This window comes from Rattus rattus, chromosome 9, assembly GCF_011064425.1.
Source record: "Rattus rattus isolate New Zealand chromosome 9, Rrattus_CSIRO_v1, whole genome shotgun sequence".
Lineage (NCBI taxonomy): Eukaryota > Metazoa > Chordata > Mammalia > Rodentia > Muridae > Rattus > Rattus rattus.
The window spans coordinates 68765156-69026486 of record NC_046162.1 but is presented as its reverse complement, the minus strand read 5'-3'; the positions used below and the strand labels follow the sequence as shown (position 1 = coordinate 69026486).

The 261331-nt window shown below is 51.9% G+C and overlaps 11 protein-coding genes across 13 annotated transcripts in view; 5 read left to right on the top strand and 6 right to left on the bottom strand.

Moving 5' to 3' along the window:
• Positions 1–18165: 18165 nt before the first annotated feature.
• Rab37 (RAB37, member RAS oncogene family) lies at positions 18166–86272 on the top strand. Of its 2 annotated transcripts, none has more exons than XM_032913166.1 (9): positions 18166–18644; positions 70674–70784; positions 82071–82112; positions 82634–82700; positions 82786–82838; positions 83708–83773; positions 84330–84386; positions 84467–84543; positions 84667–86272. In XM_032913166.1, exons 1-9 carry the CDS (start codon positions 18573–18575, stop codon positions 84770–84772), a joined length of 651 nt encoding a protein of 216 aa, XP_032769057.1. In that variant the 5' UTR covers positions 18166–18572; the 3' UTR covers positions 84773–86272. The 2 variants fall into 2 exon arrangements, with proteins under 2 accessions (XP_032769057.1, XP_032769056.1); XM_032913165.1 differs by lacking the exons at positions 18166–18644; positions 70674–70784 and adding exons at positions 78204–78343; positions 81021–81131.
• Cd300lf (CD300 molecule like family member f) lies at positions 43727–59745 on the bottom strand. The gene is given in 8 exon segments (XM_032913164.1): positions 43727–44385; positions 44745–44873; positions 45582–45610; positions 47556–47695; positions 51115–51244; positions 52849–53042; positions 53044–53188; positions 59589–59745. Coding segments are annotated over 8 exon segments (975 nt in total). The 5' UTR covers positions 59632–59745; the 3' UTR covers positions 43727–44220.
• Positions 86273–87356: 1084 nt separating the features above from the next.
• Positions 87357–104865, top strand: Slc9a3r1 (SLC9A3 regulator 1). The gene is made up of 6 exons (XM_032912936.1): positions 87357–87993; positions 99951–100112; positions 100867–101020; positions 102752–102792; positions 103696–103785; positions 104004–104865. Exons 1-6 carry the CDS (start codon positions 87562–87564, stop codon positions 104193–104195), a joined length of 1071 nt encoding a protein of 356 aa, XP_032768827.1. The 5' UTR covers positions 87357–87561; the 3' UTR covers positions 104196–104865.
• Positions 104866–106596: 1731 nt separating this feature from the next.
• Nat9 (N-acetyltransferase 9 (putative)) lies at positions 106597–111636 on the bottom strand. Of its 2 annotated transcripts, none has more exons than XM_032913678.1 (7): positions 111371–111636; positions 111067–111152; positions 109451–109560; positions 108808–108951; positions 107906–107965; positions 107667–107761; positions 106597–107017 (listed from the first exon to the last, which is right to left on the bottom strand). In XM_032913678.1, exons 2-7 carry the CDS (start codon positions 111141–111143, stop codon positions 106778–106780), a joined length of 726 nt encoding a protein of 241 aa, XP_032769569.1. In that variant the 5' UTR covers positions 111144–111152; positions 111371–111636; the 3' UTR covers positions 106597–106777. The 2 variants fall into 2 exon arrangements, with proteins under 2 accessions (XP_032769569.1, XP_032769571.1); XM_032913680.1 differs by lacking the exon at positions 111371–111636 and adding an exon at positions 110518–110731 and having other exon boundaries at positions 111067–111153.
• Positions 111637–111751: 115 nt separating this feature from the next.
• Positions 111752–168318, top strand: Tmem104 (transmembrane protein 104). The gene is made up of 10 exons (XM_032913351.1): positions 111752–111840; positions 112439–112551; positions 120342–120463; positions 123824–123905; positions 124297–124390; positions 125106–125186; positions 128167–128266; positions 128585–128693; positions 152244–152337; positions 166663–168318. Exons 2-10 carry the CDS (start codon positions 112507–112509, stop codon positions 167421–167423), a joined length of 1488 nt encoding a protein of 495 aa, XP_032769242.1. The 5' UTR covers positions 111752–111840; positions 112439–112506; the 3' UTR covers positions 167424–168318.
• Positions 168319–172419: 4101 nt separating this feature from the next.
• Positions 172420–190272, bottom strand: Grin2c (glutamate ionotropic receptor NMDA type subunit 2C). Its single transcript, XM_032912903.1, has 14 exons — positions 190252–190272; positions 189917–190141; positions 184233–184749; positions 181415–182013; positions 180982–181096; positions 179698–179909; positions 179357–179522; positions 178945–179098; positions 177558–177683; positions 177201–177430; positions 176697–176857; positions 176077–176264; positions 174282–174514; positions 172420–173955 (listed from the first exon to the last, which is right to left on the bottom strand). The coding sequence occupies exons 3-14, from the start codon at positions 184629–184631 to the stop codon at positions 172825–172827; spliced, it is 3714 nt and encodes a 1237-aa protein (XP_032768794.1). The 5' UTR covers positions 184632–184749; positions 189917–190141; positions 190252–190272; the 3' UTR covers positions 172420–172824.
• Positions 190273–191864: 1592 nt separating this feature from the next.
• On the bottom strand, positions 191865–200404 carry Fdxr (ferredoxin reductase). Its single transcript, XM_032913754.1, has 12 exons — positions 200225–200404; positions 199492–199595; positions 196102–196197; positions 195787–195909; positions 195563–195676; positions 195185–195286; positions 194225–194332; positions 193890–193974; positions 193575–193774; positions 193319–193490; positions 192460–192630; positions 191865–192292 (listed from the first exon to the last, which is right to left on the bottom strand). The coding sequence occupies exons 1-12, from the start codon at positions 200301–200303 to the stop codon at positions 192162–192164; spliced, it is 1485 nt and encodes a 494-aa protein (XP_032769645.1). The 5' UTR covers positions 200304–200404; the 3' UTR covers positions 191865–192161.
• A 5557-nt stretch (positions 200405–205961) lies between these two features.
• On the bottom strand, positions 205962–222802 carry Fads6 (fatty acid desaturase 6). The gene is made up of 6 exons (XM_032913629.1): positions 222536–222802; positions 221763–221929; positions 210423–210603; positions 209436–209623; positions 208383–208562; positions 205962–207864 (listed from the first exon to the last, which is right to left on the bottom strand). The coding sequence occupies exons 1-6, from the start codon at positions 222696–222698 to the stop codon at positions 207715–207717; spliced, it is 1029 nt and encodes a 342-aa protein (XP_032769520.1). The 5' UTR covers positions 222699–222802; the 3' UTR covers positions 205962–207714.
• Positions 222803–242555: 19753 nt separating this feature from the next.
• Positions 242556–246416, bottom strand: Ush1g (USH1 protein network component sans). The gene is made up of 2 exons (XM_032913309.1): positions 246253–246416; positions 242556–243777 (listed from the first exon to the last, which is right to left on the bottom strand). Exons 1-2 carry the CDS (start codon positions 246414–246416, stop codon positions 242556–242558), a joined length of 1386 nt encoding a protein of 461 aa, XP_032769200.1.
• Positions 246417–247559: 1143 nt separating this feature from the next.
• Positions 247560–256812, top strand: Otop2 (otopetrin 2). Its single transcript, XM_032914530.1, has 7 exons — positions 247560–247642; positions 247937–248260; positions 249120–249256; positions 250750–250808; positions 251167–251300; positions 253336–254213; positions 256329–256812. The coding sequence occupies exons 2-7, from the start codon at positions 247948–247950 to the stop codon at positions 256497–256499; spliced, it is 1692 nt and encodes a 563-aa protein (XP_032770421.1). The 5' UTR covers positions 247560–247642; positions 247937–247947; the 3' UTR covers positions 256500–256812.
• Positions 256813–259811: 2999 nt separating this feature from the next.
• Positions 259812–261331, top strand: part of Otop3 (otopetrin 3) — an 11929-nt gene continuing 10409 nt past the window's right edge. Inside the window, exon 1 of the mRNA XM_032913085.1 lies at positions 259812–259929. Within this exon, the coding sequence (XP_032768976.1) occupies positions 259911–259929 (19 nt within the window). The 5' untranslated portion in view covers positions 259812–259910. The remainder of the gene's footprint in view (positions 259930–261331) is intronic.

The window sequence follows — 261331 nt, the reverse complement described above, 5'->3', positions numbered from 1 at the left end:
TACCCGAGACTAAAAGCAGTAGCTGATCCCAAGCACAGGGAGGGGCTGGGAGGTTTGGGATGATGAAAGTAACTGAAAGCAGACAGTGAACTTATAGGAAAAAAAGGGAGAAAGGGCAAAACCCTGGGGGGGTGGGGAAGGACAGAAGGGGAAGCAAATGTAAATGCTGAAAATGAGGCACACTGTCAGGCAAGAGGAAGTGACCAAATGGAGATGGGAACCAGGCATCCAGAACCACCAGAGCCAGGAAGTCTAGAACCTGAGGGAGGGGACCCAGGGAGATATGCAAAGGAGGCCCTGGGATCTGCTGCCGTGCAACCTCTGGAATCTAGTCAAATGCCATCCTAGTGGAGGCCACAGGGTGAGCAGGTGGGGGAGAGGTGAAGTAGGGACAGAAAATGGCCTCCCCACACTGTAGAACTGTGACTCCAAGGTCTTTGCACGCACCCCCCCTCTAGTCAATCAAACTCCATAAAATGCTTGTGTACACAAATACACAAATGCAAGAAAACAGTTTCTGCTAGAAACAGCTAATTCTTCCGGTCAACATTCACAGGGCTCTGACCCAAGGTCACATTCTCTTCCGTTACCGTTGACACTCTTGGCCTGAGTCCTGGAACTCAGCCTGGGGCTGGTGAGGAAATGCAGAGAGGGCAGACACACAGACACACAGACACACAGATGCACGTTAAGGAAGGCTGAAGTCAGGTTGAGTGTGCTCAGTCTGGTGGAGCGGCCCATCCTATTGTTGGAACCTAGAACTTCAGCACGTTTCTCGTAGCCAGTGCAGTTAACTAGTTAACTAGTTAACTAGTCTAGCCAGGAGGTCTCTGCAGGGGCCCAGGTCTCAGGCTGTAAACATCTTCGAGGAAGAGGAAGCTGCAGTTGCTAGTTTTTGTATACACTGATTAATCATCTGTAAACACTTACACTTTGACCCAGAAAGGCTTTGGCCACTTTGAGCCTGGCCCATACAGGAATCACTTTGCCAAATTCCCATGGGTCTTTGCGTTCACATCTCTGGTGTGGCACATGCCCATACCAACACATTCACCCAGGACTTCACGCTGGGCTTCCTCCACTCCATACAATCCATTTATTGTATGTGCACACGTTTGTGGTATTTGGACATGTACTATATATCTGTAGATCTATCAGACACATGTGGAGGCCAGAAGTCGACCCTGGGTATCTTCCTTGGTCCCTCTCCACTTTATTTACTGAGATAAGTGATCAGTTTTGCCAATGACACAGTCTAGAGTCACCTAGGAAGGGCCTAAGAGACTGTCTAGATCAGGTTGGCCTGTGTTCATATCTATTGGAAGTTATCTTGATTATGTTCATTGAGGTGGGAAGCTTGTCCACTATGTGTGGTGCCATTCCCTAGGCAGGGGAAACTAAACTATAGAAGAGAAGAGAAAATCAAGCAAGCATTTATTCATGGATCTCCCACTGATTATGGATGTGATGTGGCCAACTCCCTCAAGATCCTGCTACTGTGACTTTCCTGCCATGGCAGTCCTGGAGTTTTGAGCTAAAATAAATCCTTTCCCCTTACATTGCTTTGGTCATGGTGTTTTATCACTGAAATAGAAAGGAAAATTAAAGGTCTCTATGAACTCAAGCTTGGTGATTTGGCTAGTCTAATCCTTAGCTAGCTTGTCCTGAGGATCCACCTCCCTCCACCTCCCTGGTGCTGGGATTATAGATCCCATGCCCACCCTGGCCGCCAGGCCCACCCTGGTTCCACATGGGTGCCAGGGATTCAAAATTCAATCTTTATAAGGTACGGCAAGCATGTTATGCACTGAGCTTTTCTCCCCTTTTCCCGTTCTCTCTACCACCTCCCTCCCTGTGGTCCACAGAGCAGAGAGAACATGAGACTAAGTAGTCCACTGGGCGACAAAGAAAGTCATATCTGTAAACCTAGGGTCTCCTCCTATTCAGAGCCACCCACCTCCATTCCACAGGACCCCACTAGCTCTGAGGGAAGCAAAGCCCACTGAGCTGTTTTCGGGTTCAAACATTTGTCTTGAACCAAACAGCAATTCCACGCAACCACAAAGTGCAGTTTGCTATCCTCTGTCCTGCCCTGTGGAGTCTAAACTGTCCCTCCCCTGTGCTTCATACAACACAGAAACTTCAGGGTAGCAATGAGGTCAGGAAATGACAGGGTACTTTAGAGAAACAGACAGTGTGAGACTAGGAAAGACTATTCTAGGCCGGCTTTATTTAGTGTGTCTCGCAGCCAGCCACTCATTACCTGGCAGCCTATGATGTCACAGCACCGTAGTATAGCCAGGACCCTGCCCTGTGGCCCCAGGAAAGGGAACTAAGTACATGGGATGCCCCCCGCCATGCTCTGAGTTCATCTTGTAACTTAATTGTCCTGTATTCAGCCACATCCTCTGCCTGGTGGCCTTCTCCGTTATGGCTGGAGGTGACTATGTTGCTGATACTCACCTGACTGTCACAGAGCTTGTCCTTTATCACCTTCTCCGGTAGAAGACACTATTTTTTTCTCCCTGCCCAACCATGCCTCATTTCTAGGGCACAAAAGTAGACTTTCAATCAGTTCCCACTTGGAAAATATCAGGTGTAAAGAAACAGTCTCTCTGAACTAAAAACTGCCCACTTTAGCCATTAACTTGAAAGTAACTATTTACTCTCTCCTTATCTCTTCCTCTCGTCCCCTTTCATCCTTCCGGCCCTCCCCATTCCCCCTTCCATTCTGTTAGATAGCTGGTTAAATATTAGCAGGTTTAGCGGTCATTGAAGACGGACCTCCTCCCTCACAGCCAGCGGCTTGTAAAGTATGGAGGGAAAACAAAAGCCCTCTTCCGGTTACTGTTCTGAAGGATGAGATCTGAGTCCTTTCTCTGGTCATAGTTGAAGTGGGGGCATTTTGGACTGCACAGGAGGCTATAAGAAAGAATCCTATGCAGCTGGGAGTTTCTGACAAAGACCACAGACATACCCCTGCCCCCTCCCAGAATAATCTACCACATTGGGCATCTCTATCACTTAGTCAGGAAAACATCCCTAAGGAAGGCAGCAAAGGACTTAAAGAAATAGTAGAAAGCCCAGCTAAAGGTTTAGGTTGACCAGATGGTCCCTTTGGCCTTTGTCTATCACAGCTGAAAAGAGTTCCACTTTACATTGTATCCACTTTACGTTGTATTCACTTTTTGTTGTATCCACTTTACGTTGTATCCACTTTACGTTGTATCCACTTTATATTGTATCCACTTTACATTGTATCCACTTTACATTGTATCCACTTTACATTGTATCCACTTTACATTATATCCATTTTACCTTGTAATAAATGCTCTGCGTCTTCTGGCCTATGCTCTGTGTGTTTTCTCTGAATTCCTTCCAAGAGATCACAGTGGTAGGGAGCTCAGGGGAAGCCAAAGTAAGACCCCAGTAACAAACTCTCTTCTGTAGCTTATATCCTTCCATGGTCAGAATTACACAGACATAAGAGATCCACCCTGAATAAAAATGTAGGAAGTTCTTGGGTTAGTACAGTGGTTCTCATCTCACCCTTCCCAACTCTGCAGTCCTTTAATACAGTTCCTCGTGTTGTGGTGTCCCCTGACCATGACATTATTTTCATTGCTACTTCATAGCTGTAATTCTGCTAATGTTATGAATTGTAGTGTATATGTTTTTGGAGATAAAGGTTTGCCAAGGGAGATTATAAGGATGTACCACCATGCCTGGCTCCTCCCTATGCTTCTGTCTACACCATCAATACAAGGCCTTCTGTCCATCCCTCCTTATTCTTTTTTTTTTTAAGCCACCAAGTAGAATATTCATTCTTTCTACACCTAGCAACTACATTATTTGGTACTAAACAATAATAGACCTGTTCCATATATGACATAAGAATTATCTGTTTAACTGGGGCCGCAGTTCAGTGGTAAGAGGTGTCATCCAGTGGTAAGGGGTGTCATCCAGTGTAAGAGGCATCACCTCACTAGGCATAAAGGGTATTCGATAAGAAGGGTCTTATCATTGAAGGTTGAATGGTCCAAGGCTGCTGTGGCATGTCCATGGGCCTCAGGATTCTTCTGGCCTCCAGGACTTGGTTTCCATCTCAAGGCAATATGGCTGCCATAGCCACCTGCGTATTCCAGCCAGGTGGATGTTAAACAGAGGGCTTGCTGCTCCTCGCTTCTTAAGAGTTTGACTTCTGACACAATTCCCACTGGTCAGAACTTAGTTATGTCACCAGATCTTGTTGCAAGGTGTGCTGAGAAATGTGGCTTTCACATTCTGAACCTTGTGCCCAGCTCACACTTCTGCTACTATGAAATTATAATTGACGATTGGCAGTAATGATGGTGATGGTGATGATGATGATGGTGGTGATCAGTGATGGTGATGATGCTGATATCATCAATCGTGATGTGGTGATGGTGATGCTGGCAATGGCAATGACCGTGACAACGAAAAAAAAAATCAAAGAGATGGTAACACCCACATTTCACTTTCTAAGCACAGGAGACTCTTCTGATCTTTTTTATTAAGCCATTGTCCCAGTTTCACTTCTACTCTTGTGACAAATGCCACTATTAAAAGAAACTATTGGCTAACGCTTTCATGTCACGGTGCACCACTGAGTGAGGTTGGGGCAATAACTCAGGCAGAAGCTGGAGGCAGGGACCGAGGAGAAACACTGCTTCCTGGCTCACACACAGGTTCATGCTTAGCATGTTCCTCATGCAACCCAGTTCCACCTGCCCAGGACATGTGCAGCCAACAGTGGGCTACGCCCTTCTCCAACAGTTAACAATCAAGGGAGTCCCCCACAGGTGTGCACAAAGGCCAGCGCCATCTAGGCCATTTCTCAACTGAGATTCCACTCCGACTCCAGGCTGGGTCTAGTCCACAGTGACAACCAGCTAGAATAGACATATTATATTTCCACTTGTTACCCTGGAAGATACACATTGTCACCATGACTGTTCTATACACATGGTCGGTCACAAGACCCAGAGGTCAGTGACACAGCCAAAGTTAGGAAAGACTGGACTTAAACTCTGACTTAGCATATTGGTCACAGGCTGACCAAGGCGACCTACAGAGGAAAGGGGATGTTTTGACATAATGGTCCATCATTGTGTGGGCAGTAAGGCAGCAAGCAACTGGTCTGTTACCTGGAGCAACAGTTGAGAGCCCAAGACTTGAGGGGATGACGTGCCATTCAAATGATCACACCTAGGTAGTCTGTTCCTTTAAAAAAAGATGCATAAAGGTAAATATTGACTGTCCAGTTGGGCATGTCTGGGAGCCATTTTATAGTTAGATTAATCAAGGTAGGAAGACCCTCCCTGACTGTGAACAACCCCATGTCATTGACTGAGGTCCTAGATGGCATCAAAAAGAGGACATGAGCTGGGCACCAGTGGTCATCTCTCTGCTTGTCTGCAGACTCACTGTGACCAGTTGCCTCACACCCCTGTGGCCGTGGCTTCCTCTCCATGTTGTACTGCGAGTCCTCGAACTGTAATAAACGTGTCCTCTTTAGAGGTGCTTCTTCTCAAATAGCTGATGTACCATGTGACTGGGTGTTCTTCCTGTGAGGTCACCTAGGCCTATGACCTAGCAGGAATCTATGACTTCTAGAGACAGTGCTACTCTCTGGGAGGAGGCCAGTCACAGTGTGCTCTGCATGCCAACGGGGACATGAAAAGGCCTTTCAGACTGACTCTCCAGGACATCTTGACTAAAAGGGACAGTAACAGCCATCTAAACTTATCCTCAGGACTGAGGTTCCCACACCCAGAGGTCATGACAAGGCAGGTCCCCAAGCCAAATCCCAAGAGATTCTGAGTCAGAGGGCCTGGGGAGTCTGTGTTCCCAGAAACACCCATGGGAGGTCTCTATGGGGAAGTCTAACCACTCTCTTAGTTAGGCTTTTCTTTTTTAAAGAAAGATTTATTTATTATATATAAGTACACTGTAGCTGTCTTCAGACGCACCAGAAGAGGGCATTGGATCCCATTACAGGTGGTTGTGAGCCACCATGTGGTTGCTGGGATTCAAACTCAGGACCTCTGGAGTTCATTAAGCTTAGAGCATCTTTCTGCACTGAGCCATCTCACCAGTCCCTGGTTTATCCCATTTAATCCACATGGTTATCCTAATGCCTCCATGGAATTCCTACCTGGCACTGGACAGAGAGACTCCAAGTATCCAGTATATGCCAGGGCAAGGCTTTGATCTGGATTGTCACATGTTATTCGCCATCCCCACATTCCTGTAAGTTGAAAGTCTTACTAAGAGCACCAATATAGCATTCTAGTGTAGCATGCCCAATGGACAGCCTAGCACATCAGTGATAGCATCCGGGCCTTGATGGTAAGGAAAAATGACCAAGCTGAGCACCTCCCATGTTCTACACATTTCTTCTCATTTATCCTTCACAGTCCTGCAAGGGGAGGGCTATCGGGCTCCTCGCTAATTTTTAAAAAGATTTGTTTTATTTTATTTTTAAAGAGGTATTTATGTATATGAGAGCCCTAGTACACCTGTGTGCCTCAAGAGGGCACCAGATCCCATCACAGACGGTCGTGAGCCACCATGTGGTTGCTGGGATTTGAACTCAAGACCTCTGGAAGAGCATCCAGTGCTCTTAACCGCTGAGCCGTTTCTCCAGTTCCTTGTTTAATTTTTTCAATCTTTATTTTTATTTATATATTTATGTCTGCATAAGTTTATGTGCAGTTCATACATGCAGTACCGACAGGGGCCAGAAGAGGGCACCAGATCTCCTGGAACTAGAGTTGCAGGTGGTCGGGAGCTGCCCAACACAGGCCCTCGAACCTTGGTCTTCTGCAAGAGTAGCCAATGTTCTTAATGGCTGAGCCGTCTCTCCAGCCTGCTCTTCTTCATTATTACCAGACTGTGGCGGCACTTGCAGCTGACTTTGAGTAAAGGACTCTCAGATGTAGAGACAATGTGGACTTCTCATACATGGACGACAGGAAGCTTGTGGGTGAAGGTTCACAGAGGCGCTGTTTGCAACAAATAAAAACCAGGAGCCATCATGCGTTCTTGGAGGGGAGAATGGATGAGCATTTGTGGTGTATTCGTTCAACTCAGCACTACCAAGCAGCGCTCAGAGCAGTAAACTACGGCAACGCGCCAAAACACAAGAGTCCACGGAGTGATTTTAAGTCAAAGTCACAAGGAAGCTGAGTATGGTCATTCATGCCTGTAATCCCAGCACCTGAGAAGCTGAGACAGGAGGATTGCAATGGATTTGAGTCTAGCCTGGGCTACAGTGTGAGACCCTGTTTCAAAGGAGAAAAGAGACCACAATTAAGAGTGTGTACCACTCTGGAAAACAGTTTGGGTCCCAGCCTCCCGTCAGGCAGTTCAGGAGTGCCCAGAACTCCAGCTCCAGAGATCAAACGCCCCTGCTGGACTCCAGAGGCATCTCGCTCACAGGCGCCAGGCACACACCTCTCCCTCAGAAACATAGATAAAAATAAAAATTTAGAGTGGCAGTGGTGGCGCACACCTTTAATCTCAGCACTCCAGAGGCAGGGCAGGTGGATCTCTGAGTTCGAGGCCAGCCTGATCTACAGAGAGAGTTCCAGGACAGCCAGGGCTACACAGAGAAACTCTGTGTCAAAAAACCAAAATGATGATGATGATGATGACAACGACGACAAGGATGATAAATTAAAAGACAAAAAAAAAAGGCAGCTTGGTGTTGGTGGTGGCACATGCCTTTAATCCTAGGACCCAAGAGGGAGAGGCAGGTGGATCTCTGTGAGTTTGAACCTAGACTCTTCTGCAGAACAAGTTCCAGAACAGCCAGGGCTACACAGAGACCCTGTCTACACACACACACACACACACACACACACACACACACACACACACACACACACACACAAATAAAAGCAATTAAAGCAACAAAAAAAACTCATTTTAGGAAACAAAGGGAGCCATGAAAATGGAAGCAGGTTGGCTGTCCCTCCAGGCGATCAAAGAATAGGGATGAGCATATGGCTAAAGAAGGTCACTGCCAAGCTCTTGGCTTCCCCTTGGGGCTTCTGTGCTCCTACTGCACTGGAACGAGGAATGAATGAATGAATGAATGAATGAATGAATGAATGAATGAATGAGTGAATGAGTGAATGAATGAATTCCATTCATTTATGAATTATAAATGTGCCAGAATTCAATTAGCTCAACCATAGCCCAGTCTGACTTGATATGTCCCGAGTTCCTTCATAAGGAAAACCAAGCCAACCGGTTAATAGATGGACCGTCTGGATAGAAGGATTAAGTTAACCTCCCCCTGCCTTTATTCAACTGCACACCTCGGGGCTGGGGACAGACAGCCTGGAGGACCTGGAAGCTCCTCTCTCTCTTTTTGGAAAATTCCTGAAATTAAATCCACAGATCCCCGAAGCAGGTAGCAGGCTGGGTGGGAGAGGCCGCTGGGAAAGGGTCATGGCCAAGTGAGGTGTGACGTCAACAACCACGATGCCTCCCTTGAAGAGGTGTTCTTGCCTTGTGCCCTGACAGCTGCTGCTGGCTACGGGGGTAGGGGAGAGCTATTTGAATTATTATCAGCACTCAGGGCTGAGGCGTAAAGAACAAATTCCTCCCCAACAGGCAATGTGTGCATTTGAAATCCCAGAAAGTGAGCGAGTGCAGACAACTTCTCTGAACTAAACACAGTTTTACATAAAAAAATTTTTATTACATTTTATTTAATTTTGGGGCAGGATCATGCCATGATGGACTTGTGGAAGTCAGAGGAGCACTTCTGGGAGTTTTACCTGCTAAGCACTTTCACCTGCTAAGATGTATTTCTGATCCCGATTTATTTTAATGGACAAATAATGATTGATATTTTTATAGGGAACAACATGATATAAGGATATTTGCCATAGACACTGTGGAACTATGAATTCTGTCACCTGGAATTCTTTGTGCCAAGAACTTTTGAAGATGTGTTCTATTTTTAATTATGTGTATATGTATATATGTGGGGAGGGCAGGTATATGCATATATATATATGCAGTTTCCAGAAGATGCCAGAGCTGTTAGGTACACATACACACACACACACACACACACACACACACACACACACACACACACACACACCAGAACTGCAGTTACAGTGCTGGTGAGCTGGGAATAGAACCCAAGACCTTTTCAAGAACAGTGGTGCTGTTAACTGCTGAGCCATCTCTCCAGTCCTAAACTTTTCAAAGAGAATATGGCTGTGACCTGACGTCACCCTACTGTGGAATGGTTTGCTAAGCTGTACTCAGTAAAGAGAACGTGAGTGCTGGACCAGGCTCTTCCACCACACAGTGAAGGGACGGAGAAGGGGGGTGGGACTAAAGGAATGCAAGTAAGCTTTGACTTTATCTGTCATCCGGTTGTGCTCTGAATATCGACGGGTGAATCCCCTTCTCTCTGGGACTGCGAGTTTGTCTACTCTCGATATTAAAGTCGCCTGGAGACCCTGCTGAAGACAAATGGCCACTAGGTGGCAGCAGCGAGTCATAGAGCTCTCCGTGCTCTGCAGCAGAACCTCCAGAACGTAGAGGAAACTCCCTGGGAGGGGCGGGCGGGGGGCAGCCGAGGTGCCAACGACTGTGGAGGGACCAGAGGCTCCTGCAATTCCAGCCAGGGGGCTGTCTTCATAGTCAGGATGTTGGAGTAGATGTGACACGAAGAAGCAGGGAGGGATGGGATTACGAGCCGAGTCCGGAAAAAGTCCCTTGCGGGTAATTGTTCAACTAAGGAGATAAGAAACTCTGGATGAATTTTAAGTCTGAACTGGGTGTGATCTGTGATTCTTTATGAAGAAAGCCCGAGCAGGATGGTGGCAAAGCAGTTTTGCCTGGGCCAGCATGGCTGAGAGGCTGCCTACACAATGTGCCCTCTGCGTGAAGTTGGTGGCACTCACTGTCCTCAGGTCTCACTACGCAGCTCTGAGCTGGGAATGGTATCGTCACCAGCAGGTTACTGGGTGAGATGAAGTTAGATCAATTAGACAGGCAAAAGAACCTGGGGATTTAGCTCAGTGGTACATGGTTCCTTCATTATTCATCCCCCCTGATTTCTCCCCAGCTCGAAAAAAAAAAAAAAAAAAACAGGCAAAAAAGACCTGGCACGTGAACCATGTACATAGTTCCTTCAAAATTCATCCCGCTTCTCTGGAAAGCATGTGCTAAGGGGTGTGGTCAGTCTGGTCTGTAACCATCTGTGCAGCCATGTCTGCAAAGTTACCTCTGTCTCTGCTCTCTCTCTCTCTCTCTCTCTCTCTCTCTCTCTCTCTCTCTCTCTCTCTCTGTGTGTGTGTCTGTCTGTCTCTGTCTCTGTCTCTGTTTCTCTCTGACTCTGTCTCTCTGTCTTTTTCTGTCTATCTCTCTATCTCTCTGTATCTGTCTCTCTCTGTGTCTCTGACTCTCTCAGTCTCTGTCTTTGTCTCTGTCTCTGTCTTTCTGTCTCTCTCTGTCTCTTTCCATCTCTGTCTCTTGTCTCTGTCTCTGTCTCTGTCTGTCTCTGTCTGTCTGTCTCTGTCTCTCCATCTCTCTTTGTCTCTATCTGTCTCTGTCTATCTCTATCTCATCTCTGTCTCTCTGTCTCTGTCTATCTGTCTCTTTCTCTCTGTCTGTCTTTCCCCACTCTCCCTTTCTGTCCTTCTCCCTCTCCCCCTTTTCTCTCCCTCCCTCCCCTGCCCCTCCAGAGACCCTCACTATATAGCCCAGGCTGACCTCAAACTTATGACCATCTCATGTTAATGTCCTGAGTGCTAGGATTGCAGATGAGTGACAGTCAGGGTCAACTGTCAAGGAGGAAGAGAGATGCTCAGTGACCATGTCCATGGCAAGCCTTCTCTGACTCCCACCTCCCTCCACGCTCTAGGCTTCGGGCACACTAAGTCCATATTGTTCCCGACCACAGTGGCCCAGATGGAGCACACACAATGCATCAGACACTGTGTGGATGTTTCTAAGCGTCCTTCATTTAATTTCCACAGCAACCTCATAGAAGAGCCACGTGGAGATGAGGCAGGCAAAAGATCAAACCAAGCCACGCACGCAATAAACGGCAGGTTGAGATGGGTCCAACGTTCAAGTCACTTATGCTATCTTGTCTCCCGCATGAACGGCCCTTGTCACGTGGGATGAGTAGCTGTACCTGTCCGTCACGTGGAGCACACTGCCAGCTTGTCAGAGGCAGGAACTGTGGCTCTTTTGTTTGTGTAGCTTGAGTAGTGGTGGAGGCCTGGCTGGGGGTGAATGGATGAATGAAGAATGAGCCTCTCAAAGCTCCGGGGAAGGAGTGTCACCATTGTTTTATCTGGGTCAGCACAACCCATAACCTCCATTCCCACCCAGGGAGGACAGGCTGGGGTGGAGGAGGCTGCCCCTACAGTGTGGCCCTCACTATTGTGGAACTTAGCCATGGGACGCGTACAAGTCCTTCCAGAAGGAAGAGACACTGCCAGGCCTCAGGCTTCCTGCAGCATTAAAGCCTCGTGGGATTTATTGTGGGGATTTCGATAAGCTTTGACCATTGGACTTAACAGGTTGCCGGCCTTAGGTTTATCAGTATGGTTTAGGCACAATTCCTTAATGACGCAGAATGCACCTGCTGCTTAATCTCCACATTAGACCCGATTTAAAAGTGCAAGGATAGAATTCTGGTTATGGGGGCTGGAGAGATGGCTCAGCGGTTAAGAGTTCCAACTGTGCTCTTCCAGAGGTCCTGAGTTCAATTCCCAGCAACCACATGGTGGCTCACAACCATCTATAATGGGATCTGATGCCCTATTCTCGTGTGTCTGAAAACAGCAATCGTGTACTCATATACATTAAATAAATAATATTAAAAAAAGAATTCTGGTTATTGATAGATTCAAATATTCTCTGTGTGTGTACATGTGTGTGTGTGCATGTGTGTGTGTGCTGTTCATATGTGCATGTCTGTGTGTGTCTGTGTGTGTATGTATGTATGGTCTCTGTGTGTGTGCACATATGAGTACATGTGTGTCTGTATGTCTGTGTGTGCATGTGTGTTTCTCTGTGTGTGTCTGGTCTCTCTGTGTGTGTCTGTGTGTCTATGTGTATGTGTCTCTCTCTCTCTCTCTCTCTCTCTCTCTAGTATGTGTGTGTGTGTGTGTGTGTGTGTATGTCTGGCCACTCTGTGTCTGTCTGTCAGTCTATGTACATGTGTGAATGTTTCTGTGTCTGTGTGTTGTGTATCATGTATGCACATCTGTGCATATGTGTGCCTGTGAAGGCTAGAGTAGAACTTGGCTAAAGGAAGTAGATCTCCATGGCTGATTCTGGAAATCATGCCTGGCTCCAAGCTCCTTCTTCTTTGCTCCCTATCTATCACAAGGCGAGTCCACGTGCTCCCAATGCCACAATGTTCTGCCATCAATCTCCAGGATTGATGGAGCCGGGGACTAAAGAACTCTGGAACAGTGAGCTGAGGCAGACCTCCCCTCCTTCCATGGCTTGTGATAGACACTTTGTCACAGCAGTGCAGACACAAATGACACGAATATCAAGGAACCATTCGGGCGGCACAGCACCTGACATTCAAGAACCTCAGAAAATGGAAGCAGCCACTGAGAGGCAGTGAATGATTTTTTACTCAAGAGAGTTTCTGAGACAGAAGGCTCTCTTGGTTCCTTTGCTGTCGAGAAGGAACTCCAGGAAAAGAGGGCTTGTTGGGCTCATGGTTTAAGGAGATGAGGTCAATCATGGAGGGGAAGGCGTGGTGCTACCCAACTGAGTGTGCAGTTAGAACTCTCCATATTCTGGAAGAGCAGGAAGCAGAGAGAGACAGGAAGCAAAGCTGGGCCATAAGCCTATAAGGTGCACTCCCAGTGACCCACTTCATCCAGAAAAACCCACCTCTTAAAAGTTCCAGAACCTTCCAAAATGGCATCACTACCTAGGAACCAAATATTCAAACATGAGCCAAAGGGGGTACATTTAATCTTCAAATTGAAAAAAAATCATATTTTCAACTTGATGGGGGTCTACTGTGTACCCAGCAGAGCATGAATTCAATAAATTAATATGAGCTTTGAGAACCCTAGGGATCAAAATTTTTAAAGCACTCCCTAAAGCATATAATGCAATGCACCTGTCTTTTTCCAGCTCAGATGCCCGCTTCTATCCTGGGGAGTGTTTAGTGCTCTCGTTTTAAAAACACTAACTCTGTCGCTTAAAAGATATGGAGGGCTGAAGAGACGGAGCAGAGGTTAAGGGTACTTGTTGCTCTTGCAGAGGAACAAGTTCTGTGGGTTCAGTCCCCAGCACCTGGTACTCATCCGTAACTCCAGTTAGGGGATCCAGCTTCCTCTTCTGAGGGCACAAGGCACACAAGTGCTGCATACATGCAGGCAAAACATTTATAAAATAAACATAAATAAATTGGAAAAATTTTAAGAATAAACAGAATCCTGGAACAGCATGAGAATGCTGTTAAATACACTCAAAATGTGGGCATGAATGACAATGTGGCAATGTCAGTGCTATCTGTGTCATGTGATATCAGTGTCAGCATCATACCATATCAGCATCATGATTTATCAATGCCATGTCAGTTTGGTGTCATGACAAATTGGTGCCACGACATGAGGAAGGTCCCCTAAGACACTAATAGTGACAGACACAGGGTATGAGGTGCAAAAATCTCTGTAACATCTTTGCAATTCTTCTGCAAATACAAAATAATTTAAAAACCAATGGTTTTCCATAATCATGCCTGTTGATAGAGGGTGGGGAAGAAATGGGGGGGGATGGGTGTTAATGCTTCATCCTACATCCTGAAGACTCAAGAAATAGGATCTGTTATTAACAAAGCAACACATGAGGGACAGTGAGATGGCACAGGGGGCAAAGGTGCTTGCGGACAAGCCTGACAACCTGAGTTCAATCCCTGGGACCTACATGGTAGAAAGTGAACCAGCCCACATAAAAGGGCACGGAGAAGGAAGCCGTGCTTTTTGCCTGCCTGTCCTCACTCTTGCTGGCAAATCCATCTGTTCTATTGCTGCAGCATCCCTTCGCTGATGTTAGAACCGATGTCTTCGGGATTCAAATGCAGACTGAAGGCCAGCAGCTCTCCAGAAACCCTCCAGGCCTTCTGCACCAGATTGGGGCTGCTGAGACATCCAGCCTCTTGGACAGAGCAACCAATAGAATTTCAGCTTCTTTCATGGGACAGCCATTGTTGGGGTACCTGGATCACAGCCTATGGAGCAACCTAATCAATCCCCTTTTCATAGCTATCCATTCTATCAGTTCTGCTCTTTTAGAGACCTTTCACAGACACACCTAGTCACACGTGGGAAGAGGAGGCCTCCACTGAGGAATTGCCTCTGTCAGACTGGCCTCTAAGGCAAGTCTTATTGATGTAGGAAGGCCCAGCCCACCGTGGGCCACATCACCCTGGGCAGGTGGCCCTGAGCTAGATAAGAAAGGTGACTGAACAATCAGGTGGTGGCCTGTGCCTTTGATCCCAGCACTTGGGAGGCAGAGGCAGGTGGATCTCTGTGCATTTGAGGACAGCCTGGTCTACAGAGCAAGCTCCAGGGCAGACAGGGCTACACAGAGAAACCCTGTCTCAAAAAGAAACCAAAGGAAGAAACAAAGAAACAAACAAAGAAAGAGGAAGAAAGGAAGAAAGGAAAAGGGGGCAAAGGGAGGAGGGGGAGGGGGGAGGGAGGGAGGGAGGGAGGGAGGAGGAGGGAACAAACTGAGAGAGGCAAGCTAGCAAAAACTGTTCTTCCATGGTCTCTGCTTAGGTTCCAGTCCCCAGGTTCCTGCCTTGGTTTCCCCATAATGGAAGTGCAAGACAAAATAGACTCTTTCCTCCCCAAGCTTGAACATTCCAGAGCAAGGAGGAAAAGGGACAAAGAGAACAATATAAAAGGAACAAAAACAGCCAAGCCACATGCATAATCCTAGCCTTCAAAAGGCTGAGGCAGGAGGAATAATGAATTGGAGGTCAGCCTGGGCTGCATAAAGAATCATAAAGGGGGGGGGACAAAGATACAAATAAAATAAACAAAACTAGGCCCAGCAAGATGAATCGGTGGGTAGGAAACAGGACTTGCTGTTGAAGTGGTCTCAACTCTCAAGGAAAGAGAGCAGCCAAGATAATTAGCATTTTAACCTTAAAAGTTTCCAAAAAAGACCTGGAAGCTTATTTTGAAGACTACAAATATTTGGGCTCCCCCCACCCCCCAGAAAGATAATACTTCAGCTCTGAACTCGGGTTTTTTCGTCAACAGGTAAAAAGCCGGAAATCATCCCTCCCAGATGACCATCAAGAAAAAGCTGGGCAAATTGAAAATCAATAACACTCCTTGGCCCATCTGGGAGTCGGGTTTGCAGGGCGAACTGCTCCCCTGAAGTCTGCAGAGACAGTGAAGTCCGAAAGCCACAGCTGAGGTCTGCCCCCGCGGAGCAGAAGCCACAGCCTGGTGGGGAAGCTTTTCCTGCTGATGCGGAGGAAGCTCTAAGGCAGAATGTGGACCGACCTGAGTGGGACTGCCACGAGCCAGCCCTGCAGACTTCCTGATTGCACTGGAGGCCGCTCCCCTGCATCGCCGAACCAACACGGCTCTAGCATAAAACCCGTGGGTGCGGCTGGAAAGGCCGCGAGTCTCAGGCTCGTTCTCTATGAGTAGAGCGACTTAGGGAAGCCCAGTGTCAAGAGGGAAGAAAAATATGCCGGAAGGGTTTTAGTGTTTCTGGATGTATTTAAGATAACTCGATAATGTGTCCGGGGCTCTTGTTAAGAAAGAAAGCAGTGTGCACAGTCTGTGGGCGAGATGAGCAGCGAGAATATTAAGTATGACAGAGGGGCTCAGGAGATGTCTCCGTGGTTAAGCACTACTCCTCTTGCAGAGGACCTGGCTCGGTTCCCAACACCCACATAATGGCTCGTAACCACCTGTAAACCCAATTCCAGGGGATCTGATGCCTTCTTCTGACCTTCATGGGCTCCTGCATGCATGGAATCTGCGTACGATTATGCAGGCACGAGCATATACACATCAATCTTTAAAGTCAATATTTGCTAAAATATTGTAACAGCAATGACCTGAGTGGGCTTGGCAATCGACTAGACACGCCTGAAGAAAGGCATGGCCAAGGTTGGAGACAGGACAGTTGAAAGATTTCTACATGGAAAGACAAATGCCCTGTTGCTAATGGATGAGGTAGTGCCCTCTCCCGAATGAAAACACAAAGAGAAGAAAAGTAATAGAAAATCCAAAACTGTGCCATACTTTCAAACCCTATAGCATACGTGTAACTAGGGTGCCAAGAAAGTAAAGAGGAAAAAAAAGGTGGAAGAAACCTGTGGAGTCCTGCTTACTGAGAATTTCCCAAAAGTAGTTACTGAAACATCAAACAGGATGTGCTTTAAACATTAATTTTAACTATAAAAAGATTTATTTTGATTTTTAAATTATGTGGATGTTTAAAATGTGCACGTAAGTGCAGTACCCACGGCCGCCAGAAGAGGGCGTCAGTTCCCTTGGAGCTGGTGTCACAGACGGTTGTGAACTGCCCAGCATGGGTGCTGGGAATCAAACCGCAGGCCCCTGAAAGGGCAGTTAGTGCTCTTAATCATCGAGCCATCTCTCCGTGCTCCCAGAATCATATTTTAAAACCCTGCATCTAGTGGTTTCATTTCCAAAGGGCACCAAGGACGTATAAAGACCTTGAAAGTCCGAGGGAGGGAAAAACAGTCTTCGCACGGGGATTAGAACAAACGGTTTCGGCATCCATCTCATGAGAGAGTGTGCAAGCAGGAGAGAGTCACAGCATTTTTCTAGTGCTTATGAGGGTGCTTGTCAACTTAGAATCTATTCAGATTTCCTCAGGCAAACAACCGAGAGACTTATCTGATGGAATGAAGCTCTAACAATCAGAGAACTCCTGTGGCGTTTAGAGGCAGTCACCGGAGCTCTGTCTCCTTATCCGGAGAGCATACGACCTGCATTTACTGAGCTCTGAGTATATTGCAGGCATTGTTCCAGACATGAGAATTAACTCACTAAATCTTCAGAACTGGGGCTGGAAAGATGGCTTAGCAGTTAAGAGGGCTTGCAGCTCTTGCAGAGGACTGCAGTTCGATTCCTACATCCAATATCTCAAAGCCACCTATAGTTCTGAGAGATCCTATACCTTCTTCTGACTTCTGTGGGCACCCTCGCCTTGTGTGCAGATACACACGGATACACAAAAAATGAAATATTTTGAGGAGGATTTTGGTTTTGGTTTTGTTGTTTTTTTGTCAGTTTGTTTTTAAAGATTTATTTATATATATATAACTATTATATATAACTAGCTATCTCCAGACACACCAGAAGAGGGCATCAGATCTCATTACAGATGGTTGTGAGCCACCACGTGGCTGCTGGGATTTGAACTCAGGACTTCCGGAAGAGCAGTTAGTGCTCTTAACCACTGAGCCATCTCTCCAGCCCTTGTTTTTGTTTTTGAGACATAGTCTGACCATGTTGCCTTAGCTGGCCTGGAACTCACTATGTAGCTGGTCTTGAACTCACAGAGCTCTGCCTACCTCTACCTCGGCATCCTGAGTACTGGGATAGAAGGCATATGCCATCAAACCCAGCAACATAAGTCTTAAAAAATTTACAATCATCACAGGTATTGCAACCATCTATTTATTTCTTTTGCAGTACTGGGATCAGAACTCTGAGCTTCTCACATATTAAGCAAGCACCCTACCACTGAGCCAAAGCCCCAGGAAACCCCCTCCTCCCCGAATCCCTTAGGAAAGATTGTCTGGTCCAATGTCACAACTTTCAAAGTTGAGGTCAGAATTCAGAATACTGTGCCCTTACCAACCTGCCTCTCCTGTGCCAACCGTTCTTAACTTTGGAGTTATATGTCTTGAGGGGGTTCTGTATGCTTTCCCTCAGCTGAACAAATGTTCAAAACCTCAGCCCCCACTTTCTGTGAGCCTCCACCAGCCTCACTTAGACTAGTTATTTATCTCCTGGAGGGAACTGTCTAGAGACCAAAGGGGAAGGTTCGCCAGCACCGCAGGCAATGAGAATTGAGTTGAGCTGTGAGGGAGATGCTTGGTCACTGAAGATGGGGAACCAGGAGCTCCAGGACAGGACCGCAGCGCAGCGTGATGCAGCTGATCCTCAGAAACACGGTGCGCACGTATATCCCTCTGCTAGCCTCAAAATCTTGCGTGGCTCCCAGCATCTTGGAGTCACAAGACAGGTGATTCCGGGCTGCGAGTATCTCACAACTCTGGTCCCGGGTGCACAGCGGCGATTCCCCCGCTGAACTCTGATCTTTCGGGCTGAGGGGGCTGGGCAGAACCTGTCGGCGCCGCCCCGGGCCACCTTAGGAGCTGTCCAGTGCTGACCACGGATGCCTCAGAGCCCCCAGAGTGCTCGGACCAGAGCCTGCCGCGCCCCGCAGAGCCTGGGCTGAGCTGCTGGGAGCGCTGACGCAGAGCGCCGGGAGAGCTGGGAGCAGTTGGCTCTGAGCTGAACATGGATCTGCAGAGACCGGACTCCTACCAGGGCGGAGCTGGCCCTCATTTCAGCGAGCATGTCCTACACAAGGTAAAACTCTCCTCTGGGCGCCCACCTCAACGCCGGAAGTTCTCTCTCCTCCCCTGACTTTTGCTTTGGGACTTAAAGGAGAAACTAGCTGGTGTCTGTGATCCTAGGCAAAAAAAATCCTCTGTGTGAGCCGGTTTGATGCTCAAAAGAAAAATACGTGCGCGCTGGGGGAGGGGACGCCTCCAGAGGCCCAGATTATTGGAGGCTGCATTCATTCATTCAGTTAACCCTCTCCTCCCCGTACACATCTCCTTTTCCCTGCCATTTGAAATCCTGCGCACAAGTGTCTCAGCTCTTCCTAAGCCTTGCGAGAGGTTGCATTTCTGCTCCCAGCTGTTTCTGTAAACTCCAACTCCATATAATCTGGGAGCAGCGGTCCACCTGGCTGAAACCGTCATAGATAGTGATCTGCAGCTGGGTGTGGAGGTGCACGCCTGTACTTCTAGCATTTGCTGGAAGCAGATGACGCAGGGGAATCATGAGTTCAAGGCCAACTTGGGCTACCTAGGGAGTTCCAGGTCAGTCTTGGCTATGTTAAGCCAAGTGCTCCTGTTGGGGGGGGTGGAGGAGAAGGAGAGGGGGGGAGGGGAGAGGAGAGAGAGAGAGAGAGAGAGAGAGAGAGAGAGAGAGAGAGAGAGAGAGAGAGAAAGAACATGAGATTGGTGTTCAAACTGCAGACAGATTGCTGTAATCAAAACTAGATGCCCCCTACCAAGAGATCTACAGATGCGAGCTTTGAAATAATCTGATAGGTCCTTCTCTATCTTAAAATTAAAGTGCAGAGAAGTAAAGTGATTGAAAGCCAGGGACTGCGAGTTCAAAAGGAGTTTTCTATTCACTGTACCCCTACAGAACCTCTCAGCAGAGTGTGGTCCCAGGGCCAGCCATGCGAGTGTTATCTGGGAGCCTGTTAGGAAGCCACATCTCAGACCTGGTGGATGATCCTGCATTTTAACAAGTTCCCAGGAGAGCAAGCGGCTAAGTTTCAGACATATTCCTTGTGCTCTACTGTCTATTTCTTATCCAAAAGACCAAAAAATCTGCTAGTGGGGGGAGCAGGTACACAAGTTTGAGAAGGTTGAATTTCTCTTCTCTCCAACTCTCTGAATATTTGGAGCACAGAGAAGAAGTCTGAGGGTTTTAGAACCATCCATTTTAGGTAAACAAGAATATAAGGTCTGTGTTCTTGGAGGCTGTGAAGGTAGCCCGCTGTAAAGCATATGGAAACAAGGGGCTATAACAGCAGGTCAATGACAAACCAGCTTAGTGACTAAATATAATAAACATATGGGTCACTCTTAGATTTAAAATATATTTATTTTTATTTTCTGTGTATGGGTGTTCTGTCTACCTACAAGTCCACATAGCATTTGCATGCAGTGCTGGCAGGACCAGAAGAGGGCATCAGATTCCATGGAACTGGAGTACAGACTGTTGCAAACCACCATGTGGGTGCTGGAAATAGAACCCGGGTCCTCTGGAAAAACTCTTTACCACTGAGCCATCTCTCCAGCCCCAGGGTTTCTCTAATTTTAAAGCATGATATAAAGATATAAATATTCAGTTTTGAAAGCTTTAAGATTGAGAAGTCAGGGTTTTCAAATTATTGAACAGATGTGGTTTTTCTCACTTCTCTCACCTACACATGGAAACCTTGGCTTCCTTTGGGCTCATTGATCACTAGAACAAGAGTGATCTTGTTCTAATGGGTCTTATTCTTCCTGAAAACAAGTGTCCACTTGCTATAGTGAACACCTAATCTTTTCAGTGTGGTTGTAAGAATCTGGACAAAAGCTCAACTTGAATTCTCCATGGTATTCAATGTAGTGATGTATGTGTGTGTGTGCGTGTGTGTGTGCGTGTGTGTAAGGAAATTGCTTGTTGTACAGTGCTAAAACCTTCCTTGGAATAATTTTACCATTTCACATGATGATGATGATGATGATGATGATGGTGGTGGTGGTGGTGGTGGTGGTGGTGGTGGTGGTGGTGGTGGTGGTGGTGGTGATGGTGGTGGTGATGATGATGGTGGTGATGATGATGATGGTGGTGATGATGATGATTGTGGTGGTTGTGATCCACCTACAGAACCCTTTGTAAAGGGTCAGGGCATCAACCCAGTGGGATTGTTTTTTAAGGTTGCATCATACTTATAGTCCAAGACATTCCCGTTGATTCATTAGAGTAGATACACGAGTGTGGCAGATCTCATTACCATATAGGATTTGATGATGTGTATGTGGTGTTCCCCTGTATGTTTGAGTACCTGAGGAGACATGTATGGAGACCATCGGGTGGTATCCAGTGCCTGCTTCTGGGGCTACCCGTTCATAAGGTGAAGCCACCGTGAAGCAGTGACTGGAGGAAGGGACTCAGAGGGGGACTTCAGTTTTGTCAGAAGCCAATGCCAGCCAAGTATGAGCTGGAAAGTTCTCGTAGGCAGGGACGGCATTTATTAAGCATCTCTCTGTGATGAGTGATGTCCAAGTCAGTCAGAAGCATGTAAGTTAAGCTCCCTGTGAGAGGCTGGACTTGAAATAAGTGGAGTAGTGCTGGCTCAGACCATCTAAAAGGCCTCATTTAGTTAGACCTTGAGACAGTATCTCCCACTGACTCAGGAACCCAGCAGTTGGATAGCGGCTGGTCAGCAAATCCCTGGGATCCTCCTGTCTGCCTCCTAGTGCTGGGATTGACTTTACAGCCATGGGCCTCCCCCTGATGTCTGGCTCTTGATGTGGGTACTCAGGATCAAAACTTGGGTCCTCACATTTGTGCAGGCAAACACTTTACTCACTGAACCATCTCTCTAACCTTGTCTTATTTTTATTTTTTGAGACAAGGTCTCACTATTCAGCCCTAGCTGGCCTGGAGCTCCTTATGGAGACAAGGCTAGCCTTCACAGAGCTCTGCCTTTAGGATGCTGAGATTAAGGGTGTGTCTCATCATGCTAGGTCCTATTCTGTTTTTCGAGACAGGATCTCAGGTAGCCCAGGCTCACCCTAACCTATGTATCAGAGTCTGACCTTGAACTCATGACCCATATCCTGGGATTCTAGGCAAAGAGCGACATGCCCAGTTGGGGGGTGGGGGTGTTTGTTAGTTTGGTTGACTGGTTTGGTTTTAATTTTGGTCTAAGATATATTTATTTTAATTATATGTGTATAATATTTTTGTATGTGTGTACACAGTGCGCATGCCTGGTGCACACAGAGATCATAAAAAGATGTAGGATCGGGGGTTGGGGATTTAGCTCAGTGGTAGAGCGCTTGCCTAGCATGCGCAAGGCCCTGAGTTCGGTCCCCAGCTCCGGAAAAAAAAAAAAAAAGAAAAGATGTGTAGGATCCCTTGGAAATGGGGTTACGGTAGCTGTAAACCACCATGTGGGTGCTGGGAATCAAACGTGGGTCCTCTGAAAAAGCGGCCAGAGCTCTTCACCACTGAACCATTTCTCCCACTCCTTAGTCAATTTAAAAAAAAAAATGAACTTTTATAGAAAAATAGCAAAAGCACTAAATCTCAAGTAGTGAACTCTTGCAGCCAGCTCTCCAGAAAGCCCCCTCCCACCTCCTTTCCAGAAACCACCCCCTTTTCATCTCCAGAAAGCCCTCCCCCACCTGAGATCAGCCTGGAGAGGCAGAAGGACCCTCCAGTGTTTTATAAGAGCCATGCAGGCTGGTCTAGAAGCTTACCAGACAGGAAACAGCCTGGCATGCTGGGAAGAGACCTCTGGCTTGAGCTTCCTCTGCCTCAGTTTGATCTTCAGCAACACCAGGAAGTCTTACCTATCTTTCTTTTCTCACTTTTTATAATTTTTAGGTAGAACACAAGCAAGAGGGTTTTGTTGTGACTTCTTTGTACATGTGGGTCATCATTCTCTGTACTTATCTCTACAACCCACGACAGAGGCTTGTTTTTTTGTTTTTTGTTTTTTTTTTATTAACTTGAATATTTCTTATATACATTTAGAGTGTTATTCCCTTTCCCGGTTTCCGGGCAAACATCCCCCTCCCCCCTCCCCTTCCCTATGGGTGTTCCCCTCCCCACCCTCCCCCCATTGCCGCCCTCCCCCCAAGAGTCTAGTTCACTGGGGTTCAGTCTTAGCAGGACCCAGGGCTTCCCTTCCACTGGTGCTCTTACTAGGATATTCATTGCTACCTAGAGGTCAGAGTCCAGGGTCAGTCCATGTATAGTCTTTAGGTAGTGGCTTAGTCCCTGGAAGCTCTGGTTGCTTGGCATTGTTGTACATATGGGGTCTCAGCCCCTTCAAGCTCTTCCAGTTCTTTCTCTGATTCCTTCAACGGGGTCCTATTCTCAGTTAAGTGGTTTGCTGGCATTCGCCTCTGTATTTGCTGTATTCTGGCTGTGTTTGAGATCAGCACCATAATCTTGTCTAAGTATGGGTGTAATATAGGGCCACATGTGGGCAGGTTCAGTAAATGGGTGTCCCTGCAGTCTCTGTTTTAATCTTTGGGCTTCAAAGGTATTCTTGTTCCCTTTAAAGAAGGAGTGGGTATTTTGATCATCCGTCAGTTTCCATTTGTTCTAAAATCTGGGTAATTCAAGCATTTGAAAGCAGCATGAAGTGCATACACCCTTTCTGTGAAACACACACACAGGATGACATTTTCACACCACACACATTTGCCACACACACAAACATTCCCATAGGGAGAATATTCCATTGTGTAGATGTACCACATTTTCTGTACCCATTCCTCGGTTGATGGGCATCTGGGTTCTTTCCAGCATCCATTATAAATAGCTTGAACATAGTGGAAATGTCTTTTTTATATGTTGGGGCATCTTTGGGTATATGCCCCATGAAGAAAGGTTTTTTTTTTTAAAGACTTTATTTATTTTTTATTTCAGGGCATTCTGCTGATATGACTGGAGCCTGAAGAGGGCACCAGATCTCATTACAGATGGTTGAGCACCATGTGGTTGCTGGGAATTGAACTGGTTCTGGGAACTGCAGGAGACACTCAGTTCATTAGTCAAGTGCTTAGAGTTCTTAAATAGAGTTTCTATTGTTCTTACAAATCTGAATATTTGATGCAGCTAAATAATTTAAAGCATATGGACAACCGTGCTGCACTTTACTCGGAGAACTCTCTGTCCTGTCTTGTAACCATGTCGCTGCCTAGAGCCATGCAGGGCCACGGTGGCAGGGAGGGGCGCAGAAGCAGCTCTTGACTTGGAGCCTTGCAGTTCCAGACCTACCTTGAGTTCTAGGCACAGAAAGGGTAGAGTTTTGGGCCCAGACAAGGCAGGACACAAGGACTTCAGCTCCTGCTTGCTCAAGCTAAGCTTGTCCCAAGAGGGTCAAGCAATTAATTACTAAGCTGAAGTGAGCCTCTTCCCTGCATCTCAGAAAAACAAGGAGGGCAGAAAGACGTGTTGTTCATTTGTTTGTCCCAGGCTTGGTCTTGGTTGAATGATATTGACAGAGAAGTAAAGTCAGAGGGTCTGAGATGGCTGTGGTATCTCCTCTAGTGGGTGGTATAGAAGGGAGGGATGGGCTCTCGGCCACACCCTGTCCTCTCTGGCACTTCTGTCATTGCTCTTGCTTTGTGATGACTACATCCCATAGTAACCCACACATCAGTCTATTCATTCATCAAACACGTATTAAGCATTCCAAAGTGTAAGGATCTACAGTTGGGGCACTACAGAGTACATGCCATGCAGGCCTCAGGGCCTGAGTTTGATCCAACATCTGTATACAGACCAGACAGAGCAGTGTGTGCCCGTAGTCTCAGCGCTGAGGGGAACCTTGGGATTTACTGGCCACAGTGTCTAGTCAGATCAGTGAGCTCCAGGACCAACAACACAGCATGATGGAGGAAAACCATTTGTTTGTCACCAGACCCTGGCAGGTTGAATGATCACAGACACACAAATTCACACTCATCACTGTGGTACACACTCAGTGGGTGGTACACACACACACACACGCCACACACACCCTGTCACCTCACACTTCTGTCTGTCATTGCCTTTTGCTTGTGACGACTACATCCCATACAACTCACATCACTCATTTATTCATCAAACACACACATTCAAAGTGTAAACACACACTCTACAGACACTGATCACTTATACACACTTACACAGAGCACACAGTCTCATCACTAACACACCTCATCACTTGTCACACACTTTCACACACCACACTCATCACTAACACAGCACATGGAAACACTCATCACTACCACACACCCACATTGTCACACACATCACAACACACACTCATACACACTCATCACCAACACACACTCATCACTAACACATACACTCACACACTCATCACTAACACACACTCACATTAACACACACTCATACATCAATCAATAACACACATACATACTAATCACTAACACACACTCACACAGTCACACACACTCATCAATAACACATACACTCATCAGTAACACATAGTCATCAGTAACACACACTCATCACTAACACATACTCATATACACTCACTTACAGACACACTCTCATCACTAACACATACATTCTCACACACTCGCACTCATCATGAACACACACTCATACACAATCATCACTAACACACACTCACATACACTTATCACTAATGCACTCACACACACTCATCACTAACACACACTTATACATAACCTCATCATTAACACACACTCACACAATTCACCACTAACACACACTCATCACTAACACACACACATATTCACACTCGTCACTAACACATGTCACTAACATACACTCATCACTAACATACACTCACACACACAATTTGTTTTAAGATTATATTTATTGTCTCAAATGCCTTAATAAAGGCTCAGGAGCTGGAATGTGATAGCCCAGGAAGAAATGACCACTTCTGGCATGATTTCGAAATGTCCCCTTTCACTTAGCCTCTGATTAAAGTTAACATCTAAAGCTGGGTGTTGCACATCTGTAAGCCTGGTACTTGGAAGGCTGGGACAGAGGACTCTTTAATCCAAGGCCAGCCTGGGCTTCATATTGAGACTCTGGCTCAAACAAACAAGTCACCGTCTAAAACAGACAGAATCGAGAATGCCAGCCAGCCTTCCCCCTCCACTGAGTTGTCACCCACAGGTCCCAAGGAAGGCTGCTGCATAAAGCAGGATTGTTCGTGCGGGGACCCACCCCCATCCAAGTTACTAGGCAAAGACAGACCAGTGGAAGACTGTACCCGCTATTCTGTTTTCCTCTACAAATCCTTTATCCCTCAAAGGCATCTTTGTCAATTAAAACAATGTAAACAGAATGTGATGCTTTGGTCAAAGAACCCACATCTACAGGAAAACGCATGCTCTGTACGTGGACAGATATTACTTTTAACTGGAGGGAACAGCTCTAGTTCTTGCCAGGTTTTCAACCTCAACTCAAGAACAAGCTAGAAAGCCAAGGAAAGCCAGCTGCTGTCTGCATGGTGGTTCCGTTTGCTTGATTTCCTCTTGCAGGCGATCTGGAGGCTCCAGATAAATAAAGGAAGTGCGGGTTACATCACTGACCATCTGGGTCTCCCCTGGGATGGGGAGCTGGCCCTGCCCAGTTCCCGGAGCAGGCAGCTGGCTTGGGGAGAGGCACTGGCTTGTTCATTGGGATAATTTTAATAGGAAATGATGGTGACCTGATCCAGCACTAGTGGCCTTCCCAGTGTCCCCAACTTACATCCTTGGAGAACTCATCCCCTTTAATTCCCATCCCCTTTAATTTGACATCTCCCCCGGGCTATTTTGTGTGTAAATGTCAGAGCCTCACCAGCTTGGGGTGCTGTTTTCTCTTGTAAGATGGTCTGGGGGGAAGGCTGTGCTTCTGTAGTATGTGTGTGTGTTTGTACCTGTCTGTAGGTATGGACTGTGTGTACATGGCATATGTGTATGTGTGTGAGGGGTGATTTCCACTCCGAGAACCCAGTGGGTCTCCCCCAGGGACTCGAAAAATCAAGGGAAACTACTCAGGAGAGGAGAGTGAGAAGCATTTGGAAAGTCACAGCCATGCTGCATTCCACTGAGTTGGATATAAACAGAGGTGAATGCCAGGCTGGGCAAGTGTTGAGCAAGGTACTTAGGGCAGCACTAAATTTATCCCAACGGGCTGTTTCCTTCCTCACCCGTCTCAAGCAAGAGACGCAAGTCCCCAGGGATGCAAGGTGACTGTAACATCACGGCTCCCTTGTTGAGTTATGGGGTGCTGAGGGACACTGTCTCCTAGCAGAGACCAGCGTGGGGGCCCTCCTCCCATCTACCAACCAGAAGAGATCTTCTAGCCTGAGCGAGAGAGCTGCACGCCAGTAGCAAACAACAGACCTGGAGTCTTGACCTCTAAATGACCCCAGCAATCAGCACCTGTCCCAGACCTCAGCCTGCGCCTAGAGCCTCCGCATGGTACAATTCAAACCAGCCAGCTGTTGAGACTCCCAGTCCACAGTTCCTACTTCCCCGAAAGCAAATCCCGTGCCCTTCCTCCTTACGTGAATGCCCAGTTATCGGTAGATGGATTTACGTAGGATCGGAAGGGCGTTGTTTAACAATCTGGGCCTCGCCAAATGCCACTAGTGTGCTTTCAGGTGTCTGAGGCCAGATCACCAGGTATGTGCAAGAGCTTGCACATGTGTACACACACACACACACACACACACACACACACACACACACACACGTCTCTCCTGAGTAGCCTCCCTTTAATTTGGAGTCCCCAGGGTCTCTTGTGGAAAAAGATGGAGACCCACTGGGTTCTCGGAATGGAAATCACCACGCACACACATACACATATACCATGTGCACACAAATCCACACCTACAGACATGCAGGAACACACATACACAAATACGCATACATGTGCACACACCTCTCGTAAATTATAGACTAGTGATAATAAGGATTTCCTCTGCGTTTTCTGGTTTTGTTTTGGGACTGAGGAGTTGTTGTTGTTGTTGTTGTTGTTGTTGTTGTTGTTGTTGTTGTTTCAGAGACAGGGTCTACAGAGTTAACCCTAGGTGCTCTTCACTATCCTCCTGCCTCAGCTTCTCAAGAGCTAAGGTGACAGGTGTCTGCCTGCCGCACACCCAGCTCTTGCGGATCTTTTAAGAGCAAACCTTTCACTTCCTCCTGTCTCTCTGTTTAAATCTTGCACCCTTGCCAAGCCCTAGCAATTCTCAGGGTTTTTAACAAGCAGATCTATTGGGTCAGAGAAGCCCAAGGAGACCATCGGGACCAGAGGGCCCTGCCTCTCCCCGGGGACCCCTACACTCGTACACAGAGAAATCCAAAAGCCTCTGCTAGGGAGTGAAGCTGGGCTGTAAACTGATTACCAGTGAGCAAGGCCCCCGAATTCCTCCTCTCCTTCATCCCTGTGTTCTTCCTTCTTCTCTAGGGTCCCCTCCTAACAGTTTGTTCCTTTGTGAACCGTGAAGTGTTGAAATCGTGTCTTCACCATAGTCTAGAGGGACCTAGCAGAACTCATAATGATTAATAAAGTTGATTTTGAAAACACACGGTTCATGTAAAGCAGTTTACGGTCGACAACTTCTCTCTTTAAATATACGCCATGACACTCTCCTACCGCACGCCTTGTGAGTAGCTGTCATCATTAATTCTGTATTATAGCTGGGAAAATGGAAACCAGATGGGGGAAAAAAAAGTTATGTGCGAAGGCCACAGCTGGTGTTGGGGAAACTCTAATAATTATGGCAGACACTTAGATGGCAGGCCCTTCTCCAGAGTGGGGACAGCTCCAAGCATTTATATCTGTGAGCTCAGGAAGTGACAGTCACCCTACTTGGTCTCATTTTTCAAACCTTAAGATGTCTGAGTTTAAATACAAGCAATAGTGGGATGGAGAGGGATAGAGTTGGGAAGGGACAGGGGCTCTGACAAGGTCACCTGCTTGTCACTGAGATTATAGATGTGTGTGTTACTGTGCCCAGATTCACATGAGTCCTGGGGATTTGAACTCAGGTTTTGGCAAGCTCTCTGCCCACTGAGCCATATCCATGGCCCCCATAGAATCAGCTTTGCTCTGTCTCTCTGGGCAGGTTTTACCCAGACTCTCATGATCCTGCATTCCCTAAGTGCCAAGCCATATAATAATCAGGAGACCATCTGCTAAGGGAAAGGGGGCTTGCAGGATTCAGAATAGAAGGTTTCCAGACTGATGAGGCGTAGCCACTCTCTCCCCTCTATGAGGCCGGCCTCAATCTACAGCCCCTGGAACCCCTTTAGCTTCCTCCCCACCTGACCTCTGCCTCCATCAGCTGGGTGTGTGCATGGATCAGCAGTCCAGTCTTCCCATCATCTTCTGAGGAACCACTTGTCTGAGAGCTGGAGAATACCCTGGATATGACTTGGTTGCCAGAAGGGGAAAGCAGGAGGAATGCTTCCTCGCAAAGTCTGCTGTCATCGTCATACCCAGACTTGCCATTTCACTTTCCTGCCTCTATGTCAGCCAGCGATAATGCAAGGCCTTAGGGATTCATGGCTTGGGAACCACAAAAGAGAAAAAGCAGCAATGGCCATTTCCTTACATCCACCATGGCCCTCACTCCAGATTTGCCTGCAGGCAGAGTATTGCTGTTTCTGATTAGGGATTTTGAAACAAAGTTGCAGGGTCAAGAGGCCCCCTCTGCCCACAGAAAGCTGATGAGTCCAGTAGGTTTGCAGGTCAGACACAGAGGGTGGCTCGGGAAACATGATACATGGACCCTGGTTCCTCTGAAGTCTCCTTAAAGGTCAAGGACTTAAGTCTCATTTAACTTACATTAGTTTTGAGGAAGGCCAAGTAAGTGCTGCTCTCTGAAACCCAGCTCTAGGGCCTGACTAAATGACTTGTTTGAGGGCCTATAAAACTGCAGGACTGGGCTGGCAAGATGGCTCAGTGGGTGAAGGTGCTTGCCACCAAGTATGATGATCTGAGTTCGATCCCAGGAACTGCCTTGTGGAAAGAGAACAGATTCCCTTCAGACTCCACTCTAAAAGAAAAATGAAAATCTTCTCAGCAACTGTCCAAGTTATTCCTGTGACCCAAGCTTGTCAGAGTCCGGCATGCTAAAAGAAAGCTGGCACCTTAGAGATATCTGAGTTGAAACGTTCCAGACGAATTAAAAGGTGCCAGGGTCCTGGCTCTTCACCATGACAGCTCAGTTCACAAACAGAAGCTTGTGAACAATGGAGGCTGCAACCATATGATCTCCAGGATCTCATCCTCCCGGCCCTGAGTCAGGTCTCTTTCAAACAGCGTGGTCCAGTGCCACAAACTCAAAAGAAAATTTCCCTGAGCAGCCCCTGTATCCTCCAGGGCTCTCCAGCACTGCCTGCCCCATGTATGTCCTCTCTTCCAGATCGCCTGCTCTGATCCCTCCCACCCCCATCTCCCACCATACACCCCCTACCCCCCACCCCATCTGTCCACCACTGGCCTGATGGCCATCATCCATCACCACGCCCCGCTCTGCCCCCTAGAGCAGGAGGCAGCTTGCTGGCAAAAAGAATTACATCTAAGAAGACATTGAACCCTGGCTTTTGTCTGCCTTAGTCCTTAGCTGTCTGTCTGTCCTTGGTCATGCCACTCCAATAGCCCCTACAACTGCACATCCCCACCATCATCTCACAACTGAGTGTGAAAAGTATAGGCTATAAAGGACCCTTCTGCGTATTAGTGAGGCGTGCTTAATCAAAGAAAAGAATCCACCAGCCTAGTGTTAGTCTCTCTCCCCTCTCCCTTCTCCCCCCTCTCTCCTCCCTCCCTCTCTCCTCCCTCTCTCCCTCTTCCTCCCTCTCTCTTCCTGGTCTCCCTCCCCTCTCTCCCCTCCTTCTTCCCCTCCTCCTCCTCCTCCCTTTTTCCTTCCCTTCTCTCCCCTTCCCTCTATGCTTCCCCTTCTTTACCCCTCCTCTCCTCCCTCCTTTCTTTCCCTCCCCATCCATTCCTTTCCCTCGCCCTCCCTCTCCCCCCTTTCCCTCCCTTCTGTCTCCCCTCCGTCTTCTCGTCTCCTCTTGATGCTTCGCTATGGTTGCCTTGATTCACAGGTGGGTAGCTGCTCCTCATAAAGTCATATTATGATCATCAAAGGCTCCTCAATCTTGACTTCACAGCAACTAGGGTCAACTGAGACCTGAGGCTCATTGGAGGCTGCAATGGTCACATGCTCCTCCCTGAACCAATCATTGTAGAAGTTGAAACAGTCACCTGACCATCACTGAACCAATCACTGTGGCCAATAGCATGGCTTAAGCATGAACTACGTTCCTTCCCTCATGCTTCACCCCAGCCTTACGATCAAGAATGGGAAAGGGGCGACTGCGTGGGGCTGGCATAGGCTTTCAAGACCAGCGCTTGATAGGCAGAGGCAGGCAGATCTCTGTGAGTTCCTGCCGGACTGGTCTACATAGTGAGCTCAAGGCCAACCAGGACGACATAGTGAGAGGACAAGAGGGAGAAGGAAGAAGAGGGACTAGGAAAGGGGGATTTTGAGAGGTGCAAGCAGCTGAGGGCGAGCCATTTCACAGCAACACATGCCTGTAGTACCCTGGGTGAGGCTGAGTCGCAATGTTTTTAAATCTGTAATGAGCTGAAAAGGAAATGACCTCTATCATTCAGCCCGGCCTGGGCCGTTGGTGTCCCACATGTGGTAACAGTTATGACTGAATAACAGGGCTTGGGTCATTAATGACCCATCTTAGGAATGCCCTGGTCTGATGGGTCTGCTCAGTGGCACTGTGAAGGCAGACCTCATCCTCTGGCTTGGAACTGAAATTTCCCTGATGGAAACAGATGATCCAGCTGCCAAGGGAGAGGTTGGTTTGAGGCAGAGGATTAACACTCAGGAAGTGTAGCAGTGCAGGCAGCAGTGAAGAGACCTTCTCTTTGGGACCAAATAGGGCAGAGGGCCTGAACAGCTTATCGCCACACAAAACGGGGGAAGTGAGGCCGAAGGTCTGCTAAACAAAACTTGCTTCAGGGGTGTGATCTGTGCAAGCACACGGGGACCTGCCACTTCTTCACAGGGCCTGGGCTCACTTTAATGCTCGGTAGCGGCCATTTTGAAAGCCTTGGTAATTCTTTTTTTTTTTTAAGAAATATTTATTTCACGTATATGAGTACACTATAGCTGTCTTCAGACACATCAGAAGAGAGCATCCGATCCCATTACAGATGGTTGGGAGCCACCACGTGGTTGTTGGGAATTGAACTCAGGACCTCTGGAAGAGCAGTTGGTGCTTTTAACCACTGAGCATCTCTCCAGCCCTGCCTTGGTAATTCTTATGAAAGGAACCATAGATCGTTTTTACCTGACCATGCAAATGCTGCAGCTGTTCCTACAGCCACATTAAAAAAACAAAACAAAAAAAACAAAAAACAAAAACTCATGGGTCGGTCTTTCTCTGTCTGAGCACAGGTGAGTCTGGGCTGCTCCTGAGGGTGCATTTCCCTCTGGTGACCTCACACCACTCTGTTCCTTGAGTAATGGGGAGTGGTCATTGCCTGCTTTGGGTCAAATGGCATGAGAATGGTCATCTCTCCTCCCTGGGTATAGATGTGTCAATAGCAGTGCTTGGTCAGGGGACAAGCTAGCTGTAGAATAGGGTCCTGGGTCACCTATGGGATAAGTGGTTATGACCAGATTGAGGAAGAAGTCGGAAGCCTCTCTCTCTGATTCAAGCATGGTAACGGACTAGCAGCACACTTTCATTACTCGCTCTTAGCAGAGGCAGCCATTACAATAGAAGGAGCTCTTACCATAAACACAGCTTATGTCATTTGGAAACCGAAAATGAAGGAGTTGCCCAAGGTACTGTTCACTCAAACTAAGTATTTTAAGGTTGGTGTGGCAATGCAGGCCTGTAACCCCAGCACCCAGGAGGCAGAGGCTGGAGAACTACTATTGCATATTTGGGGACAACCTGGTCTCTGCATAGAAAGTTCCAGGTCAGCCAGGGCTAAATGGTGAGAGAGCGTCCCTCCAAAAATAAATGTACAAGGTTGGAGAAGTGACTGAGATGTTCACAGCACATCTGGATCTCCCAGAGAACCCAAGTTTGGTTTTCGGCACCGTTGTCAGGAGGGTAACTACTGCCTCTAATCCCAGCTCCAGAGAGCGTAACTAACACCCTTTGGTTGACCTTCTCAAATACCCATACCCATCCACAGACACACACACAAATGCTACAATTAAAAATAAGATACAATATTTCAAAGAAGAGGGGACTGACTCTAAGAAATCTTACTACTACACAATGAGGAAATGAGATATTTTGAGAGTATCTTCATTCATAGCATGTATTGCTGTATGTCATTATAATTGTTCTTTTTTGTTTGTTATTGCTATTAGCCTCTTACTGTATCTAACTTATATATTAAAATGTTGTTGCTGTATGTGGGGTGTGTGTGTGTGTGTGTGTGTGTGTGTGTGTGTGTGTGTGTGTGTGTGGGTGGACTTTGGCTGCTTGGTGGATTGTGTTTTCTTTCACCTCTCTTCCTCCACCCTTTCAACTCCCTAACACTAGGTTGGAGACAAAGAAGGATAGGAAAAGGGGGTGGGGGACAATATCGAGAGACTACTTCCGACTGATTGGGGGTATTGAGTTCCTTGGGGCAAGTTTGATCTTCACTGTCAGGATATCCCACTTTTCTCTTCTTGTCTCTTTGTGCACAACTATAGCAACCAACAGCCACCCACCAACAACCCACCAACAGCCACCCACCAACAACCCACCAACAACCCAACAGCCACCCACCAACAGCCCACCAACAGCCACCCACCAACAACCCAACAGCCACCCCACCAACAGCCACCCACCAACGACCCACCACCAGCCCACTCTCTCAGGGTCCTCGCATCCTCTATATCCTCTGAAAAGTCCCCAGAATTCCAAACGTCACACAGTCACAGGAACTATCTGCCACTGGCAAAGTCACTCCCCTGCTAGAGCACGAGGCAAATCACAGCCACCTGCTGTGAAGCAGCCCCACATCCCACCCCTGGGGTTAAAACGAAAACATATTCCCATACTATTTCTATGTTTTTTTAAAAGAAACCAAAATTATCACTGCATACATATGTATGTACATATGTATGAGTAGAAAAACGTGGATGTATATGGGGTTCTTACTATCCATCATTACGTAAGTGCATCTACGGGGTGTCTTGGAGCACGTTGCCCAAGAACCAAGGGGGACCTTCTTAACCATATATTTTACAGGAAATCAAGCCACACGGCAGATTTCATAGACACCACCTCTGTGGCTGGTGGCGTCTCCTCCCCTTTGTCTCCCCTCTGGAAGACTCTCACGTCTTACGGTATCTAACGTTAGACACTCTCTACCTTCGTCCTGCCCCCGCTTTCGCTTGCCACCATCCAAAGAGTGAAACATTTCTACGAGGGACACCTGGGCTCAGGCAGCTTAGTTCTTCTGCTTTTGTGGCTTATTATTAGTAAGGGAAGGCTGTGTGGAGTCTCGGAATGAATAAACTGTATGAACTTTATGGCTCCTTCCAGTGACCAGCAAGCAGAAAGACTGTGGCACTGGCTCACACAGGACCGTGACCTATTGCTTCTTTTTCTCAGAAACCCCTGAGCATAGAGGATTGGAGAGAGGGTACAGTGTTTGCTGTGCAAAGACGAGGACCTGAGTTCAGATCCCCAGCACCTATATGCAAAACCAAGCATGGTGGCATGCACGCACACACACACACACACACACACACACACACACACACACAGGCACACACACCTATGTACATGCACACATACATACACAAAGGCGCACACACATATGCACATACACACACATACATACACATGCACACACATACTCGCCTCTCTCTCTCGGGGCAGATCCTCAGCTTCCTAATGACGGAGCAACGTTCTTCGTGGGAACAGCAGCAATGAGAGAAGGCGTGGCTGTGTTGTGGTAAAAACAAAAAATCGGGGGAACCGGTTCCCACGAGCACGTACCCTGGCAGTCGTGCCCTCGCTAGTTCCGGCTCCAGTGGGCCGTTCAAACTAGGGCTAATTTATCTCAGCGGCTCCACGCTCCCTCCAAGTACTCTCTGACTCAGGCGGGTCGCTACCACGCCAGCTCTCTTACTATGGACTCTGCTTATATCCCTAACACCTACCCCCTAATAGTTATGGTATAAACTCCCAAGAACCCATTAAAATCAATCTCCACAAACTGTAACCCAACAATCAGATTTACATGTTAAATGCTCAATCCACAATACATCCACACAATAAACTCACCACCTGGATCTGGGTCATCCTTCCCTGTCTCTATCTTGATTCTCCTTCCTTCTCCTTCTCTCCTGCCTTATAAAAGCTTTGTCCCCACCTTATTTTTTTCACTGTCCAAACGTGGCCTTGACCCAACTGGTGCCAGCCCTCACCTGCATACCGACATCAGCCTACACGACTGCTTGCCAAGCAGCGCGTCAATAACCAGTTCCTGAAATAATGATCAAACACGGCTAGCCGCTGGCTCATGGCCAACAAACGCTATGAAACTAAGAAGTGCTGTTGGGACCTGCTGGCTCCTGGCATAGGGCACCTAATGCAGAGTCCTCTGGTGACTTTGCTCATTTTCTCGAGGCAAGGATGGCCGGTGCAGGACCCTCAGGTCACCGTAAACAAACTCATTCCTACAGGGCAGATCAACAGGTTAAGAATGAATTGCGTGTCAACATCAGTGCTGCTAATGTCCCATTCTCCAGCAGGATGCGGGCACATAGGTGCCTTACTGCAGAATTTACAGACGGCCTGAGCTAAATCCCTGTTGTGGTGGTTTACAATCCCAGGTTGTAATCGAGCACCAAGAAAGCGGAGCCAAGCAGATCCCTGGCACTCACTAGCCAGACAGCCTCGCCTGATTGGCAAGTTCTAGACCAGCGAAGGACTTTTCTGAAATTATATTTAAAAATTATGGACGGGCTGCTCTCCAGAGGTCCTGAGTTTAATTCCCAGCAACCACATGGTGGCTCATAGTCATCTGTAGTGGGATCTGATGCCCTCTTCTGGTGTGTCTGAAGACAGCTACAGTGTACTCATATACATAAAATAAATACGATCTTTTTTTTTTAAATAAAACAATGTGTATTATGCCTGAGGAACAGCAGATGAGAGTAACCTATGACCTCCACATATATCCATATACATAAGAAACACACACACACACACACACACACACACACACACACACACGTGTGCATGAGACTAGCACCCGATGGATTAAAGGTGGCTGGGTTTGGGGCTCACAGGTAGGTGATGAGAAAGGAGTAAAGAAGGATACTCCAACCTTCCACAAGCCTGATTTTCTATTCTAAGATCTGTCAAACTGAAGAAGCCTTTGTCCCGCTCTGCAGTTTCTGCCTCCCAGGGGTTCCCTTGTCGCTTCTGAATGTCTGACTCCCGGAGCCTCCTTTCTCCACCTTAGCTCTAAGCCTGTCCTCAGACACAGCATAGCAAGACTAATAAGAAAGTCATTCCTCCGTGAAGCAAGAGCTGCAAAGGCTTGGGACCCAGGGAGGGACATGTGAGGATGAGGTCACAGGGAACCATGTGTGTTGGGGAAGGGACGTGCATTGAGCCACAAGGAGATTGACCGAAGGGCCCTTTTCACAACCGATGGATCATGGGGTCCACATGAGTGATACCCTTAGTCAGCATTCAGACAAAATGCCTGGTCTGCTTTTTGGGACTCTGGGGTGGGGGTGGGGGACGGGAGGCTAGTGCACACACAAGCTGGAACACAGAGGAGAGAAGCCGCATTAGAGAATGGTGGGGACCAGAGCTGTGGCTGCCATTCCCTCATCCAGCCGCTCGTGTGTGGAAAATTATGCAAGCACAGCAAAAATAGATGTTGGCATCAAAGCACTACTCTCATCTCCTGGGAAACTGTCCGTCAGAGGATAACCATGGATGCCGTTCCTCAGGCCCCGCCCATCTTGTTTCCCATGTTTAATGTCGATGTGGGGTGTGTGTGTGTTGGCGTGTGTGTGTGTGTGTGTGTGTGTGTGTATGTGATGTAGCTGAGTGTGCAAGTGGAGTTCGAGTCTGACATCAGGAATCATTCTCCCCCTAATTCACTAAGGCAGGGTCTGTCGGCCCAATCCGCAGCTCACCAGTACGGTTTGTCTGTTACCCACCTTGCTCTGGGGAGCCTCTGCCTCTGCCTTCTGAATCTGAAATTATAAGCTAGCAGCCACACCCACCTAGTATTAAGGTGAGCTTCTGACCAGTCAAATCCACTCCTCATTATTACTATGTATGTATGCATGGCAAGCTCTGCGACCAACTCCTGGGCCATCCTCCCAGCCTGTCTATGCTTTTCTTTGGAGGTCTCCCAGTAGCCTGGAACTAGCAGAGCAGGCTAAGGCCGGCTGGCCAGTGAGTCTCAGGGGTCTGCCTGCCTGGCTCTGCCTGACCAGCAGTTGATGATAAGTACACACCACCTCACTGGACTTTGTAAATGGCTTCTGTGGATCAAACCCAGGTCCCTCATTCTTACAAGGCTGACTCACCTAGCTGACTAAACAGTATCTACAGGATACAGTATCCGCAGCCCCCTCAGTGTGAGCTTGGAGCACCTCACCACAGGATACAGTATCCACAATCCCCTTAGGAAATATCTTTACTGTGAGCTTGGGGTTCTTTCTTTGGGAAAAAAAGCAATTTAATAACAACTTTCTTAACTTATACAACTGACTAGATGAATCAATGCCCTTCAGTCTCTTGGCGAAACACTGAATCCACGTGACATGCTACATGCTTGCTGTGTGATCTTCTTGGGGAGGCCCTTGGCTTCTGTTATCCTCACAGAGGCTCTTGGCTAGCCAGAGTCTGCTGTTCAGGGGCCCATGTTTATCTACACCAGAAATACAATGATCGTGATGATGATGATGATGATGTCATTGAACGAATTCCTCCATATGTAAATAAATGCAAAGTATAAATGGATAATATACAGAGGCTGGGGGATGGCTCAGTAGGTAAAGACATTTGCCACTGAACCTGAGCACTTGAGTTCAGATGATGCCTAAAGCCCACATGGTAAAAGGAAAAAAGAGACTCTCACAGGTTGCGCGCGCGCACACACACATATACACACACACACACACACACACACAATTAATATTTGAAACAATAGTAACTGATGGAATAATAATGTGGACAGGACTGTTATTTCCACAAAAGTGAAACTGAATTCTTTGAAAAAAAGTCTACATAAAGTCTGTGATTTTAAAAAAAGAGCGGGAGCTGGAGAGTTGGCTTAGAGGTTAAGAACACTGCTCTTCCAGCCCTGAGCTTGAATTCCCTTGAAGCCCTGAGTTCAATTCCCAGCAACCACAGGATGGCTTACAACCATCTATAATGAGATCTAGTGCCCTCTTCTGGCATGCAGGTGTACATGCAGGCAGTATGCTGTATACATAATAAATAAACCTTGGGGGGAAAGCCATCAAGAGCTAGGGAGCTGGCTAGAGATTAAGAGCTCTGGGTGGTCTTCCAGAGGACCGAGTTCAGTTCCCAGCACCCACACAGAAGCTCCCAACATCTGAAACACCAGTTCTACAGGATGTGATGCTTCCCTCTCTCCTCCGAGGACACCGGGCATTCACCCGGTACGCATCCATCCAGGCAGGTACTCCTGCATATATACTTCAGAGGAGTAAATAACACGCTGCCAAATTAAGGATTCTTTAGGGTTTAAATATGAAATGTGCCCCACAGGTTTACAAACCGAGACTTGCTTGCCAGCTCACAGGCTTTGGGGAAGCAACTGGATCCTGAGGTGTCTGACCTCACTAGCAGATGGAGTCCTAATCTAATGGCGTTGTTAGGAGGTGACAAAGAGGAGACTAGCTGGAGGAAGCAAATAACAGGGCAGGTCCCTAGAGCCTTACCTCAAGCAACGCCTTCCTGAGCATGTTTCCTCTGCTTCCTGGCCACTACGATGCTGTCTGTTCTTCTTCACAAGCTTCAAAATCACAGGCTAAAGCAAATCCTCCCTCCCTCAACATGCTCTGCTCGGGCATTGGTCACTGTGGCAAGCTGGCATAGAAGGGGTGAGGGGCTGTCCACTAACAGGAGAAAAAAATGTAAGACTGAAGAAGAAGTCTGATCACATTGCTTCATAGGTAGCCAGAACGTTGCTTCATGTTAGGGAAGTTAGAACAAAGACAATGCAATCTATACACAGTTCTCTCAGGAAAAACATGGGCCCACCTCTCAGCAGAGTGAAAAAAGAAAGAAAAGGCCTTAGCTCTACATTCAAAACATCAGGAGAGAGACCGGGAGGATGGCTCAGCGGTTAGAGGCACTGGTTGCTCTTAAAGAGAACCCAAGATCAGTTCCCAGCACCCACACGGTGGTTCACAACCATCTGTCACTGCAGCTCCAGGGTACCCAACACTCTCTTCTGGTCTCTGCACACAGGTGCACATACAGGGACACACACATGCATACACACAAATAAATAACAATAAAGCTTTAAAATGTATCAGCGCATTGCTACAAGCTAGATGTTTGGAGTCAGAATAAAACATTTGAAAATACATGTATCTGTTTTGTGACTCCCTGGTGTAATAAACTTTCCACACATTGATCAAAACCAGTCCCAATTTCAGTGGACAAAAATGGACACACAAGCCTAATGTGTTAAACTATTTTTTTAAGGTGTCAGACCAAAGACTGGGGACAAAAGGTAGAGAGCTTGCCTACCATACACAAGGCCCCACATTCAATTCACAGCACGCACACACACACACACACACACACACACACACACAACCAAAAAACAAAAACCCCAACATTTATCTTTCTGTGTATCTGTCCATTCCTTTAAGAGAGGCTCTCTCTATGTAGCCCTGGATGGCATGGAACTTGTAGACCAGGTTCTCCTTGAACTCACAAGAGACAACACTTTCCTCAGCCTCCCGACCCCTGCTATTAAGAATGTTCGTCACCATGCTTGTCTTCAACCCAGCATTTATCTGAACTACACATCTTTTTAACCCCCTCAGATGACTCAAAAGAAAAGTTCTGCCCGTAACATGACGTAAACATGAAGCACACAAAGTTCCTAAAAGAAACAATCCAACACTTCCTAACTTTCAAAACACTTATTTATTTTATGTGTATGTGTGTGTATCTGACTTCATGTATGTACACTTATGCAGAAGCCTACACAGGTCAGAGTAGGGCATCAAACCCATTGGAACTGGAGTTACAGGCTACTGTGTGCTTTTCTGTGGGCACTGGGAACTGAACCCAGGTCCTCTGCAAGAGCAGCAAGTGTCGATAACCACTGAGCCACCTCTCCAGTCCCCTCCCAATTTACATCAAGTGGAATCTTTAAATATTAATAATTCAAAAGCCAAAGGAGGGGAACCCCGGCCACTTTGGATGAGGCTATAAATAAGCAGGCACTTGGCCAGAACCGAGCACCGCAGCCTCCTGGAGCCAATTCTAACACAATGCGTTTTCCTGGAACCCATACATTGGGTTGACAAACGCCACCCTCGCTCAGACCCCAGCAGCATTCCCTGACTTGCAGCAACGGTGCTGGCCAGCCACCCAAACATTCCCGCAAAGCCCTTGAGCAGCAGGATACGGCGGAGACAATGTCCAGATACAAATCAGTGCTGCTTACAAGAGTTTCCCTTCCAACCTCCCTTGCATGCTAGCTAGCTTGCTAGCTTCCAAAGCCTGTATAAGGCAATTGGAAGTTAGCAGAGCGTGGGCTGGCAAGGTGGCTCAAAGGGTAAAGACACTTGATGCCAAACCTGACAACTTGAGCTGAAACCCTGGAGCCCTTGTAGAGTTAGGGAAAGACAAGTGACCTCCCACAATTGGATTCTGACGTTGATACTGGTGCCATGACACATGTGCGATCCCTCCATACAAACATGCGCAAAGTAAGTACTGACGACTTACTATATGTTTAAAGAACACGCCATCTTCAACTCTGTGCATATGTGCGTGCATGTGTGTGAATGTGTGCATATGAGCGTGGTGTCCATGGGGACCAGAAGAGGGCGTCAGACACCCTGTAGCTGGTTACAGGTGATTGAGAGCAATCCAACTAGGGTTCTGGGAACCGAACTTAAGACCTGAAGAAGAAAGGTGCCTTCCCCTGTCCATGGAGCCGTCTCTAGAGCTCCCAGCAACTCACTATCTTTTAAAAAGAAAAGAAAAGAAGTAGTCCTAGCAAAACTATAAAATTACTAAATTCACTATAAGATTTTGTGTTTGGGCTGGGATTACAAAAAAAAAAAAAGTCCTCGAAAAGTGTTAAAAACAAAAGATCTACGGGGTTGGGGATTTAGCTTCAGTGGTAGAGCGCTTTTTAGGAAGGGTGGGCCCTGCCCGGGTCCCCAGCTCCAAAAAAAGAACCAAAAAAAAAAAAAAAAAAGATCTACGTTTCCTCCCAGCCCCCTGCTTCCAGAATGATGACTCTGAGGCTAATCATTTATTAATAAATGCCTAGACCATATGCCTTGGCTCGTTCTCTGACTTGCTCTTAACTTACTATCCTTTTTATTCTAACCTGGATCCTGCTATGTGACCGGTTTCCTCTCCTCATCTTATGACCATCTTCTTAAGAGTTCCTGGGGGCAAATCTCACCTTTATTCTATCCTGAGTTCAGCTACCTGCTGGCTTACAACGGTCTTCTCAGTGTTCCAGGGCTAATCTCTCCTTTCATTACATCCTAAACTCATCTATGTGGCTGGTTACCTCTGCTCAGCTCCCATGCTTCCAACCTCCTCTGTGTTCCCAGGTGAATCTTCTCACCCCTGACTATTTCCCAGAATTCTCTCTCTGCCGGATGCCCCGCCTCCTACTTCCTGCCTCAGCTCATTGGCCACAGGCTTTTTTTTTAATCGACAGATATGCTTATAACAGATTCTGTCTACACTCAAGCATGAGCTTTGCACATGTTAATGATGTGTTACAATGTCAAAAGTTTAGCCGGCCAGGTAGCCAGGAACCCCTGTTTTCAGCCTGTATCCATTGTTCAGAGATGAACTGATGCTGTTGGGTTCTTCTAGCCAAGCCAAACTGAGCAAGACACTAGGCTTCCCCCTATTCCAGACTTGAGTCTCGTTTTGTTTTTTTGAGACAAGGCTGGCCTATAACTCACAGAGTTTGGGCTGCCCCGCCCCCAGTACTGGGATTAAAGGTGTGTACTACCACATCTGGCCTCCTCCCTCCTTTGCATCAGAAGCTTCATAGCAATGTTGCTCACGAGGATCTGTGACCGCATGTAACACCAAAAAAGATGAATTCCTTGTTAAGCAGCATGGATGTAACTATTCGCGCAGTTTAGGGACAGACTACTTAAAATAAACCCAGAAATAAATGTGCTTTATGCACAGTAAATAAAGGTGGCACTTCAATGAACTGGTGCAAGGCTTTGACTGCTCCTTCCCTCCTTCCCCCCTCCCCTCTCTGCTGCCTCCAGTCTGTTCCGATTGGAGATCTGTATGTAGGAACTTCTTGCTCCATAAATCTCAAAACATCCTGGGTCGAAACAGTCTCACTCCAGACTTACCAGCCCAAATGGCCAACTCAATAGTCAGACTTGGTGCTAGAGAGATGGCTCAGCAGTTAAAAGCACGGACTGTTCTTCCAGAGGACCAGGATTCGATTCCCAGCACCCACATCGTGGCTCACAATCATCTGTAATTTCAGTCCCCGAGGATCCGATGCTGTCACTGTACATGCATGGTACAGTGTCAAGGACAGGTACGATCAGGCAAACACTCATACACATAAAATAAAAAGTAAATAAAATCTCGAGAAATAGAATAGTCACACTTGGGGGTCAGCAAGACGGTTTAGCTGGTGAAGTATTCGTTATGCAAGCCTTAAGGTCTGAGCACAAGGTGGAAAGAAAAACTGGTTCCTGCTTGTGTCCATTACTCGTGTACCCACCCATACAAATAAAGAAGGGCTAGCAAGTGACCTTCTTGAGAAGGGCACAGTATTTCTTTGTTAGTCTACTTTTCATTGCTCTGACAAAATATTGGGACTATAACTTAACTTTTAATTCATGACTTCCTGACTCGGTTGCCTTGAGCCTTTAGCTGGCACGAACATTGTGGCAAAGGAAAGCAACTCACTTCCCAACGACCAGGAAAAGGGAAAACAGGAGAGGCGTTCCCACATCGCCTTCAAAGGTAGACTCCTGGTGACGTCACTTCCTACCATTAAGCCCCGCCTTCTAAAGGTTCTGCTGACTCCCAAAACACCACAGACTGCGAATCAAGCCTTTAGCGCCTGATTTAGTGCGAGACGTTTCAGACCCAAACTGGAACATCTGGTAAGGAAAGAGAAGAGGCTGGTGCAGGATGGGTAGAGCAGAATGAGGGGGAGTAGATGGAGTTAGGGTTCACGAGGCAAGCAGGAGCCATGGGTTCCCTGGGGCCTCAAAGGCAGAGGAAGAAGCCTTGGCGGTTATAAGGAGGGAGCCATCAGCTCTGAGCTTTGAAAGGACTTCACTGGTTTCTGGGAGGAGCGTTAACTTGAGCAGAGGAAGAAAAGAAACCAGGCAGAGAAGAAATAGCTGCTCCGCCTAGGCCACAGCACCTCTTCTGAGGAGACAATCGCCAGGACCCCAGAATGAAGGCGCTAAGCCCCATATCTATAAATGCTGTATTCTAAACCAGGCGGTGGTGGTGCACACCTTAAATCCCAGCACTTGTGGGGCAGAAGCAGGCGGATCTCTGGGAGTCGGAGGCCAGCCTCGACTACAGAGCGTCTAGATCAGTCTATAGAGTTCCAGATCAGCCAGGACTATCTCAAAAAAACCGAAGGCAAGGAAATAAATGAAAACAATACAGCTTTATTCTTGTACAATTCTGAAAGTACACAGTCAATTCAACAACCCTAGCAGGACTAATGGCTCTAAGATGTCCCACCCAGGGGTCGGTCTGATACTTGTCTTGGTTGACTGCTGGACGCACAGCATCCTGGCTCCTGCTGTATCCCTCCACCTTCTGCTTCTGTTGTCGCCTCTCTCCATCCCCTCTCTCTCCCTCTCTCTCCTCTCCTCTATCTCCCTTCCTCTCCCCTCCCCCTCCCCCTTTTTCTCTGACTTGCTCTATTCCCCCTTAAAGGGACCCTTGTAGCTTTATATGGGGCCTACTTGGATAATAACAGACTTATCTCAAAATCCCTAACTTAAACACATATTTATCTGTCTTCCTTTGTAAGAATAATTCACAGATTTTGGGTATGAGGATGAAAATGTCCGGGAGGGGCACCCGTATGAATAACAATAAATAAAGGTTGGTTGCTATTATTATTGCCACCGTTATGAATTACACAGCATCCCTGAAGCAGCCTGCCTGGTACCTTCCAAGGTGCGTTGGCTCTATGTGGAGAGATGTGGAAGGAGCCTTAATTCACTGGGGCCCCCTGAGACTGAACTCCAAGCTCAAGGTAGAGCTGAAGACCATGAGAGATGAACGGTCAGAGTTTTAGTCGCCCGCCAGGCCTGGTAAAGAAGCAGGCACAGAGGCCGATGTGCAAACGCATGCTCCCGGGCTGCCTTCAGGGACCAAGATCAAGGCATGGGCCTCCTGATGCTGCTGTACTCTGTGGTCTCCTCTCCAAGGTTTGTCCTGGGACCGTGGGTGACAAGGCAGGCAGTGTTGCTGTAAGTAGGCTCCTGACCCAAGCTCGCCAAAGACAGAGCAGCGTATGAGATCTCCTCCCTAGGGAAGGGAGCCTAGGATACAGAAGGTCACAAAGTCAGAGGGGCTGAAGTGGCCACCCGGCCGGACGAGACAAGAGAATTCTCAGAGTCAGGTCTCCATGCTGGTAGGAACCCCAAATAACCTTCAGCCACACCACAACGGAGCCCCCAGCTCTGCCCCAGGAGAAGCACTTCCCATAGGATTGTGAGCCACTTGGGGCAGCCTGGGCTGCCAAGTCCTTGGGTTGAGATGTGGTGTGGAGAGACTCCTGAAGCTGCTCGCTCTGTTCAGACCCCACCCCCATCAGCTGTGTCCACGTGGCCGTGGGGTTCACTTTCCAAGGGAGCGAGGCGGCGGCAGGCTCGCATCTCCATGGCCCCACAGGACGTACCATGGTGACGTATTCCACTTCCTCTTGGTGGTCCTTGCCAGAGGAGGACATGGAGGAGCCCTTTTTCAAAGGGGAGGTTCTGGGCTGCTGCAGTGACAGGTTTGCATAACAGAGATCATCCTCCAGAGGCTGTACATGGGGTTTGGGGGGACACAAGATGTGAGTCACAGAATCAGCCTGTGGAAACAGATTCTACTTTCTCTGCTTTCCTGCGAGTGCCTCTCCTCCCCTCCGCCCCCACTCCCACCCCCACCCCACCTCCCGCCCCTCACCACCAGCTCCTTGTGCTCCCCATTCCCAGACCAATTGTGCTTCCCCAGTCTGGCTGTTTCCAGACCCTTCCTCCCCCTTCCTCTGTTTCTAGGCAACACACACACACACCACACACACACAGACACACACACACACAGACACGACACACAGACACACACACACAGACACACACACACACAACAGACACACACACACACACACACACACACACACTGTTTCTAGGCACACACACACACACACACACACACACACAGACACACACACACACACACACACACACAGACACACACACACACACAGACACACAGACACACAGACACACAGACACACAGCTGTTTCTAGGCAACACACACACACACACATAGACACACAGACACACACACACAGACACACACACACAGACACACACACACAGACACACCCACACACACACACAGGGAATCTGGATTCTTGGGTTATGTGGCTCATCTGAAACATTTGGACATTTGGCTCCAAAGAGGTGAAAAAACAAGGAAAAGAGGGAGAGAGAAGCCTGCTGGTCTCTTCGTCTGGCCTCTGGGACACTTTTACCTGCTCTGAGGGTGGTCCAGCAGCTAAAAGACAAAAAGGAAAGAAAAGCAATCTACAATTAGAGAGCCCATTCTTGAGACTTGTGAGGTCCCTACATGCAGGGAAGGGAAGGGGCGTGGTACAAATAAGGCCAGACCAGGGGTACGGTTTCAATTCTGACCCTTTGGGAAGCACAGTCTGCGACACCGGACATCTCTGAGATCAGTGCTCCGTTTCTCCGCCAGAGAGAGTGATCGGAACCTTTTTATTCATAGAATTGTACAAATGACCAGTGGGCGGCCCTGCCAGCTCCCAGCTCTCCTGAAGTTGAGATTCCCCCCTGCAGGATCCCGGGTTTCATTTGTAACTTCAGATATATTCTGATTATCCCTCTACCTGATGCATCCTTCAAGGCCACCTCAAGGTCATGCCCGTTCACTAGATACTGGACCACATAGTCCTCCTGTCACCACCCTGTCCCTCCTCCATCTAAATTCTACTTCATCTTCAGACGGGCTCTGAGCCACAGGGTGGCTGGCCCTGTCCCCTCCAGGTGCTTGGCCCTGCCTGACAGCTGAGTGTTCTGCCCCCAGCTAGGATGCCTGCACTGGGCCAGCACAGCGGGTACAAGGTTTTTTGAGGGGAGTGGGGAAAAGAGGGGTTGTTGGGTTTTGCTAGGTTTTTTTTCTACCCTTGACCCTCCTCCCTGCCCACAGCCCATGCCCAGCTCTGGAGACAAAAGAAGAAAGAAAGGATCGCCCTCTGTTTTTAGTATCAAACGACCTCACACCTAGGAATAGAGAGAATACTTAAACTTGGTGACAGTCGAGGCATCTGGGAGCAGAAAGGATGGATACTAAGCAGGGTCTGGGGCCAGCAAGATGGCTAGGTGGGTAAAGCTGCTTGCTGTGTAGCCTGACAGCCTGAGTTTAATTCTTGGAACCCGCATGATAGAAGGAGAAATCCAATTCCCTCAAGATGTCCTCTGATCTTCACACACGTGCTATGGCATGCACACATGGGTGCACGGGTGCGGGAGCGTAAACAAATACGTAATTTAATCTTTTTCTTTAAAAAAGTGCATGGTGGTGCACGCCTTTAATCCCAGCATTGGGAGGCAGAAGCTGTTGGATCTCTGGGAGTTTAAGGCTAGCCTGGTCTACGTGTTGAGTTCCAGGACAGCCTGAACTACAGTGAGATCCTGTCTTGCAATAAACAAAAGGTCTAATCTATCCTCTGAGACTGTAAGCCATCTAGGCTGGAGTTGGGGATGGAGTCTGGGTTGAGGTTTAGGGGGAGGGAACACCTCAGGCCGAGAGCATTCTGAGAAACAACCTACAATTACTTGAAAATGTGGAAGTGAAGCCAGACAGGAAAGGGCTTGGCTGACCTTGCGATCTCTGAGAAATCGTGTAATTCTGAGAGAAAGGGCTGCTCTTCCCTGTAAAGCAGGGGCACCCAGAACAAGTAGGTCAGCCTGGGATGGGACTGATGGGCAGAGAGGAGCCAAAGCTGGGGTCACATCGATGCTCCTGATGCCTGGAGTCACAATACTCAATCACACTCGGACTTGCTGTGTGTCCGAGTGTTTGTGTGCCTGTGTCTGTTACGTGCGTGTTTCCTTCTCCCATGTAAGCTCAGCACCTCCTCCACAACTGCATTTCCCTAGAATGGGCTGCTCTCCTAAAGCCATTGTTACCTCAGCCACCAAGGCCAAAATTAGGAAACACAGGAAGAGAAGCGGTCAGAGAGGAGCAGGTACAGAGTCAGCTACAGAGCAGGTAGCTGACTCCAGATTCTATACATGGGGTTCAAGCTCCAGCTGTCTGCTAACCTCTTGGACGGCCAGCTGTTGGTGGCCTTTCCAGCACAGCCTCTCCCAGACTATGTGGATGGATAGTCCCTCAGACCCCCTCTCAGAAGGCAGTGCTAGCCCTGAGCCCACACCACCATCCAACCAGCCCTAGCCTCAGGGTCAGGCACACTCACCTTTCTTCTGTCTCCTCACCATCCTCCAAGCAATGAGTGAGACCACCAGCAAGAGAAGCAACAGGGCTGCAGAGATGACTGGGAGGAGCACGCTGAGATCCAGAAACCCATTACCGTCGCCGACCCCACCACTGTCATACCTGGAGGGCAGGGGACATGTACACCTGAGCCTATGCTTTCCTTCTCTGAGCCCAACCCAGCCACCTGATAGCAGGGGATGGCCAAACACCTTACGGCCTACAGAACTCTGGTTTCCAGCCAGGGAACCCTCCTCATTCTGAGCACCTTCAAAGGCTGTGTGTGGAAGCTCAACAAGAACTGTAGAGCGAGGGCTGGAGAGATGGCTCAGTGGTTAAGAGCACTGACTGCTCTTCCAGAGGTCCTGAGTTCAATTCCCAGCAACCACATGGTGGCTCACAACCATCTGTAATGGGATTCAATGCCCTATTCTGGTGTGTCTGAAGAGAGTGACAGTATACATACGTTAGTTAAATAAAATAAATAAACAAATAAATAAATAAAATTTTTAAAAAGAAGAACTGTAGAGGGAGAGGCTTAAATCAGGCTTCCTGGAGCCTGTGCATGCCCTCTCTACAGACTGAAGAGTGTCTGTCAAAAGTTGTGTTTACCAAGAGTCTATGAGTATGACCTATGTGCACAGAGGGTCTTTGCAGATGTGACTGAGTTAAGGTAAAACCATCTGGACGAGGGTGGACCCCATCCAACGTCCATGATCCTTGTTTGAAATTTGGTTTGGATGTTTGTTTTTGTTTGACTTCTTGTTTTTGGTGTGTGGGTTGTTGGTGTGTTGGTTTGTTGGTTTTGGTTCCTTGAGGTAGAATCTCAGATAGCCCAGACTAACTTTAAACTCAATAGGTAGATGCCAGCCTGCCTCTGCTTCCCGGATGCTGGGATCACCAGTGTGCACCGCCACTCCTTACTAAGAGAGAAACTTGGACTGAACACACATAGAGAGAAGCCACATGACAGGGATAGGATTCCAGTGACACAGCTACAAGTCAAGAAACATCAGCATTGCTACCAACAGGGGCTGGGAGGGGATGGTAGTTTAGAGGGTTTGCTGTTCCTGCAGAGAACCCAGGTTCCATCCCCAGTACCTGCGCATGGAAGCTTACAACTGCCCAGTTCTGGGGGATCAGAAGATAGCAGCGTGGTTCACAGATATACATGCAGACAAGCGCTCATATACAGAAAACAAAAATAAATATTTTCAAATATATAAATTAAGAAATATCGCTACCAAATCTAGAGGCTAGAAGAAAGGCTTGGAACAAGTTGTCCCTTGGGAGCCTACAGAGGTGGCTGTATTTGAAGATAGATAGGGTCTCTGGGTGAGGTCACGGGGATGGGCTTTAATCTAATGCAAACGGGGTCCTTACAAGAAGAAACTGGGGGCAGGGAGATGGCCAAGTCAATGAAGTATTTGAATTACAAATATGAAGACCTGAGTTCAAGCCCTAGGACCCACATTGAAAAGCCAGATACGGTGGTATGCTCCTGCCATCTTGGTACTGAGGAAGTGGAGATGGGGGAGTCCCAGTCTAGACTACTTGGTGAGCTCCAGCCAGTGAGAGGCTCTAACAAACAAAGATGCACAGTGCCTGAGGAACAACACTGGAGGTTGTCTAGGCCACACACACACACACACACACACACACACACACACACACACACACACACATGAGGGGGGGACAATAACAAACAGAAGGAGAAGAGGAAAGTGAGCTACTACTTAAGAAGTCACTTGGAAGGCCACGAGTGTGGTTCCGTGGTCGAGTCCTTGCCTAGCATGTGTGAGGCCCTGAGTTCAGTCCTCAGAACTGCAAAACCCAAACAAACAAAAGCCTCAAGACAGAGGGCAAAACAGGGAGTAGGGTGATGGGGTTCGTGGTGGTAGAAAGAGTGGGCATCTTCTGTGAGGCTTTGTGGAAAGGTGCCATCAATAGCGGCCCTTGGGAAGAACTGAAAACAAAGCCAAGAGACTGGACAGATTACTCAGTGGTTAAGGGCACTAACTGCTCTGGTTGAGGACCTGGGTTTGGTTCCCAGCATCCATGTGGTGGTGACAACCATCTGTAACTCCAGTTCCAGGGGATATAACTCCCTCCTCTGACATCTGTGCACATCAGGCACGCACAGTAGAGCACAAACAAACACACAGGCAAAGCACTCCTACCCGTAAAATAGACTGATTCATTAACTCAAAGCAAATACGTGAAGGCAAAGTTATGGGGGCAAAGAGACCAAAAACTAAAAACAAGAAGAGACCTCTCAGATTCAAGAAAGTGCTTTGATTGCAGGTGTCTGGGCAGGTTACTAAAAAGTAAACCAGGTTCTGGCCTTGCTGTCAAAAAACCTCTATCCAAGATCTAGGGTCAAGATTCACTGGGAAGCCACCTAGGCTGTGTTTCCACTCCTGTAAAATGGGTACATTTGTATCTGTCCATTCCTCCTCCTGGGGTGATCCTAGGCAGGGTCAAAGAAGACGTCAGATGAGGGCTGAGGTGCAGTTCAGCTGGCAGAGTACTTGCCTGGCACGCATGAAGCCCTGAGTTCAATCCCTGGCAGGCACGAACTAGGTATGGGAGCAAGCAACTGGGATCCTAGCAAGCAGGAGACAGAGGCAGGAAGACCAGAAGCCCAAGGTCATCCTCAGCTACATCGTGTGTTCAAAGTCAGCCTGAACTGCAGGAAACTCTGTTAGGAGTCAGGGGTGATGAAGAAAAGAAAATGAGAGGAAGGGAGAGGAAAGGAAAGGAAGAGGTGGCTTAGTGACCTCAAGGAGCCACCAGAATCACCAATGTGCACGTGAGTGTGTGTGTGTGTGTGTGTGTGTGTGTGTGTGTGTGTGTGTCTGTGCACATGTGTGCAGTGCCCTCAGAGGCAATAGAGGGTGGATTCCCTGGAACTGGAGTTATAGATGGTTGTGACTACCACATGGCCGCTGGGAATCTACTATAAAAGCAGCTAGTGCTTCAAACCGCTGAGCCTCCTCTCTAGCCCCCTTAACAGTTGTTTGAAGAGCTCTAGGGGATCAAGTACTCCACAGTTCTCCATGGTCTCCTAGAATTTGGACCAAAAGCCATCCCTGTGGCCCTACAGCTCTGTGTCACACACACACACACACACACACACACACACACACACGCATACATGCACACAAGCATCCAGCCACACTACACACTATTCTTGCTGACTTCCCATCTCTCTCTCTCTCTATCTCTCTCTCTCTCTCTCTCTCTCTCTCTCTCTCTCTCTCTCTCTCTCTCACTGAGCACTATACTCATGTCTCTAGAACACAACACATGCCTACCAGAGAGAAACTAACTCCAGTTAAAGAAGGATGAGTGAATGAGCAAATGGACCAGCAAACCTACAAGCCACCCTCTGTTCCAGGATTAGGGCTCACTGGGAACTGAAGGCAAGCCGGGAGGGCCAGCATTTTGAACTATAAGAATAGAGTCTGAGACTTCAGAAAGTATTGGAAGAATTTGGCCTAACTGGGGTGCAGAAGACAGCAGCATCCAAAACGTCTTACCTGTTATCAGAGTAGTGGCTGGTCTGCGTTGAAGGCGTGCTGGTCTCTTTTACAGTGGTTGTCACTGTGAAGATGGTGGTGGTGGAGGTGGTGGTGGGCGTTGTTGGCACTGTAGTGGGTGCTTGGGTTGCTTGGCATGGGACAGATAAGAACACTAATCCAGCCACCCACTCACAGTGTGCACTTGCTCTAAGCCTGTGAGGGAGTGTGAGCCGTCCCAGCCGGATGACCCTGGAGCAAGGCTGCAGCAAGCGATTATAGCTGTTCTATAGTATCCTCTTGGTCTCTATGAGAGCCCAGAGATTCCGAGGCAGGTAGGGCTGGAACTAAGTCCAAGGAGGATGGTGAATAAGGACAGTTGAGGTCAACTGCTGTGACAGTGCCTCAGCCAGTGCCTCCCTCCAAGAGACGGGGAGCTTGAAGAGTTGCTAACATAACCTAGATTTGAAACTTCTAAGGCCAACAGCTAATATTGGAGCTAAAGAGATGCTGTTAAAAGCACACAATGTCCTTGTCGAGGACACAGGTTCAGTTCCCAGCACCCACCTGGTGGCTCACAACCATCCATAACTCCACTGATACCCTCTTCTGGACTCTGTGGTCACATGACACACATGGTACATATATATGTGTGGTGGAGAAAACACCCATATATATATAAACTAAATAAACATCTTTTAATAGTGAAGAAAAAGTCCTAAGAGTCAGGAGGACACATTGCTTGGGACAAATTACCAAGCTTCAGTAATGAGGGCAACCTTCTTCCAAGGGTCAGGGTTCAGCAAGTTAATGCAAGGTTTGCACCATAGTGAACTTCAGGGAGTCCTGGTAATGGTGGAAAGACTGCTCTCCTCTGCTACCTCTATGTTCCAAGTGCCCTGTGACCTGGTACTGCCTGTCTGAGGCTGGCTGTGCAGAACCCAAGAGAGAAACTACTCCAAGCTGATACACCAAGACCACTGAGCTGACACCACCACCACCACCACCACCACCACCACCATCACCACCAAGAGCTCTGCATTCTAGAAGGACTCTCAAAGAGAACATTATTAATGGGGATGAATGGGCTTCTTGGGACATTGCAGTCATCAGAAATGCAACTGTGTGTGAAGGTTTTCCAGTCCTTGCCAACTAGACCACAACGCCAGAACTAAGCTGGTACCATTTCCCTCAGGATAGATACAGAGGGACGGAGAGCAGCATCAGGTGAAGGCAGCACCCGGAGCTCCTCAGAGAGCAATGCAAACTTTCCATGGAACTCAAGGACAGCATCGGCAGGAACTAGAAGTGGTATCTCTGGCCTATGAGCTGGAGATGGGAACAACCACCCTGTCCTGTCCTGGAAATAGACTCAAGATGGAGCAGTGCAGTGAAGAGGAGGGGAAAGTGCATGGAATCTCCGGGCTGCTTCTCCAGAGTCCAGGGTTCGATTCGATTCCCAGCACCTACATGGTGACTCGCAGCTGTCTGTAACTCCAGTTCCAGCGGGTTTGGCACCCTTACACAGACATGCATGCAAGCAAAACAACTGTGCACATAGAAGAAATAAATAAGTATTTGAAGAGAGAGAGAGAGAGAGAGAGAGAGAGAGAGAGAGAGAGAGAGAGAGACCTGTCTCTTCTAATATGGGACTACAGGACTCTGCTTCCCCCACAGCTCTATTGAGTGACAGCTAATTCCTGAGAGCTGAGAGACCAGAAAGGGCACTTAAAGAGATGTTCACACACCTCTTACCTGGCTCAATGCCCACACGAACTTTAAACATGAGATCATATCCAGACTTTGTAATTCCACACCAGTAAACGTCAGCATCGCTCATCCTCAGGTCCTCCATGGTCACTGTGAAGATGAAGTTTGTCTGGTTGTCCCTGATGGACACACAGTTCTCCTTCACCAACTGTTCTGGTTTATTGGTTTGAATGAAAACTCACAGGTCTCCAACTAGCTCCTTGGCACCAGAACTCCCCGTAATCCTTCCAGCATGAGGCATACTGGCACTGCACTGTCAGGGAGCCCTGCTCGTAACTGCTCACCTCCTTTGGTCCTGTGAGTAAATCCTGAGCAGTGGAGCAGCCTGGAAAACACAAGCACACGGATCACTGATCTCCTGCTCTAAGGGCGGGGCACAGTACCAATTCCAAAAGCATCTTTAATTGAATAGTGATCAAAGGACAGACACCTCTTCTCTGAGACAGGCTGCCTGCCATCCCTCAACATCCTGCTGGGTCAGAGGAGCCAGGAAAATTCTGGAGAAAACATTTAGAGCCAAGCATGGTGGCACAGGCTTTAATTACCGTACTTAGTAGAAAAAGAAAAAAAAAAGTGGGCAAATGTCTCTAAGTTCAGGGCCAGCCTAGCCTACATAGCAAATTCCAACATGGCCAGGACTACATAGAGACCCTAGTGTGGACGAGACCGTGGCTTCCATCTCTAACACCTCCCCCCCACACACATAAACGACACTCAGGTGTGGTGTTGCACACACCTAAACTCATCAGTCAGGAGGCTGAAGCAGGAGGACCATGAATTTAAAGCTAGCCTGGACTACAGAGTGAGACTCTGACTCAAAAATCAGTTACTCCCTGCAATGTGTGTGTGTGTGTGTGCGCGTGTGCATGAGAGTGTGGTGTGAGTATGTGTGTGTATGTGTGTGTGCTTTCGTGTGCATGTGTGTGTGTGCATGTGTGTGCGCACACACGTGTGTGTCTGTGTGTGCATGTGCATGTGCGTGTGCATGTGTGTGTGATGTGTGGGTGGAATCACACGCATGCTTGATGCATGAGGCTGAGTGAATATCCAAACAGCAGAGGAAGACTCAGGTACCCTGTTCTATTCTGCCTCATACTTTTTTTTGAGATTTATTTATTTTTAAAAGAATTACTTAATTTATTAATTTTATTTATATGAGTCCACTGTAGCTGTCCTCAGACACACCAGAAGAGGGCATCAGATCCCATTACAGATGGTTGTGAGCCACCATGTGGTTGCTGGGAATTGAACTCAGGACCTCTGGAAGAGCAGTCAGTGCTCTTAACCGCTGAGCCATCTCTCCAATCTCTCCAGCCCCTTTAAGATTTACTTTTATTTTATGTGTATGGGTGTTTTGCCTGCCCGTATGTCTGTGTGCCACATGAATGCCTGGTGCACCCTCAGAGGCAGAAGATCCATGGGACTTGGAGTTACAGATGATTGTGACCCACTGTGGGGCTGCTGACAAACCTGAGTCCTCTGTAAGAACGAGTGCTTTTTTTTTTTTTTTTTTTCTCCATCTTTATTAACTTGAGTATTTCTTATTTACTTTAGCCACCCTTTCCGGTTTCCAGGCCAACATCCCCTAGCCCCTTTCCCCTTCTGAGGGTGTCTCCCCATCCTCCCCCATGCCCTCCCCCAACAATCCCATTCACTGGGGCTATGCTTCTGGCCCAGGGCAAGCCCCACTAGGATCCATCCCTGTTCTGGAGCCCTTCACCATGTAGTCTTTGGGTGACTTACAAGCTCTGGGGTTGGCATTGTTGTTCAGCAGCCCCAAGCTTTTCAGTCCTTTTCTCTGATTCCTTCAATGGGGTCCCGTTCTCAGTTCAATGGTTTGGGGCTGGCATTGGCTATGTAACCCATGTCCTCTTGCTCATCCATCTTAGTGACTGTATATGGGCTACCAACCAAGCCATCATTCTAAACTTTCCAGTACAAAAAGCCTACATCTCTCACCTGCGTGAACTATGCTGACCAGGCCCCAGCAATCCATCCCTGTCTCTAATGATCCCCACAGCCACAGCTGCACTGGGGAGGAGAGAGGCTCAGTGACTGAAACATCCATCATCTTTCCATTACAGGACAGGGATTCTTATATGGGCTGTTGCTGGAGGTCTCAGTGGGCTCCTATAGTCGCCCACCTTGGCTGAATGACTCTGGTTTCTGTATTCCGTGGCCTCTCACACACAGGTCCCATTGTCTGCATGAACTGCGTGGGTGCATTTCCCAAACAGACAAACTCCTGATTTCCAGATGGATTTTTCCATTCTGTTCCCTTGACCTTCGTGCCCATCCCATTCTGGTTTCATGCTGTCCTGCCCCGGAGTTTTCTTGACAGTGAGAGGGGTTTCTTCTGCTTTCTCACCTTGGAAAGATTCGGGCTAACACTGAAATGTTCCTTTGTGAGAATAATTTTTGGGAGCTAGCAAGATGGTTCAGTGGGCCACCAAGCCTGATGACCTGAGTTTGATCCCTGGGACCTACATGGTGGAAGGAGAGAATGTACTCCCGAAAGTTGTCCTGTGATGTCCTCATGCAAGGCCACCGGCAGGAATGCACACAGCACACACATGCACAAATAAGGGAAAGGAGGAGGAAGGTAGCTTAGCATTTATGAAATATCCTTCAACTGATCTATGCTGAGCCCGTGCTTTCCTTACGTCTGCCGTCTGTCCTTATGCTGCAGTTTTCTACTCAGTAATTGCTTCCTTCCCTCTGTCTTTATCAAAGAAGTTCTGAGGTTGAGCTGGGGCACGTGTTAGCCTTTTGTTGTTGTCTCTATGATAAAATATCAGGCAGAATCAACCTGAGACGTGAAGGGTTCTTCTGACTCATCACAGCAGGGAGGAGGGGACAAGCAAGTGACTTACATCCTGACAATCAGGAAGAAGAGCGGTGAGGGCTGAGAGAGATAGCATAGAGAGAAGCGGGAAAGAAAGAGAAGGAGGAGGCAAGGAAGAAGGGGAGGAGGAGAAGAGGAGGAGGAAGTGGAGGAGAAGAGCAAAAGGAGGAGAAAGAGGAAGAGAAAGTGGAGGAGGAAGGAGAAGAGGAGGACTAGGAGAGGAAGACAAGGAGGAAGTGGAGGAAAAGAGCAAAAGGAAGAGGAAGTGGAGGAGGAGGAGAGGAAGAGGAGGAGGAATGTGAGAGAGAGAGAGAGAGAGAGAGAGAGAGAGAGAGAGAGAGAGAGAGAGAGGAGAGAGAGGGGAGGGAGAGAGGGGAGGGAGAGAGGGGGGCTGTACCAACTGTCATTTTCCCCTTATCCCATCTGGCTTCCCAGCCTGTTGAACGGTACTGCCCATATCAGCATGGGTCTCCCCAGTAGTTGATCCTTGGGAAACGCCCTCACAGACACACTTCAGAGGAGAGGTATGGTTTCCTAACCTCATGGGCATGTATCAACCCATTGTACGCTAACTGCTTACAATGTTATCACCTTACTTTCTAAGTTAATTTCCCATCCGAGTAGTTTTCTCCCTATTTCCTTGAGATTGCTACATGTTATCGTTTTCTGGGTTACCTTGTTAGCAAACCTCGTTCCAAAACTAGCAAGGTGGCTCATTGGGTAAAGGTGCCTGCTACTAAAACTGACCAGCTGAGTTCAATCCCCAGAACACACACACACACACACACACACACACACACACACACACTAAATAAAGGTAAGATAACAACAAAAACCTGTGCTCCAAGCATAGTTGGTGACACATGCCTACAGTCTTAACACTGCTAGAACCCAATGTGACCTATGCAGCTAGTTCAAGGACAGCCTGGGCTACATAGGGAAACCTTGTCTCAAAAAAAAGAAGAAGAAGAAGAAAAAGAAAGAAGGAAGAAAGAGGAGGAGGAGGAAGAAGAAAGAAGAAGGAAGGAGGAAGAAGGAGAAGGAGGGAGAAGGAGAAGAAGAAGAAGAAGAAGAAGAAGAAGAAGAAGAAGAAGAAGAAGAAGAAGAAGAAGAAGAAGAAGAAGGAAGAAGAAGAAGAGAAGGAGAAGGAGAAGAAGGCAGAAACATTGGGACCAACAACTCGCTTGGTAGAGTGCCCTCTTGGTGAACATGAGGCCCCGGGTTCAATTCTCCCAGGATGGAGGAAGATTAATGAACACTCGAGTGTTGATGAATGGAGGCATATTTAGAGCTCAGGATTTATCTTGTTCTGCCTTTAAAACTGATACATAATCCACATGCCGTAAATTTAACTCATTGAGCACACCCAGCTCAGTGGGTTTTAGAGCAGTCACAGCTTCATGACTACCTCTGCTGTCTAATCCCAGAACTTTTTTTTTCTGTCATCAGCATAAAGAGCTGTCTCACACTAGTGACAGTCTCCCTGCCTTCTCACCACTAACACTTATCTACTTCCTGGCCCCATGGACTCATCTACTCTGCACATGTCATAAGGCCGGCATCATATAGTATACAGTGGTATTCTGCCTTCTTCCTCCTGGCATCTGCTTTCGAATTCCATCCATATTGTCTGTGTCCCTGTGTACTTCGGTGTGGTGTTCCACTGCATGACCTAACCGTGGACCCAAGTGGGTCAAACCTTGAGATTGTTCACACCTTTTAATAACCTCTCTCTCTCTCTCTCTCTCTCTCTCTCTCTCTCTCTCTCTCTCTCTCTCTCAGTCAGGGTCTTACTATCCCTACATTTCTTTTCTTTTTTTATGTGTATATGTGTATGACTATGTGCTTCGGGTATGTGCACATGACTACAGGTTCTCATGAAGCCCAAAAGGGACATCAGAGCTGGAGTGACAGGTGATTGTGAAAAACTCAGCACTGGGTGCTGGGAATTGAACTTGGGTCCTCTGGGGAAAGAAAAAAAAAAAAAAGCGAGCCTTCTTAATTGCTGAGTCATCTCTTCAGCCCTCAGGTCTAACTAACTAGGAAATGTCCAACAGGGAAAGCTGAATGCTGAATAACGCACTTCGCTACAAGATTCTAGAGCCCTGAGAAGCGGCTGCTTTAAGGGTATGAAATTGAAAGCCCTCGGCTAAAAATATTTCAAGCCAAGAGGAGAAGCTGGAGGGCACAGTGGAAACCACCAGAGTAAAAGCAAGAAAAGGGGTTGGGGATTTAGCTCAGTGGTAGAGCGCTTGCCTAGCAAGCGCAAGGCCCTGGTTGGTCCCCAGTTCTGGGGAAGAAAGCAAGAAAAGCCCTTCAGCAGTGTAACTCAGCATGCCCTAGAGCAGTGGTTCTCAACCTTCCTAACACCACCACCCTTGAAAACAGTTCCTCATGCTGTGGTGACCCCCCCTTTCCTCCCCACACACACACAATAAAATGATTTTCATTGCTACTTCGTAGTTTTGCTACCGTTATGAATCACAATGTAAATATTCCTAGAGACTGAGGGTTTGACCCACAGGTTGAGAACCCCTGCACTAGAGTATCTGCACACCCATTTACACTGGAGCACGAGCCCCGATAACCGAGCCACGGAGAAAAGTCCATTGATAAAGGAGACGACGCATAAATCCACAATTGTGCCTGCAGGAAAACACATTGACCTGGAGACCGTCTTGTTAAAGAGAATAGGCCACATTCAGAAAGACAGAGATCACATGTTTTCTTTTTCTCCTGCACAAACTCCAGATTTTTTTTTTACAAAAAAAAAAAAAAACAAACAAACATGGAAACAAAACAGAAGAGGGTATTTACAGAAAGGAAGGCAACCAGTAGACATGGGGGAGAAGACGAGAGAAGACAATTATCTAAGTACATGATGTGCACACGCAGAAAACAAAATGGCACGAAGAACTCATGATTTTTTTTGTGCAATTTATTTCGAGACAGGGTCTCAGCCTGCACCCTGACTAGCCTGGAACCTGCTATGTAGACCAGGCTGTCCCTTAAACTCACAGAAAGTCACCTGCCTCTGTCTTCCAAATGAAGAGAGAGATTATTTGAAATCAAAACTGTATCCGTCCACTTACAGCTACATCCGTTCAAGCGTCAAACGTCATGGCACAGCCTATAATCCCAGTACCAGAAAAACCTCTTCCGCGGTCTAACTCGCCAGGCACTAAAGCAGTGGTTCTCAACCTTCCTAACACCGCGACCCTTGAAAACAGTTCCTCATGTTGTGGTGACCCCTCAGCCATAAAATCATTTTTGTTGCTACTTCATAATTGTTATGAGTCGTGTTGTGAATATTTTTGGAGGTAGACTCGGAGGCAGGAGGATCACTAGTTAGAGAGCCGGCCTTGGCTACGTAGGGAGCCCCCCTCCCCAAATCTCAAAACACAAGAAGCCCTCTTCTGCCTTAAAAGCCAAGCAGTCAGCCCTCTATCTGTGGCCTTGTCTCCTGCCTTTCAGTCCTCGGCCACTTCTGATAGCGCCTTCTCTCACAGCTGCCATGAATCACCCCTCCATCAGTTCTGAGTAGCAGAACTCTTTTATTCCTTCAGCGACCAGCTCCCATAATCATTTCTTCCCTCAAAGCCTTCCCTCCCTGGCTGGAATACAATCACACAATGACAGTCCAGTCCCATCAGACATTCTCCTGAGCAACCAGGACTCTCCTGGCCCCACAAAGACCAGTGGGGCTCACCAATGTGTCTGTTTTAAATATAACCGGTCCCACAATAGTCCAGAACTGTGCCTAGGACGGGGTTTAAGAGCTCAATATTTCTGCCGCAGAGGCACCACAAGAATGGGGTGGTGAATGGATGGCCTCTTCTTGCTGGGCAACCACTTCCTTTGGTTGCCTGAGTTTGCTCACCTGAGATCCAGAAGAGAAAGAGAGCCAGAAATGACAAATGCATCTTCTCTCACCGGATCACCTTGGGGGAGCCTGCCAGCAAGAGCAGGCTACATGCTCCACTCCTGAGTCTCCTGGGTCTCTGATTTCCCTCACTCTCACTCTGTTACTTCCTCCTTTAGCCACTTCCCGCTGGCAAATAAAACCAAAAGAGGAAGGAGGTAGGGTGAGAGAAGTGTAATGCAAGAAGTTCGGACTTGTGAAAAGGCCTTTGAGAAACTTCACCCTCCTCGGCACTGCAGTGACTTCTCTGGAAAGAGAACTGGGGCCTCCTACCCTTTACATGCAGGTCCGCTAATTCTGGATGGCTTCAGCTAGAGCTAGAGTTGATGGAGGCCAGAACTTCAATAGGCTGAGGGGTGCCAAGAAGAGAGGCTCTAGAACAGACTGGAGTGGGGAGAGCTGAGGGCGCTGAGGAGGTGTCAAAAGCCAGCCTTGGGGTTGGGGATTTAGCTCAGTGGTAGGGCGCTTGCCTAGCAAGTGCAAGGCCCTGGGTTCAGTCCCCAGCTCTGAAAAAAAAAGAAAAGAAAAAAAAAAAAGCCAGCCTTATCATGGGTGGCAGGCGCAGCTGTAATCCAAGAATTTAAGAGGCAGAAACAGGGGGATTCAAAGTTTGACTTGAAGCTGAGCTACGTGGTAAGTTCCAGACTAGCCTGGGCTACATAGTGATACCTGGCTAAGAGGAGGGGAGGAAGTAGTGCTCAGCTCTTGCCTAACATAAGGGTGTCTGACCCTCAGCACCTCTACCCGTTACAAAATTACAAAGAGAGGGGCTCAGGATGTATGAGCAGGGATCTACATACCCACAGGGCTCTGCTTTGAGAGCACTCTTGTTGATCTGCCCCAGACTACTGGGTAATAGATATGGAGTTAACCTGTATTCCCCAGAAATTTAGTGAGCATCCCAGGGCCATCCCCCCACCTCCCACCCCGCTGCAGGAAGCCAGCTTGCTATTCGTGACTTCTACCCTCCATCCCACACCCTCCCCTCCTCACAGTAACCACTTGTCCAAATAAGAAAAAAAGGAAGGCCAGCCTTGATGGTCACTCCTCATTCTGACAGTGTGGTTTCCATCCCACACACAGCCTTTCCAGCAAGGTAGGGTTGCTTTGGGTAGGAGCCATAGACATGGGTGCTCTCAGCCCTGGCTGACGGGGAGGGGGGAGGCATGCTGGAGGACTGTTTACACTGCAAACACCAGCCTCTGAGGAGCCACAGTTTTTCCAGGATGTAGCCAGAGAAGGCCACTTGATTTACATCTCTCTAGGCCCATAAAGGAATGCCAACAAGGGTGCAGGAGCCTTTTACTCACGCTGTGGGTCAAACAGGTTTCTTCCCAGGGTGCAGCAAGAGAGGCGTCCATCTCCTCCCCCACAACATGTAGATGCCTTTCAGGGGAGTGGTCAACAGACTAGGGAAACCCTGAAAACAATGGGGACATGCTCATGGAGGGTCTAGGACTGACTGAGCAGAGGTAGAAAGAGGGGAAAAATAAAAAGCAGAGCTGCCTGACAGACAGGAGTCAATGACCAGATCCTTTGATCCTGGTCCTCTCAAACTGGACCATCCAAGATGGAGGACCACCCTATGAATCAGGAACACTGACTAATCCAAGCCTCTGTGAATTATAGAGAGACTGCCTCTTAAACAGGGGGCCTCTGGATTCTGAGAGGCCCATTGGAGACCCCAGATACAGCTGGGTCATTGATTTCTCCATAACTCAGTTACCCCACCCCCACCCCACCCAGGCTGCCATGTCCCCATTGGTGAAACAGGGCATTGAAGCCATTCATAGTGGTGCACACCTGAAGGTCAGCAATTCAAGGCCAGTCTCAACTACATAGTCAGTTCCAGGCTAGACATGAGCTCCTGTAGAACAGAACACCGAAGACTCTCCCTTTCCCAAAGCACTATGTGTGTTCAAAGTGTGTGTGTGCACGTGTGCACATTGTGTGTATTATTTGTGGAGAGAGCTGTGTACACACGTATAGTGCCTGTATGTGATATGCAATGCTATGCGTACATGCGTCCATCCATGTGTGTGCATATGTGCACGTGTGTTTGTGTGCATCTGTGTGCTATCCATAGGGGTAAATAAATAAGTAAGCAAACGCAACTTTAAAAGGAAAAAAAATAGACTATGGTGACCAATAGCCAAAAGCTGGGGCTGGAGAGATACCTTAGCAGTTAAAACCACATACTGCCCTGCAGAAAACCCAGGTTCAGTTCCCAGCACCTACAATGGCTCACTTGTAACTGCAACTCGAGGGGACCCAAGGCCCTCTTCTGGCCTTCCTGGGCACCTGCACTCACGTGTACTACCCATACACAGACATAGAGAGACATACAAAATTAAAAATAGGGGGCAGAGGGATGGTTCAGTGTTTAAAAGAGCACAGTGCTCTTCCAGGAGACTGAGATTGGCTCCCAGTGTCATGTCAGACAGCTCACAACCATCTATTATCCAAGCTCCAAGGACTCTAATGTACTCTTCTGGATTTCACAAACACATGTAGCAATCACACATGTGCACATGCGCACACACACACACATACATGCACATAAATTACAATAATAAATCATGTTTTGGTTTTTGTTTGTTGAGACAGGGTTTCTCTGTGTGGCCCTGGCTGTCCTGGAACTCACTCTGTAGACCAGGCTGGCCTTGAACTCAGAGATCTGTCTGCCTCTGCCTCAGCAGTGCTGGGGTTAAAGGAGCCACCCCACCTTTGCCACCACCCACCACCACCACCACCCACCACCCACCACCACCACCACCACCACCACCACCACCACCACCACCACCACCACCACCATCACCACCACCACCACCCACCACCACCACCACCACCATCACCACCACCACCACCACCACCACCATCACCACCACCACCACCATCACCACCATCACCACCACCACCACCACCACCACCACCACCACCACCACCACCACCACCACCACCACCACCACCACCACCACCACCACCACCACCACCACCACCACCACCACCACCACCACCACCACCACCACCACCACCCCCACCACCATCACCACCACCATCACCACCACCATCACCACCACCACCACCACCATCACCACCACCCCCCCCCCACCACCACCACCCCCCCCACCACCACCCACCACCACCACCACCACCACCACCACCACCACCACCACACCACCACCACCACCACCACCACCACCACCACCACCACCACCACCACACCACCACCACCACCACCACCACCACCACCACCACCACCACCACCACCACCACACCACCACCACCACCCACCACCACCACCACCACCACCACCATCACCACCACCACCATCACCACCATCACCACCACCACCACCACCATCACCACCATCACCACCATCACCATCACCACCACCACCACCGTCGCCACTATCACCATCACCACCACCCTATAATAATAAATCTTTAAAAACCCACAGAATTGCCCTGCAGTAATGAGAAGCAACTGTCAGTCACACTTTCTCAAACTTGTTCCCCGAATCCTGACCTTGCTTGGCCTTGGGGTCCCTGCCTTCCTGCTTCTATTCCCAGCTGCACTTAGTAGAGCTTCTAGAACTTTGTCCTATGGTCGCTGAAGCTGAGTTGTCACACCCCTAGCTAGGTGGAGCTGCCATGCCAGATTTAGTATTCATAACCTGGAAATCTTTTTTTGCAAATGGTCCCAGGATTGCATCAGCTTCAGGCCTAACGTGGCTCTCTGGTGACTCCTCCCTCAGATTCACGTCCTCTTACCTCAGAACTTTTCTCTCTACAGAGAGTCTGTTTCCCCTTGAACCTAGACAGACTGGTAACCTGTTTTGCCTATTAGAGCAGAAGTGGGGTGTAGCAGCCTCCGGCTCTAGCTTAGCGACCCCATATTTCCTCCTGCACTTCTTGTTTCTTCCAGGAACCAGCTGGCCTGCCGGATGAACAGTGGAGACAGAGAGAGCAGAGCTGAGCTGCCTTGGTCACCAGCCAGCACACCCCAGTCATACCAGGGAGCCTAGCTGAGGGCAGAATGGCCACCTGGACCAAGTGCTGACTCAAATTGTGCCCTTGAGTTTGGAGTGGTTCGCTGTAGCATTAGATTGCTGGTAGAGAAAAGCTAAGAGCCTCTGGAAGCAAGACCTGCCCTTCTACTCCAAAGCCATAGCTATTCCGGGCTCCTGTGTGCTACCGTCTGTCTCTCATAGCACTTGCCCAGGGCTCCTTCTGCCTTTCTTCCCCCAGATCCCACCTCACAGTCTCTTCACGGCTGTTCAGATCACAGCCAGCCATGGATCTGTGGAGCTGTTGTGGGTCTGAACGAAAGCAGTACACTTGTCTAGATGACTCGAGGTTAAGAGCTCAGACTTGCTCGTGCAGATTTGGTCCCCACCACCCACGCTGGGTGACTGACAACCACCTGTAACTCCAAGTCGATGGGATTTAACGCCCTCTTCTGGCTTCCACATGCAAGCGCAACACGTGTGCATATACCCACAGGCAGACACACATATACATGTGATTAAAAGTAAAGCCGGGGGCACACCTTTTAACTCCAGCACTCGGAAGGCAGAGGCAGATGAATCTCTGAGTTTGAGGCCAGCCTGGTCTACAGAGTGAGTTCCAGGATAGCCAGGGCTACACAGAGAAACCCTGTCTCAAAAAAATAAACAAACAAACAAATAAATAAATATTATAAAATTATACATTTGTCTACCTTACTAAACAGCACACTTATTTTAGGAAACAGAGAAGAAGACAGGAAGGAGGAAATCCTTAAGAGAAGAAAGAATTACTTAGGCTCATGGTTTTGTAGGGTCGAATCCATGGCCCCTTGGGTCCCTGTGCTTGGGAAAGTGGTAGGAACACAAAGCAGAGGTGACTGACCTTGACATGGCCACCCAGGAAGCAGAGACTGGGGAATACCAGAACCCACCTAGCTTTCTCCAGGTTCCCTTCCATTCCATCTGGGCTCTAATCTGTGGGATCATGCTGCCCGAGTTCAGAGTCTTCGGAGCACAGTTAATCCTCCTTGGAAATTTCCCCGCAGGCACACTCAAACAAACGTGTGCTTTAATAGTTCTAGCGTCTCAGTTCAGGGTAGACTCTCACACAGAGGTTTGTTCCAAGAAACTGACTTACATGATTGTGGGCTCTGTTTAGTCCAAAGTCCAAAACAGTGAAAGTCAACAAGGCCTGGACATTCTCAGCTGGGAGGGAGCTGAGGCTTGAGGGGGGGGGTGCATGCTCCTCGTGAATTTCACGGGATCACTGAGCGGCCCAGCTTAACCTCTGAATCGCTGTATGACTTCAGTCTGGCCTCTAACTTGCAATCCTCCTGCCCCGGCCTTCTGAGGGCTGGTTTTAGAGGTATGCACCAGCACACCTAGGCCAAGATACTACAATCTTGAAATAAAAAGCCCTCCTCGGGGTTGGGGATTTAGTTCAGTGGTAGAGCGCTTGCCTAGCAAGCTCAAGGACCTGGGTTCGGTCCCCAGCTCCGGAAAAAAAAAAAAAAAAGTCCTTCTCACCCAAAGGAAGCAGGCTTTGCTTTCAGAGTCATTTAATTATGACTTGAGAACCACACGAATTATTAGACTTCAAGTCAGCTGTATGGAAAGGTGGCCCAGATCAAGAATCCTGTGAAGCAATTTGATAAGCGAGATGCGAGATGGGGCCGAAAAAACTGGAGCCATTGTCTAGCTGTAGTGACACATAAAACCTCCCATGTACACACACACACACACACACACACACACACACACACACACACACACACACACACTATGCATGCATGTTCACCGGCTTTGCTCACTTTCCTGTTGTGTTCTCTTTCTGAGAGCTCTTTACGCTGTGAAGAATGCTAACTTTCAGTCTGTCGGGTCGTACAAAAATGTCTCGGGAGCACCAGATGACTGAACATCTGGGATTTGTGTATAGTACTTGTTGTTTGTTTCTGGATTTGTTTATGCTCTGTTTTGTTGAAACAGGGTATCCTATAGCATAGGCTAGTCTTGACCTTGACATGTAGCCCACGATAACCTTGAACTCCTTATCTTTACGGTTTTGCCTCCCAAGCACTGAGATGATGGGATTTTTAGCTGGGTGTGGACCCAGCTAGATGTGTTGATGATTTTGTTTTGCGGGTTTTTCTTGGGTGTCTGTTTGTTTACAATTCTGGTGTTCCCAGGCTGGCTTTGATCTCACTATGTAGATGGTGGGACTTTGAACTTCTTATCCTCCTGCTGGGCCGTGCTTCCTGCATGATAGGCAAGCACTCTACCACTAAGCCACATCCCTGGCCCCAGATGAAGTGATCTTGATGGCATCTGAAGTTCTGTCTGGTTAAGGAGGTCATTAGAAGCCACATTAGGAGCCTAGAGGGCCACCCATTCACCTAGTCTCTAAATATTGCCTGGTGATGGAGTCCAAGATAGCAGCATTCAGTGTTGGTCCAGGGCACAGGGCGGCCACTACTGCACTGCGATTTACTGTAGGGCTCTGGCCTTAGAAAGGCCTGCCACACAGGAGCTAAAAATAAAAAAGCTTTGCATCTCGGGCAAAAAGACTGTTGCTCGCATTGTCACTAAGGATGACTCTTTATTGTCACATGTCTGGAGAGAGTCACTGGTCAGAGAGACTTTGTCATACAACTACCACAGAAAAATATCTGGTTCCCCATTTTGTCTTGACACCCAAGAAAGTGAAACCAAATGTAATGCTCAAATGCAGTGATGGTCATCTGATCCTGGATCTCTCTCTGTCTCTCTCTCTCTCTCTGTTGTCTCTGTCTGTCTGTCTCTGTCTCTGTCTGTCTCTGTCTCTCTGTGTGTTGTCTCTGTCTATCTGTCTGTCTCTGTCTGTCTGTCTCTGTCTCTCTGTGTGTTGTCTCTGTCTATCTGTCTGTCTCTGTCTGTCTGTCTCTGTCTCTCTGTGTGTTAAATCTGTCTCTCTGTCTCTCTCTCTCTGTTGTCTCTGTCTCCCTGTGTCATCTGTGTCTGTCTGTCTCTCTCTGTGTGTTGTCTCTGTGTCTCTGTCTCTGTTTCTGTCTCTGTCTCTCTCTCTCTCTGTCTCTCTCTGTCTCTGTCTCTCTCTGTCTCTCTCTCTCTCTGTCTCTCTTTCTCTCTCTCTCTCTCTCTCTCTCTTTTTCTCTCTCTCACCTTTCCTCTGTGTTCTGTGCCTTTTCTCAGACACTATCTTAACCACCCTTCGGCACACGTGAGCCGGTTATAAACCACCTCATACCCCCTTTGTAAAAGGACATGAAGGCAGACCTTAATAAAATGACTTAAGACAAGTAACCCAGCCCATGGTAGTGCACACCTGCAACTCCAGCTTGGAAGGCAGAGGCAGGAGGATCGGAATCCAAAGCCACCTGAGACACATGAGACGCTTTCTAAAAGCAGAAGAGAAGGAGAAAGGGAGGAAATGCAGACAGAACTGGGAATCATTAACTTTTTGTTATTTAGTAGTAGTGTGTGTGTATGAGCATCGTGTGTGTGTGTGTGTGTGTGTGTGTGTGTGTGTGTGTGTGTGTGTGTGTGTGTGTTCAGGCATACATGTGGAGATCAGAGTACAGAGTCAGTTCTCCTACCTTTCCAGGGATTCCAGGAATCCAATTTGGCTTCTCAGGTTTGCAAGGCAAGCAGTTTAGCCACTGAGCCATCCTGCTGGCCCAGCTTCATTAACTTAATTATTTAATTTTTCAGAAGTGCTCTGAAAGAAAGAAATCATAGTAAAAAAAAAAAAAAAGATCTGGGCAAAGGAGGCCAGAGAGAAGGCCCCGCAGGCGAAGGTGTTTCCCACCGAGACTGACACCTCAGAGAAAAAAATAGCAGAAGGAGCAATGGCATCCACAGGCTGGAACAAGAAAAACAACACCTGCCAGTTTCTGTGACCTCCACACACACGCATCAGAGCATGTGCAGGTACACACACACACACGCACACGCACATGCACACGCACATGCACAGGCACACACTAAATAAATAGGTAAATAAAGTGTAATAACTTTTTGGTTTTTGGTTTGTTTCCTTTTGTTTGTTTTTTTGCCTTTTTGACACAGCATTTCGCTGTGTAAGCCTGGTCGTCCTGGAACTCACTCTGTAGAGCAGGGGCCTCGCACTCACAGAGATCCTCCTGCCTCTGTCTCCCAAGTGCTGGAATTAAAACTGCGCACCACCACTGCCCAGCCATAATAACGTTCTGATCTAGATTAACAGGGCTAAGGAAGGTTCTGGGCTTAAGGGAAAGTAATCAACCATGCTTGTTGTGGATGAGCTCAGAGCTCTCTATGACTACCCAGATTAAAAAGAAAAGAAAAATGCTTGACAACCAGGCCCATGTCTGTTCCCCCAGCACTCAGGGGGTGGGGCTGGAAAAACTAAAAACTTGAGGCCAGCCTGATCTGTGTATTGAGTTCCAGGGCATAGCTACACAGGGAGATGCTTTTAAAAGGCATAAAAATCTCTCAGCACAAGTGTCAGTAGATCCTTTTTGGAATGTATTTTTGTTTTATGTGGATGGGTATTTTGCCTGCCTGTATATATGTGCACCATGTGCATGCATGGAGGTCAGGGAAGGGCACCAGATCCCCTGGTGCTAGGTTATGGACGGTTGCGAGCTGCCTTGCGTGTGCTCTTAATTGCTGAAGCACCGCTCCAGGTCCAGCTGTAGATTTTTTGATGCTAAAAAGACCAACTGAGAGCAGGCCCTGCCCCAAGGCTGAGTTCAGTTTGGGTCTGAAGAGCTGAATTCCAGTTCCCACCAAGTCCACACAGGTCCCAAGACAGGACTGCTGTCAGAGCGGGTGAATGAAGACACGGGCTTCTTCACCCTGCAAAGGAAACGGGGCATAAGGAGAAAGGATTGAGTCCACCATGTCCTCTAGGGAGTGAACCAGGGCACGCAGGCTCTTCTAGACGCACATCTAGGAAGCACATCTTGAAACCTGGGGAAGTTTAATGTGAGATGCAAATTAACAAAGCCACTATTCATAGCAAGAAAATGGTGTTCTTTAACCCAGGAGGAAATGAAAACCCAGCCGAATGTCATTTGACTGGTAGAGACTGAAGAGGCATAGTGGGGACATCCAAGGTCAACACTACACAGACGACGTTGTGTTCAACCTAGTCTGATACTGATTTCCTTCCATGCCAGTCATAGCCCCCAAAGTGACTAGGGTGCCTAGATCTGACCCCAGGACTAGGGGGTCAGACTCTGGAAGTCTCTGCTTTCGTGTCTTTGTGAATGCAAATGAAGCGTGCCTCTCTTGAGCCTTCCAACAGCCTCCAGTGGTCATTGCTAGAAAGAGGTCACTGCACACCTTGAGATCAAGGCCTTTGTCTTCTTATCCATCCTTCATCCCTGCACTGAGAGCCCCTCATAGTTCATGGATGCTTCTGTGCTGTGGCTTATGATTGATTCCCTTTCAAACATGTTGCCCAAGTTTCCAGGCTGATTCTCGCCCCGCTTCCTCTCAGTACCAACCTCCCAAGGGAGAGTGGCCTCTGTCATGTTTCCTAAAATTCTCCTCTCTCTGGGATGCTGTCCACTCCAAGGCTTTGTCCCAGGGACAGCTGTGAAATATCCCCAAGGCTCACCTGAGGCATCCTGATCTTGTTTTCCAAACCTGGGTCTTTTTGGACCAGCCCACATGGAAGATCCATCATGTTATCTGGTCTTCCAAGATTCAGACACCAAAATGAAATGAAACATGCAAGGATTTTATTGAGGGAAATGCCTACATGAAAAGCAAGGTAGGAGGTGGGGAGCCAGAGAAGTGTCCAACTCTGACAGGGGTCAGAATCCCAGGGGTAGGGCTCCTCAAGCTGCAGTCAGCTGTCAGAGGAGTCTAGTGTCCCTGAAGAACAGGACAGACACAGTGGCCCTGCCATGCTCTGCCTTTGCCTCAGGCCTGTCCGTGGGCCATGTGACCCAGTGCAAACACAGCAATAATGGAGGTCAGAAGATCCCAGGGCCTCCAGGTCAGATAAACCTGGGGATGGGAGGGAATCAGAAGGCTTTGGTATCTCAGGTGCTCATGGACTTGGTTTGGGTAGTTTTCCTCCAAAAACTTCAATAAAAAAAATCAAGAGGTGGGGGGGGTGTGCACATGCATATATATGTGTGAATGTGAGTGTGTGTGTGTGTGTGTGTGTGTGTGTGTGTGCATGTATTTACGTGTATGTACATCTAGGTCTAAGTGCCTCTGTCTGTATAGTGGGCTTGTGTTTATTTGTGAGATTTTGTGTGTGTGTTACCCCTTGGGGCACATGCCACAGTGTGCATGTGGAGGTCAAAGGACATCTTGCTGGGGTGTGTCTCTCTTTCTACCAGGTAGGTATCAGGGATTGAACTCAGGCTGTTACTGGACTTGGTGGCAGTCATCCTTACCTGCTGAGCCACCTTGTCAGCCCTATCTGTGTGCTTTTATATTTCTAGATGTGTTCATGTAGTATGTATGTATGTATGTATGTATGTATGTATGCCTGTCTGTCAGTTTATCTCTGTGTACTGCACGTCTGTAATTTTCATACTCATGTATTGTCTGTGTTTGTGTTCTATATATGTATGAGTGTGTGTGGTATGTGTGCATTTGTGTGCATGTACATGCACATGTGCAGGTGTGCGTGTGGTGTGCATATGTGTGTATGTACATGTGTAGATGTGTAATGTGTGGGTATGTACATGCACATGTGTGCGATGCGAGGTATGTGTGTAAGCGTGTATGTCACGCGTAGATTGTGGTGTGTGATGTGTATGTATGTACATGCACGTGTATGTGGTGTGTATGCATGTGTGTATGTACCTGTGTAGATAGATGTGTGGTGTGTGTGTGGTATGTGTACTTATGTGTGCATATGTACATGTGTAGATGTGTTGTATGTGTGTATGTGTATGTGGTGTGCATGTGTATATGTACATGCATATGTGTAGGAGTGTCATGTGTGTATATGCGTGTGTACAGAAAGAGTTACCTCCTGTAGTCACAACTAATCCACCTGAAACCTTCTGTCTCTATTGCTGCTTTTTCAGACCATTCTGGTTGGTGACAGTGGCGTTGGGAAGACATCTCTACTGGTTCAGTTCGACCAGGGGAAGTTCATCCCCGGGTCCTTCTCAGCCACCGTGGGCATTGGATTCACAGTAAGTACTCATTGCCCTTGCCAAGGCTGAGCCTCTGCATTCGTGCCAGGGTGTCAGCCAGAAACAGGTGAGGCCTTCAGCAGAATCCGTAAACAGACTATCTCTAGAGATGCAAGTTGATGGGGATTGGAAGGGGCTGGGCTTTGGCCTTGGGTGGTGTGGAGGCCTCATTCCACTTTGAGTCTAAAGACAATTTAGGGGTATCTGGGTGTAGCTCCTCAGCTCAACCCCACGGCAGCAAAGGGGTGTCTCTGCGAGGGCTAAGACAAATGACTTTACAGAAGTTGTAAACTCAGCATGGCCACATGGGATGGGAGTCGGCAAGCAAGGACTAAAGTCTGGTTTTTAACATTTGCTCCCTCCTGGGACACAGCACCCAAGTGTGAGCATGCGGGTGGGGTCCGGTTAGAAAGTGGGTTCCCAGGGTTGGGGTTTAGCTCAGTGGTAGAGCGCTTGCCTAGGGAAGCGCAAGGCCCTGTTCGGTCCCAGCTCCGAAAAAAAAAGAACCAAAAAAAAAAAAAAGAAAGTGGGTTCCCCCACAGTTTGCCACAGACTAGCAGTCCAGCTCTGCCATACACCCTCGCCTCCCTGACTTCCCATGCCTGCAGATATTCCCTGATCCCTGAATTCTTGGAAAGGCCCCCCACAAGGCCTTTCTCACGCTGCTTGGTCTCCAGAATCCAAGTGTTGCAGAGACCGGGAGAGCAGGTCTTGGACCGTATAGGAGTTTGAAAACCTCTAGACAAACCAAAACACGGGGGCTGAGGGGTTGGGACACAATATCTACGTTGGTGGGAAGAGAGGGAGGAAACGCAAAAAAGGCTTTCCCAAGGGATCATAGGGAAGAAAGCACGGGTCTAGACTGGACACAGATACAGATAACTGCTCAGGAGGTAAATGGGAAGGAAGAGCCTAGAATCTGTCTTGAAACATCAACACCCAAGTGCTCCCAAAACCAGACGAGTTGAGATTCAGCTTCTCTAGGAGGAAGATGGAACGAGGTAGGAACAAGTCCCAGATGACCCAGGCTATTTGGACAATGGCTAAAGCTTTGGGTCAGCCTGTCTGGAAGTGAGATGTGTGTCTTTGTGCCAGGATGGCCTCCTCTAGCTGATGTCCCTCGTCCCTCCCAGTCACACCTACATCTTGTCACCTACCCTTGCTCCTGACTTTGGAAAGCAGAGAGTAGGTGATCCGCGTAGGATGATGTCTTCATGCAGCAAGGCAGGTCCAGGGTAAGTCGAAGCTTAGCATTGGATGAGAAGGAAGGGTAGGCAGAGAAAAGGTCTGGGAAGGGGAGAGAAGGAGAAGCGGGGGAATCAAGATGGAGACAACAGAGGGAGATGATTCCGACCCAGGTGGTCGAGGTCAATTTTATCTTGTCTAGGTAGGCGGTTTCTGTCTTTATTAACTGGCAGTGAATTTATTCTGCGGGTGTATTGTGGATTGACAACTTAACATGTAAATCTGATTGTTGGGTTACAATTTGTTGAGTCTTGATTTTACCGGGTGGGTGGCTGGAACCAGAGAGTTCCCAGTTGGCCAGGACTGGCTAGGGTGACTAGCAATAGGAGTGGAGAGACCACTGGGGCTAGAAGACAGCTAGGCTAACGTAGGCGTGGTGCCACAGTGGAACCAGCTGTTGTTGAGATAAATTAATGTTAGTTCTATATGGCCCTACAGTGCCAGAACTAACACCAGGGAGCAAATGCCCTGGTCCGAGAGTACCAGGGGCCCAGCGTGGAGCAGTGACGTGCAGGAACTGGTGGCACCTATTCTTTTAATTTTTACCACAACAGGTCGGGAATCTGGAAATTCCGATATACACCCCAACAGCTTAAGTCTGAGGACACTTAGGTCAAGAGTGGGACCTTGAACCTCAAACAAGCAAAACCATGTTCTGCATCTGGGACCCAAATCCAGGGATACCCACCAGCAACAGTGGGCAGGAACCACATGGAGGAAATATGATTGTGACAATGCCTATTCACTTCTGTACAGTTCTCTTTAGTGCCGGGGACCCTCCTCTCTCTCCTGGTCCATCCCCCTGCCCAAAACCGCTAGATCTTTGCACAGCACCTACTAGGCAAGGATCTGAAGGACTTTGGCTGTTCTTCTTGTACCGGTCGTAGAGATGCTGGGTATAAGATCACTCAGTGATATATTTTAAATTTTTATTATTATTCTTTATGTGTATGGTTGTTTTGCCTGTGTGTGTGTGTGTGTGTGTCTGTGTACCACCTGTGTGCTTAGGGCCCATGGAAGCCAGAAGAAGGCATTGATCCCCCTGGAACTCTAGTTATAGGTACTTGTGAGCTTCCAAGTAGATGATGGGAATTGAACCCAGGTCCTCTGGAAGCACAGCCAGTGCTCTTAACCACTGAGCCATCTCAAGCCACAACTATGAGATTTTTTTTTAAAGCACGTAAGATGTCCTGGGCTCTGGGCTTGGACATCAGACTTTTGCTGATAATTGAGGCAGAAGAGGCCACCAAGCTCCTGCTGTCCCTGCTCAGAAGGCTGGATGCATCCTGGGCATGAAGACAGGAATGGAGACACAGAATGGACTTGCCTTCACCGAGAAAATTCCAGGTCTATGGCCTCTCAGGCATGGAGCTGACACCTCTCAAATTCTGGTTTTCCCCAAATTCTATCTCACAAAATTTTTGTCACATTGGATGCAGAGTCCTATTGCTAGGTTTAATGAAGTGGTGACATCATTGGAATTCACGGAGATATTAGTCAGACCTCCCATCTTTTGGTGTACCAGTCTCTCTGGAAGCCCTACCTTTGTTAGCCCCTATTTTGTACAGGATTTTCTGACTCACAAACTGCGAGTTTTTCAAGACTTTCTGTTTAGCCTTATGCTCTTCACTCTCACTGTAAACCTTGCTGAAAGCAGTTGCAGTAGCCATGCCACGGCCTAGATACTGAACTACCTCAGAACTTCCTCCAGTGGTTAATTAGTCTCCTACTCTTAAACGCAGTCCCCTCAGGTCTGAGAGACCAGGCAAAGTCCTTTGCAAGACTGTCACAAGAATGGCTCCTAGTCTAATCCCTCAAAATCCTTGTTCCTATTTGAAACCTCATGAGGCATCTTCATTGTCTACACTCTTCATCACCGTTTTGGTCTTTCAAGCTCCCACCACAGTCACCTGCTGAGGTCACTCTAGGGCTTTTGCTAGTCCACATCTCCGAACTTTTCCAAATTCCTCCTGCAATCCAGTTCCAAAAGGTGAAGGCCCTCATGGTTAGGTTATTCGAAGCAGCATCCCTACTCCTGGTACCAATTCTATACACTCAACTTTTCAGTGCTTTAGCTTTAAAAGCTGCCATAAGCAACTGAAGAAAGGTTTACTCTGACACACAATTTCAGAGTTTCTGTCGTGGTCCTTGGCTCTGTGGATTCTGGGCTCATAATCAAACAGAACAGCAGAGCTACTAACCTCCTGGCACATAGGAAGCAGGGAGAGAGATCAAGCCTAACTTTCAAGTATTAACCTGTGGCCTACTTTGTCCTGCTAAGTCTCACCTCCTAAAAATTCTACCATCTCCCAAGATAATGCCACACTGACTGGGCACTGAATATTTTCTAAAAAGAAACATATACAAGGACATTTCATATTCAAACCACAAGGCATTAACCTTTCCAACCAACCCCTGTCCCACTGCAAGTCAGATCTTCCTTGTTACCGCTGGTCTTTACTTTCCCAAGGCTCTCTAGTTTCACCTAAACCATGTTGCAAAATGTATCTCTAAAAGCCTCCCTATTTCCCACTTTCTCACTATTGCCTGTTAAAGTCTAAACTCCCCATCTTCTGGTCAAAGGAGCACACAATTGAGGCCTGTGGCTCTCCACACTCATGGGCCTATGTAAAAACCCACAGAGGCTGCTTGAGTAAGATCATCATGGGGACTCAGAGTCAGCATTTTGACACGACCTAGGAGCTGTGCTCTGGGTGATCTATACACCTCAGTTTGCAAGACCTGAGTGTCAACTTTGTTGCTCTAGCTTCTACCCTAGTCTCCCCTCCACATCTGGACTCTGCAGTCAGTGGGCTATGTGCTTCAAAGCCCTGCGATTTTCTTCAGATCACCTGCATGATGGGAGGAACCCCAGGGTTCCTCCAAATAGGCAGGAAAGGTGCCTGTGTCACTGGCCCTTCCTGTATCAGGAAGGCTGTGTGAGTATCCTATATCACAGTAAGGCAAAGGTTTCTGATTAGAGGGTAATGTGGAGTACACACGAATTTCACATCTGGGGGGGGCATAAGAGAGGCTGGGTAATTTACAGTGATTTATATTTGAGAGTGATTGGGGCATTAAGGATGTGAATTATGGGGTCAATTTGAGGACACGTGGGCATTGATGTGTTTTATGTGTTCGTGGTGCAATGCAAATTATGTCTGTGGTTTCCGTGTGCTGAGAGACATGCCTCTGTTTGGAGCGAAGTGAGGTCTGTGTCTGGGGGTCGTATAAGACATTGTATGCTTGTGCTACGCCAGAAGACGGGTGTTAAGATGTTACATGACATGTGATATAGTGTGTTCGTGGTATGAAGCTTGTAGTTAAGGGATTGCGGGAGGTGTGCATGGGAGGCATGTCTGTGCCTGTGGTGTCAGTGTCAGAGTGTGTGACTATGGGAGAGACACGGGCGGCCGGGGCACGCGCACAGCATCAGAGCAGAGGTCAGAAAGCCTCAGTGTTGTGTTCTCGATCATTCCCTCTGTTCTGAAGGCTACATCTTAGGATTCCCCGCCCTTTAGTGAGCGTCTCTTCTACACAGCCCCACTCTGAAGGTCCTTAAGGCTCTCATGCTTCTGTCTATCTCAGGACTGCCCTTGAACACACCACAGGATATTACAGCATCTCAGGGGACAAAGCATGGCTCACCCATACTCCCCTGCCTGCTGCAGGTGCGGGGAACGTAACCCAGAGATGCTAACAAGCATTGCCCAGAAAAAGGACGGAACTCTCCCAGGTTCTCTGTAAGAACGCTTTTTATCTCTGTCGTCTCTGGAGGTGCCTGGTTTGCTCCATTCCAAACCCATCCTTCTAAAGCGAGTGTAACCTGAGACCAGTAGCTTATCTACAGCTGTAGGGGCAAATTTAGCTCACACACACACACACACACACACACACACACACACACACACACACACACACACAAGCTTGTTTTTGATATGCCTTGACTAGCTCAAAGGCTGGGAAGTTCTAAGCCTCTGCCCAGCTAGCTTACATTTCCCTCCGGTACTCCTGACTAAACACACCTTCTAATTCTATATTCGATCTTCGCTGCCCTGTTCCTTCCGGGCAGCCCTCCCACGGGGTCACTGTCCCTTTCCACCTACATTTCGGATGGTTTTCCTTCTGCAGCTCTAAATCTGATCCAACTCCCTCCGAATCATCGTGATTCTCCTTTTTTCCCTCCCTTGTTCCTCGCCCTCGCAAATCCCCAGGTCCCGCCTCAGTCTACCTGCCCAGCCATTGGCTGTACGGCAATTCTTTATTGCCAATCAAATCCAGCTGGGGGCGGAGACCCTTCGCCTCTGGACTGCAGCCTTCGAGAGCTGAATTGAATTGCGACAGCGTTAGAACCAATCCCTAATACCAGCTAAGCCCCAACCGCTGAAGCTTCTGCCTCCTTCCGAAATAATATGGAGCCAACACCACAAACCAAAGTCCCAAACCAAGGTGTCAGCAGTGTATCCCAGTAGACTTCTCCCTACGGCTCCCCGACTTCTGTTATGTCCGGGCATAGACCGTCCATGCTCCTTGGAGTCATCAAACATTCCTGTCTCTGCCTCTGACTTCACGAGGCTGTCTTCTTCCCTTTGACTTTGTCTTTCCCCATAATACAGTCACACTGGGTTAGGGGCTTGTCTCAATTTTTCTGTTGCTGTGATAAAATGCCCTGACACAAAACAGCTTGTTGAGAAAGGAAGTTTGGAGGTTCTAGTCCAGCCTGGTGGGGAAGTCCCAGCAGCAGGAGCCCGAGACAGCTGATCCGCAGTGCAGCCACAGACAAGCAACAGGGAACAATGAGAGGTGTGATCACTTCCTCTTCATGCCGCCCTCCTCTGGAGTGGGTCTTCCCACCTCAGTTAAACCTCTAAGGCATGATTCTAGGGCCCGCCAAGTTGATGCTCGATGTTAACCAGCCCAGGGCCCCTATTCTAGTACGACCCAATTCGTACCTACATCTCTAATCTTCCTGTTGCCAAGGAAGGTCATACACATTCTGGATACCAGTGCCTGGGGGCTTCAGCACATCTCTTGGGGGATGTATCCGATAACCTTTGTTTTCAGTGGAAGGTGAGCAAAGGGCGGCAAGTCACTACCTCTTTCCAATTCCCACCTCGACAAAGTCACCTCCGTCCCAGCTCTGGGCTCTCCTCTCAGCTGTCATGAAATAGTTACACGGTCAGTTCTCAGGTCATAGTCACCCAAAAGACAGACCTCGCTGCCCTCACCTAAAAAGTTGAGGAGCCCATCCCCCTTCTTGCACCCCGCACCCTGTCCCCCATCTTGTTCACGTCTATACAACGTTGGGATATTGAAAGGTTAGCCCACAAGCCACTCGATGAGCTCTGGTATGTTCAACCCCAGACTCTCCATATCCCCTGTCATCAGCTGCTGCTGGGCTCCTGGGTTGTACTGGAAAACGGCTCAAAATGACCCACGACTTCATGAATTCATGTGGCACCCACTCAGTGGCTAGGCCTAGGCCTGATCTGAATAATGCTGGCCCTACCTTGTTCCCTTGGAAAGATGGGCTTCAAAAGCCCGCATTCCCCTGGTGGGACATTAGGGGCTTAGACCAACAAATGTTAAGGGAGAAATGCGGCAAAGGGCTCAAAGTGTTAGCACCACCCAGGAGCCCCCCAGATGGTCAGTGAGCTCCAAGGTGAGTGTCGGTGAGCGAAAGTAGACCCAGATGCGCTGAGGTCCATCACCAAAGCCAGAACTGCCTCAGAATGCAGCTTCCTGTCAAACACTGCTCAGGGACATCCCCAGCTTCTTTCAAACAGGTAAGTACGGGACTGTCAGCTGGCTGGAGCTCCGGCGCGCCCTGCTGGCCGCTCTACACGGCCGCAGTAGGAAACCAAGCTCCATACCTTCCGCAGGCAGCTGGGTCTCCCGGGTCCGCTGCCTCGATGGCAACCTAACCCCGCCACTGCGACCTTAATGGACTGGTTCTGTACCAGGACTCATTCCGTGCTTTAAGAGCACTAAACTAGGCTAATGTCTCTCAGGGGGACCGCCAGTCCCTCCGGCGTGATTCTGCGAGTCTCAGACGTCCTGGCGGCAGGCGTCGTCGAGGGGATGGCGGGACTGAGGGAGGAGTCTATCAGGGTCGGAGCCCGTTGGTGAAAGAGGGAGGAGTAGGCGGAGCCTAAGGCAGGGCGGTTCCGCGCTCTCCCTTGCTTGCATCGAGCCGGACTCACCTCTGACTGTCCGGGGACATGACTGGCACACCAGGAGCTGCTACCGCTGGGGATGGCGAAGCCCCTGAGCGCTCCCCGCCCTTCAGTCCGAACTACGATCTTACCGGCAAGGTGGGTGGGCTCTGCGCCCAGTGCTGGGGACCCCCAGGCCGGCACTTAGGGACATCCCTCCTCATGTCCTTTGCCTTAGGACCCTGTCCTTCCCTGTCTACACCCTTCGCTGAAAGTGTCAGCTGGGTCTCTGGTCTGGGACATAACCCCTGGGCTCATCCCAGTCCCTAGGGATCTAGGTTGACCTCGGAGGGCGTTGGGGTAAGGCAGACCAGAAGGACTTAGACTTCCCACCCTGGGGACAAAAACCCAGTTCTCTTCTGCTACACTTTGGAGTGTTTAAGAGATGGGGACTCTCTGAAGACACCGATAGGGCATCTCTGCCTGCAGAGGCATCTCAAGGTTAATGCCCTTTTTGAGCTAAGTCTCAAAAAGTGACACCTGTCACACACTTTCAGTGCTTTAGGTCCCCCAATCAGCAGTAAATTCCACCTTTTCCCTCCCCCACTGCCCCCAGACATAGTCTCCCGGCTCCTTCCCAACACCCCAGGCTGTGTGTAGCCAGCCTACAAGTCCACTTGGGAATTTTCAGAAGCTGAGAAAGAACGTGGCAATTAGTGACAGTGGCCCATCCTTCCCCAACCCCCAGCTGACGGCCATAACGGCAACTCTCTGGAAAGCCCTGCACAAAAAGGATGTGGGAGAATCGTGGACACCAGTCTGCCACCACCTCCCTCATCTGTGTCCTTGGCTTAAGCAAGTACATGGAACTCTAAAAAGAGACGCTGAGCTGGCCAGCAGCTTGCACCTTTTTCTACAGAGTTAAAGAGATACGTGAGATCTATGCCAGGTAGAGCTGATACGTGGCCTTGGAGGATACCTGCCTCTCTCAGGGTCTTGATTCCTCCCCAATACCAGATCTCACTCTCACAGGGAGCCTCACATCTCCACCCCCCAGGGTTTCAGGGGAAGCCAGTCAGCCAGCCTACCCACCCAGAGACGTTGAGATAGGCGTCCTGTGTGGGCTTGTGGCAGGAAATGGGGCTCTAAGTCCTCAGGGGAGGGGAGCTGCTGATGTCCACCCCCCACCCCCGCCCCCTCGGGCTGATGGGGATCTCCTGACATCCTTGCCCTGCAGGACAACTGAACTGTTTACCTAGGAGGTGGCAAGGCTGAGCAGCTGTTTGTGTTTGGTGGACTTGATGGGCTGGGTGACCGGCTGCATCATTTGCTCAAGGCAGCTGTGATCTGCAAAGTACACAAATACCAGTATTCGCCTGCCTGCCTCACTCACTCCCTCCCTCCCTCCCTCCTTCCCCTGTGGGGCTGGGGCCCCAGAGCCATCAGAGTGCCTGCCAACAGCACCTCATAATAGCTGACCCCCTGGACCTGCCAGGCTTGGCCCAGTCCTGAGTCCATGGCTGTGGGAAAAGAGCATGATGGGAAAACTCCTTGGAGCACCTTAGGTCTCGGGTCTCAGTTCTCTGAGTGCCCATCCCAGGCACTCTTCTCTGAGTCCTAAGTGGTTCAAGTCAGTCTTGTCGGTCCTAGACATGGACGAGCTCTAGAAAGGCCTCAAAGGAATGAACCCCACTCCCCCCACCCCACCCCACTTTTCTCCTACTGTGGTAGGCAAGCTGCAGAAAAATTATGAAAATTTCCCCCAAAGCACACAGTAGGGTTTTTATACTACAGGAACTCAGCCTTGCAGCCCTTCTTCTCAGGCCCACTCCAACATCTCTGCACTAAAACCAACTAATCGATCCCAAGACCCTATATCTAAGGAAGAGCATCTTTTTAGCTTTTTGGCTCCTCTGTCAAGTTCAGAGAGTCCCGAGCAATTCCAACCTCATTGACAGTCTAACCAGGGAGTTGAGAACATCCCAGCGTCGAGTCCACACCTCCATTCTCCAAGATGACTGAGCAAAGAGCTCCCTCCACCATACCTGCATGTTCTCCACAATGACCCAAAGATGCCAATTTGCAGCTGTTTGTCCCTCTCCGGAGGTTTCTGCTAAAAACTTCAGACTAACTGTCTCTCCATCTCAGAATAAATTCCAGTCTTCCCTAATTCCTGCAAGCCTATTATGAGCATAAGCCCTCATTAGACATTCCAAATACATGTCTGACCCAAAAGGAAACTCAAACAATAGTAATTTAAAAGGAGTGTCCTGCCTACCAAGTCTTTTTTTTTTTAAGATGGGGGGGTTCACTATTTATCCTTGGCTAACCCTTGACCTCATAGAGATCTGCCTGCCTCTGCCTCTCAAATGCTGGGATGAAGGACCTACACCACCATGCTCCCAGCCACTCTTCAAGTCTTGGTAGGCTACTGGAGGAGAGGTCCTTTTCGCTGGGTGGGTCTCCTACCCACCTGAGCAGCAGTTATCTCTGCGCTGTTCAGCAATGGGCAAACATATACCCAAGGTACAGACCGTCTGAATGTGAAGTTCTCTGGAGATCGCCAAGCACTTTGAAGGTCTCAGCTCCACTTCAAGGACATTGACTAGTACAGGAAGCTCAGAGGGAGAACCTAGGAGGCTGAGGCAAGGAGACTGGGGGAGATAGGCACAGTGATGGCAGGGACAGGCTCACTGGAGGCAAGAGTCCCTCTGTCCTGCTAGCATCCTTCTCTACCCTTCTCTCCTTCTCTGACCCTCTCCAGGGCATCTGAAACCCCAGAAGACACCCCTGTCCTCCCCAGTTACCATTAACTGCTTCTGCCCCCATCTCCTAGGTGATGCTTCTTGGAGACTCGGGCGTCGGCAAAACCTGTTTCCTGATCCAATTCAAAGACGGGGCCTTCCTGTCCGGAACCTTCATAGCTACTGTCGGCATAGACTTCAGGGTGAGGTGGCTGCAGGCTTCTCCTGCAGTGAGCTGGGCTACAGCTCAGGCTCGAAATGGGTGCCCTCTCTTTGTCTGCTTTGAATCCTGAAGGCACCTGGGGCTTACTGCCTGGAAGGCCCCAGAGGTACTCCCACCAGGATCCCAGAGATGGCTAGGTCAAAGGAGTCTGGGTAGGATTGGCATCTTGCCCACCTTCTTCTCTGTTCTTGGATAACGTCCCCCAAAACATGGTCATGGTCGAAATCCTGAGAGCCCCCTTGCTAGTGGCCATCTGAGCTGGTCTCCTCTGTCAAAGTCAGTTTTCAAGAAGCAATCGCTAAGTGGCTTAAGGGCTGGATTCGGAGACGACAGATCTCAGGGCTGTCTCCCACCCACTCCCCACCCCCAGGTATCTAAGATCTCTCTCTTTATCAGTGTGCAAGCCGGACCACTGAGTACTGCACATCAAAGGATCCCAGAGGGAAAGGGCCTAACCCTAGCGGGTGGACCAGCAGAAGAAGCATCACGCTTCTCCCAGAGGATGGAGGGCTGAGGCTTCACTGAGAGAATCATGGGTAGCTGGAGGGAAGATGGTCCTGCAGGTCAAGCCTCTGAAGGCCTCAGGATGCTGCTAATGGGTGCCTCATTCCTAAAGTTGAACCCTGGGAGACAGGTTGAAGTGCAGAAGGGACAGAACTGCCCACACCCTCCCTGTGCTGCCTGCTGAGGCCGAGAGAGGACTAGGCGGGTTTGAAGGTTCTCCTTGCCTGCCTAGGTTATAAGAACCATGAATGGAGTGATCTTGGAGCAGCCCCCACTGCTATATTGACTGAAGATGGCTCAGGCTCACCACACTGCCTGCAGGCCTGGAGAGAGACCAGGACAGGAAATTGGCAGAACTCAGGGGGCAAGCCTCCCCTTCCTTCCTGTCCAGACCCTCTGCCCTTTTCTCTTTCAGAATAAAGTGGTGACCGTGGATGGTGCCAGGGTGAAGCTTCAGGTATGAGGATCAGAAGCTGTGGTGGGGGAGGGGCTTTCTCTTGCTTCTCAACCTGAACCACAGGCCTGAAGCTCTGGCCTCAGCCTGGGGTAACTTCCTGTGGGGCCCATGAGAGGAAACTGCTTTTCTTTGTTTGATATCTGCAGAAAACGCAGTTCCCAGACACCCTCTCTCCTATCAAAGGCAACTCTAAGTGCCCTCAGCAGGGTTTAGCCTCCCTTGTCCTCCACCCCCCCAATACACACACCCCAGTTTTCTGAGTCTCTACTGCTCTAAGGATCCCAACCCCTAGGCTAGAGAAAAGGAAACAGCAGTAAATAGGTTTAGGACCCCAGAAAAGACATTTAAGAGGTCAGCAGGTTCTAGGGAGCCTGTGAGAACTGTGAGAAACCCAGAGAAGGAAAAGCCTCCTCCCCGCCCCCCCCCCCCCATCTCACAGATAGCTCTCACACCACAGCATGAGCCCTCTAGTCAGCAGCTAGCCCTGCCTCCTTCCCACCTCTCGCTCTCTCTTTTCCTAGATCTGGGACACTGCAGGACAGGAGCGCTTCCGCAGTGTGACCCATGCTTATTACCGAGATGCTCAGGGTAAGTCCCTTTGTCCTCTGTCCCCTCCCCATTCCACAGCATCTCTGCAGATGCCCTGAACTCCTCTATATCTGTCCCCCTCCAGCTTTGCTCCTGTTGTATGACATCACCAACCAATCTTCTTTTGACAACATCAGGGTAGGTCCTCCCCTCCCCAAGGTCCTTCTACCACACCAACATCCTTGCCTGCAGACCAAATTGCTTGAATCCTATAGAAACAGATAGACCATAGAACCTATCACTTTTGAAAGACACTCAGCAGTGACTATTTCAATGCCATGTAGACATGGAAACTGAGTGGGCTGATGTTCCCTGTATAGCCCTGACTGTGATTCATGAGTGTGTTCAGGACAGTCCCAGCTTCACCCTGGACAGTTTCACAGGGAAAGCCCAAGCAGAAAACTCCACATGTATCCAGGCCAAGTCGCAACTCAAGATGAGTGAGTGGCTGTGTCCTCACAGCCAAACTATTAGAGAGGCCTTAACCGATAAATGCAAACACTGCTCTGTGCACAACGTTATTATGGTTTTATGTGCTTCTAGACCTTGAGGACTGACAAGCAAACTGAGGGGATAAGACAGATAGGTATAAAAGGATAGAAACTGTATAGCATGACCATCTCTGATCCTATTCTCGTGACAGACATCACTAATCGATCACAGTACTTACTGATCAGAAGCGCAATACAATAAAGTGGACCCCAGAGCCTTGTATAGTCAAGTATTTACTGTATTACATCCCCAGCCTCGCTTAGTCATCCCCACCTCCAATTCCTATTTGTTGTTGTTGGATTGTTTTGGTTTTGAGGTAGGGTTGCTCAGACTGACCTCCAATTCTACCCACCTCTCTCTGCGGGGAGTATAAAACCCTGTGCCCCCACGCACGGCTGATCACATTGCTTTTGATTGCTGAGCCCTTTTGTGGTTTTAGAATCCCAACAGAGCACTCTAGGAGAAGAATACCCCGGTCTTGGCCTCAGCCTGGCTCAGCTTCCCCTCTCCCACAGGCTTGGCTCACAGAGATTCATGAGTATGCCCAGAGGGATGTGGTGATCATGCTGCTAGGTAACAAGGTGAGTGGTTCTGTGGTGTAGTCAGTGCACTCTGGCCTTTCTCTCCCACTGCCCCTGCACCAGCCCCACCGAGCTCCATAGCCACCTAAAATCCTTCTAGCAGAGGACTCCGAGGCCTCCAGTGTGGAAGTCAGGCATGTCTTGTGGCTTCTGCCTGTCCCGCCCCAAAACTTTAGTAGTAGCCCCTTCCACCAACAGCCTCAACTGCCGCCAGAGAGATGCCGGGTGACTCAGCTGCCAGTCATCCTTACATCATTATGGACAGGGTTAGGGTCAGGGGTTAAGTACAAAGGGTTTAATTCAGCTGCTGTTACCTGATGAAGCTGGGTCGCCACACCCTTTGCTAGAGTTACACACCTCCCCAAGTGCTCAGGGCTGGCATCGGGCACACAGCCTGAGCAACTCAGAAACCCTGGCCCCAGGCCAATCACACCTGCCTGCAGTCCCTCAGGCTACCAGAAGAGGGCAGGTAGTGCTTGCTCCTGGGGCGAAAGATGGGCTTTCCGGGGTGGAGTCTTCCTTCCCCAGAAGTTGATTGACCGTATGGGCTTGACAGGCGGATGTAAGCAGCGAAAGAGTGATCCGTTCTGAGGATGGAGAGACATTGGCCAGAGTAAGTGACTGCCAGTGGGGTTGGGTGAATGGCGAGAAAGGCCAGAAGCAAGCCCTGAGGATATGCTCTCCCCCGGGCAGGAGTATGGTGTTCCCTTCATGGAGACCAGTGCCAAGACTGGCATGAATGTGGAGTTGGCCTTTCTGGCAATTGCCAAGTAAGAGCTGAACAGGGAAGGGGAGCCTGAGGTGGGATGGAGGGCAATCTGGTAGGCCAGTGGTGGTGTTGGGGGGGGATTTCTGGCTCAACCCTCCCAGCCCCGTGATTTTTCCTATTCCAGGGAGCTGAAATATCGCGCAGGGAGGCAACCTGATGAACCCAGCTTCCAGATCCGAGACTATGTGGAGTCCCAGAAGAAGCGATCCAGCTGCTGCTCCTTTGCGTGACTCCCGAGGGGCCATGAGGAGGCCCGGAGACCCTTGGGGATGCAGTTACTCCAACTACCACGCCAACTAGGAGAAGCTGGGGGCTCAGTGGGCAGCCTCTGCCAGGGAGGTAGCCGTTACCCTAGTTTCTTTAGCTTCCCTGAATCATGGGAAGGATTAAATACTCATACTTTATCTTAATATACATAAACTAATAACACAAAAGGTACCAGTGTGCCCCCCACCCCAACCCAAAATAGGTATGGACTTGGTGGTCCTTTGCTTTCTGGGACTAAGTTCTAAAAAGCTAGGCCTCCCTATTAGCAATTGTGTTCCTACACCAGCATGACACCAGGGGGCGCCAAAGCCCTGCTCGGGTGTGGGAGTTGGTTGTGACCCCATCACCAATCCTCACTAAGGAGGTGAAGGAGACCCCAGACTTCTCTTCCTCCAGCTCCCAGAAAGACAACCTTTCCCAAGAAGAGGGGCTTTAGTGCTGGGAGCTAGCCCAAAACCTCAGGAAAGATAAACATGGGGATTGTCGTAAGAAGAATAGCAATTACTAGGGTGAGTGTGTCAGCTACCTCTGGCTTTCCCGACTCTCCTTCTAGAAGTGTATACAAGCTTTTCCTACAGCGCACATGCACAGTGGGGCACTTGAAAACATCTCTTCCTGTTCTCTGGACCTCATCCCAGGGGATGCCTTGCTTGCTCTCCCATGGAACCTCTCTCATCAGCTTTCCACCTGGGTTCCTAGACACCAGAGGTCAGAGTCTGGAGAACGTTTCCCTCCCTCCCAATCTGGAGACAAGGTGTACAGCACCACAGCTATTTAAGGCAGAGGTTGGAGCCAGATAAAGAACGTGTTGGCTCCTAGAATGGGTGGGAGGAGGAACTGAACAAACCCGTAGTTTATTTTTTTTCCCATTAAGCCCCAAGCTCTATGCCCTCCTCCCCTCAACCCCTGCTCTTTTTAACTTCAGACCAATACTAGGGCGAAATGGTTTTTATCTTTCCCTCTTCCACTAAATCAGGTTTGAGAGGAGGGTAGGAAGGTGTCCATTTTGGGGTGAGCTAATGGAATGTGTGCAAAACAAGATAGTGTGAGCAAGCCTGGGGTACAGAGAGGGGCAACAAGGAGTCCCCGTAGGCCCAAGGCCATGTGTCACCTAAAGCACTGACCTCACCCTTAGAAGGACACTTGGGGTGCAGATCCACGACCTATAGGAAGCTTTACTATATCTCTGTAAGTTGGGCAGAGACTGAGGCTCCAAGAAAGTATTCATTGCACATTTCTGAGGTTACTGTATTTGCTTTCAAGGCAGAAATCTTGCTCCCAGAGCAGAGTCAGCACTCTCAACTTGGGATGATAAGGAAGCTCTCTGTGACCTCTCACAGGCAAATCAGGGAGGAGCCTGGGCTCCCAGTTCTCTTCTGGGGCTCTGAGCAGATTGCCAGAGCTCTAGTCCAGCCTCTGGCATTTGTGTTTTTCAGAATTAAATTGCAGTATTTTGGAAAATATACTCTGACCGGTTTTTCCCTCCTGTTTATTCCCAGAAGAAGGATCTTGTTAGAGAGTTTGTTACGTGGCATGCTGTGGGAAACTTGTTACCCAATGCCCAAATCATTCCATCCTCACCCTTCAGCGTCTTCATAGGTTCGACTCACACTTAACTTACTACCCTCCCTCCAGCCTCTGTGGCCACATCTGCGCTAGCAAGAGGGAGCTGGAACGCTTATCTCACAATACACATCATTTTTCTTTCTGTTGAAAACAGCCAGTCTTCCATTCCCTCTGGAGTGATTCCTGAGATTGACTACCTAGCTGTCTCCCCCGCCCTCTCTCCCCGGCTAAAGGTTACTGCCCAAACTAAGCCCTTTCTTTCTTAATTATTTATTTATCTGCTCTCAGGCAGCCGGTCTTCCAGGTGGGCTGCAAGAAACCTCAGCCTCTCAGCCCTACAAGGTTCTAGAAGGGATCAGAGCCCAAACCTCTATCTATACGACAAGTCCAGGGATAGCGCGGTGATTCCACAAGTAGAAACTTTGTTATTTAAACAACTCTACTCCGGAGTTATTCTGTTACAGTTACCCTGTTACAGTGTTACTGTGTTACAGAAGACATCCGTCCGGTTCTTAAGTTGGCCCTGGGGAGGGGGAGGAGTGAGAGGGGGTTATGGGGTGGTTTCCTCGGCAACTGTCGCTCTCCTCTCTCGAGCCCAGCTATGCAACAGGCTTTGGCTGAAGGCGGTTTAAAGCGTTGAGGATCCTTTACCCCGAGGCTGGCTCTTCTAAATCCCCCTCCATGACCTGGAAACTAGAGCGGAGCCTGTAGGGCCTCCGGCTCAGTACCTGGAACCGGGCCCCAGCCCCAGCCCAGCCCCGCCCGATCAGCCCAACTCGCCACTTGGTAACAAACACTTCCACTTCCTGGGCTCTCTTTTCTTCTCTCGCTGCGGGGTGCCGCGCCGAGCTAGGCCACACCCCGTTGTCCTGATTGGTTAGATTCGTTCACCCCGGCGCAAGATCCCCGGTTCGTAATTTCTGATTGGCTCGCTGTGATCCACACCCACCGCACGGCCCCGCCCCCGAGTTTAGGAGCTGGGGCGGGCTCTGGAACGCTCAGACGCCGCGCAGGGCGGGGATTGGCCGGCTCCCTTCCTGTGGGGTTCGCAACCGCGGTTCCCGGGACACCTGTTCCCTGTACCCCGTGCGGTGCTCAGCTCCCAACTCGAGCTCTGCGGCTCGGAGAGAAAGGTCGTGAGTCCCCAGCCTCCGACGGGACCCGTTCTGAGCCTTCGCAGAGCAAGATGAGCGCGGACGCAGCGGCCGGGGAGCCTCTGCCCCGGCTCTGCTGCCTAGAAAAGGGTCCGAACGGCTACGGCTTCCACCTGCACGGGGAGAAAGGCAAGGTGGGCCAGTTTATTCGGCTAGTGGAGCCTGGCTCGCCGGCCGAGAAGTCGGGGTTGCTGGCCGGGGACCGATTGGTGGAGGTGAACGGTGAGAATGTGGAGAAGGAGACGCATCAGCAGGTGGTGAGCCGCATCCGCGCGGCGCTGAACGCCGTGCGCCTGCTGGTGGTCGACCCTGAGACCGACGAGCAACTCAAGAAGCTGGGCGTCCCGATCCGGGAAGAGCTGCTGCGCGCCCAGGAGAAGTCCGAGCACACCGAGCCGCCAGCGGCCGCCGACACTAAGAAGGCTGGGGACCAGAATGAGGCCGAAAAGAGCCACTTGGAGCGGGTAAGTGCGGGTTGGGCTGGGTGTGGGACTAGGATTCCGGAGAGACTCGGGCGCCCCGGACGTCCAAGCACTTTCTGAAACTCGAGCAGCGAGGAGGAAACGGCTTCCGCCCTCTGACCCGGAGCCTTCGCAGTTTCTACAGCAAGCTTCGGAGTGCGACCCGCAATCCCATTGCCCTGTCCGTGCTGGCTGGGGAGCGGAGCGCCTTTGCCGCCTGCATCTCCTGTCTCCTCGGACTTTGGGGAAGCGGCGCAAAGAAACCCAGTCCCCTTCTCTGCTTCCATTCCTTGGATTCCGCCCCACAACCCAGACTCATTCCTGGGTTATCCTTTCCTGCAGCTAAGCTAAGATCTCCCTCCCCCCCCTTCCCCCTTTCTCCCTTCCTCCTTATTTCTACTCTCTTCAGTCCCTGTGGATGGTAGCTCAAAGTGGCTTAAAGGCTGAGTAACAAAGGGTCCCTGGGAGGCCCTACCCGCACCTCCTGGGTCCTCCAGTTTGTGCATCATTAACTCACACCGGTTGGACTTCATCCTTCTCAAGACTAAAGTGACTTCTAAGAAAGAGAGGAAGTCCCAACGTCCCGGAGCGAGGGGTGGGGGTGGGGTGCCTGGAGGAGGCGCAGAAGCGTCTTGGGGGTGGTGGCTCTGCCACCCCGGAGGATTTATGGTCCTCTGGAATGTGAGGAGTAAGCGCTCGCTAGCTGGTATCTCGGAGCCTGGTGGGAGGACCTTAGAAGAGGAGAAAAAGGAGAAAGAGGCTGGGGGAGGGAGCTGGACTAAGACCAGGCGGCGTCCTGCGGTGCCGACCCTCCGCAGGTGGTCTCGCCTTGGTGCCATCACTGCTCACTCCTGTGATAGCAAGCCTGCTGGCTGGCTTTTGCCAGTGTTTGGTATTTCCCCCCAAACAACCCCCAGTTTGGGTCAGCTGCTGGAGGGGCAGTTGGCAAAACAGGAGCTGTTGTGCTGAGCCTCCCGGTCCCTAGAGAGAAAGAGGGGAGGGAGGCCAGGTTCAGGGCGCAGACTACGGGAGCAGGGTCCCTTCAGTATTCACTGGCTCTCTACCTGATCGATACCGCCGCCACACGTAGATCGCGGTATCCATGGAGCCAGAAAGATCCTCCCTCAACAGGGAAAGGGCACTGTTCCGCCGTAAGGTTGAAGGCGGAGCCTGAGAGTACCAACTGGTTTGGTGGAAGTGAGGTCACCAGAAGCCCTGTTCTGCCAGAGTTTGGAGCTGGGAATGCCAGGGCCACCAAGTTCCCACTTCCTGCCAGTGCCAAATTGGCATCGGTAGGCAGTAGTAGAGGCCCTGGCAGCAAGTCGGAACAGGTGACCTCTGCTCTTAGGCACGAACCCAATTTGAACTTTGTGCCCAGTCCATTGATTCACCAGTCCCTCCCCTTCCACCCCCCCGCCGCCGCCCCCTATTCTTTCCTTTGGACTTTAGCACCAGAACAGATAGTCAGCAGCTTCCCCTCACTCCACGCACACGCACACACACACACACACACACACACACACACACACACACACACCAAGTTGCAGTCTCTTTGGCTGTACTGCTGGGTGTTGGAGGGCTGTGGTGAGGCTTTTGTGGGAGGATCTGTATCAGACTGGTTTGTATCTAAAAAGGCAGCGGGCTGAGGCTTCCTGCTTGAAGATCTGTCTTCCTGAGAGAACACAGAATCACAGGCCCCTAGGTAGTAGTGGGACGCCTTGGGACACCTACGTTTATGTAGATTCCTCTGGCCGAGGGACTCTAGAACTGAACCGTCATGGGGCATGTTAGTCGTTTTCGGAATTTGATTTTCCCCATCTCTTCAGGAGCAGTGGCATCTCGGCCTGCTCCGTAGCTATGGAAACAGTGGTGACCACTTGTGCCCCGCTAGTTCGTTGTTGCCCAGGCCATGAAAAGCCCAGTCCCTTCAGCTTTGTTCTGCTAAGTGTCTCTCTCTAGTATTGAGTTCCCGTGTCCTGATACGTACGGGGAGCTTGCCGGCAACATGGTCCCACACCTCATCCAATGTTGCAAAAGGTGCCAATAAACACCAAATCATCCCTTTCCTCTAGATATAAAGCACCCAACTGAGATTTGACCGTTTGGGCCTGGATTTGTTTGCGGAGTAAGAACTGCTCTGTTAATCTCCTAAGGGGTGAGCAGGAGGAAGACGTTGTAGAGACTGACTGGTCTCTGTGGGTGGGGAGGAAGCAGGGCTGGAAAAGGTGCCCACCAACACCAGGCCATCCCTGGTAGCTGCCTCAGCAGGTCCTACCCAGATAGAGGTTTCTTCTCTGAGACAGGGTTTTATTACGGCCCTCTGGCTGCTCTGTAGACCAGGTTGACCTCAACTCACAGAAGTTCTCTTGCGTCTGCATCCCAAATACTGGGGTCACAGGCTTGCTCTGCATTCTGAGCCTCCACCTTGTTCCTAAAACCAATGTCCCTCACCTTAGCGAGGTCTTAACCTGGGACTTTTACATTTGTAGGGATGGTTGGTTTGGTTTTTTTTTTTTTTTTTTTTGGTTCTTTTTTTTGGAGCTGGGGACCGAACCCAGGGCCTTGCACTTCCTAGGTAAGCGCTCTACCACTGAGCTAAATCCCCAGCCCCGGTTGGTTTGTTTTGAGACAAACCAAACTCACTATGCCACCTTAGGCTGGCTTGAAACTATGTAGACCAGGCTGGCCTGGAACTCACAGAAGAGCCTCCTGAGTGCTGGAATTAAAGGTGCACCAGGCTGGAATTTACAAATCTGGCTAAGCTGGATGGGCAGTAAGCCCTAGAGATTCTCCTGCCTCCACCACCCTGCATAAAACCTCCACTGTTGGGTTTTGGGGACTTGGGGGCGGGTGTTTGTTTTTCTTTGTTTTTCTTTGTTTTGGGGGGGTGGTCGGTCTGGGGATTGAACTCAGATCTTTATGCTAGCGCAGCAAGAGCTTTATCTCCCCAGCCCTTCACCTGCCTTCCTATTGCCTTTCCCTGTTCACTGCCAGACATGGGGCAAGGCCTAAATTCTTGAGCTTTGGCCCAAAGCGGGGCCCTGGGCAGACCTCCTGAGCCAGCTCAGCTGTACTAGCTGGACTGCCTGGAGCCCAGTTTCTTCATATCCCTAAGCCTCCGTTTCCTATTGTGTAAGTTGGGGATGATGGCGGTGACCTCATAAGGCTATTAGGATTACATAAGGATGTGTGCAAGTCACTCAATACCTGGCACTAAGTAAGTGCTCAGTAAATGTTGATTGTTGGCATTTGAAGTAATAAATAGTTCTCAGTGATGATTTCTCCCTACCTAGGCAGGTTCAGCTGTGGCCAAGCCCAGCCCTCCGAAGTGCTCAAAGATCACTGTTGTTTAATGTTTATGTGATGAGTTGGGTGTGGTGGCTTCCTGAGCCTATAAACCCAGCACAGGGGAGGCAAAGGCAGGAGGATTGCCTTCGAGGCAAACCTGGGCTACGGGATGGGATTCTGCACCAGTGTTGAATAACAAAACGACAGAAGTTCTATGTGGTACCACGGTCCTCCACAACCTTACCACCCGCCCTCTTACTCCCAGCCGCACACAAAGATCCGAATCTCCTCGGGCAAGTTCTGTGTCCCTGTGGCTCTGTACACACTGCTCATAGCTTCCACCTCAACTACATGCGAAGCCCCGGGCACAGCCTTGGGTTATCCAATCGCTCTTACCCACACTGCTCTGCGGCTACTGTAGGGAGGTGTTCAGTAAATGTTATTTGAATTAATGAGCGAAATGCATAGTAGCTATAAGCGACCTTTATCCCAGTTCATCCCGGACCAGCACACCTGGGCTTGTTTATGCAACCAGTCCACCCAGAGATGGAATTCCAGATAGACTCAACCTACTCCTTCTTGCTGACTAGCACCTTCCCTTTTGACAGGGAGGCCAAAAGTCTAGGCTTTGGGGTCAGGAAGAGTAGCTCAGAGAGCCTCCACTCTACCACTTCCTGCCTCTGAAACGCAGCAAGTTCCTCAGCCCCTGCAAACCTTAGCTTCCGAGCGTGCAGCGAGGTAGGGGACCAGTCCCCAGCCTGCGGGGCTGTTAGGGAGATCGATAAGGTGATAGGCCACGAGTGTGAAAGCACCCAGGTTCATCCGGGTTCCTCCCAGCTTTGACCCTGATCTAGAGGCAAAGATGGGGTAGCTACCCTTAGGAAGTGCGATGAGGTGGGTGGGCCCGGTGAGCTGACAGGCGGCTGACAGGCTCACTTTGGCTAAGATGGAGCCTTAGAAGGGCAGGCTTTGGAAGGAAGCTGCTGGGTGTTTGGATTTGAAACAGACACCAGGTCAAGGCCCAGTGTGGTGGTGCACACTTTTAATCCTGGCACACCCAGGAAGCGGAGGCAGGTGAATCTCTTAAGTTCGGGGCCAGCCAGTGCTACACAGTAAGACCTCGCCTCACAAAAAAAGAAGTGGATAGGGTGAGGCCATGTTTGGATCATTCTCTCTATGGGTTAAATGGCAGAGTCCCTGCTTCTTAGTCATTAGCCTCAGGCCAGTTTGTCTGGAATGATTGTTTTAGGGACAGAAAGGAGCTTCTCAGGAAACCTCAGGCTGACGGGGAAGGAACTCCTCACCCTTGGAGCCTCTGGGAAAGTGGGGGAATGATGAGACCTTAGAAGGCCAAGGAACAGTGTCCAAATCTGTTGGAGCTGTGGCCTCTTCTCTGAGGAAAATGCACCATAGGTGCTGACCTTAGGGTCCTAGCCTGCCCTTCTAAGGCAGGGCGGACGTGTTTGGAAAGGAAACTTATTTAATGCATGTGAGCACCATCACCACAAGTGGGTCTCTTGTGGGGTGGAAATAGCTATTAAGATGGTTCTCGGCTAGCAAGCAAGGTAGGTGTCTTGGTTCCCCAGCCACGACGGCATTGTGTGTGTACCTCTCTTCGGTCACACAGTTGGGTCATCTTCAGAACTTGGTTCTTCAGATAAATCTGGACTGCATCAGGACCATCACCATGGCAAACAAAACTCAGGCTTCTTTGTGCATGGTGATAATTTGTCCAGCTTACATAGGCTACAGGTTCACACCCCAGCAACACAGACATACACAATTAGCGATTCAGGCTGCTTGACCCAGCTTCCTGCAGGAGTTAGGCGTAAGAAGTTCTTGTTGGATGGAGCCAGAGCTTTTTGTCCTCCAGAAAAGCTTTCTAGTAGCTCAGTCCAGAAGAGAGGGTAGTTCCTATCTCTTAACGGGTAGCGTGCTACCTCTCCTAACCCTAGCACAGAGACTCCAGGATGCTGGCCTTGAAAGTTTCCTGAACCTTTCCTTCCAGGTAGAACAGTTCATTCTTCTTCATATCTCGGCCATGATAATGTCTCAGTCCCTGTATCCTAAACAAGACACTGTAGGTTCCCTGAGGTCAGATGACTTCAAAAGGCAGCATGGTTACATGTGGAGAACATTGGCTAGATTCACATCTCAGATCACAGACAAAAGCGGCTTCACTGTGTACATGTCAGGTCACGGGCCTAAGGCCCATAGCAGCTTCACAGAGTAGAGCATGGTTGGTAACTGACTTTTCAGCCACTGGCCACATGAGGTGTCCAAGTGGAAGTACTCTGCACATGGGAACTGGTTCAGGTTGATACCCTTTATGAATCATTCTTGACACTAGAAGTGTTCAGAATTTTGGATGCTTGTCACAACACAAACCTGAGATATAGGGGTAAGACCCATGTCTGTGTCTCATACGTGCTTTCTACACACAGCCCGTTGGTAATCACATTCTGTTTAGGAACCAAAGCTTCCTGGTATGGAATTTTCCATTTGTGATATCATGCCAAATTTTTCAGATCTGGGGACTAGGAACGTAGTTCTGTCGATAGAGTGCCTGCCTAGCAGGCTCGATGCCCTGAGTTCTAGCCACGGTTACCACATATAACTGGAATCGGGCATGGTAGTGCACACCTGTAATCCCTGGTCTTCTGGGAAGTAGAGGTCATTCTTTAATCTGTAACGAATTTGAGGCCAGGCCAACCTGGGTTACAGGAGACCCTGCCTGGAAGAACAAGAGTCAGACTTTTGGATCAGGTGTACTTTAGATTTTCATTAGGAATACTCCCCCTGCAAAAACAAATAGAGGTAAACTAGCCAGGTGGTGGTGGCGGCAAACATCCTTAACCCCAGCACTCAGGAGGCAACAGCAGATCTCTTGAGTTCGAGGTCAACCTGGTCTACAAAGCAAGTTCCAGGACAGCCAGGGATGGGAAGAGAAAGGAACTTTGGGGGTGGGGGGAATGGATTTATTTGGTTTTACTTTGTTTTTTGTTTGTTTGTTTGTTTTTGTTTTGTTTTGTTTTGTTTTGTTTTGAGACAGGGTTTCTCTGGTGTATAGCCCTGGCTGTCTCCTGGAACTTTCTTTGTAGACCAGGATGGCCTTGAACTCAGAGATCTACCTGACTCTCCTTTTCCAAGCCCTGGGATTAAAAGTGTGCACCCCCACACTATTTCAGATTTTTAAACAAATCCATACATTGAGATGGTAATATTTTGATTACATTGTTACTATCTTTGGGGGGGGGGGCATGGTGATAGAACTCACTGTGTAGACCAGGCTAGCCTTCTGCTCACTGAGGTCTGCCTGGCTTTGTTTTGTTTTGTTTTGTTTTGTTTTGTTTTGTTTTTAATTCCCCACGTCTGGTATATGTGTACTCTAGCCCTTCTCCAGCTCCGAGTTCAAATCCTGCCCTCTCCTCTTGTCAACCGTGTGTAGTTGAGCGATTCACTCTTTAAACCTGGCTTTCTCCTCTGTGAAATGTGGACGTGTCTCCCTTACAGAATTACAGTTGGGGTTCATATGAGAAAAAATATATATGGCTCCCAGCACAGTGCCTAGTACGTGCTAAACATTCAGTAATTGGTAGCTGCCATTTGTTTCTTCCGTAGAGAGCCCCAGCTTCACAATGAGCTCCTTGAATGTCCTTGCTTAGTCTCTTGGGACAACCCATAAAATCCGGCAACTTCTGGGAGAAGGCTTGGGGGTTGGTAGTGATGGACTGCCTGCCTGCCTGCCGGGGCCAGCAGGAAGGCACCTGGCGGCTAGTCTTGGATGGAGTCCAGCTAGGCAGCAACCCAGGTACCAGTCTGCTCTGTCTCAGGCCTCCCCAGCCTGGGAGAGAACTGAGTGGAACTCTACTTCACCTTAAGTCTCTCTGGCCAGCACCGAGGAGACACAGAGGGACTTGAGTCAGAGTGAGGACCTGGCTTGGGGTCTCTGTCTTAGGAGTATCAGTGTCTCTGAAGCAGCACCCACCTCAGATCTCCTCGTTTCTCCTTCTGCTTGGCTCCTACAGGGACCAGCCAACACTCACATGCACGCGCGCGTGTGCGCGCACACACACACATACACACATTCATATGCACACACACCAGATGTGTTCTGATCCCAAGAAACCGCAAGATCAAGGACCTTCTTTGCAAACATTACTTTGCAAACATTACTTGGCCTATAGAGATGAAAAAGAGGAAGATGACGTCATCTGAAGAAAGCAGATGACACTTAGCCCAGAGTGGCAGAAGTGTCCCAAGCCCCTGGTCTTATCCAGCCTGCAGGAAGCATTACCTGAAGCATTACCGGGCAAACCTAGGCAGAATCAAGCCTGAATTCATGGGGTGGGGGGGAGACAAAACACTTGTCTCCCACAACTAAGCAGAAAAGTCCCTGGCCCCTTCCCCCTCCCCTTTCTCCCTCCCTCATCTCTGTCTGTGTGGACCAACAGGGCACCAGTCATCTTTTCATAAAGAAGAACCCTGACTGGCCTGGGGAAGACCAGCCTTAGAAAGTGTCCCCTGGCTGCCCGGTGGTCTTCCGACCCAGTGCCCATTCCCTACTGGGGCTTGGTGCTGGCTGGCCTTTGGGAAGTGGTAGAAACTGTCTGGGTTGTTTCTCCTGAGCCGTCACCATGGCATAGCCAGGGAGGGGGCTGGGCCCAAAGGGGCTTTGGACCCCTTGTAGTACAGCCTAGCCCTCTGCTCCCCAGAGACAGCACAAGGATTAGGGTATCGGCTTTCCCCAGCTTTCCAGGTGGCTGCAATGGTGACTATTGAATTCCGCGCCCCCATCCTCTCCCTGGCCCGCAGACTGGGGGTGGAGTTGGTGTGGCTGCTGTGCTCGGGGTGGGCTTAAGACCCTGGTCAGAGGGTCAAGGGGCAGCCTGAGAACTGAAGAAAGGAGAAGGGCTTCTCGAGGAGGCTTTGAAGGCAACGATCCTGGTCCTCTGGAAAACTGAGAGAGAGTTTCAGTCAGTCCAGCCTTGACCGTTCCAGCCCATTGATATCACCCTTGGCCACCGTTGCCTGGGGTCTCCAGTCTCTCCTCAACCAGTCCTGATTTTTACTTCCAGCTTGGAAGTTCACATGAAGGTTTATGCAACCTCTGACCCCATGGTCCCATGAAGGTGTCCTCCCACCCCCACGTCCCCCGCTGTGGACCCCTCGAGTTGGCACAAGTTACAGGGCACACACAGTAAGCCCAGAACAGGGTGGAGTTTCCCCCTTCATCCCTTTTCCCAGAGGCAGAACCCAAGCTCTGATACCTTGCCCTTCCCCCATTTCTATTTGGCTCTAGGCCTGAGAACTGGGGGCCTGCCCCCAGGGGACTCCTCTGAGCTGCTACCATGAGTGAGTGACAGCTCCTGAGGACAGGAAGGGGACAGGCGAGTTTCTCTGAAAGCTTAAAACACTCCCCCTCCCCTGCTTGTGATGGAGTAGACCTAGAGCAGTGGTTCTCAACCTTCCTAACGCTTAGACCCTTTTTAACACAGCTCCTCATTTCATGGTGACCCCCAACCATAACACATTTTTCTTGATACTTCGTAACTGTAACGTTGCTACTGTTGTAAATATGATACACAGATATGCAGGATATGTCATGTGACCCTTGGGACAGGGTTGTTCAACCCCCAAAGAGGTCCCCACCCCACAGGTTAAGAACTGCTCTAGAGACATCTGGAAGGGTCCTGTTAGTACTGAAGGTCTGTGAGTGCTGCACCGAGTGAGGCTTTCTGGGTAACACCACCCACGCTACCCTGCTACCCACAGCCCCAGAATCAACCAGAGCCACCAGAGGGAATGAGTAGAAAATGACTTATCCCCTTAGGCGGGATCTTCCCAGCCTTCCTGGTCCTCCTGTTGCCGAAAGGATGCAAAGTAGACCTTTGAATTCTAATGGTAGGCGTCACTAGAAAAAATGGATACTGAGGTGACGCTTTGTGCTAAGGTGCACTGGGGAAAACCCAGAGCACACACTTGAAACCGGAAGGTGGTCATAACCAGGGAACCTAGCCCAGCCCTGCCACCTCCCCTGAACCCTCAGCCTGGTTCTAGCCACGGTGCCAGCCCGGGCATGCTCACAGCCTCGTCACCCAGGCCAGACTTTATCCATCCACTCAGGCTGAGGTTTTGACTGAAAGAGGTGTGGAGGCTCCCGGAAGGAAGCCTGTGGTTGCGTGAGCTCCCAGACACCTGGTCAGTGTGAGGAGAGCCTCCGCTGTCTGCCTGTGACTGGCTTCGCTCCAAACGGGCTGCCTGGTTCTGGACCCAGTGCTTAAGCACAGATGGTGATGTGGTGGTGGGAGATAAGGCAGGCGGATCTCCAGTGAGGCTGAGTGGGTTTTCCCTTCTCAAACATAGCAAAGCAGCTTCCAGCCAGGCTGCTGTGGGAAGTCTGGGGTAAGGGAACCCTGGGGAGGGTGGTGAGGAACCTGAGGCAAACTGAGATTCCACAAACTGAGGGCCACGGGAGGTGTGTGGCTGAGGCAGAAAGTTGAGCCTGTTGTGGTGGCAACAACTGGTCAGACCTGTTCCGGCTCACCTAGGCAGCCTGGGGGAGGGCCCGAGGGGGATGGCAGCTATGTACGGGGGATTAGCTGGAAGGAAGCGAATCCTCACTCGGAACTCGGAGGTGCTGGCGGTTGGGAGGTGGGGCTGCTGGGAGGGAGGGGCTAGGTCCCAGCAGGGTGAGGAGGGGCCTTCTGTGGCTACCTTCTCTTTGCTGCCCATTTGGTTGTCTTTGCTGTTTGAGGTGAGAGTTAATTTTTTAAGTAGCCACTGGGGAAAAAAATCCCAAGTGTCAACTTCTCTGTCTTCTGTACCCTACCAAACACCCCGAAACAAATATACAGTGCCTGCCCAAGCGTTCTTTTTTTCCACCTTTAAAATTTACTCTGTGTGTGTGTGTCGTCTGTGTCTGTGTCTGTCTGTCTGTCTGTCTCTGTCGGAGTGCCATGGTTAGAGGTTAACCTGTGGGAGTCACTTCTCTCCTTCTGCTTGGTAGCAAACGCCTTAACTGGATGAGCAGGCCCCCACCCATCGAGAGTGAAGGGTTGGCATCGGAATGCTGACACATGGAGCGCGGAGGGGTTGGGGGAGGGCTCCCTTCACTCCCCCCCCCGCCCTGCTCTCCCTTGCCTTTTGTAGCCCCAGCTAAGGATTTGGGTTTCAGAGCAACCTGGCACACTACCCTCCTCCACCCAGCATCTCAGAGTTCCTGGACTGTTCCTTAGGAGCAGGAACAATGGTAAAGTGTTGGTATGCAGAGGGACTTAGTAAGAACAATGGTGACATCCAGGTCCAAGAGCTCCAGAGGGTTGCTTTATACAGTGCCATTATGTCATTGTGCCCCAAAGGCAACCAACCAGGGTAGGCAGGGTAAAGGCAATAAGCATCTTCTATAAAGGAAAACCCTGAAACGGAAAGATTCGCCCCAAGTCACAAGGTAGTCAGGGAGCCTTTTTGCCCCATAGGGTAGGTGACCACCCTGGGTTAGCCAGCCAGCCATTGTCCAGCAGGCTGCCCCGGCTTGGCGTTAGGGTCAGAGTAGTGCTTTGCTTCCAACTCCTGCAGGCTTGTGCCCATATTCCGTCCCATCTGTCAATCAGTGTGAGCATCAAGAATCCATCTGTCAGCCAGCGTACTGTGCGAGCGTCATCAAGGCAGTGGCTTCAGAGCCGAGCCCACCCGAAGAGAATGGAAAACGGTGAAAGTTTTTCCCAGCTGAGCGCACAAAGGACAGCCGTTTGCGTCCTTTGGGAGGCTGGTGAGATGGCTCAGTGGGTCAAGGCACGAGCTACCAAATCTCACAACCTGACCCCCCCATGGTGAAAGAGCACCAACGCTCACAAAATTGTCCTCCGACCCCCATATGTCGTGGACGCCGGTGTATGCATACTCTCTTTCCCACACTGAGTAATTTTAGATGAAAAGTAACAGGTCCTGCTTTCCAGGCCATGTAGATGACATTGGCCCTGCCCTGCTCCTCGGGGCCTCCTCCCCATATGAGTCCCTGGGGATTAATGAGCAGGGCCCCACCTGTCCCACCTCTCCCAACCCCCATTCCTGTTGCTCCCTATGTCCTGGGCTCGATATGTCCTGGGTGACCTGAGGATGGTCCCTTCCACCCCGGAACCCTTCACCCTGACACCTACCAGGTTTCAGTCTTTCGGTCTCACATTTGTCTGGGCCGCCTGGCTCACCCGGGTCAAGAAGGGAGCCCACTAGAGAAGAAAGGCTTTACTGTACACAAGCTGTCCAGCTCTCAGTAAACAGCTATCCTTGCCTTCACAACAGAGAACAGATACATGGGCCAGGTGCCCACTCCTGAGCCTCAGGTATCCAGCCAGGCCAAGAGGGCCAGATGAGCCCTAGGTGGGGCAGGATTCCACCCAAGGAGGAGCAAAACATGTAATAGAATGACAAAGAGGGGAGCTAGCCGCCGCAGGGACAGTGGCTTGCTTAGAGCCACTCAGTCTGCTTCAGTGCTGTGTCCATTCACATTTTCTGAACCCTGGGCCAGATCCTCTAGTATTGCTCTGGAGTCTCCAATCACCATTGGATCGTTCCAGAGCCTTCTAGGTGGGGAGGTAACATTGGGCTGGGTGGGCAGAGAACACAGGGTCGGGACAGTAAGGAATGACACGGATGCTTCTTGTCCCTCGCAGCGCGAGCTCCGACCCCGGCTCTGCATCATGAAGAAAGGCCCCAATGGTTATGGCTTCAACCTGCACAGCGACAAATCCAAGCCAGGCCAGTTCATCCGAGCAGTGGACCCGGACTCACCAGCAGAGGCGTCTGGCCTCCGGGCCCAGGACCGGATCGTGGAGGTGACACCCTTTACCGTGTTCTCCAGGCTTTTCCCTCCTAAGCTTTGGTGCTCTGGGGCAGCCTTCCACCATGTGTGGTTTGGTTAACCCATGGGAAATGGCCAGCGCAGAGATGCTTTATGGCAGGCAGCTCTGAGGGTAGACAGGAGGAAAGGGGGTGAGGGAAGACTGGAGGTATAGCTAGCAACTTGGTGGGCACACGGACTGGCTGGCTGGCTTCTTTTCCCATCTCGGGTTCCGGCTTACCATGTCACGTATACGCTTGATTTACCTGCTAAAATCTAGACAGATGCCACTGGCCGCCCTCACGGCCTTTTTGATGCCTGGCATGAGGAGGGGTTAGCCCCCCACCCCCACCCTCCTGAGCTCAGCTGTAAGACACCCTGTCCCTCGACTGTGCTCAGGAGAAGAAATGTGAACTAAAGGCTTGGGCTGCTCCCAGAATCACAGTCTGAGAACCTTAGAGCCACAGATCAGCCTTTCCAAGACTTCTCACTTTACACGTGAGAAAACCAAGGCCCTGAGCGGGAGGTCGGTCGGAGGAGAGCCCAGCCCAGGCTCCCAGGCCTCTCCTCGCTCACAGCTGTGTTTGTGTAGTCTCCTCTGGGTATTTTCTTTGGCTCTTCCCATATGTCCTGCTTCCCAGCTGACCGGCAAGAGAACCACTGGGAGGCACGTGAGGGAAGGCAGTGTTCTTAGGTGGGACCCCCTCCACCTACCCTCCCCAGCACCCCATCTCTGCCCTGCCTCTCAGGTCAATGGCGTCTGCATGGAGGGCAAACAGCACGGGGACGTCGTGTCTGCCATCAAGGCTGGAGGTGATGAAGCCAAGCTGCTGGTGGTAGACAAGGAAACAGATGAGTTCTTTAAGAAGTGCAGAGTGACCCCGTCCCAGGAGCACCTGGATGGTGAGTTCACAGTTGGGTGCCCCGAGTCAGGGGTGTGGCCAGTGCCTAAGGCCTGCCCAGACATGGGGGATAGTTTCTCCGATTGTTCTTTCTCCTTCCCAGACAGCCAGTGGCCCAGAGTGTCTGAAGGTGGCAGGTGACAGCAGTTAAATGGCATGAAGGAGAGGGTTAGGGTTTCAGTCTGTACTGAAAGGCACGGATGGCCTGAGTCCCTCTCTAGTCCAGTGAGTTCTGAAGCTATCCCTCTGAGAAGAAAGAGTTAACACTCTGGGGCAGCCTCCTGCCTTTGCTGGGTAGATCAGAGTCCAGTGACAGGGGCCCAGTGCTCCCCTCCCCCCTTCTGTCAAGTTACCTTGGAAACTCAGGCTTGCTGGCTCTGGAGAGCTGTGGGTTCCCTTCAGTCCCTGGGCCCCTGCCCTCCCCCATCCTCATCTTGCCAGGCCTGGCACCTCCTCCTGTCTAAGCCAAGCCAAAGTGAGTAGAACTGACCTCTACACCAGGCAGGAGGGACCGAGCACCCCTCACTCCCCTCAGTCCCTAGTCCTGATTTTTCCCTGGGAAGACGGCTTTGGAGGGAGATCTCTGCTGTGCTGAAAGTGAAACCTTTCTGGACTTTGCAGTGGGTGGGGCCTCCCTGAGGATCAGAATTGTAGCAGTAGGCCAGGGTCCACATAACTCAGTTCCCCAAGGGGAGGGGTAGAGTGGCCAGTCCTGTCAAGGGGAAAGATTCACAGGCATTGTAACCTAAGTATACAGAAGCACCCCACCCATCCTTCCTAGTCTCTGAACGTGGCACAAGTGCTTGTCATCACAGGCTGTGTGGGAGGTGACCCCAGGCCTGGCTCTCTCCACCACTGACCTCTCCTGACTCACCCAGGACACTGTCCTTGAACCTTCTTGTCCCCTCATTTCCAGGTGGCAGATAGTTGGCATTGCTTTCTCTCCAAGGCAGCAGGTGCCAGCTATATAATCTGAGGTGTGGCCCCAAATCTGCTGTCACAGCAGCAACCCATGGGATATATGAATACTTAGGCCTAGCCCTGCCCTGGGGTATATGTGGGAAAACAGAGGACAACGTTACAGGAGTCAGTTCTCCCCATCCTTCCATCTGGGTCGTGGGGAATCCAGCTCAGGTCGTCCGGCTTGGTGGCAAGTATCTATCCACTGACTCACCTCTCTGGCCACAAGGGAACTTGGTTTGGACTGGTTACCCTAGAACTCCATCCCACCTTAACTCTCTAACAAGCTCAGCAACTTGACATTCTGGGTCAGATGTCGAGCTGGGACGAGAACGGTAGCTCTGACTGGTGTACAGAGGGTTGTATGTTTGGTTCCCAGCGCTGCACGTCTTACCCTATTATGGGGGGTTCCGTCCTGTCCGTCAGATTGCCAGTCAGCATCAAGTAGCCCTCCTCAAGTATGACCCTTCCCAATCCTCCAAAAAAAAAAAAAAAAAAAATCCCCATTTGCCAACTGGGATATTTTAAAAGTAAATGTTTAGTTGAAAGTAAGGTATTACACTGTAGTGGGTGGGGGAGGGGAGGTCTTGTTTTCTGAAATTGTCAAACAGCCTCTCTGTACACTGGGTCATCAAAATGTCAAATGTACACTCCCTGGGTTGCAGCCAAAAAAGTTGTAGCGACTGGCCTCCAGTATGCAGTCTGGTGAGCTGCCCTAGCCTCCTCTGTTCTCCTCCTGCGGTTTCTGACCTTTGCTCTCTCCCTCATCTAGGCCCCTTGCCTGAACCCTTCAGCAATGGAGAGATACAGAAGGTAAGGGGTCTCCTGAGCACTTCTCTTTAGGGACAGGCAAGTAGTGACATGGATGAGAGTCTGGCGCAGGCTCACTCATCAGGGCCCAGTTCCAAGTTCCTCCTGAGTTCTGAGCCATAGGACTGCCAGAGGACCCCAGCCCCTGTCAGGGGGCAAAAGCTGTCACTTGGGAAAGGCTAGCCTGGGGCCCCTCTGCAGCCCCCGCCTCCAACTCCCACCATACAGAAGAGGCCATTCTTCCCCCTAAGAACAGAACCTCAGTGTCTGGCTGCTGGTCCTGCCGCTTCCAACCCCTCCTCCTCGGGCAGAAGGGAAGGGGGTGAGGCTGGGAGCCAGCCGAGGCCGTGGAAGGACCCAGGAAGAGGCTGAGTGCCAGGCTCACACCCCAGCCAAAACCTCTACTCAGGCATGGGCTGTCTCAGAATCAGACCATAGAGCCAGGAGTTGGCAGGATCTGCTTGAAGTCTTCCTCATACGGGACCTAGCGGAGGCAAGAATCAAGCCATGATCTGCCACCCCATCCATGGTTCTAGAATACTCTATCCATCTTATCCCTTAAAGAGTTAAGGCATGGAGAGGGCCACAGAGGGTTAAGGGATCAGTGTGTTCTTCATGCCAAATAGAGAGGGAGGGACCAGGTAGCCCTGTGCTCCAGGAAACCCCTCCTGGGTCACTGGTCCAAGTGAGTCAGTGCTCAAGAGTGTTGGGGAGGATGATCGGTCAGCAGTTCCCCACCCCTGCCTAGGTGATGGATGGAGCCAGGCTGCCCCAATCCTTTTAGGAATGCAGTAATGTAAATCTGGAATTTGGATGGATGGCCAAGGCCTGAGCGAGGACCCTTCTCTCCTCAGGAGTTGAGTTTCCCGTTCCTTGCAAACCCATACTTTTTCCTCTCTGTACCAGGAGAACAGCCGTGAAGCCCTGGTAGAGCCAGCTTCAGAAAGCCCCAGGCCAGCCCTGGCAAGATCTGCCTCCAGCGATACCAGTGAGGAGGTAGGCTGGCCCCGTGGGGGTTGGTTACGGGAAGCCATTTCCGGGCTACTCTGGTTCCTGGCACACTAGCCTGCCCTTGAGGTCACATGCTGAGGTGCAGTTTGCTCTTGTGACCTGACTACCCTGGTCATTGCTCCAAGGGATCTAATCCACTTCTGACGCCAAGGACCAGGGATCCCTCAGGGGTGGGCATAACGACTCCTTCCTTCTCTTCACAGCTAAACTCCCAAGATAGTCCCAAGAGACACGATTCCACGGAGCCCTCATCTACCTCCTCCTCCTCTGACCCCATCTTGGACTTCAACATCTCCCTGGCTGTGGCTAAAGAGAGGGCCCACCAGAAGCGCAGTAGCAAGCGGGCCCCGCAGATGGACTGGAGCAAGAAAAACGAACTCTTCAGCAACCTCTGAGCGTCCCGCCTCCGCTGTTCTGTGCTGGAGGGCGGGGCTGCCCACCCGACCTAGCTCCCCTTGTCTTCTCCCAGGTGCCCACCAATCAACATTCAAATCAGCATCAGCACCCACCCCACTTCCCGACAAATCTGATTTTCCTAAAATTCTGTCCTTCCCTCACCGTAGGGAAGGAGAATGTCCTGACTCCCTGCTCTTCCCCTACGGGCTTCTTCCTACCGAAGTGTCCCTTCACCAGTCCGCCAAGGACACCACTGGGACCCTCACTAAGCAAGGACCTTTGGACCAGACAAGAAGTCTTCCCTCGGCAATGTGTGATAACCAAGTCCAAGGTTTACCAGGGGCTGTCTGTGGCAGCCATTGCTCGTAATGGACAGGGTGCCCAAGGTCCTCGGAGCTACCGCTTGGCATCTTTGGTTCATTTGATTTTTTTTTTTTTTTAAAGAGTGTAGTATTGAAATTTTAGAGGAGTTCCTGTTTTCAATGATTCTTGTGATTTCCCTGGTTGTTGTACCCAGGGCGTGACAATGGCCTCATCCTTTAAAATGTTGTTTCTGCTCTCACCCTGAGAAACCTGGGCGGCATGGGGAAAGCCTGGCTGCCTCTGTCCTGAGCCAGGTCCACCACTGTAAGGAAATGCCTTCAGAAATTCACTGGTTCCTTCAAAGTGCCTGAGCCTCTGCGTCTTCCTTTGTAGCTTTGCCTCAGCCTCCTACGTGCCTGTCAGGTAGGGTGTGGGTAATGGGTTCCCAGGGGGCCGGCCTTTGGTTGAGATGCAGGATACATACACTCCTAGAGGACCATCCAGGGATCCGGCAGCCACGAGCTTGAGTGACTTTGCAGCTACTCTGGGGTCCACCAGGCCCTTAGCCCCAAGTCAGTGTGTCCTGGGACACAGGACCCTAGGGATGCTTATAAGGACTCTGGGAAGAGGAAAGGGAGAGGGTCCTGGGGCCTCTGAGCACTACAAGTAGAATCTTACTGCAGAGCTGGGTTCCCCATGTGTGGACTTGTCTCCCTGCCCCACCCCGTGTATTCACCCCCCCACCAAGAGGTGCAGATTCTCAGGGATCTGAGCCTGCCCCAAATACCCACCCTATCTCCCAATGGCCTGATTGGAAGAGATGTCTGGCACAGAAGAGTAGACCACTTAGCCTCAGTACACATTGTATGGCAAGGTGGGATGGAAGGGATTTTGCAAAGGGAAATAGACTGCCTCTCTCCCAGGAGGCTTGAGTGCCCAGGCTGCAAGGCCAGGAGGTCCTGGGACCAACTGACTGGTGTTCAAGAAAAAGGGAGTGTGGTCCAGGCTACTTCCAACACTCACCTATTCTACAGAAAGACCACCCAAAATCAGGCCACTGGTCTGAAAGGACAAGTAAAGACTGGATCAGGTTGAGAAGCCGCGGGGTTGTGAGAAAGGCCAGTCACTATCTGGCCATCTTAGCATCAAGCTCTGGATTCCTTAGAAGAGCCCATCCGGAGCCTTTATCACAGTGCCTGTCCTCTTGTGCCTGCCTGCTCGGCTGCCTCTGGCCTCCCTCCCTCACCCACGCTTCTACCCTTTGACCCCAGGTGGAGGCCCCCAGGCTGCTGTACCAGGCCTAAGGATCGTCCTAAAGGGCTTGGAGGAACCCCTCCCTACCTCACCTGCTGGGTGGAGAAGCCATGGGGACCTTTGACTCTAAGCTAGACCAGAACTCCTGGCTAAGGTCTGGAGTAGAGTCCAAAGGGAGCCAATAACAAGCTTCACTTCGAATTCAGGAGCTATGGGTAGCAGTTTTTGTCCCTGCAGTTTCAAGTCAGATGCCAGGACTCAGGGCTGGGAGGTCTTAGCAGCAACCTTATCAGGAGCCATCTCTCTCACAAATGCACTTCTAACCTTCTGTCAGAGCTGTTTTGAAATCGTGCCTGGTCTTCATGACTTCTTCAGATAACGAAGAGGGGAGGGGGGATGACACCCTTTCTTGCAGAGGCTAAAGAACTTTGTCAGCAGCCTGGCCATTCCGAAACTGTGCCTCTGCTGCCCCCTAGTGACCAGGTCTGGTGCAGCTGCCCAGAGACAGGGTGATGAGCTGACCGGAAGGCAAAGAGCCTGATGTACCTGTACTTGCAGGAGGGGCTGAGAGTGGCCTCCAGTTTCTCTGCAGCAGGCTCCAGGCTTTTCTGACAGGGATGCTCCCCAGATACAAGGAGCTATATTCACAAGCCATTCTTCCCTCAGACCTGTCAAGCCCCAAAGAGCTAAAACAAGACCAAGGATGCTGGGGAGAGGGACCAACCCAGTACTTCACCTTGTCACCTGTCTTCCAAAGGTCCAGCTCACTAGGTCACCCTGGCCTGCTGACAACAGGATCTGCCCCTGCCCTCCCCTTCCCCAAGGGGAGGGTGGATGAAGAAATGAAGGAAGCTGCCCCATGAGAGCTTTACTCAGCCAGGGCCCCAGGGAAAGGCTGGTTCTCCACATCCTTCTGGTTTCTAGTTCCCACCTCCACCCCTTCCAGTGCAGTCAGAGTCAGTGTATGGTTCGGGGTTGGAAGGGGTGTTCTTGACCATGGCTAGCCAGGGGAGGCCACACAGGCTCAGGAGGGCCTGGAGCAGACTGAAGATACTGTGCTTTTATCTCCCGTGCAGCTGTCTGGCCTTGGGAGCATGTAATTCCAACTCTTCTGCTCACTCGGGGTGGCTGTCCCAGGCTCTGCTTTCCTAGCTCTGTAGGGTCTCTCTTCCATGTGGCTTGTCTGCTCCAGAATCCACTGCCGCTCTGACTCGTTCACTGCCAGCCTGAGTGTCACCTCCTGGAAGACGTTGCTCATAGCCACCTGTAAAAGCCAGAGAGCAGACCTACTGAGCGCCACCCCAATGCTCATAGCCACCTGTAAAAGCCAGAGAGCAGGCCTACTGAGCGCCACCCCAATGCTCATAGCCACCTGTAAAAGCCAGAGAGCAGACCTACTGAGCGCCACCCTGAGCAGACCTACTGAGCGCCACCCCAATGCTCATAGCCACCTGTAAAAGCCAGAGAGCAGACCTACTGAGCGCCACCCCAATGCTCATAGCCACTTGTAAAAGCCAGAGAGCAGGCCTACTGAGTGCCACTCCAGGCTCATAGCCACCTGTAAAAGCCAGAGAGCAGGCCTACTGAGCGCCACTCCAGGCTCATAGCCACCTGTAAAAGCCAGAGAGCAGGCCTACTGAGTGCCACCCCAATGCTCATAGCCACCTGTAAAAGCCAGAGAGCAGGCCTACTGAGCGCCACCCCAATGCTCATAGCCACCTGTAAAAGCCAGAGAGCAGGCCTACTGAGCGCCACCCCAATGCTCATAGCCACCTGTAAAAGCCAGAGAGCAGACCTACTGAGCGCCACCCCAATGCTCATAGCCACCTGTAAAAGCCAGAGAGCAGGCCTACTGAGTGCCACCCTAACACCAACAGCTCTACTTCCATGGGCCTCCCTATCAGTGCTCTTACCTGCTTAAAGTGTAGTTTCTGGAACATCCGGATGCTGGGTTCATTTTCTTGCCCGATTTTGGCCTCAAACTTGGTCAGACCTAGCTTCGTCACTCCTCCAGTTACGAGAGAGAGGCAAACAGAAAAAGCCTCTTGTCCCGGTCTGCAGTCGAGGGCCTGCCATCCGCTGCCCTATCCCCACCCCAAGAAGACTGAGGCCTACCCACCTCTACCCATGTGGTCAGTTCTGTTTGTCTTACCGTAGGACATGATCAGGAGGGAAGCCTCGGTGCCAAGTCCCTGGCGTCTGCAGCTGGGCTCTGGGAAAAAGAGCACACTGTAGCTGGTACCAGACACCGGGCTCCAGTGTATACACATGACACATGACAGGTACTGGCTCAGGGATTTACCAAAACTCCACCGTTAGTTAGCATTGTGCCAGGGAAAAAGACAGGCGCACAGAAGTACAGGACACACAAGGCCGCCAGCAATCTGAACCCAGCTCCCTTCACCAGGGAGCTCTGGGCAGAAGCTAAGGACCCAGGATGCACAGGCAGACGGGGCTCCTCCACAGCATGGCAGGGCAGGGCATCTCCTGGATCCTTGCTCTTTGGAGGATCCCCTCCCGAGCAAGGAACAGATGGAGTTTTGGAGACAACAAACTCGAGGGCTGAGGGCTGGGAAGATGGCTCAGTAGTAAAGTGCCTACAAGGAGGGCCAGGGTTTGATGCCCAGAACCCATGTAAAAAAAAAAAAGCTGGGTGTGGGTGGCATGCATTTTGAAGCCCTGTACTGGGGGAGGGCACAGCCAGCTTGCCTGGCCTACTTGGCAACTTCCAAGCTGGTCAGAAACCCTGTCTCAACAAAACAAAGGTTTAAAAAGGAAAAGGTTGATGATGAGTGAGGAACAAAAGCCAAGATTGTTCTCTGGTGCCCACACAGACAGATGGACAGACAGACATGTACCAAAGGTCAGGTCACGACGAGGCATATGGGAAAAAAGTGAACCCAAGGGCTAGTCACCATGCTGAATGTGGGACGAGGTGGGGGGGGGCATTGGGCAGAGGTGGGTGAACGGGACGACATGACAGTCTGTCACAGAGCTAGCTGACAGTGGCTGGCTGATCTCTCTGAGGTTCTGCCTGGGTCAGGTGAGACAAACCTGCAATCATGACCTCGATCTCCCCCAGGGTGGGGTCTTCTAGGTCTGTGAGGAAGAGGTTCACGTCTCCCACCATGCAGCTCTCTTCAGGGGGGCGAGGCTGGGCCTGCCACTTCTCGGCATCCAGCACAATGAAGGTGCACTCTGAGGGCAGAGGCAACAGGGTTAGCACCTGCAGACTTCAAAGAAGAGAGGCAAGGCTGGTGTTCCCACCCGAGCCAGACAGCTGCAGAACAGGGCCATCCCTGAGTAAGGGAAAAGGGACCCAGGGCCTGGTAAACAGGTCAAGTCCACCCGCGATCTGAAGTGGGAAACAGTTTTCTCCAAGGCAGCTGTACAGAGGAACGAGGGACCCGAAGGGCAGGAGGACCTGTACTAACTAGGCTATGGGATGGAGGTGAGAGCAGGGCCTAAATGAACAGTGAGAAATCAAACTGCCTTATTTTCTCTGAATCCCTCCATGCTAGCCCAGTGTCTGCTCAGGAAAAAGGAGCCAGCCTCGGGTCCAAGTATAAGCAACCTCCAAACTTCTTATCATCACAGCTTAGTGACTCCCCACCCACCCACCCAGAGGGCAGTAGCTGAGGGGTGGGAGAAAGGAAGAGTGGAGGCTTCCTGGGGTGGGGGTGGGGGAGCTCCTCACTGTCTTCGTCTTCACACCAGCTACACTGCATCTCATACTCCTGCTGTAGGGTCAGCTGCTCGGAGGCTGTCAGGTGCCGCAGTTCCTCTGACTTCATCCACTCGTGGTACCTGGAGGGGTGGGGGTGGGGCTTGCCTTAGGGAAGAGGTACTGATTCAACAGCATTGGGTTTCTTGGGTGTGGAAGGGCAGGCCTGGATGCCCAGCATCGGGGAGGTGGAGCCAGAAGGATCAGGTGTTCAAGGCCACCCTGGGTTCTAGGAAGCCCTTTCTAAAAAGCAAACGAGCAGGAAGAGGATAGAGTGTTTCACCTCTGTCTGGGTTGAATTCTATGCCAGGCCCTCAACAGTACAAGCCCAAGCAGCTATGAGGTATGAGGTGCAAACAAGCAAGAATCTGACAACGGGTGTGGTGGCACACGCCTTGAGGCGAGCCCGGCCTACATAGTTCTAGGCCTAGATAGGGCTGCACGGTTGAGACCCTGTCTCTAAATAAATCCACACAAATTAAAAAAATGAAGTAAGGATCTGACATCCGCTCCTTTCTGATTTTGCTCACACAGGATAAGCGCTGTGGAGGCACGAACTTTATAGTCATTTTTTGCTCTGTGTCAGAACATGCTGTAGGTACTGACTTAACATATAATCTATTAAAAAAAAAAAAAAAATACCCCCACCACCCCAAAAAAAAGAAACACCACAAAAGTATGAATTTGTGCTCTCCGAGATGAAATGGGTATGGTTAGTCAGAAAAGGTAGGTTCTCCCCTCAGGCAGCAGCAGAAACTAACTATATCCACTTCTGGGTGCTCAGATACTGCTGCTCCCCCACCCTACCCCCCTGAGCCCCCCCCAGCCCCTCGCTCCCCGGCCCCCCGCCCCTCCCCCCGCCCAGGTAACATAAAACCAAACACGTCTCCAATTCCCGAGACCAATCATATGCCAATCCAACCTCAGAAATGAGGGCTGGGAAGACCTCTACGAGGCAGGGTGCCAGGGACCTCCCCAAAGTAAAACTATTGTCCTCTACACGGCCAGTTTCTCCATCTACCGGATGTTTGCCAACTAACCTCACAGAGAGTCCCTGTATCTCACTTCTGGCCTTTAGACAGTAGGCATCAAAATAATGAAAACATCTGGGGCAAAGCACACGTTTAAGTCTCTAGGGCAATACCAGGGAATGCCACCATCAGTAATTTAGAACGAGGGAAGGAGACACGTCATTGTTCTTTGCCTATACACATCTAGAAGGTGTCGTTCATGATTGAAAAGCCAAAAAGAAATCTGAGACATGGAGGAAAAAGAAAAAAAAGAAAGAAAGAAAGAAATGAGCTCTCCATTTCAGCTCTACCCTTTCTGCATGTAATCCCCACTCCCATCCAAAACCCCCACTTTGAGACACCGGCTCACTAAGTACCCCTAGCTGGCCTGGAACTTCGGACGCGTAGACCAGGCTGGCCTCAATCTCGCATCTGACTCTGCCTCCCAAGTGTTGTACCGGAATCAAAGGTGTATAGCACCACAAATAATGTTTCTTAAACCGAACAGGCTCCTAGAGTGGGACACCCTGTTTCCAACAGCCCTCCACGCTACAACCAGTCAAGTAAACAGTTAGTTACCTAGGCACATGCTCGGAGGTGTAGGGTACCAGGACCACCTTCTTGCCCAGTAGTATGGTGTTCTGATTCAGCTTCATTGTAGCTGCCTACAAGTGGGGAGAGTTAAAGACTTCAGAGCCCCAAGCGTCTTTCCAAGCAGGGTGGGAACTCAAACTCTTCCAGGAGCCGTGGGGCTGTGTTGACAGAAGAGCGTCCTGCCTTTCCCTCACAACGACTTGAAAGGACATCCGACCCCTACACAACGTGCCCCAGTCCACCCCCTAATGACCTGTTAACCCTTTTTCAACCTGTTTCCAACCCTAACCTCCAGCGTCCACGTCACCGGGCTCTGGCCCTTCCGTTTTCCTGTCCCCAAGTCCCACTCAAAGTTCTCAGGCCTCAGTTCCTTGCATGGCAGGACAGTGGTTCCTCGCCCGTCTGAGAACCGTAGTTTGCAAACTGCAAAGCTCACAACCACCCCACCCCGCCGAGGAACGCGTCCCCAACAACAGCGGTCAGTGCCCGCCTCCGAGAGCCAGGCTTTCCGCTGGCGCGTCGGTGTGCACTGTCCGCTTCCGCCACGCAGACGGCAGCCGTGGAGCCCAATCCCGGCCCCGCCCCCGCGAGGCGCCCAATCAGAGCACTGCGCCCCTCCCCACGCGCTCGCTTGGAAGGCGGACTGGGGAGCGTGCGCATGCGCGTAGCGGGCGCTGGTGCGGGGGGCCGCCGGTGCCGGGTGGCAGCTGCGGAGCTGGAGGCGGTGGCCGCTGTGCCCCGGAGCTAGCTGTGCTGCAGGTTTGGGACGGGCAGGAGGGTAGGATAGGGTGGAGATGGATGTGAATCTTGGAGTCTCACCAGGAGGGGAGGATAAGGGAAGGAAAGAGACGGGCTCTTGGGAAGGGAGGAAGGCTTAAAGGTGGGAAACCCTGAGGTAAGGCAGAAGGCAGGTGTGGGTGCGCGAGGTCCCATTTAAAAGAAGAGGCTTTGGGGCAAGGAGCTAATATGGAGGGGCGACCTTGGAAAAGCTGGCTCCCTGCTGTGGGCGGAGAAGCAGACAGTTGTGTGGGCTGTCCTGTGTAGTAGTGAGCTCATAGATACTGAATGAAGTGGACAGACGTAACCATTTTAAGGTAAAGGAGGCTGTGACGGCTAGTGAGGCTTAGTGTCCTGAGAGGCCCCCCCTCAGTCACTTGGAGTGTGAGCAGCATCCAGGCTCAGCAGTCAAGTTAGAAGGCATTGTCCAGGGAGCTGCGTCCCACCAAGGCTGTCTCATGGCAGATACTGAGGCCGGAGTGTCTGAGATAAAAGGGCTACAGGTGAAAGGGGCAGGCTGTACGTCTCCCCCAATCCCATCTCTGCCATTAGAGAACTAAAGTCTACCCTTTTGTCTTAGGAGCTGCAGCAACTGCTGGCACTGTGCAGAAGGAACCTCTTGGGCCAGCCCTTCCTCACTCTCTGGAGATGGCTGGCGAGATCACAGAGACCGGGGAGCTCTATTCTCCTTATGTGAGTTTTTCCTCCATAAGTGTGTTCCGCTCACCACCATGCCGCTGGTCTCTAGAGAAGCCCACTGCTGACAGTGGACTATACTAATTATGGCCCTGGTTTAAATAGACCCTGGTGAGAAACAAGACCGAAACTCCACATAACTCCCGTCAGCAGGGTTCAGCTGTCTTTGTGTGTGTGTGTGTGTGTGTGTGTTATACATACATCAGGCTCCTTTCCCATTTGTTTATTATTTGTTAAAGTTTTTATATGAAATGTACATGCATGCCTGTTAAATCCAAAAGAAGGCACCAGATGCCCTGGAGTTGTAGATGTTTGTATTCTACCCAGTGTGTGTGCCGGGAGTGAACTCTGGTCCTCTCCAGGAGCAGCAGGTGCTCTTAACAGCTGAGCTGTTTCTCCAGGCCAATTCTCCTTTCAGATGCCTATCAGAGAGCGTCAAGCCAGCATCCCTAAGTTGCTAGTCTCCCATAGTACCTATCTCGGGGCTCCTACAGATCTCACGCAGTTCTGCCGGTCACATGGGCGTCCCCAACAGCTGTTGCTATGGATTTGCGTCCCCCTCGGCCGTCTGCAGCCTCTTTGGTCTTTTGCTGAATTCTACATTGCACAACTCTTGCGGTCTTGGATGTTGAAAGAGGCGGCGAACTGCAGAGTCTTGCATTTGCAGCTTGGTAGAGGAGGCAATTAATGACAATTAGAGCGATCGGTTTCCCTCTGCCTCGGCTCCATGGCCCCCGCACTCCCCCACACACTCAGTTTATCTTCCGAGTGCAGTATCCGGTTGTCTGTGGTTATTGCATCACGGGGCCTTCACTGGGAGAGTCGCTGGAGGTAATCGTGAATAACCTGGGTTGACTCACGTTGCTACTGGCCGTCACAAGGAAAAGCAGCTCTTCCCCACGAGCCTTCTTTCCAGGATCTTTTCTAGTTTCAACAGCTGATCACAGACACAATGCTACCCCCTTCACTGGTGCAGCTCACCAGGGCAAGTCTCTGGAGTGCTGGCGTGGTGGACAGTGACCCTGTCCGTGCAGTCATGTGATAGTTCCTAGTTTCCCTTGTCAGCAGCAAGATGTCCGCACTCTCCTGACAAACTGCCACAGTTCCTGCTTTCCCTGACACTAACTTTAAACTTAGAGGAAGCGAGTTACTGCTGTGACTGCATTTTAGAAGGAAAGCGCCTTATGTCTCCATTTCTTGTGCCTCCACCATGTAATCATTCACACAGACGCCTGGTCGGTTAGGCCGGCGTGCCTCAAGAGCTCCGCTCTGCCCACCCCACCCCCCTTTTCTCCTTCCCATTTTATGTGTGCTTTATTTTATCCGGGGGTCTTTGCGGTTGCCATAGACAGATGCTTTGGTTTTGTTTTTAATCTTAATTGTGAAGGAAGAGAGATGTGGGGGAAAGATGGGTGCTGGTGGAAACCGGGTAGTGTCAATCAGGCGGTGGTCAGAGTTCTGGGGAAAGCGGCCATCTTTTTCTTTTGGGTCTTTGTTTTTCTTTTAAAGATTTAATTTGTGTGTGTACCAATGTTTGGGATGTATATATGAATATGCATGTGTATGCATGTATACATATGTACTCGTATATATGCATAGTTGTATACATGTGTGTCTATAGATACATATGTACACATACACACATGCACATGTATATATGTATACATATGTGCTCATATATATGCATTGTTGCATACATGTTTGTCTATATATACATATGTACATATATACGCACACACACATACATGTATATGTCATATGCATGCAGTGCCCTCAGAGGCCAGAAGAGGGCGTCAGATCCCCTAGAACTGGAGCTATATCTGGTTTTAAGCCACCATGTGGGTGCTGTAAACTGAGCCAGGGTCCTCTGCAAGAGCAACGAGTAGTCTTAATCCCTGAGCCATCTCTCCCAATCCTAAGGTTCTTTTTAATTAGTTTTTTGAGGATTTTTGTGCAATGTGCTTTAAGCATATCGTCCTCCTTCCCCTAATACCTCCCAGATCCACCCCACCTCCCTACCCATTCAACTTTGTGTCCTTTCAGAACAAAAGCAAAACAAAAGGCCACCAAGTTCAGTTTGTACTGGTAATATACTCTGGGATAGGTGGCCTCCTACTGGAGCGTGGGTCACTTACCAGGGGCTCCTGACACACACACACACACACACACACACACACACACACACACACACAGAGTCTCTCTCTCTCTCTCTCTCTCTCTCTCTCTCTCTCTCTCTCTCTGTGTGTAGCTTTCAATTGCCAATAGTTGCTTGGCTTCACACCCTTCTTCCCCTTTATGCTGGGACTTGGTCTGGCTTGAGCTTGCACAGGTCTTGTGCGTGCCTTTTGTCACGACCACTGTCTCTGGAGCTCGCGGTTTCCTTGTGATCGTCCGGAGCCTCAGGTCTTATACTCCTTCCCACTTCCACTGTGTCTTCTGAATTACCTTAGGGTTTCTTAATCTACCATCCTAGAAGAATAAGTCTGGGCTGTATGTGTGTGTACCATGTGCCTCGTGCCCACAGAGACCAGAAGAGGACATCAGATTCCCCCAGAACTAGAGTTAAAGACAGTTGTGAGCTGTCATGTGGGTGCTGGGAACTGAACCCAGGTCCTCTGCAAGAGCAGCACATGCTCTTAACCACTGAGCCATCTCTCTGGAGCATACTGCCTCTCTCTCCCTCTCCCCCCTCTCCCCATCCCTCTTCCCTGTCCCTCTCCCTCTCCCTCCCCTCCCTCTCCCCCTCTCCCTCCCCTTCTCCCTCCCCCTCTTGCCCCCTTTCTTCTTCCTCTCCCTTCTTCTCTCTCCCTTCTTCCCTGTCTCTTTAAATTTCTTTTTTTTAAACTGTTATGTGTGTCTGTTCTTGCGTGTAGGCAAGAAGAGGGTGTTAGATCCCTTGCAGATCCCCGAACTGAATTACAGGTGCTCATGAGCCTGACATGGGTGCTATGGCCCAGACTCTGGTCCTCTGCCGGAGTAGTAAGTGCTCTTAACCTGTAATTTGCCAGATCAGGTAGGCCAGCTAGACAGCAAGCTCTAAGGGTCCCCTGCATCTGCCTCCCAAGGATCCCCCTGCATTTGCTTCCCAAGGGGGGTCCCCCTGCATCTGCCTCCCAAGGGTCCCCCTGCATCCGCCTCCCTAGTATTGGGATAACAAGTGCTTGCTCCCGTCCCCAGGCTTCTTTGAGTGTTTGTTATTGTGAGACAGTGGCTAGCCTTGAACTCACTATTTAGACCAGGCTGGCCTCGAATTCATAGAGACCCACTTGTCTCTTCCTCCTGAGTGCTGGGATTAAAGTAATGGACCACCACACCCCGCCTTCTTACGTGGGCGCTCAGGAGTAAACTCCAAACCTTGGGTCTGCATGACAAGCACTTTATTGACTCAGCCACCTCCTCGGCCCTGCAGTCTTAAATCCTCCTTGGGGCTCAGATACCATTGCTGCCTCCTGCCGCCTTTGACTGCCCTCAGGGGACGCTCCTGAGAGATGGTGCTTGGCTGTCCTGGGTACCTTCTGGTGCAGGGATGCAGGCAGATACTACGCTGTACTAAGCTCTCTAGGATGGAGCTGCGGGGCTATGCCTTCCCTGGTTCAGCACACAGGGGAGCCAGGCGAGCCTGCATGTATAGGTTGGTCTTCAGAGAATACAACAGGGCCTCATTCCTCCACTTTCTGCCACCCTTCCAAGGAGGCCGCCTCCTCCCCCACGGTCACGTGACGACCTTTTCCCCTCCACAGCTCCTCTTGACCTGGGCTGCGGCTGAGTTGAGAGTGGCTTCCTTTTTTTTTTTTTTTTTTTTTTTTTTAAAGGTCTTATTTAATGTATGTAAGTACATTGTCGCTGTCTTCAGACACACCAGAAGAGGGCATCGGATCTCCTTACAGATGGTTGTGAGCCACCATGTGGTTGCTGGGAATTGAACTCAGGACCTCTGGAAGAGCAGTCGGGTGCTCTTAACCGCTGAGCCATCTCTCCAGCCCGAGTGGCTTCCTTTTGCCTGCTCCTCATGACCAATGCTCACTGGGCACCTTTCCGGAAAGCACAGAGGACTTAGTGCGCGCCCAGATTGCCGAGGCCCACAGATGGCAAAGGAACCCTGCCTTGCACTGCTGAGCTCCCAGTGGACACGCAGTGTTTACCCCGGACCTAAAAATAGCAGCAGAGAAGGACAAACAAGTCTAGAAGTCTGTTTCCTAGTTTACTTTTATTTTTAATCAGAAATTGTTAGGTGTTTTCCCTGAATGTATACAAGTGCACAATATGATTGTAGTTCCCACAGAAGCCAGAAGTTGTCAGATCCCTTGGAACTGAATCTACAGATGGTTGTGAGCCATCATGTGCTGTAGGGAATGGAACCCAGGCCCTCTGGACGAACAGCCGGTGCTCTTAACCACGGAGCCATCTCCTCCACCCTACAAATGTTCGTTTTCTGGACAGGATTTCTCTGTGTAGTCCTGGCTGTCCTAGGACTCACTCTGTAGACCAGGCTGGCTCTGAACTCAAGTCTGCCTGTCTGCCTCCTGAGTGCTATGCCCCTTCTACAAGTGCTTCTTATACTTCTCAAAAAATTTTACCTGCATGTATGTCTGTGAGAGTGTGTCAGATCCCCTGGAACTGGAGTTATAAACAGTTGTGAGCTGCCATGTGAGTACTGGGAATTGATCTTGGGACCTCTGTAACAGCAGCCTGTGCTCTTAACTACTGAGCCATCTCTCCAGTCCATGTCACCTTTTTTTTTTTTAAGATGTATTTATTTTATTCATATAAGTACACGGTAACTATCCTCAGACACACCAAAAGAGGGCATTAGATCCCATTACAGATGGTTGTGAGCCACCACGTGGGTGCTGGGAATTGAACTCAGGACCTCTGGAAGAGCAGTCAGTGTTCTTAACCACTGAGCCATCTCTCCAGCCCCATGTCACGTTCTTAAAGCCCTTTGCCTTGCTTCCACCATGAGAAGCCTCTGAGAAGGCCGTTTTTATTAAAGTTTCTACCACTGCTTAGTGTTTCTCTTAAAAATATTAGGTAGAGAGCAAGGCTGCTCAGAATCTAGATGATGTCAGGGGGTCAGCTGGGGTCTGTTCTCAGTGCCTACAGAGCCCACCAGAGATGGCCACTCAGACACAGCATATAGCCAATTGAAAGTCTTTATGCCAGCTGACTGGGACCACACCCAAGTATTGATGGGGGTGACAACATGAACCAGACAGGTACCTAGGTGTGGCCCCACGTGTGCAGATCATGGGATTTTAAAGGGCAGAGACCTCGTCCAGATACATTGCTCATCAGCTGAGGAGGGCTGGGGGCTTCGCAGAGTAAGCAGTTTGAAGCAGGCAGTTTTAGCAGACACTAGGACACTAAGATAAGTGGTTATCTGGAGGAGGTTCCGCACAAACAGGCTGAGATAGCTTAGGCCATCCTGACCTTTGGTTCCTAGAATAGCATTACATGGTTTCCCCTGGAATTCTCTATCAAGAAGATCAGATTCTTGTTAAACCAGAAGCAGGCTCAGCAAGACTACAAGGTGGAGGAACTCTGCACTGTCTTGGCCTGTCACCCCTGCTCCAAACCCCCCAAACCATAGCACCCCCATCATTTCCACAAGGGCCTGTGTCCTCTGTGGCTTGGTTCACCAACCACAGCCACTGTAAGGCTCCCAGGACGCCCTATGCACCCCTGTAAGAATGTGACATCAGAGTCCAGCTCTGCTCAGAGCGCTGTGGTCTCACACGGATCCGGACACTGTGGACCCCTAGCTAATAGACTTCCAGGTGCCAGGGTCTCTCAGCCGAGGACAGGAGGGTGGCCACGCATTTCCCTTCCCTTGCAGCATCGCAGGCAGAGAGCGGGGCTACAGACTACACTGTGAAATGGTCCTTATCCTAAAAGCTGTAAGACAGAGCCTCCCATGCTATGGAGACCGGACTCTCTTCTTCAGAGCCATGCTATTTATTGGTTTGTCTGGCCATGGCATTAATAACTCTTCATAAAGTCCTTATCCCCAACCGTCTGTCTCAGTGTCCCTTTGAAGCCCACATTCAAGGCCTCATGCCCCCCCCCACTTCTCCCACCGTAAGCCTTTGTACCTGGAAGTCCCGCCCCTTGACCTTATTCCCGTATGAAGGGGGAGTCATACAGAGCAGGAGATGTGCCCATGATACAGCCCATCTTCGGAGGTCAGAAGACAGCTCTGGGGAGTTGGTTCTCTCCTCCGTTATACAGGCTCAGGGGATCAACCGGAGAGGGTCAGGCTTTTCCCCGAGCATTTTTAACTCCTGAGCTATCTCAAAAGCGTCTTCCTCCTTCTCTTCCTCCTCTTCCTCCCCTTTTCCTCTTCCTCTTTCTCTCTCTCTTTTTTTTTTTTTAACAGTATCTTATTGTGAATCCTACGTTGGCCAGTTCCATATTCCCCTCTCCTTAGACTCCCACATGCTGGGACTGCAAAAAAATGGCTTAAATTGCTTAAAGCACTCTACATTATCTCTTGCAACCAAGCCACAGTTGTTCTCTTCCTTCTCCTCTCCCACCATGACCGATGTCTCTGTTCTCATTGTCTCTCCCGTCTGTAGTCAACAGCTTTATTGGTTGAAGGGTGTGTCTGTAGAGTACCATTTAATCCTCAGGTGAAGGATGTGTCTGGCAAGTACCTGGGAATCCTCTCAGGTGAAGGGGTGTGTCTGTCCAGTACCTCGGACTCCTCAGGAGTACCATGGACTCCTCAGCCACAGGCCAGGCTGGAGGCTCAGCGCTGGTTGAGTGAGGGAGTGAGCTGAGCAGAGCTAGCTAACTTATTCTAGCCAGGTACACACTGGCTTCAAAGTGCCGGTGATGAAATTGACCCCAGCCAAGGCGCAAATGCTGTGGACACAGTCACTTGTAAAAAGCCTGACTTAAAATTCAGAAGGCCTGAGGCCTCTGTCGAGCCCGAGATAAGCTGAGCAGGGTGTGGTGAGGGCCCTTTGACTTTAATTGTGTAGCATGGTCGCTGTGTCAGATTTTTATATTCTTATTTATAAGGCATGTTAAGTGTGCACATGCATGAACTCATGGGTGGCGGTTAGAGGACAACTTGCAGGAGCCAGTGGGTCCATGGACTTGAACTTGGAATGTCAGGTTTGGCAGCAAGCACCTTTACCCACTGAGCCATCTCTCTGGCCCTATAGCTTTTGCTGTTGTTTTAAATCCTGAACTTGCTAGTCAACTGTGGTAACGCATGACTGTAGTCCTAAGACAGAAAGATTGCCATGGGTTTAAGGCCAGCCTGGGCCACTTAATACCAGCCTAGACAGGACTATATAATAAGGCTTTGTTGTCACAAACAAAACAAAAAAGCCCAATCCTGAAGTTGGTGTCGGGTGAAGGCTATAGTCCGTTATGTGGATGCCACTGCTCAGAGGACAGCAGCAAGAGCTGGTACAGAAGTAGAGCGAATCAAGGGATCAGCCACCTCTGAGAGGTTCTCTAGAGGTCAGTAGGCTTGTTCAGCCTCATGCCGGTGTCCTGCCTGTGGCACAGGTAGCCCCAGCCAGGTTGAGTGGAGTGCAGGAACAAACCGAAATTGATAAGACTGGAGACCGAGGGGCTGTCATCCTCTGGGTGTCCGTTGCAAATGTGTGGCTTCCTGGCACCTGGCTACAGACGGAGACTCTTTAGGACTCAGGTGCCATCCCTCCCTGTCTCCCTGGTGAAGACTAGGAAAGGCCTTCACAGTGCTGATGTCATCCAGAGCCGTCCTTGGGTTAATTAATCCTCTGGCTGAACGTTGCTCCTGTTGGTTCCAGGTCGGGCTGGTGTACATGTTTAACCTCATTGTGGGCACAGGTGCGCTCACCATGCCCAAGGCCTTTGCCACTGCCGGGTGGCTTGTCAGCCTCATCCTGCTGGTATTCGTAGGCTTCATGAGGTAAGAGCTGCAGGGGGTAGGGGTGGGGCGGGATGGGGCACGTGGGCTGCCACCTGGGGACTAGGGACAGAACTGGAGGAAGTCCACCCAGGGAGCCCGGACGTCTCTTAATTAACAGGAGAGCTCTTGAGGGGGTAGGAAGATTGCTGTTTCCATATATGTAGATGAGTGGCTCCTAAGCTAGGTGGCCCAGAGCAAGGATCCAAAGGTCACCAGGGCCTTTTGCTATCAGAGCAGTGGAGTAGCCCTAAGCAGTTAAGCCAGGACACCAGACAAGCCCTTGCGGGGGGTCTCACGAGGCAATGCTAGTCCTGACAGACTCTCAGATTCCCTGCTCTGAGTTCTATCTCTTATAACCACCAGTCTTTGCCCTCTGAGAAGTCAGCACTCAGCCACTGAAAAGGCCGGCTAGTGATCGAGTTTGCAATTTAGATTTGCTTAAAATCGTTTACTACAGGCACACACATTCACAGATGTACCCACACATACATATGTATGCACACATGCATGGATATATGCACACGCACACACATACATATACACATATATGGGGCAGTCAGTTTTTTAGGGACCTGCCCTGTGTCCACCCCCACCCGCCCAGGCCTTCACGAATACTAACTTTGTCGACCAGACGTTGGAGGGGTCAGCAGTCCATCACAGTGGTCCAAGCTGTAATTAGAACAAGGCAAGTTCAGCCCCCTCCACCAGGTAGGAACCCATGTAAAAGAGGTGGGAAGTCGGGCTGCAGAGACGGCTCAGAGCACTTGCTGCTCTTGCCAGGGACCTGGGTTCAGCTCCCAGCACCCACACCGTGGCTCCCAACCATCTATAACTCCAGTTCAGGGGATCCGATGCCCTCTATGGGCAGTGCCCAGATTTTATGGTGCACATACATACATACATACATACATACATACATACATAATACATACATGCAGGCAAAGAAACATTATAAAAAATAAAATAAAACAGAAGGAAGCCAGGTGGGGTGGTGCATACCTGTAAAACCAGTGCCGGGGCAGCTGCAGGACAAACAGGAGTGGACCAGGTCATCCTCGGCTGCAGAGTAGATGGCCTCCACCCCCACCTCCTCCAAGGAGTATCTCCCCTGGGAGACAGCACTTCTCCTACACCATCCTCCCCGTTAGGGACTTCCCACAGAAGACGACGAAGATCTCTCTGCCCCTGTGGACCTGACCACATCTTGGGTGAGGACAGAGTGAGGAAGGCAGAGCTTACTGGAGAGCAAGTTACAAGGTGATGAGAGAAAAAGCTGCACAGGGGCTGGGGAGGTGGGGACACTGCAGGTTAAAGTAGGGCCCGGGGCGTGGAGCATGGGGACCTGGGATGTGGGGGCCAAAACCTGGGGTGTAGGGGAGCGAGGAGCTGTACCACATCAGAGGCTTGAGGAAAAGAGCACCCTAGAAAAAAGGAAGCGGCAATAAAAGCTGAAGAAAACAGGACCAGAAGAGGCTCATGGGAGGGGGTCACACCCAAACTTTGAGGTTTCCTTGTGCACTCATTTTGGGGAACCTTGGGGGTGAACCTCTGAGTACTGTTGGCTTGTTACATACCTCATGCTCTGGTAACCAACAGCCCTCAGAGTTCTGGTCCAAGTCACTGTGTCCCCTTTAAAGGCTCAGTACAGGCAGCCGTCTCAATGGGGAAATGATTACTGGAGACCCCCAGGTAGGGGCTGCCATGCCCCTCTCTGCTAAGCCCGTTTGCTTGGTTTGATCAATGGGTTGACTCTGCACAACCGACAGAAGCTTTCTTACGTCTTAATTAAGATTGATTTCAGTTTCGCTCCTAATAAGGCGTGGAAAGGCAGAGTCCTTAGAAGGACCAGTTAAGCGAGATAATGAGAAACCTGTCTGGGCTTCCCCAGGCTTTCATGCTTCCAGCCCCTGACCCACTGGTGGAGGGATGTGGGTTCAACTGTGAGCAGCCCAGCAGGTCCCTTCCCACCTGATTGGAGGCTTTAGCATTTACTGCTGGCTGCTGTCAGTACTGGAGGGCGTGGGGACAGAGTTGCGCAGTCCTCCGGAAATCTGGAGAAAAGTGTTAGCCCGAGTAGATTTATGCCCAGGGTTGCAGCAGCCAAAGGCAGCACCCTGTGTCTACTGTGAATGGAAGCACAGGGCGTTCCAGCCGCCCTGTAGGCTGTGGGTAAGCGTCTGGTACCTTTTCCCAGTCCCCCTTGAGGGAAACAAGGATACAAGCTTATCTTAAAATTGAGCCAAATTACTTAGGAAATGACACTGGTGCCAAAGGCTTCCAGAGCCGAGATGCACTTTCAGCCGCCGTCCCGTGGTCCTCACACAGTGTGTGTCATTGAACGTTGGCCACTGCTCTGCATTCTGGTGAGAAGTGAAAGTTGCCCGCTCTCCTTCCAGAAGCTGTAAGAGGCCCCTTTGTGAATCAGCCCGCCACCTCAGAGCACCATTTAGCGTCTGCCCCAGCAGGCCCTTTCTGGGCAGCAGGACTGCCTCACCTACCTGAGTGCAACCTACCCCCACCCCAGCTTGAGGGGTCACGCGCTGTCTTAGTGGGGGTCACTACCGCTGTGATAAAGGGGTTTATTCAGCCTACACCTCCACATTGCTGCTCATCACTATAGGAAGTCAGGGCAGGAACTCACACAGGGCAGGAACCTGGAGGCAGGAGCCGATGCAGAGGCCATGGAGGGTGCTGCTCACCGGCTTGCTCCCTATGGCTTGTTCACCCTGATTTCTAAAGAACCCAGGACCACCAGCCCAGGGGTGGCACCACCCACAATGGGCAGGAGCCTCCCACATCAAACACTGATTAAGAAAATGCCTTACAGCTGGATCTTTCTGAGGGCCTTTTCTCAATTGAGGTTCCCTCTTTCCAGTTAACTCTACCCTGTGTCAAGTTGACATAAAACCAGTCAGCGCACGCTCCCATCTGCTGGTTTCATAACCCTCTCCTGTGTGGGAGGCTTAGGTTGGTAGTGACTTTGAGGCAAGACAGTCATTTGGTGTGCACAGTGACACTCTAATTTCCCTTTTACACACACACACACACACACACACACACACACACACACTCTCTCTCTCTCTCTCTCTCTCTCTCTCTCTCTCTCTCCTGTAGGGATGGGTTCTCTCTGTCCTTCATGTGGGTCCCAGTGATCAATTCAGATCATCAGGCATGGCAGCAAACACCCACTGAGCCACCCCGCTGGCCCCAAACCATGGACTTTGGCCAGGGAGGACCATTTCAGAATTTCTGTGGAGAATTACTCTCAGAGGAGAGAATGCTGCGGTTGGGAATTTGTTGGTTGGGTCAGATTGCTCTTCCTGCTGCCCATCATGCCATTAACATGTGACTTCCCCTCAGCTTTGTGACGACCACCTTTGCGATGGAGGCTATGGCCGCAGCCAACGCCCAGCTCCGCTGGAAGAGGATGGAGATCCACAAGGTGAGTGCATCGCCCTCACCCTCAAGGCGGTGCCTCTGTTCAGTCCTGCACCCAGGCAGCCTCTGCAGGCCTCTCCAGCAGCCCCAGCCCACGGTTTAGCTGCTTCGAAAGTAGCCACATACAGCTCAAGGGATACACACAGTGGCCGCCATCTTAGCATTGCAGCCTTGGTCCCTGACACAACCACCCAGAGCTCACTCGTTCATTCTGAACCTTTGTCCCAGGGAAGCTCCTGTCTCCATCTTCTGATGCGACAGGACACACAGAGCCTCCAAGGGACACCTTCTGGAAGGAATGAGCAAGGAAGGGCCAGTGTCAGCTGGGGTTTCTTAATGTTATACGCTCAGCTCTCTCCTCTCTTTTCCTCCTCGTCCATCCTGCTGTCTCCCAGGAAGAGGATGACGAAGACTCCTCCACAGCCTCAGACAGTGACCTCCTCAGCCAAGACAACTACGAGAGAGAGAAACGCCCCATCCTGTCTGTGCGTAAGTCTTGGGCTGCTGGCCAGCAGGGTCCCCCGTCTTTGTAGAGAGGTTCCTGGGGGGTTTCTCTGCAGATGGCCTCTGAAATGTCAGTTTAGAAGGCTGGGGAGTAGGGATCCTGAGTGCAGGCCTAGTCTCTGCCTCCTATGTATAGATTGGCACATTACCTAAGCTCTGTGCCTCAGTTCCCGTCCTTCTGCGGTCACTGAAATAATCAGGGTCTGCCTACGTCCACGTGCTTCTCTGGCTTCATCTCCGACACTCCCAACCCCACCCAAGACACACACACACCCTTACCTCCCCATCTCGGCCAAAGTTAGCTCCCCGTCTCATCCCATACTGGCCAGAATTAGGAGCATGCGTGAATTCTCTTTAGACATGGGGCTGGGGGTGCAGCTTGCTGGTGATACACTCCCTCAGTGTGCCCTGAGCTCAGACCTCATCCCCATTCCCTGACACAAAAATAACCAAATAAATCAAAAGGACTTCAAATGCTTGAAGCAAGAGTTAGAAGGAAAACTAAAACTGCCAGGAAAGTGTATCTCAGCAAAGACTGCTCTAACTGGCAAGCGTGAGGACCTGAGCCGAGAGGGGAGAAAAAGTTTCAAGGATTGAAGAGGCTCCATGATATAGTTCTAGAGAATTCCCAGAGTTCCAGCAGCCCCCCTCAGGGCTCTCCTGGTGAACAACCTCTTCCCTGTCTGCTCCGGCCCCACAGAGAGACGCTCATCAGCCAGCCTGTTTGAAATCACAGAGCGGGTGGAAATGGGACAGATGGCTTCCATGTTCTTCAATAAAGGTAACAGTCACCCTGGGATGGTGTGTGGAGCGGGCACACGCGACCCTTGCTGAAACTCCTGGCCTTTGTCCGGGGTTCCGTGTTGAAGGGCAGGGCAGCTAGGTGGGAGCAGAGCAGCCATCTTGTTGGACTAGCTTTCCTTTGTCTTCCTGGGGTTCCTTGCACACTGGCCTGAAGACCAAGGCTTATCCATCCGACTAGGTCAGAAGTCCTAGGTCACCTTGCCTTCCAGCTAAAGGAGCCAGCGGCACACAGCCATAGAATCCGCCTCGCACACCTGTCCCCTCTCGGCCAGCAGAGGGAGCTAGAGTCCCACGTCGATGTTGCCCAGCGATGATCAAGCCATGGAGAGCTGAGGCAGCATGCGCCTTCCGGGCTCTGCTTGTTCCTGGCTGGCATTTGCTACAACCTGCAGGTGTCCACCTGACTCCAGTATCTACCAGTGACAGCCTTTTCTGTCTCTATGGTAAATGTTATTTTTTGGAAACTGAGCTGTTTTAAGCGCTTAATATTTACTGCCCAAACTTTAGCCATCCCTACCTCTGCAAGCATGGAGCACAGCCTCTGTGAGCCCTTCTTTCTAAGCTGTCTTAGAATTTTATGCCAAAGCCTCTCCATTTGCCGATCGGGGCATCTCTGTCAGTTCTAGTCTTGAGTGTGGCTGTGGAGTTAGGGGAGGATTGCAGAAATGGGAATCTACTTGACTTGGAACTAAACACCAAGCACTCAGTTTGTCATCCAAGGTGCAGATTGGTCATTGGTCCAGGAAGGGTAATTATGGGCACAGGCTGGCCGAAGCTGGCTCCATTCTCCTCTCTGGGCCAGCCTCGTAAAGGTCTGCATGATTCTTTGAAGTCAGCGTGACGGTGTTGAGACCACATTTGTGCCTTTCCTTTGTCCCCTTCCATCACTGCCCCCCACCACCAAGGGGGAGGAGCATATAAGCATCCCCTCCGAGAGCCACTCAGAGTTCTCCAAATTCAAGGTTGAAAAAACCGACTGTGCGTCAATGGGAGAACACACACATTCTAAACCATCTCGCTTGTTGATGTGTTCTGTAGCCCTTCCTGAGCTCCCTTCTTCTTTGTGTGCATGTCTGGTGTGCACATGACACACATACATGTGTGTGGAAGCCAGAGGCTGACGTCAGGCATCTTCCTACTCTTCCCCCTGTACATTTTGAGAGACGGTCTTGCACTGAAGATGGAGTCCACCAATTCGGTGAGGCTGACCAGGCAGTCTCGTCCCCAAAGCTAAGATTACAGGAGTATGTCTGACTTTTTTATGGGGTGCTGGAGAGCCAAACTCAGGTCTCCAGGCTCCTCCCCTGATTTCTTTTTTTTTTTTTTTTTTTTTTTTTTTTTTTTTGGAGCTGGGGACCAACCCAGGGCCTTGCACTTGCTAGGCAAGTGCTCTACCGCTGAGCTAAATCCCCAACTCCCCTCCCCTGATTTCTTTACACTAGTGGCTTACACTGTCTTGTCTGCCCACATCTCATAAAAATTAGCGCATTCGGGTGCGGTCAGCCCCAGCCGTGGAAGAGGTCCCTGGTAGCTCCTGCAGGACTTCTCAGGCTTGGCACTGGGGACATCGGGCTGGTAACCCTATGTCGTGGCAGCCCGTCTTGAGAATGTAGGATGGTGAGACAGTGTTTCTGGCCTCTAGCTCCAGAGCCCGCCCCTGTTCTGCTCTGCTCTGCTCTGCTCTGCTCTGCTCTGCTCTGCTCTGCTCTGCTCTGCTCTGCTCTGCTCTGTTCAATAACTCAGACCGCCAGGTTGTTCCGTCACCTGTGACAGAGCTGCACCCTCCACAAAAGGCTCCCCTGGGACCCACTCTCATTTCTTGCCATTAGAAATGCCAGGCCCAGACATTAGCGTCCTCTCGGGAAGCTCACTGATCCTCCTACTTTGTGTCTAGTAATGAAATTTTATTGATCAAGGAGGGCTGACAGGTGTTCATAAACAGCCAGCACTGTAGCTGCTGGCGGGTGGCGGAAAGTGACGGGAAGCAGTGAGGCCTTCCCACTGAGAGTGTTGGCACCAGAGAGGATAGGCGGGCTGTACCTAGAGCCTGGGGTCATGAATGACAGACAGCCCCAGGAGCTTCGAGCCACATCAAGGTCGATTCCGATGTGTCAGGGAAGGGTATGACACCTGTCATTTTAAAAGCACCTGCTGTGCCCTCCTGGGTTCGTTGTTTTTAAATTCTCTTTTCCTGGCCCCTTTTCTCAGGATTCCGAGGAGCAGAGCTGACCTCACATAGCCCAGGACTAACATGTCCCGGGCTTTCCCCTGGGGACCTGTAGACTGCTCTGAGCCACCAGGATTAGAAGGGAACTGTCACTTCCTTTTTCTGCCTGTTCTCAGAGAAACCAGCAGCTTGACATCGGGCATTCAAGCTCTTAGTCTAAGTGCAAGTTTGGGCCTGATTGTCTGGGACCGTGGCCCTTAGGTGTTGGCCCCAGCTACCTGTACCTAAGCTCCTCCAGGGCAGGGCCTGGATCTTTGTATCCAGATCCATTTATTTATTTATTACTCTATTTATTTAGTTTGTTTGGGAGGGGACATGTGTGTCAAGGCTGGGGTTGGGGCACAGGACGACCTGCTGAAGGTTCTCTCCTTCCGTCACATAGACTTCAGGGACTAAACTCAGACCATCAGGCCCAGCGGCAGACGCCTCCACCCACTGAGCCACCGTTCTGGGCCTGCCGGCATAGATCTGACTCCTCTCTCTGATCTTCAGGTTCGACGAACCTCTCAGGCACCAGTCCCAAGCTGAGGCGTCTTCTACCAGCCTCACAGTTTAGCCAGCTAGAACAAGAAACAGGAGTTTGGGGTCACACACACCCCACTTTTCGTAGAAGGCAAATGGCCTGAAGAACCGAGAACAGCAGAAAGCAGTAAAGAGAGACTTAGGGATCAAAAGAGAACGCAAACGTGTCTGCCTCTGGCTCCCTGACCTATGACTTTGTCGCTTTCAGTGGGGGTCAACCTGTTCTATTTCTGCATCATTACTTACCTGTACGGAGACCTCGCCATCTACGCGGCAGCTGTGCCCGTGTCCCTCATGCAGGTGACCTGGTGAGTATCCCCTCGTCTGCCGTCCCCACGCTGGTCGCAGACCCACAGGCCCGCTCCACCAGCAGGGCAGAGGGTCAGGCACAGCCCTAAACAGACCCACAGCCTAAGGTACGCCACACCCGAGACCCTTCTTCGGCACAGGGCCAGCTGTGCCCTCTGTCCTCCCAAGGCATGTTCTGTATCCCCAGACCTGTGAGCCATTGTACCACATGACCAAGTGGGACTTGTCCTGAGGGGTGGTTTGTGGGGAGTGGGAGCTGCAGCCCCACGGTCTCTCCCTGCCCACGATGAGCCCCAGTTTGCCATCGCTCTCTTCAGCAGTGTCTCTGGAAACGACTCCTGCGGCGTGAATACAGACGCCAAATACAACGACACTGACCTGTGCTGGGGGCCCCTGCGCCGGGTGGATGTCTACCGGATCTATCTGGTGAGTGTCCTGTCCCGGGCCGGGGCACACAAGGCCAGCGTGAGGGGCACGGCGGACGTTCAAACACCTTTCTTTCCTGGCTCAGCCCTTTGTCCAGAGAAGAGTCCTGCACTCCGCCACTCTCTGGCTCAGGAGTGAGGTCTTGGCCCCCAAGTCACGTGCGTGCGGCATGGAATGGGCCCCCAGCTTCAGGCTAGCAGGCTGTCGTGAGCTTGTGTTGTGGTTTGAGGGGTATTCTGCAAAGGTCGTGCGTTCCAGAGACTTAGGTTTCACTACAGGATCCACAAGTCCAGCCATCTTACAGTTGACCCTTAGCACAGACAGCCTCCTCAGGCAGGCCAGGCTCAGCCCAGCCCTCTCCTGTCTTCCCATGGAGGAGGGAAGAAGACGAATCGCCTGCCTTACTCTTGATTGCTTCGTGCTGTGATATGGTGGGGGTGGAGCTGACTAATACACTAGACAGGACTCAGATAATAGGAGGACGCAGCAGCAGAGGCCATTTGTCTCTGCCGGCCTCAGGCAGGCTCAGAAACGCCTCCCCCTCCAGCTTCCGCATCCTTCTCTTAGTACTGTCTGCCCCCACTTGGTTCTTCCCAGACGTGCTGGGAGCCGCTCCGTCCTGGCTGCTGTACTGATGTGATGGGGCGAGGGGAGAGTAGAGTCTTCCTGCCGGTGGCCCCTCAACTTGGGTCGTCCCCATCCTGCCTCGAGGTTCCATGGACTCGGTCAGCGTTGTTGCTGAGGTCTGGATGCATTAATTCCAAGGACTACTAAATGGGTTTTATCTTTCTGGCCAAGTAGGCTCCTGAAGGAACCTTGAAGCTTGGGCTCAGGAGATGTCTTACCTGTGTTTCTGTAACTGTCACTCCATGGTCTGCTTCCCCTCTGGCCAGGACTTTGCATGCTCATAGAATTTCATCTCTGACCCTACCATCAAAAAGTCGGGCAGGTATTTGATAGCAAAACCCTCCACAGCCCTGGGAGTAGGCACACGAACCCACCAGGCAGCCAGGGGCCAAGCAGGGGTCCAGCCAAGGGTTTGCCTCTTAGCATTTCAGTATTCCGTGATTACGAACAAAGTACTCAATAAGGCCTTCTGAGTCCGTTCCCGCCCGGGTGTGAGCGGGAGACTGGGGAAGGTGGCTGGGTGCTCCGGGGAGGAATGACAGGAGTGGGGCTCTGGTGGGTCCTCGCCAGGGGAGGCCACCACAGTCTTCACACTCGGCCCCTGGTATCCTCCCCAGCCCACAGCACAGTCCACACTGAGCACCAGGGGTGTTGGTTGCTCAGGGGTGTTGGCGAATCACTCAGAAGCACTGTTATTGCTGTGGTAAATTGTCCCTTCAGTGTTTTCTCTAAACCTTCCACATGGTGGAAGCCTCCCTCCCCGAGTCCCAACAGCTCTGACGAACAGAGGTAACCCTTCGGGGAAGCAGACAGGCGTTAATTACTGCCGTCATCTCCCAGACGTCATGCTTATAACTCAGGAGCTAATTGTCCTGGTGCCGCTAGCACTCCAGGCCAAGGGGCCAAGCCTTCAGAGTAGGAAGGGGAAGATTAGTGGCCCCCAGGAGCACGCTTTCTGGGTAGTAGGCACGATCAGAGCTGGAGCCCCAGCCTGCCCAGAACCTTCACTTCACCTGCACACTTCTTCCCAGCTCAGAGGGCTGCTGGTTCAGGAGTCGTCTTGGACGTTGCCTTGCAGCTTTGCATGCGGCTCCATGGTCCGGTAAAGCTGGGCAGCATCCTGACACCAAGCGCCAGGGAGTGTGTCTGTCTGTCTGCCTGCACCCCACCCCGTGCCCGACTCTACCGAGGAGCAGGAGAGAAAAAGCAGAGATGCCGGCGTCTTTCCCCAGGCTCGAGCCTCCTAGCAGACAATCGGGACACCTTTCCCTCCCAGCTAAGGGGGAACTAGACCCTGGCAAGTAGCCTCTTTGGGTCTCAGAAGTAGGTCCAGCATCCTGTAACCTGGCCTCTTCGTCATTCACGTTCAAGCCTTCTGTCCTTCCGGGGCTCTAGCATGCCTCTCACGACTGGCTGGTCTGATTTTGCTGTTCGTCGAGGTCCACCCTAAATGCTGGCAGGAGTAGGCTGAAAGCGTACCCTCCCACCCCACACATAAATCACCTTGGGTAAACGGCGCCGTCCTAGGCCTGCATCTTTAAAGGGACTTAGGAATAACTGTCTTCATTGCTACTCCGGAACACTCTGTTCTGCGGGATAATGAAACAGGCTTTTATATTGTGGCTTTAATTTGCAGAGAGAGCCTTCTGGAAACCAGCTCAGGGAAGCCCCTGAGAAGCCCACAGAGAATGAGAATAGGCAGGCTAAGATCTACCTCTGAGGCCAGCCTGTGAGTAGCATCATGGTCACACCAAGAAGGAAGCTTTGCAACCGGCAGCTACCAGTTTCCTCCCCGAGCCCCTTCCCTTAGCGGACGGAAAATCCCCCTCCCCTCCCGGTGTCCATGGTTCGTCCCATGATCCCCAGTGCGGCTGATGAGTCAGTTTCTCCTCCTTCATCCCTGTGTCAGCCTTAGAACAGGGTGCTGGCGATGCTCAGAGTCCCCTGCGTCACCCGCTGCTCCACGTGCGCTCTCAGGTGTCCTAGCATGCTGCCACAGGAGCGGCCTGTGCATTCTTGGTAGTGCCCGAGAGCATTAACAAGGTCTGTTTCAGCTGTCTGTGTGTCCTCAGCCGTCTTCCCTGCTCCTCTGAGAGATGAAATGGGAAAGAGTCAGGTGGCCTGCGGAAGCACCCGTACCCAACCCCAGTGCAGGGCCAGGACTGGAGAGAAGGGAGGGCTGAAGGATCCGAGGGGCCCATGGCCAGTGGCCTATCAAAAGCAGTGAACTCCAAATTCATCAAGAGACTCTGCCTCAAAAAATCAGGTGGAGGGTGATAGGGGAACATTATGACTGGCTTTCACACGCTCATACCACATACAGGTGGGTGCTCCCCACATGCACCATACACACCTAAGGAAAACGTGGCGTTTTGGTTCTATGTCAGTCACAGTGCCAAGGAGCCAGGGTTCCAGCGAAGCAGTGGGTTGGGTATGACTGTTCCTTCCTGGGGTGCTCTGCCCTGTGGGATCGCATTGATGTCCCGTCCCTGGGCGCCCTACCCCCTGCCCGTGCTGGCACTTGCCGGCAGCTCCTTGTTTGAGCTCTTCTACCCCTTGTCCTGGGTCTCCGTCCAGCTCCATCCCTCCTCCCAGAGACCATCGCGGGTCAGTGGAGACTCCCTGAGAGCGGAAAGCTGGCAATGTCCGCAGCTTACAGGTGGGCAGACGCTGCCGGGTCACGAGCAGACCAACAGGCTCCGGCCCAACAGCGCCAGAGCGCATGGCAGAGCGGAGCTTAGCCTGCTGGAGTCCCAGCCGCAAACTGCCCATGTTGAACAGGGGACCTTCATTGGGACAGGCAAGGTGACCCCAGCTTGTTCTCCTTAGGGGTTCTGAGATCTTCCTTTGAGGCACAGGTGATTAGGAAGAGATACAGCCCATTCACAAGCAGCAGGTATCCTGTCTCTCTCTCTGTGGGTGAGGGGCATCTTCCCCAGACCCCCTCCAGGTACCTCTTCCTCCTGGAGGAAGAGGTTGGAGCTCAGAGCAGCACTACTTGCCAAGTCGCCCTGCTAGGTTACTTTAGGGGGTTCCTCCTGAGTCCCGATGGCCCCGCCCAGTCCTTCGCCCCGCCCACTGTCTTCTGACTGTCCCTGAGCTATTATAACACTGCCCATTGAAAACAGCAGTTCGTTCCTCTTTTCAACACAAATGTTTCTTCCAAGAATGTTGAGGGCACAGACAGATGAGGACTAAGTGTCCTCCAAGTGAGAGCGTGGAAACCCCACAGCCCAAGCTCTGAAAGCTCTTCTGTATCCTGGCTCGGCTGGGCTTGGCTCAGGCTCAGGTCAGGCTAGGCTCGGCTCAGGCTCGGCTCAGCTCAGGCTCAGCTCAGGCTCAGGCTCAGGCTCAGGCTCAGCTCAGGTTCAGGCTCAGGTTCAGGCTTGGCTCAGGCTCAGGCTCGGCTCAGGCTCAGGCTCAGGCTCAGGCTCGGCTCGCTCAGGCTCGGCTCGGCTCAGGCTTGGCTCAGCTCAGGCTCAGCTCAGGCTCAGTTCAGGCTCGGCTCAGGCTCAGGCTCGGCTCAGGCTCAGGCTCGGCTCAGGCTCAGGCTCGGCTCAGGCTCAGGCTCAGGCTTGTTCAATGTTGATTTTTAGGGATCGTTTTGATTTGTAGCTAGGGGCTCTTGTAGTGTAAACTGTCCTTGAACTCACAGTGTAACCGAATCTGATCTTAAACTCCTCATCCTCCTGCCTCCACCACACCTCAGGCAGCGTGCTCCCGATCACTGTTAGCAGTGGCTTCTGTGTCTCTGGTTTAGGCCTCCCAGTCATACCACCAAGGACATGCTGTCATCCCAGAGAATGGCTTCCGCAGGGTCCCCAGACCGAGGCAGACAGCCGAGGCAGACAGCTCAGTAGGCTGTGCTCAGGTATCACTCTTAAGGCTCGGGACAAGTGCTGTGTTTGCAGGGCAGCCCTGGCTCCTCTGCACAGCTTGGGAAATACCAGCTTGCTGTCCCCAGAGCAGGACCTGTCTCGGGGCCTGGGCTGCAGCGGCCTGACCCTCCTGTGGACTCCAAGGCGTTCTTTCTCTCTGGCTGCCAGAGCAAAGCAGACTTTTCCTAGTACCTCAAGGAGGGCTGGAAGTGAGAGCCTCTTCCCAAGGACATTCCCTTCCCCAGCCAGAATTGGCTTTGTACTTTCTACAGCGGCCATGGTGCCCTGGGGCTGTCTAGCATCTGCTAATAAGTGGGTCACCGCCAGGACCACTTGAATATTCATCCTCACCCATTCTGGGGCAGGAGGTGGCCTAGAGGCCTTCAGGACCAGTGAGAAAGGAACATTAACCAGGAACAAGTAAGTCTTGGGAGCAGCAGCAATGCCACAGGACCTGGCCGCTCTCCTTGTCACGATGCTGTACCTCTAGGCTGTCACTTACTCGAGCCATTTTCTATGGTGGTGGTGGTGGTGGCTCCAGAGCAAAAGTCCAGGAGAAAACAGGCGGATGCTGCCACCGATTGTGTGCAGTGTGGCCCCTGGATGGAAAGGGGGCTGTCAGTTCTCAGTGCCTGAGGTGGAAGGGCAGTGCTTATAGATTTAGGATATCCCAGTGACTTCTTAAAAAGACAGGCCTTATGGGCACAGCGAGGGATGCCCATCTCCCCTCCCTCCCCCCACCCCCAGACCCAGTGTATTCCCATTGGTGCCGAACCCTCTGCTTCCATAGAGGGGTTGGGGCTCAGGGAAGGAAGGGCGCATTTCTTCCCTGCACCCTGGAAGTTCAGATCCCTGCTCTCGGGCTAACGTGAAGCGAATCCTATCGTCTGGCAGTGGCCAAGCTCAGGTTGGAATGATGGATGTGGAAGGATTAACTTGTCTCTTTCCTTCACAAGGAAATCAATAACACGGAATCAGGCCTGAGGTTTTCCTCCCAGAGCTAGCTTTGCATCAAATACAGGATCCGCCTCTCGTGGGTTTTGTTTGGTTTGTTGTTTTTTTTTTTCTTCTAGTGTGCTCCCTCCACCCCCTCTCTAAATGACATTCAGACACCTATCACTTGCTTCCAGCACTGGCTTGTTTTGTTATCCCCTCTCAAGAGATTCATGAACCCTACCAGGCCGCTTGTGGTCTCTCAGACCTCCAGACCTCTCTGTTCCTGCTTGGCCATTGTCCAGCGTTGCCCCAGACCACCCTCTCCTTTCTGAGGACACCCTGGTGCCACCCCACTGAGCCACACTATAACAGCCACCCCTCCCACCCACCCCCACCCCACCCTACCCCCGTCCCTTTGGGTGTGGACCTGAGCGCCCTCCTCCTGCTCAGTGAGAAAGCTGTTGTTTTTTATTTTTAATGGCACTCTCGGGGACATGGGTTCTGTCCTTGCATTAAGCCCACCATCCTTCATGCCCTGCTGCTATGGCCAGTACCTGATGCACCAGCTTGGAGCACAGTGGATGATCCTGGGGCCACCCACCTGTGGGACGTGGGATTCCGAGGCATCGAGTGAGTCCTCCGTCTCAAGTACTTCCTTACCCAGCCACTCATGAGTTCAGAGTCGGGGTCCCCCGGGGCAAAAGGGGCCACTCAGACCCACCCTATACTCCATCCCCACCCCCGACGCTCATCCCGGCCCTGTTGCGATGTCTTCTGTGCCCCAAATCTGGCTCCTTTGTCTAGAAACTAGTACAGCTTTGCAGACAGCATGTCCCCAACATGAGCCAGTTCATTCGGGGGCACCTGGGGAGGTAGTAGCTTGCCTTACCTAGCCGCCAGGCCCTTTCTTCTCCCCATTCTCCCAGTTCAGGGATGCATCAGAGTGTGAAGACAGGCGTCCCGGCCCCTTGCCCCCAACTCACTCCCGTTACATGAAAACGCAAACTTGTAAAAAGAGACCGGAATAACTGTTAGCTGTTCCTTACCTCACAAGAGGATGTGCTGTAGTCTCCGACGGATTTAAAATGTCCTGTGAGCTTTGGGAAGTGGAACCTTTAGGACGCATCTCTTGTGTAAAAGGGAAACACATTTGGGTACACAGGTACAGAGATTCAAAGCCCAGCTTGGGTATCTGGAGAAGCAGGTAGATGCCAGGTCTGGGTGGTCACCATTAAGAGCCCACCAAAGGGCAGTCTCAGGGATATCCCCACCCAGGCTTACACATGGACCCCTGAGCTGGGAAAGCATCCGGAGCCATGGCATATCCCCATGCCCACACCCACGCACTCGCCAGTTTGGTTGGGGAGCTTCCAAGTAGGTCTCCGTGGGGCGTGTTCCCCTGCCGAGGGCCTTCTGCACCATGCTTATTCTGGGCAGTTTCTGTGCGCACTGATCACAGACCCCACACTGGACGCTTGAGCCCTCTTCCTTTGTGAGCAGCAAAGTCAGGGAGTAAAGACTTGGTGTACTGTATTCCCCCCAGCCGCTAGGCTGACCTTGCCGTGTACCTGTGCACAAGCACATGTGTGATATTTCCAGCTTTCCCATGGCAGAGCAGAGCCCTGGACAGCCTCCCAGTCAGCCCAGGCCACTCCCTGCTCTGTGTGCCCTCTGCTTCCAGAACTCCCATGGCTGGGCACAGGGCTAAAAATGACTTCCTACTCTGGCTGGTTGGTTGGCTAGTTTAGGTTTGGGGTGGGTTCTTTTGTTTGTTTACTTTAGATTTAATTATGTGTATAATATGTTGGGGGCAAGGAATATGTGTACGTGTGAGTGCACGTGGCTGTGGATGCAGAAGGAGACGCTGGACACCCTGGAGCTGGTCACAGGGTTGTAAGCCACCCAGTGCGGGCGTTAGGAGCCCAACTCTGATCCTCTGCAAAAGCAAACCACTGAGCCGTCTCTGCAGCCTGGTTCTGCAGGGCGTATTCCTATGTCGTCCACACTGGCTTTCAGTTTGCTACTTAGCTCAGGTTAGCTTGAACCTGTGATCTTCTTGCCTGCACTTACCCAGTGCTAGTATTGAAAGCCATGACACCACCTTCTATTTTTCTAAGGGAATATCCTAATTGGTGACTTCGGGTGGGTCCCTAACCCTCACACACACACCATCTTTATGTTGTAGGGAGAAGAAGATTGCAGTTGTTAGACTTACCAAACCCTACGAGCTAGAATGATAACCCACACCAAATTACTCTTCTCAGGTTTGCTCCTTCTGCCCTAGAGATTAGGCCATGACACCCACCGGCCCTGCTGGCTTGGGACAGTTCCTCTGAGCAGTGCTCACTCTCTGTTAATGAATGCAGTGCTATAAGCAGAACTCTCCCAAATCCTGGCTGTCCTAGTCAGGGCTACTGTCAGCAGCTTGGAGAGAAAGGGTTTATCTTGAATCACAGTCCATCCAGGGAAGCCAAGGCAGGAACTCACACAGGGCAGGAACTCGGAGGCAGGAGCTGATGCAGAGGCCATGGAGGGGCGCTGCTGACTGGCTTGCTCCCATGGCTTGCTCAGCCAGCTTCCTTATAGAACCCAGGACAGCAGCCCAGGGATGGCCCCACCCACAACGGCTAATTAAGAAAATGCCCTCCAGGCCTGCCTACAGCCTGATCTTAGGGAAGCAGTTTTTCATTTGAGGCTCTCTCTCCCCTCGGATGACTCTAGCTTGGGTCCAGTTGGCATAAAATCGTCCAGCCCAGTGGCCCTGGGAGCAGCAGCGATTCCTTAATGAGGAGAAGCTCTTAACTCTAAAGCAGTAAGCGTGTTCCTCCCTGTAGCTGTGTCCCAGCACCGGCCCTGCACGCTGTCCCCAAAGCAATCCAGGCACACACACAAGAGCTGGCCCTGCAGAGGCAGAAGGAGCCATAGAACCCCGGGGGGGTTACAGGCAGCAGAAAGCTGTGTGGTGCACAAGTGTGAAGGACGGGATGCAGAGCTGAACAATTAGGTGCATATTAATGATGCCGTGTGACTAGTGGGCAGGAGCTGAGAGGATGGAGGGACATCTTAATAAGCCTTCAAGCACAGAAGGAAGTACCACCTAGGAAAGACGCCCAGGGTGTTGCTCAGCAGGTGCTGTGGGAGTGTGAATCTAGAAGTCAGGGTCACAAGCCGCCCCGGCTGTTCCGTTCAGCCTGTGGCAGTAGCTTACTTGGGCATGGATCAAAAAATGGTTCCGAGAAGTCTTGTTCGGGCTAAAGCCCTGGGCCCAGGGCTCGGAGGTCCTGACACCTCATGGTAGCCATGTAGCCCCACACCACTGATGCAGAGGCTGTGTTTCCCCAACCCCAGCAGCGGGTAAACCCTCTAAGAAGACTGCCCCTTCCCCAAATCACCGGATGAGGGCCTTGATGGTGCTCCTCAGTGCCTGGTCCCTGGCCTGATGGCCAACGTGCCCTTTATCAAAAATATGAGCTGGCGGGGGAGGTAAGCAGAAGGCAAAATGGCTTGGTAGGTAAAGATGTTTGCCATAGAAGTCTGGTGACCTGGGTGAAAGCAGAGAAACGACTCCAGAGTGCTCCTCTGACCTCCACGCACATGCTATGGCGTGCGCACGTAGACACTGATAATTTTTCGTAATTAGTATGGACTTTGCACTCCACGCTAGGAACAGAACGCTCGCCTAGCTTGCAGAAGGCCCTACGCCTTGTCAGACTAACCTAGCAGATGCCTAGGTCTCATGAAGAAAGCCCAGGAATCCGCATTTCACACTGATCACCTTGTCAGCACACAGGCAGCGCTGGTCTTCCTCATGGTCCTGCTTCCCAAGTACTGTCATGGAAGGGGTGCTCAGGGTCTTCCAGCAAAAGGAGAATGGTGAGAGCATCCATAGATCCCCAGCCTGGGGTCACTAGTGATACCCCGAAATGTCACTAACGGTGCTTCTGTTAATACCCACAAGGAGCAGTATCAGACCGTGCACACAGGCTGTCTCAGACTTTGCCTACATTCATGGGCATGAGTCTGCCGAAGGCTGCCATGTTACCTGAGAGCAATAGGCGCCTTCCATGTTCCTACCAGGCAGGCGCTCTGAGCTTCCTCCAGACCTACAGCATGGAAGCTGCAGATCCCACAGTTTGCCAGGCCCCCAAGGAGGGCACCTCCCACTGACAGGGCACTGGGGAGGAAGTTGGGTTGCTAGTGTGATGCCTCATCCCCAGCTCAGCAGAGCTCACTCAGCAGACACTTGATGTGCTGCCTCCCTCCCTCCCTCCCTCCCTGCCTCCAAGGTTACTCAGTTCCCGGTCAGACATCAGCAGGGAAAAAGAGGTGAAACAAGCTTGGCCTGTGTGTTCCTCTCTGCAGGGCTCCCATACCCTGTGCACTTTGACTTCCCTCCCTCCCTCCCTCCCTCTCTCCCTCTCTCCCTCCCTCCCTCGAGCTCCAGAGCCTCCCGCATTCCCTCCTCCATCTCTCTCACCAGGAAAGAGTATAACTAGGGAGGGAGGGTACTGAGAGCCTCTCAAGTGGTCACCTGACACCTCTTGTGGAGCTCAGCACCAGACAGTGTGGCAGCTGCAGGAGATCAAGGGCCAGACCCCAGGCCCAAGAGCTCTGGGATTCCAGCTGGCCAGGGAGATTCGAACAGCCACATACCTGAGTTGCCCACCACCAGTTTTACCTGAGCAGGGTTCATCCTGACAGAATCAGGTAGCTGTAGCTATGGGCTTTGTGCCACAGGAGCTGGGGGCTGGGTTGATGCCCCCAGGGGGTCCCCACGCCCTCATCACTCATATATAGCCTGCCTTCGGAGTCTCTGGTTCTTTGAAGCTGTCAGAACCAAGGTGACCTTCGGAACAGCTCCTGCTGCTTCCTCAACCCACAGTGGTAGGGGCCAGCTTTCTCCTGACATCCGAAGTTGACATGTTCCAGCTTGGGATTTAATAGTTAGAGGGACAATAACCCAAGTCTGTAAAGTGCTCAAAAAGCTTTGGGGTTCGTACCCATCAGCTTGGCTCCAAAGAACCAGAACATAAGCACACTGCTCTCCATAGAGCTTCTAAATCCTACCCCCCTGCACCAAACCCATCCTCCTTAGCTTTAGTTCTGATCCCGTGATAAAAACACCTAGTCAAAGAGCATAGAGAGCTGGGCATAGTGGCACACGCCTTTAATCCAGCATTCAGGAGGCAGAGGCAGGAGGATCTCTGTAAAGCCAGCCTGGTCTACAAAGTGAGTTCTGGGACAGCTAGGGCTATGTAGAGAGATCCTGCCTCAGAAAACAAAAACTTGAAAAAGCGGCTTGGGGAGAAAGGGTTTATTCAACTTACAATTCCAGATCATGGCCCATCACTGCAGGAAAGTCAAAACAGGAACCTGAAGTAGCTGGTCACATCCACAGTCAAGAGCAGAGAGAATGAATGCATGCATGACTGTTCGTGTTTGACTCACCTCCTTCATTTTCCCAGTCCAGGACCCCTGCCTAGGGAATGGTGCCGCCCACATCGGGCCAGGTCTTTCCATATCAACATTATTAAGACAGCAATTCACAGCCATGCCCATAGGCCAAATTGATGTAGGTAATCCCTCACTGAAACTTTCTTCTCAGGCAGTTTTAAATTATGTGAAGTTAACAATTAAACGAACTGTTGCATTGCCCAGTCCTGTCCTCTCACTGTGGGGGTTTCTACAGAGCCTGAACTAGGCAAGTGTATGTTGTATGGCTGTGCCCTGCCTTCTAATAGGCTCCTAGGAAGGCTTGTCAGCACTCCTCTGTCCCTGTGAAACAAGTGAATAGCCTTGTTCTGCCTGCATCCTTCATAGCACACATGAACTTTAAACTCATTAGAGCTGGGAAGGCTGGCACATGCCTTTCATTCCAGCACTCAGGGAGGCAGAGCCAGGAGGATCTTGGTGAGTTCCAAGCCAGCCTGGTCTGCAAAGCAATCCACTTGGGTCTGTTTAGTCCCTTCCATTACGTTCCACCCTCCTGATCAGCATCCTCCAAGGATTCTGGGAACCTTCCCTTGCCATGGCTTGGCTTCACTCCCCAGGCTCCTGAGTCCCTTATCATGCATGGACTCAGGGGTCCTCTGGGCCTGCTGGATCCTTAGGGCCGGTACCTTTGAATAGCCAATGAACCCAACTCCATATGTACTGCTGGCTCCTCCTTTCCCCAAGGGGTAGAATCCCTTGAGGACTTCCTCAGCAGGGGCCAGAGCATCTCTGGGGGAGCAGTTAAAAGCTGTCCACACGTCTGGAAGTTGCAGGTCCCACTCGTGCTCCCCTGCCAGCCCCCCTTTTGCCCCTGACCTGTCAATGGGGAGCACAGCTGCCTCCAAAGTCAGTTCTGTTTCTCTAGGCAGAGCTCTTGGCCTCTGCCGCCACGGCAATATGTATATGCATGCCCATGTGCGTACGCACAGGCATGCACGCCAGCAGCCTACCCTGCCATAACTCCCCACGTAACCTCACAGAGCCTTCCTAGTCCCATCTGTTTACCCGGGCCTGGTGTTGCCGGATCCCACCTCACTCTGTCTCGCTTGTGAGCAGACAGCCATCCATTAAAACCCCTGATGACTTATAGTCATTAAGCGAATGACTGTGTGGGTTTTCCACAATATTTATCTTTCCCCCCAAACCACAAAGGTTGTAGCTCTGGCATCAGATTCTTGGAGCTCTGCCCACCACTGGGTGCCATCTGGCCTGTCAGCTGAGAAAGACCACACAGGCACGTAGGCATGTCCCCAAATGCCAGGGCCAGAAAAACAATGACTGTGCCAGGCTAAGAGCATCCCACCCACCCAGTCCTCCTCCCCGAAGGGAGCCAGGAGGTCTGAGGAGATGAGAGAGGGCCTAGGGAGGAACCGACCCTTGTGGGAGGCACCTGAGTGCTCTGAACGGGAAATAGGCTTTGGATACAGGTGACCTGGGCGCCAGTCCCAGCCTCAGCTAAGTAATTGAGATTTGGGACAAAGCTCTTAATCCCTCTCAACACCTGTTTTCTGAGGCAGAAACAGTCGCCAGGGTTAGAAAGAGGTCCCACCCGGGAGGCCTCCAAAGCTCTGGTTCACCTGCCAGCTCTCAAAGCCCTTCCTCCCGACTCCCAGCCCAAGCCTCTCTGGAGTAATAGGCGGCAGCCGCACTTGAGTCTCATCCCTGAGAGCTCATCCGGGAGGCTCTGGGCAGAGAGTGAGAAGCGTTCTTCTTTGGCTGGTGACAGCAGCTCTCAGAATGCAGCCCCAGAACCACCTCCCTTCCTAGCCACCAGGGACGCTGCCTGTACCAAGTGCCGTGTGCCTTGTCCTGGTTTTAAAGGCCAGGCCAGGTGGGTTGGTGGTGTGACCCTGAGTCAGCTGCCAGGGGCTCTGGTCTGTGTTCTGGGCAGACATGGGCCCTTCTGAGGGGAGAGATGGCGTGTGGCATTTCCAGACCATCAGCTTGCTGTTGGAGGCGCCCCTCACGGTGCCCTCCCAGATTGTTTGGGTGACTTTCTTCCTCTTTCCCACTTTTCCCCTCATGTAGAGGTCAGGGAGACTTGGACCTGTCCACAGAGAAACTTCCAGAAGCAACTGGAAAGCAGTTCTTAGGGTCACTTTTGACCTCGCCCGGGGTCCCTGTCCCAATTTGTTTTTATTTTAAGTGTGTGTGTGTGTGTGTGTGAGAGAGAGAAAGAGAGAGAGAGAGAGAGAGAGAGAGAGAGAGAGAGAGAGAGAGAGAGAGAGAGCGCTGGGGTTGGTTTGATTTGCGTCCAAGGGCATCAGTGAAGATCCACCACAAGTCTAAAGTCAGGAGGTCGGCCCCCCACCTAAGTAGGTCCTGGAAGAGTGAGCCGAGTGTGTTTCTCCTCCCCTTTATATACCGTTGTCTGTCAGAAGGGGAGACAGGCCAGGGTGGGGGGGTTCAGCAGGCCCAGGCACTTGCTATACAAGGCTGCAACCTGAGCTTGGTCCCCAGGACCCAGGTAAAGGAAGAAGGAAAGAACTAATCCCGCAGTTTCACCCTCTGACATCTACACCTGTGACACGGCACCAAAGCAAATAAACAAACAATTAAGTAAATAAATAAATTTCCGTGGTGAGCAGCGGGCTGGAGAAATAAATCAGCAGCCGAGAGCCTGTGCTGTCCCTGCAGGGGATCTGAGTTTGATCCCAGCACTCCCGTCAGGTCTCGCACAACCACGTAACTCCAGCTCTGGCCTCCGCTGGCACTTGCACATGTTGCACACACACACACACACACACACACACACACACACACACACACACTTAAAAGTAATAAAAACAAATCACAAGGAACAGGAACAGAAAGTTTGATAAGGGACCTGGGGCGAGACAAACATTCAAAAGTGACCCTAAGAACTGCTCTCCAGTTGCTTCCAGAAGTTTCCCTGTAGACAGGTCCACGTATTCAAGGAGGCAGAGGCCATGAAGGAGTTGCTCATGAGGTCCCCACGGTCCATAGCTCCTCAGACAAAGCAGGCTCCCCAGGTTCAGAACGGGATGAGATCTCCACCACCTTAGAGGTTGCCCTGGCTTCTGCACGTGGCCATTCTGAATCCGTACTTCAAGCAGGTTACCAGCGTCCTCCTTAACCTTAGCTACCCAACTGAAGCCACACGACCCTCCTGACCAGCTCCTGATTGGTAGACTACTGCCAGGCAGTGATAGGAGGCCCCGTTGTCCCCTAACCCTGTTCTACATCTCAGTGGCTGCTTCCTCCTCCTGAACTTCTCATCTTTCCCCCCATGATTGCTGCCTCTTAGACTTCAGCGTCTTCCAACAGCTACGGGCAGGCGTCTGGCCTCTCTGCTCTCCAAGCCAGAGTGGGTTGAATGTTGCAGCAGCAGGGGAGGTTTTCTGCTAAAGGGCGTGGCAAAACAAAAGCAGGATTTGACTCTGGTGTTCAGACGGCACAGGATGCCCGTGCCCGTTCGGAATGGCCTGGGCACCAGCTCCTTCTCGTTACCACCAGTCCATTCCGCATGCATCCTTCACGGCACTGGCTAGGATAGGGCAGGCTAGAAGCAGACACTGAGACATAACCTCTGTCCAGTAGTGTGTCCTGCTAGGTGTTAGAGAGGTGCCCGTCACTGCCAGGGAGGGGCCGGTGTACTGAGAGAGATTGAGAGAGATGCTCCAACCTCCTCCACCTGCCTCGTTTCCCCCCCGCACCACGGAAACTAAAGGGTCAGTGAGGAAGCGCTTACAGCGTCTCCACTGTGGCCTGGACATGCTGAGCCCTGTTCTGGCATGGGTGGTTTCTTCTTCCGTCCTCTAGCTCCTCCCACCACCACTGGGCTGATCCTTACCAGGGTCACAGTCCATCCTCTGTCCCAGGAAAGGTCACTTCTGGCTCCGTATGAAAAAAAGCCTTCCTCTTCACGACATAATAGCTCTCGTCCTAGAATTTCAGCAAATGCGTCCTGACAGCAACTGACTGGGGCTTGGCACACGTGCGTTTTCGACAGGGTTCCCAATATAACGTCTGTTCCTTCCTTGCCGGTCATCTTCCGCCGCATGGTGGTTGGTCCTCTCCTGTATGATCAGAAGTACTTGAACTCTCACGAATATTTGGACGATTACTAAACTCACAGAGGCAATAAAAATAAAATAGCACGTGGTGAGGGGAAGTGTGTGTAGCCACAGTCCCTGCTACCCAAGAGGCCACAGCAGGAAGATCACTTGACACGAAGAGAGGCATAGCAAGATTCCATCTCAAAGGGACAGAGAGGAACATGTTGGCAGAACCCTCTGTGTGCAGCAGGTGTTGGCAGCACCATAGTCCCGCACCTGGGATGTTTGGAGAGTGGATGTGTCCTACTCAGGGTTCTTCTTGCTATGATACAACACCACGGCCAAGGTAACCGGCTTTCTTATAGAACTAAGCCCAGGATGGCACCACACATAATGGGCTGGGTCCTCCCCATCAATCACTAAGAAAAGGCCCCACAGCTGGATCTCATGGAGGCATCTTCTCAATGGAGGGTCCCTCCTTTCAGATAACTCGAGCTTGTGTCAAGTTGACCTAAAACTATCCAGCACAGTTGACCTTTGTCAACTCGCCACACAAACACATCACTGACAAGCCATAACCTTTCCTTTCTTATTCTCCCCCAAGATTAGTATCAACGTTATAAAATAAACATTTCCAAATCCTAAAAGTCCCACAAGTCTTTAAATGTTTAAATACTTAAAAATTCAGCCTCTCTAATATCCAAAGTCTTTCAACTGTAGGCTCCTGTCAAATCAAAAATAAGTCCTGGGCTGGAGAGATGGCTCAGCGGTTAAGAGCACTGACTGCTCTTCCAGAGGTCCTGAGTTCAAATCCCAGCAACCGCATGGCGGCTCACAACCATCTGTCATGGGATCCGATGCCCTCTTCTGGTGTGTCTGAAGACAGTGGCAGGGTATTTACTGTCATACCTACAAGAAATAAATAAAATTTAAAATAAAAATTCTTTCTTACTTGAAGAGGAAGAACCAGGGCACAGTCACAGTGTGAACACAGCAAACCCAAACTCCCACAGATAAACAGTTTAACGTCCAGTGTCTGGGATTCCCTCGGGCTCCTCTGAGCTCCTCCAAGTGGCCTGGGTCACTTCAGCTCTGGCCCCTGCAGCACACACAGCCGCTCTTCCAGGCTCCGGCTGGCTCCACTCCACTGCCGCTGGGGTTCTTGGTGGTCATCCCATGACACTGGCTTCTCCAAACTGTTGGGGTCACTTGCTGCAACCGGGTTGTACCTTAATGTTAGCCTTTCCCGGGCTCTTTTCGGGACCCCAGCCCTGTCACGCAGTGCCAAACCTCAGCTGCTCTCCATGACCCCTTCCTGCCTTCAAAACTCATCACACAAATGGCCCGGTAGAGCCTTTGCTGCTTCTCTCTGAGACTTCCCAAGCCAGGCCTCCCCCCTACCCCCACCCCCATCTTTCTGCATCTTTCTCCTCATAGTCTCCAGAGCTCCCACAGGAGCTTGCTAAGCCTCGAACACTCGACGGCTTTCTTTTGTCTAACGTTTCAAAGCCTTTCCACAGCCCTCCCAAAACAACCTGGTCAGGTGTGCCAGAGCAATCCCGCACTACCCTGGTACCAACCTCTGCCCTAGTTAGGGTCGCTGCTGCTGTGCTGAAACACCGTGACCAAGGCCGTTTGGGGAGGAAAGGGTTTATTTCAGTTTACACATCCAGGTGAGGGTCCATCGCTTAGGGAGGGCAGGGCAGGAACCTGCGGGCAGGAGCTGATGCAGAGGCCATAGAGGGGTGCTGCTGACTGGCTTGCTCCCTGTGGTTTGCTAAGGCTGCTCTCTCACAGGACAGCCCCCTGCCCACAGTGGGCCGGGCCCTCCCCCATCCACCAGTAATTGAGAACTGCCCTATGATGTACTTTGAGAAGCTGGGTGACCGCACAGAGCTGCCTCAGCAAGGACGTTCGTACTGGACCCGTACGCCACCCCAGCCATCTGAACTCAGTGCCCCTTTGTGCCCCGACTCAGAGCCCACCTGCCTGCCTGCCTGCCTGTCGTAGACAAAGCCCCAGAAGTTGCGACTCAGTTAGGCAAAGAAACGCTCACAGCCACTCGAGAAGTAAAAATAGAACCCTCGAGCATTTCTTCACTACGTGTCAAGGACGCCGTTGCAGGTTCAGTCAGGGATGGGCTCGTGCCAAGATGCTATTAACCCCAATTAGCTTTTAACCCCAGCACTCAACAGGAGCAGCCCCGCGAGCTTGGCACCCCTCCCTTTCTCATCTGAGATACCCTCCAGGATCAATCCAGACAGCTCAGCTGTGCGCTTGGCGCGTGGCCACCGCCACTTGAACCCACTCCTCCCAGCCTTAGATGCTCTTATGCCCGTGAATTCTGCCCTCAGCCCTTGCGGATCCTGTGTGTTTAGGAAAGCCCTGACACTCAGTGTTGCAACACTGCAGTTCCTAAGAAGTTCCTTTATCACCCTCGCCAAGTTACCAGGGAAAGCTAAGATACCAACCAGCCCTACAGCAACAAGGCTGGGCATAGAGCCCGTCGGTCTTTTGTGTTGAGACCCCAGGAGCAGAAAGACGGAATGGAAAGCGTGGGACCCTGAAAGCTGTAGTCCCCTCTTCTGCCAGAACTTACCTTTAGAGGCATGTAAGTAAACAGGCACTTGACGCCCACTTGGTGAGGAGGTTACTCAGTGCCCCATGTCAGGGCACATAATGGCCTGCAGGGTCCCTGTCAGTCCCGAGCCTTCTGTGGGAATGCAGGATACCGTGTGAGCATGCCATGCTGGAATTTCCTGTACCATCTGTCATGTGCACCCACAGAGATGGCAGGGATGGGAAGGACCCTCCCCGGCTGGACAGGCAGCGGCTGACTCCTGCCTCCATGAATGTTTCCCACCATCTCCTTGCCAGAGTCAAGCTCTAAATCAGAAGCTGCAGGCCGCCCCTCCTCCTCTCAGCAAAGGAAAGCTGTCAAGCAGGCTTTAGGGGTTGCCTTTTGTTCAGGAAGAGCTGATGGCTGGGCTTGTGACGGGGAATCAATCCTTCCAAGAAGTAGGTGCTTGATAAAGACCACGACCCCTTTGGAAGCTTTAGTTCTCTAGGGTTTCAGAGATGTCACCTCTTCTCGGGACCACTGTAGAGTACCATTTGGTGACTCTGCTGTTTAGGGATCCTTTTGACTGGTGAGGGCTGTGGGGGATTCTGCGGGTGGCAAGAGCCAAGTCCCAAGCTCTTCCCCTTCACACCCTGACCTTTGCCTCAGTTCTGAGATGGAACCCAGGGCCTTGCAAACACATTAAGCCACACCTCCCAGCGCTCCACACCAAACTGTTTTGGGAAAGAGATTCACCTCCCCAGCACGGTGATTGTTTATTTCAGCAGAGCAGGTGCACTTCTGCATAGCTGCGTGACAGGAAGGCAACAGGGCGGGGATGGGGTTACAAAGCAAATCAGCAAAGCCAGGGCTGCCTCTTCGCCTGCACAATGGTGGCACCTCCTCCCAGCCACTTCACCAAGCCCGGCACAGTCCACAGATACTCGTTCGTGCCTAATAGTGTCAAGTGTGCGGTCCTCTCCAGGCGTCAGACAAGCTAGGATCTGGCCCTGGCCCTCAGCATACTGACTCCTACTGGGGATGCAGGAGCCCTGTTCCCGGAAGTCATGCGGTGCCACCGGAGCACTGCACTGTTGATGTAGTCACGAGCCCCAGAGAAGCCTGAAGGAACCGCAGAGGAGGCTGGCATTCCAATGAGCTTTGAAGATGGGGGCCAGAGAAAGGAGGTTCTCTGCCATCGGGAGGGTCCAGAGGGCAGAGCCATGAAGGTAGAAGTTAGCTTGGTGGAGCACAGGAGAGGGCAGAGGAAAGGAGCCTCCTGCAAGATGAACACACGGAACTGGGTCTGCAGAGAAAGCCGGACTGTGTCAGGAGACGTCGGCAACTCTCTTCCTCTGCCCCTGAACCTCCCCACCCAGCCCCTCCGTCTCCTCGGCCAGATGCGGGGTCACTGCCTGTTCCGACGACCTTGGCAGTGAGGAAAGCGACACACGTGGGTGCTCGGCAGATGTGAAGGCGCCTGTAGCCCTGAGCAGCGACGTCATCAAGGGTGACTTTGACAGAGGCAGAGTGGTGAAAACTGGGACCAGGAGGCTGAGGCTGTGACAGGTTTCTGTCTGGCTGTGGGACCCGAGAGGTTCTGCAAGCTCTCGTGGAAGAGGCAATTCGTGATTGACACCAACTGTGTGTTTACTTTGTTTCTCTGGCCAGGGAGATTTGGGGACAGGGGAAGTAGGTACCACAGAACGTAGCTGGTACAACAGTGTAGGATGCCACTGGTGTGTTCCCTTCTCAACAGCAGACAGAGCGCCCCGTTCTCAAGACTAGGTTGAGCCTCTCTTCAGTGCATGCCAAGTGTGGTGAGATCTGGTCAGAGGGGAGCACAGCCCAGCCACAGCAGCAGCGTTCTTGATTTAAAGATCCACTTGTCAGCAGTGCAGTATTTTACCCACCCCCCCTCCCTGCTCCAGAGCTGTCACCTGAGGCAGGACCACTGCAAGAGGAAATGAAAGTGCTAGGCACATTCACACCACCGCAGGAGGCTCCAGGGATAGCCATGGTTCTCAACCTGTGGGTCTCGACCCCCCTTCAAGGGTCAAATGATGTTTTTGTTGGAAAACACAGATGTTTGCATTACGATGCATAACAGTAGCAAAATTTCAGTTATGAAGTAGCAATGAAGATAATTTTGTGGTTGGGGGGCGGGTCACCACAACAGGAAGAACTCTGTTAAAGGGCCATGGTGTTAAGAAGGCAGAGAACTTCTGGCCTCAGCACTTCTGAATTCAACAAAACTCCACATTATGTGGGGGCTGGGAGACCTCACACCCCGGCCCAACCCATATAAGGCTGTCAGTGCCTGCCCCAGGTATTCTAGTCCCTGGCCTGTGTCCAGGGGACAGGCCAGGGTGCAGGCCAGGAGCTCTCTGCCACTGAGGCCTATTTCTAACATAGGTTGGAGAAATTCAGCTTCCAGTAGTCTTTCTTGGTCTGCGAGCCGGGTGTGGCTTCGCCCTGCAGGGGGCACCCTGTAGCACCCATGGGCACCTGACTGAGCTCTGTCTGGGACCCTGGCTTTGGGAAGACTGTGGCTTGGAGCTGTTTAGTTAGGGGACTTGTTATGTCAGCCTCACTCAGGCAAGGAATCGGTTAGAGGTGGTTGGATGGGTGTCACCTGCTTGGGGACATGGGGAGGCAGACAGCCCCTGATAAACAGTAGGCTCCTGAACGTTCTGGAAAAGCAGCGGCCGAGTGCTGCCTGCAGCGCCCTGGGAACAGGAGCTGCCTCACGTCCATCAAGGCTCCAGCAAGGCTGCCACTCGGCCTTTGCTACGCAGCAAAACTCACTGACCCAGAAAGAGATGCGAGCGAGCGGCCCCGTTTGCCCCCTCCCAGTCTGTCTCAGACTTTATTCCCAGAAACCAGCTTGAAGATTTCATTAGAAATCAAAGCATTTGCTGGTCCTTTTTCTTCTTCTTTTTTTTAAGAAGAAACACACTTGGCTGCCGTGATCAGTGTCCCCGGCTTTCTCTAACGAGGGGGTGACAAGAGTCCTTGAACAGAGACTGAGTTGGAACTGATCAATGGCATTTGGGGGTTGGAAGATTTGCTCAGGAGGCAGCTAATTTATAATGTCATATGGGCTAGACTGGAAGACCCAAGAGGATAGGCTGTCTCTTGGCTTTCTCTCTGTCTTTTCTGTAAAAGGAAAAGAGAACGCACGTCATCTGGCTGGTGATCACTCCGTGGTAGACTCGGCCCTGCTAGACCCCAGCAGACCTCTCTCTTCCCCCTTCCTGTCCTGTCACTGGCTGGCCCACTCCTGCAGCTGCTTGCTTCTGGCCTGAGCTAATTTGCAAAGGACACCTGTTCGTTAATTAGCCCAGCTCCAGGGCTCCTGTTTGATCTGGGCTCCCTCTGGGCAGGGGCGGCTGCTGTTTGGTGTCTCCGTGTGCTGGGCCCTGAACTTCCTCAACTGTGAGGGTGGTCTGTGTTCCCGATTATGGAAGGAGAACAGCCACTGCCCAGCTGTTAGTGTCCCGGTTGGTGCTCTGTCCTACAGGACAGACCCGGTGTCTGGACTAAATATGGAACCCTGAGTAAGTGGGCCCTCATCCTCACTCTGTCACTCAGTTGGCCCCAGGGACCCTCTCACCTAGGAGTCCCCCCATAGGGTATCTCGTGTCCTCGAGTGTGCGCTGAGAATAAAGGAGGTAGATGAGGGCTCTGTGCGAGGGTCCCTGGAGAGTGACCCTGCCCTCCAGAACAGTCCCACTCCTTCATACTGTTTTTATGCGAACAGTATAAATTATGTTATTATGTTAGATAGAACATTCTAAACACAAGGCTTCGTGCTCTATCTGACATCCAGCCTTCCACATGAGCCACCCCAAGATTTCTGGCTTCCGCAGCTGGGCACCATGTTTGCAGCTGGAGACACCACCAGTCGGAACTGAATTTCCAGACCCCCAGGCATTACCAAGAGCCCAGTTCCACAGACCAAAGTCATTTGGACGCGTTTTTTGTGTTTATGCATCTCCCTGTCAGCCCCTTCTCTGCTTCAAAAGAGAAAGTCATCAATGGAAAGTTTCCCTGAAGTGGTAATTTTCCTAAAGGACTTACTGACGGTGGACAGGCTCGACCAGGGGTGGTGGCTGGTGCACCCATTTCTTACTGTAGTCCAGCTCTCCCGCCTGAGCTGCACAGACACCTCCCTTTGCCTTCAGGGAGTCCCTTCCCCTGATTCCACTGTCCCCCAGGCCTAAACAAATGCTTCTCTATCCCCCTTTTCCTGAAGAGAAGAAGGGCTGGTCTGGAGGCCCCCAGCTGAAAGACCTTCTCCTCAGAAATCTCCCAGCCCTAGTGACTGCCAGGGTGCCTTCACCCACCCCAGCTAATTAGAGCCTTTCCTAGGCGGCTCTGGAATCTTGTCATTCATTCTCACAGAGATAATGGACTTGGATAAGAGGTCACAGCCTCCCCCCCACTTCCTGCCCTCCTTGCGGAGAGGGTGGAGTAGGCTCCCCCTCCCCTCCCCCAGGAGCTCCCTCCTGCCTGTCACAGGAACTGTCTGGTCCGCCTCCCCCCAACCCCCCACTTGGCAGCCCGTGATGGAGTCACACTGCTCATACATAGGGCCAGAGCCCAGCTCCCTACAGTGGGCCGCTCTCCCCGTTCCGCCGGCTCCTCGCCACCCCTCCGTATGCTGCATCTCTGGTGAGTGTCATTAGCATCCGCGTGATGAAATGGCAGCGTGAACGTTAATAAGGGCTGATGTTTGCCTGCTTCCGAGTGGCAGATTGGAAATGGTACCATCTGAACTCCAGCGAGCAGCTTTTAATCCCTCTGCTTCCAGAGCAGCCAGTTTGGCATGGAGAGCACAGCCCTTCACCCACCCACCCCCAAGACACCGCTGTATCTCCAGCGGTGATACAGCTTTTTTTGTAAGGCCAGCAGTCTAAAGCAGGGTTTGTTTGGTTTTTGTCATTGTTGTTGTTGCTGTTTTTAATTAAGCATTTTCCCTTGTTCTCCAAAGAAAAGGAAACTAAGGGGCCAGTACCACAGGCACCCAGGTCTCCAGGCAGTTCACATCCCACCCCTGACCTCTGTGTGGATGAGGATGATGCTCAAAGCACGGGAGCAACAGGCCTGGGATAGCCTGGGTGGCAGGCCTGGGATAGCCTGGGTGGCAGGCCTGGGATAGCCTGGGTGGCAGGCCTGGGATAGCCTGGGTGGCAGGCCTGGGATAGCCTGGGTGGCAGGCCTGGGATAGCCTGGGTGGCAGGCCTGGGATAGCCTGGGTGGCAGGCCTGGGATAGCCTGGGTGGCAGGCCTGAGATAGCCTGGGTGGCAGGCCTGGGATAGCCTGGGTGGCAGGCCTGGGATAGCCTGGGTGGAAGGCCTGGGATAGCCTGGGTGGCAGGCCTGGGATAGCCTGGGTGGCAGGTGCCATCACATGTGGTTTATGCAGTTCTGGGAACTGAATCCAGGGTGAGCCCTCAAACAGCGAGGCTGCTTCCCAACCCCACTCCCTGGTGAAGCCCTTGCTCTCAATCGGGCCATTTTGCCTACGTGGCCCCAGCAGCCCTAGCTCTTGTCCTCTGCCTTCCAACCTTTATGGAAAGATGGCATCCTTCTCCTCTCAGCTGCCCCTGCCTATCAGAGCCCTCATGTCCCCCACTCCTTCTGTCCCCATGATGGTGAGGACCTAACTGGTACTCCTCACTGCCGGTTCATTCCTGACCCACACTCCTCACAGCACAGTGCTGGGCCTGCCGCTCTCTCAGCAGTACCTACTGAAGTCAGCGGAATGGATTGGGTCCCAGAAGGAAGCCTGGGCCTTGCGTAGACAAAGCAGTGACATCTGAGCAGGAAGCTCTGCCTCCCTCGTCCTGCCCAGCCCCTGTATTCATCTTCAGTGATGCTGACGGCCTGGGGAGGTGCTGTCAGGGTGCCCAACCCAAGCGTTCACCTGTGTTACTACTGGGCCTCAGCTCTGTGCACAGGCCATGGTCCCCTCACAGCCCGCTCTGCGTGTCCACCTCTGTGTACCATCTCACGTTCCTCTCGCCCCCAGGCCATCTTCACCGTCCTCCTTGGTCCGTTCACCTTCTTTGATGTCCAGAAGACCAAGTACCTGCAGATCCTGACCTCCCTGATGAGATGGATCGGTGAGTCTGAGAAATCGCCCAGGTCTACCCTTCTCCCCGGCCCCTCCCTCCACCTCTGCAGAGAAGCCAGGCAAACTCCCAGCTGGGACGCAGCAGCGGCTCGGCTCCCTCAGCCTGCCTGGTCCTCTCACCTTTCCAGAGGGCAAGGAGGAGCAGGCGCTCTGTTGCCTTTTACTGCTGGGGAAATTTAGTACCAAAAAAACATGAGTGACTTTTTCCAGGTCACATTGAATGGACAGAACTGAGCTAGGACCTGAACTGCTAATTCTGGTCCAGCCTCCCTCACATGAGCATGCTAGGTCGGGCTGTGCCCCCCCAGGAGGGGACAGGAACACCTAGGATGTGGTGTCTGGCACAGCCGTAAAACCCAGTGGTCTGCGGCCCAGTTGCTCTGAGCCTTTGACTTATAGACCACCAGAGTGTGAAAAGATGTGCTGCCATCTGTAGTGGCTTCCAGCTGGCTGACACCCCGAGTGACAGCACTCTTGGCCTCGGGTAGATGTTGGGGATCTTCCCCCTTAAACTGGTTACCAGCAGGGATGTGTTCACTTCTGCGGTGCCTGCCAGCCAGCCAGCTCCATCCGGCTGCTGCTGGATCGAGGGTGATCAGCTGTGGGGCTGCTGTTACCTCTCCTCTGGCCCTGTTGTGCGTCTGACTTTCTCAGTATAAAAGCTAAAACGGGGTGGGGGGTGGGGACATACCGCAGCTCAATGCCTGTCTAGTATTCGAGAAGCCTGGGTTTGGTCCCCAGCGCCAAATAAAGACAGATAAAGTAGCAGGTACGTGTATTCCAGCACTCAGGAGATAGCAGGAGGAGAAACTGAAGTTCAAGGTCTCACTTAGCTACAAACTAAATCAATTCAAGGACAGCCTTGGCCACATGGGATGGGTCTAGGAGCCTCCACCCCAACCCCTAGCACAGTTTCCAGAGCCGTTTGAGTTGGGCTCCTTCCTCCTAGCCATCCTCCTTAACCCCCATCAGGACCAGGGCTGCAAGCTGCTGCTGATTCCACATCATGCCTGCTAAGGGCATTCACACTGACAATGTCAGGCTTCTCCTAGCCCCTGCTTCCCCTAGTAGAGAAACCAAGGGCGCCCTGGCTTCCACAGTGGGAGGGCGAGCCATCCTCTCAAATAGCCTGGCTTGCTTCAGCTACAGCAGCATGGGCATGGGGCAGCCCCCAACACCTCTCTAATCCAGGAGCCCTAGAGGGCTTGGTGCCTAGAAGTTAGGGTTGACAGGGGTCAGAACACAGTCTGTTCCCCTCTCTTATATCTTGTCTCTTGTGAGCACTCCAGCCAGGGTGGTGATGTTTTTGGGGCAGGGTTTGGAGAGGAATATTCCCTTCTCTCACCTACCTATCTCTCTTGCCCAGTTCCTTTTACTCCCTGCAGCCGGCTGGGTCTGCAAGTCTGGCCTGTCCTGCTAGTCCTTGCCTGTCCAAGGATTCTCTAAGCTCTGGCCTGAAGCTGAGCCCCTGCTCATGTCTTGCCATGCTGGGATGACACTGAGAGACGGGCAGGAGGGAGTTGAGGCCAGTAGCACATGCTTTGGCCAGATTGATGGAGTTCATAAGGAGACAACCGGCCTGATAGTGACAGCTTAACTTCTATATTTTTTAACAAAGTCTCCATCTAAAGAGGGAAGCTTAGGCCCAGCGTAGTGGCACAAATTTATAAACCTCACACTTAGGAGGAGGTGGCTGGAGGGTCAGGAGTTCAAGGTCAGTCTCAACTACATAGAAAAAGGAGCTACAAAGAGAGAGAGGAGGTAGAGGAAGGAGAGCGTGTAAGGGAGGGAAGAGACTGGGAGTAAATAAATGTTCTCTCGTAAGTACTACAACTAGGTGGGGATCGCAGCAGAGCTCCTGTTGCTGCCAGGCCCCGATCCTACCATCAACAGCCTTTGCTTCCCTCTGTCCAGTTCCACTGTCCCCTGGATCCGGACAGGCACTGGCTGTGTTAGGGAGATGGCTCAGTAGGTAAAAAGCACTCTCCATGGGAGCCTGAGAGCCTCTGGTGGCTTCCCCCAGCCCACATAAACGCTGGACACAGCAACACAGAGGTCTGGGATCCCAGTTCTTATGGGAAGCTGGGGGCTAGAGACAGGATCTCCAGAAACTCAGAGTCTGGGCAGCAGGTGAAGGGACCTTTGGTATCACACTTGCCACCAACATTCACAGGAACAGGCCCAAGTACACGGTGCACAGCACCCAGGGTGGGGGAGAATCTGATGCCTCTGCCCCACTGGCACCTGCATGTAGGTGCACATACTCACATGCAGACAGACAGACAGACAGACAGACACGCACACACAATTTGAAATAATAAAGCAAGGCTGGAGAAAGTTGCTTAGCCATTAAAGGCTAAGGTTTACAACTAAAATTTCAAGACTAAACCTTAAAGTAAGGGTGGGCAGTGGTGACACAACACCTTTAAGCCCAACACTTGGGAGGCAAAGGCAGGCAGCTAGATCCCTCTCTCAGTTCAAGGCCAGCCTGGTCTACAGAGTAAGTTCTAGGACAGGCAGGGCTACACAGAGAAACCCTATATCCAAAAATAATCAAAATTAAAAAAAGAAATAAAAGAAAGGGAAAGAAGGCTCAAAGCCAGCACCAGGTAGATAAGCAAGTCCCTGACTCAAAGCCACTGTTCCTCCGTGGGAACTGTCACCCCAACCCCACATCCTACAGGGCAGAAAAGTTCCAGGGTCTCCCGGGGCCTCCTGGCAGCTCCCGTGTGCTGCAGGCAGGGGGCAGTGGTCCTAAGGGTCTGTGACGGCCACGGGGGCAGAGAGCAACTAGGGAGGATCCTTGCACACACGTGTGCACTTGTCGCTTGCTAGGGACACTGCTGTCTTCACTGCCTTTGCCTCTCTTCTCCCTTGGAAATGGGCGATAATCAAATGTCAGGAGTCTCCCCGGCACACTGCTGTGGGTGACAGAGCACAAGGCAGTCATTTTTCTCCATGAGAGACTCAGTCAGACCTTTGAACTTAAAAGGCCGGGCCTCCCAGTGACAGAGCCGCCCAGGAAATGGGAAATTGCTGTTAAGTGAGCTAAACCACAGTGGGCCCTGGGAAGCTCCCAGCTGGGGCAGAGGAAGTGCCAGGGCGGCCTGGCTTCTCAGGGAGAAGCCAGCGTTCTCCTCCACCTAACCCCGGGTCTTGCTCTGAGGAGGAGAACCAGGCCACAGAATCCCCCCAGAAGTCCCCAAAGCCACACTAAACAGGCAGGGACCTCAGCCTCCCAAACCAAGCCCCCCTGGACATAGTAAGGGAATCTCTCCCCTGAGCCAAGCTCCTCTCCTGGGGAGTTTTCCTAGGACTCCCTTCAGGCAGTGATCTCAGAAGTCCCGCAGGAGCCTCTGCCAAGCTGCCACTCTGCCTGTGAGAAGCAGCAGTGGTTCCGTGTGGCCCCACAAGACCCTCCTCCCCTCCCTCCTTCCCTCCCTCCCTCCCACACTTTGCCAACACCCACCCTCTCTCTCCCCTCTCCCCAAATGAGGGCTGTTCCTTTTCAAGAGCTGAGCAGGGAGCTCGGGGAGGCAGTAAGCTGGCCCGGCCGGGTTCCAGAAGACAGGAGAAAGAATGGGCACCAAAGGGACCGGAAAATCGTGAATTAATGTGCTGAGCCGGAAGGTTCTTGTGCTTAATTAAGAATTTGTTCTGCCATCTGTTGAGATGAAGCCGGGGTCGATCTGGGGTCCCTTAGAGTTGTGCCCAGGAGCCTCAGGCGGATTTCTCTGGGGGCTTTTCCTCTGCCCTCCCCTCACTCCGATAGTAGCCTAAGTCTCCTTGTGTTTCCGCCACGGGATTTGAAGGCTTGGATGGCCTTTACAAATAGCCAGTTGTCCAGGGAAATGTCAGAATATCGGTGACAAGCACCAGCGTGGATCCATTTCTCATGCCACACCGGCCGATTTGGGGAGCTTTGATTTTTCCTTCTTAATGCATGTGAATGTTTTGTGTACGTATGTGCACCGTGTGAATGCCTGCTTCCAGAGAGTATGAAAAAGCCATCAGATCCTCTGGAACTGCAGTTACAGTTGTTAGAGGCCATGTGGGTGCTAGGACTCAATCCTGGGTCCTCTGCAAAGAGCAGTAAGCGCCCTTAGCTGCTGAGCCATCCCTTCAGCCCTGAGGGTACTTGGGTAATAAATGCCTCTAAGATCACAAGGACAAGGAGGGGTCTCTGCTGTCTCCAGGAAGGAAGCTTATCCTCCAGACCAGGTCTTCCAGTTGGCTCTCCCAGGCAGCCATCGCAGACTGACCTTGCTCCCTAAAATGGCCCAGTGTCGCCCTCTCCCACTGTGCACTGACCTGTCTTCGGTCCTCTGCAACCCTCTTCTGTACTGTGGCAAGGAAGACACCATAAGACTGAGTAGAAGGTGCTCAGCACTGAGACAGGGGCATCACCCTCATTGCTGGCACAGTCAGCTGTCCCAGAATGAACCTCAGCCATGTTCAAAAGCAAACTGCAATGCCAGGATCATTGAAGCCATCTCTCCTACCCCCTCGCCACACACCCTGCTGTGGTCCCCGCACCCCCAGCCTGTACTCCACCCCCACCCGGGAGAGATGAGCAGGCTCATTCTTGTCGTTGGGCCTTGGGGAGCATCAGGTGGCCCCGGGGCACATGAGTCAGCCAGAGCACCATCCTTCATTCCCAAAGGTCTAGCATCCAGGCCTTCAGTCCTGAGCCCTGAGCAACATGACTTAGACCTGTTGGTGGCTCCTTCCTATCCAGCTGGCTGCCCCATGGGAGCTCTCAGGCTAGAAGGGGCCACAACGGCATTATTACTTCAATCCCATTATCCACCCACCCACCCCCAGCTTGCGCACAGATGCCTCCCACTTGGGATCACCAACAGCTGGCTCAGCTCAGGGCACCCCACTGGTGTTATTAAAAACTCGATTCTTTCTAATAAAGGCTGCTGTGGGGCACCGCCGCCCTCCTCTGGGCTGTCATGAACCCTAGGGCCTCCTCCCCTCTGTTTGTGTATTCAGAGCTGACACCTCCTGCTCTCCAGCTCCACGCTCCCTTCAAAGTGGGTCAGACACCATCCTCGCCAGGCGTCCGTCCGTAGAGGAGCTAGGGCTGTCCTGCCTGGGGAAGTTGCTCAGCCCTGCTCTCCCACCCCACCCCCTACAAGTGGCCCAGATTTGTTCTCTAAGCCAGCAGGCAACTAAGCAGCAACAGCAAACAAGGCCACAGGTCCCCAAGAAGAGGCCTTCACCCGGGAACAGGAGGGCTGTAGTTTCCACCGTCCCCAGGCCTGTAGTTGTCCAAGTGGCGAGTGCCCTCACGAGGGCTGCTGTGATCTGTGGCAGCCAGCAGTCAGGGGTCTTGTAAGCCTGGGCCATCTGTCGCCATGTTGAGTCCCTGTACGGTTCCTCAACTGCTGTAAACCAGGAGTCCAGAAAAGGCTGTGTCCCCATATATCTGCGTGCAGCAGCCTCTGTTGCTAACACTGTCCTGCCCAGTGGCCACTCTTCAGGATTCTCTGCGGCCCCTCCACAAGTAGAGGGGACCAGATGAGATCGTGGTGGTCTTCATTCTATACGCTGATTTATCTCATCGTACACACAGAGTTCAGTGTGGAGAGAGGGGCTTGGGGCTTCTGTGGACAGGCCACTGGGATGAAGCAAACATGTTATTAACCTTCCCTAGAGAAGAGCCAGCCATAGGCTGACGATTGCACTGTCAGCCAGCATCAGTCAAGGCCGACCACAGCACTGCGCTGGGCTCCAAGAGAAGATGGCCAGTCCCTTTCCAGCCTCGCCTCTCAGCAGCTGTACTTGTCCACAGCTCTGATCTGCGTGTATCTCTGCCCACCAGACCAGAACTGCCGATCCACCCACGAGGTGGGTAGGAAGCTACCTGGGCATTCCAAGGTGAGGGAAGGCACCTGTAGTCATAAGCATTGTCTCTGCACAGGGTTGTCCCTTATAGCCACCACCACAGGAGCCCTACAGCCCCAGAACAAATTCTCCTTCAAGCCAGAGGCCTCAAAACCCCCAGGCCCTGGCGTCTGTCACCTCTCCTCCTCTTCCTCAGTCCCTCTGCACTAGCTGGCCACTCTGGAGGAAAGGCTAAGCAGCCTTCAGTGAGGAGGGCAACTGGGCCTGAAGTTTTATGTTTCAATCTCCAGGAAGGAGATTAGCTGGCTCACAGCCAGGCTCCTGACTCTGCCATCCTGTCCTCATGGTCACTAACCAAGCTGCCCTGATGACTCAGGAATGAAAAATGGAGACTGTCTCCCAGGCGCCACCTGTGTGTGCCGAGCTGGGGGAGGGGGATGGAAGGATGACAAGGCCAGAACTCCCGCTTTCATACCAGTAGCTTGGCCGCTCTGGAGGCTGAGTGCCCGCTTGCCCTGCATCTTCTACCTCCAGGAGAAGCTTGCAGCCATGGGTAGAGTTAGACCCAAAAGTGGGTGGGGCACATCTTCTGCGTGGCATGGAGACCTGCCCAGCACCAGAAGGAGCCAGCTTGAATTCCTTCCTTTCAGTAGAAAGGGTATCCAGAGTGAGTTGTTATGGGCAAGGTCAACAGAGGCAGGCCATGTAGTCTCTGGAAAAGTCTCACCCAGAACTCCAAAGTTAGTCCCCCAGAGAACACACAGGAGACCTCTGGCCCCTGCTCAGGTAGATGAGTGACTACGAGGAAGACTAGACCAACTCATGCATCAAAGAATCTGTGAAGAGAGAACACACACACACACACAGACACATACACACCACACACACATACACACACACACACACACACACACACACACGTATAGCTTTAACTACTCTAAACGGGGTAAAAAGAGACACCAAGGACCTTTGGAGAGCAGGTATGATCTGACAGCCCCTGGGTCCCCCATCCCACTCCCCTGACCTCCAGAGCCCCTCAAATTAGTTGGTACCAGCACTGGGTATCCAGGACAAGCTCCTATAGTTCCTGGACCAGCAGGGAAGTTAGAACCACCCAGTCTCCTCCTTCACAAGGAGAAAGGTACCCTGTGTGCTGGTTTGGGGAGCCACACCCCAGCATGGAAAAGTAAGGCTGTGGGAAGATAAAGAGACAGCTCTCTCAGAGACGTCTCTGCTGGTCCCCACCCGTGCCAGCCACTGTGCCGGCTGCTTCCTTCTGCTCAGCACTAATCCATCCAATCTTATTGTGTGTGTGTGAAAGGGAAGGGTAGCCACGGTGGCCTGTTGAGGTCCTTTCTCTCCTTCCACCTTTACTCGGGTTCTAAGTAGTCAGGCTGGGTTTGTCTGCCGGCCCAGCCAGCCAGCCAGCCAGCCAGCCAGCCAGGCTTCTAGCTTTCCTATTCATAAAGGCCGTACAGCAAGCTGCTCAGGATTAACAGGTAAAGAGGCCCTTGGACTGAGCCCAGCGTAACCTGAAAGTTTAGACTGTAAGATACAGCAGCTTCTCAGGGCAGCACTGGCGCCCCACCCCCACCCTCCAGGCTCCTTCCCTGTGTCTGCATGCGGCTCCCCCTCTGCCAGCCGTGTTAAAGGACAAACGCCAATCACCTGCAGCTGTTTTAGGGCTGGGACACTTCTCGCCTCTCAGCCCGAGCTCACGGTCGTCCTGTCCAGTCTCCCGCCCACTCCCCCATGGCTCAGCTGCAGGCAGGACCCACGGCCCCTGTGTCCTGGGGACACAGTGTGGTGGTGAAGGGCAAAGCTGTAGCCAAGCCCCCCCCTCCACCAGACCCAGCTCCCTGCCGGAAAACCAGCCGGTCACTGATGCATGCTCACTGGGTCATTCATTATCATTAGTTCTGACGTGTTGATTCTCTGCTTGGAGAAGACAGCCCTGTCCTCCTGACAGCCACAGTGACGGATGGCCACCTCGATGGATGGCTGCCTCCTTGTATGTGCTAAGCTGAAGCCAGAGCCATGAACACCACTTAGGAAATGGCACAGGCTGAGCTTGTCCCAGAGTGGGTATCTAGGACCAGAAGGGTTGAAGGGGAGAGCGGGGGAGGCCCTTCGGGAAGCATGAAGGAAAATGGCCTCCTGTGGAAAAGGCCCAGGGCCTTGACATTACTGGGACAGTATTTGCTGGAGTCATCCTTGACCCTTGAGAGCCGTGGTTTCAAGTATCTGTGTGCCTCTTAAGCACTCAGAGACTAAGGCAGGACTGTAGCATGTAGTCTGGCCTTAATGGACGTGTGTCCTCCTCCTCCACCACAGCTATATTTCCTGTCCTTTTAGGTCCTGCTCTAGGACAGGCTGGTGGCAGGGATGGGTACAGCCTGGTGGCTGAGGTCCCATGCTATATTCCAGCCCCCTAGGCCAGACCAGCACCTTCTCTCAGGACAGCCTGGCTGTCATGGCCCGAGGGGACTTAGCCTTCAGCCGTTCACCTTTTCTTCATTCAAGACACTAGGGATTGACTGTACTTGGGCCTTGCACAAGCCAGGCTGCTGCTCTCCCAGCTGATTTCCCCATGCAAATCAGGAGAACTGACAGATGCTTCGTGGCCCCATAGGACTATCCTTGAGTTTGGAGTTGAGAGGTGGCTAACGGGTAAAGAGCACTCTCTGCCCTTCCAGAGGACCTGAGCTCAGTTCCTAGCATCCATCTACACTAAGCAGCTCGGACCTGCCCGTAACTCCGGCTCCTGAGGACCTAGCAACCTTCTCCAGCCTCCCCAGCCACCCACGTCGTATATATGAACACTTGTGAATAAAAATAAATCTTTAAGAATATACTGGACCGGGCCAGGTGTGACGGCACAGGCCTTTAATCCTAGCACTCAGGAAGCAGAGGCGGGTGGATCTCCGTGTGACCTAGGTTAGGTCTGGTCTACACAGAGAGTTCCAGGACAGCCAGGGCTGTTTCCAAAAGCCAAATGCATGCTTATAGACATATCTGTGTATCGTTTAGCTGTAATCAGTGCGAGAAAATGAATAGTGTTGAACATAGTGGAACACACATGTAATCTCAACGCTTGAAGTGGAGGCAGGGGAGTAAGGAGTTCAAGGCCATCCTCAGCCACATACAAGCTAGAGACCATCCTGGGCTGTACAGTTTGTGTGGTTGCATGCATGTGTGTATGCCGAGGCATGTACATAGCGGTCAGAGAACAACTTGCAGGAATCAGTTCTCCCCACCCCATGAGCCCCAGGGACTGAGCTCAGGCCGTCAGACTTGGCCACAAGCTCCTTTGCCCACTGAGGTAACTTGCTGGCCTAAGCCCTGTGGTTTTGCTGGCACCTTCTAGGAGACACATGGACATCATTCAGCACGCTCAGAAGTCCCCCCCCCATGCCATTTCAGAGCTAGTCTCAAGGAAGAGGGAAATAAAAAAGCCACCAAGAGGGGCTCCATGCCCCACTTTCACAGTCATGGTGACCCCAGGGAACAGGGTGGGAGATCCGTGGTCCATGTGCCCCTGTATCCATGGCACCAAGGCAGGTGTCCCAGTTCATGCCAGCCCCACAAGATGCCAGGATCCTGCAAGGAAGGCAAGGTCTTCCTATGCTTCACACAGAGGAAAGCAGGAAGCTCCCCTCACAACCCCCGTGGGGGACTCAGCGACCGAGGATGTCAGCCAGGTCACTTGCTGTGCAGAGAACTGGGAAGGGGGGAGGGCCTCCCCTCCCCACACCTCCAATGCAAGCTGGCTGTTAGATGGCTGCCCCAGGCTATGTTCCCAGTGCGTGAAGAATGGCCTCTGACAACTCTGCCCTAATGTCAGACTCCTGCCTACCCCACATCTGGCCCCAACAAGTCTGTACCTCCTCCCATGACTTCACCTGACTAGTAGGTCCCTGGTCACCTTCCCTGCCCTGCTGGCAAAGCGTGGATTCGGGAGGGATGGTGTTTGTTTATTTCGAGGCTCTCAGGAATCAGCGTCCCTCTGTCCTTGGCACATATCCAGGAGGGAGTGGCTTGCCCTTTCTCTCTGCCAAGAAGATGTTCTGAGGTCAGACAGACAGACAGCATTGGTCAGACAGCTCCCACAGGGATTTACCAGGCTCTTGACAAAAGAAAGGAGGGAAGAAAGCCACCCAGATGCTGTTGGGCGGCTCTGTGCCGGGTTTGGTTTTGCCCTAACTTCCCGACACAGGGAAGCATGCCGACACAGGGAAGACACAGGGAAGCATGCTGTCTCGAGCTGGCCGGTCAAGGCGCCTGAGCAGCACCTGTTTGGCCTCGGCTCCTCCTCGGATGACGGCTTGCTTTCTGCACCTGGCCCCTCCCTCCAGGGAGTTAGATGCTGAGGGAGCAAGCTGCACCTCAAGGTTAATCAATACGGCAAGGCCAGCTTGTCGAACTTAGATCAGCTGTCAGAAGTCTGCCTGTAAGCAGCTCGTGCCTTCAGGCAGAGTCAGAGACCGGAAGCCTGGAAACTGGAAGGGCAGCTGTCTCCTCATCACTGCTTTATAACGAGGCCCTCCCACACCAAAAGCAGGTGTCACAGAGCAGCTAGGACGGTCTTTATTTGCCCCTCTGGCACTGCACCCCCCTCTCCTCTACAAAGGACTTCCACCTTTGAGCTTGGACCATTCTCCCCACGGGGATGCTGTCCTCCTAAGGTGACCACCATCCAGTTTCTTCTGCTGTCATTGCCTTTGATACCTTCTACCTGTTGGTTCCCTCTGGACTCCACGAGGACAAGGCCTGTGCCTGCCCTGTGCACTCCCCCCACCCCACCCCCAAGTGACCAGAATAGAGCCATCGGTCAGCAGACCCTCAGCGAGTCTGTTAGTGAGTGAGTGATAAAGGCCAAGTCTCAGTTTATACAAAACCGGCACAGTTGTTTCTATAAATAAGAAAAGTCTCCTGCCCCTCATTATACAAATGATCGGCCCAGGTCCACTGTCCCCATGTGACCTTATGCCAAGCCCTCACCAGCCTCCCAAGTCCTCCCCAGCACCTCGATGATGCTTCTCCACACACCCTCAGAGTGTGACTTCCGGTGTGGAAAGCGAGTGCATTGTAGACTTCTCAGAGGTTAGCCTGGATGGAGGAGACACAGGGACACCTGGCACTGCCACCCGGGAGCTGCAGGCTCTGCTCAAGGGCAGACCCCTGCACCTCTGATGGGGACACGCTGGATGTGGGGGTTCACTCGGCATCTCCATGTCCATCTGTGCCTGCCCTGCAGCTGGAGGTGAGCACTGAGTGTCATCCAGGGTGGCACGACAGTGCCTTCTGTGCCTCCACACTGTCTGTCCCTCACGGCCTGTCATCTTACTTCACCTTGATTTATTAGCAGACCTAATGAGTTTTTGGAGCAGCCGCCTCCCCAGGGACGGGGCGATCAATCTAGGAGATAGCTGGTGATCTCTGCCGCTCCCCTAGCACCAGGGAAGGCAGGAGGTTCCAGGGACAAAGGAGTCTGGCCCCAGGAGAGTCTCGTGGAGTGGTCTTGGGACCTCTGCAGGTTGGAGCCCCCTTTCTTCCTTCCTCGGTTTCTGTCAGTCGGAGACATCAGTGTTTCTTTTGAACATACCTGGAAGCCAGGTCAACACTCTCCCTTCCCCCTTGTGTTCCCAGGGCCAGTGCCTTCTGAGTGCGCCCCAGAAGGTGGACAGTCGGTGGAACTCTTGTTGGACTTGCCTGGGGCTCTCCCTCAGGCCTCTGCACTTCCTCTGCCTCCATGAGTGTTCCCCACCTCTGGCTGGCTTGTGTCCCTGGAGGCACGGTAGGCCCTCCAGAGTTATTCATCTCTGCTTAGACATGGGTGCTGTGCCTCTCCCTAACCAGATCCAGCAGCCTTGTATGCTGTCCCCACAGCTGGGGCACTTTTGACCGATAGTGTGGCTAAGGAGAGGAAGGGAAAAAGGGAACACAAATGAGCCCGTCCCCCATCGGGTGATTGTCAAGGAGCTGCTATTGCACAAAGTGACCCTCCAGGGCAGATTTAGTGAGTGTGACGGGGAGGGGAAGAGTGTGTGTGTGTGTGTGTGTGTGTGTGTGTGTGTGTGTGTGTGTGTGATCCCCACATGTCTAGTATGGTCCTTTGTGCATACTAGACAAGCAGTCTACCACTGAGCTCCAACTGCAGCCCTCTTTTTAAAGATAAATATATCTGTCTATGTGAGTGTGTACCACGTGTGTGCGCCCAACCGATGTTACAAGCAGTTGTGAGATGGGTGCTGAGATCTGAACTCAGATCCTCTGGAAGAGCAGCAAGTGCTCTTAACCACTACTGAGCCATTTCTCTCGCCACAGACTTTATTTTAAGACAGAACCTCACTTACTTCCCCAGGCTGGCTTTCAACTCCCTGGGTAGCCCAGGCACTGGCTGTGAACTTGCTGTCCTTTTACCTCAGCCTCCCTGAGTAGCTGAGATTCCAGGCCAGCACCATCAGGCCCAGCTGGGTCACTAATCTCTGTGGTCACATTAACAGATACGACTAGTTATGACCGGGCTATCCTGGAAGTTCTGGAAAGGCCTGAGATAAGAAAGCAGCCAGTGGAAAACCATGTTAGAGGATAGATACTAGAGATGTGGAACCCACCCTGAATAAGCAGGCTGTCACCTACTCACAGCTCTTGGGGGGACTTGAGGCTTCCCCCAGAGAACAGAGGAGTAAGACCCAAGACCAAGGTCAGGCAACAGACAGCTGCAGGATTTCTCCACTGGCCTCTTTCCAGATTCATGCCGGCCGTGGGCAAGGCCTGGAGCAGGGCCAGGTCCCAGGTAGCATCCCAGCCATCGGTGGTGGCAAACAAAATTTAAATCGTGTCTTGCAATGGCTACTCCCTTGGCTCCCACCCAGTGTCCTCCTCCCTACAGTGGCACAGCTGCCTGCTTGCACCACCTGAGCACACATGACACCACTTCCAGCCAGCTGGAGGGTTCCCCACGCCTCAGTACACCAGCATCTTCCTACACCTCTAGGATGAGCTAGCATCCTGGGGTCACAGGCTGAGGCCCAGAGAGGAACTAGGTTGATACTTCCCTCCGACTGGCTGGGGCCGGAAAGATTTGTGGTGCCCTGGAGCAGGAGGAGTAGAGGAACTGAGCCACTGTGAGAACTGAAACAAATCATCTTTATTGGCAGTTTTCACGGGCCGTTCTGAGCTCCCCCGCCTCCTTCCCCCCACTGCCATGTCAGACAACTCTGATTAAAAGCAATAAATGACTCCAGCCCACTCCCACCTGTCATCATGGGAAGAGACATTGGCCCGGCTTCTCGTGGGTCCCAGCAGAACAGCCTCTCCCTAGAACCAAGGAGTCGTCCCCCAGCGTCATACTGAGGAAGAGCCCTGATCCTCTGAGGGGGCCCACAGACAGGACACGCCAGACTCTTCTGCCCCACCACTCACAAAGAAGCGTCACTGGCCCTGCGGACTCGTCCCGGACTACAGGGAGTGTCAGGCCTGTTCTGCATAGAGGCAACAGGAATGTATAAATTAAAAATGGAGACAAAGACTCAGGGTTCTCTGAGCTGTTGAGTAGTTACCATTGGCAACCCTGGGTGATGTCAGGAGAAGATATCAGAGAGATCTAGAAATGTTGTCCTAGCTGGCAGGGACCCTGTCCATTGTGCTGAAGCATGGGTGATGGACTCTGGCTTCTTTAGGGAGTCGGGTGAGGGCTCAAGAGGAGCTCCCCCAAGAGGCTACCAGGTAGAGTCAGCTCTGTCTACAGATCTTGATTGTCCTAAACAGATAAGGTCACAGATGCCCTTCCACAGCAAACTCCCTGTCCTCTAACCATGTCCCCAAGCCCCGAAGAGCAGAGCCACATGCCGTTTGCTGCCAGCCTCAGTCGCCCTCAGGTGCCCTTTCTTCCCTGGAGTGACCCCCTCACCACATCCTCCCTACTGCAGACCCTGGTCACCCAGCCCTGCACACAGCTGCCCGCATCCCTGCCCTCTTACCCACATGCAGCAGGGGGTTTGTGCCTAGGAGGTGCCTCCTCCCACGTGTGCTGTGCCTGTAACCCTCAGCTCCCCACATCTCACACTCGGCCCTGCAGGCCCAGAACCTTTAAACCAAAGAAGAGAGAAGGAGTGAGTGCCAGGCAGGTCCGCCTCTGACAGGAAGCTGACAGAGCCCCCGAGAGGGACCTTGAAGATAAGGGGAAGCTGGTAGCTCCTCACTGGGGGCTGTCACCCCAGCATCTCCTTTGTCTGGGTCACACCCAGGCCCTGCTTCTGGGAAGATCGGGGAGAACAGGATGTTGTACCTAAGATACTCAGGCTCAGCTGCCCTGCACAGTGTGAGGGATGCAGGGCTCAGCAGCCATGCATGGGGTAAGGGATTCAGGGCTCAGCAGCCCTGCATGGTCTGGGGGATGCGGGGCAGACTGAGCCGGCGAGGCCATTCATTCTCAGCGACCCTCCTTGTCTTGCAGCCTTCGCCATCATGATCGTGCTGGCCCTCGTGCGCATCGGGAAAGGACAAGGAGAGGGGCACCCGCCCCTCGCCAACTTCTTGGGCGTCCAGAACCTGTTCGGGGTGTGTGTCTACTCTTTCATGTGCCAGCACTCCCTGCCATCCCTCATCACCCCCATCTCCTCCAAGCGCCACATCACGCGGCTGCTGTTCCTGGACTACGCATTGATCCTGGCCTTCTATGGACTCCTCTCCTTCACAGCCATCTTCTGCTTCCGTGGCGACAGCCTCATGGACATGTACACCCTCAACTTTGCCAGGTGTGACGTCGTGGGCCTTGCAGCTGTCCGGTTCTTTCTGGGCCTCTTCCCCGTGTTCACCATCAGCACCAACTTCCCCATCATCGCGGTGACCCTGCGCAACAACTGGAAGACACTCTTCCACCGTGAAGGTGGCACCTACCCATGGGTGGTAGACCGCGTGGTGTTCCCCACGATCACCCTGGTGCCCCCCATTCTGGTGGCCTTCTGCACGCATGACCTGGAGTCTCTGGTGGCCATTACAGGAGCCTACGCGGGCACTGGCATCCAGTATGTCATCCCCGCCTTCCTGGTGTTCCTCTGCCGCAAGGACACCCAGCTGACTTTCGGCTCCGGAACCATCAACAAGCATAGGTCCCCGTTCCGCCACACCTTCTGGGTGGCCTTTGTGCTGCTATGGGCTTTCTCCTGCTTCTTCTTTGTCACAGCCTACATCGTCCTCAAGGAGACCCAGCTATGACAGCAGATGCGTCTGACAACAGGAGGCAGAGACAGCCCAGCTCCAGCCTCCCTGCATCAAAGCAGGATTTAGCCGCCACCCAGGTCTACGTGAGCGTGAGTGTGCTAGGCTGGGACTCTCAGAGGAGGCCGTCTGCATCTCTAGCTGCTGTCCTCTCCCCACCCAGGACGCCACCCTGCAGGACAGCCCTCCTGCGTGGGAACATGGTTGTTACACACATTCCTCCACTCCCGCCACTGGAGGCCGGTTCCCTCCTCTGCAGTGGAGGAGGCAGTGCTGGCCCTGCTGCCGTGTATACCAGACCCCGTCCCCCTCCAGCGTCCTCCACCGTCCACTAGCAGCTGCTGCCTCTTCAAAGGCAAATCCCAGGCCCTGGCTCTCCTAACCTGGCCTGCTTCTGAAGGGCAGGGCCTCTTTCCTGCCAATCCTGACAGTTGCTACGTTGTTTTTCCCCCCTATGGGAGGCCTGGCCAGCTCTAGTGACAAGGACAGGAAGTGCTAATTGGCACCGGGTCCCTAGGCAAGAGCTGTAAGAGCTTCTTCTGTGGGTGCCAGCTCTGGCACAGCAGACAGGTGAAGCATCCTTCCACGGGCTTTAAAGCCCTCTACTTGGGGCCCTGAAAGGGGCCCTATGTCCCCTGGCTTCTCCCTGGGAACCCAGGGGCCCCCTGAAATACAGGGTACCACTTGAGAAGCTGCCCTCATCGCCTCACCCACACCCACAGTGGTTGACCACCGCCCTGGACTTAGAACGGGGAGAGCACAGAGTGACCCTCTGCAAAAGGTCGGGCTGGTGTTATGCGGCCCAGCTTGCTCCCATGCTACATTGCAACACTAAGGTGGTGACCCCTTAGGAGCCTGGTCACGGGTGCTCAGTGGCCACACCCTCCAGCTACCCTGGAGCTCCACCCAGTACCCTCCACCCTCCAGTGGCTACCGTGGAAGGAGGCCAGGCTCCCAGCTGCCTCCTGCTGAGTCACATGTGCACCCACGAGGCCCAACGCCTTGGAATGATGAGAGACTGAGAGAACTGCATTTTCCATGTGCCTTCTCCTTTGAGCACCAGGGATCCGTCCTGACCCTGACTTGCTCCAACCCTGGGCCCAGTCCCACCTGTCCTGGACAGACTGCCTCCGGGGTGATGGGTCTCAGACCCATGCCCCCACACCCCTGATCTCAGTGCCTTGCTCCACCCTAGTGAGGGAACTTTCGCCAGACACCTCTTCCCTTCTGTCCCGCCATATTCAACGCCTGAGCTCTGCTGTGTTCTTGAATGTCCCAGAATCCAAGGGGCTGTGCAGAACCTGCCAAGGATGTGGGATCCGCTGCCGCCCCTGGCCCCAGCATCCCTGCCTCTGAGCATCTCCAGGTCAGGGTGGGCCGGGCAGCAGCCTCTCACTGCTGTCCCCACATCAGTAGTTCCAGCCACGTGGAAGACGGGCAGACGTCCCTACACCGGTCTGCCAGTGCAGCATCTTCCCAGGAGACCCAGACCTACAGTGGGCCAAGTAAGGACAGCAATACAGTAGCAGGCCCAGGGGTAAGGAACGGCTGCCCGTCATCATCCATGCTGTGCCGCCCCCGTCTCAGGCTGTTCGCAGAGAACTCAATTAAAACATCTGTACTTACCCTTCTCCCTCTCGCTTAAGGACAAAGCAAATTACATCTTCCTACTGCAACACACACACACCTTACCCCCACCCCCGGGCTCCAGACTGAATTTTGGTGGAAAATTTATTAGCATCATAAAGCCCGAGTTGATTTATGTGGCAGTCCGGAGTGTCACACTGTGGCTGCTGCGTTCCCCACCCCCCAGGTTAAGTTAGGGAAGCCCCAGCCTAGGCAGGAGGAGGGACCGGCTGACCACATCACTGATGCCAGGCTGACCCTTCCCACCGTCTGGTTTCTCTGTTCCTTCATCTCCACCTATAGTCTGGTCTGCTAGAAGTCATATGAGGTCTTGTCACACCAGGCCTCTGTCACCAGTAGCCAGGAGAGTTGGGCACAAGAGGAGAGGACTCAGAGGGCTTAGCATTTCTGGGTGACATTTGTGGCCCCCCCCACACACACACACAGAGAAACAGGCATCAAGCACACTAAGTACTTACATATCACCTGGGTAAGGTGATACTGGCTAGGTCACCGTATCTGTTTGCAGAGAGGCCCTGGGGTCGGTGATCCAGGGGACAGCAAGGAGCCCACCCAGCCTTGCCTCAGCTCTGAGCCTCAAACTCAGCAGTTGTCACTGCTGTCTATCTGCAGTCTCTGGACCCATCCCGAGGGCAGGGCAGGGCAGGTCAAGGTGGGAATAATGGTTCTCCACAGGGCACCAGGCCCAGCTGAGCGTCAGCACAGTGCCAGGAGCTCTGGCTGTGCCCCACCTGAGGCTGGTAGATGGGGCAGATGGCAGGTGACAGGCTGTGAGGCACTGCACAGTGGTAAAAAGTGGCAGTGGGCACCAGGCCAGGCCCAAAGCCACACAGCTGTCCTCACCACACGGGGCCAAGAGCAGCCTCAGCAACAGGCAGTGGCTGTCTCTCGGGGCTCTGGCTGAAGAGAAGTAGCCAGTGGCTCCAGACCCAGGGGCAGAAGAAGGCTGCCGTCTGTCTGAGGGGTAAAGTGCCAAGCAAGTAAAGTGCAGGGGCTGCTGGGAAGCTGACTGGATAGCCAGGTGGAGGCAAGCCTGCTGCATGCCTGGCGCAGTGCTGGGTACATGGTGAGGACCAAACTGTCAACCCCCATACCCTGTGGCCTCTGAGCAGCAAGCATCTGTAACCCCCTTGTGAGGCCCTCCACATCATAGGTCATGGAGACTAAAGGACTGAGCTTATCCCAGCACCAAAGTCCTTAATAAAGCTGCTATTACCCACGGTCGTCTCCTTTGTCATTTGCTAGCCATGACTACTAGTAACCCAGGGTCTCACAGGACTCGGGTTGAGGCTCCCGGATTCTGCTTAGCTTTATCACCTCCTAAAGAAGTGGTAATCCTGTGGCTGCTGCCCGTCTGGGCCTGGAGCCACCCAAATCTAGGAGGCTTGGGAAAGAGAAGCATTTGCTATGGATCCCTAATCTCACGGGAAGCTTGAGGGCCGCCCTCCCCTTGCAAAGAGCAAGGTAAGTAAAGCTGGAGGGTCATGGCTAGAGATGCCATGTCCCCCCACCCCCACTCCCTTTGTGAGCACTGGCTCTCTGGGCGATGCTGTTGTGCATATGAAGCCTTTGACTAAAGACAAATGGAGGGAAGCAACTAGGGCAGCCACGGGAGGGAACTGGGTCAGACCGTAAGCATGCCCCACTGTGAGACAAGTGGCAGGGCCTTGCTTTTCCCATGTCGCATCAAAGGGGGAATAAAACAGCATTGGGGGTGGGGGTTGTTAAGGCCGTGTTAGATGCTTTCCCTTCTATGACCTCACCCTTCTCCTCCCCCTCCAGGCTCCCCACCTCCTCTTAGAGGGACAGGAGAGCCAGGGGCACTTCTACCCTGACCCGCAGGCTAAGGCGTCTGTCCTTGCACCTCTCGCCCCTTCATACATTCCTAGAAAAGAAGCCGGCTGCTGCCACCTGAGCCCAGCCATCCGACAGCAGGCTCAGCCAGCCAACAGCAGGCTTAGTTCCGCACTTGATTCTTAATTATCTTAACAGTTAGTTCTTGGTTATTAATGATCTTGGGCTGCGAGAGGAGCAGTCTAAAGCCTCCCATGCCCTCCCGGTTTCACCTGCTGCAACCTTCTCCCTGCCTCACCCCAGCAGCACACGGGGTGTGGGAAAAACAAGAACTCAGGTTCAGAAGCTGGTGCCCCATCAGTTAACCCTGTCGCTGCTATGTCCGGGTCCAGTGCCCTTCCAGAGAGGGCACTGTCGTCTATGCTTGCCCAGACTCGGGATCTACACCTGTTGCCTGACCCCATCTTGGGAGCAGCAAGAGACAGTGAACACAACCACAGTAGAGGGAGGCCCCCATTCTTAGGGCAATCACACTCTGGCCATAAATGGAAATGTATCTGGCCTTGCCTTTTTTTCCCCCTAAAACAAAACTGAAAAGGTCCAGTTCTCATGGCTCCCACCCAAGCATGGTGGCTATTGGAGCCCAAAGAGGTAACACAAGCTACTGCAGAGGACACTGGTTCAGCTTCAGGGGTCACTGTGCCCAGCACTCCCCTCCCCTGACTTTGCCTCCCTCTCTGTCGCATGAAAGAAAATGTCTGCTGGTCTCCCCCTCACCTAACCTACAGAGGACAGCAGGACCCCAGCCTTCCTTCCTTAGCAGCACAGGGATGAATCTGACTGGATCCATATGTAATGCTTACCATAGTTGGAATGGTGACCAGACTCGCTTGTTTCACAGTCATTGTTGGAGAACAGATTTAGTTGCTGATGAGAAAACTTGAAAGAATGAAAAGGTCACCCTTACAGAGGTCCCCAGAATCAGTGATATACGTGACAGTGAATGGTAGTCCCCTGAGAATCCCAGAGGGAGGATGGAGCACGATGGGTGTGCAGATTGTCACGCCTGAGAGGTTTGGGCACAGTGAAGTTGAACCACGCCTGACCCAGGATGGTACCTGTGCCCAGCTTCTAGAGTCCATGGGCCAGGCCCCAGACCAGACTCCCCAAACCAGGCCCCAGACAGGCTATCACTGACATTGTCGGACTCCCAGTGGCATCTCCTAGCCTGTCAGACAGCCACTGTCCCCAGCAAGATCCTCTCTTTTCAAGAAGACTGAGTGTTGAATTCAATCCTTCACTCCTGGAGCCCCCATACTGAGCACATTTGTCACAGAATACCTGGAACTGGCCCCGAATACCAAATAGTTTCCACTGCTCAGAGCCCCTCCCCCAGCCTGGCCTATTCCCACCTCCCTTTTGGACACCCTTGGACCTAAGACTTCCCCAGATGGAGTTGTCCACATGCTGTACTCAGATGCCCCAGGCCAGAACACACCCGAGGCTGGACTGTGCACTCTCCAGGATGCAGAATGAGGCAGCTGGGGCCAACTGCGCTGTAAAACGTTGCTTTAATGTTCCAATGCTCCTATGAAAAGAAACCCCAGCCTATTGGCGCAAAGAAGTGGGATGGCCCCACCCCAACCTCGATTTCCAATTTCTGTGTCCCCAACCCAAGGCCACAGCAACCACAACTAGGAACTAGCTGACAACAGGACAGGGACACATTTTTACTCCCTGTGACTGCAAGAGGTCATGTGATGAACAAGATCCCAGCCCACACCAGGACCTAAGCTGCTAAGGTCAAAAGCTGGGCCTGGAAGATATCCTTTTCACTGGGGTCCCATGGCCAGGATTTCAAAATAGAAGCCAGAGGAGCCCAAGCTGGCCTGTCCCCCAAACCTGGCCAAGGCCGGCCACAGAATCCAGTCCAGCAGGAACCAGAGCTGCCAGTACCTCACACTTCTGATTCCAGGCTGGAGACCCGCCTCCAGGTGCAGGACCTTGGAAAACCTTGTGTCCCACAGGCTTCCCTGCTGACCTCTTCCAGCACCCCACTGTCCCTGTAGCCTGTGCCTAGCCCCAGGGTCCTGACTCTGTGTGCTGGAGGCTCCCAGGTTCCAATGAGCCAGGGGCTGTGGCTGGTACAGGGTGGAGGGTGACGGCAGACAGTCCCCCAACAGAACGGCAGGCGGGTATGGGCGTGCAGGCAGACGTGCTGTCTGGGCTGCCAGGTGGCCACCCCTGCTGGTACGCCCTCCACACAGGCCTCCCAGTAGGTCGGCAGCCTCAGCGACTGTGCCTGTGCCAAGTGCCTGCAGGATGGCCGGCTTTGGGGGCACGGGCAGGCACAGGCGTGACCGGTACACCTGGCAGGCAGAGGGTTGGATCGAGTGAAAGCTTCTGCCACCGAGCTGGGCAAGGAAGCGTGGCGAGGGCGCGGGCCCCGGGCCCAGGCCGCGCGCAGCATTGCTTCCCGCCGAGCCAGCTGTTCCGGCCCGAGCAGAGGCAGGTCGTCGGGCTCCGGGGGCTCCGGGAATAACGGGAGGTAGGGGCGCCCGGACCTCTCCGCTCGAGGGAAGGAACTGTAGTGGCAGTGCGCGGGCAACAGAGAGCGCTCCGGGAGCGCGCGCCGCTCGGAGGCCGAGACGTGCGGTCCCTGATGCCCGACTCGCACCGGCCACCGCGCGTCCGAAGCGTGCCTGCAGGATGGTCGGGACACATCGGGCAAAGGTGGCCCGCACATCGCGGGGCGAGCCGGAGGCTGCGGGGCCCTGCGCGCTAGCGGGGTGCGGCCCCCACCAGGAGGCCCCCGGCCGCTGGGGCTCGGTTGTCCCGGAGGACCCGGGGTGGAGGACCGCGGGCCGGAGGCGGTGGGAGCAGGCACGCGGCGGTTGTTGCCCCAGTTCTCGATGGTGCGAGTGGCGCGGTCCAAAGAGCTGCTCACGTCCGCGGTGTTCACCATGTCTCGGGCCGCCTGCAGCATCTTCAGCACATTGGCCTGGGCTGAGTCTGCGGTGAGATCCGGGCTGGGCGGCCGCGCGGGGCTGGGAAGGCTCTGTACCCCGTTGAAGCAGCTGTAGATGCCCTAATCAATAAAGGAAGACAGGCCGTGAGCTGAGCCATCTTCTCAGGGACCAGCCACCACTGTTCCAGGCCTTGTTCTAAGCAACAGCTTTTTAAAGTCCCAACTGTGTGCTCCCTGTGTGTCAGGCAACGTGCTGTTGGACAGATGAATGAGGTATCTGGTTCGCTTGTTCTAACACTTTCTGGCAAATGGCAGGGAGGATTCAAAGCCCCACCACGTTGGCAGACCACGCCTTTTCCCAAGATCTGTTTTACATCTAAACGATGTAAAACAGCCAGCTGGGTTGCCTAACACTGAGACCTATACCCGGAGAGGCAGGCACCTACCCTGCTGAAAGCCAGCAGGAAGTCCAGCTGGGATGAGTTGGGCACCGAGTGTCGAAGTTTCCAGTAGACCAGGTGCTCCCAGGCAAAGACCAGAAGGGCCAGTCCCATGGCCACCAACAGCATGTAGAAGACCCCCGCCATGTTGTCAATGTCCAGCTTGCTGCTCATCACCTCGTTCTTCTCGTTCTGGCAGATCCCTGAGAGCCACACTGTCTCCAGTTTCTGCGTCTCTCCTGGCAGAGTACACACAAGACTCAGGAATGCCTCCTTTAACCCACCCTACCAACACTTGCCCGAAGCCTGGATAGAGGACAGTGATGCATCCTTGTTTCCTAGAGAAGTCCAGCAGAGGCAGGACAGGGACAATCAGTAAGCAAGAAGAAAAAGCAGAGAGAAGCTAGCTGCAAGACTAAAGCCTTACCCCCTTTACATGCCCAGTAAAGTCTTGGTTTTGTTGTTATTTTGTTTGTTTTTTCTTTAATACTATTTATTTATTGTATATGAATACACTGTAGCTGTCCTCAGACACACCAGAGAGGGCATCAGATCCCATTACAGATGGTTGTGAGCCACCATGTGGTTGCTGGGAATTGAACTCAGGACCTCTGGAAGAGCAGCCAATGCTCTTAACTGCTGAGCCATCTCTCCAGCCTGTTGCCCGTTCTATTTCTTTTGAGGCAGGGTTTAATGTAACTCAGGCTAGCTCGCCAGTAGGCAAGGCTAAGCTTGAGCTACTGATCTTCCTGCCTTCGCCTCCCAAGTGCTGGAACCCCGCCTGCCTTCCCCGCCCACCCGGCTGCCTGACAGTCAAGGCTTGTCAGTTGGATACATCGTAGCGTTCGCTCCCCTGGTCACACTAGCATCATTTACTCTTTACTACAGACCAGCCTGCCGGAGCTAGGGCCCCAGGCACTTTTGCTTGCTCTCCTTATTATACTGAACTTATGGTATGGACAGTCTGTTGTGTTTAAGGTTGGGAGAGCTGGGATTTGTTTTTAATTGTGTGTATGTATATGTTTGCCTATGTGTGGGTATCCTTGAGGACCGGCACTCACAAAGGCCAGATGTATCCAATCCCTCTAAAGCTGGAGTTACTGTCACTGTGAACTCCCTGGTGTGGGTGCTGGGATCCAAACTCAGGCTCTCTGTAAGGGCAGGACATGCTCTCAGCACTGAGCCATCTCTGCAGCTCCAAGGCACAGGGAGTGTTTTGTTCTATTTGAGACAGGCTCTTGATTTGTAGTTCAGATTGGCCTCAAACTCAAGATCTCTGTGTCCCCGTCCCATGAGACATAGAATTACAGGTGTCCACTGAGCTCAGACAACAATTTGTTGCTTCTGAGAGGTGAGAGCTTTCCCTGGGTTTAGCGCAGGCTAGGCTGGCCGGCCATTCCAACCAGTGAGCCCTGCTGCCAAGGCTAGCCTGCCTCCAGCTTGGGAGTAGACAGATGTTTGGCCCTAACCTGGGTAGTCTCGAGATGACAGAAGTGAAGAGATCATCTAGAAAAGAGCATGAGAAGGTTCTTGGGGGATGCTCAGGCACTCAGAACCCCCCCCCCCCAGGCAACTTGAGTCTTTCTTGCCTTCCTTGCTTCCAGCTCTGGTCCTTGCTCCTCTTGCAGGTCATCCCTTCCTTAGGTCTTGAGTTTTTCCTCATACCTGCACCTCAACTGCCCCAACCTCACTCCCAGAGACCGTTCCCTGCAGAGGCTCTTCGCACACCGAAATGACAGCAGGGATGCCAATAGCCACAGAGCTGTGGTCCACCCTGGACCCTAGAACTGATGGTACTCACCATCCCCGAGAAGCTGCAGGAGTGCCAGGTCTATGGCCCGCTTCCAGTGGGAGTCTTTCTGCATGGCAATGCCATAGCCAGTGGTGGCAAAGACTTTGCCAGACCCAATGGTGACCAGCTTGCAGCCTTCGTCCTTGCCTGCCATGTAGTTGAGCACAGCAGCATCATAGATGAAGGCGTCCAGCTTCCTAGAGACATGCAGAGCCCTCAGGGCTGAGGACCCATATAGACGAGGGGAAGGGCCTGGACAAGGCTCCCAGTCCTGGAGCCTGCAGCCACCACTGGGGAGGTGCCTTTGCAAGGACCCCTTCCTCATTCCTCAGAAAGGATAGGAGACTCTCTGCCCTAGAATATGCAGTCCCTCCGCTCATCCCCTTTTGCTCTTAAAAGTCTGCAAAGTTTTTAGTCAGTACCTCAAACTTCCGGGTCACGTGGTAAATATCCACTATCCCTTCCAAATCTACTCCGCCTCAAGACTTCCTCATCCCTCCCCAGGAGTCCCGCAAGACATGCCAGCTCCACTGTCCCCACCCCGGGTCTCTAAGGAAGGGATGCCTAAGGGTGCCTCCCGGAGAGACACGGAGTCAGAGGTGGAGGAGGGTGCAGGGCTGGGGACCCACCCCATCTTCAGGCTTGTGAGAGCGTCCTCCACCGAGCGCTGGTTGAACTTGACCATGTGGGTGTGCATGTCACGGTAGTTGCTACGGATGTTCCTCTCTGTGCTGCCGTTAGGTACCGTGCCAAAACGGAAGGGTGGGTATTGGTCTTGAGGCCGCTGAAACTATAGGCAGAGAGCAAGCCACTCCTACCCTCTTCGTCCAGCTCCCCCGAGTACCAGAGCCCCAGCCAGCCCCAAGTCTGACCTGCCCAGCCTTAGACACAGCCCAGGCCTCTCCTGTCTTTTACAAATGGAAACTCAGAGGCCAGAGACAGACTTAGCCAAGGCCCCTCAGTCTCTGGACCTGAGCCAGTCATCATGGATCCTTCTCCCTAGACCCCCAAATTCTTCCCACTCCAGCCTTGATTCAAATTCCCCAGACTCTGCTTGTCCTGTGTCTGCCCTTCCAAGGTCTGTCCCCACCCTTGGTGTGCCCCCACCCTCCACCTGGCTGTGGCCCAGGAACCTTCTTGTCACTAAGGCCCGACACAGTGTCGATGTATTGCTCCTGGATCATGAAGGCCGCCAGATTGGCCGTGTAGCTAGCGAGGAAGATGACAGCGAAGAAGGCCCACACCAGGACCATGATCTTGCTGGTGGTGCCCCGGGGGTTCTCGATGGGAACAGAGTTGTTGAAGACCAGAGCCCACAGCAACCACACGGACTTGCCAATGGTGAAAGATGGTCCACCAGGTTCTGGGGGGGTGAGAGGGTGGGTGTTGGAGCTTTCCTGGCCCACTATGAAAGGGCTCAGAGCCTGGTGGGAACTTCATCACCGGCCGGCCCACCCCGTCCCTCCGCCCAGGCCCACGAGACAACTTACTCTTGCCCTTGGTGAGGTTCTGGTTGTAGCTGACAGGGCTGAAGTACTCGAACATGAAGACAGTGATGGCAACCACCGTGAGACACATCACGAACATCATCACCCACACGGCGGGGCTGTAGGGTTCTGGGGACCAAAGCAAGTGGATTAGAGATCTGGGCTCCACCCCGTTCCAACAGTACCAAGAAGCAACTACTGGAGACGCGTGCAGAGCAGGGGCCTGGCAGCCCTGTAGGTGGGGCCAGAGGTCCCTGACCCTCAGAGCAGCAGAACCCCCCAAAGAGCCTAGGGAGGGCAGTGTACAGGGTTCAAGGCTTCCCCCGTCTTCTGCCCTGAGAACACACATCACTCCACTGTAACTCCCCATAGCTCCTACATCCCCGGCAGGGCCTGTTACCAGGGAGGAGTCTGATCCCTTCCTGGAGGGTGAGGCTCTGAGGTCAGGTCTTACTGCAGGTTCTGCTAACATGGGAGATGAAGCTCCAGACCTGGCTCCAGATGGATTAAGAACCAGTTGCTGTCTGGAGCCCTTGCTCCTTTACTGGAAAGGTCATCCTAGGAAGTGGGGGTGGAGGAGGCTCTCTGTCCTGTGGCTGGAGAATCCACTCAGAGAGGTTCTGTGCCTCTGTGTGGGGGAGGGGGCCATGGAATTCTCTATCACTGTGTAAACCCATCTGGTCTTGGACTCAGAGATCCTCCTGCCCCTGCCTCCCAAATGCTGGGATTAAAGGTGTGTGACACCACTCTTAGCTCTCTCTGTGTCTTTCTTAAAGCCACCCAGGAGGCAGAATTGGGGTCTCACTGACTTAGCTAGCTCTCATCCCATTCCCAGCTTCCCAGAACCTGTCCCCACCGCTAGCTCTCTGAGCCACTTCACACTGCAAGCCCCACCTGACCTCCCATAGGTCTCTCTGGAAAGGGAAGGAACATAGTTGTACACTCCTACCCTGAACCTGGCTTGGGGGCCTGACGCATGGGGCCGACCCCCAAAATGCAGGGTTCCTAATCGAGTAAGAAAACCATTAGCACTTCCCTCGAGATCCCTGCCTGATTCATCCCTGGTCCGTGGTCCAACCCCCTGCGCCGTCAGTAGCCAAGCCTACCAATCTGTCCGCACATCCCTCCCAGTGGCTCCGCTGGCCTGTCTGTTGGATTCTTCTCACCTGACCTCGCTTAGTACCCACTAACATTAACATCACTCCTCCCAGTTCCCCTTTACTCGCCTCCTACCACCCTCCAAGACTCTCATGGTTAACATGCTTGGCTCTGAGGGTCCACCCTGAAACTCCGCCTTTCCCTACATAGCCCCGCCCCACGCTGCATAGCCCCGCCCCACGCACCCCTGGACCCTTGTGCCCAGAGCCTTCTCTGGCCACCCAAACCTCACCCAGAAAAGCCGAGGGGGAGACGGTGCCGTTGCTCCTTGATACCATAACACTGATGCCGGTCTCCACAAAAGGCACAGAGAAATCTATAATCTCAGAGCGCTCCTCATTGATGGTGAGGGAGCCGATGGCCATGTCTGCCCGCTTGTAGTATACCTAGAGGGCAGAAGGGCATCAAAGAGGTCCCCCACAGACTTCTGCATTCTCCCTAATCCCCATCCAAGGAGTACACCCAGCACCCGTCAAGTGGAACTGGCTACTCCCTCCCTGGGTTCTCAGAGCACAGTTCCCAGGAGCTCATCCCTGCAGAGCTCTCAGCCCGGTTGCATGACCCCATTGGCTAAGGGAAGTTCAGAATCCGGCAGCAAGCAGGGCGGCCCCGGTTGAATCTGGTTGAACGCGGGTTGGACATACCTCCCCGATCATGCCGTTCCACACACCACGAACCCTCTTGCCGTGTTTGCCGTTGGTCACCAGGTACAAGTCGTAGGAGAACTTGACCACCTTGGCCAGCTTTTTGAGGATGTCGATGCAGAAGCCCTTACAACAGAGCTTGGTGTAGGGGGTTAGATCCCCGCTGCTGTAGCCACCACCAGGAGTCAGAGCCCTTCAGAGTCCTCAACCCCACCTGGTCCTCCCTGCCTGGCGTTGGTGAACCCCCCTCCCCCACCAGATCAGGAGACACATGTGCAGCAGCTGACCGTCCCCCCATCATCCCCCCCATCCCCCATGACAGCACCCAGCTCACACCAGACCTGAAGGTGTGGTTGCTCTGTCTACGGCAGGGCACGGTGTTGGGAACACAGCCACCTGTGCCAGGGTCAGGGCTCTCCACAATGACAAAGGGCCTTTCTTCCAGTGTGGCCACTGTCAGGTGCCGGCTGTCCACCACAGGCTGCAGAGAAGTGCTGTAGCGAGGCCATACTGGATACTTCATGTACAGGACTCCATGGTCCCACCGTCCCACCTGCAGAGGACGGCCAGCCTCAGCCAGAACCTGAAGTATTGCTACCCACCCGCTACTCTCTAGACAGGGCTTCTGGGGACCATCTGCTGAGGCCAAGAACCCTAAGATACCCAGGGCAGACAGATTAGGGAGTCTTGGGGCAAAGGCATTTGGAGGACAGAAATACAGGCCAAGGATCGAACCTGGACACAAGGGCAGGCTTCCCACATCCTCCTCCAGGCCCTAGCCTTGTGATCTCCAAGGCTGTCACCACATTGCTTCTGGTCCAAAACACCTTCCTAAAGCTCAGACTGTCTCACAGTGCTCACCCCCCACTCCCCACCCCCCATCCCCCACCCCGTGACCTCCTCTGCCAGTCAGGACAATCCTCCACCAACATTCAGGTCCAGCATTTCCCCATATTTTCATGCCTCTTTAACCACATCATTTAACAGCCTTTGGTCTGCACCAGATTAGCACCCCTTCCTACCAGGTGCCTACTCAATCCTCGAAAGTCCAATTGGACATCCAGTCTTTAGTAATGCCTTCCCTAGTTCCCTCATTAGAAAGCAAAGAGATTTTTGTCTTTCTCTCTTCTCTCTTACTGTATGCGGTTGTGTTGTGGTTTCTTTTGTTTTGTTCTGTTGTTTTATTAGGACACAAAACAGGATCTTGCCACGTGCCCTGCGGGCCTGACACTCCCTATGTAGATCAAATAGATCAAGCTGGACTTGGATTTGAAGCAATCCTCCTGCCTCTGCCCCGGAGTACTAGGATTACAGGCATGAGTAACTGGCCCCCACCCCCACACTATTTCACATACACCTGTACTCAAGCACTACTTATTTACATGTCCAGCTGGCTGGCACTGATGTGGGTCACTCCTCCAGGGCCAGGACTAGGTGACAGAAGCGCTTAAGTTCAGTAGTGCAAAGAAAGCAGGGTATTTTGGGAGCAGGGGAGGAGGAGGGGCTCAGAGGTTTCCCAGTAAAGGACATTTCAGCTGAGTCGTGGACAGAGGAACTCTGCTCAGCTGAGGGGGAAATACTAAGAAACAGAGGACAGAGGGCCCCTGGGCTCACCCACTCCTCACCATCTCCCAGAGGCGGTGCCGGTTGAGGGCGATCACAACCATGGTGGGCCGAACCAGGTACCCACCAGGGCTGAAAGAGAAGTCTCGGCCCTCCCAGGTGACATTCAGCAGATGCCTGGGGAGGGGAGGTGGAGAGATGCCAGGGTATCCCAAGACCCCAGGATATGACTCTGACTAGGACACCCCCTAGCACCACCATCATAGGGCATTTGTGTGGTAATTACTTTAAAGGCTCCCTGTGTTGACCTCACTGGCCTTTCCATACCCTAAAACCCGCTGTTTCTTCAGATAAAGGATTCTAAGACACAGAGACCTGAAGGAACTTGACCCCAGACATAATGCTAGTGGTAGTGAATGGAAATGAGACCAGGGAACCCAAGCTCACTGCCATTCAAGTCCCCTGAAGTGGCCCACATGACTGGGAGGTGCTCACCTGTAGAAGGCCTCCCTAGCAGGGCTGACGGGTCCCGGGTGGCTTCGGCAGTCCCCAGCCGGGGCTGGCAGGGTACCGTACTGGCGTCGGTAGCTGTGGGCACCGAGGGCCAGAATGGCCACACCGTCGCGAACCTTCTGGCGTAGACTAAGGCGCCAACTCTCGGTGACCACACTGATGAGGCCCACCGGGAAAGCTGCAGGGGGTGCGTCGGTGCTTCCCAGCGCCAGGTTAGGTACCAACCACACGTGCCCGGGTCCCACCAGGCCAGCCTGTGCAGCCTCAGCGAAGAGCACCTCGGCCTCTTCACGGGAGCAGTAAGCCACCAGCACTGGCGCGTCGACCTGGCGCAGCAGGCGCTGAGTGCGCGCTCGTGGCCCACCCGGGCCCAGCTCCAGCGTGAGCACGTCCAGCAGCCGCCAGCTCAGGTAGCTGGCGTCGGCGACGGCTCGCACGCCTTCGAGGAAGAGCGCGTGGCCCGGGTGCAGGCTGGTGATGACCGCGAACGCGCTCCAGTCGTATTCCTCCAGCACCTTGAACAGCACCTGCAGCTGCTGCTCCAGGGACACGCCCAGCTGTAGGAAGGCGGAGCCTGGCTCCTGGGGGCGGGGTGAGGCCTCAGTAGGGGGCGGGGCAGAACGAGCCTCCTCCTGCTCCCTCCCCTGCTCCCACTACCTTCCCCTGCTCTCTCCGGAAACCTTAAGAGTAGGAGGGGCTTCAGTGTCCCGGGGATTCCCTGCCCTGGCCGCACCCCAACCCCTAAGGCATCCATTAGAATTTCGGGGTAACTCCTGAAATCTGCCTATGAACCCGCGAATTTGAGAAACGCGGCCCAGACCAACTGAAGCTGAGTCTTGGAATTACAGCCAGAGGTTCAAGGCTCTCCGCAAGCACCATGGAGAAACAAAGTCCTGGATGTGGAGGCCCAGCCCGGCCCTGAAATAACAAGAAAGCACCTGCCCAGAGCCTCCGGAGTGAGAAAGTTGCTCCTTCACACCGACTCTACCACCCCAAAGTCCTGGCACTGCCAGCTTCGGTGAGCAGATTCCTCTTCCTAAGGTCTCTTTGGGGCCACTATAGATGCTCCCAAGATGCCTCCTCGCTGTTACCCAATCTTATTTTTAAAAAGGGAAACTGTAGGCTCCAAACCCCATTTCTTCAGGAGACGTATTTCAATTAAAAGAGAACCGGAGAAGCAAGTGGGGGGAGGGCACATGGTGGCACAGGCCTGTAATCGCGGCACTTGGAAAGCAGAAACGAGAGGGTCTCCATAAGTTCAAGACCAACGTGGTCTACACAGTAAGTTCCAGCCTGTAGCCCAGGCGGCAGATTGACGATGGAGACTTTAAAGCCACAGCCACGGGCCACCATGCGTGAACCTCACTTGGCTCCCGTTTGAAGCAAAACCAGACTTAAAAGTAAACATGTATGACATTTATGAGGTGGTGGGGAGATGTGGGCCCTGGCTGGATGTTTGAGGAGGCTGAGGAATTTTCGTTATTTGTTTTAGATGTGATAATGTATGGTGGTTTTATTTTTCTAAGCTTTCTGGTCTGCTGGAGGTACACACTGAAATATTTATGGGTGGGATAATAAACTGTCTGGACATTTGCTTCAGTTTACCACAGCAGAGGCAGAAATGGGCAGGGGTGAGAGTGGGGGTGGGGGTTCAGGGGGGATGAGCCGAAGGTGGATGGAAGATAGGTGGTGAACCTTTATACTTTTTCTGTATATTCGCAATTTTCTCTGTGATGGAGTGGCAATGAAATAGAAGCGAATCAAACCAGTCGTCTCCCTCACCTCCTCCCATGACTGCCCTTACTTAGAATAAAGCTAAATGCTTCCTAAGTGGTGAGACCCACCTCCTTCTCCAGGCTTCTCTCTGTCATCAAAAGCTCCCAGCAGATCCCTATACTGTTCCCAATTCCCCCTTAGCCTCGGGTCTCAGAGCAGACATCATTTGTTTAAAAAAAAAATCATTATTTGGAGAGCAACCCCATGGGAGACCAGCAGCAGTCTCAACCAACCCGGATCGCCAGGGAGCTCCCAGCGACTGAGCCACCAACAAGGAGGAGCGTACACAGGCCAATCCGAGGTCCGTACATATATGTGCAGAGAATATATATGGAACATATATAACAGAGGTCTGCCTCAGTGGTCTTTGAGAGACTTGAGGCCCCAGGAAAGGGGGAGACCTGGTGAGTGGGGAGCACCCTCTCAGAGGCAAGGAGGAGAAGGAATGGGATGAGGAACTGTGGGAGGAGGGACCAAGAGAAGTGCAATGACTGGAATGTAAATAAATAAAATAATTTTAAAAAATCGTATCTGGACAACACCCTGTCCAAATAGGCCGGGTGATACTCCTTCCCTGGGGGCATCTGTTTTCCTTCAAAACACCGGTCAGTTGGAATTGCATATGAATCTATGTGGGGAGCTTTGTCCCCAGGAGATCAAGGTGTCTGTCTTCCCCAGCTTGGAGCAGAGACCTAGCCCTGTAGTGCCATCCCCTGCAGGTGAGTTCTCAGTGTCCAAAGGGTCTGAGACCTGACCACTGACAGTGGGAGGGAGAAGCAGTGGAGAAAACTTTGCCGGTACTACTGAAGACCATCTGCCCACCTCATCCAGACACAAATCGATACTCTGTAACCAGGGAACATCCTCCCCACCGTATCTTTCCCTTCCATGGTCACATCCTCAGTCCCAGCCAGTTCCAGCTCCCAAAGACCTAAGCTGCTCCCTAATCCAAACTCAGTCCTGCACCCGAGCTCCAGTCTAGCTGTGGACTCAGGGAGGAAGAGATGAGAATTTAGACAGGCACCTTGGGGGTGAGGACCACAGCAGAGCCTCCGCTGATGCTGAGGATGGGCACGTGGGTCTGGGAGGAGACGAAGTCCAGTAGCTGGGCCACGGCCTCGGTGTCCACGTTGTCCTCGAAGACGATGCCGTGGACACGGGCGGCACCGAGAAGCCCGCAGATTTGGGTGAGGATGCTGCTGGGGTTGGTATTGTTGACCCCTACGGTGAGTGGCTGGATCTCCAGAGGCAGGTCCAGGAAGTTCTGGGAGGTAAGATGAGTCCGGGCCTGGGTCTGCAGTGGCCCAGAGCTGCCAAACACCACCGCCACAGTCACGGCCTGTTCTCCCTGCCCTGTGCCCAGCCTTGCCCAAGCACCAAGGAGTGAAGTGAGCAGCAGGGCGGGCCCTAGGGCCCCACCCATGTCCACTGGAGGGTCCTGCAGAGAAATCAGAGCAGGCACAGAGAGAGGTAGATGGACAAACAGAAGAAGGGAAGGGCTAGAGAACACACAGCCAGAGGACAGAGAAGAGAGAACCTCCCTATATAGGAGAGGCAGAGACAGACAGACACAGACAGACAAGGAAAAAGAAGACAGGTTAGCTGAGCATCCTCAGGGCACCTTGGGAGGCAAGAACTGGGGAGAGCGGAAGCCAGGACAAGGCTTGTCACCCTTATCTATGAAGGATTAGAAAGGTCACAGCCACCAAATCTGGTTATCTGGGTTCCACTCTAGCAAAGACATGGAAATGTTAGTGTGTTGTTCAGGAGCAGTGCTCATAGCTGAGGTGGATGGGGCTGAGTTCGAATCATGTGCACCACTTACTAGCTGTGCAATCTCTAAAGCAAAAAGATTTCTTTCCAAATCAATGTGAAGATGTGTGTGCATGTGTGTGTGCGTGTGTGTGCGTGTGTGTGTGTGTGCACGCGTGTGTGTGTGTGCGTGTGTGTGCATGTGCATGTATGTGTGTGTGCATGCGTGCGTGCATGTGTGTGCATGTGTGTGTGCGTGTGCATGTATGTGTGTGTGTATGTGTGTGTGTGTGCACACGCGAGCAGGGGTCTGTGCATATGTGTGTGGGTAGCTGCGGAGTCCGGGAGGAGGGAATCAGATCCCCGGGAGCTGTAGTTACAGGTAGTTGTGAGCTGCCGGACATGGGTACTGGGAATGAAACCATCGTCCTCTGCAACCCCTGCGCCTCCTCTCCAGCCTCAGCTGTGTGATTTCTGAGAAGTTGCTTTGCACCTTTCTGAACTTCCAAAACAAGAGATCCAGCTGTTCGCTGCCATTAGCAAATTTTACCCTGTAGGTGACAGTCCCTTTGCCAGATGAAGAAAGGTAGCCCCTCAGCACTCCCGCATCTTTCCCTCCTCAGGATGACTCCTGTCCTGCTCCCCACGGACAGCCCCTGGCTCTCAGCTGTGTGGCTCTGCCTGGCAGATCCTCCCTCCAGAGCTTGCATGTCTTTGCCACTTTCCCCTCAGCCAGCAGGGTGGTGGCCAAGGACAACTCGCTTGGGTTCAGGACACCAGAAGCCCTGAGCTTGTGTCCACTGTTTTCCATCCCAATGGCGGTGTGTAGAATCTTTTTCACACCTAACCTAAGGGCTACACAGATTCATTCTGGATCAAGACCAAGAGCCAAGCAGGCGAGAGAAACATGATTCCTGGGCACCTGCCGGTGCAGCTCATGACCACCCTCTCCATCGTCTTCCCACCCCCAACAAAACTAAACAGGGAGAGCTGAAGGAGGATCGGAGTGGGCCTGGCACTCCAGCCCCCAGCAGGAAATTTGCACACCTTTGCCACAGAGGTACAGATTAAACCCAATCGTCCTACCCAGGAGGCACTTGGCGCTCTCCAGGGCTGGAGTTTGGAAACCCTCAGAGCAGCCCTGGCTTCTTCCAAGCCTTTCTTTCCTCTGCTCTGCAGACTGCTGCAACCTCTCTCCCTTTTGATCCAAGTCTAATTTCTCACGGGACACTCCTCAGAGGATTCCCTCCAGAGTCTCCAGTTCTCTCTAAGGGGTCCATAGGGAGTGTGCATGAATGAAACCTCTTCTCTTGGCTGAAAAGACAGCTCTGAAGGGGACCCCAAAAGGGAACTTTCCAGTTATGAATTGTGACGCGGTACACATGTGACAGACCCCCTTCCTATGGAGTGAGTTGCTGGATGGTAAGATGTAACACAAGGGAGACATGGTCCCTAATCCCAGGGACTCCAAGGAGGAGCTGCAGAACCAGCAGACTGTCATAAGCTGCTCCCACCTCCTCTCTCTAATCTTACTTCTGTTTCCTTCAGACCCTGGCATCCCTAACCCCCCTCCCAGCATGCCTTCTCCTAGCTAAGGGTCTAGCACTTGTTCACACAGGTACAAGGAGCTGGTAAGAGCAGGCAGTGTTATCGTTATCACTGACAGGTGAGATGAATTTTAACTCGTCAGGGCTTTGAGCTCGAAGGTGGTAGAAGTTCAGGCTAAGGAGGGATTGGTGGCCGGGGAAAGAATGCCATAGATTTACTAAAACCTGTGAGATCTCCCCGTGTCTGTGAATGGCAGCTTGGAGGCATAATTGGGTCCAGGATGAGATCTTAAGTCATGCGGTGAGGACTGTACAATTTCCAAGCATGGCATCGACGGGCACTGTCTTTCTCACTGCTCCCTTGAAGGCCTGTGTGTGTGCATCCAGTAGGCTTGTCGCTAAAGTGAGGTATGTGGTCAACACACAGGCACGCTGGATATCGGAGATGGTGTGAAAAGTATGTAAAAGTATGTAAGCTACCTCAATAATATTCGTGTGTGTTTGCGTGCTTATGTACGAATGTGCGTGTACATGTGTGTGAGCACATGTGCGCACGAGTATGTGTATGTGTGGGCTGTGCGCTGTGCGTGTGTGTGTGTGTGTGTGTGTGTGTGTGTGTGTGCGTGTGTGTACATGTAGAGGTCTGAGGCATCAGAAGTCAGCCTGCCTTACACCCCACCTTATTCAATAAGGCTGTCTTTCCTTTGAACCCAGAGCAATGGAATTCAGGCAAGCTACAATGCCCGTCCAGCATTTATGTGAGCTCTGGGGATCCAAACACTGGTCCTCATGTTTATTTGGAAAAGTCTTTCTCCACTGAGCCAGCTTCCCAACTCTACTCACTAATATTTTCATAGTCACTACATAGTAAAATAGTATTTTGGGGATGGGTTGAATTAAACTCTGCTATTAAGCCAGGCATGGTAGTGCATGCCTTTAATTCCCAGCACTCAGGAGGCAGAGGCAGGAGGGTCTCTGAGTTTGAGACAAGCCTCGTCTATGAAGAGAGAATTCCGGGGCAGGCAGGGCCACACAGAGAAACCCTGCCACAAAACGAAAATAAAACCAAAACCAAAACCAATAAACAAATAAACATGATTTGATTTGAATTTTATCCATTTCTTTTTCCATTTAATTAATTTATTTATTTATTTTGAGGCAAGTAGGTAGCTTCTGCTGGTCTGCATTTACTACGCAGGCCAGAACCCACAGAGATCTGGCTGCCTCTGCATCCCAAGCTCTGAGATTAAAGACATGGGCACATCACACCTGGGTCTTTTCTCTTTTATTAATGTCAGTACCTGGAATTTTAAACTCTTTTTCTTTTCTTTTTTTCGGAGCTGGGGATGAAACCCAGGGCCTTGCGCTTGCTAGGCAAACGCTCTACCACTGAGCTAAATCCCCAACCCCCGGTACCTGGAATTTTAAAACCACACATGAGTGTCCTGTTTTCTTTCTTCCAGACAATGAGAGTCTGGGAGAAGGGCTCACCGTGCTCTCCCAACTCAGAAGGGAGGCTGATTTTTCACCAGCTTCCCTCCACTGTGAAAATACCCTCCTGGATTAAGGCTACAGAGAGGGGAAAGTTGAGGCAGGTTGAAAGCCAGCAGGTCCCCAAGCTTACAAAGCCGTGTGACAAGATGGCATACTTCCCATCCCATGTCCCTGGCCCCCAACCTCTCCTTCCCATCTGCTTCCTGCCTCCTAACTGCTACAACTTTTGCCTGGTCCCTGTGACAAGGGTCAAGTGGGAGAGCTCTCTGGTACCCACCAATGGAATACCAATGTTCAACTAGTTAACCCAACTCCTGTCTTCTCCTTGGATACTCACCCCTGCTATTCGAGTGGTAAGCTGTCCTTATCGTGCCTTTGTTCCTGCCCGTTCCTCCTGGAAGAGAAAACTCTTCCTAATAAAAGTCTATTGTCTGTCAGAGTACAACCTGAGTCCCTCTTCTATAGGTTTTCACACCTAATTTTGATTCATCCGCACTGGACCCCCAGGAAAAAAAAGAGTTTGGTTCCCACTGCTCTTTCCTGCAGGATGTGGAGCTTGGAGCTGATCCTCCTCAGGCCCCCACCACTATTGGGCTTTTGTGTATCTCTGATGACACTCTCTCCCAACGGGACTTTAAAGGAATGTTTGCTGAACACCTGGCCCCTCGTACAGGGGAGAGGTTGGCAGTGACCAGTCGTTTAGGACATTCTGCAGCCCTTGAAAGGTTCTATCAATCCCACATGTTGAGGGACCTTTTCTTCTGCTTCCACCAACCCCCAGTCACACGCAGGCTCCTTGACAAGGCCGTGAATACACATACACACTCACTAACCTGGGACATTAATGGCGCCCCCACTCCCAAGGCCCAGAAGCCCCGATACCAAAGCTAGTACCATCAAGCTAGGCTGATGATTCTTGCCAGTGAGGGACCCTCACCGTGATGACCCTCCTCTAATCCTTGTCTCTTTCCTTCTCTGCCCGGCTAACACCTCGGACGCCTAGAAAGGCATAGACCCTCTGTCGTCCACATTGGACACGGAGTTCTGCCTTTTCCAATACTACCTGCCCCCTCCCGGCTGATCCCTCTCAGCCCCCCGGGGCGCCCCGCCCCCTCCCCATGTAGGAATCTTACTCTGGGGCTGTGAAGTTCGGGGTATTTTTAGGCCGGCGATAAATAATGCATAGGGAACGTGGCATCCGGCTGCCCCTGCGGGAGGAGGGGGCGCGAGCACCGAAGAGCCACCATCACTCGCCGCTCAAGGACACTTGCGATGCGGCGGCAGTGGCGGTGACTCCGGGCACGGGGACCCGCGCCACGCCTCCTGGCGGCCAAATTGAGCACCACGCACTCTGCGCCCCCAACCTGGCCACTTTCCCCTGAACTCTCCCCACAACCCCAGTCCCAGCTCTAGTCCTTCATCCCACTGCCCCAAGTTAGGTCTGGATCTCAAGCCCTTGGGCAGGGGATAGCAGAGTTAACCTGGAAGGTGGGCCTGTGGGACAGGACCCAACCCAGGTGGTCTTCCAGAATGAACCCCCAGGCGGCCACTTTCTTGCCAACCTGTCCCTTATATGTTCTTATTCTTAACAAGTTTAGAAACTAGCTCAGAGGCAGACACTAGACCTGCTCAGAAAGCATGGCGTCTTCTCCGGATTTTCTTGTGGCCGGGGTCGGGGTTTGCTTATGGGGCTAGGACTGGGCCACCATCTGAAGACTGAGGGTGCTGTACCAGATGTCTCATTGGGAAGGGAGGGCTGGGAAACAGAGTGAGCAAATGGGGTCACTGTTCGACTCAGCGGGAATTTCTGCCTGTCGCCCAGCAGGACCTTTGAAGAGTCGCCAAACCAGCCCTTGGGAGATTTGCAGCCTGCTAGGTGCCTTCATTTTTGATAGTTGGAGCTCCCCCTGCTCACCTAGGCCAAGCACAAAAAGCCTTCCGCAGCCAAAGGCTTGGGCTTCTCCTCTCAGCCGTCGGGGGTCCTGGTTGAAGCCCCAAGAGACCACAGCTGCCAACTGGTGCTTCCAGGGCCCAGGGCACCGGAGCGCAGGCTCTCCCGTGGCCTTTTCCTACCACCCTTCTTTTGGAGCACGCAGAGCTGAGGGGAACCAAGACGTTGGGGGCAGCGTCTGGGGAAATCCTGTCACCACAGAAACCCACTGATTGTCAGAGGTCAAGGGATGGGGTGTTCGGAGCTACCGGGGAAGGGGAAGAAAAAGAGTGGGAAGCGGAGGGCCTGGGGAGACTCACCCCAATGAGGGAGGGGGTCGGTGGAAGGCAGGTGAGCGCAGCAGGTACCCAGCAGGGACCAGCTCGCCAACTGCTATAGCTCCGTTTTTTGCTCTCGGAGCTCTGTGTCCTTTCCAACTCGCCGCGCTCTGGTCAAACCCAGCCTCGGCTCTGGCTCTTGGCCCCTGCCCGATTCCTTGCCCCAGCGGCTTCTACCTGCAACAGTTGGACCAGGCAATCCAGACTCCTGCGTGCCCAGCCTGGCCCGGCCACCGCTCCAGGCGAAGGGAAGAAGGCTCCGCGACCCTAGGGACAAACGCCTTGGGCTCTCCGCCCGCGTCCTTCCCTCGCGCCCGCGGCCAGTCTGTCTCCCCAGCCTGTCTCTCTTCGCCTTTTCTGAGCCCAGGTCCACAACACCAGTCCGACTCTCGAGGGTCGCGGTCCCCCTGAGACCTCTAACGCCCGAGCTGACCGGACTGTCTCGGGTGTCCCGCGTCTGTCTCCACCGTCCTTGCCCGCGCGACGCTGGAGCCCCTTAAGTTGCCTACGAAGTTGGCGCCCCCCACTCGCCGCCAGCCCTCGGCCGCCACTCACCGGGGAAGGGGCGCTTCACCCACGCCCAAAGCCCGCGACAGTCTCCCGCGCGGTGCTCGTCCCAGCGCCAGCCCCCGCGAGCTGGCACGCTGGCTGCGAGCTCGGCAGGCACCGGAGCCGGGCGCGCAGGACCAGTGCAGGTGGCGCGGCCTGGATGCCGCCCGCCCCGCGCCCGGCCCGCGCCCCCGCGGCAGGGCTGTGTCCCAGGCTGCGCAAAGGCGCGCCTCCCGCTCTCCGGGCTCACCAGCGGACTGTGATGGAGCTCGCCACCGCCGGTCGCCTCCGCCCCGCCCCGGCCCGCCCCAGCTGGCCACCGGCGCCCCTCTGGCCCGTCCAGGCCCCTCCCTGCCAGCCTGTGCTCCTAGCTGAACCCCCTCTGCTCACTCCTGCTCAGGGACCCTGTCCCTAGACCCGATGCTCAGAAGCAAAAGCAACCTCGGAGAAAAACACCAGGTTGCCAGGAGCCCTGGGTTTGAGCCCTCAGTTCCCTAGCTGTGTGACCTTGGGCCAGTTAATTTCGAGGCTCTTTCAGTTTATAAAGTAAGGTCGGCATCTTGCAGCCATAAGAGGCCTTAAACTGCCGTAGGCTGAAGTAGTTTTTGAAAAGGTTTGTGGATTTGTCTGGAAGCTTGAAAATGGAAAGGCACAGACAGAGTGTGTGGAGATTGGAGGGCCAAGCCAAGCCTGCCAGCACCCAGGAGAGATGGGGCAGAGTGGGACACCTTCTTTTGCCACTGTTTCTCTGTTCTGGGGGCACCAGGCAGTGAGGTCAGCAGGGCAGAGTTGTAAGGGACTTATCACCAGTGACTGAAGTGTGAACTGAAGACTGAGAGGCCAAAGAAGCAGAGGAAAGACAGGGAAGGGAGGGTAGGTGCATGCCCCTCCCCCATCTCTGCGGTCCCCAAGAGGCTCTTGAGCAGGGATCTGTTTCCTCGCTTCCATCTGACAGCCACCGGCAAACTGGGGCCAGAAAGTGACCCCCCCACCTCCAGCCAAAAAAAAAAAAAAAAAAAAAAAAAAAAAAAAGGTAGCCGTCAACCATGGGTCTTAGGCACGTCTGTTTTATTTCCACTGTGTTCCGTTCTAGAGGCCGACAGGAAGGCAACAAGATGGGTAGGGTCTGTCCGTACCTCCATCCATCCCTAGCTCAGGTTCCCTCCTGGGCCTAAACCCACACTGGGAGGTTAACTGAGGCAGAGCTCAGAGGGCCCTGGAAAGGCCACAGGTCGGCCTCCAAGCCAGGACAGTCAGCACTGTAACCCAACTGCCAACCCAGACCGCCTCAGGCCCCTCCTCCTGCACAGCTCTTCTTGTACGGTGGGGTCTGGGGTCCAGGTTCAGTGCCCCAGCAGCTGCAGCATCTCTCTTCGATCCACCAGCTTCTCCCTTGGTTTCCCAGTGCCCTGGCCTCGAGCTACTTCCTCAGCATCCAGCTTCTCCCAATCTGAGAAAGAGACTGGCCGGACCCCTGAGGTGGATAGAAAGACAAGCTAGTGCCATCAGTCACCTCCTCTGAGTCCCTTAGGGCCCTCCTCCCAAAGGGTAAAGTTCCGAAGACAAACCACACGTCCCACCCCCACTCCCACCCCACTCCCACCCCACCCCCACCCCTAGGCCTCAGCATTAGGTTCCGACCTCGATCACTGAGCAGGGCTTGAATGGCTCTATAGCCAGGTCTGGGGCCAGAGGGCAGCAGCCCGGCCTTCAGGTCCTCCAGCAGCACCTGGCTGGTGAGGAAGCTGTCTGTCATGGTTGTGGTGATGACACCTGTGGGTCCCCTCTTCACCCAGCCACTGCAGTAGAGGCCTGACAGGGGCAACAGAGAGAGCGTGGCTGAACACTGCCTGGCAAGTCCTCTTTCCAAACTATACACACATACACATGTAAACATTCTTCCATGTCTCCCGGGAGACCTCACAGCATTATGCTCAACTGGCTCGCCATGACAGCTGTGTGTTGTGGTTGCCGCTGTCTTGGTTTTCCTAAACAGGGTTTCTGTGTAGCCCTGACTGTGCTGGAACTAACTCTGTAGCCCAGGTTGGCTGCCTACAGATCTGCCTGCCTCGGCCTCGGAGTCCTGGGACCACAGGTGTGCGTCTTTACGTCATTACGTCACCACGCCCAGCCCATGACAGAGTCTTGTTTTACCACACCCCCTCTCCCTCCTTCAGCTTCCGTGTGGAAGAGTCCCTCCCTGGGGACACGAGCTCCTCACAGTTCTGCAGACGCTTAGTAATATTTGCTGAGTGGATGAACAGGATGGGTGAGCCAACTGACGCTTCCCAAGGACAGGGGGCGATCTCCCGCCAGCGTCAGCACCGGCCCAGGGAGGACCTCCGCAGACTTTTACTGAATGATGTCCCAGCTTGGCTGAGCTTGGGAGGGCTCCGTTCTACAACTGGGCCTGCTTAGACCACATCAGTGTAGACTTCGTGGTCCTGGCACTCCAGCCTCCCATCATACTCAGCTGCCCCGCCTTCGCTCACCGTCTCACCTGGTGCATTCACAACCCGGCCCTTTGTGTTGGGGATGATTCCAAGCTTGGGGTCAAAGGGCACGCTGGGGTCGATGGGACGGCTCTTATACCCAACACTGCTCAGCAGCAGCCCACAAGGGAGGTCCTCCACATCTCCCGTGGGCACTGCCCGTGTGGACTCACCAACACCCTGTTGGGGAGAATGAATGTAGGTAACACCAGGATGGGATGGGGCACTCCTAAAAAGGGGAAATCTGGGTAACATGAGACTCACCTCCAGTCTGGTAACTGCCAGGCGGATGCCTGCTACCCGTCGACTATCTGGGGTGGGTAGCACCTGCTGGGGGCTTCGGAAAAAGCGGAGGCCCCAGGCCCGGGAGGCCAGTGCCTGGCGGGCAGCCTCTTCCACTCCTGGCTTCTCCGTGGCTGTCCGAAGCAGCAGCTCTGTCAGCCGTTTCCTTGGACGGGGGACATCTGTCAGCAGTATGGAATATTTCAGGAGTGTCCCTCTGGTCACCCTCCCCCAGGCCTTATTTAACCTTAGACATCCTCTTCCTGTGAGCTGGGGGGACTGGACTTGGCCCCTCACCCTTAATTCTGTCCTCGAGGCCCAAGAAATCCGAAGGATCCAAAATGGGCTGGGTTCCTGGCAACTGAATCATCTCCCGAAGCTCCTTGAGGGTGGGGATAGGGCAAGGGGGAAAGGTCAGGTCCAGAGCCCTGAGCACTCCTAGACCCACCAGAGTTCAGCCCTGGTGGGAGAAACCATCAGCAGTGTGGGGAAAGACCGCAGCCTCTGGCCCTGCCCCTCCCCCGTTCAGCCAGGGAAGCAGCTACTCCCAAGGGCTCTGCAGAAACTCCAGCACACGTGAAGTAGGAAAACTTTACTTAGAACCCTGGCTCCTCCCCTTCTGGCCCCAGTACCTTAATGGTGAAGGCTACTTGCAGGGGTCCACGCCGACCCACTATCCACACAGTCTTCACCCGACTCTGCCTCAAGACCCCCAACGCAGACTCTGTGATGTCTGTTTTCTGGCACAAAAGGAGGAGGCTCTTAGGGCCAGGCAGAGCGGAACAGGAGACAGAGGCATGGGTACCTCTGTGAACTCGAAGCCAGCCTGACCAACACAGTGAGTTCCAGGCCAGCCAAGGCTATATATTTGACCTTGACTCAAAAGAAGGGGAAGGAGGCCTTGACTTGGAAAAGGGGGCTTTCGAGGCTTGTTGGTCTCCTCACTCTGATTCAGAGAAAGCCATGGGCCCAAAAACTATACTGCTGCTCCCCCTGGCGGCCACATAGAGCATTGACACCAATCCTGCAAATGGCTCCCTAGGCAACAGTACTTCAGCAAAGGCCTCCACCCAGTAAGGTTTTACTGACAGCCTATCACATGTCCGGAACAGGACTAGGGGCTTAAGGAGGCAAGAACAGTCTGTGGGAGCTAAACAGGCTAGTTTGGAAGCTCACATGCTCTTATTTTGTGGGGAGAGAGATACTCATCGAATCTCATCATTGCAAACCTAGAGAAGTGAAGCAAGACTACACAATGGAAGGGGACTAGTGGCTGAGCACAGATCACAGAAGGGACACCCACACAGGACAGCCTGGAAGACCTCTTGGCAGAAGGACTAGCTGAGCCAAGAATGAGAAGTGGGAGGAATGTAAATTCTTAACTAGCAGGAGGTCAGTCCAGATGTTCCAGAGCAGGAGAATGTGAGTGCCCAGGGTACACTGGGTGTGAAGGTATCTTGCCTAGGCCCTGCAGGAGACAGGCACTGGGCTGTTGGGAGGGAAGAGACTCCACCCCAGCCCCCACCGGCAGTGGCGTTCTTTCCTCAGTGTGCACCCCCCTCCATCCCTCCAGCCTCTGACTGACCCCTCACCTCCAGGTGCTCAGGTGGGGTCAGCAGGATCCGGGCCACATCCAGAGCCACATTCCCCTGTCCCAGAATCACAGCCGTGTCACAGCTCAGATCCGGAGCCAGCTGGAAGAGAAAGGTCCCTATCCTCAGTCCCAATTAGGCTAACCTCATCTGCAGACACCTTAGGCCATGTCTGCTGTGCCCCCAGGCTGCCCTAGGCAGTCCGCTCTACCCCACTTTCCTTTCCCCACAGCCCCACAGGTCTCCACAGCTGATCTGCCTCAGTCATTGACATCTCACATCAACCTCAGCCTTCTCCTCACTGCCTTGATCTCAAAATCTAATACCTTGGGATGTTCTGACTCCATCCGAAGCAGCAGGGTTGTCCCTCAGACTCACCTTCTGGTTCTCAGGAAGCCCATTGTACCAGCCCACAAAGGCCCGGGCTGAGACCACTCCAGGCAGCTCCTCGCCAGGAATTTCCAGGGGTTGGTGGTCCTCTGCTCCATAACTCTGGGGAAAGATGCAGCCACCACCCATGCATGCCCAAGGCCTCAGTACCAGGCACCTGCCTCCCTGTAGCCCCTCTTCTCATAGCCGCACCCCTCCACATAGGCACTCACCAGAACCACAGCATGGTAGGCTTCCCGAAGCTCTGGAACGGACACGTCCCTGCCCACCACCACATTGCCCCGGAAGGCACAGCGGTCTGAGCGGGCTGTCTGTGTAAATGTGTTGATGACATTCTGCCATGCAGCATGGGGAGAGGGACATTAGAAGGTAGGGAGCGTGCCAGTCCCATTGTCACCCCTGATCCCCAGAATGGAGCCTGGGTCCCATCACACAGACAGCCAAGGGTCATTCTATTATGTCAGGGAGCCTCTCTACCCTCATCTTTATTGTCTCCAATTCCACCCTCCACACCAGGCGACACCCACCTTTACTTCAGGATGGTCAGGTGCCACACCGAAGCGCACCAGGCCGAAGGGGACGAGCTGCTTCTCATAGATGTCTACGTGGGCCCGGGTGTGGTGCTGGGGAAGAAACACAGCTGGTGGGTTCAAAGGGGAGGCTGGGCCCCTTCAGGGCCACCCTTCCCGAGACAGAAGGTCAGATGCAACCCTGAGCCTCAGCCTCCTTCTCTGTGAACTGGGAGGCCTTGGGTGAGTCATGGAAAAGAGTAGTCAGGGTAACACCGACCTGTGCCCTGACCTCCTCCACCCAGCTCAGAAGGACTCAAGGTGGATGAGTTCCTGCCTATCTCCCCTGGCCTTCATCCAAATCTGTTTCCTTGTACTCCACTGTCTGCCCCAAGTCTAGCCCCTCTCGGGCGCCATCTGCCTTTTTGCCCTTGGTCAGCCCCTAAGTGACCTCCCAAATCTTATCTCTCAGACTCTGTGGAATCTGAAGCGATGGATGGAGCTAAGGAGAGCTCATGGAGAATTGTAGCCATGAAGTCCACAGCCCCAGAGCCAAGCCCAGTCCCACCACTAACTGCTGCGTCATGGGGAAAGGTTCTGTGCAGTAGAATGCCGGTCCCTCTGGATCACACTAAAGGCTGAGTGAGTCAGGCTCAAGAGCTCAGCCTGCGGCTCCCCCAGAGTGAGGACACAGTGGACTCACTCAGGAGCCTTACGGCTGTGGCTTTTCTTGTTTCCCAGGGTCACAGGACAGGGTTCAAACTGCTTAGCCTGCTGGTCATCCCTGACACAACCTCGCCTCACCATCTCCATCTTCCACTCCATCCCGCCTCCCGGACACAGGGTTTTCTCCCAGCCTACCTCCACAGTAGCCCTGATCTCACACACAGACCCATCTTCCAAGAACCCCCCCACCCCTTTCCTCCTGCCAACTGGTGTTTCTCTGGCTCCTTCCCTAAGATGGACGGTCCCTGAAGCACCCCTGCTCTGGGGTTCCCGGTTCCTCCTGAACACACACCCACCATGTCCTAGGGAGGTCTTACCTACTCCCTCCTGGGACCTCAAATCTTGTAGGTCTCCCCTTCCCCTCCTCTCACCCTATCTCTTTCCCCATCTGAGATCCAGGATGCCTGACTCCATACATTGAAGCCCATTCCTTGTCCCCTGCCCTTTTCCCCTGTATTTCCATGTCCCTTTCATCCCCACCTCTGGAGCTCCAGCTGCAGCCCTCGGCCTCCCCTTTACCCTGATCTATTCAGTCCACATCCTTCCCCTCCACTCTCTTGCTCTCTGGGCAAACAGCCCTGAGTAGGTCTACCCATCAGAGTGAGCATTCCCAGTGAGAAGTGGGTCAGGGGAATAGCCCATCTATCACCCATGAGGCCCCGTGTTCAATCCCCAATGGAGGCTTCCTTGTTTTTCCTTCCTTAAATATGTTTTTTTTTAAGTTATCTGTTTGTGTGCGTAGCATATGCACGTAAGTACAGGCACCTGAAGAGACCAGAAGAGCCCCTGGAGTTACAGATGGTTGCGAGCCAGCTGTTGTGAGTGCTAGGAACCAAACTCAAAACTTCTTTAAGAGCAGTGTGCACTCTTAACCGCTAAGACATCCTCCCTCTCCCATTTACTTGAGCTGACTCACTGAGGCCTGTTTTCTATATCTGTGAGTGTCAAGATCTCCCCTCAGGGTGTTGGCTTAAAATTGCTGATTCTGAGAGTCCCAGTCATCGAGTTTGGTTAAATCTGAGCTGGGTCCAGAAATGCTTATTTGAATAAAACCTCTCCATCAGGGAATAGGGAATTGCTCAAAGAAAGCCACTCAAGTCTACAATGCGGTCAGTGGTTTCTAGGTACCCTGTGATCTGGGCTCTCACCCTAGCTCTCACCTCTTCACCCCTCAGTTACTCAGTGGCCTTCTGGAATAGGCTCTGGGAATGATGCTTAAGGGGCCACTCTCCTTCCTGTGGCCTTTGTCCTCACAACTCCTCATTCCTGAGGCACTCCTGCTATTCCGTTCCCACATGCTCCGTAAAAGGCAGTTTAGACACCTCTCTCTCTAGGCTGGGCTAGCGGCCACCCCTAGCCTAAGTTCTAACATACCTTGTAAACCTCCAGCTAGAATGACAGCTCTATAAGTACACCCTCATGCCTGCAGGTCAAGACCTGACCCGCTGAGAAGACACCAAGAAACCTGCCTTCTAGGTTCTATTCCCTCACCCTCCCTGACACCAACCACACCACCCACCTACCCACCACAACCCTGAGAACTCCTGAGTCTCCATCCCAGAGCCCAGGCTGTCGTTCATCAGTGGCCTTTCATTCCAGGCTGACTCATCTCGGGGCCAGCGAGCTTGCACGAGCTTGCGGAAGCCCACACGTGGTGCATCTCAAATGTGCATTCTCGGGGGGACAGCTTCTGGTCACGCTGACCCGTGCATGTTAGTGTAGGTAGCTGAGGAGTCAAACATGGGTCACTTCTCAGCCAGAGGTCTCCATGACACCCTCCTAGTGTCAGCCCCAGGTAACCCAGGCCACTGGGTCACTCTGCCTTTCAAATATCTGCATATGTTATCAATATAATCATTGTCCTTTCTTCTGTCCTGCTGGTATCACAAGCCCCTCTAAAGTTCAGACACTGTCTCCTCTCAGTCGAATTCAGTATCCCTTACTTTTTAAAAATACTTCCTGGTTTTAGTTATGTAGGTTGCATATGTGCAAGAATAAAGGGCCAAGCAGAGGCCAGAGGAAGACCCTGGGTTCCCTGGAGCTGAGTTTTAAGCCACTGTGTGGGTGCTGGGAACCCAATTCCCATCCTGCGGTCCTCTGTGAGGCAGCAAACACTCCTAACCATGGAGCTTTCTCTGCAGGCCCTGCCCCTTCCTCTTTTGCTTTAAGGTCTGAGATAGAGTTTCCAGTACATCTGGCAGCCTTGATGCCCTGTCTGGCAAGACTAATACTGAAAGATTTGAGACCTTGGCCTTTAATGGGAAAAAAAAAATGGGCATAGGGAGGGCTGTGGCTGTGGGGAGGGCTGTAGCTGTGGAGAGAGCTGGGGCTGGGTGGGAGGGCTGGGGTTGGGGGAGGGCTCAAAGCTGCAGGCAAGATGGCCTTGGAATGTAAAATGCAGGAGATGAAGAAGCATTCTGATAAGGGGAGGCTAAAGACTGGAAAGACTTCCCTGCAAAGCAGGGGACAGCTGCCCATCTGTCCCTGACCATCATCCATGGGACAAATACATTTCTCTCACAGTTGAGGTCCTCAACTATACCTGTGGAATCAGGTAGGAGGGACACAGCCTACGTGAGTCGGAAGCCCATTCCTTGTCAGGCAAATCAAAGGGCCCCCAGAATTGGGGCAAGAAATGAACGGTGCGGTGTGAAAGGAACCTGGGGGAAGGGACTGACTTACCTTCAACAAGTGTTGGGCTGTGTAGAAGCCAGCTGGGCCACTGCCGACCACACAGATCTGAGGGGTTGTCTCCTGTGTGGAAAACTTCTTGCAGAAGCCAGGGGCTAGGCAGAGCAAGGGACAGCAAGGTCAAATCAACAGTCTTCTACCACCCCAAGCCAATTCTGTCCAATTGCAGTTTGCCCTTCAACCTCACCTGCATCTTCCTTGTTCTGTTCCTCAAAGCTTCACCATTTCATCTGAATGCCAGAGCTGTCTTTATCCAGAACCCCATGCCTCACCCATGAACAATAACGATAATCTTCCCGACCTCCTTATTCCCCGAAGCTGTCCTGCACAGCACTTCATCTTTCTTGTGAGGTTCCCTGTGTGATCTCACGTCTTCATATCCCCATCACGTTTCTATCTTGCTTTTTCCTATCCCCTCTTTCCCCACAGAACTCTATTATTGTTCATATCCTCACCTCAGATTTGCCTGTCACTTCCATTCACCTCCTATCTCACATAAGGACCTCCTGGTCTATCCTTTTAGCCTTTACTGACCCGTCTTACCCAGGACGTCTTATATCTCAACGCACAGAACCTCCCCTCTACACCACTCCCATTTCTCCCGCAAGAGCAGACACCTTCAGCTTTGCCCCCTCTCCAGCCTTGCCTCAGCTCCGCTCGGAACCCCACTCTTGATCACAGGCCTCCCCTCGCCCTAGTGCAGCCCCAAGAGCCCTGCTCCTACTCGGAGTGCTCCTGGAGGGAAGCGGCCGAACCCCAGGCCACGCGGACCAGCTCCACCAGCGCCAGCAGCGAGGAGCCATGGCTGAGAAGAGCAACCAGCCGGCAGAACAGCTAACAGTGACTCCTTAGTGCTGAGCGCAGGTCGTGCAGCCCGCCGGAGACGCTCCTCTGTTCCCGCCCATCACTGTAGCCCCGCCCCAAGCCTCGCCTCCCCGCTCGCTTACAAAGTTCAACTCTGATACTTCACCAGCGTTTCCAAAATAACCCCGCCCCCAAGAAAGCCACGCCTCCATTTTACTAGGACCACACCTCCAGAAAAATCCAACCCTCAAAAGCTTAACAAATTCTCCAGTCTTCCTTCTCCCTTCAGATGCCGGAAGTCTCGATTTGAAGAAACGCGAATCCTCTATGCTGTTTCAGTTGCTCTTGGAGAAGTGAGCCAATTAGAAAGAAGTTTACTTTACGTAAAGCTTGCCGCTTGCTGATGACGTAACGCCGTTGCCGTTGCCTTTTGATAGGTTCCTGCTTGAGTGATTTTTGTATCAGCCAATCAGTAGGTCAGATCCCGGAAGTCTCTCGTGTTTCCCTCCCTACCCTCAGGGCTCCTCGATTTTTAAGTCTGGGTGTTGAACTGATGTGGCCAGAGCAGGAAAAGTATTAAACTCTCAAGAGCTTGTTTCTAGTCACTTCCCATTATGGGGGAGAAAACACATGCGAAGAGGTTCCCCTCTGGCACTGAGAACAGAGCCCGACCTTCAATCCCGATCCAACAGTACAGGGATCAGGGTGAGACCGTACCTTAGGGGGGATTCAAAAGCTCAGTACTCAAGTTAAATCATTAATATTCCATACTTTAAGAGAAACTTGATGCAGAAGCCTAAAAGCAATATCTTTTTAAGTTTTTTTTTTTCGGAGCTGAGGACCGAACCCAGGGCCTTGAGCTTGCTAGACAAGCGCTCTACCACTGAGCTAAATCCCCAACCCCTACATTTATATATTTTATTACATTATTTATGGGGGCCGGTGTACCCATGCCACAGTGCTCGCATGTATGTGGTAGTCAGGGTGGCTTATAAGAGTTGGTTGTCTATTCTACATGAATTCCTGGGTATCAGACTCATTTAAGGCCTGGGAACAAGCAACTTTACCCTCTTGGCGATCCACAAATATTTTCTTCACAAGGACAGTAGAATGCTTAATGTGCACAAGACCCTGGGTTCGATCACACCACCAAAAATATAAGTATAATAAGGGCAGGATTCATTGTCACCTCTGACCAGACAAGCCCAATGCTTCTCTGGGGGCCCTTCTTCTCGGAAGACTAACCTGTCATCTCCACAACATCGGATTTCTTGTTTATTCTTGTTGAAGATCGAACCCAGGGACTTAGGAGAAATTGCTCTACCTTTTAACTGCTCCCCTTCCCCTAGTTGAATTTTCTATTCCATAATTCAGCTACAGGGCTAGCCTGGGCTACGGCGTGACACCTGGTCTCACAAAACAGCATGCCACATCTTTTGTGAGAGGTAAATGGCAGTGGGAACGTCATCATACCAACTGCGACTGGCCTGACTGGCCTGACTCTAATGTGGGTTTCTTGGGCCAGATGAATGGCTGCTGTCAGCTTGGGGAACTTCATAGTGAGTTCATTTGGACTTTTAAGTTGGTCTGTTGGAGCCTTGTGTAGGAGCTTAATCCAGAAGTCTCCCCTGTTTTATTTTTCATATGTTTTTACACTATTTTAAGAATGTTTTGGGCTGGAGAGATGACTCAGTGGTTAAGAGCATTGACTGCTCTTCCAGAGGCCCTGAGTTCAAATCTCAGCAACCACATGGTGGCTCACAACCCTCTTTAATGAGATCTGATGTCCTCCTCTGGTGTGTCTGAAGACCGCTACAGTGTACTTATATATAATAAATGAATAAATCTTTTTTTTTTTTTTTAAAGAAAAAGAATGTTTTTAGCCAGGCTGCAGTAGTTCTTTGTGGAGGCAGGCAGATCCGTGAGTTTGAGGCCAGCCTGGTCTACAGAGAGAAGACAAAAGAACAACAACAAAAATCAAGATTATTTTTGTTGAAGTTTAGCATACAGAGAAGTGCACACATTATAACCATAGTTGATGGATTATGAGACCATAAGGTATAAAAATGCGACCCAACACCTAGATTGAGAACCAGAGTACAGTGAGTATCCCAGAATCCTCTGCTCTACTAATCACTCCCCACTGTTTTTGTTTTATTTTGTTTTGTTTTATTTTTCGAGACAGTGTTTCTCCGTGCAATCCTAGCTGTCCTGGAACTCACTCTGTAGACCAGGCTGGCCTTGAACTTGCAGAAATCTGCTTGCCTCTGCCTCCCTAGTGCTGGACCAAAGGCGTGCACCACCATTGCCAGTTTCTCTCTCTGTTTTTATATATACACCCATCTCTCTGTCATGTGCTGCCACCTTGGAGATCAGAGGGCTTCGGAACCACCAGAGCTGGAGTTCCGTGCGGTTGTGAACCATCCGACATGGGTGCTGGGAACTGAGCTCTCATCCTCTGCAAGGGCAGCAAGTGCTCTTAACTACTGAGCCATCTTAAATGGTGACATAGTTAACATTTTGTGACAGACAATCACTTGCTTATAAGTAAAGTTTTAATGGGACAATACCATGTCCATTATATAAATATATTTTTATTAAGTTTTTTGAAAAGTTTATATAATGTATTTTGATCCTGTTCACTCCCCATTTCTCCCCCAATCCCTCCTAGATCCACCCCACAACCAAAACTTCATGGTGTTCTTGTCTTTTTTTAATAACTCGCTGACTCCAGTTCCTGTTGTCCATATATTCATGGCACGGTGGACTTACCAGGAGCCACACCCTTCAAGAAAGCTGACTCACCCTCCCCAGAAAACATCAATTGTCAGGACAACCTCGATTGTCAGGAAAACCTCAGTTAGCAACAGGAGCTTGTCAACTCTCCTCCCCTTGTGGCCTTGTGAAAATGACTCCCATAGGCTCATGGGGAATGGCACTATTAGGTATGGCCTTGTTGGAGAAAGTGTGTCACTGAGGGTTGGCTTTGAGGTTTCAGATGCTTACGTCAGGCCCAGTGTCACTCTTCTCACTCCCCGTGGATCCAGTAGAACTCTCAGCTCCTGTCTGCATTGCCACCATGCTTCCCACCCCAACAGTAATGGACTGAATGTCTGAACTATAAGCCAGCCCCGATTAAATGCTTTCCTTTGTAAAAGTGGTCATAGTGTCTCATCACAGCAACAGAAACCCTCGCTAAGACGCCCCTCTCTGCGGTAATCTTCGCTGGCTTGATCTTGTGTGGGCAGCCACTGGCTGATGTGAGTTCGTTGGTGCAGGAGCCCTGTCATGTCCAGATGACAATGTTCTGCTCTGGTTTCCCCCGACCGTTGGCTCTGACAGTCTTGCCGCTCCCTCTTCCATGGTGCTTCCTGAGCCTTGGGGGCATCTCCGATGGCACAGGTGAGTAGTTGTGACAGAGATCATATTGTTCACAACACCCAAAATGTTTATCTGGCCCTTTTCACAAAATTTGACACCCTGCACTGGACTGCAGGCTTCATGAAGGTAGTGGGGTACAGGGGAAATCTCATTCCCTCCTCCCCAGAGCATCACACAGTACCTACCATCCAAAGGTTAGTCATAAGGAATTTCTTTTTCTTTTCTTTTTTTCCTCTTAGACAAGGTCTCACGTAGCCCAACCTAGCCTTGACTTGCTATGTGGCCCAGGATGACCTTGAACACCTGATCTTCCTCTCTCTACCTCCTGAGTGCACCAGCAGACCTGGTCTAAGCAGTAACGGGAACCGACGCCAGGATCTTCTGCGTGCTAAGCAAGCACTCTATCAACTGAGCCTCAACGTCGATCCCTGAAGAATTTATCTCATCCGGGCATGGCAGCAGCACTCAGGAGGTAGAGACAAGTGGGTCTCTTAAGTCTGAGGCTAGCCTGCTCTACAGAGGGAGTTTCAGGACAGCCAGAGCTATATAGAAAAAAACATGTCTCAGAAAAAAAAAAAAAATCTTAATGATAAAACCACTGGAAATCCTGTCATGTAGAAGAAGGAGATAGAGGGCTGGAGGGATGGCTCAGTGGTTAAGAGCACTGACTGCTCTTCCAGAGGTCCTGAGTTCAATTCCCAGCAACCACATGGTGGCTCACAACCATCTGTAATGAGACCTGATGCCCTCTTCGGATGTGTCTGAAGACAGCTACAGTGTACTTATATATAATAAATAAATAAATAAATCTTAAAAAAAAAAAAAAAGGATCCAGGGACTAAGCCACTATCCAAAGACTATTGATAGACTGACCCTGGGCTCCAACCTCAAAGGTAGCAATGAATAGCCTAGTAAGAGCACCAGTGGAAGGGGAAGCCCTTGGTCCTGCCAAGACTGAACCCCCAGTGAACGTGATTGTTGGCGGGAGGGCGGTAATGGGGGAGGATGGGAAGGGGAACACCCATAGAGAAGTGGGGGAGGGGTTGGGGATGTTGGCCCGAAACCGGGAAGGAATAACAATTGAAATGTAAATAAGAGGGCTGATTTAGCTCAGTGGTAGAGTGCTTGCCTAGGCAAGCACAAGGCCCTGGGTTCGGTCCCCAGCTCCGAAGGAAAAAAAAAAAAAAAAAAAAAAAAGCTGAAATGTAAATAAGAAATACTCAAGAAGTTGGGGTTGAGGATTTAGCTCAGCGGTAGAGCGCTTGCCTAGCGAGCACAAGGCCCTGGGTTCTGTCCCCAGCTCAAAAAAAAAAAAAAAAAAAAAAAAAAGAAATACTCAAGTTAAAAAAGATGAAAAAAAAAAAAAAAAAAGAGACAGAAATTCAGGTTCAAACACCCAAAATATCTATAGGGCTTCCCATTCAGAAGCGGCATCTCTGAGAGTCACCAACATGGGTTCTGGGGTCGCTGAGTTCAAATCCCTAGTCTGAATTTCACAGTCATGATATTGAGAGGTTTAATCTCAGCTTCTTTTCCCCCTATTTATAATATGAGAAAAAAATATTCTACCTTGTAAAGATTAAAATCAGATGACAGATAGAAAAACATCTAGCCTGGCCTGGTGGGGTACTTTTAATCCCCTGGGGGGGCACTCTGGAGGAGGAGGAAGAGCAGATTCTCAACCTGTGGATCGAGACCCTGTGGGGGTCACACGACCCTTTCACAGGGGTCACACAGTGGGGGTCCTGCATAGCTGATATTCACATTAAGATTCATAACCATTGCAAGTTAAAGGTATGAAGCGTCAGTAAAGTTGAGAGCTATGAGAGCTACCGAGGTAGAAGCAAGTGCATTTCGAGGCCAGCCACCACCAATTGAGTTCCAAACAAGGCTAGGGCCTAAATAGTGAGACCCTGTCTCTAAAAAAAATCAAGGGGTTGGGGATTTAGCTCAGTGGTAGAGCGCTTGCCTAGGAAGCGCAAGGCCCTGGGTTCGGTCCCCAGCTCCGGAAAAAAACAAACAAACAAACAAACAAAAAAAAAAATCAAAACAACAAACACAGAACCAAGTAAATCTCTGTTTGTGGTGAGAAAACGTCAGCTAGGACCGTCCTCCCCAGCACTGATGTGCCCTTTTGATACTCTCAGTTACGACCTCCGGCTCCCTGACGTCTGCATTCCTAGTCACACTGTATGTGTAGGTATAGTCAGGTCTGAGGCTGCCCTGGAGTGAACCCCATTCAGGCCCAGATCAATAACAATGAGTCACGGGTTTCGTATTTGGATAGTTTTAATCATTAGCTTACGGTATGCTGCCAGGACCCTTTTCTATCCTTGCATTTTTCAGAGGGAGAATTTGCCAGTGACAATCACGCGCTCAGACCTTAAGGCCCCCTCTGAACTCGCTAATGCATTTCAAATGGGCAGCAGTAGCCGGTAGCAAAGCCGGAGGGGGTGGCCTGGATCCAGAACTGCTGTGAGCCAACGTCCCAGCAGTGAACAGATGGTACACGCTCAACAGGAAAGAGTCCTGAGCAGAGATAAGGAGCCAGGGAAGCATGGAGTGGCCAGCAGCAGCTAGAAGCCTCTGCCAGGCCAGGCCCTGCCCAGAGGGAGCCCAAAGGAGAGGCCGGCCAAGAGCCATAGCTGGAGGAAAGGGCCCCGGAAGAAGTTGTGCTCTCAGCTAGAGGAGGGTGGGGAGAAGACAGGGGAAGGATTGTCAGTCCAGTGGCAGCTGCATCTGTCTAGGGCACGTCAGTCCCCACCCAGAGATGGGTTCCAACAGGCTGGTCTGCCCATCCCAGTTGACCCTCCCATCACCAGAGCAGCACACCCTCCCATCCAGTGAGTTAACTAGAACGACCTCCGTGGTCTCAATCAAGGAGAGTTTTGTCACTTGGGAGACAGTTGGCTATATCAGGAGACATTTTTGAGTGTCGTGATTTGGGCTCTCAACACCTAGTCAGTAAAAGCCAGTGCTCAGCACAGTCTGCCAAGAATCAGCCAAAGAAAATGCCAGAGTGGGGAGGTGAGAAGCCAGGTTATGACCTAACAATGGCCCCGGTCTCCTGGAGCGTGCAGGTCTAACCTCATCCTTCCACTGATCCCTCTCTGCTTTGCTGTCTCACTGAAGTGGTGCCCAGCTTCTCTCTGTTGCCCGTTTGGCTGGATCTCAGTGTTGTTCCCCAGCTTGGCTTCCTTCTAGGTTTGGCATCAGAGGCCCCCTTATATTCCTACCCAGCTTGCAATCTTCTCTCCCACAGCCAAGCCCTTGTCTTCAACTCTCCTATCTCACTACCCCACCCTCACCCCACTTTTCATCCCTCCCCATCCTCCCAGCCCAGTCCCAGGTCACCTCCTCCAGTCTCAACCGCCTCCCAGTAATTCTGTCACCCAGGCTGGAGTCTTCTGAACATGGAACAAAACAGAGCTGTTTAGAGCTAGCCGAGGTCACGCTCAAAGCCAGCAGTTCCTTCTCCGATTTTGTCCCCGGGTTTGCTCCCCTCTGGAGCACTTCCCTGGAAATACATTCCCTTTTATCTCACGGACTCTGTGTGTCCTGGAGCTGCTGAGACCAGTGTGGCACAGGCTCCTTCAGTTGAAGAGTGGGGGGCGGGGGAGAGTGTCTGCTAAAAACATGGCCTCACCCTGCTGACCCTAGGGAGAGGAGCCTGGGGGACTTAAACCTCAGAGGGTACAGGAAGAAGCAACAGCCTGAGCACCAAGGAGGTCTGAGCCGAGGAGGCTGGCTCTATCTCTGTACCTCCCGCTCCTGGACACAGGATCCCACCTCACCTGTCACCAGCCCCCTCGGCCCTACCCTCTGGATCAGATGCAGCAGAAAGAAGGATTCTAGATGGAGTCATCTGAGGCCTAGGAAGATCAGGACACACAGCCTCTGGATTGCTTTCAGTTCTTCTCCCAACACTCTTCCCCAATTCAGATCCCAGACGTCTCCAGGCCCACCAGTCCCCACCAAGGGCCAGCAGTACAGGAGGGCCAGGACTGGGCTAGGGAGTGGGCCCAGCCTTCACTGCAGCCCCACCAGCTCAGTGATGGGCGGGACATGCACCATGAACTCCTCATAGCGACTGAGAAACAGCTGAAATCGAGCCAAGTACGAGTCTTCATTATAGGGTAGCCTCTTGTCGTGGAGAAACTTGGATACCACGGGCTTCACCTGAGACAGAGTTGCAGGAGAACCCTCTGAGTCACAGGCCTGCCTACCCCAGGAGCCCTCCTCTGTTCAACCATAGCCATGACCTGCTTGGGAAAGCAAGGAGTTCACGTGTGGAGGAGCTTCCACATCCTTCTACCACACCCTAGCGGGGAGCAATGGCCTCTCACCCTCATCCCCCCCTCCACAGCCCAAGGGATGAACACACTCCCTGCCCCTGCCAAGCATCTTCTTTGGGTCAAACATCCCAAATCTAATTTCATCCACAAAGCCATCAGGGTGAACCCTGTCCCTACCCACTCTACAGACCTGGAAACTAAGGCTCAGCGAACTCGCCCAGAGTCACACTGCTACTAGGAAACCCAGGTGACTCTGGTCTAAACCCTATGTTGTCACTTGTACCCCAGGTTGCCCTCCCTGGGTAACTTTCCAGGAGGTACTCAGGGTATAGATGTACCCGGAGGTTCCCACCGCCCGCCCTCAGATGGGCCCTTCCACCCCGCCCACCCAGCCCTTGGCACCTTCAAGCACATGTGGTCGGAGAGCCAAGGGAAGAGGTGGTGCTCCACATGGCAGCTGATGAGGGAGTGGCCGAACGCCCAGTCCAGCACTGGCTGCCGGGGCAGGTTCAGAACCCCCAGCGTCATCATGTGAATCCGCCTGGGCTTCTTGTCCGGGGAGAACATAGGCAATCCGATGTGCTGCAACAGACACGTGGGTCACACGCTGCAGGGGCTTAGGCAGCCCTGTGTCATCTTCGCCAAACGTACAGGGGCCCGTGGGACCCTACAGGCACGCAAGTCTGGAGCTCTAGCCCGGCTCCTGTGCTAACCCAGTCTTTCCCACATCTAGGCCTCTCTCCCTCTGGACCATGAAGGGATTCGCCGATGTATTTTTTCAGAGCTCGGGTATTCGGAAGTCCGTGACTCTCGCTGCTTGGCTGCTTGCTCTTGTGACCCTATGTGCCTCACAGCCGAGGCTTGCTTCTTCTACCTCTCTCGCTCAAGTAAAGTGAGGGCCCAGTCAATGCCATGAAGCAGTTGTCAAGGGCAGGGCAGGAGATGGAGGGCCTCTGAGAACAGCCAGGAGTTCAGCCAGAGTCTATAGGGAGATCTTCCTACCGCTCTACAGATAAAGACTCTTGTTAGATCCCTCTACGCCTGGCACACAACACAGCCAATTTCTTCAGTCTCTCATTGTGTCCATCTGCCTGTCTCGATTCAGGTGAGGTACCTGGTCACCTCCAAGTTCTCTAGACCCAGGGTGGGGCCTAGTGGAGAAGGTGCTTGTACGGACTACTTGAATGAAACAGTAGAAGAGGAGGCACAAACGTGAGCCTGAATGATGAGTAGGGTTTAGACTGGAGAAGAAAGCAGGGAGGGCCTTTCCAGGACCAGGCAAAGGCCTCATTGAAACCCCAACTTCCTGTGGTGACCCACAGTGACAGGGGAGGGGCAGGAATTGAGAGAAGCCTCCTTTGATGACCGCTCCCTCCCCCTAACCGTTGGGTCTAGCCTGCTGTTAGAACCCTGTAGAACCCTCTTCATTGGCTGAATCCAGAAGGCCGGGCTTACCTGGAAGATATTGACGTGGAGGTAGGGGTGGGCCAGCAGGGACCTGGCGAGCAGCATGCAGGCCAGCGCTGAAGCAGGACTCTTGAAGCCCGACACGTTCATGAACAGCCAGTAATGAGAGTAAAGGCCCAGGCAAATGAAGCCCAAAGCCCGCAGTGCCGTCTTCGGCTCTTCCTTCCTCAAATGCTCTGTGAGAGAAGCAAGAAGTAACATGAGGGGGAACCATCATGAGCTGGCTCCGTGGTAACCGCGAGTGTTCAGGTAGAGGGGTGCTCTGGTTGTGCTCAGTGAGCCCCAGATAACACGACGTCTGCCCTTTGAATGAATGAGGAATACCAAGCGCCCTAGCCAAGGTCAAGGTCTACTCCATAGCCCTGTTCTCCTACCACTGGGCATTGTCCCCCAATAGCAACAACTACAGCCTGCAGTGTGGTTTGTACGGGACAGCTACAAAGTAGTGCCCCTGCACTCTCTAAGATTTTATGTTATAAACATGTGGTGTGTGTGTGGTGTGCATGTGCGTGCGTGTGCACGTGTGTACATAAGTGCTGGTGCCCGTGGAAGCCTGAGGGATTGACTGATTCCCCCCAAAGCTGGAAGTTACAGGGGATTGTAACCATCCCAGTATGGATGCTAGGAGTTGAGGTCTGAACCTCTGGGATAACAGGAAGAGGGCCCTCTTAACCTCTAAGCCATCTCTCCAGCCCTGACATACACTCTCTCACATCTGTTGGCCTCCCTGTCCTTTTCACACTCTCCTTGAAGAACCTGAGGCAAGAAGGTCAAATTACCTGGCCCCTAGTCACCAGCCAGGAATCGAAGAACTGACCTGGTCCGGGGGTTCTTTCCACCCCACCTGTCTGCCCTTGACAGTCTTGACTCGTGGCTCCGAGCTATGTCCACAAGCAGGATCCACAAAGCCAGGAAGGAAGGAAGGAAGGGGTTGGCAGAGCAGGTCTTTTCGGAACACTCAAATCCAGAACTTACCAAGAGCTACCAGTGGCGTTAGGAGGGGGACCAAAAGCGGTCCAAGGAACATGTAGACGTAGCGGTTGAGGAGAGGCATCTTCCATGTGCTGGAGTCTCCCAGACCCAACACGTTGGTGTAACCGTGGTGCATATTCACGTGGTTGAACTTAGCAAACTCTGCAGGAAAGGCTGTGCATACCTAGAAGGGCACAAAAGGGGTCCCTCGGGCACAACTGAATGAAGCAGAACCCAATCCTCCCCTCCCCCGTCACTCCTGATCCCTCCTCCTCTGTATCCACAGCTAATCCACCCTGTCCCCCATCTGTCAAGCATCTCGACCCCAGACTGACCACACACTGCCTTATACTCAGTGAGGCTCCAAGAGAGCATTTAAAGACAGGGAGGTGGAAACCCTGGATCACCACTCCCCCCTCCCCCCGTCAACGCGGGTGACACTGGAATCCGCCGCACAATCTTGTGTGCAGGCCTGGGAAACAGCTGCACCTTCTGCACTCCTCGGCAGCCTGAGCTCAGAGCAGCAAGGAAGGGTTTCCAGGCCTTGAAGGTGGTCGGATGGCGGGGCGCATGGAGGTCATGACCTGAAGAGCCCACAACTCAACCCACCTCAATGTGGGAGGAGCGTCAAGGCACTAGCACGCTCTGAGCCAATGGGAGGGATTCTCCGTTGCCACTCAGAAAAGCTCAGCACAGCCGCCAGTTCTGACTCCAAGGAGAGCAATCACTCTGAATGCAAAAGAGGTGCTAGGCTGTTTCATATGCAAATATATGCAGATGAACAGGCAGATGTAAGGCTTCAAGAGTTTTATCCAGGCCAGAAGGCTTTGCTGACTTTGGTGAAGATGGCTTCCTGTTTCCAGGAGAAGGAGAAGCTGCCCAAGACCGGCTGCTGTGAGGTGGGTTGACTGCAGGGACGTGTCCTGAGCACCAGGTCTCAGAGTCAGGCCTGCCTTGTCCACTGGCTCACCAGTGTGTGTTTCATACCCGGGGCTGTCCCACGTACTGGAAAAAGCTAATCCCTTTTTTAAAAAAAAGATTTATTTATTTTATGTGAGTACACTGTAGCTATTTTCAGACAGATCAGAGAAGGCCATTGGATCCCATTACAGATGGTTGTGAGCCACCATGTGGTTGCTTGGGATTTGAACTCAGGACCTCCAGAAGAGCAGTCAGTGCTCTTAACCACTGAGCCATCATCTCTCCAGCCCAAGCTAATTCCTTTTATTTGTTTCATTAATTAATTAATATGTGTGTGTGTGTGTATTGTGTGGTGTGTGTGTATTGTGTGCTGTGTGTGTGTATTGTGTGCTGTGTGTGTGTATGTGTGTGTGTGTATGTACGTGCTCGAAAATAAATGCCATGATGCATGTGTGGAGGTCAGAGACAACTTGTGGAGTCAGTTCTCTTCTGCCACCTTCACGCAGGTTCCGGGGATCAAACTCAGGTCACCAGGATTGAATGGTTTTATCTTCTGAGCTGTCTCTGTGGTACCAACTCCTTCTCCCCCTGCACACCAACAGTAACTGTGCTTGGAGAGAGTGGTGACTTGAAGGAGACATTCATGTGCTTGAATGCTTGGCCCATAGGGACTTGGCATTAGTAGGAGGTGTGGCTTTGTTGGAGTGGGTGTGGCCTCATGGGAGGAAGTGTGTCACTGTAGACGGGCTTTGAGGTCTTATATATGCTCAAGCTACTCCCAGACACGGTCTCCCCCTTCCTGCCTGTGGATCAAGATGTAAAACCCTCAGCTCCTTCCCCAACACCATATCTGCCTGGATGCTGCCATGTGTCCCACCATAATGATAACGGACTGAACCTCTGAAACTGTAAGCCAGCTCCAATGAAATGTCCTTTATAACCGTTGCCTTGGTAATGGTGTCTGCTCATAGCAATAAAACCTAGCTAAGACAGAGAGCCAGTGGCAGAACCAGCCTGGTGTCAGGTACTGGGAGGTACCGGAAGGCTTCTCAGCAAGGGTCCCAGGCACAAACCCAGGCCCTCGGGTGTGATTTGTGTGTGATTTGTGTGCCGTGACTTGTGACCTGACACCCACTTGCAGAGCCAATGAGTGATTTTGCCATGTGCTGTGAAGAAGAACTGATCTGAGCCTATCTAGGTCCCTCCTCTGTGTGTGTGTGTGTGTGTGTGTGTGTGTGTGTGTGTGTGTGTGTGTGTGTCCAGGCGTGAGTATGCACGCATGCCCAAGTGTCCACTGAGGCCAGAACTGGGCATCTGAGTCCCTGGAGCTGGAGTTACAAGATGGTTGTAAGATGCCCAAAATGGGTGCTAGTCTCCGAACTGTCCAAGGGCTCTACACCCCACCCAGCCCCCTCAGTCTCATTTAGATGCTCTCTCCTGTCAGAAAGGAGGAGGGGCTTAGGAGAAAGGTGAGTTGTATGTTTTGTGTGCCATTTTCCTATCCACTCAAGGACAATGGAAATGAGCACATGCCGCTGAGTTCTCTGTAAAATGGGTTCCTTTCCTTCTGTAAAATGGGTTCCTTTCTTTCTGTAAGCTGCCTTCTTTTTGTTGTTACTGTTTGAGACAGGGTCTTGACATGTAGCCCAGGCTAGCCTAGGACTCTCAGTCTTCCCTGCCTTGGCCTCCTAGGTGCTGGGATTACAGATACATGCTCCCATACCCAGCTGTATATGTAGCCCAGGTTAGCCTGGGACTCTCAGTCTTCCTGCCTTGGCCTCCTAGGTGCTGGGATTACAGATACATGCTCCCATACCCAGCTGTATATGTAGCCCAGGTTAGCCTGGGACCCTCAGTCTCCCTGCCTTGACCTCCTGGATCCTGAGATTACAGATACATACTCCCATACCCAGCTGTAAAGGACCATTTATAAATCTTACCCAAGAGGTTTTTCTCATACAGACCCAGAGAAAGTTCCAGAAACCTCCAGGTTGGTGTGGCTTCTTAATACCATTTGCCAGCCTCTGTGGCTGGTGCCTTCCGGAAGACTCAACAGCTCCCTGTCTACATCATTCACACCCTGAGCACCCAAGGCACGTTGAGAACGGTACGAATGGGGATGGGTTCCCCTTGACAATACTTCATTCACAGTCTGGGGGCCCTCGAAACTCTCACTCATTTATCTTTTCACTCACTAGTTTGTTCTCTCTCTCTTTTTTTTTTTTTTTTTTAAGATTTATTTATTTATTTATTTTATGTACAGTGTTCTGCCTGCATATGTGACTGCAGGCCAGAAGAGGGCACCAGATCTCATTACAGATGGTTGTGAGCCACCATGTGGTTGCTGGGAATTGAACTCATGACCTCTGGAAGAGCAGTCAGTGCTCTTAACCACTGAGCCATCTCTCCAGCCCACTAGTTTGTTCTCTTAAGCATCCTGCAGCACCTGAGGGGCCAAAACTCAAAGCGTTCTCTTCTGGGGCCTCACCACTGTCCCTCCCATATCCTAAGAGCGGTTAAAGCACACCTCTGTCCACCCCAAGCACACTCACACTCAGGCACTTGCTCTTCCCTGAGGAGCACGTGAAAAGCCAGACGGCAGTGATGTGCGTGTCATATTCGGGTGTACGCACGCATGCACGCACACACAGGTGGCTTACTTGAAGCTCAAATTTATCTGATTGCTTTGACGGACAAACCTACTGCTCAGGTGACACCGCTCAGAGCTGGGAAGGGATAACCTACTCCCTGGACACCAGGCCTCGAATTCAGAGATCCGCCTGTGTCCCTGAGTGTTGGCATTTAAGGCCTGGGCTGCCACCACCTGGCCCTACACCCTTCTTTCTAATCCTGCCCATACTGCTGTGCCTGCTCCTGGCCCATTTCAGGAGTGGACACACTATGGCCTTTGCTTCCACCCGGAGACCTAGATTCTGCCCTTGATTCTTCTCCCTCCTCCTGTCTTCCACTAGATGGCGCCTGACCAACATCCTCCTGCACCCCCCATTCCCCCTTCCCTCACCACAGCCTGGACCTGCAATCCCTCCTAGTCTCTTTTCCAGCAGCTTCCAGACAGTTTCCTGCACACAGACTGCAAGTCAGACTAGCAGAGTGACCCAGTTTCAACTTAATTTAGGTTGTGATGTAATTTTATACTTGTTTTTGGTTTCGTTTTGATATTTCAAGACAGGGGTTTCTCTGTGCATCCCTGCCTGTACTGAAATTCATTCTGTAAACCGGGATGGCCTTGGACTCACAGAGATCTGCCCTGCCTCTGCCCCCCGAGTGCCGGGATTTAAGGGCGCAATACCACCATTTGGCTTGTGCTCCGTTTTTAATCCTGTCATGGAATTTTTTTATTTATTTTAGACAAGATCCAGAGCTAGTCCAAACTGGTCTCAAAGTCCCTGTATAACTGAGGAGGACCTTGAATTCCTGGTCCTCCTCAAGCAAGTACTGGGGTTACAGGAAATACCACCAGGCTTGGTTTTATGAAGCACTGAAGATCAAACTTGGGGTCTTGTGCATGTTAGGCAAGGATCCTGTTTGTTTAACAGAAGAAAATTAAAAGGGAGGGGGTACGGTTAGAGAACAAGGGAAGAGACCGATAACTGGGGTGGTGCCTCAGGAGGAGAACTTACCCCCGGACTTTTTTTGAGGCCCGATCTCACTTGTGGCCCTGTCTGGCTTGTAACTCACTATGTAGCCCAGGCTGGCCTTAAACTCACAGTGATCCATCTGCCTCTGCATCTCGAGTGCTGGGAGAAAGGAGTGTTGCACTGTGCCTGGCTACCCCTGACTTTTTGTTTTGTCTTGTTTGTTTGAGACAGGGTTTTTCTGTGTAGCCCTGGCTGTCCTGGAACTCTCTCTGTAGACCAGGCTGGCCTTGAACTCAGAGCTCTGCCCGCCTCTGTCTCCCAAGTACTGGGATCAAAGGTGTGTGGCACTCACCACGGCCTGGCCCTACTGCTGGGCTTTTTAAACTCTGCCTAATCACAAAACAGATAAACCTTTGAAACTAAATCTATTTGGCTACAAGACAAAGTACCGGTTCCTTCGCCTGGGCCCCTGTGAGAGTCTAGTAACTTCCACACACCATACCAGTCCCTCTTCTAAAGTCCCTCCGGGGGGTTGGGGATTTAGCTCAGTGGTAGAGCGCTTGCCTAGCAACCGCAAGGCCCTGGGTTCGGTCCCCAGCTCCGAAAAAAAGAAAAAAACAAAAAAAACAAAAAAAAAACAAAAAAAAAAAAAAAAAAAGTTCCTCCGGGTTTCTCAGCCTCCACATCACTGATATTAAAGCCCAGGTCACTTCCCCCACCCCCACCCATTTTCCTCACCCATGCGTGCCTGCATGTGCCTGTGTGGTGCCTGCATATGCATGCATGTGGATGGATGTGCACATAGGTAAGTGTGCCCGTGGAAGCCCTGAAGTCGATGACATCAGAAAACATCCTCAATCGCTCTTCCTCCTTATTATCTGAGGCAGGGTCTCTCAGATCAACCCAGAGCTTGCTCTGGGGATTCCGCCGTCTCTGTCTCTACTTCCTGCAGCCGGACTTACTGTGGGCTGCCAAACCCCCTCACCTTTTATGGAATCCCTGAGATCCAATCTCCAGTCCTTATGGTTGCGTGGCAAACACTCATCCCCACAGCCTGCTCACGTCACTCGTTATAGGGACAGTGCACCGTGAGAGTCTACACTGGAGATAGTGAGGCAAAGAACCCAGCATACACAGTGCCAACCTTGGCCTCCCTCCCGAATGACACATGGATATAATTACTGGGATTAAACAGGAGTGACTGATCCAATACACCAGATTCCTCTGTCCTACACTGAGATATCCTGTGAGTTTGTAATTATAAGACCTGCAAGTCCGTATATAGCAGTGCATTTTGTACTGAATATCTGCACTGGTCTTCTAAATAAAAATTTAAAAAGAGAGGGAGGGGAGGGGGGAAAGGGGAAATAGGGGAAGGGGAAGGGGAGGGAAGTAAGAAGGGAAGGGGAGGAAGGGGAAGGAAGAGGGGGGAGGGGGAAGAGGAAGGAGAGGAAGGGGAGGGGAAAGGGGGGAGGGGAGGAGGGAAAGGGAGGAGGGAAAGGGAGGGGAGGGAAGGGAGGGGAGGAGGGGGAGGGGAGGGGGAGGGAAAGGGGAGGAGGGAGGGGAGGGAGGGGGGGGGGGAAAGGGGAAAGGGGTAGAGGGAGAATCGGGGAAGGGGGAGGGGAAGGGAGAATATGAATAGTTAAGGGCTGGGGTACAGCTCAAAGACGGTGCATGTATTTACCACACACGAGACCATTTATCTAATCCCTTGCACCAAAAAAGAAAAATAAAGTGTCCATCGTGGCTGACCTTATTCAAATGAGAGCCCGGGATGGGAGCAAGCCGCAAGAGGGTATAGACTACAGCCAGAAGAGAGAGAAAGGATCATGACTAGGCTTGGGGTTCTTTGCCCTTTGTACCACAGGGGACCTGTGGATGGCAACAGGCATTCCCCTGTGTGACGCCCTGTGTGACACCCTCCCGAAAGGGCTCAGCGAGCTGTGCAGGGTTCCTCATGGGCTCCACCTGTGACTCCACCCCACACACAAGCTGAGTTTGCAAGGAGGATTTAAAGAGGAGACAGAATAAAGAGCTTCCAGACTGGCACGGCTGGTTCCCGCCCACTCAGGGGAGCATCCTTGGCTGTGACACCAGCTCGACATTCTTCCCCAGCCAACTCCAAAGATATGCCTAGCAGCCTGGGTGATGTAAGCCGGGTAGAGAACGCTTGCTGAGTAAGGCAGGGAGGGAACATCTTCAGGTAGGCCAGAAAGGGTCCTCAGAGAAACCTCATCTGGTGTGCACCAGGGTACATGGTTTTGAATACAGCCTAGAGGGGTAGCCCTAGTCTATTCTAGCCGTTTCAGCTTTCCATAGTCACTGGAGAAAGAGCCTGGTCCCACACCAGCTCAGACCCAGTGGGCCCTAAGACAATACTATCAAATGCTGGATTGACAAGAAAAGTACTCAGCTGATGACCAGAGCTGCAGACTCTAGACCCCCCCTAAGGAACACAGATGTTCTAAGACCAGATGTTCTAAGAGATGGTGTCACCAGAGGATGACAGAAATGGTGACAAGGGAAGGATGAAAGGAGAAGATAGCAGGATTAAAAGTGACAACCAGTGGTCCAGGAAGGGTCCCATGTACCCTCTGAGGTACCCGGGCCACGAGCGCCTGTCCTTTTTGCCAGGTAACCCGATACAAACAACTGCACTGCCCTGGCAGGCTCTGCAGCCTCTCAGGTGACACACACAAAACAATAAACAAACACTGTGGGAAGCAGCTCCATGCCGCCCTTTTGACTGGTGGTGAATCGCCCCAGGAAGAATCACAAGGCCACACTATGGCTCATGGAAGGCCTAGCAAGTCTGTACCCGTCTCATCCAGTACCCTCGAAGGGTTAACGGGGAGGCCTGTGCTATCACGTTCTAGATTCCATGAAGAAACCAACCCCAGATATAGAATTAACCACCTTGCTCAAGGTCAGGGCAACCACTGGGCCTGGGACTCCAATCAAGGCACAAAGTTGCAAAGAGATTGCCCCACACACTGCCAGCTAGGCAGGGCTGAGCTGTACTCCCCGATAGGTAGGAACCACTCCAAGAGAGGAGCCCAAGTCAGGCCCTAAGATTGGAAAATGGAGACGCTTCCCTGACTAGGTTACTCAGAGAGTATGGCTGACAAAATTAGTTGGGCCCACAGCTCACCAAAGCCCAGCAGTGTAGCCCACAGTGCCACAGCATGGGAGGAGACTCCAGGCCTTTCCTCCCAAGCCACAAAACATAGGCTTTCAGGAACCGCCCCCCCCCCAACCCCCACCTCTCTCTGCCTCTCTGCACACCCCCCCCCCGCCCTGCCCCACACCATTGGCTAACTTCCCCTAGACCTTGTCCCCGAGTGGAATGCAAGGTCGTGGTAGACAAACACCCATAGAAGAGCTGCTAAGAACTTGGGTGGAAAAAAAAAATGAAGCGAACATGAGACCATCAGACAGGAGTTCACACAGGACAAAGCTGCGTGCAACCCACAGAACTCAGAACTCAGCCCTAAGGCTGTTTGGGTTCCCGCGGGTCCTACTGCAGTGGGTTTCTGAAGAAGTCCCAGCAATCTGGGAAGACATTTCAACAGCAGCGTCTCAGATCCTTGCCTCCACTGAGCACGTACGACAGCTCCTCTGTTCCCCGAGGCCGAGTCAGAAGCCCTCACGCTGAATCAGACATCAGTAACTCCAGAAACCTGGGACCAGTGCTTCAGAGTAACCTCTGCACGGCAAACCCCTTGTAATCCAAGACTGGTCGCCTTTATTAGTCCCCAGCTGCCGCAGACACCTAGCGCTCAGCACTTCAGAAAACCAAGCAGAGCTCAGTCTGTGCTCTGAGTCCCAGCATTAAGATGCCGTCCACATAAATGATGCAGGGATATCCATCACCCCTGTCTCCCCTGGCAGGTTACAGACCTTGACCCCAGGGACCAACCTGTGCCTATTAGTCTGGGCTGACCCAGAGCTTCCTGGAAAGGGAAGTATCTTAAAACTGACCGTAGGAACCCTTGGCCTTTCAGAAACTTAGGCTGGTAAGAGAAGGCATGAGAGGAAAGGAGAGGACAGGGAATTCTGGGTAAGAATGTTTCCACCACACAATCGATGTGATATGTCAAAAGGTGTGTGCATGTGTATGTGTGGGTGTATCTCTGTGTGTGTGTGTGATTGGTATGTGTACATGTGTGTATGGGGGTGGGGCTCTTGTGTGTGCGTATAGGTATGTGTATATGGTGGCCTGAATGGAATGGGCACCATAGGTTTGTAGGGAGTAGCACTATTCAGGAGGTGGGGACTTGGTGGCAGAGTGTGTCACTGCGAACAGGGTTTGAGGTTTCAGATGCCCAAGCCAGGTCCTGCCTCCCTCTCTCTCCTCCTGCTGCCTGCCTATCCAGATCTAGAACTGCCAGCGATGTCTCCAGCACCATGTCTACCCCCCACTCCTCCATGCTTCCCGCCATGACACTACTGGACAAAACCTCTGAACTGTAAGCCAGCCCCAATGAAATGTTTTCCTCAAGAGTTACTGTGTTCCTGATAGGTAGGGCCAGGGAGCCATGGGACCAAGGGAAGCAGGCAGGAGCAAGAGTGGGGTTGAGGCGCGTTCTGGAAATCTTGTCCTGCATGTCCCTGAGCATGTAGTCCTGTGCCCTCCCCCACTTTTGTCCCACTTGAGGAGGTCAGGTAGCAGTAGCCAGGTTAAACTTCCCTTCCCCTTATAAGGACATGCCCAACAGCACCTGGAATTCCTCCAGATGCTAATGAGGATCCTCAGCACCTCCCTATGCTAATGAGGACACCTCAGCACATCCTCCCTATGCTAATGAGGCATCCTCAGCACCTCCCTATGCTAATGAGGCATCCTCAGCAATGGCCCTGGCCAATGATGTACACTCACCCCACAGCTCCTATTCACCCCCAAAGGTTTAAATAGCCTTGTTCCCCCCCCCAATTAAACAAGAGGTCTCACAGATGCCTCTCTCCCGAGAGTCTCTTCCTACTGCCTAAGGGGTGTGTGTGTGTGTGTGTGTGTGTGTGTGTGTGTGTGTGTGTGTGTGTGTGCACAGAGTCATATAAAAAGCTACATGAAGGCTGGAGAGATGGCTCAGTGGTTAAGAGCGCTGACTGTTCTTCCAGAGGTCCTGAGTTCAAATCCCAGGAACCACATGGTGGCTCACAACCATCTGTAATGGGATCTGATGGGTTTGAAAACAGCTATAGTGTACTCATAACTAAAATAAATAAATCTCTAAAAAAAGAAAAAGAAAAAACTACATGATTCAGGGGGCAGAAGAGATGGCTCAAGAGTAATGGCTGCTCTTCCAGAAGACCCGGGTTCCATTCCCAGCGTCCATGCGGTGTAGCTCACAGCCACATGTAACTCCAGGTCCTGGGGATCCATCCGCTGCCCTCTCTGGCCTTCGTGGTCGTTGTATACATGTAGCACTCGCATAGACAGGCAGTTGCACACATCTCCACTCAGCAGGATCACTCAGCTGTTAAACTTGCTGCCAAGCCTAAGGGCCTGAGCTGGAATCCCAGGACCCAAACGGTGCCAAGAGAACACTGAGAAGTAGAGAGACGGCTCAGCAGTTAAGAACACTGACTGCTCTTCCAGAGGTCCTGAGTTCAATTCTTAGCACCCACATGGTGGCTCCCAACCATCTGTAATGGGATCTGATACCCTCCTCTGGTGTGTCTGAAGACAGCGACAGTGTACTCACATACATGAAACAAACCAAACCAAACAGAGAACCGTTGCATGTTGTCACCTGACCTTCACTTGTGTGCCATGACTCATGGAACCCTCCCACACACACATACAAAACAAATAGGTAAGTGTAATAAAAATGTATAAAATTAAAAATAGCTGCATGAATAAAAAGGGGTCGGTTGGTCTCCACAGTGAGACCTTTCCAGAAAGGCCTGTCCCTACTAGCAGCTTCCTCATCTATCCCAAAGGGGCCGTGTGGCTAGGTGAGAGTCCCATGAAGTAGAAGAGAGAACAAGTTTGGTAGAGGATCTGGGAAGATCTGAAAAACAATTTGTCCAGACACCTTTGCCTTCCTGGCAAGTGCACAGGTGAGAAGGCCTAGCAAGGAGGAGGCATGGAGGAGGAGAGCCAAATGCTGTCTGGAGGTTACAGGAGCAAGGAGCATCTCAAGATGGCTTAGCCATCGGCAGGTATAAGAGCAGGCTGCAGGGCTAGAGTGCTGTGACACTGTCCCCCAACACTCACTGCCTCCAACATCTCGACACACGCCCTGGTTCCACTCTTTGCCCACCCTTCAGACACTAAGACCTGACTGCAGAACCCAGAGACTTCTGTGAGGCCCCGGAGCAAGACTGGCCAGTTGCAGGCGTTCTGGAAGAGAAACTCCATCACCTTTGGCCTAGTGCTACAGAGAGGTAAGAAGAGAACTAAGGAGTCAGAGGACAACGAATGGCCCGGGGCGAGAAATGTTTCTGCTGCTCAACCAATGAAGATTATCACAAGATAAGCCACGTTCATCCTCATAGGCAGACATAGGCTACGTAGGATGCAGGACTACTCACTAACACCGACTTCCTCTCAAGTGTTTGGATGAATATACGGGTATGAACGCGTGCGCGCACGCGCACATGCGCGCGCGCGCGGACACACACACACGCGCACGCGCGCGCGCACACACACGCACACACACACACACACACACACACACACACACACACACACACACACACACACACACACCGTACTGCACAGCGCACACTTGATCTACCTATCCACTTCGGCAGCTCCTTGCCCCTGTGAATGGATACACAGTGTTGCCTAGCAACTGCCCCATCCCGCCAGGCTCACCTCCACAAAGAAAATCATCAAGATCTTGCTCCAGCGTTTGGACTCTGTGAGGGCACTGTGAGTAGCCAGGTGGCTGCCTTTGACCGTGAGTGTATAGTGGCTCACACCCAAGATTGTAATGCCAGTGGCAAAGGCCAGAACATTATGGAAGCGTAGGCACAGGAACCCTGCAAAGAGGAGGACCAAGAATCAGGATCTTTTGCCATCTTTTGAAAATACGGGTCCAGACACACATGCACACACTTTCCCAAATCCCGAGCCAAAGAGGGTCAGCCTTCGGCCTGTGATAGATTCCTCTAAGGCCTGAGGTGGGTGGTTTGATTTTCTCTGTAGGATTTGGGACACAAAATATCCCCACTAGGCTTTCTAAGGACATTTGCTGTCCTCATTCTGTCAGGTCACCCTCCTGAGCCCCAGCCAGAGCAGAGATGGGGACTGGATGTCACTGAGCCGTTAGACCTCTAGAGATGCAGAGCGTTTCCTCAGTCCTTCTCTGCCCATCTCCGGGGTCCCCCACAGAACATGCTCTTCCCTTCTTCCCAGGTCACTCTCCCCTTCCCCACCCACTCACGGCTTCTCGTGCAACTTTTTCCTCTACCACTTTCAAGCCTCAGACTTTCTCCCACCTCCAGTAGGACATGAGGTGGACACCCCCAGCTAGACTTTGGAGACTGAGGTGGGATCCAGGATCCTGAAGTACTGAGGCTCCCTTCCAGCCTGCACCACCTTCAGCCATGCGCCACCCCCATCCGCAGCCCGTGCCTCCGTCTCACCAGCCGGCAGGGCGAGCAGGCTGAGAGCGAGGATGGCGCAGTCCACACCGTGGCGCTCCCACCACGAGCTCGCCCGCACCACATCCTGCACCTGACGCTCCAGCTCTTTCAGCAGTGCCTCAGCAGCGCCGTCCCCCGGAGGCGCACTGCGAGTGGGCTCCATGGGCTCCCTGGATGCACCTCGTTGGGGACAAGCGAGGAGCACGGAGGACTCGGGTGTACGCAAGGCTGCTGCGCCGGAGAGAAGACTAAACGCCGGGAGAGGAGGGGAGGAGCAGAGGAGCGGAGGAGCGGAGAGGCGGAGTCACGCACCAGGCTGAGACCTCACTAACCCGAGGTCACCGTGAGAGGCGCGGGGTACCTTCTGCCACGCACAGCCGTGACCTGTGACCTAGGCGGGGCCTAGAAGCAGCCTCCACTGCCAGCCCGTGGCACCAAAGCAGCTGGGGAGGGAGGAGTCAGAGTGGTGCAGGGGGTGGGGAAGTGACCCTGAGACAAGGTGTAGAGGGAACAGGACTGGGGCAAAGTGGAAGACCCTCAAAGGCCTTAAGTGTTCACCCACGTCCTCTCAGTCTGCATCTCCGGTTCGTTGTGCGTTCTTAGCCCCAAAACCCGGGTATTTCTCTTTAAATTTTATTTCATTAAATTATTAATTTGTATGTGTAGATGTATATGGTGTCCACGTGGAGTTCAGAGGATAGCTAACGTGTGTGTGTGTGTGTGTGTGTGTGTGTGTGTGTGTGTGTGTGTGTATGTGTGTGTGTGTGTGTGTGCCCCGCTCGTGGTGCAGGGTGTCCGCTCTGGTTTTTAGTAGAAGTGACTTGTTGAGAGTTGGCTTTGCAGCCAGGCAATGAATGCAGGATCTGGAACAAGCCTGAGACTTGAGAATGTCACATCAATGTTGACCCTGCTGCCACCAATATGACTGAGCTGGTGTGATCGTTTGAGGATAAGCCCCTGACTCCCCTCTCGCTCCCTTTATATCTTCACGGTCCCCCCCCCAATTTCATTTCAAACCCTTAAAAAAAAACCTGACTGAGTCTGGTGTGCTGGAGACAGCAGCGGTTGGTTTCCCAGGAGACCCTTGGGCAGAAGAGCACGTGTGAGGGAGAGCAGGCTATAGCTTGAATTCCTCTCCGGCTTCTCTCCTTCACGGATTCAGCTGTGTTCTTCCAAATTCATGCGTGAAGCCATGGTCTGGCTACACAGTTCTCTCAACTGACCGTGTAGCCTAGGCTGGTCTCAAACCTACCGTCCTTCTGCCCAGCTTCACACATACTGGGACCTGCAATTCTTTCTGAAGGGACAGGATCAAGATCTGAGAGGCCAGTGCCCTTGACTTCTACACACTTAACAGTCGTTGTATATTCCCATGTAGCCCTGTAGAAATGACACCCTGTCGTGTAGTTCAGGTCTTTCTTTCCGACATCTTGGTCCTGGGGTTCAAACTCAAACAGGCCCCACAGTTATCGAATAGCTCAACTCCAAGTCCAGGTCTCTTGTCAACAGATGGTCATGAACAGAGAAAGGTCGCTGCCCTTCTCCCTCCCTTTCTCACACTCGGAGTCCCCACTGCCAGAGGAGAATTTTTAGGGAGGAAGATGCGCAATTTTTTAAAAGTGTAAGAATAGCGATATTGGATTAATTGGGGATCCTGCTGCCTTTATCATAATTAGGACCAAGTTCCTGGTGCTGCCGAGCCTGCCGCCAACCCCCAGCTACCTGGTGTACCTCAGTAATAATAAACTAAAGGGGGGAAGGGCTGAGGTGTCAGGAGAGCTTGGAGGAGGGGGCTACAGAGATGACTCAGCAGTTCAGAGCACTTGCTGCTCTTGCAGAGGACCAGTTTGGTTCCCAGAACCCACAGGGCAGCTCACAATCCTTTGTGACTCTGGTTCCTGGGAGATCCAACATCCTCTTCTGACCCCTGTGTGGTGGACATACGTACACGGCGGCAAAGATTCATAAAATACATTTTGTTTGTTTGTTTGTTTTTACGAGAGCAAAGAGGAGCTTGAAGGAGGCATGTGAGGCAGAGACAGCCTTTTGCTCTTTGGAGCCAGCTAGGCTTAGTTTGAAGGGCCTTGACCTAGGAAAGGGGAGGTGGGTATTTTACATTCTCAAGGGTGGGGGAGGAGCAAGAGCAGAGAAAGACAATGGAAGACTGGTACCAGGGGCTGGAGGTATCTTGACTGGCAGATTTATCTCCAGAGGCTACAGGAGCCACCACAGGCTCTAGACCAGGGGAGGGGATTGTGTAATGTGTTTAGGGGAGGCTTGTCTATATCAGAAAGAGAGGGGGCTGGAGAGATGGCTCAGCCTGCTCTTCCAGAGGTCCTGAGTTCAATTCCCAGCAACCGCATGGTGGCTCCCAACCATCTGTAATGGGATCTGATGCCCTCTTCTGGTGTGTCCGAAGACAGCTACAGTGTACTTATATATAATAAATGAATAAATCTATAAAAAATAAAAACAAAAACCAAAAGAAAAACAAAAAGAGTTAGTGACACTTATTTGTAATTCCAGCACTTAGGAGGCTGGGGTCTGTAGCTATGTGACACGGGCATGGTTTCCTGGGAGTTTAGGGAACTGCTTACCGTCTCTTAGGGCCACCGGGGTTTCCAACCACAGCTCAACCAGGAACCAGGATACCTTTCACAGCCTGCTGCCCCACAGGAGAGCAGACAAGTGAGCCCTGATGCAACGCTAGAGAGAGCAATAAAATGGAGCCACTGGTTCAGGCAACAGCATAGGTAGACAGTCTGACAGATTGAACTGTACGGACCTGTGCCGAAAAAAGCCAGCCTTGAGTCCTCGGTGTAGGACTGCATGCACAGGAAGCATAGGACTGGGCCAGACCAAAACACAGAGACACGGATCAATCCAGCGTTGTTATATGTATGTTAAACTTTAACTCCGATTTGATTGGGTTCATTAAATTTTTCTTTTACATGATGCTGGGACTCAAAGTCCCAGCAAGGTCCCCAGCATGGTACGGGAACTAGTTGGTATCAAGCCTACAATTCTATGTGTTTGTTTTTCTTAAGATTCCATTTTATTTTTTAATACAATGTGACTCTCTCTCTCTCTCTCTCTCTCTCTCTCTCTCTCTCTCTCTCTCTGTGTGTGTGTGTGTGTGTGTGTGTGTGTGTGTGTGTGTGTGGACATGTGCACATGAGTGCAGGTACCTTTAGGTACCAGAAGAGGGCACTAGAGCTGCAGTTACACAGGCAGTCCTGAGCTGTCGGACATGGGAACTAAAATCCCAACTCGGGTCTTCTGTAAAAGCAATACAAGCTCTTAATGGTTGAGCCATTTTTCCAGCTCATGCATTGCTGTTTTTCTTTTTTTTTAATAAAATAATTTTAGGGCTTAACAGTTGAGAGCACTTGTTCTGTGCATTGCAGAGGACCTGGGTTCAGTTCCCAGCATACACATGGTGGCTCAGTTTCATGGGATCTACTTTTCTTCTCTGAGCTCCAAAGGCAACACACACACACGCACACACACATCCAGCCAAATACCCATATACACAAAATAAAATAGGCAAATCTTTTTAAAATGAAAAAATATTTTTAAAGATTTATTTATTTTATTTTACTTATGAGTACACAGTAGCTGTCTTCATACACTCTATAAGAGGGCATTGGATCCCATTCCAGGTGGTTGTGAGCCAACATGCAGTTCCTGGAAATTGAACTCAGGACCTCTGGAAGAGCAGTCAGTGCTCCTAACCACTGAGCCATCTCTCCAGTCCTAAAATGAAAAATATTTTTAGAGTGAAGTTTTCACAGTGGGGTACATAGCTCAGTAGGAAGGTACTTGCCCAGTATACGTGAGGCCTTGAGTTTAATCCCTGATATGGGGGTGCTGGAGGGGAGAGTGGACAATGAGCCTATTAATTAAATGGAATAAAAGCAAATAAATAAATAAAGTTCTTGCTGGGCAGTGGTGCTGGCTGTTAGTACCAGCACTCAGGAAGCAGAGGCAGGCAGATTTCCGAGTTGGAAGGCTAGCCTGGTCTACAGAGCTGGCTCTAGGACAGCCACGGCTACACAGAGAAACCCTGTCTTGACAACGCAAAATAAATAAATAAGTAGAAAGTTCTTCTGCAGTGCATATCAGAAGTGTCAAACGGAGTAAAGGTTAAGAAACAAAAGTTCCTTTGTGGTACCTATCAGAAGTATAATTGGTCAGTTCAGTTCAGAGAAGCCTGGAAAAGAAAACACACGGATTCCATTGGCTGTGGCTGTTGGCAGATGGTTGTGTGTGGATGACTAAGAGGTTGGCTTGCCCACAGCAACTGCTGCTAGAGGGAGGGATGTGGCCCTCTTCTCATTCTGTTTCTCCATGCCATTGTCTTTTCAGCCCTCTGTTCCCTTTCCTGCCTGTGGTTCTGTTTATAAAGGTGAGGATGATGGACTTAATAATCCTGAGATGAATAGCTTCAGGGTTTGGCCACGAATCCATAATAATCTAAACTATCTCCCTGGCTCCTCATGAGAGGCCTGAAGGGCTCAGTGAAGATACCCAAGCAGGTTGGTGTACCTCTGCTTAGAATGGGCTCCGGGCCTGTGGCTGTCTAGAGACAGCCAGAGCCAAGCATAACCATGCCTGTCGTTGGACTTGCTTTTACCCCTTCAAAGATTCTTCAACCTGTCTGTGTAATACCCCAGCACAGGTGAAAAACATAACTGGGCCTTGGAGTCGAGAATACTCACCAGTGTATGGCCTCAGAAGCGTCAGTTGGTGTGAAGACTATTATTATAGCCAAGAGATATTTATCTCTCTGAATTTTAGCATTATCAAACACACCAAATAATAAAAAGTTAAAAAAAAAAAAAAAGGTAAGGTTAATATTATGCTGGTCTGATGGAACTGCCTCCATCAGACTGACCTGCGGGAATGTTTGGAAGGCATTTTCTTGATGACTGATTGATGTGGAAGGGTCGGGTCCACCATGGGCGTCGCATCCCTTAGGCAGGTGGGCCTGGGTTGTGTCAGAAAGCAGGCAGAGCAAGCCAAGGGAATCGAGTCAGCAAGAAGCATTTCTCCATGGCCTCTGCTTCAATTCCTGCCTCCAGGTTCCTCCCGCCTGAGTTTCTGTCCTGACTTCCCTTAATGATAGACTATGACAGAAGTACCAACCAAATAAACCCTTTCCTCCCCAAGTTAGTTCGGTCAGTGTTTTAGCACAGAAAGAGAAAGCAAAGCAGAGCAGACACCAACGGGATGGGTTGTCGTATTTTATTTCTACTTTTTTTTTTCTTTTTTTCGGAGCTGGGGACCAAACCCAGGGCCTTGTGGTTGCTAGGCAAGCCCTCTACCACTGAGCTAAATCCCCAATCCCTTATTTCTACTTTTAATCAACAATATTTACACTACACATATCTGCTGGCCACTCCACCCCAATTTTCAATGTGTTGAGAACTGAACCCAGGCTTCCCCTGCTAGGCCAGGTATTCCACTACTCAGCTACATTCCCGGCCTTGACTGTTGATATTTTTCACAGGCGTAAGGACTTTTGGACCTCAGGCTGTAGTCGTCAGCCTGGCCTTTACGTGGTTGGATCACCTCCAATCACGTTCTCCTTGCATCAGAGTGACCACTCACTGACCTCTGACTCACGGACAGGGCCTGCCCGCCCACCCTTCTAGGCGTTTATTTTCAGGATGATTGGTTGGCACCTGCTCATCTTCTGGACTTTGAGACTCCAGCCATCGGTGTTCACAGCTCTCCCACAAGTGCGGTTTGCTCACTTGGCCCAAACTCTTGGGAATAAGGTGTCAAAGGGAAGATCCATGGACTGAGGAATGAAGGAAACGAGAAGTAAAAAAGACAGATAAATAAAAAAGCAATGCCGGAGACCAGGCAGTCTTGCCTGCGCTGATGGCCTGTGCCAAGCAAGTTTATTAATAACTGAAGTTTCTTATATACTGCTTGTAGGGGAAACTGTCCAAAGTCAGCAGAGAGTGACATCGGTAGTCCTGGCAAAGAGAACACGGATCACCTCAGACACAGCCACCCTAGGATTGATAGCCACAGCCCGGGGGGAAAGTCAAGCACTCCGAAACCTCAACCTTAATGCCTTCAAGACACTGGCTGCATCCAGCCACAGACCAACCTCACCAAGTCCACCCCTGGACAAAGTCACAGAACTAGTGATCCATTTCTCCTTTCATCAGGGCCTCTGGGAACGTCTTTGGGTGGTCTGGCTTCCCAGGTTCTTTCAACCCATTTTTTGGTCCTCCACTGAATCCCCAACCCCCACCTCTCACAGGCTTTCTCTGGTTGTCCTGGAATTAGCTCTGTACAGCAAGGCTGGCCTCGAACTCACAAAGGTCTCCCAGCCTCTGCCTCCTGAATGCTGGGATTGAAGGTGTGGGCCACTGTTGCCCAGCTCATTCAACCCATTTTATTGAATATCTACTATATGTCAAGAACTGTAACTTCCGCTATTGCTGTCCTCAGACCTGTCCAGTTCCGAGCTGTAGGTCTCAGTGGTCACACACTGCCTAGCAATGATCCTCTGTAGGGATCAAGGGTGTGTGTGTGTGTGTATGTGTGTGTGTGTGTGTGTGTGTGTGTGTGTGTGTGGTCTGCCTGTATTAGTGAGTATACAAACTGTCATAACAAACATCCCCAGCATCCCACTGGCTAAATGCAATACAGACAGAGCAACCTCTTTTTACTCCACAACAAGATCTCAATCAAGTGGGGCTGGAGAGATGGCTCAGCGGCTAAGAGCACTGACTGCTCTTCCAGGGGTCCTGAGTTCAAATCCCAGCAACCACATGATGGCTCCCAACCTTCTGTAATGAGACCTGATGCCCTCTTCTGGTGTGTCTGAAGACAGCTACAGTGTACTCACATTAAATAAATCGATCCTGGGTACTTCCTTGAATGTCTTGCAACCTCCTGAGGAGGTATTTACACACTCATGTTTATGCAGCGCCGCTCACCGCGGCCAAGATGCTGAGGAGCCTGGGCATTCAGCTGATGGATGGCTAAAGAAAGAGGTACAGAGATATAGCAGTTTTATTCAGCGATTAAAAAAAAAGAAAGAAATTGCATTATTTGCAAGGCAGTAAGTGGAGCTGGAGATCATTATGTTAAAGTGAACATGCTAAATTCAGCCCAGTACGTCTTTAATCACTAACGCTCAGGAGGCAGGGGCAGGGGCAGGGGTAGGGGCAGGGGCAGGGGCAGGGGCAGGGGCAGGGGCAGGGGCAGGGGCAGGGGCAGGGGCAGGGGGGGATCTCTGTGAGTTCAAGACCAGTCTGGTCTATAAGGCTACATAGTGAGATCCAAGTAAATGAGAATAAAATAATGTACCATAATTGAGAGAGAAAAGGGAAAGAAAGGAAGAAGGGAGGGGGAAAGGGAGGGGGATAGATGGGGGAAGGAGGGAGGGGGAGAGGAATGGACCGGGGAGGAAGGGAGGGAGGTGCTAGAGAGGTTTCTGTACTACTCTCACAGAGGACTCTAGTTTGGTTCCCGGATCCACATCAGAAGACTCAGGGCCACCTGTGACCCCCTCCGATCACCTCTTCCGTGATCTCCAAATGTGTATACAACCCTCTCCCTGCACACATATACCTGCTCTGAAATGAAATCTTTCAAAATGAATGAAACTGCATCTCCTGTCTTTCCCAACAGCCAGCGGTCCTGTGGGCTCACTCCTGAGGCCGAGGACCCCCCCCCAGGCCTTCCTTACTCTCCCTGGCTTCCTCATTGACATCCCAGCCAGCCCCAGCTGATGTGTCCCCAGCCATCAGGGCCAGTACACTGCCGCAGGCTGCTGGGAAGAGGAGGGGCTGAAGCCTGGTGCATAGCAAGTCCTGCCTGTCTCGGGGAGACCCTGCTTCCCTGAAACCTCACACAGTCCTCAGCACCTGGAGGTGCTCAGCAGGCATTTGCAGAGTAGATAGGAGGGGTGTGGATAAACAAACTCTAGAGAATAAGAGAGGAGATCAGAGATGGGGAGTGGGGATCGGGGATCGGCCAAGTGCACACACACACTCGGAGGCAGAGGCTGGCAGATCTCTGAGTTCGAGGCCAGCCTGGCCTCCTACCAAGCAAGTTCCAGGACAGCCAGGGCTACACAGAGAAATGCTGTCTCACAAAACAACAGAAATCAGAGGATGGAGTCGTCTAAGTCAGAATCGAGTAGGCCTTCCCACACTCCCTGAATGGGGTGGAGGTGCCTGCCAGGCAGGGACGGTGGGGCAGGTGAAGCAGGATGCCCTCCTGGGGCCTCTGGAGTTCCCCCTCCTGAGGCATTGGTGATTCCTCCCCTCTGTGATTTGGATCTTTATGTGCTGAGTTCATGGGGTTAATTATTGCTATGGCCAAGGTGGGGTGAGCCAGAGTCCCGCCCTGGCCCACAGCCCAAAGGGGGCTACTGAGAAACAGAAGGACATAGAGCCCTGAGGAGATTAGGGTGGTACCTATTGTTAGCAATGTAACCATTTGTACGTTCTAAGCCTTGGCTCTGTCTTTGGCCCTTCCTTGTCCCCGCCCACTTATACCTCCCCCAACTCATCAAAGAGCCATCAAGGCTGGGTTCCTTAGGCAGCTGGCATTATTCACCAGGGTGGGGCTGGGCAAGCATGAAAAGAAGTGACGGGGTTCGAGGCTCAGATCCTAGCCAGCTGAGAGTGGGGCTAACACCCCAAGCTCCCCGGGCTTCCCCAGGACTGTACCCCACAGCATCTCAGTACCAGCCTCACCTCCAAGAACCCTGCCCCTGGCTGGAGCCTCTACTTGTGGGCAGCCTTCCTGGCTGCCAGCCCTTCTGTGGGGACAAAGACGGGTGAGTAGTGGCTCAGGGAACCAGGGAGGAGGAAGGAAGAGAAGACAGCAGGCCTGGAGCCAGCAGGGCTTCTGCTGATGCTCCAAGGTCTCTCAGCCTCTCCCACCTTGCAGAGAAAGGGTCTGTTGCCCAGGATCCCCCTCAAAGTTACAGGATAAGTTAGACCAGAGCCGGAACTGCTGGCCCCATAGGCTCCCTGCTGGTGAGCTCTTTCAGGACCATTGGTTTCCTCTTCTCACATCTGGGCAGTGCTGCTGTCTCCTGGGGCCGACGGCTGTAGTAACTGTGCTGGAAGGGGAGCAGGGGCTACGAGTTCTATGGAGGAAAACCCGAGAACAGCTTCTAGAGCGAGGGTTGGATTTGCTATGTGACCGTAACCTCTCTGAGCCGCAGGTTTCTAAGAAAGTTAAGGTGGAAGGTATGAAATGGGGGTCCCTGGAGAGGAGCGAGATGACGGTGGCCATTGCGAGCGCCCTGGCCTAGTACTTGAGGCAGATTTCATCCGATGATGCGTGTTGTGCCATTGTGAGTGTGACAGCATCGTGTTGTCGAATTGTTGAAAGAGTCTTAACGATTGGATTGGTGCAAATACTGATAACAGACGAGTGTTGCACAGGACGTGTGCACTCCTCCAACCAATGCTTCCCTGTGTGTGCATGCATGCAGGTGCACACGTGTGCACAGAGAAAGCTGGGGCCGCAGGAGAACCATTCATTCCCAGTTCTGTTCTGTAATATTGAACACTCTACACAGAGTATGGGGGACTTGGGGGCCACTCAGTGTGCCAGCTCCCGCCACCATCATCTCAGGGTTCTGCCGATGCCCAGACTCCTGTCCTCCCTGCCTCCAGGCTGATCCTCGACGTAGATAGGGTTGAGGACTGGGCTAAGAACTTTTTGTTAACCTCGAAACTGGTTGTGATTGGGGGGGGGTTACAGTTGTCCCCATTCACAGGTGGGAACATGGGAGCTTGAAAAAGAGGACCCATCATCCTAAGGAGAGGCAATCTAGCCTCCTGACTACATACTCTAACATTTATTGGTTCCCATGTTACCTCTGTCTTCTTCTAGAACACTAGCTCTTCTCTACCTAGTACCCACATCCTTCCAAGGACCTGGACACACACCACACAAACACACACACAAGCCAATCACCCAGAATAAGGATAGAGTGTAAGTTTTGTGGGGCCCTAACTCAGGATGAGGGGTGGGGACAGGTGTGTCTGGGAATTTGGATCTTCCAGTTGGAAGGAGCTGGGGCCCTAAAAATAGATACTAGGCAGGAGGAAGAGTCTAAAAATAGACTCCAAACAAAATGGTGTGAATTCAGCCCTTGTGAGAATGCAGAGGCATGCACATGCACACTCACACACGCATGCGCACACACACTACACACACCACACATACATACATACATACCACACCACACACACACAATACACACTACAAAGTCATGCCATATACATACACACACATATACACACACCACATACACTCATATCACACATACACTACCCACACCACACACACATACACCATACACACACATACATATATCACACATACACACAAACACCACACACACATACACACATATACACACACACGTACACATAGACATATACACACCACACACACACACACACCAAACACCACACACACACACAACACACACATACACCACACACACACACACACACACACACACACACCACACACACACACACACACACACACACACACACACACACACACACACACACACACACACACACACACACAAACACACACACACACACTACACTCACAACACACACATACACAAATACACTACACACATACACAACACACACACACACACACACACACACACACACACACACATACCTCCTGGGAAGCTGGAGATACTAAGGCAAGGACAAATGAGCAAGACCATAGACACACACATGCTGGGCTCACAGATAAATGTAGCCATTCCAGGAGAGCTCTGAACCCCGCCTCTTCCTCAGAGGACCCCGACAGCCCTCACTCTAGCACTCGAATACTCTCCAGAGCCATCTGCGCTCCCTCCAGGGCTGCTTGGGCTGCTTCTGCACAGAGTGATGGATGACAGGTAGCATGAGCCCACACTAGACCTCCCCAGGCCTGGCTAGTTGAGCCCCTATTCCTGGCTCCCAGTCCTAGCTAGTTGAACCCCACCAGACCTCCCCAGGCCTGGCTAGTTGAGCCCCTGCTCCTGGCTTGAGTCAGGGCCAAGTGAACGGGGTGGACAAGGGCCTGTATAGAGGGGAAATAGGAGGTGTTGGGGAATATGGTGAAGAGAGGCTGGGACTGCCAGAGAGAGACATAGGGTCTGGGGTTCAAATCTTCCAACTCTGGCACCTCTGCCCACTGAGGTGTAGCATGTGCAGAGACCAGACAACTTAATGGAGTTGTTTCTCCTCCTTATATGCACTCCAGGGTCCCAGTTCTGGTCACCAGCCCAGTGTGGTTTAACCACTGAGCCACCTCACAGGCCCTACTTTGTTTCGAACAGGGTCTCTTTACATAGACAGGTGGGCCTCGAACTCTCAACCACCCTGCTTTGGCCTTGTAAGTGCTAGATTGAAGGGGTGCATCACTTTAATGGCTGCTTCTCCTATTGTCTACCCCTCCCAAAGACCAGGAACCTAGAGAAAGGTAAGGGCGTAAGTTTTGAGGGGCCCGGCTGCCTAGGTTGGCATTCTAACATTGCCCCTTCCCAATGGTGGATCTAGTACCTTTCCAAATATCCCTGCCCTTTAATTTCTTCATATGAAAAAAAATGGGAATGAGAGCAGCCCTTCTGCTTGTTCTACAGCAATAGACAGGGTGAGCGCCACTACTAACACAGCCTGGTCACCTTAGGTGTGAGTCTCACCAGCAACGGGAGGCCAGACTGGGTTCCCCCTGCACACTGTGTATCAAGAAGCCTCCCACCATAAAACGACCTGAGATCCACTTTGCAGAGTTGTGTAACTGGGCTAGGTCACAGCTATTTAGTATCAGATCTGGGGTGCAAACAGCCCCCACACCGTTTCCAGTGGATCAGGGGCATTGACACCTGTTCTCCCCCTATAAAGGCACTGTTGCCTCCCAGACAGGCCCCACAGGCTGCCAAGGTGTGAGGTCAAGGGAGGGCGGGGAGGAAGCAAGGCTTTGGAGGAGAGGCTGGCCTACAGGTTTCGTCTCAACCAGAGACAATCAGAACAGGACAAGGAGGACGGGAAGCCTGAGCAAGTGGGAGACAGATGGAAGAAAGACAGCGAGAGAGCAGAATAACTGTGCCCAGCTGTAATCCAACAACCTGAAAGGAGGCTGAGGCAAGAGGATGAGTTCAAGGCCTGCTTGGGTTATACAATGAGTTTGAGGCCACAGGCTAGCTTGGGCAATGCAGTAAGACATGTCACAGAGAGAGACATACAGAGACAGACAGACACACAGAGAGAGACAGACAGAGAGAGGAAGGAGGAGACAGACAGAGACACAGAGAGACATGAAGAGACACAGAGATAGAGACAGAGAAAGACAGAGAGAGACAAAGAGACAGAGAGATAGAGAGAAACAGACAGACAGAGAAACAGACACAGACACAGAGAGACAGACACAGAGAGACACAGAGATAGAGACAAAGAAAGACAGAGATACAGAGACAGACTGATAGACAGAAAGAGGCACAGAGACAGAGACAGACAGAGACAGATTGGTAGAGATAGAAACAGAGAGACAGAGACATAGAAACAGACACAGAGACACAGAGATAGTGACAGAGAAAGACAAAGAGACAGAGACAGACAGACAGACAGAAAGAGGCACAGAGGCAGAAATAGAGGGGCAGAGACAGAGAGACAGAGATGGAAACAGAAAAACATTTGTAGATGGGAAGGGAAAGAGAAAACCCAAGAGGCCTGGCACTCTAGAGTAAAATAGTACAAAGAGAAAGGTGACAGAAAGGAGAGGTTGTTCCATGTCAGGACAAAATTCTACCCCCAGCCTCCTCTCTCACCTCAGCAGACTTGAGATGCATTTGTCTTCCCAAACACCTGCCTGCAGTATCCTGCCTGTGCACCCGCAACCCATGTTGCCTCATCTCCACCCCTCACCTGATCTGTGGCTGAACCTGGCACCTGCCCAGGACCTCAAGCGTGCCCAGACCAAGGCGTCTCAAATCAAAGACGTCCCTCACCAGCTGCAGGCCCTGGGTTCAGACTGCGACTAGGACATGCACTTTGCCTTTGCTTTCCCATCTCTAAAACAAGGATAACAACAATGGAGTGACTTGCTCCTTATATAAGCGTCAAGGTTTAACTTATATTTTATATGTATAAATATTTGCCTGTGTGTGTGTGTGAGTGTGTGTGTGTGTGTGTGTGTGTGTGTGTGTGTACCACATTTGTGCAGTGTCCACTGAGGACAAAGCGGGGCATGGAATCCTCTGGAACTCACGTGGGTGATGGGAACCAAACCTGAGTCCTCTGGAAACACTGTCAACCACTGAGCTGCCTCTCCAACTCAAGGGTGAGGTTTTGTTGTTAGGGTTAAACAGGTAAACAAAACTTAACGTTCTGGACACCTTATAGATTTCAACAGATGATTAAAAGCTTGAAAACAACCAGATGTGGGGGCACAAGTCTATAATGCCAGAGCTTAGGGAGTAGAGGCAGGTGGATCTCTGAGTTCAAGGCCAGCCTGGTCTAGATAGCAAGTCCCAGGACAGCCAGCACTACATGGAGAGATCCTGTCTCAGAAATACATGTATTAGCTTCCATGCTATTCCATGTCTTCAACTACGAACTGAAGCTAACACCTACCCCAGTCTTCCCACCCCCCAAGGGATTCTTATGGTAAAGTTTAGGCTTCAGCTCCGGGCATAGTGAGGGGGAACCCACCCAGAAAAGATCCTTAGCTCCTTGGACACCCCAAAAACACCTCTGGCCTTCCGTGGGGTTCTCCCACTGGATGGGCAGATCCATCTTTGACGCTCTGTTCCCTGAGCTGGGGTGTCAGCACCCCTTACTGGTATGATAAAGTTTCCTCTAGTGTTCTCTCCACTGGGAGCCAGGGTGATACCGAGAGTAAAGGTCAGCTATGTTCTCAGAAGCGAGCCTGAAGGAAAGTCTCCTCCCTTGGATTGTCTAGGACCCATCTACTGGGTAACCCGGCAAATCTCAATCATGAGTAGAGCCCCCTGGGCCATTCTCAGACCAGCAGTAACTGTGACCACTATTAACTGGGGTGTACTAAATATCAGGTTGCACTCAGGGTACTTCATCAGCACTAACACACACCCTAATAACCTGTGGGTGACAGCTATGATTATAACGCCCATCCTATCTACAAGGAAACAAAGGCAGTTGAAAGTTGAAAGACGCAGGTCCGTGGCTGTCCTTGGAGCCCAGATATCCCCTCACTCTGATCTATTTAAAAAGAGCTTGATTCAAGAATGCACCATAGAGAAAGGGGAAATTGTGGTAGCGGTGGTCAGTCTTAGCATGGAGATCTGTGGCTGAGGGTCACATGTGGCATCACGAGTTGAGCTGTTGCCCTGTGGCTGTGGTATAGCATTTGACCAGCCCTTCCCCCTGGGTCTCTATGTAATGAGAGAGTTAACCACAGACTAGAGAGCTCTTCTGAAGCCGCCGCTGATTCACTCCCTAAACCCCACCTCCACCACATCACTACCCTCATTGTAACGCACTGAATGCACAGCCATCCGGCCCAAAGCTTCTTTTTTTTTTTTTACATTTTTTTTTTTCCGGAGCTGAGGACCGAACCCAGGGCCTTGTGCTTGCGAGGCAAGCGCTCTACCACTGAGCTAAATCCCCAACCCCTCCAAAGCTTCTTTTAAAAGAATATTTTATTTTACTTGTTTGAGTGTTTTGCCTCCCCGAACATCTGTGTGCCACGCATACGCAGTGCCTGCAGAGGCCAGAAGGAGATGTTGGGTGCCCGCGGACTGGAGTTACAGATGGTCCTGGATGCTGGGGACCAAACCCAGATCCTCCGCAAGAGCAGTAAGTGCTCTTAACTGCTGGGCCGTCTCTCCAGCCCCCAACCCAAAGCTGTGTAACCCAGGGACCGTGGGTCTCTTCAGATTCTGGCCAGAAACTGTCTAGAATCATGAGCAAAGTTGAATACGGATGTGGATATGGATGTGGATGTGGGTGTGGGTGTGGGTGTGGGTGTGGGGGTAGTTGTGGGGGTGGGGGTGGGCGTGGACGTGGATGTGCAATCCATGTGTTTTGTGTAGGCTTTCCAGGGTTCATCACCAGATTCTCACCCCCAAACTAAGAACTACTAGTTTTTCTAAACGTGTACAAGTTCCCTGTTTTTCAGTACAAGGCAATATACGCTGAACGGAACAGGAGTTTTGCAGGCAGGCCCTTTGCAGAACACAGAGGGAGAACATGGCACGCTCTTCCAGTCCAAGACAGACAATGTTGGATTACACAACTTTTATCTATCACGAACAGATTCTGTTTAGATTACATTGTGTGTGTGTGTGTGTGTGTGGTGTGTGTGTGTATGTTTGTGTGCACACACATGCATGCGTGCGTGTACCAGCATATGCTACAGCGCACATGTAGAAGTCAGAGGACAACTCATGGGACCTAGTTCTCGTCTTCCACTATGGATCTTGGGGACCAAACTCTGGCTACCAGACTTGGCAGCTAGCACCTTAACCCACTAAGCCGTCTTACTGGATCCCAGATTTTATGAGCCCATATTCTTTATGGCTAGATGTAAGTCTGTGTAAGGCAAGGAGCAAATTAATCTTCAGAGAAAGAAGAAGGGGAGGGGAAGGTGAAGAAGGGGAAGGAAAAAGAGAGGAGGAGAAAGAAGAGAGAAGGAGGAGGAGGAAAATGGAGAGGAGGAAGAGGAAGGAAGAAGAGGAAGAGGAGAGGGGAGGAGGGGGAGGTGGGGGAGGAAGAGGAAGAGGAAGGAGGGGGGAAGAGGAAGAGGAAGGAAGAAGAGAAGGAGGGAGAGGAAGAAGGAGGAGAAGAAGGGGAGGAGGAAGAGGAGAAGAAAGAAGAGGAGGAGGAAGAGGAAGAAAGAGGAAGAGAGGAAGGAAGAGGAGGAAGAGGAAGAGGAAGGAGGGGAGGAAGAGGAAGGAGGGGAGGAAGAGGAAGGGAAGGGGGGGAGGAAGAGGAAGGAGGGGAGGAAGAGGAAGGAGGGGAGGAAGAGGAAGGAGGGGGGAGGAAGAGGAAGGAGGGGAGGAAGAGGAAGGAGGGGAGGAAGAGGTAGGAGGGGGGGAAGAGGGAGGAGGGGGGGAAGAGGAAGAGGAAGGAGGGGAGGAAGAAGAAGGAGGGGGAGGAAGAGGAAGAGGAAGGAGGGGAGGAAGAGGAAGGAGGGGGAAGAGGAGGAAGAGGAAGGAGGGGGAAGAGGAGGAAGAGGAAGGAGGGGAGGAAGAGGAAGGAGGGGGGGAGAGGAGGAGGGGGAGAGGGAGGAGGAGGGGAGGAGGAGAGGAGGAAGGAGTCCTTCAGGTTTCCCAGGATTCCATCCTTGAACCACACTGACCCCTGGAGACTGAAGCTCCCACTGCCTCCTGTTTAGACTCTGAACACTGACACTCCGACCCACTCTGCATCATCCTTGAGTGTCTTTCTCACCCCCTTAGTCCTCCCCTGGACTATCTGGGCAAGGCCCAGTGTTCCTTTCCAGAAGTAGGCGCAATAATTAAGATGACCAGTAGTAGTCACAATCGCACACGCTGTGCAGCCCTGGCTAGTTGAATTGGGGGCCTGGGTGTGAGGACGGTGTGGCCAAGAAGACCTGTGTTCTTCGCTTCCAAGAGCCTCGTTTTCCTCATCTGTAAAGTGGAGACAGGTGGCCTACAACCACTAGATGGTTACTAAGCAACCCACACAGCACCTACATCCTATATACCTTTCTAATTGGTGCTGGGTTGGGTACAACATCCGGGATGGGACAAGATGACCCCAGTGTGGCCTGAGAAAGCAGAGCCTACTGCCCACCTGTTTGGGAAGACATCCTTGAGAGGAGAAAGAACCAAATCGGCCACCGCAAAAAGTCTTCAGAGGGGGTAGTTAAGAAAATGGAGACCCCTGTTGCACACTCTGCAGGGATGAGAGAGCTCAGATCCTGGGTGATAGGCAGAAGCCGCAGGGGTCTTGCCCGCTTCCGAAAGAGCTCGGTGGTCCTGGTGGGAAGAGAATGCCATCCCACCCTCAGCTGCTACAAGTTTTGGGATCAAAGCGGAGGAGAGGCAATGACCGAGAGATTCAGAGAATGATCCCTGCAGACGTGTGCAGAGGTGAGGGGCTCAAGGACCTCTCTGATGAGTAGATCCCCACCTTCCGTCCCAACCTCTCTTATCCCTCACGCCTCTCCCTCCCACTCCCCAGCGCCTACCGAACACAGGCACGACAACAGTGGAGAACATGCTGTACAAAAAATATAATTAGCCAGAAGGAAGGGTTTGGGGCACAATGGTGAGGGTCACAGCCTCTGGCCCACCCCAGGGCAAGGAGAACCAGGCAGGGTCGAGGCAGTAAACAGTCAGAGGTGGTGAGAAAGGGCAGTGCCTGGGGCTCTGAGAAAGAGGACTCGGCACTTGGAGATGACCCCAGGCTTGGGCCCAGAAAACAAGCAGGCTGGGGGGTAGACTCAGCATAGTGGTGGGACAAAAGCCACCCCCGCCACACTCAGTGTGCATGGACAGTGCACCTCCAAACAGAACGCAGAGGTCTTTGAGGGTTCTTCCCTCCGCCCGGTCTAGGGGGTCCAAGGAGGAGCTAGAGACTGTGCAGGAGGAGCATGAGTCTGGGATGGGGGTCCACTGCTGATAGGAAGGGCATATTGATGGAAGGATGGGTGTGACTCTGTATGCACGTGGCTCCTGAGAGACTTAACCACATCCATACCTTGGTGCGGTGACACTGCTGTGAAGACACACTCTGAGGACCTCTGGGCTAGCCTTTGCTCTGGTTTTTACCTCCATACCATTCCAGGGCTGGACACAGAGTGAATTCTCAACTTCCCTATGATCCTTGCAGAGGGAATCCTCTAACCAGACCCAACACACACACACACACACACACACACACACACACACACACACACACAGAGAGAGAGAGAGAGAGAGAGAGAGAGAGAGAGAGAGAGAGAGAGAGAGCCACCTTCAGAGCCTGGGTAACAGTCAGGACCTCAGGTTCTCTATGCCCCCAAACATCTTCCTCACAGAACTTTCCCACACTGGGTTTGACATAGACTGTGTCCAGCCCTTGACTGTCCAGACCTGGGAGACCCTGAGGCAGCTGGCAGATGCCACTCTACAGGCCACCTGCAACTTCCAGGCCTGGGGGCCATGATTCTACTCTACCTTGCATCTAGGTCCTCTGGTCCTCTGAAAGGAGCCCTGGTGAAACCAGGCTTCATAGTGGAGTGGGGTGAAGCTAAAGGAGATGGTCTGGACCCCCAGAGTGAGCTGGAAGGAGCATTAATTATTCCAGTCTACCGCAGTCCAGCTTTCTGGCTGTGGCCATGGCCGGTGGGTGGAAAGAGGGAACTGGCCTTTTGTAGGAGGGGATGGGCTGGGGAGCGAGAGATGGAGCATTTGGCTGAAGAGTCTGGCTGGGGAACTCCCTTCTTGGGTGCATGAGGAGGGGGTACCCGAACTCTTCTGTTCTAGTAAGCAGGAAGCAATAGGTTTCCAGCCCCTGAGAAAGAACAGGAACCCCCACACACCCCAAGAAGGCTGGAGAAGACAGGTGGGGCCGGTGATGGACCTGTGACTGGTCAAGCTCCCTCATGCTACCTCCGCTGTGATGGCATCAAGTCAGGGTTAATCAATCCCTGATCTCTTTCTGGGGTTGACCAATCCTCTTGTAATTCAGGGCTTTGCAATGGAGGTGGCTGGGGGGGCTCCAACACCCCTCAGAAGTGGTGCTGTGGAGTGCTGTGGTCCTCCGGGTGCCTCCAGGTTAGACCAGAGTGCAGACAAGGTTTCAGAGGGAAATGACCCGTGTGGCCCTTGCTCCTGGAGAAGGGACAGCTGGAATGGCGATTGTGAGGGCCTCTTGCCCCCACCGTGGGTTGTGGCAACTTGCAATTCATTTGGTCTGAGGAGAGGAGCCCTTTCATCTGTGGAGAGACAGACAGAGCCTGGGTTTAGAAGACAACCTTCAAAGACCCCATGTCCTTCCAAGACCAGCCACTCTGATGACTTTAGCTACCCCTCTCTCTGCAGACCGGTGGTCAGGATTGGGGGACACCGACTCCCCCATTCCCTGAATTGTGAGTCATACTGCTTTCTCACAGCCACCCCTGCCCCAGCCGCTTGGGGGTAAAGGCCTTCTGTACCAAATGGAAGAGCAGGGACTTGTGGGATGCTGTAGTGGACAGGGAGTGGTTTGAGCAGCAAAGATGGCTTCTGAAAACACAATTGTGCCTCCACGGCTGCTGTTGGAGCCATTGGGAGCACGGTGTGTGGACAGTAGGTAGAGCATCTGACTTCAGGTTCTGGGCAGTTGAGATGGGGTTCTGCTGCTGTGTCTCCTTCTCCCCAATTGGCTTCTCCCCAGACTCTGGAGCCAAAGCTAACTCATGATCTTGGCCCAGGGCTGTGGTGAGGCCTGGGGTGAGTTATAGTCTAATCCCTAATCCTCTGCTTGCTGACCTGTGGCACAGTGGAATGGGGCTCAGGGCTCAACAAACCCACTTGCCCAAGGAACTGGAAAGTGGGGGGAGGGGTGCTCACAAACAGACCTACCTCTGAGACTTGGGCTGTAGCTCAGTGGGTAGAGAGTTCTTGCCTAGCCTGGGCTAAGCCCTGGGTTCTGATTCCAGCACTTGGCAGGTCAGAGGATCAGAAGATCATTCTCAGCTACACAACAAGTTCAAGGCCAGCTTGGGCTACGTAAGACCCTGTCTAAACGGCTTTGAAAATCCTACCCATGATTACTGAGAATGTATCCCATCCATACTAAAATGCCCGTTTTTCCCTCATTTGGATCCCCCCACCCCCAGTGACTGTCAACTGTGATAAGAAAGACTCAATTATTAAACTGGCAGGATTTTTTTTTTCTCCTAAGCTGGTGTTAAATACAAAAATGGGGCCTCTTGTAGTTAGTGACAGCTTTGATTTTTTTAATGCAACGTGGTATTAACCCGCCTCCCGTTCCTGAAAAGGTTGACCCCACCCTCACCCCTCCTCCAGACTGACAACTCACAGCTCCGTGTCCTCCAGGGCCGGGGGTCTCTCCAGAGCCTGCCTGCGCCTCCTCACGGCCCCCAGGATCTTCTTCCGAGGCCCCAGGGGCACGCTGATGCTGCGTAGGTCGAGGTCAGAGCACAGCATCAGGGCCTCCAGGTCAATCTTCTCGTGCCGCAGGAGGGAGGCAAAGTCCTCCATGTGCAGCGAGGCCAGGAAGGTCTCCAAGGGGCTGGTCTCGGGCTCCAGATCCTCGTCCAAGCCCAAGTCTAGCTCATCCCAGGGCAACTCTTCCCCGCAACTGCGGTCCTGCAAGCTGTTGGCACTGCCCAGGCTGTCGTCGTCCAGGCTGGGGGAACTATGCAGCCGACCCCGCGGCGTGCCTGCCCCATCCAAGCCCCCATCCTCTCGGCCCAGCCCGTGCAACCCGCTGCTCACATAGTTCCTTCGAAACACCATGGTACCCAGGCCGGGGCGGGTAAACAAGGAGTCGTGGCCTGAATCGGTGCTGACCTCCGAGTGGGCAGGCTCGGCAGCCAGCGTGGCACGGGAGACGCTGTCCTCGTCCGAGAGGAACATGTCCCTGAGTGGGGCACGGCCCCACTCCTTGGGGTTGGCGTAGGTGCCCTGGCGCACAAACATCACATCGTTGCCCAGCTGCAGGCCCGAGAGCGATCGCACGCTTTTGCGCCCATCCTCGGAGACCTTGAAGGTGCCCTCGACCCCCTGCTTGCGCCTTTCCAGCTTCTTCTGGATCTTGGCCTTGCCCTTGGCCGTGCCGTGCAGCGTGGCCTGAGAGTAGGGCAGCTGGCTGCCCAACGTCATGTGCTGCAGCCGGCGGCTCAGAGTACTAGAAGTGAGGCTGGAGAAGCTGAGCGTGTCGGAGCGCTCGGCCAGCTCGCGCCGGTAGCGCCGCTCCATGCGCTCGTGGTGCTTGCGCTGCATCTTGGCGCATTCACGGATGCGCCGCTCCGCCTCGCGGAACGCCTTGTCCTTCAGCTTGCCCACTAACTTGGGGTTGAGGCTGCTCTGCTTGGCTGCGATGGAATCCAGATAGCGCACACACTCCATGTGGCCCTTCATAGCGGCCATGTCCAGCGGCGTGTGGTAGTCATTGTCCAGGCACCAGATATTGGCCCCGAAGGACACGAGGAAGGACAGGCAGTGCAGGTGGCCATTGGAAGCTGCCAAATGCAAGGGTGTGTTTCCCCAGATGTCACACTTATCCGGGTCACCTCTGTAGGGACAGCATGTAGAGAGGTACGATGAGTCCTTTTAGCAAGTCATTTCTGGGGTCTGATTGGAGATATAAGGAATCTTGAGGGGTGAGGAAAAGAAAAAAGAGGGAAAGCCCACAGACATTGTGAGCCCCCTGGACCTGCAACGTAACAGCCACTAAGACAGAAGTTCTCAACCTGTGGATCGCGATCCTCACTGGATCATCATATATTAGACATCCTGTATCTCATACGATTCATAACAGTAGCAAAATTACAGTTATGAAGTAGCAACAAAATAATTTTATGGTTGGGGTTCGCCACAACATGCGGAAACTATTAAAGGGTCGCAGCATTAGGAAGGTCGAAAACCATTGCCCTAAAATAAACCCATGGAACTGAGATCTAGACATCCAGGAGAGCAGTGGGCTTGAGCCAACAGATGCATCAGAACTACGCACAGCTACCAGGGGTGGCTGAGTCCCAACCCACAAAGGGGCGGAGCGACCTAGGAGGCGGGGTGGGGCGGGCCTTCCCCTAGAGAACTGAGGGCTGGGAATCTCAGGGGATAAATATTTGATGCACTGAGAGAAAGGAGTGAATTATTCATGGGCCCTGCGGGGAGCTGGCCCAGAGAGGTGGTGGGCCAGGGCCGAGTCTGGGTCTTTAGGCAGGCGCGGTAGTTTGTGAAGCCACGTTACAGGGTGACTGCGTAAGAGGACTAGAGGGTGGGTTGTGTTAGTGCTGGGCTTAAGCCTGGGAGAGCGTGAGACGGTGCCTGCTGGTATACAGTGGGCACCGCCATGTCTGCAGGGAGCGGGGCCAGGCCTGGCAACGCCAGTGTTAGAGCAGGTGTCGGGTCTTGGCCTGGGCCAGAAGGGGACTGTGGGGACAGCCAGAACTAGAGAGGAAGAGGGCAGCGACCTGGTCGTGCTGTTCTCCCTCATTTAGGCTGCCCCACGAAGCTAGGTAGCTTTGCCCCCTCCGGCAGCCCTCTCTGATGCCCTCCACATCTGACTTCAGCCTACAGCCCACCCAGCTCTGCTGGCTTCTGTAGGAATCTTGCCTCTTTGTCTCTGTTTATCTCTGTCTCTCTGTCTGTCTCTGTCTCTCTGTCTCTGTCTCTCTCTCTGCGCCGCCCCCCCGCCCCTCCCCGTCTAGCACTGGGCCCTACCCCACACTAATGAGGCCACAAAGCCAGCCTCAGGTCTGGGGGAAGAATCATTCCCTTATCTCAGCACCTCCCCTCCCCACAGCTTCCCCCTCTGATTACCCGTATAGGGTCCTGTAGGGAAGGGTAACAGACCCTCCCTCATCAAGCACAAATCCTTGCCTCAATAGAACCTCAGGGCTTGAGACAGCTTTTTCCTTCCAGACCCCACCTCCCTGCACGAGACTCCCATGAGCCTCTACGTTGGTTGGGGCCGGGGATATAGTACTGTGTGCCCTCCTGGAGTCTTGGGCTCTGTCTCAGTTGACTGATTCCACATTATTCCCTCATGCTGCTAAACCAAAGGAGAAGACACAGAGAAAGAGGGGAACATGTCCCCACATATTTTAGCTACTCCAATACCAGGGTCAGCACAATCCCTGCCCCTTACTATGACCCCTAGTTAGAGCCTGAGGCATTCATATGAACCCTCTTGGGGCATCCTTTTCCTGTCTAGGCCACACCAGAGTCGAGGCCAGTCCTACTAAACTGTTGACTGGTAGGATGTCTCCAGTAATGTGATTTAGTCCCCTTCTCCCACCCCAAGCCACTTTAGTGATCCTGGATCCACATTGCTTGGCTCATCCTCCAAACCCCTCGACTCTGTGCCCACCCTCCCTTCCAGGACAATGCCAGAGGTAAGGGGGAGTGCAGATGTCCCTTCTGCACACTACAGTTTCCAGATCCTGGGTTCTGCAGAGGGGGAGGGGTACAGAGAGTTAATCACTGTCTGGACCAGTGACATTTGGTAGTGTGGACAGTGCCCATAAATCCCAGAAGAGTGGTGGGAAGGCACAGGTCAGTGTGAACCCCAGCCAGTGGGGACTATTGGTGCTGTAGGGACAGTCTTTTGGCTCCTAGGTTGGGAAGTAGGCAGTGAAGGTCTCTCCTTCCTGGACTCCCAAGTTCTAGGCCCCTGGAGACTTCCCAGCCTTCTCTCAGGTTCCCACCTACCTTTCACTCTTGCTTCCAGGCACCCCCCAAAAATGTCTTTGACTTTTGAATAACTCTGCAGCCCCATTCCATAATCATAGATCCCATCCCCGAATCCAAGTTCCTGTCCTCTAATCCCTGCATCCAGTCCATAACTGTCACAAGCTCAGCTTATGTCCCCTCCACGTGTGTCTCTCAAAGTGTGGCAGGCTGCACGGCCCTACCTTACGGTTTGTCTGTAGGGGCAGAGGGCAGCTCAGACAAGGGGGTAAGTGATGCCATGCCGTTTAGGACACGGGGTTCCAGGAAGTTCTTCCTGGTCTCCTGCTGGCTAGGCAGAGGGTATACTCACCCGCGGCTCACAATGAGGCGCAGCGACTCCAGGTTGCCATGGTAGGCAGCCCAGAGGGTTGGGGTCATGCCATCCTCGTCGGGGGCATTCAGCTCCTTCCGGGTGGCCTCCTTGAGGAGCTCCAGATAGCCATCCCTGGCGGCCCGGTGATATTGGTCATTCATGGCGCCCGAGTTGGACGGGGCGGGCAAGGGGCACGGAGAAATGTCCCCGGACGACGGGGAGGGCAGCCGGCTTAGGGCTGAGACATGGGGTTGAGGGAAGGGGCTGGGCAGGGGCCTGGGCCGCCAGCCCCTGCTGCCGCAGATGGTGGATGCGGAGCGCCAGAGCCAGGGCTACAGATGACTACAGACTACTGGGACATCTGAGCTGCACACCCGGGGAGGGAGGGGGGAATCTCTCACTGCCCAGAGAGCCGCCCAGGAGCTTCCCCTGGGTCCTAAACGCCATGTGTTTCAGCTCACAGACGTGACTCAAGGAAAATCCAGCTCTCTTGCCCCAAAAACGTCCATTCTGGCGTTGCAGCCCTTGCAGTCCAGTATAGGGACATCTAGTATATCCTGGGCAGAATTCCAGGTGCTGGATTCCCTGATTTCTTCACTAGTCAAAAAAGACAGATCAGGGGCTGGAGAATGGTGTGTGAGGGTGGGATGGAGAGGCAGTTCTGATCTGGAGGACAGTGGGCCTAAGGAGCAAGCAGGAGGACCCAGCGCAAGACCATCCGCGAGCAGGGCGCTACAGTCCCTGCAGTTAGCCCACAAGCGTGGGGTCACACAACAGTTCTCCAGCAGGGGGCGCAGGACGACTGCAGACCGGCTGAGGGCACCGCGTGGGAACCAGACTTTGCTGCGTCCAACCAGCATCTCTGGGCAGCGGTAGTAGGGATACAGGAAGACCGAATTTGGATCCCTCTAAGGGCAGGTGGGGAAAGGTGTCCGATCTCGGGACAGCAATTCAAAATCCAAAATATAGGTGGTTCCTAAGCTGCGACAGTGTCTAGGTGCATGCGGGTACGGGGGTGGGGGTCAGTTCTACAGACTTTGGGTGGGTGTGATCTCTGAGCACCAGGTTATGGTGGGTGCTGGGGGCGGAGGACCCTCTGGGTACTGCAATATGGGGCCGTGCCCGAACCCTGGCCGCACCAGCGTGACAAGGTGAGGGGATCTTAACAGGTAAATATAAATCTCACCTTATCTGGCTTCCCTAAATTCAGCTCGGAGGAAAGATGGATCATGTGAGTGGGACTGAGAGGTTTATGGAGCCGAGCTCATGTGGCTGTAAATCACTCTGCCCTCTCCGGTATAAAGCACCGGTCCAGCCCGGCGTGGGAGAGAGGAGTCGCTTGCTGCCCCTTGACCCCCAACTTGGTGTGGGCTCCCAGTGCAGCCAGGTGCGTGCCCCTGGCCAGGAGTCTGTCAGCTTTGGGGAGTGGGACTTTGTAAGGGGTCTGGCCTAGGGCCACTGCTTCTCTTTGTACAATATTTCCGGACCGGGTGAGGAAGGTGCTGCTTATGGTGTTCCTAATTTTCCCCAGTGCTTGGTCCAGCACTCCTAGTCCCCACATTCCGGGGTTCCCAAATCCAGGGATCGCATGAGAGGAAAGGAGAGCCCCCTGGGTTGACTTAGAATCCTATCCTTGCCCCCCTACCCCGGACCTCGCAGTGATCCCTTCAACCTCCTCCAGTCGCCCCCACCATGTCGGAGGAACTGGTCCCGCATCCCAATGAGAGCCTGCCGGGGCCTCGAGCCAGCCCCCGTGAGGTGTGGAAAAAGGGCGGCCGTCTGCTGTCGGTGCTGTTGGCGGTCAATGTGCTGCTGCTCGCCTGCACGCTCATCAGCGGCGGGGCCTTCAACAAGGTGGCTGTGTATGACACCGACGTATTCGCGCTGCTCACCACCATGATGCTGCTGGCAGCGCTGTGGATAATCTTCTACCTCCTCCGCACCGCGCGCTCTCCAGACGCGGTGCCTTACCGGGATGCTCATGCTGGCCCCATCTGGCTCCGAGGTGCCCTGGGAGATGGGGACAAGAGTGGGGTGTGAACGGTGGGGAGCTGCAGTCCGGGGCTCATGGACGATGACTTTGGGGTAGATGGGTGTGAAGTTCCCTGGGAAGAGCAGTATGGCAGAGGGCTTCTTGCAGTGGAATGCGGCTAGAGGGAGGGAAGGGGGTCCTAGAGGATAAAGACAGGTGGAAGGAGCTTCTTTGCCTGTGTAGAGATTGGAGAGATGATCACAGAGAGAGCCTCTGTGAGGGAAAAAGCAGAAGACAACAGCGGCTGGCAAAGTCTGTTTAGAAGCCTTGCCCTTACCTGTGCTGGGGGGTGGGCCCATTGGATGCCCCTCCTCTTCTCAGTCAATCCTGCACTCCCACCAACTCACCTTTCAGCCTTTCAGTCTTCCCATTCGCCTATTCGTTATTTATCTGTCTCCTTCCCTCTCCATCCATCCATCCATCTGTCTGTCCATCCATCCATCCACCTACCTATCCATTCATCTGTCCATCCATCCACCCATTTATGCTCTCATCCATCCACCCACTAATCTCTCAGTCCATCCATTTGTCCATCCATCTAATCACCTTTTCATTCATTCATCTCCATCCATCCATCTACCTTTATCCACTCAACCTTCGATCCACCCATTCATTCGTCTTTCAGACACACAGTTGCCCACTCATATATCTGTCCGTCCATCCATTCACTCACCCTCCTAACTCTCCACTCAATCCATTCTTCCGTCCAATTATCCACCCATCCCCTAATCCCACCCGAATAACCCCTCACCTTCAGAACCTATCGTCCACCCTGCAAGCCCCGTCTCCTGCCTCTCTGATACACTGCTCCCCTGCTGGCCCCGATTTCCAGGTGGGCTGGTGCTGTTTGGGATTTGCACCCTTGTCATGGATGTCTTCAAGACTGGCTACTACTCCAGTTTCTTTGAGTGCCAGTCGGCCATCAAGATCCTGCACCCCATCACCCAAGCGGTGTTTGTCATTGTCCAGGTGAGTAGGAGGAATGTCCCCCTGTGGGGAAGAGCCTCATGTTTGGCAAAGGGGTCAGGAGATCTGAGCTCCACACATAGCCCCCCTCCCCGGTCCCTGAGCAATTCAGCAAATGGCATTGGACTGACTGTGGTAGAGATCACATGATCCCACAACAAGGGGACGCTGACTCATGAAGTGGCACCTAAATGTGAGCTTCTACTGAGGGGTGCTGCAATTTTATTTCAGCCTAAGTGGTGTCAGTAATTAACACGTGAGAGAGAGGTGCATGTTGTGACAGCTGGCCCTGTCTGAACCCTGGATGTCTATGGGGGCGGGGGGTCAGTCTCTGCCTGCTGTCGCCTGTGGCCATGACCGGCTGGGACTTGTTTGGTCTCAGCCATGGCTCTACGTTTGATATTTGTTTAGGAGGTAGGGCATCCCGTAAGTTACAATTTTTTCAGACAAGTTCAAATCAATTTCTTTTCTTCTTTTCTTTTTCCTTTTGTGACTCACTTCACGCAGACCAGACTGGCTTTGAACTCCTGCTTTCACCTCCCAAGTCGGGGAGATTTCAGGAGTGAGCCACACTCCCGGGGGGGTTTGTTTTACGGTGTTGCATAAAGACAGCTTTGAAGGAGCTGGCTGAGCAGGGGCAGGACTGCTCTTGCATAGGACCAGAAGGGAAGCTCACCTTCCAGTGTGAGCAAAGTAGCCACGGGGATGATGCCTCGGAGTACCCCCCTGACACGCGCGTGCGATTGCCACCTTTGATGTAACTTTGGTCTTTAACGTTTTATAAGTCTGAAGAGTGCTCGGGGGCGGGGAAAATGAAAGCACAAATACCCACCATGTTGGTAAGTCCCATGACAGGGAATCAGAGGTAGTTAGATGAGGGCAAGACCTTTCCAATCTACAAAGGATGGCAGGGGATGTGGACCAAGAGGCCAGAACTGTGGACAGGACAGTCAGGAGGTCAAGGTCATTCGCCACTACGTCATGAGTTCAAGGCCAGCCCTTGAGAAGCTGAAGCAGGCAGGTAATTGTGAATCTGAGGCCAGCCTAGCTACAGATGGAGCGCCGGGGCTACTTTGTCTCAACAAAATCATCAAAGACCCTTTTACCTTGAGACTTGAGGAAGACCAGGTCTGAGGCTCACCTTGCCCCCCAAAATATATCACTTGGTACCCAAGACTCCACTTGCCAGTCCATCACTCCAGCCCCGCCCCCCTAACTCATCAAGGTGAAAATGTTTTTCAGGTGACATTTTCCCAACCTTTAAGAAACAGAGAGAGAGAGAGCCACCCTTAAAAAAAAAAAAAAAAAAAAAAGCTGCAGTGTAGGGTGGAAAGAGAAATTATCCATTCTCCTTTGTAAGGCTAAAATAGACCCGCTCATTTAGTATAAGGGTTACTGGGGGTAGAGAAAGCGTCATACTGGGTATGGGTGGGCATCGGGCTCTGGAGATCAGCCCGAGTACACGGTCCTGAGCCTGCCTCTCTCTCTCCGTGCAGACTTACTTTCTCTGGATCTCGGCTAAAGACTGTATCCACACCCACCTGGATCTGACACGGTGAGAACCACAGCTTAGTGTCTGAGCGACAAGGGCTCACCTGGCATGAAAGCGGGCTTGTCGTCCTGGGTGTGGTTCCTCTCTTTACATCCTGGGTGGGGTTTCAAGCCATCCTTTCCCCTCTGCCCTCTTGCCTTCCACTGTATACAGTGGGGTCCGAGCCACAGGACACCTGCTGACCTGTCTTAACTGAGCCTTGCTTCCAAGTTCAACTCCCCTGTTCATGTAGGCTCTTCCGCCTTCTCACTTCATAAGCCCATCTCCCAGGAGTATCCCCGACCCTGCCTTGCTTTGCCAGGGACTGTGAGTCCAAGACCTCGTGAGCCTTTTAATCTCCCTGTCCATCCCTCTGAAACAGGTGCGGGCTCATGTTCACCCTCGCCACCAACCTAGCCATCTGGATGACAGCCGTAGTGGATGAGTCCGTGCACCAGGCCCACTCCTTCAGTGGCTTCCATGGCAACACCAGCCACACCCGCCTCGCCCCTGACTGTAAGTTCCCGGTTAGCACTGGCCCTGTGGCTGCCAGGCACTGGATGGGCGCTTTGAGTATTCACAGTCAGTCAACCATGCAAGCATGGTGGTAAAGGTAGAACCCGGGGCCTCCTCCCACTCGGGGCGCTCCCTCGGAAGTGTGGGTAGAGGTGACAAGGAACAAGAGTATATAGTGTGTTTCCTCATCCTTGAGGGTGCTGTCCAGGTCTCCATCTGACCGTGATGGAGCCCTGGCTTTCCTCAGAAAGGGCCGGGGTGAGGGAGTTGAGAAGAGAGAAGGAAGACAGAATGATTTAGCTTTTCCAGCCTAGGGAGGAAGGAGACAGAAGAAATCGCCCCTAGGGTGGTGACACCATCATGATGTCACTTGGGCCGATGACTGTCCTGGGCAACGCAAAGTGCTTCCGACGTTCTACTTAACCACTTCTTTTGGAAATAAATACAGCGAACGTTCCCATTTTATAGAAGCGGAAACAAAGCACAGAGAGGCTGAGTAGTTGCCCAGGGTCACACAGCGTAAAATTGAAGTGTTCAGGTGTGCGTTTGCTTCTAGCCAGTGAGCTACTCTAAGAAAGAGTATCCATCACAGTCCTCTGGTTCTAGTTCTTGGGACTTCTCTATCCAGGACCGAATTAGTTAACAAGACACCCACAAACACCTGGAACGCCTTCTGTCACAAGGAAGGCTTCGGAAATTAGAAGCATGGTCCTAGCCTGCCAGGAGGCCACAGCATAGAAGGGCTGATAAGGGGCAACCTGATGTATACAGGGAATCGGGGTGGTGGTGACCACAGCCTGGGGCAGGGCTTAGCAGATGAAACTGGAGCAAGTGTGGCCTCAGCACTGGGAGTTGGCACGTTTTCTTCTCTCACACATTACAACCCTCAGATCTCACGGGGCCTCAGCTTCTTCGTCCACAGATTCAGGTAGGGTCATTTGGGGGCCAAAGGAGGCCTTTGCTGAGGCCCCAGGTGTCCTAGACAGCACATTCTGAATTCCCCCCTGTGTGGCACAAACGGAAGGGATAGGAACCATGGTGGGGACCTGGACACAGCAGCTAGAGCTCTGGGCTGTCACATGTGGGGAGAGCTGTAGAGGACAGACCTGAAGGAGATTGTTCCCTCCCCCAGACAGAGCCTGTCTATCTCAGGGGACTAAGGGTCACAGGTGAGGAGAGATGGGAGAAATGGAGGGGGAGGCAGATTTATAGTTCTGCTTTTCTTTTTAATTTGTGCAGTGTGAGTATGTATGTGTTCGTGTGTGTGTGTGTGTGTAGTGTGTGTGCATGTGTGTGCATGGTGTGTGTGTGTGTGTGTGTGTGTGTGTGTGTGTGTGTGTGTATACGAAAGTCAGAAAACAACTTACAGGAGTTGGGTCTCTCCTTCCATAATGTGGGTCCTAGGTCATCAGACTTAGCAGCAAGCCCCTTTACCTGCAGACCCATCAGATTTCTACCTTGCTTTCTTGTCTTACTAAACCTGGACCTCACAGTTTTGGCTATGCCGGCTGGCCAGCAAGCCCCAAGGATATCCTGCCTCTGCCTCCCCAGCGCTGGGATTCCGGGCATATACCACCATGTCACTATGCCAAGCAGTCTTCTCCCAGGGTTGCTCTCTACCTCTCTCCCCGCCATGAGTCCAGCTGCTGTGTCCAGGCCCTCACCACTGTTCCCGTCACTTCCGGTCACTTCTGTTTGTGCCACACCAAGGGGGATTCAGAATGTACTGTCTAGGACACCTGAGGCCTCAGCAAATGCCTCTTTTGGCCCCAGGTACTGTGGAGTCAAACTCAGGTTCTTATGCCTGCATGGGAAGGACCTTCCACACTGAGGCTTCTCTCCCGGCTGTAGGTTTTTGTTATTTTGTATCTTTAGCACAGACTTGTCTTGCAGTGTCTGGCACAGTGGCTAATTATGGTCTGAAAGGACAGATGACAGACACCATGAAGACCTTTGGGCTGGCAGAGAGAACCCCTGGCCTCTCTAGTTACAAACTAGAAGGGGAGGCTAGGGCTGTGTGTTCTTCTCTCTGTAGCAGAGCATGCGGGTGGCACCGCTGAAGGAGACCTGTGCCCCTGCAGCACGGCCATCTGTCAGATCTTCCAGCAAGGTTACTTCTACCTGTATCCCTTCAACATCGAGTACAGCCTCTTTGCTTCCACCATGCTGTACGTCATGTGGAAGAACGTAGGAAGGCTGCTGGCCTCCGCCCACAGCCATGGCCACACACCATCCAGGGTCAGCCTTTTCCGGGAGACCTTTTTTGCTGGCCCCGCCTTGGGCCTGCTCCTCTTTGTGGTGGGATTGGCTGTCTTCATCCTCTATGAGGTCCAGGTGAGTGCAGAGAGAGGCCACACCCAGCAGGCCCTGGTCATCTATTACAGCTTTAATATTGTCTGTCTGGGGCTCATGACTCTGGTCAGCCTGAGTGGTTCAGTCATCTACCGTTTTGACCGTCGGGCCATGGACCATCATAAGAACCCAACACGGACCCTGGATGTGGCCCTGCTGATGGGCGCCGCCCTGGGCCAGTATGCTATCTCCTACTACTCTATCGTGGCTGTGGTGGTGGGCTCACCCAGAGACCTGCTGGGGGCACTCAACCTGTCCCACGCTCTACTCATGATTGCCCAGCACACCTTCCAGAACGTCTTCATCATCGAGAGCCTCCATCGGGGACCTCCTGGGGCTGAGCCTCGTGAAACGCCCCCGAAGGAGCTCTACCAAGGCATCACCTTTGCCAACCTGAATGCTATCCACACCTTGCCTTCCTGCCCACCCACTCCCAGGCTTGTCGGTCCCAACCCAGAAGGCCCTCAGGAAGCGGTGGCTATCGTCTCAGCCCCCAGGTGCCACTGGCGACGTCGGTGCCTGAAAGACATCTCTCTGTTTCTCCTGCTCTGTAATGTCATCGTGAGTAGTCGAGTGACGCGAGGGTGAATGAGTTTGGAGGGGGGCACTTAACCTTCCCTGTCTTGCCTTAAACTCATTCTAGAATCTTATAGAAGAGCAAGTTCGGAGAGGGACAACTTCTAGGCACACTGAATTTCAGGGCACAGAGACAGAAGGCAATCCCAGCCCTCCGGCATGGAGGAAGGATGGTAGAGGGATCCCAGGGAGGCTGACATGGGGGGCTGGGTGGAAGTGAGAGGAGCTAAGAGCTGATGTGGAAGGTGGGGGCCCTCACCCCCAGGTGGGAGGTGTGACAGCTCCCGGGATCTTGTGACCTGCCTGCTTCTCAGAATAATTGGAACAGCCTCAGGAAGTCACAGAGATCAGGGTAAGTGTGAGAAGCCCGTTGGCAGGGTGCATGGGAAGGCCAGCTGGGGAGAGGGGTGTGTACGACAGCTGCCCCCTTCCAGGTGACTTGGCCAAGCCAACTATATAGAGTGAGAGACGTCATCCTGTACAAGTATGTTCTCTGGAAGGAAACACCCCAAGCAGAAGCCCTCATAAGAAGAGGGTACCTTCCAGAGAGAAATATTCCTAGCATAGCCGTGCCCCAATGTAGACACGCTCCCCAACACAGAAATAGCTGACACAGAACCATGAACCTGCAGGGACAGTCAGTCAGCCTCTGGGTCTATAGGTCCCATGCCCCAGGATTTGCCCAACTCTCAGACAGAAAATAATAGGAAAAAAAATCTAATCCTATTGAACAAGATTTTTTTTCTTGTCATTATGCCCAAAATAGAACAAAGTACTAACAATTTCCATAACATGTATATATTGTGAACACAGTAATTTGAAGTGTGCAAAAGGATGTATTCATTTTATTATATATAAGTACACTGTAGCTGTCTTCAGACACACCAGTAGAGGGCATCAGATCTTATTAAAGATGATTGTGAGCCACCATGTGGTTGCTGGGATTTGAACTCAGGACCTCTGGAAGAGCAGTCAGTGCTCTTAACCACTGAGCCATCTCTCCAGTCCATATGTAGGTTATTTTATGTATCATTTTGTGTAAGAGACTTGAGCTGCGTGCTGGATCCCTAGAATGTTGTTTCCGGGGTGAGATCTTTCACCAATCCCCGCCTACACCAATTGAAAATTGTGCATCTCAAGTGGACTTTGGAAAGCATCTCTAATGAAATCTGACTCCATGCCAAGACGGTCATTTTGACTACATCCTACAGTAGCATATCCCTCATATAGAAACACTCTTAATGCAGACATATCCAGAGGCTGGGAATACCGCACCACCCCCACGCAGACTTCCAACAGTCTTTTACTTTAAAGAAGAAAAAAAAATCAGTCATCAACCCCTGACATTAACAGTAAAAGCAAAAAGGCTCAGGACTTCTTCGTTGTTTCTGGGGCCCACGTTGGTATACGACCTCTCTGCCTCTGCCCCTCCCCCATCTTCACCTTGGCCTTTCGGTTGGGAGCTACCTTCCAAAAGGCTGTTCTTGCTCCGAGTCTCGGAGTGCAAATCACTGTCGGCAGCATCCTTCACGCCGCTCATTTTCTAGAACAGAAACAGACTCAGGAGCGGCTGGGATGTCTCCTGAGACCAGGGTTAATTGGCATAGGCGTGAGGCTAGTCTTGAACACTTGGCCCCTTTGTCCCATATCCCACACCCAGAAGGTCTGAGTTCCTATCTGGGGGTGAAGCAGGAGCCTTAGAGTTCTCCCACACATGGAAGGGATGGGAAGTAAGTAGATGTGAACCAGGAGAGGGTTGAAGCAGGGTGGCCCTAGGCTGGACTGGGTCTAGTCCACCACCAGCAATGGAGCACACATCTGCCTAACTCCTTCAGCACTTGTATCAATTTCTTATATCACCTATTGAAACTCCTGTCTGGTAGGGAGGCCAGGATAAGAGGGTGGGAACTTCAGGTGGATTCCCTCACCCCACCCCAGGAGTGGGCCAGTTCAGTTAGACACACTGCCTCAGATCCACAGTGCTGGAGGTCAGCCCTGGGTGACAGTCAGTCACCTGAGGGCCACCAAACCAGAAGGCTAGAAGGGATCCCACTCTTACACGCTCAGCAAAGCTCCTGACGTGTGCCTTTCCCCACACAGCTGTGGATCATGCCTGCCTTCGGCGCCCGCCCGCACTTCAGCAATACCGTGGAGGTGGACTTTTACGGTTACTCCCTCTGGGCGGCCATCGTCAACATCTGCCTGCCTTTCGGCATCTTCTACCGAATGCACGCGGTCTCCAGTCTGCTGGAGGTCTATGTGCTGTCCTGAGGCTCCTCGAAGAGGCAGGGCAGAGGAACCCCAGCACCCAGAAGGAAATCAGGCTGGCACTCGCTCCCTGCCTGCCCCAGACTAGAATTTTCACTAAAGTTTATTTTTCCAGGATGAGTTTTTAAATCAAAATCAACATGCCCATTTATTCCTGCATGACCCTGGAGCTTGGGGAGACCAAGGCGGGGAAACTGCTCCCCATAGCATTCCCTAGGACCAGACAGGATCTGGAAATACCATCTCTGACTCTATCTCTAATCCCAGTCACATGGCCTGTGTACTCTTTGGAGATGGGACCAATAAACCTGCAAGTGATCCCTTTGTCCCCTCTCCTTGTGTCAGCCTCGCCTGCTGGGATGCTCACAGGAGGTCTGAGCTGGTTCTGGGTTGGTTTCAGTGGGCGAGCTGAACTGAGTCTATGCAGTAGGCTTTCTAAACAGTGGGTAACAGGGTGACTGGGAGGGACCAGCAAGTGCCTGTGAATGGGATCATCTTTCTTATGATGCCCGGAAGTTAGGGAGGACTGATTTCCTCTAATGCCTGTGCTTTACAAAGAAGGAAACTGAGGCTGGTGGATAAAAAGAACCAGAGCCTTTCAACAATAGTCAGCTGTGTGTGTGTGTGTGTGTGTGTGTGTACACATGCATGAGCAAGTGCCAGCATATCTATGAGAGGATAAGGAGGTATCCCATTCCCCGAGGAAGGGTCCCTCAGTCAAACTCAGAGCTCACTTATATGACTAATCTTGGTAGCCCGCTAATTCTGGGAGCTCCATCTCTGCCTTCGAAGGCTGGAATGATGAGAGGTGAGTTCTGCAGATCTGCATGGGTGCCCTCACCCGTGAGGCAGCAGTGGTTTCGCCATCAGATCCCGTGGGGATGGAGCTACAGACACTCATGAGCCACCACGTGGGTCCTCTGGAAGAACAGCCAGTGCTCTGAACTGCTGGGCCACCTCTCCAGCACCCATCATTTAAGACAGGGTTCCTCCCGTTCCTCCTCCTGGCAGCAGACTTGGGCCTCCACACCCATGTGGCAATCCGCTGACGCGACGGCTGAGCTCTCTCCCCAGCCCTCGAACTTTTTTTTTTTTTTTTTTAAATGAACAGCAGAGACTTTTGTTGTCTCTGTTGACTTTTGTTTCGTTTTGTTTCGACTGATACATGGCAACTGTGGCATTTTTAGATCTGAGTGCCCGCATATTGGTCACCTCAGACAGAGACTGTCTCTGTGTGTGTGTGTATGTGTTTGTCTCTGTGTGTGTATGTGTATGTGTGTGTGTGTGTGTCTATGTGTGTCTGTGTGTGTATGTGTGCATGTGTTTAGATGTGTGCATGTGTGTATGTATGTGTGTATGTATGTATATGTGTGCATGTGTGTGTATGTGTGTCTGTGTATGTCTGTGTGTGTGTGTCTGTGTGTGTGTGTTTGTCTCTGTGTGTGTATGTGTTTGTATGTGTGTCTATGTGTGTGTTTGTCTTTGTGTGTGTATGTGTTTGTCTCTGTGTGTGTATGTGTCTGTATGTGTGCATGTGTGTGTGTGTGTGTGTCTATGTGTGTCTCTGTGTGTATGTGTGTATATGTGTGCATGTGTGTGTATGTGTGCATGTGTGTCTGTATGTGTCTGTGTGTGTATGTGTGTGTGTATGTGTGTGTGTCTATGTGTGTCTCTGTGTGTATGTGTGTATATGTGTGTATGTGTGTGTATGTGTGCATGTGTGTCTATATGTGTCTGTGTGTGTGTGTGTGTGTGTGTCTGTGTGTGTCTGTGTGTGTGTGTGTGTGTGTGTATGTGTCTGTGTATGTGTCTGTGTGTCTGTGTGTGTATGTGTGTGTCTCTGTGTGTTGGGAACATCCAAGGTCTCCTCTACTTGTTGTTGAGAAATACACAGTGGATTGCTGCCAGCCGCTGTCACCTCCCATGTTATAGAATCCCAGGAGGTAATCCTCCCGCCCAACTGAGCCTAACCCCACTGGCCCAAAGCTGCAGACATTTCCCCTTCAGAGCACCTCAGGGATGTCTGCGTGTGGACAGGCCTGCACCAGATAAGCAGGTGCTCCAACTTAACAGAGGCTGGGAGAGCCCTTCCTCCAGGGGCCTCCCTTACCTCTCAGCTTGGGGTCCTTGAGGCCGAGCTCCCAAGCCATAAGACTTCTGCACTGCCACAGCCTTTGAGAAAGGCAGGAGGAGCACAGAAAGAAAGCTAGAGGCCAAAGTTGGTTTTGTGTTACATTGAGGGTGTTTGTTTGTTTGTTTGTTTGTTTTTGAGAGAGGGTTTCATGGAGTCCAGCTGGCCTCTAACTCCCCAGGTAGCCCAGGATGACCTTTAACTCCTGACGGTCAGATCCCACCCAAGTACTGGGATTACAAGGGTGCATCGCTAGGCTTGTTTTGTTTATTTAAAATTTCCAATTATATTATAATATGGTGTGTGTGTGTGTGTGTGTTCACCTGTGGTAGTGTACCAGTGGAAGGCAAAGGCCAATTTGCAGAATCAATTCTCTCCCTTCACCTTACAGGTCCCAAAGACTGAACCCAAGCCATCGGGCTTGTTGGGTGCCTCTACCCACTGAGCCACCTCACCCGGCATCAGCCAGTTTGGTTTTTTGTGAGACTCAGAGATTTGAATGGAGGCCTCACAGCCAAAAGGGAGGGAGAGCCCGGTGGGGGTGATGACATTTGGGGGTGAGAACAGGAAACCTCAGAAGAAAGCGGGCCTGGTTTCTGTCATCAGCAAGCTCCATGGTCTTTGAGGCAGTAAAGACTGGGGGTGGTGGGGATGTGAGACAGAGAGGGAAGGGAGCCAAGAAGGGGGAGAACCAGAGAAGGTCCTAAGAACGACCTCCTCCCACTCTGCTGCCCCCAAATCCTAATCCCACACCCCACCTTGGGTGTCTTTCACCTTAACTTCAGTTTTGATATAAGACAGAGAGATGATTTTGAGAAGCCGCTTTGGTGCTTGGTCAGGGTGTAGAAAATATGCGACCTGGACCGGGAGAGGAGAGGTTCGCATTCACATCTCAGCCGCCTCAGGCAAGTATGGCCTGAAGCCAGCTAGCTCTCTGTGCGGACCTGACCACAAGGCACCCCATCCCATTTCGGGGGCTGCCCGCACCCAGACCCTGCAGCCGGCGTCCGCCACGCCTCCTGCCACGCCCTCCCTCCTATCTGCCTCGTCATTGGCTCCCCGACTTGTGCCCGAGCCCCCGACGGAGTAATTAACGAGGGATTAATGAGATTACCAAAGTCAACAGAAAAATCGATGGGCCTTGGAGCCCGAGCGGCGACTGCGCAGTCTCGCGGGGGGGTCGGAGGGAGGAAAGGGCGTCGAGGCATCTGTCCCAGGACACCTGGGACCTTACCAGGACGGAGGATCCGCGCTGCCACCCGAGAGGTGGGGAACCCGCGACCATGGCTTCGCAGACTTCAGGTAGGGTTCCTTAGCTCGAACTGGGACACCGCCCCTCCCCACCCCGAGTGCCTGACTGAACCTTCCCTGGAAGCCCATCCTTACACTCACTGCTCCAAAGTGGGGTCGACAAGCTGGGCGCTGCAAGGATTGAACAGGGCAGAGTGAGCGGGGCGACCCTAGGCTGTCCCCTCTGTATCACACACCCCAACTCTTGCTCTGCATCCACCTCCCTCCCCACCTCACGCCTGGGTTCAAGGGTCCTCACAGCTCAAAGAAGGTGCCCAGGCCTGAATGAAGCCAGAAACCTGGAGATATATATATATATATATATAATATATATATATATATATATATATATATTTGGTTAAAAGAATATAGTACTCAAGCCGCCTAGGCTTCCTTCAATTCCTTGCTCCGAACAAATCTCGAAGTTTCCCTGCCAGCGCTCCGCAGCCTCCCTCAGACCTGGCCCTGCGTTACCGGTCCTGTGGCCCCGACGGTTCGTCTTCTTTCGTTGGCCGCCTCTGAACGCGACCCATAAACCAGTTTGGTGTCTAGGACTTCCCTTGAACTGGCGTCGTGCCAAGAGGCGTGCCAAGGATGGCAGAGTTCTAGTTGGTTCCAAGCGCGTTCGTTCTAGCTCTTTTTTCTGGACCCCTTGATGCCCTCCCTAGCACCTTGCCTAGCATTGGACTATACTTGCCCCCTTGATAACCGCTGGTGGAGTGAACCACCGAACCACTGCCGAGGGAACAGGGGAAACCATTTGAAGGGAGAGGACCTGGAACTTTGTTCTCCAGGGTCTCCACACCTCCCACTCCCAAGGCCTTCAGTCAGAGCGAAAACTCCAACCCTCTAGTCCCTCTAGGATCTTGAGCTACAGGAAAGTTCACACGCTTCTACCAGACACCGCTCTTTCTGTATCAAATCACTAAAGTCTGACAAAACTCCTGAGGGTAGATATCATATATCCATTCTTTTATTTATTCATTCATTCAATAACTTGTCGGGCTGGAGATGCAGCTCAGCGGGAACTGCACCGGTCTAACATTCACAGGGCTGGGGACAGGGTGGGGGATGGGGTGGGGGGATGGGTGGGGGACAGGGTGGGGGATGGGGGTGGGGAGGTCGGGATGGGAGCTAGATGGAGTGTGAGGGAGTGAGCACCACGCATTACTCCTCCATAGTTGCTCATTCGTTTCACGGATGGATGGAGGATCCAGACTACAAAAACGAAGTAGCTTGGCCAAGATCACGGAGATGCTAAATGCCATCTGAGCTCTTGATCAGTAGGGGGTGGGAAAGGAAGGGCAGATTGTGAGGAGGATGAGGTGGAGCCACCAGGGCGGGCAGAAAAGGAGCAGGGAGGTGTCCTGAAGCATTACCTTGCTTAACCTGCGTGGGGGAGGTAAAAGATAAC

What these genes read in the sequence shown, in the direction of transcription:
- Rab37 (XM_032913165.1), top strand. Translation starts at nt 78,251, where the DNA reads ATGACTGGCACACCAGGAGCTGCTACCGCTGGGGATGGCGAAGCCCCT. An exon ending in CTGTCGGCATAGACTTCAGG is followed by an intron (nt 81,132 to 82,070) that starts GTGAGGTGGCTG and finishes TTTCTCTTTCAG; the next exon opens with AATAAAGTGGTGACCGTGGA. An exon ending in GCCTTTCTGGCAATTGCCAA is followed by an intron (nt 84,544 to 84,666) that starts GTAAGAGCTGAA and finishes TTCCTATTCCAG; the next exon opens with GGAGCTGAAATATCGCGCAG.
- Slc9a3r1 (XM_032912936.1), top strand. Translation starts at nt 87,562, where the DNA reads ATGAGCGCGGACGCAGCGGCCGGGGAGCCTCTGCCCCGGCTCTGCTGC. An exon ending in CCCAGGACCGGATCGTGGAG is followed by an intron (nt 100,113 to 100,866) that starts GTGACACCCTTT and finishes CCTGCCTCTCAG; the next exon opens with GTCAATGGCGTCTGCATGGA. An exon ending in GCAATGGAGAGATACAGAAG is followed by an intron (nt 102,793 to 103,695) that starts GTAAGGGGTCTC and finishes TCTCTGTACCAG; the next exon opens with GAGAACAGCCGTGAAGCCCT.
- Nat9 (XM_032913678.1), bottom strand. Translation starts at nt 111,143, where the DNA reads ATGAAGCTGAATCAGAACACCATACTACTGGGCAAGAAGGTGGTCCTG. An exon ending in CTGGTGTGAAGACGAAGACA is followed by an intron (nt 108,952 to 109,450) that starts GTGAGGAGCTCC and finishes CTCTGCCCTCAG; the next exon opens with AGTGCACCTTCATTGTGCTG. An exon ending in CCTCCTGATCATGTCCTACG is followed by an intron (nt 107,762 to 107,905) that starts GTAAGACAAACA and finishes TCGTAACTGGAG; the next exon opens with GAGTGACGAAGCTAGGTCTG.
- Tmem104 (XM_032913351.1), top strand. Translation starts at nt 112,507, where the DNA reads ATGGCTGGCGAGATCACAGAGACCGGGGAGCTCTATTCTCCTTAT. An exon ending in AGAGGATGGAGATCCACAAG is followed by an intron (nt 123,906 to 124,296) that starts GTGAGTGCATCG and finishes GCTGTCTCCCAG; the next exon opens with GAAGAGGATGACGAAGACTC. An exon ending in ACGCCCCATCCTGTCTGTGC is followed by an intron (nt 124,391 to 125,105) that starts GTAAGTCTTGGG and finishes CCGGCCCCACAG; the next exon opens with AGAGACGCTCATCAGCCAGC.
- Grin2c (XM_032912903.1), bottom strand. Translation starts at nt 184,631, where the DNA reads ATGGGTGGGGCCCTAGGGCCCGCCCTGCTGCTCACTTCACTCCTTGGT. An exon ending in CTCCCCCTCGGCTTTTCTGG is followed by an intron (nt 177,684 to 178,944) that starts GTGAGGTTTGGG and finishes TTTGGTCCCCAG; the next exon opens with AACCCTACAGCCCCGCCGTG. An exon ending in CGGGCCTTAGTGACAAGAAG is followed by an intron (nt 176,858 to 177,200) that starts GTTCCTGGGCCA and finishes CTCTGCCTATAG; the next exon opens with TTTCAGCGGCCTCAAGACCA.
- Fdxr (XM_032913754.1), bottom strand. Translation starts at nt 200,303, where the DNA reads ATGGCTCCTCGCTGCTGGCGCTGGTGGAGCTGGTCCGCGTGGCCTGGG. An exon ending in CCTCGAGGACAGAATTAAGG is followed by an intron (nt 193,775 to 193,889) that starts GTGAGGGGCCAA and finishes TACTGCTGACAG; the next exon opens with ATGTCCCCCGTCCAAGGAAA. An exon ending in AGCCCTGCTCAGTGATCGAG is followed by an intron (nt 192,293 to 192,459) that starts GTCGGAACCTAA and finishes TATCCACCTCAG; the next exon opens with GGGTCCGGCCAGTCTCTTTC.
- Fads6 (XM_032913629.1), bottom strand. Translation starts at nt 222,698, where the DNA reads ATGGAGCCCACTCGCAGTGCGCCTCCGGGGGACGGCGCTGCTGAGGCA. An exon ending in CCTGCTCGCCCTGCCGGCTG is followed by an intron (nt 221,930 to 222,535) that starts GTGAGACGGAGG and finishes TCCTCTTTGCAG; the next exon opens with GGTTCCTGTGCCTACGCTTC. An exon ending in CCGACCACATGTGCTTGAAG is followed by an intron (nt 207,865 to 208,382) that starts GTGCCAAGGGCT and finishes ACTCTGTCTCAG; the next exon opens with GTGAAGCCCGTGGTATCCAA.
- Ush1g (XM_032913309.1), bottom strand. Translation starts at nt 246,416, where the DNA reads ATGAATGACCAATATCACCGGGCCGCCAGGGATGGCTATCTGGAGCTC. An exon ending in CGCCTCATTGTGAGCCGCGG is followed by an intron (nt 243,778 to 246,252) that starts GTGAGTATACCC and finishes CTGTCCCTACAG; the next exon opens with AGGTGACCCGGATAAGTGTG.
- Otop2 (XM_032914530.1), top strand. Translation starts at nt 247,948, where the DNA reads ATGTCGGAGGAACTGGTCCCGCATCCCAATGAGAGCCTGCCGGGGCCT. An exon ending in TGGCCCCATCTGGCTCCGAG is followed by an intron (nt 248,261 to 249,119) that starts GTGCCCTGGGAG and finishes CCCGATTTCCAG; the next exon opens with GTGGGCTGGTGCTGTTTGGG. An exon ending in CGGTGTTTGTCATTGTCCAG is followed by an intron (nt 249,257 to 250,749) that starts GTGAGTAGGAGG and finishes CTCTCCGTGCAG; the next exon opens with ACTTACTTTCTCTGGATCTC.